At 40.2% G+C, this 240,339-nt stretch overlaps 16 protein-coding genes, 1 long non-coding RNA gene, 1 other non-coding gene and 3 pseudogenes across 24 annotated transcripts; 13 read left to right on the forward strand and 8 right to left on the reverse strand.

Annotated features, from left to right (window-relative positions):
• The first annotated feature begins 69,547 nt into the window (after positions 1-69,547).
• Positions 69,548-72,724, forward strand: LOC115730818 (disease resistance protein RPM1-like). Its single transcript, XM_030661437.2, has one exon. It carries the CDS (start codon positions 69,663-69,665, stop codon positions 72,495-72,497), a length of 2,835 nt encoding a protein of 944 aa, XP_030517297.2. The 5' UTR covers positions 69,548-69,662; the 3' UTR covers positions 72,498-72,724.
• Positions 72,725-77,707: 4,983 nt separating this feature from the next.
• Positions 77,708-80,874, forward strand: LOC115725946 (annotated as a pseudogene).
• Positions 80,875-97,956: 17,082 nt separating this feature from the next.
• On the forward strand, positions 97,957-98,829 carry LOC125314189 (annotated as a pseudogene).
• A 3,933-nt stretch (positions 98,830-102,762) lies between these two features.
• LOC115725945 lies at positions 102,763-104,920 on the forward strand. The gene is made up of 2 exons (XM_048276147.1): positions 102,763-103,671; positions 103,763-104,920. The coding sequence occupies exon 2, from the start codon at positions 103,934-103,936 to the stop codon at positions 104,810-104,812; it is 879 nt and encodes a 292-aa protein (XP_048132104.1). The 5' UTR covers positions 102,763-103,671; positions 103,763-103,933; the 3' UTR covers positions 104,813-104,920.
• Positions 104,921-107,986: 3,066 nt separating this feature from the next.
• LOC115725936 lies at positions 107,987-110,792 on the forward strand (annotated as a pseudogene).
• An 808-nt stretch (positions 110,793-111,600) lies between these two features.
• On the forward strand, positions 111,601-133,485 carry LOC115725937 (26S proteasome non-ATPase regulatory subunit 13 homolog B-like). 3 transcript variants are annotated; one of them, XM_048275864.1, is made up of 8 exons: positions 111,601-111,620; positions 118,743-118,748; positions 128,277-128,468; positions 130,541-130,984; positions 131,667-131,747; positions 132,057-132,253; positions 132,367-132,466; positions 132,927-133,485. In XM_048275864.1, the coding sequence occupies exons 3-8, from the start codon at positions 128,319-128,321 to the stop codon at positions 133,110-133,112; spliced, it is 1,158 nt and encodes a 385-aa protein (XP_048131821.1). In that variant the 5' UTR covers positions 111,601-111,620; positions 118,743-118,748; positions 128,277-128,318; the 3' UTR covers positions 133,113-133,485. The 3 variants fall into 3 exon arrangements, with proteins under 3 accessions (XP_048131821.1, XP_030511468.2, XP_030511467.2); XM_030655608.2 differs by lacking the exon at positions 118,743-118,748 and having other exon boundaries at positions 111,606-111,617; positions 128,283-128,468; XM_030655607.2 differs by lacking the exons at positions 111,601-111,620; positions 118,743-118,748 and having other exon boundaries at positions 128,215-128,468.
• On the reverse strand, positions 112,413-122,320 carry LOC115725943 (protein SENSITIVE TO UV 2). Its single transcript, XM_030655615.2, has 12 exons — positions 121,778-122,320; positions 121,613-121,651; positions 120,977-121,095; positions 119,572-119,663; positions 119,120-119,460; positions 117,037-117,105; positions 115,633-115,715; positions 114,428-114,760; positions 114,189-114,295; positions 113,831-113,991; positions 113,442-113,638; positions 112,413-112,831 (listed from the first exon to the last, which is right to left on the reverse strand). The coding sequence occupies exons 1-12, from the start codon at positions 122,303-122,305 to the stop codon at positions 112,567-112,569; spliced, it is 2,334 nt and encodes a 777-aa protein (XP_030511475.2). The 5' UTR covers positions 122,306-122,320; the 3' UTR covers positions 112,413-112,566.
• Positions 133,486-133,965: 480 nt separating the features above from the next.
• LOC115725935 (extra-large guanine nucleotide-binding protein 3) lies at positions 133,966-140,450 on the reverse strand. Its single transcript, XM_030655605.2, is given in 10 exon segments — positions 133,966-135,070; positions 135,275-135,447; positions 135,851-136,098; positions 136,953-137,130; positions 137,290-137,469; positions 137,565-137,669; positions 137,938-138,075; positions 138,207-138,605; positions 138,608-139,597; positions 140,071-140,450. Coding segments are annotated over 9 exon segments (2,577 nt in total). The 5' UTR covers positions 139,169-139,597; positions 140,071-140,450; the 3' UTR covers positions 133,966-134,475.
• A 3,262-nt stretch (positions 140,451-143,712) lies between these two features.
• On the forward strand, positions 143,713-150,947 carry LOC115725939 (pentatricopeptide repeat-containing protein At1g31920). Its single transcript, XM_030655609.2, has 2 exons — positions 143,713-146,015; positions 150,820-150,947. Exons 1-2 carry the CDS (start codon positions 144,169-144,171, stop codon positions 150,830-150,832), a joined length of 1,860 nt encoding a protein of 619 aa, XP_030511469.2. The 5' UTR covers positions 143,713-144,168; the 3' UTR covers positions 150,833-150,947.
• On the reverse strand, positions 146,560-153,386 carry LOC115725928 (phosphomevalonate kinase, peroxisomal). The gene is made up of 11 exons (XM_030655596.2): positions 153,260-153,386; positions 153,062-153,173; positions 152,538-152,688; positions 151,898-151,995; positions 151,648-151,757; positions 151,509-151,561; positions 150,869-151,231; positions 149,489-149,593; positions 148,856-149,083; positions 147,659-147,781; positions 146,560-147,015 (listed from the first exon to the last, which is right to left on the reverse strand). The coding sequence occupies exons 2-11, from the start codon at positions 153,067-153,069 to the stop codon at positions 146,749-146,751; spliced, it is 1,506 nt and encodes a 501-aa protein (XP_030511456.2). The 5' UTR covers positions 153,070-153,173; positions 153,260-153,386; the 3' UTR covers positions 146,560-146,748.
• Positions 153,387-156,993: 3,607 nt separating this feature from the next.
• On the forward strand, positions 156,994-160,965 carry LOC115725941 (vacuolar protein sorting-associated protein 25). 5 transcript variants are annotated; one of them, XM_048276592.1, is made up of 7 exons: positions 156,994-157,117; positions 158,242-158,351; positions 159,339-159,509; positions 159,946-160,004; positions 160,106-160,197; positions 160,276-160,351; positions 160,653-160,965. In XM_048276592.1, exons 2-7 carry the CDS (start codon positions 158,293-158,295, stop codon positions 160,772-160,774), a joined length of 579 nt encoding a protein of 192 aa, XP_048132549.1. In that variant the 5' UTR covers positions 156,994-157,117; positions 158,242-158,292; the 3' UTR covers positions 160,775-160,965. The 5 variants fall into 5 exon arrangements, with proteins under 5 accessions (XP_048132549.1, XP_048132551.1, XP_030511471.1 ...); XM_048276594.1 differs by having other exon boundaries at positions 160,109-160,197; XM_030655611.2 differs by having other exon boundaries at positions 159,339-159,478; positions 159,951-160,004.
• A 2,556-nt stretch (positions 160,966-163,521) lies between these two features.
• LOC115725934 (zinc finger CCCH domain-containing protein 48-like) lies at positions 163,522-166,991 on the forward strand. The gene is given in 9 exon segments (XM_030655604.2): positions 163,522-163,671; positions 164,353-164,491; positions 164,493-164,795; positions 164,983-165,168; positions 165,254-165,355; positions 165,512-165,658; positions 165,786-165,965; positions 166,342-166,439; positions 166,546-166,991. Coding segments are annotated over 8 exon segments (1,326 nt in total). The 5' UTR covers positions 163,522-163,671; position 164,353; the 3' UTR covers positions 166,718-166,991.
• Positions 166,992-175,766: 8,775 nt separating this feature from the next.
• On the forward strand, positions 175,767-180,023 carry LOC115725925 (ATPase GET3A). The gene is made up of 7 exons (XM_030655589.2): positions 175,767-176,207; positions 176,700-176,824; positions 177,646-177,796; positions 178,678-178,788; positions 178,902-179,040; positions 179,125-179,240; positions 179,626-180,023. Exons 1-7 carry the CDS (start codon positions 175,947-175,949, stop codon positions 179,800-179,802), a joined length of 1,080 nt encoding a protein of 359 aa, XP_030511449.1. The 5' UTR covers positions 175,767-175,946; the 3' UTR covers positions 179,803-180,023.
• Positions 180,024-181,543: 1,520 nt separating this feature from the next.
• Positions 181,544-181,993, forward strand: LOC125314205. The gene is made up of 2 exons (XR_007197762.1): positions 181,544-181,651; positions 181,708-181,993. It is a non-coding gene; the product is annotated as an uncharacterized LOC125314205 (long non-coding RNA).
• On the reverse strand, positions 181,739-183,556 carry LOC115725926 (ubiquitin-related modifier 1 homolog 2). Its single transcript, XM_030655591.2, has 4 exons — positions 183,377-183,556; positions 182,499-182,574; positions 182,279-182,361; positions 181,739-181,987 (listed from the first exon to the last, which is right to left on the reverse strand). The coding sequence occupies exons 1-4, from the start codon at positions 183,397-183,399 to the stop codon at positions 181,870-181,872; spliced, it is 300 nt and encodes a 99-aa protein (XP_030511451.1). The 5' UTR covers positions 183,400-183,556; the 3' UTR covers positions 181,739-181,869.
• Positions 183,557-186,051: 2,495 nt separating this feature from the next.
• On the reverse strand, positions 186,052-193,411 carry LOC115725942 (phospholipase D gamma 1-like). The gene is made up of 10 exons (XM_030655614.2): positions 191,132-193,411; positions 190,150-190,266; positions 189,637-189,831; positions 188,623-188,871; positions 188,477-188,548; positions 188,227-188,374; positions 187,943-188,091; positions 187,386-187,562; positions 186,954-187,151; positions 186,052-186,638 (listed from the first exon to the last, which is right to left on the reverse strand). The coding sequence occupies exons 1-10, from the start codon at positions 192,824-192,826 to the stop codon at positions 186,345-186,347; spliced, it is 3,294 nt and encodes a 1,097-aa protein (XP_030511474.2). The 5' UTR covers positions 192,827-193,411; the 3' UTR covers positions 186,052-186,344.
• A 2,401-nt stretch (positions 193,412-195,812) lies between these two features.
• On the reverse strand, positions 195,813-198,691 carry LOC115732272 (subtilisin-like protease SBT1.1). The gene is made up of 2 exons (XM_030662919.2): positions 198,479-198,691; positions 195,813-198,338 (listed from the first exon to the last, which is right to left on the reverse strand). Exons 1-2 carry the CDS (start codon positions 198,532-198,534, stop codon positions 196,049-196,051), a joined length of 2,346 nt encoding a protein of 781 aa, XP_030518779.2. The 5' UTR covers positions 198,535-198,691; the 3' UTR covers positions 195,813-196,048.
• A 10,482-nt stretch (positions 198,692-209,173) lies between these two features.
• LOC115725924 (CRS2-associated factor 1, mitochondrial) lies at positions 209,174-214,979 on the forward strand. The gene is made up of 5 exons (XM_030655588.2): positions 209,174-209,805; positions 213,008-213,135; positions 213,456-213,681; positions 213,759-213,886; positions 214,435-214,979. The coding sequence occupies exons 1-5, from the start codon at positions 209,244-209,246 to the stop codon at positions 214,654-214,656; spliced, it is 1,266 nt and encodes a 421-aa protein (XP_030511448.2). The 5' UTR covers positions 209,174-209,243; the 3' UTR covers positions 214,657-214,979.
• Positions 214,980-216,549: 1,570 nt separating this feature from the next.
• Positions 216,550-224,019, forward strand: LOC115725930 (lysophospholipid acyltransferase LPEAT2). Its single transcript, XM_030655598.2, has 15 exons — positions 216,550-216,589; positions 216,629-217,245; positions 217,577-217,757; positions 217,868-217,927; positions 218,668-218,831; positions 218,942-219,005; positions 219,827-219,895; positions 220,092-220,187; positions 220,530-220,574; positions 221,893-221,963; positions 222,506-222,572; positions 223,004-223,054; positions 223,222-223,332; positions 223,433-223,480; positions 223,589-224,019. Exons 2-15 carry the CDS (start codon positions 216,722-216,724, stop codon positions 223,757-223,759), a joined length of 1,722 nt encoding a protein of 573 aa, XP_030511458.2. The 5' UTR covers positions 216,550-216,589; positions 216,629-216,721; the 3' UTR covers positions 223,760-224,019.
• A 1,892-nt stretch (positions 224,020-225,911) lies between these two features.
• Positions 225,912-231,452, reverse strand: LOC115725933 (agamous-like MADS-box protein MADS3). The gene is made up of 8 exons (XM_030655603.2): positions 231,041-231,452; positions 228,394-228,469; positions 228,036-228,097; positions 227,817-227,916; positions 227,352-227,393; positions 226,988-227,029; positions 226,733-226,875; positions 225,912-226,115 (listed from the first exon to the last, which is right to left on the reverse strand). The coding sequence occupies exons 1-8, from the start codon at positions 231,229-231,231 to the stop codon at positions 226,040-226,042; spliced, it is 732 nt and encodes a 243-aa protein (XP_030511463.2). The 5' UTR covers positions 231,232-231,452; the 3' UTR covers positions 225,912-226,039.
• A 7,744-nt stretch (positions 231,453-239,196) lies between these two features.
• TRNAM-CAU lies at positions 239,197-239,281 on the reverse strand. Its single transcript is given in 2 exon segments — positions 239,197-239,232; positions 239,244-239,281. It is a non-coding gene; the product is annotated as a tRNA-Met (tRNA).
• Between the last annotated feature and the right edge of the window lie 1,058 nt (positions 239,282-240,339).

The raw sequence follows: 240,339 nt of genomic DNA on the forward strand, positions 1-240,339 counted from the left end.
TTAATAAAATAGATGGAGAACTATTTTATTTCTGCGCACCAAAGAAAAATGGGTTCGGGGACTTGGTTACATTAATTGGAAAAATTAATGCCCTTTCGGTACCAATTTCATGAAAATCCCTTTTTGATTGATCGATGTGAATTCGATGATTAATTGAAAAAATGTGACATGAAGACCATATATTAAGCGCCCCGAGGATGATTCTTTTTGGTATTTTCGGTAATAAAAGAAAATATTCAAAAGCAATAAAAAACCTGAACAAAAATAAACCAAAATGCCCATAATATACCTTTAATTTTGATTTTTCTGAAAATCCTCTCATTCCCAAAGATTTGGGCTAGAGCGAGATTTTATCCGCTACATCCTCGAGGATTCGAACCAGTATGCGGATATGTGTATAGAAAAACAACATCCCTTTCGCCAAAAGGCAGAACATGAATTTCTATACTAAATCACCGTCGCATTCCATAAGATCATGGACAAGTCGTGTGATTTATTTTTTTTTGACGGATCAAGGCACATGGGAGCATATATTATGAGCATGTTTGTTTATTTAAGTGCAAACTTTATAACAATCAAAAGCAAATAAACATGACAGAAATAAAAATAAAATGAATCGATTGAGCTTGAAATTTCGAAAATTAGAGGGGTGGCCGAAATTATGAGATTGGGGATCCACCTTTCCTCATCCAAACATTCAATCCATTTTTAATTTGAGAAATTATCTTTGAAATTTGAAAATTTAATTTTAGATAATCCTCATAAAAAATAGATAGACATTCAATCCAACCAAACCTTATTCAGAAAATTCCCCAGAGATAAGATAAAATAACAACATATAACATCCAAACCGTTTCACATGTGTTAAAGATAACGACTAGCTCAAAAAAATGTATCCATGAGTAAAAAATTATCTAATTTAGCCAAATCGGATAAAATTTCAATTTGATCGAATCTTTATTCACACCAGGAGATAACATCGAACAATCACAAATTCCTATCAACAACACGAGGTTATGATCGAGCACCCAATGGATAAGTTCCAGTCAACCAACGTAGCGAAAAAGATGAATCCTCCACTCACATTAAACCATTCAATCAAACGGATTGCCTATGTGCCAAAAATTCCATGCTCATGCCATAAAGTTCTGATTTTTTATTCAATGCAACCTGACGACCATTGAGGAATAACCTTTATTTAAGAAAAGACAAGTTCCAATTGAATTAAAATCACTTTCCCAGAGCATTCAAGCATCCAACTGATTCAAAGGTGAGTATCCCGACGTAAACTCATCCACGACATATGATAGGCTCGGCCAAAGAGATGTACATGTACCCAAGACTACAACTTTTAGTTCATGAAATCCTTTTCACAATCTAGTTTAAGTCATAAAAAGGTGATGAACAATTTTAATGTGAGAAAAAAAAAGGTCCTCCAATTAAGGTCGAACAATTCTCAAATCGTTCAAACAATTTTACAGCTAAACTCTCATGATCAGAACAAGTTTTCGGCTTTGAATAAAAGTTGATGAAAAAAAAATTCCTTTCAATTGCAAATCAACATGTGATGGCAAACACACATGTAAATTATCGATTTAACGTGCATTGAATTGCAATAAAAAAAAACTGAAGAAAAAGTACTTTTTTATGCAAAAACTCCAGCACACTCGCAGCGTTGATTCTTGCCCGAAACAGCCGCTATTCAAGCTTGAATTGACTTCTAAACTTCAAGAGATTCTTGCACAAAGTGACACACAGGTTAGTCACCAATTGTTAATCAAAACCTAAGCCAAACAAGCCTCGTACAATGCTGGATCAGTAGCGCCAAAGAACTGGACAGCAGTGCCAAAGAACTGGACAGCAGCTCAGTTTGATATGCAATGGCTTCTGCGGTGATCGATGATGAGCGGGACCGATCGATGGGGAGTTGGGCTTGCTCACGAGGTTGTTGGATGGTGGAGAACAACGTCGGATGGTGAGGTTACGTCGTGTGCGGAGGAGGACCGGTGAAGTTTGAGGCTACGACTTGACGGAGTAGGCGCACGATGGTTTGGCTTTAAGAGAATTGTATCAACCTCGAAGGAGACACTCAGACTCTCAACTGCTCTCTAATCTTTGCCAAAAATTCTCCCCTCTTTTTTTTGCCTCGTGTGACGAGCCCCTTTTATAGACTTTAGCGCACCAATCCTAGTCGAGATAGGAAATAATTGTGACCATAGGATTAGTTTTCCTAATGCAAGTAGGAATGCTTTTTGACCGTTAGATTTTGAGTTTCCGCATCTACTAAAACTCTACCTAAAGCAAGAGTCCTAAATTAATCAAATTTTTTTGAAATTTGAAGAGCTTAACCTATCTAAATTTCCCTTACCAAAAAAAAAAAACCTATCTAAATTTCATCAGATTCTCGCGTAAGGCATGTGATGATGGAAGTGGCCGAGCATATCCTCATTCGTGGGCTTGAGATGGGATCTTAAGCTTGATTGGCCTTCAATCAGTTAAATTATCATCCAAAGGCCTTATAAAATAAACCAAATTGAACTTAAATCGGGGTCTAAACCTACATGGAAATTTCGACAGCCATGTATCTACGTCCCATTCAAATTTTCCATCATAGGTTTGTTTTTACTTCATGCTCAAATAAGACTCCTTCTAAATAATGGATATTAAATTGAAAACCTCAATAATCAAATCAAGCTTAAATGAATTGAATCGAGCCCAAGAACAAGTCCAACTGATTTAAGCAAATTCGGCACCCCCTCTAACTCTAGGCGAAACTTTCAAACCGAGTCTTTGATCCCATCGCCTATCAAAATTAAGCTCAATTGACTCATCACTATCTTAGATGTAAATGACACGTATGACTAACAAAAAATATGCAATGCATGAGAAATTATATTTGTGAGAATCGTAACTAATTCTCATTTTATGCTTAAATGAACGATCTTCCTAAAAATCAAAATTTAGGTGTCAACACTTGGCAGCCCCATTGCCGAGCAAGGCCCATATCGAGCCTTTTTTTTTAATTTCATATTTTTTTAATTATTGATACTTATAATATTATAATTTTTTTCTTGTGAAGCTTATCTTTATAACATATGTTATGTTTATTACTTTAGAGTATTAGCAAGTTGAAGGTATTTGTGTTTATTACTTTAGAGTATTAGCAAGTTGGGGGTATTTGTGTAAATGTATTGTTAGGCTTAACCCTAAGCTAAGCCTATAAGTACTCTTTGTTATCTCCGAAATAAAAGTTTAGTTGCTCTTTTATCGATAACATGGTATCGTAGCCCCAATTAAAAAAAACCTAAACCCTAGATTTACAAAATAATTGACCTACGACCACCGCTTCTACAATTCTCGCCGGAATTCTTCGGCGTTGACCAAATCCAGCAAGCCCCAGAATCGGCCATCTCAAATTTGACGTCGGGAGGAGTCACCCAAGCCAGGCAACCTTAGGGCTGAGTCACCCGGGCCAAGCAACCCCGGAATAGGCGTCGCCCGACTCGCCCAAGTCCGGTGACCCCAGAAACAAGTTTGGCCTAACCTCATCCAGGTCGGGCGACCCCAGAATCCGTCTCGCCTGACCTTGTCCGGGCCCGGCGAGCCCGGGAGCAGCATTGCAAGGGCCAGCGATACTTCGAGGACCTCGGATCCAACGTTAACTTGGCTAACGAACCTAGTTGAAGCATCTTCATAGGTCCAATTTGATTTTGAATGTGCTGATTTTGCAGATTATGTTGCTGTAAATGGGTATTTTCTGTGAGTTTATGCAGTTGGTGTTTAAAGGATTGTGATCCACTACAAAAAAACACAGATTTAGCCATGAACAATTTGCGACGAAAAAAATTCGTTGCTAATTTCCGACGAAAATAGCGACAAAAATCAGATTCGTTACTATTTGCAATGAAATTAGTGACGAAACAATCTGTAGCTCATTAGAGATGAATATAGCGACAGAAAAAATTTTCGTCACTAATTTGGGACGAAAATAGCCACGAAATAGTTTTCGTGGCTAATTTGCAATGAAAATAGCCACGAAAAGCATTTTGTCGCTAATTTGCGATGAAAATGGCCACAAAAAAAATTTCGTCGCATATTAACGACGAAAACGGCCATGCAAATATTTTCGTTGCTATATCCTTTGTGACGAAAATAGGATTCGTCGCTAATTAGCGACAAATGTCTTTTTTCATCGCAAATTCTTTTCTTAAAAGTTACCGATGAATGTTAATTTCGTCGCAAAATTAGAACTACGTAGCAACGAATCATGGTTTTCGTCGCTAATACGATAGAAATATAAATAAAAAAGAAAATATTCAATAAACTTTTATTTTTGTAGCAAAATTAGAACTATGAATAAAAATAACAAAGAAAATGTTAAATTTAGTGACGAATCACTATTTTCGTTGCTAATACTCCTATTGAGCATTTAGCGACAAAAAGCAAATTTCGTCGCAAATTTGTTGCTAAGCATTTAGCAACGAAAACCTATTTTGTCGCAAAATTTGCAATACGTAGCGACAAATCATGATTTTCGTCGCTAATATGATAGAAATATAAAAAAAGAAAATATTTAATTTAGCGACCAACTGTTATTTTCGTCGGAAAATTAGCACTATGAACAAAAATTAAAAAAGAAAATATTAAAATTAGCGACGAATCACTATTTTCGTTGCTAATATAGCGACGAAATCTATTATTCGTCACTAATACGATAGAAATAAAAATAACAAAGGAAATGTTCAATTTAGTGACGAATCACTATTTTCGTCGCTAATTTAGCGACGAAATGTATTGTTTGTCGCTAATGCGATTTAAATAAAAATAAAAATAGAAATAAAAAAATAATTAGCGACGAACAATGTTTTTCGTTGCAAACCTCCTATTGAGCATTTAGTGACAAAAATCAAATTTTGTTGCAAATTTGTTGCTAAGCATTTGGCAACGAACCATATTTTTTGTCGCAAATTGTCTTCTTAAAGTTGGCGACGAGCAGACATTTTCGTCGCTATAGCGACGAAAAATATGTCGTCGCAAAATTGAGCTACGAAAAATCTATCGTCGCAAAATTGAGCTCCAGAGTAACTTATTACCTCATCCTATGTTACTTTTCACTCTTTGACCGTCTTCGTCGCTTCTGCTTCTCCTTCATTTCCCCCTTGCTTCTTGTTCTGGCTTTCTTTTCTTGGTCCAGCCGAGCGACCCACATCCACCGACCACCGCAACCTCCACCACCACCCTCCATCTACTCCCATTGCAGGCTACGCCTCACCGCCAGCCGGCCTCGCGTGAGCCGCAACCAGCTGAGTCTCTTGCTGTAACCATCCAAGAGCGTAGCTGCCCGGTCGCCGTAAACCCGGGACCTTCGCCCCACGATCCTCTTCCACCTGGTGTCCATCGCCACCAAGCACAGCTACCAGCCACCTCCGGCCACCCGAGCTGGCCGAAACCCACAGATCCGAGGCCGAGCCCGCCGCGACAACGATCCGAGCTCTCTGCTCGTGAACCCGATGCCCACACGAACCACCAAACCATCGTGTTCATCTCTTCCCTGCTCCTACCTCCTGTGTCTAGAGCTTGGTTGGATTGTTTTTAGCCATTTATTAATTTTTGTGAAGGGAGCATTCGCAAGTAGTCTCTCACTTGATGAAACAGGTCCCCATATATGTGGTAGAAATTGCCCCAAAAGACCTTCGTGGAGGATTTACAGGAGTACATCAGGTAATGCAAAATCGCTTATAGATACTAGCGATACCTTTGCACTCTTGTTTTTCCTGCACCTAACTCAATCGTGAACATTTAAATTTTCCACAGTTAATGATCTATTGTGGTGTGTCTATGACTTACCTTATCGGTGCATTCGTTGCTTGGCGAGCATTGGCTCTCATAGGTGAGTTTGTTACCTGGTGATGCTCTATTAATCTCATCATAATAGTGTTACAATTTTCTATGTATTTCATTTCAGGCATTGTTCCATGTCTTGTACAGGTCATCGGATTGGCTTATGTTCCGGAATCTCCTTGATGGCTAGTGAGTTGTGAAAGTTCTTTTCTCCGATGACCTTCCTTCTAGATGACCCACAATTTTTGTTTTTTTCACATTTGTCAACAATTAAGGAGAAGAATTTAACAACCACGTTTGAAGTGTCCCAAAAATATTATATTTAACAAAATGATGATGTCTTTCAGGCAAAGAGAGGCTGGAGTAAAGATTGTGAAGCCGTCATACTTCGCTTGAGAGGGAAGAATGCCGATATCTCTTAGGAAGCAGTTGAGATTTGGGTCGCTCTTTTAAATTCTTGGAAATAGCTCTCTGGGATGGAATCATTATACATGTTGTCTTGGAGGTAATAGATCCTGATGGGGGTTGAAATATTTTACAGGAATACACAGAAACCCTTCGACAGCTTTCAGAAGCCAGGATATCAGACTTTTTTCAGAGGAAATATGCCTACTCACTTATTATCGGTATTCTACATTAGTTTAAGTCTTGCAACTTGACTTTATTTTGGAGGGACGAGTGTGAAAATTGATAGCTTTGATGTGTAGGTTGGAGTTGGGTTGATGGTACTGCAGCAATTTGGAGGGGTGAATGGAATTGCTTTTTATGCTAGTTTTATATTCACATCAGCTGATACATCTGGATTTGTTTTGTAAAGCTATGTTTGATTTGGAATGCAAAAAGCAAGAAATGGATTTGTTTATTCTTTGATTTTTGACTTTTGGAAGGCTTCTCAGGTAGTCTCGGGACTATAGCGATGGTTATCATTCAGGTTCCCCTCTCTTGCTTCTCTTAATCCTGTTTTGGCCTTTGATTCATTCACAAATTCTTTAAAGGTTATTCTCATTGAGGGAGTTGAAACATTTGTTGTACAGTTAACAATTTCTTATTGCATCACCCACTATATAAGATTGATTGCATTTAATTGCTATACATGCAGGAGATCTTGAAGGATGCCATTGAAATAGAACTGCAAACTACTCATGAAACTGATTCATTCACAAATTCTTTAAAGGCAATATTCTCATTGAGGGAGTTGAAATATTTGTTGTATAAACAATTTCTTATTGCATCACCCCCTGTATTAGATTGACTGCATTCAATTGCTATGCATGTAGGAGATCTTGAAAGATGCCACTGAAATAGAATTGCAAACTACTCACGTGACATCTCAATTAGCTGCTCATTCTGAGTTCACATCCTATTCTCCTTGCAGGTGGAAAGGGTCCTAGTTCCTAACATACTTTATGTCTGTCTTTGCTACAGTTGATAAATTATGTCTCATGCACTGCTAGCTGCTTGCTTATATCGCCTGCCATGCGTAGCTCTTTTGACTTCTTGCCGAACACAATCGGAAAAAGTATAAGATAAGATTGAAGTTAAGTTAAAATAATAAAAAGATGTTATCCAAGAGGACATTGGTTCCTCATTTCAGCATTTTTTCGTATATATTCATTTTCTCCTTTCAAATAGCTGCTAATAGCCTGCACCGGAGACTGTAGAGAAATTGCATGTGGTTCTTGCATTAAAACTTTGAAGATACTAATCTGTAGAGTTTTCTTATGTTTTCAACAGAGATGTTGATTACAGTGGATAGGGTCATCAATGAAATTGGAGTGTGATTTATCATTGTGATTATCACGACTGTTGATATCCTTAACGAGGCATCCAAAACCTTGGCTGCTGTGGTTGCTCTTGAACATTTTAGTTAACCGTATAGTGTGTAGATATTTTTTCCACTTTTTCAACAATTCCTTGTTGCAGTATAATGTTGTAAAACACCTGAGATATTCAAGGGCAGTCAGGGGTAAATTGTTCCTTAAGTATACTCCGGCTCCCTTGGTTACTGGTTGGAGTTATGTAGGGTGATTTCAGCACACCCCAAGGACTGCCTGCTAAAAGTTCCAAGTTCTAGCTTTGGTTAATGCTTTACTTGGCTTTTCTCGTTGGCCTTGTGCATTTGGTTCATTATGCTCGTAGACTTAGGCATTGCATACATCGTCTGGAAAACAATACGATGATGACGTCTCATTCTTAATTTAGATGAATATATTTCATTTTCATATTATTATAATATTTTGATGTTATTAATTGCTTAATCAATGTTAAATATAAATTCTACAATTTAATTTTGCTTTTAATTAGATTGAAAAATAAAAGAAATGATTTTATCGTATGATCACAAATTATAAAAGTTCGTTGCAAAAATAAAATTTCGTCGTTAAATTCGTCCCTAAACAATATTCGTCGCAGAGTTCGTCGATAAAGAATTAATAAAAATTCATCGCTAAACAACAATGTTTGTGGCTAGTTCGTTGTTAAAGACATATTAATCAGTACATCGAAAAAAAAATGTCATCGCTAATTTCGTCGCCAAATTATTCCAAATAATTTGCGATGATTTTTTCCACAAAAATTCTTTTGTCGCTATTTTCGTGGCAACCAGATTTAGCGACGAAAAATTCTGAGGCAAATGTCGTTGCTAAACCAAAATTCGTCGCTTGGCATCAAAATTGTTTGTTGCCAATTGGCGACGATTTTTTCCATGACAACTTTCACGGCACATTTGCGACGAACTAATTTCCGTCGCTAATTTTTGCCACGAATTTTTTCCGTCGCTAATTTGCGATGAAATTAAGTTTTCCATCACAAATTTGCGACGAACTTTGTGACAAATAAAAAATTCATCGCCAATTCGTCATCGCAATTTAGCAACGAACAATTAAAGTTCGTCACTAATTTTGCGACGAATTTTGCGACGAACTCCATTTCGTGGCAAATTTGCGACGAACTAAATTTGTCGCAAATCGGTGACGATAGGATTTCGTCACAAATTGGCGATGAACGAAATTCATCGCAAATTTCGTCGCAAATTAGCGACGAAATTTCATATTTTTGTCGCTAATTTTTGTGACGCCGTATTAGCCACGAATTTTTTTTCGTGGCAAAATTCGTCGCAAAATCCATTAGCGACGAATTTTGCTAAAATTTTCATGGCAAATTTCGTGGCTAAAACCTTATTTTTTGTAGTGGTCTGTGAGTTTGTGAGTTGATGATGATAGATGTGTGGCTGTTGGGATATTGTTAAATCTACAGAAGTGAATGGCTGTCTTGAAGAAAGTAAATTTTGGTGTTGTTTGGCTGAATGTACTGTTTTGCAAAGTAGCGGCTTGATAGTTGAATGTGGGGCTGGTTTTGTTTGAATTTGGAGTTCTAAATTCTGTGTGGCTGAATTGGTGCTGGCTGTGGGGTTGGTTTTTTTGTTGGAATTGGTAGGTGGTGTGTGTGATATTTGATTACACGTGGGTCAAGTTCCTAGAAGTGAATTTTTATATTGATTAGTGATTTGTGGGGATGTCTACCGACTCATCAAGTTCTCCATCTATGACTTTGGGATTGGTTCCCCCTAGTGCTTCTTCGAGTTCAGTATCTTTTGGTCCCTACAATAGTATAACCGGTTTGCATAATACCTTAGTCAAGTTAGATGGTACCAATTATCCTTCTTGGTCAATGGCTCTTTCGACCTTTATTTATGCTAATCGTCGGTCTAGATGGCTTGAAGAAGAACCACATGAAGATTTAGCCAATCTAGAAGAATGGAAGTTTGTTGATGCTACTTTGCATACATTGTTGTAGGAAAGTATGGCTGAATCAATTTGCCATCTTTTCATGGATTGTGCGACAGCCCGTTAGGTATGAATGAAGTGTGCTTTACAATATTCTGGACAGAATAACATGAGTCGAGTTTGTGATATGTGGGAGGCTTTATTTGAAACCAAAATTGGTGATGCTGGGTTAGCAGAATATTATGCTCGTTTTGCGTCTTTGTATTAGCGCCTCAAGTCTTATTTTCCACCGGCTACCACGGTTACTCGGATACAACAACGTGAAGCGGATATGATGACCGTACTCTTTCTCCGAGGTCTTGGTCCATATCACAATGCACTTCGACAACAGATTACCTCTTAAAGTACTCTCCCTTCCATTGACGAAGTGTATTCTCGAGCTGCTCGTTATACTTCCAGCCTAAGACTTCAGCAATGTTAGATAGTAGTACTATGGTGGCTCGTGGAGGTCAAGGGACTCGTGGTCGTGGACAATGGAGTTCTGGCGGTTTCAACCGTGGTCGTGGTTGTGGTTTTCAAAGCCGAGGTGGTGTTCGTGGTGGTAGTAATAATGCTTCTAGAGGAGCTCGAGGTAGTGGTCAAGGGAACCGCTTTTATACGCATTGTCAACTATCCGGGCATACTATTGATTATTGTTATTGCCTCCATCCTAAGATGTGGGGTCTACATGCCTCCATTGATACCGAGCCTTGGACTTCTTCACTTGGATCCTCTTTCGGACATGCTACAGTAAACTTAACTCATGCAGAATATGATGAGTTGGTTAGAGCACAACAAAATACCAATGGTATTGTTCCTATCGCTACTTTGGCACAGCATAATGATCCTACTTGTCTACTTTCTAGTACTCCTCCTTGGATTACTGATTCAGGTGCCACTCATCATATGACTAGTGATTCTCGTCTTCTCAAATCCACCTCATATGTTCCTTCTACATCGCTTACCTTAGCATATGGTTCTCAATCCAAAGTAGCTGGTACAGGTTGTGTATCATTGAGTTCCTCTGTCTCCTTACCATTTGTTTACCATATTCACACTTCCCTCACAATCTATTATCGGTTAATTCTATTACTCGTGATCTTGACTGTGATATTATCTTTTCTTCGTCTTTGTGTGTTCTTCGAGATTGGAAGACTGGACGCTAAATAGGTGTTAGGCGTGAGGCTGGTGGATTGTACATCCTGGATCCCGAGATTATTGTTGCTGCTACAACGAGTTCGAATAAAGCTAGGGATGATTCATATAGGTTACATTGTCGTATTGGTCACCCATCACCGGACGTACTCCAACGATTTCCGTTTGTTGAGAAAAATCCCTAAACAGTTTTGAAGTTGACAAAACAATCCAAGTTTTCTTGTGTTTTGAGATAATGCCGTGATTTACTTGTTTTACTGATTATCCTTTCCGGTGTGGGGATGCGCGGGATTAAATCTGGCAAAAGGATTTGGCTCGGATGTTGTTTCTAAGAGTCTCGGCCGCTTGTTCGAGCTCGGACGATGAGCGGGGATAGCTCGGACGTTGGAATGATGCTCAAACTCTGAGAGAAATACTTCATGAGCAAGAATCAGAACTTCAAGAGGAATACAAATTGAACTTAATTGATGTATATCAATGGACGCCATCGAGCTGGATCATTCTTGAAGATTCTCGGTGACAAAGATCAATCAAGGATGCGGAACCAAGAAGACATACAAAGACTTTCCAAATTGAAGAAACCATCTATAGAAATGCGGGATCATAATTGTATGGGTGATTTGATCCAAGCGGGGAAGACTTTTCTTTGGCAATCCCCATCGGCTAAGAGATCTTCTTTTGGTAATCATCTCGTCCAAAAAGGAAGATTTGGAGAGATCTCTTTTGGATGCCTTGCAATGGCCGGATTGGAGGCGGAAGAGTACAAAAGACATCTCGAAGACGAAGGGAAGACAGATCGGCGTAAAGAGGAAAAAGTGTTCATAATTTCTAGAGAGAGTGAAGTCCATTTCAATACACTTCTTGATCCATCCATTGTAATTGTGAGGAGGTGTACACACAAGTGTTGAGCACTAGGTGTGAAGTCTTGTGTGTCAAGGAGATCACCGATCCGTAACCTCTAAGCGGCTTACTAGTGGAATCCGGCCAATTGGGTGTCAGCCGAAGAAGTGGACATAGGCTTAACCAAAGCTAAACCATTATAAATCCTCTGTGCGGTTTTCCTTATCTCTTACTTTGATCACTCTAGATATATTGTGATAGGTAAACCGCACCCGAACAACGCATATTGATCACATTACATATCTTGCATCAATCGTTGCGATACACTTTGTTTCCATCATCCGAAATCTCTGTTTTACGTTGTGTGATCTAAATTCCATAATAAATTCTTAAAATCACACTCTATCACCTATTCACCCCGCTCTAGATGAAATCACTAGCCACCAACAATTGGTATCAGAGCCTTGTGCTCATATTTTGTGAAGTGCTTTTACTTCTGAGCTAACGATCTTTATGGCTAGCAATTTCTCTCCTTCTTGGATCGAAGGCGAAAGCAACAACGAGCCACCACACTTTGAAGGAAAAGATTATAGTGATTGGCAGAACAAATTTAAAGCATTCCTCAAATGCCGGGATCCTCAAATTTGGGATGACGTACAAAAAGGAGTAAATCCAATGACGGAGACTACAAGTGCGGGGGACAACACAACGTCGACGGCTGCTCTATCTGCAATCGAGATAACCAAGAGAGATTCTCTTGATGTAAAGGCTATTTATTCATTTTACAGTGCATTATCTCCTACCGAGTATAGACGTATTGCATATTGCTCCTCATCGAAAGAAATATGGGATAAGCTTCACGTCACCTATGAAGGAACAGACAGAGTAAATGAGACAAAAGTCAATTTTATACTCGAACAATATGAAGCATTCAAAATGAAGCCCGAAGAGACAGTGAAAGAAATGTTTGACTGGTTCATCGAAATAGTGAATGGTTTCACTTATCACGGGCAACCAGTTTCTGGACCGATGAGAATTAATAAGCTACTCCGAGCTCTTACAAAAGAATGGGACAATGTTAAAACTTCCATTCGAGAGACTCAAAGAATATCCCCCTTGTCAATGGACGAGCTCATTGGAACTCTTCAATCTTATGAAGAAGAAAGGATCAATGATGAAACCACAACTAGAGGTAAGAAGTCAATTGCCTTAAAATTTAATGTTGATTCCGACGTTCCGGATTCTCAAGACGAAGATGATGAAGAACAAGTGCTCATGGTTAAAAGATTCGGAAGAATGGCTAAACAAGGTAGGAACTTCAAAGACGGAATGGATCTCGGATGATATAATCAGAGAAGATTATCCGAGACCAAAAATGAAAGCCAAGAAGTCATCTATTACGAATGTAAGAAAAGAGGCCACATCAAACCCAATTGCCCACTATTAAAGAAGAAAGGCAAGGATGAGAAATCCAAGAAAGCATTGAAAGCAGAAACTTAGAGCAACACCGAATGTGAAAGTGATGAAGAATACGCAAATCTCTGTCTAATGGCAGACTCGGATGATGATCTTGAGGTAATTCATTCAAACATGTCACCCGAGCGTATATAGATGAACGATGTTTAGAATACAAGGCTACTCTCAAAAGACTCTCTGAACCGAAAAAGGAAGTAGCTGTTTTTAAACAAAATGATATTTCACAAAAAGATAAAATCAGTTTTCTCGAGAAAGAATTCTATCAACTAAATGAGAAATCCGACTTTATAGCTTGCAAAAATGCACAACTGAAATCAAGGGTGGAAGCTCTCGAAAAGGAGAACGACTTCTTGAAAAAGGAAAGAAATCCTCTTGAAGAGGAAAACGTTTCTACGAAAAAGGAAAAAGATCTTTTCGAAAAAAAGAACTCCATCTTGAGAAAGGAAGTTTTGGAGATACACAAAAAATTCTCATCCGGTTCAAAAACTTTGCAACATATACTTTCAATACAAGTTCCCTACTACAACAAGTCGGGATTTGGTTTTCAAAAGGAAAGTGATGAGAAAAATTGTTTTCCAACAGTAAAAGAAAGACTTAAGCAGCATCCTTCTAAACGCGCCTATCGCGACCCTCCTCCCGTCCGTCCGGGTCGTTTAGGTCCCCGGCGGGGGCGAGTAGGGCTAACGAGCCGATCCCCCCTTTTATATATATATTTTTTATTTTAGGGATCGCGGGTCTCTCCCAAGACCCATTACTCGAATCGCGATGTCGGGTAAAAATTTTTCAAATATCGAAATTGACCTTGTGTGGTCGTGTGGCATGTGCGATGTGTACATGCAATTTTGGAGTCGCCACCGATCGATTTATTGGAAGGTACGATCGGAAAACCTTACCGAGCGGTCGGGAGAAACCGTTCGGTTCCGCGAAAACCGGAGATTTTGGGTCCGGGGACTTGGTTACGCCAAATTTCATATTTGACGCCCTTTCGGTTACCGATGTTGATCGTTTTTCTAACCTAGGATTTCATGCAGATGTAATATCGGGTGAGGTAGGCCCTAACAATTCTAAGTTTTCATGCGGATGGGAATTTTCTATCCTAATCAATCACAATCAAGAAATTTAATGCGCAATCAAAATCATTACAAGCAATCAAATCAATCAATCATACAGACATGTATAAAATGGCCCTATCGACCCACACAAAAGTCAAAAATTGGGTGTCGGGGTGATTTGGTAAAAATTTGGGGCGGAAGGCCCGGAAGGGTAGGATGGTCATTTTTGGGAGTTAGGGACCCGAAAATCACAAAATTAGGGTCGGGCCAGTTGAATGTGGCCATTTCCCATTTTTTTGTGATTTTATGGAATTTTTCTAATTTTTTATATTTTTTGGAATTTTCATTTATTTTTCAAAAATATTGGGAATTTTCCGGATCGAAATTAATCGACCCTCGAAGTCTCAAAAAATTTCGATCCAGACTTTATGAGTCCCGAATCGACCTAGAAATTTTTAGAAATTTTTTGTAAAAATCCGGGAATTTTTGTGAATTTTCTAAGTATTTTTTGCAATTTTTTGGATTTTTTGGAAATTTCTTTTATTTATTTTTTATTTTTTATTAATGAACCGGACCGGGTCAACCCGGTCAACGGCCGGTCAACCCGGTCCGACCGCCCACAAACCCACTCTACACCTAAAACGGCACCGTATTTGCTTTTTCTATTTATTTTCTATTTTCTATTATTAATTTTCTAATATTCGAATATACTAAAAGAAAACGGACGGCCGAGATCGGATCTGCAATTAATCTCGACCGTCAACTCTCTCCTATATAAAACGACGACGCTTCGGCCTATTCAAACGGACGGTCACGATTTACCCTAGACACCATCGGGGTCGTTCGTTCCTTCTATACCCTAAACGACGTCGCACGCCTTAGTAATTTTAACGGCTGCGATTAATCCTATGTGTAATCCTGGCCATCCGTTTAATTCCTACTCTAAACGACGCCGCAAGACCTATATAGAACGACGCCGTTTTCATTTTTTATTTCCTGCCTAATATATCTAATATCCAAAAAAAAATAAAAAGACTAATCCGACGGCCCTAAATCAAACTAGACAAATTATCGTGGCCGTCGGATCTGGGCCGACTCGGCTCGTCCGCGCCAACGGCCGAGCCGAGTCGGCACGAGCTGGACCAACCACGGGATGCCACGTAGGACTTTGACCCGCTGACCGAGCCACGTCACCATCGTCTTCTTCCTCGCGACAACCACAAAATGAACGGCTAAGAAACTCCGGCGACGATCTAACGGCAAAACCTCAACCAAAACTCATGAAACCAACTCCTATCGACTCGTCTCAACCTCTACTTTAACATATCTAAGAATCACAGCATTTCACTCGCTAGATCTCGAATAATAGGCTTTGCACGTAACAACATTGCGGAACATCAATCGCACATCACAGAGCATAACGGTCCAATTCCTTCACACAGAAGCTCAAAAAAGAGTGCAAGAAGCTTACCTCGAGCTCGGATCGAGCTCGCAAGGATTAAAATAGCTTGGCCGAAGTCCGACCAAGCCGAGGTATGTCGAAGGTTTGACTCGAGGTAATCGATCAAGATCAATGCAGAAGAAGGATGCGATTGTCGTCAGTAAGGTTTAAGGATGAAAAGGCACACAATAATTGAAAGGATTATGCTCATGAGCTTGAGATGCCATCATTGCACAGTCAAGAAATTGAGAAGCCGACTTACCGTTTTTTGAAGTTTCTGGCCAAGTGAGCTGGCTCGATCGACTCTAGGAAGTGCGGGTGAGCTTCCTGCGGCGGTCCGGTGGCTTGATTTGGCCTGAATCGGCGGCGGCGAAGTCTCACGGCTTCGGTCGAAGCTCCGGCGAATGTCGCGCTGAGCCTCTCTCTCTATCTCTCACTCTTTCTCTCTCTATTCTGTTGGTGGACGAGCGATAGAATGAGCCTCCCTTTGTTCTAGAATCCTCCTCGGGCTTTTATAGTGAGTTTTCAAAAAATGGCGCGTCGGACGTGAGTTGGCCGAGAGGTCCTCACGTGCACCCACGTGATTTCGGGCCCGCCGGACGGTGACGGAATCACTAGGATTCCGTCCAAGTCCATTAAACGTCCGTTGAGTCCAAGCGAGTGTCAATTGCACGCGTTTTTGCCAAGATTGACTTTTTCGTGCAGCCGTGACTTTGACCGGCGATTGCGGCCACCTCCGGCGACCATTGGCCGTGACGTCGACGGCAATCGACGCACATTGATCCGATACACAAAAGCCCTAAGTCAATTGGATCAATTAGGATCGAATTGGCGTTCAATTTGATCACCAAAATTCGTTTTCAATTCTGCAAAAATGGGATGGTCGCGCGAGGAAGAAGAAGCACAGTTCCGGACCGGTTCGACCGGTCCGACGGGCGGTCAGACCGGTCCGAACCGGTTCAGACAGTGAATCTTGCACAATTTTCAAAATTAATCAAAATTGATTGGGAATTTTTGCAATTAAACCTCAAAATTGGGTTCGGGGGCCTGAATATTATCTAGAAAAGTGGTTTTGCCCAAAATTTTATATCAATTTACACAAAAGCCCCAAATTTTTCTAAATTCCCAATTTGGGGAAAAGTTCAATTGGATGTCAATTCGATCAAATTGGACCATGAGACCTATGCCAATCGTTTTAGAATGCATGAAAACACAGGTTGACAGTTCAATTTTACTATGAAAGTCCCTCAATTAAAAGTAATTTCAAAAATTGGCAAATTGAGGGACTAAATTGCAAATAATTTGGGAATTTTGTGCAATCCGTGCAATTAAGGGAGCATTTGATCAAATTGAAGTTCAAAGGGACTGCAATTGAATGTCTAGACCTAAAATATGCAAAAATTGCAAATAAAAAGACTCAATTGGTATTTTTTGTGCAAATTCAACTCTAGGTATTGTGAAGAAACACCTAAAATTGAACTCAATTTTCAATTTTTCTTGAGGTCAATATGAGAAGGGAATTAAAATAAAAATATTGGATATTTTTGTGTATTTTTGTGACCTCGAAAGGTATTTTTTATGCATTTTCTAATATTTTCCTATTTTCCGAAAATATTAAAAAAAATGTGAAAAATATGAAAAATTATTTTTTGTTCCAAATTGGTTCCTTAGGCTTGGCCAAGGCTCCCAATGTTGATTTTTTAATTTTTATTTTTTTGTGAATTTTTAATGAATTTTGGAAAATAAAACTAAAGAAAACTGACTAAAAATTCGGGTGTCAACAACGCCTATGCGAGTCACTTTAGGAACCAATTTGTAAGATTTGAAGGACAACAACCCTCGAGATGCTCAAATTGTGGTGATCCGAAACATTCCAGGAGCTACTACTCAAAGATCAATCGACCAACTCGTAACATTTTTAGATACACTTATACGACTAACCTCAAAGGACCCAAACAAATTTGGGTACCAAAGAAAAAATGAGAATCTTTGATCATTGCAGGTACCGGACAAAAGAAGAGACAAATGGTACCTTGATAAAAGTTGCTCTAGACATATGACTGGTGACTCATCCATGTTCATTAATTTTGAAAAACTTGATGGAGGAAACGTTTCCTTTGGAGGCAACAACAAAGGAACGATTATCAACAAAGGAACTATGAAGATTAGCAATCTACTCATCAAAGATGTTTCATTAGTCAAGGGTTTGAACTTCAATCTTGTTAGTATTAGCCAACTATACAATATTGGATACAAAGTTTCTTTTGCAGAAAATAAGTGCTCAGGTACAAGCCAAGACAACAAGTCATCATTTACCGGACAAAGACATGGCAACATGTACCTTCCGGACATATCGTCCGAGAATGAAAAATGTCTTCTATCCGTCAAAGATGATCTAGAACTATGGCACAAGAAGCTAGGACATATAAGCTTCGACCAAATCAACAAACTTTCCAAAAATAAGCTTGTGAGAGGACTTCCAAATTCCAGATTCTAAAAGACAAAACTTTGCAAACCCCGCACACTTGGAAAGCAAGTAAGAAATTCCTATAAATCCATAAATGAAGTCATCACTACCTATGCTCAGTAACTATTACACATAGTTATCTTCGGACCTACTCAAACACAGAGTATTGGAGGTAAAAAGTATTGTCGTGTTATTGTGGATAACTATACTAGATTCACATGGGTATTCTTCCTTACTCACAAGAGTGATGCATTTTCATTCTTTAAAACCTTTTCTAAGAAAGTTTAAAATGAAAAAGGTTATTCAATCACAAGCATCAAAACCGATCACGGAGGTAAATTTGAAAATCACTACTTTGCAGAATTCTATGATCAAAATGGTTTTCAACACAATTTTTCCTCTCCATATATTCCTCAACAAAATGGAGTTGTTGAAAGGAAAAATAGATCCTAGCAAAAAATGGCACGAACCTTTTTAATTGAAAGCAAAGCTCCACCCCATTTCCGGGCTGAAGTCGTTTCAACTACCTGTTATATTATCAATCGTGTTTTCCTCGGACCATTGATTAAGAAAATTCCCCATGAACTCTACAAGGGAAAGAAGCTAAATATTTCATACTTTCATGTGTTTGGATGTAAATGTTATATTTTTAAGAATGTAAGTGATCGGACCGGTAAGTTTGATAAAAGACCAGATGAAGGTGTATTCTTGGGATACTCCGCAACCACTAAACTTACCGAGTCTTCAACAAGAACTCTCACACAGTCGAAGAACCAATGAATGTGAAATTTGAAGATGAGCAAACTACTCGGACGATAGATGCTGAAGAAATAATAAGATTTAAGAATCATAAATCATCATTCGAGAAGGAAAAACCATCATCCGAAGACGCAGAACCAGATAAAACCTCTCAGAACATAGAGAACACCCCGCAAAGCACATCATCCAAAGATTCAAATGATGAAGATTTCACTAAGACTAAGCGTGACAAATCAAATAGGAGTTGGAAATACAGATCCAGTCATCCCGCAAATCAGGTCATTGAAAATATAGATGAAGGAGTCAGAACCGGATCCAAACTCAAGGATATGATAAATGCATTTGCTCTAGTTTCTGAAGTCGAACTCAAAAGAATCGAAGAAGCTCTTGAAGATGAAAGCTGAATCGAAGCTATGCAACAAGAGTTACAACAATTTAGATCGAATGAAGTTTGGGAACTTGTATCCGAAACAAAGAATCATCCTGTTATTGGAACCAAATGGGTCTTCCGGAATAAGCTGGATGACAAAGGAAAAGTAATTAGGAACAAAGCAAAGCTCGTTGCAAAAGACTACTCACGGGAAGAAGGGATTGATTACGATGAGACCTATGCACCAGTAGCAAGACTGGAATCTATCAAATTGCTACTCACTTACGCTTGCCACCATAACTTCAAGTTATACCAAATGGATGTTAAAAGTGCATTTCTTAATGGATATATCAAGGAGGAAGTTTATGTCAAACAACATCCAGGCTTTGAAGATCCAAAGAACTCGGATCATATGTACAAGTTGAAGAAAGCTCTCTACGGATCGAAGCAAGCACTCCAAGTGTGACGGCTCGAATTTTCTGTCGGATTATTTATTAAGTAAATTAATATTTATTGGGAGTCGAAAAGTTAAAAGGGCGAATTTTAGGGAATTAATGTAATTGGACACGATGGATTATTAGTTGAAAGGTATATCTTAAGCGCGACAATTTTAAGGGACCATTGGTAAATATTTAGCATTGCTATACAAAATCGATCCGGATGTGGTTCCGGCTCGCGCTTTGAGCGTGAGGCCTATTGGAATTAACCTCCCCTGCCACGATTACTCCTCTTAAGCCTACGTGTCCTACATTTTTTTTCCCAACGTCCACTAACTTTTCCTCTCTCCTCCCTTCCCTTTTATTTTTCTTTTTCCCCACTTTCTTCCTTTCTCTCCTTCCCCACACGAACAGAAGCCCCCTCCACCTCGTGCATTCCGTTATTTTTACTTCCTCTCTTGGTTCCCCTTCTTCTCGCTCAAGCCGAGCTCACCCCCACTTGAGCTACTTGCGGCGATGCCACGGACCAAGACCGATGAGCCACCTTCCAGCTTAGTTTCCCCTTCGTTGCCATCATCTTGTCACAACCCATCGCCCGCCTTATGCACGCCCACAATGCTCTCGACCCAAAGCACCCGAAGAGGAGAGATTGAATCTCAAGTGGTTGACATCGGCTCGTAGTGGATTGCGTAGGGAATTAAGGTAAGTCCTTTCTCTAACCCGCTTACTAGTTAGTGTAATGAGGGTTGGAGCCGGTGAGATGGTGAGCAATAGTTGGCCGGAATTCACCCGTGTTGCATGTTGTCGATTTTGATCTTGTGAGTGTCTACGGGACGGTAGAGGACCGGGTCTGTCTTGGATTATCGCCGTAGGGAGTCGGGGTGTAGGTTTGGCATTTGGTATCGGGAGGAAAATGAGAAAAGCTGAGATTTTGTATTAGTTCGAAGGTGGTGGTCCTAGTGGATGGAGTTCTCACGATTTCAGGTGTGCGTGTTTGTGGCACAGATTTCGGCAAGATGGCGATGGGGGAGGAGGAGGAAGTGGTGCTGCGTATCGGTGCCCGAATGGAAACCCACGGGTTGTAGTTGTTGTCATATAGCTCTTTTGTGTTTTTGTCCTCGCATTCTGAATTGGTTGAGAAGAGGCATTGGTAGAGAAGGGGCATTGAGTGAAAGAAAAAGCACTCTCGAATTAGGCGCTCAATTGGAACTCTAGTAGATAAAATCCCGAGTCGGGCGATGAGCTTTAGCATTGATTGTTCATTGTGTCGCACATGGTTGACTATATTTTAAATTGTGACTTGCCTTGCCGGGAAATGTTAATGGTGTAAATATGGCTAAATCGAATAGTCTAAAGGTCAAATGTACATGTGCAACGAGTTGTGAGTCCAGTAAGAAAATTGAACACGGTAGAAATTGGTGTGGCATGACAACGTTTAAAGCACGCATTAAACATGTTTCTGAGCATGGTTTCGCATATCTCAAATCTGAACCAACATGGTCCGTGGCAATGAGCTTCGTGCTCGAATAAATTTACCCCATGGAGTGTATGGGAAGACCCTACTGTGCGATCGGGCGGCCCGTGTGTGTGACCGGGCCGGTCTCGGAGGCGGTACAAGACGACATTGCATTTCTTGACTTAAATGGTCAGGTCACTACGATGACAAGCAATCCATTCATATGCATACGATCATACTCATATTATGTGACGTAGCACGTCCTCTTATGTATTGTATGTAGTGAAATTCTCGAGGCATGCTAAGGCTTTGACCATTTAGAACTCTGATGTTACCGTTTTACTGTGGTTCGTTCCTCTCATTAAACCGATTAGTCAGCGATTTAGAGAATTGATTTACTGAGTTTATCTCACCCCATTATTGTTGACATTTTTAGGTAAGTGATGGCGACTCGGGTTGGTTGGTGTCGGAAGCGGAAGGATTGGGGTACGGTCGTTACATAAGTGGTATCAAAGCGGGAGGATTGGGGTATGGTCGTTACACCAAGCCTGGTATGAAAGGTTCAGCAATTTTCTTACTAAAAAGGGCTTCGAAAAAGGTAAAGTTGATACAACTATTTTTATCAAAAGGGAAGGTAAAGACATTCTGCTTATCCAAATATATGTTAATGATATTATATTTGGTTCGTCTAACCAATGTCTTTGTAAGAACTTCTCTCATACCATGCGGAATGAGTTCGAGATGAGTATGATGGGAGAACTCAAATTCTTCCTAAGACTACAAGTGAATCGGACTAATCGGGGCACATTTATACATCAAGAAAAATATTCCTTGGAACTAGTGAAGAAATTAGGTCAACATAACTGCAAGAAAACAGAATCGCCGATGTCTACCTCATCCAAATTGGATAAGGATGAACAAGGTAAACAGGTTAATCAGAAGCTGTACAGGAGCATGATTGGTTCTTTGTTATACCTTACTGCTTCTCGACACGATATTATATTCGGTGTGTGCATGTGTGCTAGATTTCAATCTGATCCTAAAGAATCTCATATGTCTACCGTCAAAAGGATCATCAACTACATAGGAACTAATCCAAACTTAAGATTATGGTATCCCAAAACATCGGATCTTGTATTACATGGCTATTCGGATGCTGATCTTGCAGGTTGTAAGTTGGATAGAAAAAGTACTTCGAGAACATGTCAACTTCTGGGATCTATGCTGGTGTCTTGGTTCTCCAAGAAACAGAACATCCTAACTCTATCAACTACGTAAGGCGAGTATGTAACACTAGGGAGCTATTGCACTCAAATCCTATGGATGAAGCAACAACCGAAGGACTTTGGTGTTGAAGCTCACAACGTGGAAATCAAATGTGACAATACAAGTGCCATCAACCTCACAAAGAATCTAGTTCTGCACTCACGAGGTAAGCATATTGAATTCAAGCATCATTTTATTCGTGATCATGTGCATAAGCGTGATGTTAACATTATATTTGTTGATTCTAAACATCAATTAGTTGATCTATTCACTAAGGCACTTGATAAAAATACATTTGAGTACATTAGACAAGAATTGGATATTACCATGAATCCCATTTGAGCCGAGATCTAGCCGGGAGAAATTGCCTCGGAACTTGAAAATAGCATCCGAAGATCTTCAAGGACTTCAGAGCTTGAAAGCATCACATGAAGGAACTCAAGGATCTCGGAACTTAGCGGACCATATGAAGACAACATCTTTTGAGCAAATACGATGAAAGATTTGATCGTTCGAAATCTTGGCGCGTAAGTCATTTTTATTTTTGGCAACAAATAAGGTACGCATCAACACAATCTTCTTAAATATTCGACAAATATTATGTGATTGTGATGATTGGTGTGATTGAATATCCGATTGCCTTGATTGAGATTAATTTGTTTGAGTTGAAATATTCTCAAAATATTCTCAAAAGAATTTTTTATTTTATCAAAATAAGAACCGCCTCCTACACCCTAAACCTTTTCTACTCGCTCACTCTCACAAATCGCACTCTCGGTCTTACGAAATCCAAAACCCTAAATCTCCCAAAACTCCACGATCGGAATCGCCCAACACTTCTCTTTCTTCATGGCGCCCAAGAATTCTTCAACACGTAAATCATAAACCGCTGGCTCTCGCCATTCCGTTCGTCTAGGATCTAGAGGACAAAGAGCATCTCGCGACGGTCCAACCCATTATGACCTCTCCACCTTGCCAAGCGAAGCCGAAAAGCGAGCACAGAGATTGATCACTCACATGGCAGAGGTTTCGCCAACGGGAGTGACAGAAGAGAAATGCAAGAAGATTCAGCAACGAATCTCTTCCACGGTAATCCGAACCCCTAAGGAAAACACTAGTTTGCCTATTGACAAAAGGATAAGGCTAGCTAGGAGTCTGTCGATTGTCATTAAAGGAATGTGGAATGATGGTAGGTCCGAAAGTAACATTTTGGATTTTGTGAAAATGAATGGGTTCTTCAATGAGGAAGAGCTGTACAAATTTTCCAAGATGCTCACTCGTAAAGAAATAGGGCTAGCTACCAAGGTAGGAACCGAACTTCAGAAAATTAGTCCCTCTAGAAAGGGAAAAGGAAAGGTTGCAGAATCTGTAGAGATTGAGCGGGGAAGTGCTCAAAAGAATGATGTGAAGGAGGAAGAAATTTTCGTGGATCGAACATCGAGGAATGATGATGATGAGCTCATTTACTCCTTTTTCAAGCCTGTACCAATGAAGTTTTTAGCTGATGAAGAAGAGGGACATAGGTAGTTCGGATCGAAAGAATATCAATAATGCTACAAGGCACTACTTGCTAGAGGCATTATGCCTAACAGACCTGTTGATTCGGACTTTTTTGAAAGGAATGGTCTGCAGATCCTCTATCCCCTCACTAAATTGCAACTCCACAACTTATGCTCCTTAACCACTCCAACCTATACTGAACTAACTGCCTATTTCTACTCGAACTTCATAATGATCGATAGAAATGCAATTCAATTTTCCTACAAAGAGTAGAACATCATTCTGATTGCTGAAGACCCGGCGGACATTCTTTAGACCGAGCTGTTCGGTTTCACCAAAATTCCTGTCTCGGATGAAGATGTCTACAAGGAGCCGTCTGGTAACCCCGATCTCTCAAGAGCCAACAAGCCACACGTTGAGCATCACCACTTCCCTCCGAGGACCATCATACCGCATAAGGTAGCTATCAACTGCCTAAGGCCAAAAGGATCCTCAAAGACGGATGTCTCAAGGTATAAGGCAAAGTTTATCTGGGCCATTCTCGAATGGAAAACCATTTCCTCGCCTCACCTAATCTTTCTACACATGAGGAGAGCAATGAAGAAGAACAAGGGTCAACTGCCCTATAGATCTCTAATAAGCGGAATCTTTGAGTACCTGCGGATAGTGGTACCTCTAGAACTCAAATCCATAGAGCTTCATCGGGGAAGTGTGGGCGAGATAATGCTCACAAAAATGGGTTACTGATTAAAAGATAGAAGCGAGAGGGATAGAAAGAAGAAGATGATCACCACGGATCTTCCTCGGAAGGAGATTGCTGTTGAAACTCCACGGAACAAATCTGCAGAAACATTCTCGGAATCCACTCGAAAGAGGAGGATCAAGATGATTGCTCACAAATCAACCAGACCTAGCATCAAAAGAAGAAAACTTACTAAGGTGCTGCTTGCGAGAATTGAAAAGGAGCACATCTCGGACAGCTCAGCAACAAATGACACATAATTGGAAGAGCTGATCCAAACGATCGTCGGATCAACATATGAGGATGAGACTACCATTCAACTGGAGCAGCAGGAAAAAGAGAAAGAGGACACGGAAGAAGGAAGAGATACAACGAGAGAAGAAATGTCATCTGTCCCCGAACAGGGAACAGAGACTAAGGGGCCAATTCCACAAGATGGAACGTCTGAGAGGGAGCAACCTGAAACGATCCGAAATAGCAAATCTCCTAGGCAAATCTGTTTCATCATCTGAGCATCGTGCAAGGACTCTAGGGGAGTCAACAAATGTGGGTGTTGAAGGCTAGTAATTTCACCTAGATGGGGATGAATAGGTGATAGAGTGTGATTTTAAGAATTTACCGTAGAATTTAGATCACACAGCGCAAAACGGAGATCTCGGATGATAAAGACAGAGTATATCGCAACGTGTAAGTGATTCAATTGATGTAGGATATGTAATATGATCAATGCGCGTTGTTCGTGTGTAGTTTAGCTATCACAATATATCTAGAGTGATCAAAGTAAAAGACAAGGAAAACTGCACAGAGGGTTTATAATAGTTCGGCTTTGGTTAAGCCTACGTCCACTTCTTCGACCAACAGCCAATCGGCTGGATTCCACTAGTAAGCTGCTCGGAGGTTACATATCGGTGATCTCCTTGATACGCAGGACTTCACACCTAGCGCTCAACACTTGTGTATACACCTCCTCACAATTACAATGGATGGATCAAAAAGTGTGTTTGAAATGGAGTACACTCTATCTAAGAATTATGAACACTTTTCCCTCTTAACGCCAATCTCATTTCCCTTCGTCTTCGAGATGTCTTTTATACTCTTTCGCCTCCAATCTAGCCTTGCAAGGCATCCGGAAGAGATCTCTCCAAATCTACCCTTTTGGACGAGATGATTACCAAAAGAAGATCTCTTAGCCATTGGGGATCGCCAAAGGAAGGAAAGTCTTCCCCGCTTGGATCAAATCACCCATACAATTATGATCCCGGGTTTCCATAGATGGTTTCTTCCATTTGAAAAGTCTTTGTTTGTCTCCTTGGTTCCGCATCCTTGATTGATCTCTGCCACCGAGAATCTTCAAGAATGATCCAACTCGATGGCGTCCGTTGATATGCATCAATTAAGCTCAATTTGTATTCCTCTTGATGTTCTGATTCACGCTCATGAAGTACTTCTATCATAGCTTCAGTGTCATTCCAACATCCGAGCTATCCCCGTTCATCATCTGAGCTCGAACCAGCGTCCGAGACTCTCAAAAACAACATCTGAGCCAAATCCATTTGCCAGATTCAATCCCGTGCATCCCCGCACCAAAGAATAATCTGCAAAACAAGTAAATCATGGCATTATCTCAAAACACAAGAATACTTGGATTGTTTTGTCAACTTCAAAACCGTCTAAGAATTTTTCTCAACAATCTCCCCCTTTTTGATGATGACATAATGATCCACAATAGTAATGAGTAATTGAGTTAAGAAGGTGAGCAACTTTAGCAAAGTTACTCTGGTGAGGATCTTGCTAAGGAATAATTTTAGCGATTCGTTCCTTGTACTTTTAGCAAGAATAAGTTCTGAAAAAGAATATGTATTTATAAATGATGATCCGTAGTCTCATCAATTGATGAATTTGTATTCTAAGTGCATATACTTATTGAGATGTGTGATCGTTTCATACACGAAGTGAGTACGAAGGTTGCAACTCCTTAGAGCATCATGTTCCGTCGGATGCTCGGAGCTTATCCTGTTTAGCCAAAGCTTTCAAATTTGTGAAATATGTAATTTTTGAAAGAAAGAAACTTGTTCACTTGCTCAGCTTAGGAGAAGGTATTCCTTTTCGGATGATGTTACCACAGATCATGTTTTTATATTCCGCAGAACATGCTTAACCCGAAATCTTGTACTTGAGGGATTCTTGCACGCATATCACAGATTGATTTCACATATTTTTCCTAGTCATATATCGCACATATCATGACATCACATATCATATCACGACATCACAAGTTATAACACTTACAACACAATTACATCACACATATCTCACAATATACCATTCTCCCCCTTTTTGTCATCAGCAAAAGGGAGTGAGCTGCATATCAAATATAAATTGTAGAGATAAAACGTTGTTCCCCCTGAATTCGATGCCTATTCGGGTCATCTATGCAGTATACTCAAATCAAACATGTCAACATTCAGATATGGATTTTAGTAGAGAATAATGAATCATTCAATCAAATGAATCAGAAGAGAAAAGGACAGTGTTTAGAGTGAGATTCAGAATACGGATCCAAACATGAAATGCAAAAAAAAAAAAAATTAAGGTTTTGGTGTTTAGTCCGGATGAGAAGATGATGGGGCTTGATCTGAAGTAGAGGCTTGGTCCATAGGTAGTTGAACTAGGATAAACTTGGATAGCCGATTTAGCTTAAGGTCCAGATCCCGCTTCAGAGTAAGGATCCCGTTGTCCAAGAAGCCCGGCTAAGATTTTGAATGATCATGGACAGTTTTCTGAATTTTTGCAACCTCAGCATCTACCTTTGTACTCGGGCTTTCAACTTATGAGCGCAGAGAGGTCCAAAGGTCCGACCATTTGTGGTCCATCTCTTGTTGCTTCTATGCTATTTCCCCGAGAAAGTCTAAGTCATTGGCACTATCTGTTTCGTCCGTCCGAGTGCCCACATTTATTGACTCCCCCTGAGTCCTTACATGGTGCTCAGATGATGAAACAGATTTTCCTGGGAGATTTGTTATCTTAGCAACATCAGTAACTATTCTAGTTTGCTCCCTTTGGGACATTTCTTCTCGTGGAAGTAGCCCCTCAGTCTTTGTTCTCTATTCGGGGACAGATGCCATTTCTTCTCTATTTGTATCTCTTCCTTCTTCTATGTCCTTTCTCTCTTTTTCCTCTTGCTCCAGTTGAATGGCATTTCATCCTCATATGTTGATTTGACGATCGTTTTGATTAGCTCTTCTAATTCTGTATCATTTGTTGCTAAGCTATCCGAGATGTGCTCCTTTTCAATTCTATTAAGCAAGACGTTAGCAAGTTTTCTTCTTTTGATGCTAGGTTTAGTCGATTTGTGAGCAACCATCTTGATCCTCCTCTTTCGAGTGGATTCTGAGGATGGTTTTGAAGATTTGTTCGGTGAAGTTTCAACAGCAGGCTCCTTCTAAAGAAGATCTATGGGGATCACCTTCTTCTTCCTATCCCTCCAACTTCCATTTTCAAATCCGTAACCCATCCTTCCGAGCATTGTTTCACCTATACTTCCCTAATGAAGCTCTATGGATCCGAGTTGCGGGGGTACCACTATCCGCAGGTACTCAAAGATTCTGCTTACTAGAGATCCATATGGCAGCTGACCCTTATTCTTCTTCATTGTTCTCCTCATGTGCAGAAAAATTAGGTGAGGCAGAGAGAAGGGTTTTCCATTCGGGATAGCCTAGATGAGCTTTGCCTCATACTTTGAGACATCTATTTTTGAGGATCCCTTTGGTCTTAGACAGTTGATAATTTACCTTATGCGGTATAATGGTCCTCGGAGGGAAGTGGTGATGCTTAACGTGTGGCTTGTTGGCTCTTGAAAGATCGGGGTTGCCAGACGGCTCCTTGTAGACATCTTCATCTGAGACGGGAATTTTGGTGAAAGTGAACAGCTCGGTCTGAAGAATGTCTCGCCGGTCTTTAGCAATCAGAATGATGTTCTGCTCATTGTAGGAAAACTGAATTGCATTTCTATTGATCATTGTAAAGTTCGAGTAAAAATAGGTAGTTTATTCGGTATAGGTTGGAGTGGATAAGGAGCAGAAGTTGTGGAGTTGCAAGTTGGTGAGGGAATAAAGGATCTACGGATCATTCCTCTAAAAAAAGTCTAAATCAACAAATCTGTTAGGCATAATGCCTCCAACAAGTAGTGCATTGTAGTACTGTTGATGTTCCTTCGATCCGAACAGCTTGTCCGCCTCTTCTTCATCAGCCAAAAACTTCATTGGTACAGATTTGAAGAAGGAATAAATCGGTTCATTATCATCATCCCTCGGATGTTCTGTCATAGAGATTTCTTCCTCCTTCACATCCTCCACTTGAGCACTTCCCTACTCAATCTTTGCAAGTTCTCTAACCTTTCCTTTTCCCTTTCCGGAGGGACTACTCTTTTGAAATTCGGTTCCTACCCCGGTAGCTAGCCCTATTTCTTTTTGAGTGAGCATCTCAGAAAATTTGCACATCTCTTCCTCATTGAAGAACCCATTCATTTTCACAAATTCAAGAGTGTTATTTTCAGACCTACCATCAATCTGCATCCCTTTAATGACATTCAATAGACCCCTAGCTAGCTTTATCCTTTTGTCAACAGGCAAACTAGCGTTTTCCTCAAGGGTTCATATACCCGTGGAAGAGATTATTTGCTAAATCTTCTTGCGTTTCTCTTCTGTTACTCCTGTTAACAAAGTCTCTGCCATGTGAGCTATCAATCTCTGTGCCTGCTTTTCGACTTCGCTCGGCAAGGTGGTGAGGTCGTAATGGGTTGGAGTGTCACCAGCTGCTCTCTATCCTCTGGATCCTAGACGATCGGAGCGGCGAGAGCCGGCAGCTGAAGATTTCTGTGCCGAAGGATTCTTAGGTGCCATGAGCAATGAGAGTTGTCGGGCAATTTCGATCGTGGAGCTTTGAGAGATTTAGGGTTTTTGGATTTCGTAAGAGCGAGAATGCGATTTGTGAGAGAGAGCGAGTAGAAGGGTTTTAGGGTGTAGGAGGCGGTTCTTATTTTGATAAAAATAGGAAATTCTTATTTGTTGCCAAAAATAAAAATGACTTACGCACCAAGATTTCGAACGATCAAATCTTTTTTCATATCTACTCGGAAGATGTTGTCTTGAGATGATCCTTGAGATCCTTTAGATGATGCTTTCAAGCTCTGAAGTCGTTAAAAGTCTTGGGATGATATTTTCAAGTTCTGAGGCAATTTATCCTGTCTAGATCTCAGCTCAAATGGGAATCATGGTATTACCTAATTCTTGTCTAATGTACTCAAATGTATTTTTGTCAAGTGCCTTAGTGAATATATCAGCTAATTGATGTTTAGAATCAACAAATTGAATGTTAACATCACAGTTATACACATGATCACGAATAAAATTATGCTTGATTTCAATATGCTTAGCTCGTGAGTGCAAAACAGGATTCTTCGTGAGGTTGATAGCACTTGTGTTATCACATTTGATTTATATGTTTTGAGCTTCAACACCAAAGTCTTTCGGTTGTTGCTTCATCCATAGGATTTGAGCGCAACAGCTCCCTAGTGCTACATACTCATCTTCCGTAGTTGATAGAGCTATGGTGTTCTGTTTCTTGGAGAACCAATACACCAACATTGATCCCGGAAGTTGACATGTGCCCGAAGTACTTTTTCTATCCAACTTACAACCTACAAGATCAGCATCCGAATAGCCATGTAATACAAGATCTGATGTTTTGGGATACCATAATCCTAGGTTTGGATTAGTTCCTATGTACTTGATGATTCTTTTGATAGCGGACATATGAGATTCTTTAGGATCGGATTGAAATCTCGCACACATGCATACACTAAATATAATATCAGGTCGAGAAGCAGTAAGGTATAACAAAGAACCAATCATGCTTCTGTATAGCTTCTAATCAACTTGTTTGCCTTGTTCATCCTTATCCAATTTGGATGAAGTAGACATTGGAGATTCTGTTTTCTTGCAGTTATTTTGACCAAACTTCTTCACTAGTTCCAAGGCATATTTTTCTTGATGTATGAATGTGCCATGTTTAGTTTGATTCACTTGTAGTCCTAGGAAGAATTTGAGTTCTCCCATCATACTCATCTCGAACTCATTCTGCATGGTCTGAGAGAAGTTCTTACAAAGATGTTGCTTAGACGAGCCAAATATAATATCATCAACATATATTTGGATAAGCAAAATGTCTTTACCTTCCCTTCTGATAAATAGAGTTGCATCAATTTTACCTTTTTCGAAGCCTTTTTCGGTAAAAAAATTACTTAACCTTTCATATTAGGCTCGGGGTGCTTGCTTCAGTCCGTAGAGAGCTTTCTTCAATTTGTACACATGATCTAAGCTCTTTGGACCTTCAAAACCTGGAGGTTGTTTGACATAAACTTCCTCCTTGATATATCCATTGAGAAATGCGCTTTTAACATCCATCCGGTACAACTTGAAGTCATGGTGGCAAGCGTAAGCGAGTAGCAATCCGATAGATTCCGGTCTTGCTACTGGTGCATAGGTTTCATCGTAATCAATCCCTTCTTCCCGTGAGTAGCCTTTTGCAACGAGCCTTGCTTTGTTCCCGATTACTTTTCCTTTGTCATCCAGGTTATTCCGAAAGACTCATTTTGTTCCAATAACAGGATGATTCTTTGATTCGGGCACAAGTTCCCAAACTTCATTCGGTCTAAATTATTGTAACTCTTGTTGCACAGCTTCGATCCAACTTTCATGTTCAAGAGCTTCTTCGATTCTTTTGGATTCGACTTCAGAAACTATAGCAAAGGCATTTATCGTACCTTTGAGTTTGGATCCGATTCTGACTCTTCATCTATATTTCCAATAACTTGATTTGCGGGATGACTGGATTTGTATTTCCAGCTCCTATTTGATTTGTCGCATTCGGTCTCGGTGAAATCTTCATCATATGAATCTTCAGATGATGTGGTTTGCGAAGTGTTCTCCATGTTCTGAGAGGTTTCATCTAGTTCTGCATCTTCGGACAATAGTTTTTCCTTCTCGGATGATGATTTCTGATTCTCGGATCTTATTATTTTTTCAGCATCTATCGTCCGAGTAGTCCGTTCATCTTCAAATTTCACATTCATTGATTCCCCAACTGTCTAAGAGTTCTTGTTGAAGACTCGGTAAGCTTTACTAGTTATGGAGTATCCTAAGAATACACATTCATCTGATCTTTCATCAAACTTACCGGTCTGATCACTTGCATTCTTAAGAATATAACATTTACATCCAAACACATGAACGTATGAAATATTTGGATTTACATCCAAACACATGAAAGTATGAAATATTTAGCTTCCTTCCCTTGTAGAGTTCATAGGGAGTTTTCTCAATCAATGGTCCGAGAAAAACACGATTGATAATATAATAGGTAGTTGAAACGACTTCAGCCTAGAAATGGGGTAGAGTTTTGCTTTCAATTAAAAAAGTTCGTGCCATTTCTTGCAAGGGTCTATTTTTCCTTTCAACAACTCCATTTTGTTGAGGAGTATATGGAGAAGAAAAATTGTGTTGAAAACCATTTTGATCACAGAATTCTGCAAAGTGGTGATTTTCAAATTCACCTCCGTGATCGGTTTTGATGCTTGTGATTGAATAACCTTTTTCATTTTGAACTTTCTTAGAAAATGTTTTAAAGAATGAGAATGCATCACTCTTGTGAGTAAGAAAGAATACCCATGTGAATCTAGTATAGTCATCCATAAAAACAAGACAATACTTTTTACCTCTAATACTACGTGTTCGAGTAAATCCGAAGATATCCATGTGCAACAGCTGTAGAGCATAGGTAGTGATGACTTCATTTATGGGTTTGTAGGAATTTCTTACTTGCTTTTCAAGTGTGCATGCTTCACAAAGTTTTGTCTTTTCGAATCTGGCATTTGGAAGTCCTCTCACAAGCTTCTTTTTGGAAAGTTTGTTGATTTACTTGAAGCTTATGTGTCTTAACGTCTTGTGCCATAGTTCTGGATCGTCTTAGACGGATAGAAGACATTTTTCATTCTTAGACGATGTGTCCGGAAGGTACATGTTGCCATATCTTCATCCGGTAAATGATAACTTGTTGTCTTGGCTTGTACACGAACACTTATCTTCCGCAAAAGAAACTTTGTATCCAATATCGCATAATTGGCTAATACTAACAAGATTGAAGTTCAAACCCTTGACTAATAAAACATCTTTGATGAGTAGATTGCCAATCTTCACGGTTCCTTTGCTGATAATCGTTCTTTTGTTGTTGTCTCCAAAGGAAACGTTTCCTCCATCAAGTTTTTCAAAATCAATTAACATGGATGAGTCACCAGTCATATGTCTAGAGCATCCGCTATCAAGGTACCATTTGTTGCTTCTCTTGTTTGGTACCTGCAATGATCAAAGATTCTCACTTTTTCTTTGGTACCCAAATTTGTTTGGGTCCTTTGAGGTTAGCCATATAAGTGTATCTAAGAATATTACGAATTGGTTGATTGATCTTTAAGCATAGTTCCTGGAATGTTTCGGATCACCACAATTTGAACATCCCGAGAGATGTTGTCCTTCAAATCTTACAAATTGTTTCCTAAAGTGACTCACGTAGGCACGTTTAGAAGGTCGCTGCTTAAGTCTTTCTTTTACCATCGGAAAATAATTTTTCTCATCACTTTCCTTTTTAAAACCAAGTCCTAACTTGTTGTAATAGGGAACTTATATAGAAAGTATATGTTGTAAAGTTTTTGAACCGGATGAGAATTTTTTGTGTGTTTCCAAAACTTCCTTTTTCAAAATAGAGTTCTCTTTTTCGAAAAAATCTTTTTCCTTTTTTCGGAGAAACGTTTTCCATTCCAAAAGGATTTCTTTCCTTTTTCAAGAAATCGTTTTCCTTTTCGAGAGTTTCCATCCTTGATTTCAGTTGTGCATTTTCGCAAGATATAGAGTTGGATTTCTCATTTAGGCGACAAAATTCTTTTTCGAGAAAAGTGATTTTATCTTTTTGTGAAATATCCTTTTGTTAAAAAACAGCTACTTCCTTTTTCAATTCGGAAAGTCTCTTGAGAGTAGCCTTGTATTCTAAACATAGTTCATCTATATACGTAGATATATCGGGTGAGATGTTTGAATAATTTACCTCAAGGTCATCATCTGAGTCCGCCATTAGACAAACATTTGCGTATTCTTCATCACTTTCACATTCGGTGTCGCTCCAAGTCTCTACTTTCAATACTTTCTTGGATTTCTCATCCTTGCCTTTCTTCTTTAATAGTGGGTAATTGGGTTTGATATGGCCTCTTTTCTTACATTCATAATAGATGACTTCTTGACCTTCATTTTTGGTCTCGGATGATATTCTACGATTGTATCGTCTGAGATCCATTCTGTTTTTTGAAGCTCCTACCTTGTTTAGCCATTCTTCTTAATCTTTTGACCATAAGAGCCAGTTCTTCATCATCCTCATCTTCAGAATCTCAAACGTCGGAATCAACATTAGATTTTAAGGCAATTGACTTATTACCTCTAGTTGTGGTTTCATTATTGATTCTTTCTTCTTCATAAGATTGAAGAGTTCCAATGAGCTCGTCCATTGACAAGGGAGATATTCTTTGAGTCTCTCGAATGGAAGTTTTAACGTTATCCCATTCTTTTGTAAGAGCTCGGAGTGGCTTGTTGATTCTCATTGGTCCAGAAGCTGGTTGCCCGTGATATGTGAGACCATTCACTATTTCAGTGAACCTGTCAAACATTTCTTTCACTATCTCTTCAGGCTTCATTTTGAATGCTTCATATTGTCCGAGTAGAAAGTTGACTTTTGTCTCCTTTACTCTGTCGGTTCCTTCATAGGTGACGTGAAGCTTATCCCATATTTTTTTTGATGAGGAGCAATCTGCAATACGTCTATATTCAGTAAGAGATAATGCACTGTAAAATGAATAAATAGCCTTTGCATCAAGAGCATCTCTCTTGGTTATCTCGGTTGCAGATAGAGCAGCCGTCGGCATTGTGTTGACCCCGCACTTGTAGTTTTCGTCGTTGGTGTTACTCCTCTTTGTACGATATCTCAGATTTGGGGATCCCGGCATATGAGGAATGCTTTAAATTTGTTACGCCAATCGCTAAAATCTTTTCCTTCAAAGTATGGTGGCATGTTGTTGCTTCCACCTTCGATCCAAGAAGGAGAGAAATTGCTAGGCATAAAGATCGTTAGCTCAAAAGTAAAAACACTTCACAAAATATGAGCACCAGGCTTTGATACCAATTGTTGAAGGCTAGTGATTTCACCTAGAGAGGGGTGAATAGGTGATAGAGTGTGATTTTAAGAATTTATCGCGGAATTTAGATCACACGGCGTAAAACAGAGATCTCGGATGATAGAGTCAGAGTGTATCGCAACGTGCAAGTGATTCAATTGATGTAGGATATGTAATGTGATCAATACGCGTTGTTCGTGTACGGTTTAGCTATCACAATATATCTAGAGTGATTAGAGTAAGAGATAAGGAAAACTACACGGAGGGTTTATAATGGTTCGGCTTTGGTTAAGCCTATGTCCACTTCTTCGGCTGACAGCCATTCGGCTAGATTCCACTAGTAAGCTGCTCGGAGGTTACAGATTAGTGATCTCCTTGATACGCGGGACTTCACACCTAGCGGTCAACACTCGTGTGTACACCTCCTCACAATTACAATGGATAGATCAAGAAGTGTGTTTGAAATGGAGTACAATCTATCTAAAAATTATGAACACTTTTCCCTCTTAACGCCGATCTCATTTCCCTTCGTCTTCGAGATGTCTTTTGTACTCTTCCGCCTCCAATTTAGCCGTTGCAAGGCATCCAGAAGAGATCTCTCTAAATCTACCTTTTTGGACGAGATGATTACCAAAAGAAGATCTCTTAGCCGTTGAGGATCGCCAAAGGAAAGTCTTCCCCGCTTGGATCAAATCGCCCATACAATTATGATCTCGGGTTTCCATACATGGTTTCTTCCATTTTGAAAGTCTTTGTTTGTCTCCTTGGTTCCGTATCCTTGATTGATCTCTGTCACTAAGAATCTTCAAGAATGATCCAGCTCGATGGCGTCCGTTGATATGCATCAATTAAGCTCAATTTGTATTCCTTTTGAAGTTCTGATTAGTGCTCGTAAAGTACTTCTCTCGGAGCTTGAGCGTCATTCCAACTTTTGAGCTATCACCGCTCATCATCTGAGCTCGAACCAGCGTTTGAGACTCTCAGAAACAACATCTGAGCCAAATTCTTTTGCCAGATTCAATCCCATGCATCTCTGCACCAAAGGATAATCTGCAAAACAAGTAAATCACAGCATTATCTCAAAACACAAGAGTACTTAGATTGTTTTGTCAACCTCAAAACCGTCTAGGGATTTTTCTCAACAGTGGGCACTCGGATGGATGAAACAGACAGTACCAATAACTCGGACCTTCTCAAGTAGATAGCATAGAGGCAATAAGAGATGGACCAGAAATGGTCGGACCTTTGGACCTCTCTGCGCTCGAGAGTTGAAAACCCGAGTACAAAGGTAGATGGTGAGGTTGCAACAATTCAAAAAACTGTCCATGATTATTCGGAATCTCAAATGGGCTTCTTGGACAATAGGATCCTCACTCTGAAGCGGGATCTGGACCTTAAGCAAAATCAGCTATCCAAGTTTGTCCTAGTTCAACTACCTACGGACCAAGCCTCCACTTCGGATCAAGCCCCATCATCTTCTCATCCGGACCAAACACCAAAACCTTAAACTTTTTTTACAACATTTCATCTTTAGATCTGTATTCTGAATCTCACTCTGAACACTGTTCTTTTCTATTCTGATTGATTTGATTGAATGATTCATTATTCTCTGCAAAATTCCATATCTGAATGTTAGCTTGATTGATTTGAGTATACTGCATAGATGACCCGAATAGGCATCAAATTCAGGGGGAGCAATGTTTTATCTCTGCAATTTATATCTGATTATGCGGGTGATTCCCTTTTGCTGATGACAAAAATGGGGAGAATGGTGTATTGTGTAAATGGTATATTGTGTGATATGTGCAATATATGACGTGTTATAAGTGTTATAAGTGTTATAACTTGTGATGTCGTGATGTGATATGTGCGATATATGACTACGATAAATATGTGAATGAATCGTGTGAGATCAATGCGTGATATGCGTACGTACTATGGCAAGAATCCCTCAAATACGGGATCTCGGGTTACGCATGATCCGTGGAAACTTCATCCGAGAAGGAGTACCTTCTCCTAAGCTAAGCAGATGAACAAGTTCCCTTCTCTCAAAATCACATATTTTCACTTGACAGGCTAAAACTTGAAAGCATTGGCTAAACAGGACAAGCTCGAGCATCCGACAAAAACGTGATGCTTTGAGGAGTTATAACTTTCATACTCGCATCGTATATGAAACTATCACACATCTCAATAAGTATATGCACTTAGAATACAAGCTCATCAATTAAGATAGCACAAGTTCTGAGACTGCTCTTCATCTTATATTAATGCAATTTTTTTCAGAACTTATTCTTGCTAAAAGTACAAGGAACGAACCGCTAAAATTATTACTTAGCAAAATCTTCACTAGAGTAACTTTGCTAAAGTTACTCACCTTTTTAACTCAATTACTCATTACTATTGTGGATCGTTTTGTCATCATCAAAAGGGGGAGATTGTTGAGAAAAATTCCTAGACAGTTTTGAAGTTGATAAAACAATTCAAGTTCTCTTGTGTTTTGAGATAATGCCGTGATTTACTTATTTTGCAGATTATCCTTTCTAGTGCGGGGATGCACGGGATTGAATCCGGCAAAATGATTTGGCTTAGATGTTATTTCTAAGAGTCTCATACGCTGGTTCGAGCTCGGACGATGAGCGGGGATAGCTCAGACATTGGAATGATGCTCAAGCTCTGAGAGAAGTACTTCACGAGCACTAATCGGAACTTCAAGAGGAATACAAATTGAACTTAATTGATGCATATCAACGGACGCCATCGAGCTGGATCATTCTTGAAGATTCTCATTGTGAGAGATCAATCAAGGATGCGGAACCAAGAAGATATATAAAGACTTTCCAAATGGAAGAAACCATCTATGGAAACCCGAGATCATAATTCTATGGGCGATTTGATCCAAGCGGGGAAGACTTTCCTTTGGCGATTCCCAACGGCTAAGAGATCTTCTTTTGGTAATCATCTCATCTAGAAGGGAAGATTTGGAGAGATCTCTTCTGGATGCCTTGCAACGGCTAGATTGGAGGCGGAAGAGTACAAAAGACATCTCGAAGACAAAGAGAAGAAAGATATGCGTAAAGAGGGAAAAGTGCTCATAATTTCTAGAGAGAGTGAACTTCATTTCAAAACACTTCTTGATCCATCCATTGTAATTGTGAGGAGGTGTACACACGAGTGTTGAATGCTAGATGTGAAGTCCTACGTGTCAAGAAGATCAACGATCTGTAACATCCGAGCAACTTATTAGTGGAATTTAGCCGATTAGGTGTCAGCCGAAGAAGTGGATGTAGGCTTAACTAAAATCGAACCACTATAAACCCTCTATGCAGTTTTCCTTATCTCTTACTTTGATCACTCTAGATATATTGTGATAGCTAAACTGCACGTAAAAACAGCGCATTGATCACATTACATATCCCGCATCAATTGAATTACTTGTTCATTGCGATACACTCTGTCTCCACCATCCGAGATCTCTATTTTAAGCCGTGTGATCTAAATTCCGCAACAAATTCTTAAAATCACACTCTATCACCTATTCACCCCCCTCTAGGTGAAATCACTAGCCACCAACACCTTTTATGTCTAGTTCGAGTCTTCAATTTAATTGTGAAACTTGTCGGTTGGGCAAACACCATCGTGCATCTTTTTCCTCTCGAGTTTTGAGTCGTGCTTCCTAACCATTTGAGTTAGTTCACTCCGATGTGTGGGGTCCTAGTCGAGAGTCTTCATTTGGTCTTCGTTATTTTGTCACTTTCATCGATGATTGTTCTCGTACCACTTGGTTATATCTAATAAAAGATCATACTAAAGTTTTTTATTCTTTTCTCCAGTTTTATAATGAAGTACGTACTCGGTATAATCACTACGTTAAGTGTTTGCGTACGGATAATGCTCGTGAGTATTTTTCTTCTTCTACTTTTACTCCATTTCTCAAGTCTCATGATATTTACATCAGAGCTCGTGTGCTCACACTCCACAACAAAATGGAGTTCTTGAACCTAACAACCGTCATTTGTTGGACGTTGCATGTTGCCTACTTCTTCATACTCATATGCCTAAGTCTTTACGGAGCTATGCTCTTCTTACAACATGTCATCTCATTAATCGTCTTCCATCCTCCGTGCTGAAAGGAGCTATTCCTTATACTCTTCTTTATCGTGATCGTCCATTATGGTATATTCGTCCTCGTATATTTGGATGTGTCTGTTTTGTTCATTCTTTGTCTCCTGGGTTGGACAAGTTATCACCTCGTGCTGAAAAATGTATATTCATGGGATACTCCTATACTCAAAAGGGGTATGTCTATTATAGTCCTACTCACCGTCGGGAGTATATTTCTGGTGATGTGACTTTCTTTGAGGATCGAGCATATTTTGGTTCTATTCATCCTCGGGAGCCATTAACCATGGATCTTCCGCCGCCCTTAGCACCTATCTCTCAACCGGAGCAACCACCTGTTAATTCTAATGATACTCCACCGGATCCAAGATCACCAGCATTGACTCCTCTTTAGGTTCATACACGTGGTTCTCGCCTAGTTTGGGGCCATACATCTCCACCAACAAGCATTCCACTACCATCACCTCCAGTCCAGGCTTCCGATCCTCTTCCACCACTTCCCGACAGTTCTCCTATTGCTCACCGCACTCGGTCTCGGTATACTTTGTCTAATTTCGTGTCTTATCGTAACTTAAGCCCTCACATGCCTGTCTTTGTATCATCCCTTGCATCCGTATGCGTGCCAAGTTGTGTATAGGAGGCTTTGGCCCATCCAGGTTGGGCTCATGCTATGGAGGAGGAAATGGCTACATTGCATAATAACAAGACTTGGGAGCTGGTTCCATTGCCGGCGAATAAACAATTGGTACATTGTCACCGGGTCTTTGTTGTCAAACACAATCCAGATGATTCAGTTGAGCGCTTAAAACGCGTCTTGTGGCAAAGGGCTATACTCAAACTTATGGTATTGATTATGATGAGACTTTTTCTCCTATAGCCAAAATTCCTTCTGTTCGTATTGTTATTTCCTTGGCTGCTCGGTCTCACTGGACTCTTCATCAACTTGATGTCAAAAATGCATTCCTCCATGGTGATCTTCACGAGGAGGTGTTTGTGGAGCAACCACCTGGGTTTGTTGCTCAGGGGGAGAAGGTGTGCCGATTGCGAAAAGCTCTTTATGGACTTAAGCAATCTCCTCGTGCTTGGTTTGGCCACTTTAGTGATGCGGTTATCACCTTTGGCATGCATCAATGCAGTGTGGATCACTCGGTATTTAGTATGTCATCTTCAAAAGGTTGTGTTATTCTTGTTGTCTATGTTGATGATATTATTGTGACGGGAAGTGATGTTGAAGGTATACAACGACTCAAGCAGCTCCTACAAAAGGAGTTTAACACTAAAGACCTAGGTCGACTTCGATATTTTCTTGGTGTTGAAGTCGCCTATGCTAATGACAGTATTGCTCTTTCACAACGAAAGTACACTCTTGACATTCTTAACGAGGTTGGTTTACATGATGCTAAGCCTGGAGACACACCTATGGATCCCGGAGTGAGGCTTGATAATGAGCATGGAAAACTTCTTCATGATCTAGAGAAGTATCGTTGCTTAGTAGGCAAGTTAAATTATCTTACTATTACACGTCCGGATATTTCATTTGCAGTTAGTGTGGTAAGTCAATTTATGAGCACTCCTCGTACTACTCATTGGCAAGCCGCTCTACAAATTGTTTGCTATTTGAAGGGAGCTCCAGGTCAAGGACTTGTGTTCCATAATCGGGGTCATCTTCATATCGCTGGTTATTCTAACCCCGAATCTTTGGAGGTGATAGGATATTCTGATGCAGATTGGGCTGGTTGCCCCATGGATCGCCGGTCTACTTCAGGATACTGTGTCTTTCTTGGTAGTAATGTTGTGTCTTGGAAAAGTAAGAAACTGTCTGTTATTTCTCGATCTAGTGCAGAGGCCGAGTATCGTGCTATGGCTAATGTTACGAGTGAACTTCAATGGGTTCATATGTTACTAGCCGAGATTGGACGGCCTATGATTGGATCATCTATTCTCTGTTGTGATAATCAGTCTACTATTCATATTGCTAGCAATCCGGTGTTTCACGAGCGAACGAAGCATAAAGAAGTGGATTGTCATTTTGGTCGGCAAAAAGTGAATTGTTGAGACATACGTTTGATGTACACACGTTCTGAAGAGCAACTAGCGGACATTTTCACAAAGCCTCTTCGACGTGAGCAAGTTTCATAAATTTGTCATAAGTTAGGACTTTTTGATATGTATGCTCCAACTTGAGGGGGAGTGTTATGTTTATTACTTCAAAGTATTATCAAGTTGGGGGTATTTGTGTAAATGTATTGTTAGGCTTAACCCTAAGCTAAACCTATAAGTACTCTTTGTTATCTCCGAAATAAAAGTTTAGTTGCTCTTTTATCAATAACAACATAATTAGCAATAATTAATGTAAAAATTTATTAAGATCTATAATTAATAAATAATGTTGTAATTATATAATTAACTTAAAATATTCATAAAATAAAATTAGTAAGATATATGAAAAAAAAATGAGATTTTCATGATATATTCATGTGACATCCCGTAATCCGGCTCGTTTTGAAGCCTTGAATAAATGAAAAGTCTCATCGATGTATTTCGGTCGAATCTCACTCGGAATTGATCCCTCTCGAGCATACTAACCAAATGGGAATGGCTAACTAGGAAAAATCAAGTACGTGGACCTAAGAACTTGATCCTGGAGTGACTCTTTGGCCATGAAAATTGTCGAGGGAATATTTTGGACCAATATAGGCCGATCCTAGAATAATTAAGGAACGAGTTGGGTAATACCCTACGCTTGGATCACGGGTGATTCCGTTCGACCTCGTATGGGTTCCGAACGTCCCCGAATTATTTTCTAACGATCGTGTCCATCGGGACTAGTGATTGACCCTCGCAATTGAATGGCAACCAAGGTCGCCAAGGCTCGAGTAATTCTTAAACGTGATTTTAATCACGGGTCGATACGCGTAACTCCTAAAAGCCCCCCATTAGTTTGAGATACACCGAAAATTCTATTGATCGAGATTGATCGCGCATCGAGCTTCAGAATTTGATGTCGGACCTTCGGGGGTTTCAATAAATAAAATTTTGGACGTTTCCTCATCCCGTGTGAAATTCCTTCGCGGTTCGCCCCAAAGAGGTTCAGGAAAAGTATATTTGGACTAGATATGGGAAAGGACCCATTTGCCCTCAAAAAATACCCCATTTTTCACTTGGAACTAAGGGTATTTTGGTCATTTTCCCTTTTGGCCGAGATTGACTAGTCAATGAGGGGAGAAAATTATTTTTTTCTCTTGATTTTGTGGGCATAATTAATTATTATTAACCTATATTAATTATTATATTGGCCCTCTTCTTCCTCATTATCCAAGAACTCTCTCTCTCTCTAGCTCACTTTCTCTCTACCTCACTCTCCCTCTCTCCCTCTCCCTCACTTGGCCGAACACCCTCTCTCTCACCCTCCATTGCCGAAAATTCTTCAAGCCTTCTTTGGTGTCGCTTTGGAGCGCTTGGAGTCGCTAGATCGTCGCCGAGTCGCCGGCCGTGCAAGGATCGCCGGAATCGCCGATTGGTTCGGGCTTTTTCTCAACCATTCAACGGACGTTTTTGCGAGTTTTTGAGGTAGGATTGTTTCTAAACCTAAATTAGGTGGTTAGGTTGCTAAAAGACCATGAAATTGTGAATTTTTGATGAAGAAAATTGTTGGATTTGGGCTTGAGGAGGGGTTGGACGAAAATTGCAGATTTGAGGAGAAAGAAGGCTTGTTCTTGCATGAATAGTAAGTCAAGAAGATAATAATGGTCAAAGTTTAACTATGGTTACTTTATGCCCTAACTAGAGTTACTTTATGCTATAGTTTAATCATGGTTAGGTTAGTATTTAACTCTAGTTAATTTTTGAACCATGGTTAGTTAATATATTAACTAGGGTTACTTTTATGTGACATAAAGTCGTTATGCCACGGTGCTAATTAAATGTGACATTATTATAGTATAGTACTATGGTCGTGAATTAATTATATGTTAGAAAAATTTTATTGTTCGGCCGTGATAAATTTCCACGTTAGTATAATTTTAGTGGCGCGTGATTTATAAATTGCTACGTTAGCGTAATATGGTCGCATGACGTGGATTGGATACTATGGTAATATTAATTGATCGGGTAGTCTGAATTAATATTTGGATTAGTGTGAATTAATCGGGTGATCCCGAATTATTAATTCTCTAACGTGAGTGAATTACGTGGTCCCGATCTATTCCGAGAAAATGAGAAGGGTCGTATTCAATCAAGTCGTCCGAGGCCAAGGTGAGCCGTATTCGTCCGATTGTCTGAGACCGAGGAAATGTGAGGGTCATATTCAATCAAGTCGTTCGAGGCCAAAGTGAGCCGTATTCGTCTGATTGTCTGAGACCGAGGAAATGTGAGGGTCGTATTCAATCAAGTCGTCGAGGCCAAAGTGAGCCGTATTCGTCTGATTGTCTGAGACCGAGGAAATGTGAGGGTCGTATTCAATCAAGTCGTCCGAGGCCAAAGTGAGCCGTATTCGTCTGATTGTCCGAGACCAAGAAAGCAAGAAAGTCGTGTTCAATTAAGTCGTCCGAGACCAAAGTGAGTCGTGTTCGACTAATTGTCCGAAACTTGATCCGGTCGTGTTCCTATGTGTCCGAGACCGAGATCTATGGGTCGTATTCCTATGTGTCTGAGACCCCGATATATATATAGAGCCATGTTCCATAAAGGTCCGAGGCTCAATTTCATGAACTTATGATGGCGGTAGAGTAACGTGGAATATTTTTGGAGTAACGTGGAATATTCTGGAGTGACGTGGAATATTTTTGGAGTAACGTGGAATATTCTGGAGTGACGTGGAATATTTTCGGAGTAACGTGGAATATTCTGGAGTAGTGTGGAATATTTTCGGAGTAACGTAGAAATTTTCGGAGTAATGTGGATATTTATATTATGGCCGGATGTGCTAAAAACGGACCCCGGAGTACGTAGAATATTTTATTGTCGGACTAAGGCGTGGAACGACGAGACGGGAGTAACGTAGAATATTTGAGAAGGTGTGAGAATTTTCGGAGAAAGAATGGAATTTTCTGGAATTTAATTGGAGAATTTTTAGGTAAGAAAGAAAGAGTTGTTGGAAATTGATGCTCGCCTAGATTGTGTCCGGAGGCACTAGCGACCTGATCTAGGGTTAGAGATTTTCCTACTGAGATTTTATCTCACCCCGTCGTGGGTTTGTGGAGCCTTTGGATGCTGAGTAGCCGCTTGAGATAGCGAGGATGAGGCTTAGGATAGTCGGCCCCTCGGTTTTGTGGAGTGTTGTATTTTGGTTGTGTAGCGGGCTTCGACCACATGTCTTTTGTTATAGGTGGTCGCAGGCTTGTACGATGGCCCATGAAGCCCTAGGTTTGACAGTTTGTAACAACTATGTATATATGTACATATGTGTGTTTTTACCATCCCAAGTTATCGTAGTATTATTGGTTTTCTGTACGGAGATTTTGTTGCTTCTGCATGTGTTGTATAATATTGTTGGCCCGAGGATCCTGGAGAACCGTACGCAAGCGAGGCCAGGTGGGATGTCGACGGATCGTAGGGTTCGGGTCGTGACATCCCCGTCCTGGAGTGGTATCGAGCAAGTCAGCTCGATCCAAGTTTGGAAGAGTTATGGAGTGATAAGAAGCGATGACTTTGGCATGGTTAGGCAGAGAGACCTTAGGTGTTTACGCGAGCTAATCGCGTTATGCATGGCATTTGAAAATGCGCCCGTGATTTGCCCGATTGATTGTTTTCGTGCTGAATTTTGGTGTTGTTTGTTGAATCGTTTACCATAAACGATTATTAGCTTTGAGCTAATTGCTGTGTTAAGCAGTGTGAGACTGCTAGACTCAAGTGGGTGGTTTAGGTCTCTAATTCCTTGGCGGAATTATTTTGGTTTAGGTGTTGTGAAGAGAGTTGATGGAAATGGAAAATCAAGGTAGAGGTTCCAGAGGAAGTTCTAGAGGAGCATCTAGAGGAGGTTCTAGGGGAGCCTCTAGTTCGAGAACTACAGTTAGAGAAGATCCGAGAGTGGATGGAGTCCTTAGGGCTCTTGAGGAAATAGGAAATCTCATGGGTAGGCAAACTCGAGAACGAGCCGCCGCTATTGCCCAAGCCGCCGAGGCCGTCGTTGCTGTTCTTCGTCTGCTGCCGCCTTGCCCATGGGGGCAATGTTAATCGTGGGAATCATAATGGAAATAGACAGATGCATCGGTTGGTGGAGCAGTTTTTGAAATTGAAACCGGCGAAGTTTACCGGGAAAGGTGACCCGTAAGCTGCACCTCGTTGGATAGAAGATCCGGAGAAAGCATTTGAGGTGTTGGGTTGCACCGAAGAGGAGAAAGTGACGCTGGCAGTATATCGGTTGCGGGACACGGCTAGTGATTGGTGGAAGGCCACCAGGGGAAGAGTTTTCCCGGAGGGTACAAGATCGAATTGGACTATCTTCACCGAAGTCTTCAATGGGAAATAGTTCTCGGAGATCGCTCAAGAGCAGAAGATGTTAGAATTTCAGCAGCTCCGCCGTAACCATATGACGGTAGATCAGTATGAGGCTGAATTCTCGAGACTCACAAAGTATGCTCCTAGAATGGTAGAGAATCCTTTGGATAGAGCGAGGAGGTTTCGGGACGGATTGAGGCCGGAGCTTCGCGGTCAACTAATCCCGCTGAATCCGAGGGATTATGATGAGCTATATGAGCGGGGTCGGATGGTGGAGCGAGACATGAAAGAGAGAGCCGCCGCATCCGGATCGTGGTTCATGCCGATCGGGGACAACCGCCGGGTTGGCAAGAGGCCAATGATGGGAAATAGGCGTTTTGTCCCTCCGGTCGGAAGAAATAATGGGAAACCGGTATATCGGCCCAATCAGAACCGCCAATTTTGTGGCGGGAGGCACGGGAATGGACCTTGCCCGAGTAGGACGGGGGCGTGCTTCAAATGTGGAAAATTTGATCATCATGTAAGGAGTTGCCCGGAGCTAGCCCCGCAACAGTGATTTCAGCCCCAAGGACCCCGGGCGAGGCCTCGGATTAGAGCCGCTCCACGTAATAACCAGAACAAACCGCCGGCGCAAGGGAGAGTGTATGCGGTGGCGCGCAATGAGGCAGAGAATGCGCCCGGCGTGATCACATGTACGGTCTCCTTATGTGATCATGCTGCATATGCTTTATTTGATTCCGGAGCATCCTATTCGTTTGTATCTGCTCAATTTGTGGAGTTAGTCGGGATTGAGTTAAAACTGCTAGAAGTAATGTTGCACATAACTACACCCTTAAAGGATAAAGTATTGGTTACCTTAGGGTGTGATGGATGTAAGATAGTCATTGGCGGTAGAGAAGAATTAATAGACCTAGTAGTTTTGACTATGCATGATTATGATGTGATAATTGGGATGGCTTGGCCGGGAAAGCAAAGAGCTATTTTTTATTGTGGTAGCAGGATGATCCAATTCAACCCGATTGGTCATCCTAGATTTGAGTTTGTGGGAAATCGAGGAGGAATCTCGATTCCCCCGATCTCATCACCGGAAGTGACTAAGTTGTTAAATGAAAGATGCCAATGATATTTGGTCGCGGTAGTGGATTCGTCGATTGAAGGACCGAGGCTAGAGTATATAGCCGTGGTACGCGATTATCCCGATGTCTTTCCTCAAGAATTCACGGGATTGCCACCCGAAAGAGAAGTAGAATTTGTGATCGAGTTAGCACTAGGGACAGAACCAATTTCCAAGGCGCCCTACGGAATGTCCCTCTCATAGTTGAAGGATTTGAAGGTTCGGATGCAAGAATTGCTGGATAAAGGATTTATCCGCCCCGGCGCATCACCTTGGGGAGCGCCGGTGTTGTTTGTAAGGAAAAAGGACGGGTCATTGCGATTATGCATTGACTACCGGCGATTGAATCAAGTGACCGTGAAGAACAAGTATCCATTGCCAAGAATAGATGACTTGTTCGATCAACCGCAAGGGGCTGCGGTGTTTTCTAAGATCGATTTGAGGACGGGCTACCACCGGTTGAGAATTAAGAAGGAGGACATACCGAAGACCGCTTTCCGTACCAGATATGGGCATTATGAGTTCACGGTCATGCCTTTTGGATTGACCAATGCCCCGGCTGCCTTTATGGATATGATGCATCGGGTGTTCGGAGAATTCTTGGATCGGTTTGTCATCGTGTTTATCGATGATATTCTGGTGTACTCGAGGAGTTTGGAAGAACATGAACATCATCTGAGCATCATTCTGCGGACCTTAAGAGAACACGCTCTTTATGCCAAATTTAGCAAGTATGAATTTTGGCTCGATCGGGTAGCATTTCTTGGACACATCGTCTCGGGTAATGGCATCTCGGTAGACCCGGCGAAAATTGAAACCGTGGTGAATTTGCCAAGACCGACGTCGATCACGGAGGTTCGAAGTTTTTTGGGTTCGGCGGGATATTATAGAAGGTTCGTAGAAAAGTTCTCTTCGATAGCTATACCATTGACGCAACTAACGAAGAAGGAAACTCACTTTGAATGGACAGATAAGTGTGAGAGGAGTTTCCAAGAACTGAAACATAGGTTGACGACGGCACCAGGTTTGACGATACCATCGGGTCCTGGAGGATTTGAAATTTATAGCGATGCTTCGCTAAAGGGACTTGGATGTGTATTAATGCAACATGGCGGGGTGGTCGCGTATGCGTCGCAACGCTTGAGGCCTCATGAACGGAACTATCCAACGCATGATCCGGAACTTGCGGCAATTGTTTTTGCGTTGAAGATTTGGAGGCTTTATTTGTGGGGAGAAAAGTTTCAAATTTATACGGATCATCAGAGTTTAAAGTATTTGTTCTCCCGTAAAGAGCTGAATATGAGGCAGCGCCGTTGGATGGAGTTATTGAAAGACTATGATTGTGATATTTTATATCACCCCGGAAAAGCGAATAAAGTAGCGGATGCTCTGAGTCGAAAGTCGAGCATGGCACATTTGATGGTGAAAGAATGGACTTTACTTGAAAAGTTGAGAGATTCGAAGTTTAAGTTGGAAGTTTGCAATCTCTCAAGTCTACCGGCAACTCTGGAGATTGAGCCGGAGATTCGGGCGAGAATTAAAGCGTTGCAGTCAATAGACCTTGACATTCAGAAAATTTTGGAGATGGATGCCACCAAGAGGAAACCCGAGTTTCAAGTGGCCGAGGACGGAATCTTGAAATTCCGTGGACGTCTGTGTGTCCCTAACGATGAGGAGCTCAAGGAAAAGATTTTGTCATAAGCACATCGGAGTAGTTATAGTGTGCATCCAGGCAGTACTAAAATGTATCGGAATCTGCGCCAACATTGCTGGTGGAATGGAATGAAAGTCGACGTGACCAAGCATGTGGCTAAGTGTTTGACGTGCCAACAAGTGAAGGCACAACATTGTAAGCCGGGAGGACTACTTCGACCGCTAGAGATTCCCGAATGGAAATGGGAACACGTTACCATGGACTTCGTTATGGGATTACCGAGGAGCCAGAGAGGGCACGATTCGATTTGGGTAATAGTCGACAGATTGACTAAGTCGACACATTTTCGGGCAGTGCGAAAGGATTTCGCAATGGAAAAGTATGCTGAGTTGTATATGCGCCAAATAGTTCGCCTGCATGGAGTGCCGGTAACCATTACGTCGGATAGAGACCCCAAGTTTACTGCAACTTTCCGGAAAAGTCTTCAGAATGCCATGGGAACTCAAGTACAGTTTAGCACCGCCTATCACCCTCGGACAGACGGACAGTCAGAAAGAACAATTCAGACTCTTGAAGATATGTTGAGAGCATGTGTGATAGATTTTAAAGGGGGCTGGGAGGAACAGCTACATTTAGTAGAATTTGCCTACAACAATAGCTTCCAGCAGAGTATTGGAATGGCACCGTTTGAAGCGTTGTACGGCAGAGCTTGCGTAACTCCGGTTTGTTGGGATGAAGTTGGTGAGAGAAGCATAACGGGACCAGAACCGGTTCAGCAATCCGTTGAGGCAGTGAAAGTGATCAGACATAGGCTAAAGACTGCCCGCAGTCGTCAAAAGAGTTATGCGGATAGACGACGTAGACCGTTGGAATTCCAGGTGGGAGATCATGTCTTCTTTAAGGTGTCGCCGATGAGAGGCTTATCTCGGTTTGGGAAGAAAGGGAAATTAAGTCCGAGGTACGTAGGCCCATTTGAAATCCTGGAACGGATTGGGACGTTGGCTTATCGACTTGCCTTGCCGCCGAACTTGTCCCAAGTCCATAATGTTTTTCACGCGTCTATGTTGAGGAAGTACGAACCGGACCCAACACACGTCCCGGATCATGAAGTCGTGGAAGTTGATGAAAGAGTATCGTATGTGGAGAGACTAGTGCGAATAGAAGACAGAAAGGAACAAGTTCTGAGGAACAAGACAATTCCACTGGTGAAGATTGTATGGGAACATCATGGAACGGAAGGGGCAGCCTGGGAAAATGAAGAAACGATGAGGCAATCGCACCCCCATTTGTTTGAATAGATAAGTTTTGTTGTAAATTTCGAGGACGAAATTTTTGTAAGGGGGGAAGAATTGTGACATCCTGTAATCCGGCTCGTTTTGAAGCCTTGAATAAATGAAAAGTCTCATCGATGTATTTCAGTCGAATCTCACTCGGAATTGATCCCTCTCGAGCATACTAACCAAATGGGAATGGCTAACTAGGAAAAATCAAGTACGTGGACCTAAGAGCTTGATCCTGGACCGACTCTTTGGCCATGAAAATTGTCGAGGGAATATTTTGGACCAATATAGGCCGATCCTAGAATAATTAAGGAACGAGTTGGGTAATACCCTACGCTTGGATCACGGGTGATTCCGTTCGACCTCGTATGGGTTCCGAACGTCCCCGAATTATTTTCTAACGATCATGTCCATCGGGACTAGTGATTGACCCTCGCAATTGAATGACAACCAAGGTCGCCAAGGCTCGAGTAATTCTTAAACGTGATTTTAATCACGGGTCGATACGCGTAACTCCTAAAAGCCGCCCGTTAGTTTGAGATACGCTGAAAATTCTATTGATCGAGATTGATCGCGCATCGAGCTTCAAAATTTGACGTCGGACCTTCGGGGGTTTCAATAAATAAAATTTTGGACGTTTCCTCATCCCGTGTGAAATTCCTTCGCGGTTCGCCCCAAAGAGGTTCAAGAAAAGTATATTTGGACTGAATATGGGAAATGACCCATTTGCCCTCGAAAAATACCCCATTTTTCACTTGGAACTAAGGGTATTTTGGTCATTTTCCCTTTTGGCCGAGATTGACTAGTCAATGAGGGGAGAAAATTATTTTTTTCTCTTGATTTTGTGGGCATAATTAATTATTATTAACCTATATTAATTATTATATTGGCCCTCTTCTTCTTCATTATCCAAGAACTCTCTCTCTCTCTAGCTCACTTTCTCTCTACCTCACTCTCCCTCTCCCTCTCCCTCACTTGGCCGAACACCCTCTCTCTCACCCTCCATTGCCGAAAATTCTTCAAGCCTTCTTTGGTGTCGCTTTGGAGCGCTTGGAGTCGCTAGATCGTCGCCGAGTCGCCGGCCGTGCAAGGATCGCCGGAATCGCCGCTTGGTTCGGGCTTTTTCTCAACCGTTCAACGGACGTTTTTGCGAGTTTTTGAGGTAGGATTGTTTCTAAACCTAAATTAGGTGGTTAGGTTGCTAAAAGACCATGAAATTGTGAATTTTTGATGAAGAAAATTGTTGGATTTGGGCTTGAGGAGGGGTTGGACGAAAATTGCAGATTTGAGGAGAAAGAAGACTTGTTCTTGCATGAATAGTAAGTCAAGAAGATAATAGTGGTCAAAGTTTAACTATGGTTACTTTATGCCCTAACTAGAGTTACTTTATGCTATAGTTTAATCATGGTTAGGTTAGTATTTAACTCTAGTTAATTTTTGAACCATTGTTAGTTAATATATTAACTAGGGTTACTTTTATGTGACATAAAGTCGTTATGCCACGGTGCTAATTAAATGTGACATTATTATAGTATAGTACTATGGTCGTGAATTAATTATATGTTAGAAAAATTTTATTGTTCGGCCGTGATAAATTTCCACGTTAGTATAATTTTAGTGGCGCGTGATTTATAAATTGCTACGTTAGCGTAATATGGTCGCATGACGTGGATTGGATACTATGGTAATATTAATTGATCGGGTAGTCTGAATTAATATTTGGATTAGTGTGAATTAATCGGGTGATCCCGAATTATTAATTCTCTAACGTGAGTGAATCACGTGGTCCCGATCTATTCCGAGAAAATGAGAAGGGTCGTATTCAATCAAGTCGTCTGAGGCCAAGGTGAGCCGTATTCGTCCGATTGTCCGAGACCGAGGAAATGTGAGGGTCATATTCAATCAAGTCGCCTGAGGCCAAAGTGAGCCGTATTCGTCTGATTGTCCGAGACCGAGGAAATGTGAGGGTCGTATTCAATCAAGTTGTCTGAGGCCAAAGTGAGCCGTATTCGTCTGATTGTCTGAGACCGAGAAAGCAAGAAAGTCGTGTTCAATTAAGTCGTCCAAGACCAAAGTGAGTCGTGTTCGACTAATTGTCCGAGACTTGATCCGGTCGTGTTCCTATGTGTCCGAGACCGAGATCCGTGGGTCGTATTCCTATGTGTCTGAGACCCCGATATATATATAGAGCCGTGTTCCATAAAGGTCCGAGGCTCAATTTCATGAACTTATGATGGCGGTGGAGTAACGTTGAATATTTTTGGAGTAACATGGAATATTCTGGAGTGATGTGGAATATTATGGAGTGACGTGGAATATTTTTGGAGTAACGTGGAATATTCTGGAATGACGTGGAATATTTTCGGAGTAACGTGGAATATTCTGGAGTAGCGTGGAATATTTTCGGAGTAACGTAGAAATTTTCGGAGCAATGTGGATATTTATATTATGGCCGGATTTGTTAAAAACGGGCCCCGGAGTACGTAGAATATTTTATTGTCGGACTAAGGCATGAAACGCCGAGACGGGAGTAACGTAGAATATTTGAGAAGGTGTGAGACTTTTCGGAGAAAGAATGGAATTTTCTGGAATTTAATTGGAGAATTTTTAGGTAAGAAAGAAAGAGTTGTTGGAAATTGTTGCTCGCCTAGATTGTGTCTAGAGGCACTAGCGACCTGATCTAGGGTTAGAGATTTTCCTACTAAGATTTTATCTCACCCCGTCGTGGGTTTGTTGTTTTCAGACCCTCCGCCGCAATGATCCGACCTAGAGATCGAGATGCCAGGAGAAGTTGTGGAGCCTTTGGATGCTGAGTAGCCGCTTGAGATAGCGAGGATGAGGCTTAGGATAGTCGGCCCCTCGGTTTTGTGGAGTGTTGTATTTTGGTTGTGTAGCGGGCTTCGACCACGTGTCTTTTGTTATAGGTGGTCGCGAGCTTGTCCGATGGCCCCCGAAGCCCTAGGTTTGACAGTTTGTAACAACTATATATATATGTACATATGTGTGTTTTTACCATCCCAAGTTATCATAATGTTATTGGTTTTCTGTACGGAGATTTTGTTGCTTCCGCATGTGTTGTATAATATTGTTGGCCCGAGGATCCCGGAGAACCGTATGCAAGCAAGGCCAGGTGGGATGTCGACGGATCGTAGGGTTCGGGTCGTGACAATTCATCTATTGGAGAGGCAGAAATCCAACCGGAAGGCGAAACGGTGATGTGTCAAAAACCGACAGATCGGGTTGACGACATCAGATTGGGCTCAAATTCGATCAGTTGAAGCGAAATGGCATCCTAGTCAATATTCACCCCCGTTGGCGGTGATGAACGATGGATTTTTGCAATACGGGATCGTCTAGATGGATTTTTCTATTTTTTTAGTATTTTCAGGATTTATTAAAGAGAAATGTTTGTAATTTTGGAGTGTGATATTTAAAATCCTACTAGGGCTAGGTTTAGAGTTAACACCCTATAAAATGTGTTATTATAACATTTTTGAGGACGATGATTATTATTGAATTTTGAGATTTTTCTCTTTAATAAATCCCGAAAATACTAAAAAAAAAAAAGAAAACCCATCTAGACGATCCCGAATCGCAAAAATCCATCATTCGTCACCGCCAACAGTGGTGGATATTGATTAGGACACCGTTTTGCTTCAACCAACCGAATTTGAGCCCAATCCGATGTCGTCAACTCGATCCGCCGGTTCTTGACACATCACCGTTTTGCCTTCCGATTGGATTTCTGCCTCTCCAATAGATAAATATATCATGAAAATCTCATTTTATTCATATATCTTACCAATTTTATTTTATGAATATTTTAAATTAATTACATAATTACAACGTTATTTATTAATTATAGATCTTAATAAGTTTTTACATTAATTATTGCTAATTATGTTATAAAGATAAGCTTCACAAAAAAAATTATAATATTATAAGTATCAACAATTCAAAAAAAATTCAAAAAAAAAAAAGGCCCGGCATGGACCTTGCTTGGCAGCGTGGCTGCCGAGCAAGAGCCGCTCGACAGCCCAATTACCGAACGAGGGGTTGGGCCCATCCCAACCGCCGAGGGAGACCCAAATTTGTAAATATTTATTTTTAAAAAATATTTTTGTAAATATTTTTTAAAAAAAAATTAATTTGGAAAAAAACCCATTTTCGCTCCTTCTTGGTTCCTTGAACTCTTCATGAACCGGGCCCATAGAGCTCTCCGGCTTAACGGCTCCTCCACGTAATCCTCATAGCATTTACATCAACAATTTACTATGCTAAACTACGCTAAAAAATAAAAATTACATGAAAAATAAAAGAAGGACGCAACCTCCAACTAATAATTACGACCCAAAAAAAATACCAATAATTACCGTACATTCATTCATACATCAATCACATTGATTAGGGGTTTTTCCATGATCACCACCCTTTCACATGAGCAATAAATTCATAATTTAAAGCTTTGGAAGGAAAAAAAAAATTCTGCATTTAATCATATTAATGGTCAAGCAATGCTAGCCACGTCAAGAAATTAACGTCGGCGAAACAAATTTCACATGCGTAATTCTAAACGGCAATAGCATTCTCGACACGGATTCGTAGCTGCGAATCATTTTGCAGAATTCATACGTAATATAAAATAATCGTAGAATTTCGATTCAAAATTGATTTAGTCTCAATTTTTGTTGCATTGATTAAATCGATCATATATAATAGCCAAGTTCTAGGCCACGTCAGAGCGAACAATTCACTAACATCAAATTGGCCATTACAACACAAAAATTACTTCGAACATAAATCAATTAAACGCACGAAAACGCCTAAGAACCCGGCTCTGATACCACTATTGGGATACATGTAATATGCATAGGCAAATAAAACATATAAAATACGCAGCGGAAATAAATAAAAATCCATACATGTATCTCCAAAGGTGTGGTTTGTGCGTTTCAATCGAAAAACATATATTGATTAAGAGGGTTAAAGGATTACCTCTCGTAGCGTGCTTGAAAACAAGTTGGTTCGGATGTTCTTTGTTCAAGCCCCACAAATGTCGGACCTCTAGTTCGGACACACCACCAATCACAACGTCGAATGGAAGAACGAACTCGCAAGAGTCACCACTTGAATTGTGCTAGTAATATTGTGGAATCAATTCTCCGCGCTCTCAAAAATTTTGTCACCGTAAGAGCAAAAGTCTAGAGAGAATTTTCTGGTTTTTCTCTCGCACTTTTACGCGGCTCTCAAATGCTCATTCGTCTCTCACAAATGCACGCCCGAGTGAAAACTGTTTTCACTTGTTTCCCCTTTTCTTTTTTGCAGACAAATCTTTTTTATTATTATTTAATATGTGCACCACGATCAGTATCGTGAGAAGCACCCACAATCTGATCATGGGTGCATTACACAACGGCCAGCAATCGATGTTGTTGTCCGTTGTGCATGGGCACACGATAAGCAACATTTGCTCATCGTGTGCCACACACGTGGTCAACATTTGTTGACCATGTGTGTGCAACAAATATATATATATAATTTTTTTTGGTTTTATAAATAATAATAACCATTATTATTATTATAAAAAGAAAAAGTGCATACCAATATTATATGTGCATGTCGGACGTATAGCATATGTCCACATTGAGCGTACGTGTGCATCATATGCAAGTGCGCTTACGACCAAAAAATAAAAAATTAAATTAAATCATATTTAATCTAATTTCAGTCCAACTAATTGAATAGTCATGATCGCAAACATATTTGCAATATCTCTTTCCCATTCAACGTCATCCTAAATTTGTTATGGTGTGTGACATTTCTAGGTTCATCACTAAGTTAGTAGTAAGACATGCACTAACACATTAAAACATCCAAGAGAATTGATTGTGCCGATCAATCTCCAGGCCTTACAAGCCATGAGTGACATCTAGCAATATGTCATGGCTATCCAGACAATATGAATGCTTTAAGAACATAATGAACATGTCGGCTTTGGCTACAATGTAATTCAATCCCTCTGTCTCACTACATCCCTATTGAACAAAGACCATGGAATATTTGTCAAGTCACCAATTCGATCATATGCACAAATCTAATCGACGTGCATTTATACGAGACATGAACATTTCATTCTCGATTACAACCCCAGTTGAGGATTTCAATACATTGCCATAATTGGATTGCATAGGACATCATACCTTGCATTTAACAAGGAGATAGATTCCATTTTGCGCACACGTGTGACTTCATCTATGTATGAACTATGACCATCAAGTACGGAGGTGAATCAACGAACCGCCAATATGCGCACTTGTGAACCATAGCCATCCAATGTACAAGTCAACACCATGCCTCAGGTCTAAGAATTATTTACACAAGACCAAAGTATGAACGATTAGACATTGACCATGCTAAAAGCTTTCATGTTGCTAATCGTTCAATGCGTGTCACGTTCAATGAACTTGTCTAGTACAAGCACCTGTGTTCTAATTAGGGCATCGCAATACCCAATGACTTGTGACTCGTCATTCCCTTAGGTATCCAATACTTAATTGTAAAGTTAAGAACATACCGGTTTCAATAGGATCATTGATATCCATTTAATGATCCATCGATCGGAAACAATTTAAAGATTTAATCTAACTACGAGCCCGTCACACATATTCTCAACGTCTCAAGAATTGGTCTAGCCACAATCGATCTTATGAAATTTATTCATATAAGTAAATAATTGAACAAATGAATAAATACGTCTTTGCCATTAATTAAATAAGAAATTCAAAATACAACCAAAATCCCTAACATGTAACTTTTGCATAGTCGCTTTAGGGCATATCTCTAACACCAACAAGTTGTGTGATGCTGCAAAAGAAAGACAAAAGATATGCCTATCAGATGTGAGGACCACAATACAAATACAACAAAACAATAATTTTGGGTGGATTACATTTTGGCAATTATAGTATAGCAAAATAATTAATCTATTTTATTGTAAATTAAGATAAGATGGACGGTTTGACAAACTATGAAAGAGCCAAACGAAGCTTCTGTAGGTTCGTGCATGGTAACATATAACTACAACCATATAAAGAATTGTGGTGTTGCTCATTAATTATTTCTTTTAAGTTGACATAGATTTGGTGCCTCTTCAAAGAGTCATTTTTTATATCTTTGTCCATCCGACAGGGAAATTATCTTCTACTGTAGTTAGGTACATATAATAATTATTAATCTTATGGAAGTTATTATTAGCTTCTCTATGGAGTTGTTAAAGTACATGGCACATCCCTTCATAAGATTTTGAAATAATAGATTAACCTATTTGAAAACAATGTTTATCAACACTTTCCTTTAAGATAAATCACAAAAATTTAAAAGAACATTTCTTTTCGGAGAAGAAATAGAAAAGTGCCTGTAGAAACGTATGATCTAGGAAAGGAAAAAAGATTAATACCATGAAAAGCCCCAAATTTATACACATATGACCAATTTACCCGTTGTTAGGTGCTGCTAAATTTTATTGTGAAATTACTAAGTTAGATACCACGTGGCGCTTAACTAGGTACACCACTTTGGATTCTACTCTCCGTTTGTCACTAGTGTACTAGTTTAGGGTTTTTAGTTGTACTAGTTCAATTTTACGAAAACTAACAGAGCGTAAATTTGTCATAGACGTACCAATTTAGGATTTTTAGGGGTCAAAAAATTAGTTTGAAGTACATTTATCACAAGCGTACCGGTTTAGGATTTTTAGTGGTACTAACCCAGTTTAAAGGAAACTACAAATTTGTCATAGACGTACCAATTTGAAATTTTTAGTGGTGAAAATGTTAGTTTATAGTAAATTTATCACAAGTGAGCCGGTTTGAAGTTTCTTATGGTAAAAAAATTAGTTTAGGTAAATTTGTCGGTGGTATACCGGTTTGAAAGTTTTTGTTGTAATAGCTCAAAAAAAAAGTTTTTTAAAGACTACTAGTATGCAAATATAAAAAAACGAAAAGTAAAAATGCAATTTTTATTGGTTTTTCTCAGAATAAAACATATATATATGTATATATATATATATGTATATAACATTGCAGATCATTATACAACTTATACTAGGGTAGATGGAAAATCCAGAGATCAGTCCATTCCCTGGTTGGATTTAGACCATGAGAGAACACTAAAGCATTACAATATAAAGTGAGTGGCAAGAAAGAATAACAGAATGAATTTGCCACATTAGAAAAAAGGTGAATGCAGTAATCGGGCAATATAGTTATAGTAATTTATTCTTACAATCAAATTCACCAATAGATTACTTAACTAGGGAACTTCTGCAGAAAATGTATCGTAATCGTAGTCACACATGCCGAAAGGAAAATTATCCAAAAATTCTTAAGTCTGTTGTATGATGGTCAACTCAATTATAAATTTTTTAATTTTATCAATTAAGTCCTAAATCTTTTATCGATTTGTCAATATAGTCTTTCCGACCAATTTTAGTAGAAATCGCTAATATAGATATCGGTCATCCTATAGGACACAATTCCTACGTTGGTGATTTCCGACCAAAATTAACCGAAATAACTATATTAGTAAATCGTTAAAAGGGATGATTAAATTGGCAAAATTGAAAAGTTTGAGACTAAATTAGCTGCCATACAATAGGTTTAGGAATTTTTGGACAATTATCCTCTTTCCAAAGGCGACTAAGAATTGATTTAGAAGAATTTATACGCATCCGAGTCTGAGTCAGAATATCGTACTGATGGGAAAATACTCATTGAAACTTGAGGAATAAAATTCAAGCGGATTGAGAGAACACGTTGGGGAGCTAAGCCTATAGAATACTTGGATATGACCCGTTCTTTATTTGAATATGCAATCCGTAACGGTGACCCAATTAATCTTTTAGGTATAACAAGAGAATATTGTTTTATAGAGTAGTATTTGAAGCTGATTCCTTTCAATCTTGCATAATCTTATAGAACCATCAGAGGTTGGCTTCTCAAAACTTCAAATCAGGAAAGTCATTTTCAATTTTATGGAAAAATGGGAAGAAAGCCCTTCAATAACTAGGATGCTCATAGAGCCATCTAAACATGTTAATTGTAACACCCTAAATTTTGGGCAATGAAAATAGTGAAATCTAGTCTATGGAACGACTAGAAAATTTTAATTTGATGCTCAAAGTTTGGATGTTAAGAAATTAGAAATCGGAAATCGGAAATTTCCGGGACCGTTACTCGAATTGGAATAAATTCCGATTAAATGAGTAATTGCGTCTTAGAATTAGAAAATTTCATATTAATCCTCGTTCGGGCTAATTTGACTCAAGTTCGGATTAAATAACCCACCGTCAGGTTTCCGGACGGGCGAATTACCTAGGGTGCGAAATTACGAAAATACCCCCGGCCAAAGTGTGAAATTACAAAAATGCCCCTAGGGTTTTATGAACTAAGGGACAAGGTAATTAACTCAGTGGGCCCCACTTGACCAGCTCAGCCTCAGTAAATTTTTCCAGAACACTCCCCCTCTCTTTTGCTGCACACGTATAACCCCCCCCCCCTTTTTATTTAACCGACTTACTCCAACCCTTCTTCCTCCCTTCATTTCTTCTTTCTCAGCAATAACCCTCACAGAAAACGACCACCCCACCATACTACAACATCCCCAGAACCTCCACGACCTGATCGGACCGCCGCCGCACCGCCAGGGACGCCGAAAAGCCCGCTGCAAAAGGGCTTCACGGACTGCTCTGTTTTCGTCGGGTCTGTACTGTAGCTGCTTCTTCGCTTCTGTTTTGTCCAAATCCAGCTACTGCCACCACCTCCGACCACCCTTAGACACCTCTAGACGTCACTCAGCCACCCCAGCTTGCCCAGCCACCGCCGAACAGCCCGGCAAAGCCCCAGAACCGCCGGACTCCTCTGCTGCCCTGTTTTGACTTCTGTTACAACCGGTTCTGTGCTCAACCCCTATCCGCCCTCACGCCGCCCTTCTCCGCCCACCTCCGGACACCATAAACTCCCTGACACACCCTCGAACCATCCCCACCAGCCCCGCGACCTCCCGCCGCCGCTAGAGCCCCCGGAACAGCCCCGACCTCCTCCCCTGTTTCAGTTTCCCCTGCTCTGTTTTGCTGCTGCAGCTGCTGTTTGCTGCTGCCGGCGCCACCTCCGGCCACCGTGAGCCACCACCGGCCGCCAACATCTTTCCCCCCAACCACCTTGTACCTCCACCACCAATCCCGAAGCCACCCACAGCCCCCAAGCCGTTCCTTGCACTGTTTCTGCAATTGGTTGCCCTGTTTTTGGGCTGGGCCGGGTCTGTTGAGCCCAAATCTGTGGGCCCGCGAGCTGGGCTGAGGTCCAATTAATTTGGGCACAAGTTGGGCCTTATATTAGGCCCATAGATGCATTAAATCGGGAGTTGGGTCCGTAGTTCGAGGTTTTTGGTTTGCGACCCGTTCGAGCTCAAAGTTCGCACCTAGGATTTTTCGGAGGATCGTCATCGGCTTAACCTTGCGCAATTAACGGTGAGTCGACCTCTAATCCTTGGCTAAGTCGTTAATTACGTTTGGATTAGTTTAATTAGATTATTAGGGTGTTTTGGTAGATTAATTAGGGCCGATTTAGGCTAGAGACTCGGTTTAGGTTAAATGGCCCCAATCAATTGGATTAATTTGGTTGAGGCTAGTTTGGATGGAATAATTGGTTGATGGATTGGCCTTGCTTGATCACGAGTGAACAATAGATCAAGGATGAGCGTATGATTGATTGACGATTTGGATTTAATTACATACGATTGGATTGAATGTTTGTCATTGAATTATTAATCTACGCTCCATTATAATTTATGTGGATTAATTGATGAAATGCCTTGACGGATGGCTAATTAAATTAATTGATTGGTTGGAGTTCGATCACTTGATTTATGGATGCGAGGTCGCATGGACAACATATGCATTGGCGTGATTACTCAAGAGTTTTGTTGTGTGAGCATATCGTGTGAGCATTTGACTAAATGCAGATTATAAACCGGCTATTTGCCGAGTATGCTTGAGTGGTCACACGATGGATTATTCCCCGCAAGTTCGCATCGTGCCGGCCGTACGGAACCATACGACTTGTCAGATGCACGTCCATTCGTGCCGTGCCAGTCGTATGGATCACACGGATTGACGGATGCCGGTCGCAGCTTGTGACGGACGGAAGCCCCTACAGGGATTCCCGATAGTGCCGTGTCGTGCCAATCGTACGAGTCACACGGGCTATCGGGTGCCGTCGCCGGAAGTAAGGGACGAAGCCGGGTCCCGCCAATAGACACCGCCGGTCGTAGTGTAAAGTCACACCAATCGTGTGCAATTGGGCCAGATGGCCATTAATAATCGGACCACGTGTGGTGTCTACGTGTGTGATTGACGTGACAATCATGGTTTGTTATGTGTGGTATATTATGTCAAATATTGCATAATGCGTAATTTCCAGCAAGTGAGCTGCATGTGATTGGAATAAACATATATTATATGTGATTGACTGTTAGGACTCTTTGGACGAATCAACGCCTTAGCCGGGCTTAGGCGTTGACTCACTGAGATTTTATCTCACCCCGTGTTAACCATTTCGAGTCCCCAGTGATGCAGCGACCCTTCACCATGACTTCAAGGGTTCGTAAGCTTTTGGATAGATAACGATGTGGATTTTGGGAGTAGATGAGAATTTAACCCTACCCGACCCTTATACCTTTTTGTTGGTCTTAGAGAGCCGCCCCGAAGAATGGGGTTATATATGTGACTATAGCTCTATAGGGTTAATGATCATCTGCTTTTAGTACCGTATTGACAGTTGTTCTAATATATGACTGATGTTGTTGACTTTATTTCTATCCCTACCGTTTTCTTGATTTGGGAGAATTCGCGTTTCCGCATGTGCGCTATAGTATGGACGGTCAATAACGTACCTGGGGCATTATCTTTTATGACCGGAGACGTTTTGGTAGGGATGCCGCATATTCGAGAGTCGGTTCGTGACATTAATGCACAAGTTCAGGGCCACAATTACATATTAAAGAAGACCTTACCATTCAAAGAAATCTTGGCGCCTTTTTGGGTCAAAAGCTTTGAGCTTGAATGCTCAAGACAACACAAGGAGCTTGGATCCGAGGACATTCACGATTACAAAATCATATCCTAACCTACTTTGGTGACCTATATTGCACCCAAGGTAACTGGCAATTTGAGCCAATCCTTACCCACTGCCCTGTTGTAGTTACTGCAGGTATGAATGCTGCTTTAACTCAAGCCGCGACTTTAGATGAGGTTCGGCTGGCAGTATTTCAATTAGGACGATCTAAGGCACCGGGACACGATGGGCTAAGCGGTTTGTTTTACCATCATCATTGGGATACCATACAGCAAGATATTCTCGACATGGTCAATCGATTTTTCCTCACTGGTATGCTTCCTCGTTCCCTCAATCACACACATATTGCTCTTATACCGAAAGTGCCTCATCCGGAGAGTTTAGACCAAGATCGTCCGATCAGCTTATGCAACTTTTCATACAAGATTTGCTCGAAGGTCCTAGCCAATCGACTCAAACCTCTACTACCAACTCTTATACGCCCGGAACAGAGTGCCTTTGTTGCGGGAAGACAAATTCGGGACAGCATCCTAATCGTCCAGGAAATTCTCCACCAACTTCGAGTTAGACAGAGAAAGCAGCGATTTCAAGCTATTTTGAAACTTGACATGCAGAAGGCCTATGATCGGATTGAATGGGATTTCTTGGAAGCCTGTTTATTTCGAATGGGATTTGCGGCCAAATGGGTATCTTGGATCATGGCTTGTGTTCAATCTGTTTCCTTTAGCATCCTCTTAAATGGCGCCCCCTTACGGAATTCTATCCCTCGAGGGGCTTGAGGCAAGGTGATCCGTTATCGCCCTATCTATTCATTCTAGTATCAAATGTTTTATCATATATGCTAGCTGCAGCAATCCAAGAAGGGCGTTTTACGGGCATTAAACCGAATCGTCATTGTCCAACTCTATCACATCTTCCGTTTGCGGATGATTCTATTTTCTTTCTTGACGCCAAGATATCAGAATGCCAGAACTTAAATCAGATTCTAAACCAGTATTGCTATGCCTCGAGACAGGCCATAAATCTAAATAAGTCTGGGATGTATTTTAGCCGTGGATGCCCTGAACGGCCGAGGAGTGCTCCGGCTATTGAGATGCGGGTTTCGGAGCTAGCTCACACGGGGAAGTACTTAGGTCTTCCTTCCGACCGGGGTCAGACAAAAAAGGAATTATTTTCCTGGATTGTGGCACGAGTCCACAATAAATTAGCGGGTTGGAAAGAAAAACTATTTTCGTTTGCGGGGAAAGAAGTCTTAATTAAGGCAGTAGTCCGGGCTATACCTCGGTATGCCATGACAGTTTTTAAGGTGCCTCTCTCTGTTTGTCGTGCTATTGAAAAGAGGATTGCAGCATTTTGGTGGGCCAATAAAGATGCGTGTTCGGTTTGCATTGGCGCAGTTGGGAGCTTCTTAAAACTAGTAAGCATGATGGCGGACTTGGTTTTCGCGATCTTATTTCTTTTAACCACGCGATGCTTGGTAAAACCGCATGGAGGCTTCACTCTGATTCGGTTAGCCTTTGGGCTGCCTTAATGAAAGGCCTCTACTTCCCACATAGTTCATTTTGGGAAGCCACAAAGGGAGCGAGGCCATCTTGGGGATGGCAAAGTCTGTTAATTGGCCGCAACTCTATCACCCCTTTTGTACGCGGGCAAGTCGGGAATGAAAATCGAATCCGTGTTAGCTATGATAATTGGTTACCAACTGGACCTATAGGTGGTGAACCAGAATCTTCGTAACCTCGGCTACTTGCTGGTTTTATTACCTCATCATTTCAATGGGATGAACATCTCCTTCGCAAATTCTTTCCATTGCAAAAGGTTGAAGAGATAGTGACAATACCACTTACCGACCTTAACTCCCAAGATAGGTTGCTATGGGCTCCTTCTACTTCAGGTCAGCATTCTGTTAAAACTGCTTATCGAACGCTCCGGACGTCCGTCCCTACTAAGCCTACAGTGCACCCATCTACTTCTTACCAACCCCACCATTGGCTATGGAGACAAATATGGAAACTACCTGTACCTCCTAAGATTCGACACTTCCTATGGCGTGTGTGTCACAATGCAATATCGACAGCAGCAAATTTATTTCGAAGAGATATCATACCCGATCCCAGCCGCAACCTATGTCACCAAGCACCCGAAACCGTAGAACACTTGCTATTGTTGTGTCCTTGGACAACACGAGTTTGGTCACATCCGCTAATCAATATGCCGATTAATCCTCAGAGTATAACGAGAATTGAAGAGTGGCTAATATCCTTGCTGCAGAAACCACCATCAAACCAGGCTTCAGTATCCGTTATCGCCCATCTTCTGTGGCAGATTTGGAAAGCTAGAAATGCAGCCATCTTTTGCCACCAATCTCTGGATCCGTAACATGCGGTTTACATTGCACTCGCTAATGATACTAGCTATTCCGGATGGCAACCACACAGACAACTACAAGCAGAAAATCTACCTGAGCAATGGCGGCCTCCTTCGACCGGGACACATAAATTGAATGTCGATGCCTCCTTCCTCTTAGGTGCGACGTCGGGAGTGGTCGCCGGTATTCTCCGCGACGAACAAGGAACCCGCATTGATGGCTTTGTCAAGGATGTCCCCGCTATCGATTCGGAGCAAGTTGAAGCTTTGGCCTGCAAGGAAGGGGCACTATTCTGGGCAAATCGTCAACAATCTTGCACCGAACACCAGCCTACCTCGCTACCTCTTGTTATTGAATCTGATTGTGCCAATGTAGTAGGCGACCTTACCTTCATGGATTCTCTTCCGATGGATCGGCGAAATCCTCAATCGGAGCAGCGGCCGTCTCTAACTTCGTGGAAGACGACTCCAATCCTTCCGGAATGTCTTCGTGTCCTAAACCAAGTTGGACTCCCAGTTGTGTTTCATCACCGCTCTAGAGATGCAAACCGAATAGCCCATTGGATTTGTCAAGCCCACGGACGGCACCACTTGCCTAGTGACTGGGCCTCCTCTCCCCCTTTTGTACTTAGGGTCTTGCTTTCTTCGGAGGCTTTTTTGCCTTGTAGATCTTACCCGTCATGATCAGTAATAAAAGCATCAGTTCCTGACCCAAAAAAAAAAAAATCAACTAATTTACTTATAATTGTATCCAATTAGATCCTATTGGTACTTGGAAAAATTCAGAACACAAATTGAGGGTCACAAATGTAAAGATTTTGATCATGTGAATGCATCTGAGAAACTTTTTTGCTTTCAAAATAGTGAACATAAACATTCGTGGTTATCTAACCTACTCAATTTGGAACTAATGAAACCAGCAGAAGTCAAAAATCAGGTAGGGAATTTGTTACATTTTCAAATCTATGCTGCTTATCGTGAATTAGCACCGTCCCATCAATCACTTCCTTTAAAGTTGGTCTATCTAACGTTAAAATGAATAATGTAGTTTTTTTCGGTCAATTAGCGAACAGACTCCATATCAAGTCGGAAAATTCTGGACTTAAGATTTTTTTGTGCCGACATATCCAAATGAGTTGAATTGAGCCGTTACATATGGTATTAGAGCAGAACTCCTTGAGTACATGTGGAGGTCCAAGTGGATCCCGACAAGGTTGAGAAATGATTGCTCCCGCCTCCCTGACGATGGATTAGCTCGAGAAATTATTGCTCCCGACACCCCTCGTCAATTTTCTGGCACATGGCCTTCGAATAGGTTGTGGCACACGAGTTAACTAACTTAACTACCAAATATCAGCAAAACTCGAACTAATACATGTCACTTTCTTTCCTAGCGGTCGGTCATGAACAAAGATTCTGCGTATAGATTGGTTGACGTCCTGTTCGCAGGTATGTTTATAACGAAATCCCCTGAATCTCCTGGAGTAACGAGCGAGCTCTATCTCCTCTAGAGCGTCTATGAAACTTCGACGAAATTAGCTTCTGTTTCTTAAACAGTAGTTATCCACAACTTTTGGTGCTCGTTACAAGGCCAAAGTCCCCAAATGGGGCCATCGAAGATCAAGTTAAGGGTCAAAGGTCGGCACTTATCCATTCAATGGCGACAGACTGATGTTTGGCTTCTTTGAACGAGCAAGAACGTATTCACCATGTTTGAAAGTCTCACAAGTGCTCGCTTTAGGTGTAACATTTGGCCCTTTTTGACCAGGTCAACCAAGGTGGTGGACCCACCATTTAAAAAAAAAAAGAGAGAAGAAGAAAAGGTAAAAGAGGGCAGTCAGCCGCCCCTTTTAAGCTGCACGAGCAGAATAGAAAAAGGAAAGGAAGAAAAGAAGAGAAAGGGAAAGGAGAGAGGAGAAAGGGAAAAAAAAAGAAAAGAAGTCACGTGCGCACGCCACCCGCCACGAACGTCTCGCCGAATTCATTCCACTACATGTTGCAGCTCTAGGTAAGGGCTCGCAACTCTCTTCCCTCCTATTGAAGTGATTTTTCGGATTTAGGGCAAAATTCGGATTTTTGGGGAAACTGAGCTGCTGTGTATGATCTCATGGGCGATTGGCTGCGTTTTTGCTTGAAAAAGAAACTTTAGGATGTTATGGACCCATAGGATTCGACAGATCTTAATTTGACACTACGGTTTGCCCGGAACAAGATTTTCAAATTCTGATGCGCTACAGAACAGCGCGAACAGTAAACTTCGAGGCCTGATTTCGTTAGTTTCCAGTTATCGGCTGAGGTTGGCTATGTTGAGACTTTTGTAGTACGTTGAATAAGCTTCGCGTGGACAGTAAGATGGCTTGAAACGGAGTTCGATGGAGGAAGTTATGGCCTTAACGGTTTTGGTGCGCGAGCTGACTGTAGCAGACAGCATTGATTTTCTGTTAGGGATATGTTTCCGTTGACGCGTAGTCGTTGTTTTGTCGATAATAAGTGTAGTTTAGCTAAGTCATATGATAGGGATTCGAATGAGTCGGTTCGAGTGACCAACGTAGTTGGATTTTGGCTTTATTAGGTGAGTAGTACTTTTCTTCTTTGAGTTTGTAAACTCATGTTTTGAGACTGAAAAAGAAAAAAAAAAGAATACTATATATGTTATGAAATAAGAAAAGAGCATATTTCTTGCATAACTGGATCGAACCTTTACTACATTTTGTCGTTGACTGACAAAGCTTTGAAAGGTATTGTTTGTAGTAGTTTTGGAAAGAAAATGGTTCGAAATGCCTTGAATAAATGTTTTGCGAAGGGAATATTTGAAAGCTATATATACATATGGTTTATGAAATGCATTTTGTCGATAAATGCTATTGTGGAGTTTGTCTGAGTTATTATGAGATGATTCTGATTTTGATTGGATTATTGGATATTGTGCTTTATGTGCCATGCTCATATCGCTATGTTAAAAACCCTTTGTGTGGGAGAGGTATGCATACTACCAGGACGTCCTTCCGGGCCGCACCACCGGCTGATATAGGTGGTAGACCTAGCCAAGAGGGGTAAACTTGGCCGCCTTTGTCACAGCGCTAAACATGACCATAGTCCGATATAGAGCATTCTAGTAGTCGATGGAGTGGATCATTATCTTTTGCTTTGATTGAGATTAATCGGTGGATAGACCATTGATACTTGGTTTGGGATTACTCAATGGATTGACCATTGATTGTTGATCTATGATTGTAAGTTATTAGTGTTGTTAACCTTATATGTAAAAGGATTTGCTGGAAGTATTTTTTTTTTTTTTATAAAGGTGCATAGTGATTGTTCGATCCGCTTAGAAGAAATGTATTACTCATTGAGCCATGTTAGCTTACTCCTTTCATCTTACTTGTTTTTCAGGTTCTTCAGTGTTGCACAAGTAGGAGAGCGCTTCGTTAGCGGTGGGGATTTTTGATAGGGGATTTTTTGTATAAGTTGTATGTATAGCTAATGAGCTTCTAAAATCTTTGTTGGTTACGCGTATCTTTTTGTTGGTTCATAGAAGGCTCTATTACTATAACCGAATGACATTTTTATATATATCTGAACGTATGTGTGTAAATATATATCAGGTTAAACAGGTTACATTTTGAGGCTGCATCCTTTGAGTGAAAGGATGGCCGTGTCATTACCCTATTCTCGTAGGAATTGGGGTGTGACATTAGGACCAAATGCTCACTCGCTTTTGGTCGGTGAAACACACAAACTTTCAGGAAGTCTTTGATTCAGCACCGGAACCTCCATTTTCCCCGATGCCGAGGTAAAACGGGATTCGTTATAGCAAAGTCGAACGATATATTGCTGTAATCTCGAACTTTAGCAGAGGATTAGACAACCCGGTTCGATCAGTCCTATGTCCTAACCGGTGTTACATCCCTGACTAAATTTGGTTTATGAGGCCAAATTTGAAAACACGTGAAATATAGCTCAAACGAAAACGCATAGTTTCTGTAGGACATGAATAATTTGACACTGTTTAACCATAGTTTAACAAATTGCAGAAGTTGATACAACAACCTATGCATCTTTGGTCCCTCCCATTCCCTCTTGTGTATGTAGAATCTGTGGATGTGATAATTTCGATTCGATGATGGTCGGATCTTAATTCATTCCTCTGCAATCCTTCCATTGTCTTGATCAGGCATAAGAATAGCAGCACAATATCATCGATAGAAAGCTGATCGTATGGTCCATAATTCGATTGAAAAGCGACATACTTTAACCAAAATAAGAGACAGTGACCTAACAATATGGATATGACAAGTGGGCTGTCAAATCGATTGCATGTTTTTCAAGACTTTTCAGGATGGAGTTCCTGTCTTGACTTGGAATAGTGGCGTGACAAAGCCAGCTTCTCCTCTTCATGGAATCCTAATCAACTCCACATAATAGACAGCGACGACCGCTCCAATCTTATCGAAAAGGCGCCATAATTCCGCGTTTTATGAAGATTTAGTCAATGTTATTCAATTGTTTAATGCTATCTGTCCTTAGCGACTTTAATGTGACTCTTCACTTTGTTTGGTTAATGGCTTCATCCGCAATGAGAGTCCATTTTTCAATTCGATAGGTGTAGCTTTTCCTCGCAAAGTTGGTCCCTTCTCCTTCACCTGTGGAAGAACAAGACGTACAAATCGCTACAACTTTGCGGATACAATTTATATAATCAACTTATTCGTATGCAATCTTGACCTTTGCGTATTCGGTAGGGTAATGCCATGGAAGAATCAGAGCAGTATACAGCGAAGTTTGCGAATAATCTGTGCTCATTTGCTTGTTGATCGCCTCACCGCAGTTGATTACATTCTTCCACTTCCTAGCTATGAAATGTCGTTTGAATTTCCTTCAGGTAAACCTGGTCAAAAAATAAATTCGGCTTCTGTGATGCTCAATGATAAATCCGCGAATTTCACTTGATTGTTCAGGCACAGATGGATTTTCCTGTCCTCAGGTGTTGAAGTCTTGGTTCTGATGAACTCTTGACCATCATGACAATCTGCATAGGTTGAGATTTTCCTCCATCGATCTTGGTCAAAATCAACTCTAATACCTTGCAATGCAAGTTTTTCAAGAGAAGTTTATGTCAACATAATGGTGATCAAGCAGGAATTGGTAGCTGAAATATATTGCGATAAACTACACGGAGAAAACGACATGATTATGAACTCACGACAAGCACATCCAAATTAGCTGTTCCTGGTTTCAGGTAAGAATCTACTCGGATAAAATAAACCACGAAAGTTTCTCCGAAAGTTCCCGCGATTGTTCCATTTATGTTTAGTATGCTCAACCGCATTACACAAGTTATTTCTGCTGACAATTAAGAAATTTTAGTTAGCTTATTCACGTAAGATGAAACTGCAAAAAAAAAAATAAAAAATACTGAACATACTTGCAAACTTTTCCACAGGCAACAAGAAAATTGAATAGCTTGCTGTTAAAGGCGAACATGTTCAACAGGAATATGCCAAAAAGCAAAAGGGATATAACTAAAATAAACCAAAACTTGTGCAATGTGCTAAGAAGACATGGATCCCACACAAGGCAGCTATAAATATAACATTGACTCACGTTCAACAGTTTTACAGTTCAGAGACTGAAAAGCCTCAGCTTTTGCAACCACAGTCTAAAGCCTCTTGGCAATACATAAACCAATAACTCTCACCACCACTCACCGGACTAGAGGTATGGCAGAGAGCCAAGTGAATCACCTACTCATAAAGCTTGCACAATTCGTCGAGAACGAGGTCTGGCACCTGACAGGCGGTCAAGAAGAAGCCCTCTCGGTGAGAGGAGAGTTGGAGCGTGTCCGGGCCTTCCTCAGGGTCGCCGATTCCCTTGAGGAAAGCGACGACGAAGTCAAAGTGTGGGTGAAGCAGTTGAGAAATACAGCCTACGAAATGGAGGACGCGCTTGATGAGTTCTCGCTGATCCTGAGACACGACCACGGAGTCGGGTTCACTGGCCTTATCAGCAGGATGTCCTGCTGCATCAGGAACCTGAAGGCCCGATATCGTGTCACATCTGAGATAAAGCGCATCCACTACAGAGTAAAGGTCATATGTGAAGGGCACAAGAGGCTGCACCACAAATTCAGCAGGGCTCAACAAGAGCTCGGCGCCTATAACTCCTGGCAGGACCACCGGGGCAATTCCCTTCTCCTAGATAGAACTGACCTAGTGGGCATTGAACAGCCGAAGAACGAGCTGGTCGTGCGGTTACTCGACCATGCTCTCAGGCGGGAGGTCATCTCCGTCGTGGGAATGGGAGGGTTGGGCAAAACCACTCTGGTGAAGCAAGTCTATGATGACCCTGCCGTGAAGAAACATTTCACGGTGTATGCTTGGATCACTCTCTCTCGGGCCGCGAAGTCCGAAGAGCTCCTCAAAGACATGCTTAATCAGATCATGAGGGTGATCAGGAAACCGGTCCCTCCAGGAGCCAACACTATGAATAGCCATTGGCTGAAGATGATCATCAAGGACCTGCTTCAGAGGAGGAGGTACCTGATCGTCCTTGATGACGCCTGGCACATAAACGAATGGGATGCGGTCAAGCACGCCTTCCCCAACAACAGTCACGGAAGCCGAGTCATCATCACAACCCGGAATGCCGATCTGGCATCCACCTCCTGCAAGGAGTTCAACGGGCTGGTAAAAAATATGGAGCCACTCGATCCGGAGCAGTCATGGAAGCTTTTCTGTCGGAAGACGTTTCAGGGGAATTCGTGCCCTTCCCACCTGGAGGAGATATGTAAGTTCATTTTGAGGAAGTGTGAAGGATTACCGCTCGCCATCGTGGCCATCAGTGGTGTTCTGGCCGCGAAAGACAAGCGGAGGATTGACGAGTGGGATGTGGTACGGCGCAGCCTTCGCGCTGAGATCGATGGCAATGATAGGCTCAAGAACTTGAAGAGGGTGCTTTCCCTCAGTTTCGGTGATTTGCCGTACTATCTCAAGTCCTGTTTCTTGCACTTGAGTGTATTTCCGGAGGGTTATCTGATCGAACGCAGAAGACTCATCCGGCTTTGGGTAGCGGAAGGGTTTGTCGAGAGAAAAGAAGGCAAGACGCTTGAAGAAGTTGCAGAGGACTACTTCAGAGAACTCCTGAACAGAAGCCTGATCCAAGTGGCTGAAACGACAACTGACGGAAGGTTCACATTTTGCCGCATCCATGATTTCCAGAGGGAAATAATAACTTCAAAATCGCAAGATCAAAGCTTCGCAACGATTGCCAAAGAGCCAACCGACATGTGGCCAGATAAAGTTCGCCGCCTTTCATTGCACAACAGCCTGCAAGCTGCACAGCAAAACAGGTCACTTTCTCATCTGCGCTCTCTATACATGTTCGGGGTAGACAGGGCTTCCATTGACATTGTCCTAGGTAGTGACATCAAACTGCTCAATGTCTTAGACTTGCAAGCCACACCTTTGCCAAGGTTCCCAGTCCAAGTTGTTGACTGGTACTACCTAACATATTTAAGCTTCAGGCACACTGACGTTAAAACAATTCCTGCTTCGATAGGGAAGCTTCAGAACTTAGAGACTCTAGATCTTAAGCACACTAATGTAACGCGACTGCCTGTCGAAATATTGAAGCTGCAAAAGCTCAAGCATCTCTTGGTGTATCGGTACGAGAACATATCCTATTTGTGCTACAAGTATGGCTTCAAGGCACTCACGGAGATTGGGGCTCTGCAATCCCTTCAAAAGTTGTGCCACATAGAGGCGGATGATGAGAGGAGCCACATTATAATGAGAGAGCTCGGGAAACTGACGCAGTTGAGCAGGTTGAGCATCCTGAAGTTGAGGAAAGAGGACGGAAGGGCTTTGTGCTCATCGATCACGAAATTAACCAACCTCCGTGCAATATCTGTGGCTTCAATTGAGGACAACGAAATATTGGATCTGCAACATCTTACCTCTCCGCCTCAACTACTGCAGAGGATCTACTTGAAAGGGCGTCTCAAGATGCTACCAAACTGGTTAGCCACTCTCCATAGTCTTGTCAAGTTGCATTTACGATGGAGTCGGCTGAAGGATGACCCCCTCGTATCACTCCAAAGTCTGCCCAATCTCGTGCATCTTGAGCTGCTCCAGGTCTATGAAGGAAAGACCTTATGCTTCAAAGCCAAAGGTTTTAGGAAGTTGAGAATTCTGGGTCTCGACAATTTCGATGAACTGAGATCAGTGGAAGTGGAGGAAGGAGCAATGCCCTGCCTGGAAAAGTTGATCATTCAGCGCTGCAAGCTACTGGAGAAGCTGCCATCAGGCATCGAGTATCTGACCAAGCTCAAAGTACTTGAGTTCTTCGACATGCCTGATGAGTTGGTCAAGAAGTTTGTGCAAGACGAGCACGACATGGATTATCAGAAGGTCGCACACATTCCAGAAGTTTACTATGGATATTGGAGAGATGGAGGCTGGGACGTCCAATCGATAGAGAGATCGTCCGAGGGCGACGCCTCTCCTCACCAAGGCACTAGCATGAGGAGCAGTCAGTTCCCTCCATGCTGGAAGTAATGGATTGATTCTTTTTCCGTGATCTGAGTATTATATGTGCACAAAATGTTTGCAATGTACATATGAGGGCGAGTATGACTGTATGTGTAGCAAATGTCGACGATAACAGGCATATGTAAAAACAATGTAAATACTAAGGCAAGGTAATTTTCTATGCCTGTAAATGACATGAATAAAGCACCTATTTCTCTGTATTCTCCTCGTGAAATGCGCTTCTCCTTGGGTGTTGTGGATGCTCATCAATGTACGATAACATGAGGCTTGCAACTAGGCCAATGAAAGATGAGCAACCTATGATATAAAACTGAATTGAAGTACATTTTTCCAACACAACAGATTGCTCAGAGGGGAAAGAACAGATAACGCATTCGAAAGCCTTGTGCAGCAGGAAGATCTGAAACTGCTGTTAATGAGAAAGGCTCAAAATACTTATATTCATCGCCACATTGATATACAGATTAAAACCCTGGCACAAATTCTTGTGCTTGTTTGTCGCATATCAGTGTCAAAACACAATCTCACTAATGGAGGATACATCGGAAGTAATAGCGTTCTAACACCAGCCTAAACTGAATATTTTCCACTGCTTTCCTTCCATCATCCCCATATGTATTTAGTTGGTAAACAATCCTCCCAGTATTTTGACAATTGAGGCTGTAAACGAGCAACCCTGTGTCAGTCTCCTTGCAACAGATGCCTGTCAATGACTTCATCTTGCTATATCATACCATTAATTGATCATCTGCTGTGTACCCCAGGAAGTTGAATTCTCGGAGTTAACCGGATAGGAGGAATGGCCGAAGCTCATGGCACATCATTGACAGGCATAGGTTGCCTTAGTCATACTGCAATGCAATTTCCAACTCCTCTTCACATTACACCCGGCGTTATGCAGGAAGAACAGTATCTGCTTCCCTGATTAGGGTCATGTATCTGGGCATGCAAAGCCCTCCAAACTACTTGGAAGTTAGCCAAGTCTCAAGTTTTTTTAACATCCTTCCCTCAACACTGGCTCATCTGAGGATTATAACCTCGGTTTCGGACATCCGAAGGAGACGGTGCTGTAAAGGCACTGCTTCACCCAAGTGGCGTCAAAGGTCTCTATGGGCCTCAGACTCCTTGTCCTAGAACATAGACAGAGGACAGGCACCAATTCTGCAATATCCTGAGGCAAACCCACCCACCGACCTGTGTGTTGCTGCACAAGAAAGACAAAAAGATATGCACATCAGATGTGAGGACCACAATACAATAAGACAATGAAATTGGGTGAATTTCATTTTGGCAATTATAATACAGCAAAATCTAATTTTATTGTAAATTAAGATGGTTTGAATAGAGCCACGCAATAGCAGGAGACGATAAGATGGACGGTTTGACAAACTATGCAAGAGCCAAACGAAGCTTCTATGGGTCGTGCTTGATAACATGTATAACTACTACCATATAAAGAATTGTGGTGTTGCCCGAACAATTTTTTATTTTAGGCTGACGTGCACTAGTGCCTCTTCAAAGAGTCATTTTCATTTTATATTTCGTTTGTCCTACAGTGAAACTATATTCTCATATAGTTACATATATGTCATGATTATTAATTTTGTAAAAGTTACTGTTTGCCTCTCTACGGAGTTGGCACATCCCTTAACAAAAAAACTGAAATATTAGTTTGGGACAAATTTATCAGAAGAACCAGTTTGTAGTTTTCCGTGGTAAAAAAATCAGTCTAGGGAAATTTGTCACAGGTGTACCGGCTTGGGTTTTTTGTTGTATTAGCCCAAGAATAAAAGGTTTTTAAAGATTATTGGTATGGAAATATAAAGAACGAAAAGTAAAAATGAAATTTATTTATTGCTTTTTCTCTGAGTAAAACATATACATAATATATGTGCGCACGCACGCGTATGTATATAACATAGCAGATCATTATACAACTTATACTAGGGTAGATGAAAAATCCTGAGATCAATCCGTTCTCTGATTGGATTAAGCCCATGAGAGAACACTAAAGCATGGCTATATAAAGTGAGTGGCAATATAGTTATAGTAATTTATTCTTACAATCAAATTCATCAACAGATTACTTAACTAGGGAACTTCTACAGAAAATGTATCGGAATCGTAGGCATACATTCCAAAAGGAAAATTATCCAAAAATTCTTAAGTCTATTGTATGATGGTCAACTCAATTCTAAATTTTCTAATTTTGTCAATTAAGTATTAAATATTTTGACGATTTGTCAATATAGTCTTTCTGACCAATTTTAGCAAAAATCACCAATATGGACGTCGGTCATCCTACAAGACACAATCCCCATATCGGTGATTTCCGATCAAAATTAATCGGAACAACTATATTGACAAAATTGAAACATTCGGGACTGAATTAGCTGTCTTACAATAGTTTTAGGAATTTTCGAACAATTATCCCCTTTCCAAAGGCGACTAAGAATTGATTTAGAAGAATTTATGCGCGTCCGAGTCGGAGTTAGAATATCGTACTTGATGTGAAAATACTCATAGAAACTTGAGGAATAGAATTCATGCGGATTGAGAGAACACGTTGGGGAGCTAAGCCTATAGAATGCTTGGATATGAACCGTTCTTTATTTGAATATGCAATCCAGAGCATTGACCCAATTAATCTTTTAGGCATAACAAGACAATATTGTTTTATAGAGTAGTGTTTGAAGCTGATTCCTTTTCAATCTTGCATAATCTTATAGAACCATCAGAGGTTGGCTTCTCAAAACTTCAAATCAGGAAAGTCATTTTCAATTTTATGGAAAAATGGGAAGAAAGCCCATCAATAACTAGGATGCTCATAGAGCCATCTAAACATTTTAATGCACAAGTTCAGGGCCACAATTGCATATTAAAGAAGACCTTACCAATTACCATTCAAAAGAGAGCTCGGCGCCTTTTTGGGTCAAAAGCTTTGATCTTGTGACTTTTGTTGCTTTCGAATCATCTAATTTACTTATAATTGTATCCGATTAGATGCTATTGGTACTTGGAAAAATTCAGAACACAAATTGAGGGTTACAAATGTAAAGATTTTGATCATGTGAATGCATCTGAGAAACTTTTTTGCTTTCAAAACAGTGAACATAAACATTCGTGGTTGTCCAGCCTACTCAATTTGGAACTAATGAAACCAGCAGAAGTCAGAAATCACATAGGGAATTTGTTACATTTTCAAATCTATGCCGATTTCATTGGAACTACAAAGCTTCTTGCTCTACCACCTCCACCTCCACCTCCTCAGACAGTCTACTTAAATGATGCTCTCAAATTCAGAATTAAAGAAGCAAATATTGAGAGATCTCCGGCGCGTTTGTAATCGTGTTTTATATACTTTACGAATAAATTATGATCTAATGGAGAAAGATCAGGATGGTTTTTGGTATCAGAGCCGTGTTAGATTATATCCATAGCGGACCAATTTTTTAGTAATTATTGTGAATAGATGTTTTATTTGATCAAAATTGGGAAGTCACTAAAGATTAAAGATAATCGACTTTGAGTGACGGGCACGTCCCGAGCAACCTTGCAACTAGGAGGAAACTACCTTGCATTTGGCTCTTGGAATGGTCAAGCCTTGAGACAGACTTTTCCACTTCTTGGAATCTTCGAAGAATCCACCCTTTCAAAATCTCGCAGGGGTGGAGCGTCCTTTGCCTTTTCGTCACAGGCATGTCCACCAAATGTTTGATAAAATGCCAAGTAGGAGACAAAATTAAAAGCGGGTACAAGACGGAAGACATGTTCAATACAGGCAAAGGTATGAGTGACTCAGAGCATGCGCCTTGGAATTGTTTTCTTGTTTCGGGTGTGGTGCGTTCAATCAGTAGATTGGTGCTGGTAAAAAAGTAGCTTTTCCGTCCTCATGGGATCCAAATCAGCTCCACCTAAGAGACCGTGACGCATTCGTGAATACTCCAATGTTTCTTGAAGATTTATTGTTGTGACCCTGTTTTTAAAGTTTCATGTCGCTGGTGATTGACGATGCAGTGCGACAATTTGCTTATATTTTAGTAGCTCGGTGGTCATTAATGTCTTTTTCCAATTTTTGATATGTTGTTGTCCCACTCAGACTTGGTCGAGTTCTGTCGACTGTACAAGGGCAAGAGCTTTCTTGGAGACCAAGACCCAAGTATTTACTAGGAAGTTTCCTCTTATTAGCTTATTCAATGACGATCCAATCTCATAAAGCACTGAAAAATTAAATAGAGAAACTATTGAATTTCAAGTATGCGACCTCGATTATTTATTCATGACCATTCTAGACGAATTTCACCCCAATTTCCCATCAAGAAACAGATTGTTGAACCTTTCGATAATGTCATCTAGTAAAGACGTTTGATTTCCTGTCAATGAACCAAAATATGTAATCAGTTCTTGTAATTTCCAGCAAAATGCTAATGACAAGTTGAAACTGTTGAATGGAAGAAACTGTGCAGAGATTTGTAATGTAATAGTTGTATCCCGAATCGTGGAGGCATATGGTGGTTGAGGAACTAGCTCGCTGCCGAGATGGGACGCATTTGTGGAGATGGGGTAACTTGTACAAGCTTGGAGGTTGTTCAGTTCAGAGAATGTGCTGATCGGGGTGTCCTCCAGGTTCAGGGGGAGGATTATTTAGCTTGAGGTCCTGACAAGGTGATTGTTGTGACTATTCACCATCAATTTTTAACATATGACCTGATCTTAAATTGTTTCAGCGGCTCAAACCTAACCTCATGCCAAACTCATGTGTAGAAATGCAAGCTTGAGAAAGCCTACACTGCATCAGTATGCCGACCTGAAACAGCGATAACTTCCAAAATAGATTCAACAAAGTTAACTAGAAAATTTTATTACAAGCTCAAAAGCTATCCAATTTACTCTTCATTCATGGAAATGCTTAAATGATATACTCCAGTAACATTGGTATGACATTTTCTTCAAGACTTGCAGTGGGCTGCCTAGTCGGTGATTTTCTGGTTAGAACCAGGTCAATTGTTTCCAAAACCAAAAAAATGGGAGTGCAAACCAAGTTATCTGATAAAGTGCTGTTACTTCATTAGAAAGATTGAAACATTAATAAATTCTCACATTAAGAGGTATTTCAACAAAAAAAACAAACAAATTAAATAGCCCATGGTAAGAATAAATAACAATTGCAGTGATTCAGAGAAGTACTAAATAACATAATTTGCTCAAGACCACTTCCAAATTGGACTCCTCAACTTTTGGAACCGCTATGTAAAGATACCAGCGGAGTTATAATCCTCAACTTCTGCACACGCACAATTAGAGCATGGCAGAAGCTGCCGTAAACTTCTTTATTGACAAGCTCACAAATTCTCTGGAGAATGAAGTGCAACTCTTCAGAGGTGCTGAGGAAGAAGTTATCGCAGTGAGAGGACAGTTTGAATGCGTAAGGGCATGCCTGAGGGTTGCAGATTCCCTGGAAGAGAGCGATGAGGAAGTCAAAGTATGGGTAAAGCAGCTAAGAGAGATTGCGTATGACGCTGAAGATGCTCTCGACAAGTTCAAACTTCTCTCGGCACATGATCATGGGGTTGGTTTTTCTGGTCTTCTCTGTAAGATATCTTGCTGTGTAAAGAACATGAAAGCTCGACATCGAACCATTTTAGAGATACAGAACATCAACTCCAGAATCAAAAGCGTATGTGATGGACACCAGAGGCTACGCTACAAGTTTAGTAAAGCTAAACACGGCTCAGGCTCCAATTACTCTGACAACATGTGGCATGAACACCGAGGTAATGCCTTTTTTCTAGACAAAACTGAGCTTGTGGGCATTGAAGAGCCGAAGAAGCAGCTGGTTGGGTGGTTGGTTGAGGGCGCTTCTAGGCGGCAAGTTATCTCAGTCGTTGGGATGGGAGGATTGGGCAAAACCACGCTGGTAAATCAAGTTTATGAAGATCCAGAGGTGAAGAAACATTTCACGATATGTACTAGGATCACTGTCTCTGGCTCTCCCAATATAGGAGAGCTCCTCCACGACATGCTTCGGCAAATTATGAGAGTGATCAGAAAACCGATTCCTTCTGGTGCGCACACCACGAATGTCCACTGGCTCAAGATGATAATCAAGGACTTGCTACAGAAAATGAGGTATCTGGTTGTTCTAGATGACACATGGAGGATAGATGAATGGGATGCTATCAAACACGCACTTCCTAATAACGCTTTGGGCAGCCGAATAATCATCACTACCAGGAATGGTGATCTAGCATACACCTCCTGCCGAGAATTCAAGGGGAAGGTCTACAAGATGGAGCCTCTGCCACTAGAACAGTCATGGAAGCTTTTCTGCACGAAGACATTTCAGGGGAATTCTTGCCCTTCCCATCTAGAGGAGCCCTGTGAGTTCATTTTAAGAAAGTGTGGAGGACTGCCGCTTGCTATAGTGGCTATCAGTGGTGTTTTGGCTACAAAAGACAAGCACAGAATAGATGAATGGGAATTGGTTTGTCGCAGTCTTCGTAGTGAGATTGACTGCAACGACAAACTCAAAAACTTGAAGAGAGTTCTTTCGCTTAGCTTTAATGATCTGCCATACTACTTGAAAGCCTGCTTCTTGCACTTATGTTTATTTCCTGAGGATCACGCCATCAAGCGTAAGAGACTGATCCGGTTATGGGTTGCAGAAGGATTTGTTGAAAAGAAAGAAGGAAAGACTCTTGAAGAAGTTGCTAAGGACTACCTCGTGGAGCTTTTGAACAGAAGCCTGATAGAGGTGGCTGCTAAACGAAGTGATGGAAGGGTCAAGACTTGCCGCATCCATGATTTTCTGCGGGACATTATCACTTCAAGGTCAACCAATCAGGGCTTCGCAGAAATAGCCAAAGAAGATAATCATGAATGGCCAGACAAAGTCCGTCGCCTGTCAATACAGAACACCCTGAAAAATCTGCCACGGAACTGGTCCTTATCTCAACTTCGCTCTTTATATATGTTTGGGGTAGAGAAATCATTAATGAATTCTGTTTTAGCTAGTGATATGGAATTGCTCAAGGTTTTGGATATGCAAACGGCTCCTTTAACAAGGTTCCCTGCTCAAGTTGCTGATTGGTGTCATCTGAAATATCTAAGTTTTAGGTTCACTAAGGTGAGTACAATTCCAAGTTCTGTTGGGAAGCTTCAAAACTTAGAGACTCTAGACCTTAAACACACAAATGTCACCGAATTGCCTGTTGAGATCTTGAAACTCCAGCGGCTTCGTCATCTCCTCGTTTATCGCTACAAGAACGTGTCCTATTCATCCTTCAAATTCGGCTTTAAGGCCCTCAGGGGAATAGGGGCTTTGCAATCGCTTCAAAAGCTCTGTTATTTAGAGGCAGATGACGAGAGTAGCAGCAGTGTGGTAAGAGAGCTTGGAATGTTGACACAACTGGATAGGTTGGCCATTCTGAAATTAAGAAAAGAAGATGGAAGGGATTTGTGCTCGTCAATCTCCAAACTAACCCGGCTTCAAGCAATATCTGTGGCTTCTGTTGATGATGATGAGGTTATTGATCTGCAACACCTCTCTAGTCCACCTCCATTCCTTCAGAGAATCTACTTGAGAGGACGCTTAGGGGCTTTACCACACTGGCTACAGTCTCTCAGTAGCCTGATGAAATTGCAACTCAGGTTCAGTCGCCTTAAGGAGGACCCTCTCGTGTCTCTCCAAAATCTCCCCAATCTTGTGCATCTCGAGTTGCAACAGGTTTACGAAGGAAGCTCGTTGTGCTTTAAAGCAAAAACGTTTAAGAAGCTAAGGACTCTAGGTCTTGATCAGTTCGACGAACTCACATGCGTAGAAGTGGAGAAGGGAGCAATGCCTTTTCTTGAGAAGCTTATCATTCAGCGTTGCAAGTTACTAAAGAAGCTTCCATCAGGTATTGAACACCTGACAAGGCTGAAAGTGATGGAGATTTTCGATATGCCAGATGACCTCATCAAGAAGCTTGTGCAAGGTGGACAAGATGATGAAGGTGGACAAGATGATGACTATCAGAAAGTTGCGCATATTCCAGAAATATATTATGGCTACTGGAGAGATGAGGGTTGGGACGTCCAGTTAATCGAGAGATCAGTGCAGAGAGATGGTGCCACCACCCAAGGCACAACCATGAGGAGCAATGAGTTCCAACCATGTTGGAAGTGAATGTACTACATAAGCGAATAAAGGCGAGTCTGCCAAATGTTTGTGAAGTGTTGTAAGGTAGCTGTGACTGCAAGTCTGTCTGCAAATGATATTCAGGACCTGTCAAAAATATGTTTGCTGTGTTTGGAGTTAGCTGTTTGGTGATGTTAATTAAGGGAGTTAGGGTCGTGGTTGTGTTTCTCGATGTTCTATAAATAAAGCTCGTATGTAATGTTTTAGTAAAGCCATTGAATAAAGATTTAGTCTTTTCTGTGATTGATCTTGCTCTCTTGAACCTAAAACATGTACAGGAGCTAAATACTTCGTTCTCATTTTACGTTGTCCTGTTTTTTTCATCAGTATCATGAAAATTTCAGCAGAGTAGATCATTTCAATTACAATAAGAGGGATTCAACCCTGTCATGATCTCTTAAGTAAAACATTCAAGATTCGATGTGTTATGAGTTCTTATTCAAAAGCATTTTCACTGTCGGAAGATTCAATGCTCGTGCTATTTAATTCCTTACTCCCAGGTTTGAGATGTTTCTGATGCTAGCCTTCAGCTCTTGTAGCTATGCCTTTGCTGTAGTAGGCAGATGTGATGATCAATGAAGTTTCTAGCAAATGTCCAGTCCCATGTTTTTCTTGATTGCATAAAAAAAAAATCAGGCGTTCTTTTATGATAAACCTTGTTAGCTTAATTACCGCCACGTTCCCTGGATAAGTTCATTTGAACTTCAGGGCTGTAGCTGCCATCATCTGCCTTCTCTTCAAACTAGACAATCCTAGAAAGCAACCTTCGAATTTGACTCTACATTCCATTCTTGTCCATGTAGTGTCTCAATTAATGTTGCCACCTGGAAAGTGCCAGGTGTCAAATTATTCTTACTTGAAAGTCAACCCATTCAATGGTCATTTCTACCCCTGAGACACTTGGTAAACATATTTAATGAGCAAATAGTCGATTTTGGAAGATTGATTATGCATAGGAAGATGTTGAGCAACGGCCCTTCCACTCGGCACCGTTGGATCAATAAGGCCGACTTTCCTTGCTGCTCACCGGGTGTGTTTTGCAGTCAAGTTCCCTTCTGCCTTTGCGAACAATTAGTGCATTGAAAATTATCATTTTTTTTTTATTTCTTAGCAAATGTTTTGTGAGCTTTTTAAACAATATCCTAAACATAAAGGTGTGTATGATAACAGCAAGTGCTGAAAATTGCATCTAAGGCATATACCATAATTCAGTTAAGTGCTGAAAACTACAACACTTAATGAGATTAAACTTGTTTAACAACTTTAATTAGCCTTGACTTAAAATTCTTAATTAAGTCAAAAGTTCACTTCATATGATAAGTAAGGAAGAGGTTACTTTTAATTGATTCAACTTAAAACTGTTGATGACAAGAGAATCTTGCCAAATATTCTAAAACCAGCCGGTAATGATCATTGTCATATGTTTTATAAGAAAATAGGGATATTCAACCATTGATTTTCAATTGCCATCAAACAAGTTTTTATTGTCATTTGCTAAACTTAGTATTATCTGCACTTCACATTCAGTTCTTGAATGACTGTTTTTGACAGCCTTATTTGGCATTGACTTAAAAGATTCAAATAAGCCCAGAATTGACTATATATTTCTTAATTCATTCAACAACAAAAATAATTGGTGGCAAGTAGAAGCTAGCCAAATATGTTGTGTAACCTTCCAATAATAAACGTTGTCCATTTTGAGAAGACAAAGCAAGAAGCAGGGAAGCCTAGTTCATAGTGGAGAAGGCTGGTCGAGAGTGGTACCAAACGAGGAATATATTCGAAATTCACAGCTGGGGTGCTATTTGAAAGAAAAACAAAATTCGAGGCCCCGACTTGAAATAACCAAAAGCATAGGCTCAAACTGTAATACGAGCAAAGTTTTTTTTCGAGCAAAGTTTTTTTTCGAGCAAACTCGTCACCTATAATGTATCACAGCAGATGGAAGTGAGTTTGAAATCTCTAAAGTCTAAAACTAATTAGCCAACAAGATTGACAGGGCCGCTGATGGCTGTGTCTTAAGCAGACAATTTCAAACTCATGTCCAGACACCATGTTCCCTTACAATCCGTATTGCTATGATTCTATCCAGTATCCACTACATGATTCATGGAGTGATCACACGAGATTTCCACCTTCTCTGCAGAAACAAAGAAATAACAATCGGCAATCTCCTAATGGCACTAAGTGCCTTATGGATAGGAAGGACCAGGGAAAATGAAGTTGATTTTGAGAGCTGGTGCTGCTGTGTAGTGATGCCTCCACAGTGATTTACATTGAGGGTTTTAGATCCTATCAAGTAAATCCCTTCATATCTTTACCTATAATACAGCTCAATAGAGGAGCTTTTACCGCCTCTCATTATCCAATCGACCCCGCATGACACACTGGGGACAACTACTTAAACTTATCCAGAAGGATGCCATGAATTTAGTATTATCACCGTATCTGTTGATGCCCATCTATTCAATTGTTTCACAAGCAGATCCCACGAAAAGCTGTAAAAGAAGAGCCCTTGTCCTATTTTGGACAGCCGGCATCCATGCCAGCAATTTCCGGCCTAATGAATTCAATTGCAAAAAAAAAAAAAGTCAAAAGGTTTAGGATTCAATTCGCAAAATCAAATGATTTAGGATTGGATTGACAAAACTGCGATAAGCTTAGAACTTTTTGGATAATTTTTCCCTTTTCTTTGGCAGATGTAAAGATCAGGTACTTATCTAATGATATACCTAACATCTTGCCAATCTTATTAATGTTGTTACACGTCATTTAATCTATTTAATTGATTTCCATAGAGCACGCGATAGCAGGAGAAGATAAGATGGACGGTTTGATAAACTATGAAGGAGCCGAACGAAGCTTCTATGGGTTCATGCATGACTAGGACCATGTCCAGAATTATGGTGTTGCCCATTAAATTTTTTCTTTTAAGTTGACGTGCATTCGTATAGTCATTTTTTAATATTTTGTTGGTCTAGACAGGGGACATTATCATCTAATATAGCGAGATAAATTACTACTATTATTCAATATAAATTATTTTAGAAGATCATTATACAACTTAAGTACAAATTTAAAACTTGAGAGATGAATCCATTTTCTTGTTGTTGGATTAAAACTATGAGAGAACCCTAAAGCATCACCATATGAGGTGTGTGAAATTCTATGAGACCATAACCAACGGTTTTAAAAGCTTAAGCTATTAGATGAAGGCGTGATTTAATATTAATTATTCTAATACTCTTCCTCACGCCAAGTCTGGTCTTTTTGAAAAGGTTTGAATTCAGAACCTCCTGCTTTGATACCATGTGAGATTTTGTGAAACCACAACTAACTATTCTAAAAGCTTAAGTTATTAGAAGAAGACATGGTTTAATATTTAATTACTCGGACAAGGTGAGCGGCAAGGAAGAAGAATGGAATAGACCCGCCACTTCAATAGAAGTTGATCAGTAATAGAACTCAACAATTATAGTAATATGTTCCTATACTCATTGGGTCAACAACTTTTTCAATTTTGATGACTTAGTCCATTGTAGTCCTCTCGGGCAAAATATAAACATCGTTAACATAGAGTTCTGGTCATCGCCGATCATCCTATGTCGCACACCTTCCCGTTAGCGACTTCAAGTAAAAATTAGCCGAATAAACTAAATTGAAATTCCATGCAGAAGTTTTAGACTAAATTGACAAAATTGAAAAGTTTGAAACTAAATTAGCATCCATACATTAAATTTAGGATTGATCATACAATTTCATCAATATTTGCTAGTGGGCAAGCAATTTTATCGACATTCGATTTTGACACGGTATATATCAAAGGAGAATCAAATTCATTACCAGATTTCTTAACCACACAATTGTCACAGGGAGAATATGTATTAGGATAATAGAACTACTCTCCCAAGGAGACCAAAATTGATTTTGGTGAATCCTCACAATCGAGATTTGTCATTGGAAGCTAGAGTTGAAATGCATCTGAGTCTGAGTCTGAGTCAAGACAACCCTCAATGAAAATTACTCTTTAAAAATTTATGTATAGTGTCGAAGTGGATTGAGATAGCATGTACAAAATTTATGTTTTGAACCTTTCTTTCTTTGAATCGAGTGAAAAAGAGAAGGCATGACCTAGAATTCTCAAATATCATATTACTCTAGAAGACTTTCCAGCTAGGGTTATCTATATCCAAAAAGATAGTCCCTCTTTATTCCTAGAAAATGTTGTAATAGCTGTTAAGTGTGTGTCTTCTTCTAATAATCCTGCGATCCATAATGTAATGATATGGCCGGACGAGAACATGGAGTGACCGATGAGGCGAGAGGATCCAGATAAAAAGCGGCTCCTGACAGGATCTAGGATGACAAAGGGGTAAGGAATGAAATAAATTGCACAACAAGCACGAAAGAGATTATATATTTCGAATCGGAATTAACTCATAAGAGACTTTAATATTAAGCATGTTGAGATTAGATTGTTACTAGGATAGGCGGCATCTTGCATAGTTGACACATCTTGGGTGGCTTCAGCACCAGATTAGATTATTCTCATAAAAGATGAAGCGTTTAAAAATTCCATGAATGAATCTTTGTTTTAACGAGAATTGGGAAGTCCTACGAATCAATAGGAAAATGCTCCTTAATGGCTCAATTGAAAAGAATGAAGAATGTAGTTAAGACGGGTTGAAAACTTTAGGGAAGTTCTGTTCAAGAGAACGTAGTTTAGGATTTTTCATGGGTTTTGTCTGAAAGTGATTACGCACGTAGCTTGAAAACAATTTAATTTCTGCTTTGAGTAATGTCTGTCCCAGGCAGCCATGGAAGGAGTAGGAAATTAGCTTGAATTTGTTGATTATGATCATCCAATTTCCTCGGTGCTTGCAATGGTCAAGAGTCTAGACGTTGACATCACCCATCAAGCTAATTTTCAAAGATCGCCGAGAATCTATTCGAATAGAGACGGACTTTTTCACTTCTTAATGTCTTGGAAGATTTCACCGTTTGAAATTCTCGCAGGGGTTTGAACGAGGAGTGTTCCTGCATTTCCTCACACGTATGTCCACCAAGCGTTTGATAAAATGCCAAGCAGGAGACAAAAAAGATGACACAAAATAGAAGACACTGCAAATACACGCAAAGGTATGAGTGCCTCCACAGTGATTCAAGTTGAGGATTTCGGATCCTAAGAAGTAAGTTATCCCCTTTAGATCAGAGGTTCTTGTTGAAAAGTCGGAGAACTGACTTTGACCAGTTCGGTTCTCGGTTTTTACAAAGAGATAGATATGTAGGGAGATGGGTCTTGAACCTGAAAAGGTTACTCATTAATGCTTTAATCACTATGCCACATATTATTCATATGAAATGATTCCTGCAATAATAGTTATATTACCTAAAATTGGGTCTGGTTTCCGAGTTGATCATGGAATCAAGCGGTTCGATTCCAGGCCAGTTCCTAGGGGAATTAATTTGATTCTCTATTCCAAAATCCAAGAACCTGTTCCGAGAGGGGTATGGTCCTGGTTCTTGGTCTAATACCTACTTATTCTGAAACCTATCACCCCAAGGATAGAGCTCGATGGAGGAGCTTTTACCGCCCTCTAATTCCAAATCGCCCCTAGATGACACACTGGTGACCACTTAAAACTTATTCAGAAGGGTGCAATCAGTTTAATATTGTAATGGTATCTGTTGCTTGTCTAGTCATAGTAGGCGAACTAGTCCTGGCTTTCTCAGCAATACTGGACATTGCTAGTTTCTCAGCAATAAGTCACTTGATCTTCTTACGCCTTCATGACAACAATAACACCAACAAGAAGTTACAGAGAAATTGCCAGGTGAATGCCAATAACTTCTTTTTCCCTGAGTTTCTGAGGAGGTTTCAGTTCGTTAAGTCTAGTCCGTTTTGAAGCTCTGTATAAAGCCCTGACCGATCCTTCTACTCAACAAAGCAAGCTTCAGAAAGCTTTGGCACTATGGTATTCTGGAATAGAATAGTTTCCCTGCAAATGTTCGGTAACCGTCACTGGAAACGATATTCTGAAATCAATAGCCCACCGATAGCCATTCAGGAAAACGTCGCTCTCATTAACATTAGCATGAAAATATATGCAGCACTTGCAGCGAACTTGCGTAGTAACAGGAATCTTGATTCAGGAAAAAGTCCCTCTCACTAACATTAGTATGAAAATATATTCAGCACCTGCAGCAAACTTCCTTAGTAAAAGGAATCTTACAAAAAGCAATAATGGTTATTTTCAACTAAGTCAAGACAAAGGGTCTTAAGGTTTTTTAATTTGTTAAGCGGGTATGCATCTTGACCAAACAGCCATAAACCGATGGATGACTAGACATCAGAAGCTTGACAATTTCCACATCAAAACCCCAGCCTGCTGAAGCACCATGTGTAAGAGCTGCTTTTTTAAAGAGTCGCGACGCAGAGAACAGAAAGGAAGAAAAGGGGGAAAAAGAAAGAAAGAAGAAGAAGAAATGGGAAGAAGAGAAGAGGGGTTCTCTCCACGGACACTTCACCAAGCCGATTAGCAATGGTAAGTGCTGGCACCCCTCATTCATTCTATCGAAGTAGTTTCGGAATTAGGGCTTAAATTAGAAATTTATTGAAATTCGCGCTGCAAAGTCCGATTTTTGAGTTGTTGAGCTTTGAGTTTTCATGAAAATGGTAGATTATGGCATTGTAGAGCTGTAGGTTTTGATGAGAGTCGTTTTGAAGTAACGGTTTAGTCGGAGCGAGAATTTAAGGGTTTTTGTGCGTGTTTCGCATAGCGAACGGCTTGAATAATCGCTTTGGGTGTTCTATTTGTTGAAGCGTAGGAGTAGTTTCGTTAGTGTTTAAGTTTAGTTTAGTCGATTCATCGTTGAGCTAACGTTTTACTTGATTTTGACATTGTTTCACACTTGTTTGTTAGGATCGCAAGTTCGACGATTCGAGTAACGTTTGTTGTTTGGTTGTAGTTCGCCCCAAGTGAGTGGTACTACCTCTTTTTTGAGTTCGTAAACTCATTATCGAAAGTGACATAGATTATGTGTAGTATGAGCTACAAAATTGCATTGTTGTAGCGTAAAAAGTAGGATCGAGCATTTTACTGCTCATTGGTTATTTACGAATATTTTAGAATATGTGTTATACAAGGTCTTGAGAAGAAATATATGTATGTGTTGTCTTGCAAACTGATTTATGAAAGGATTTCTGGATAATACTAGAAATTTTTTTAGAAAGGTATTTCTAGCGGATGAAATGTGTTGTGAAATGGTTATCTGTCTCGGTCTATAAAATGTGTAATGGTTATGAGATTTGTTGATTAGCTAACCTGCGGTAAATAGCCTAGAGAGAAGAAGCATTACAAGAGAAAATGAGAGGAGAAGAAGAGAGAAAGAAATAGTACTAAAAGCCAAAAAGCGGCTCTCAATTTCTGTGTTTACTTTACCCTACACCTACCGCAATATATTTATATAAATTGTATATGACCATAATGCCCTCATGTATGTAGAAAGAAATAAAACCTAGAAATTAAAATCAACACATTCAAGTAACGTAAAACTTCTCCTCAAGCTGGAGCATATAGGTGACCCACGCCCAGCTTGGAACAACCAACAACAAAAGCTGGACGGGACAATGTTTTATTGAACATATCAGCAAACTTATCTCTAGAGGCAACTTAAGGAGCAGCAACCAACCTCTTTTCATAACATCACGAACAAAGTGACAATCAACTTTTATATGCTTAGTTCACTCATGAAAAACAGGATTCTCAACAATATAAATTGCCACATGATTATCACGCATTACATCAATAGGTTGATTAATAGAAAATCCAATCTCATGGAAAAGGGATCTCAACCACAATAATTCAGCCACAGTATGTTCCATGGCACAATATTCAGCCTCCACGCTAGACCTGGCAATGGTAGTTTGTTTCTTGTTTCTCCAAGAAATCAAATTACCACCAAGAAAAGACTAATACCCAATCGTAGATCGCCCGCCGATCACACGCTAACCCACCCCAATCGGTATCGGAATATCCAACTAAAGTGGAAGACTCCTTCGGTTTATAAATCAGTTCCTTACCATGAAAGCCTTTTAAGGTACCGAAGAATGCGACAAGCAGCATGCCAATGAGCCTTCTTGGGTGACTCCATAAACTAACTCACCACACCAATAGCAAAGAAAATGTCGAGACTTGTCACGGTGAGATAAATTAGTTCCCAACTAAATGCCAATATTGATGCTTATCTTCAATATCATATCCATCATCAACTCCAAACTTCTAATTTGGAACCAAAGAAGTATCTACTAGCTTGGATGCTAGTGTACCGGTCTCGGATAAAAGATCAAGAACACAATTTCACTTGAGATAAATTAATACCTTTCCTACTTCGTAAAACTTCAACACCCAAAAAATACTTAAGAATTCTCAAGTCGTTAATCTAAAACTGCTGCCGAAGAAAAGATTTGACCTCAGAAATGCTGGTCAAATCACTACTAGAGACAATCATATTGTCCACATGTACAACAAAAATGACAACCCCGACTCCTTCTTGCGAACAAAAACAGAATAATCAACATAACAATAGTGGAAATCACACATGGAAATCACTAAACTGAATTTCTCAAATCATGCTCTTGGAGACTGTTTCATCCTATAAAAGGCTTTATGCAATCGGCATACCTTATTACGGTTATCCCTCGAGCACCATATCTAAAAGGTTGCTCCATGTATACTTCTTAGACAAATCACCATAAAGAAAAGCATTTTTTTCACATCTAGTTGATATAATGGCCAATCAAAATTCACTGCAACAAATATAATAATGCAAACAAAATTGAGATGTGCACAAGGGAAAACTTCTCAAAATAATCCACCTCATAAGTTTAATTAAAACCTTTAGCAACAAGCTGGGTTCATGACGCTCGACTAAGCCATCCAAGTTGTACCCGATAGTATACAGCCATTGACACTTCACCACATCTTTCCCAAGAGGAAGATCAACCAAAGACCATGTCTAGCAGGACACTAGGGCTTTCATTTCCACATCCATAGCTCTCTTCCACTCAAGGTGAGACAAGACCTCAGTGGTAGAGGTAGGAATTTGTGTGAGTATGTAATCATAGAGCAAATTCATGTAACGGGGAAGGTGTTAGGTGGTGTTAGGCTTCTCTCAATCCAAAAGCTAGCTCATAAGATGAGCATTTTCCTCATACTTATTGTAAACGTATTTTGTATATTCACTAATGAGGAGTTTTTACATTAAATAAGACCCAAGGAACCTAAAGACCAATTACCCTTTATGCCTCTAACACTCCCCCTCAAGCTGGAGCAAATATATTGATCATGCCCAGCTTGTTACAAATTTATTCTATCCTCCCACTACCCAAAGATTTAGTAAAAATGTCTGCAAGTTGTTCACTAGTTCTAATATGGCTGGGAAGAATCATCCCACTTTGTAGCTTCTCTCGAATGAAATGACAATCAACCTCAATATGTTTTGTTCTCTCATGAAAAATGGGGTTGGAGGCTATATGCACTGCAGCCTTATTATCACACCATAGAGGCATAGGGACCGAAGTTTTAAAGCCTAACTCGGTCAATAGTTGCTGAATCCACACCAATTCACATGTCACTTGTGCCATAGCTCTATATTCTGATTCAGCATTGGAGCGGGCCACAACATTACGCTTCTTACTTTTCCATGACACCATATTTCCTCCAACCAAAGTACAATAGCCAGTAGTTGACCTCCTATCATCCGGAGACCTTGCCCAATCAGCATCGGAAAACCTTTCAATTCTGCTATGACCATGGTTCTTGTAAACAATTCCTTTTCTTGGAGTCTTCTTCAAGTACCTCAAAATTCGAATCACAGCATTCCAGTGAAATGTATGAGGGGAAGATAGAAATTGACTTATCACACCGACTAGAAAAGTAATGTTTGGACGAGTAGCCGAGAGATAGTTCGGTTTGCCTACCAATCTTCTATATCTCTCAAGATCATCAAAAAGTTCTCCTCCCTTAGCAACCAGTTTAACTCCTTGTTCCATGGGTGAGTCAAGAGGTTTTGATCCCGGTATACCTGTCTCAGTAAGTAAATCCGCAACATATTTTTGCTGTGACAAAACAATACCTTTCTGTGATTGTGCTACTTCAATTCCTAAGAAATACTTCAATTTTCCTAAGCCCTTCGTCTGAAACCGCTTCTGAAGATAAATCTTTAATTCAGCTATGCCAACCAAGTCATCTCCTGTGATGATAATGTCATCCACGTATACAATCAAGAATAATTTTCCTTTCCCCGATTGTCTATAAAAGAAAGAGTGATCATTATTACATCGAGACAGTCCAAAAGAAAGTACAGCTTGGGAAAATCTTCCAAACCACGCCCGTGGAGATTGTTTCAAACCATACAAAGATTTTTTTAATTTGCAAACCAGCCCCAGCCCTCCCGGACTCCCCCGAGCAACACACCCCGGAGGTTGCTCCATATAAACTTCTTCATTAAGGGTACCATGCAAAAACGCATTCTTGACATCAAGTTGAAACAAGGGCCACTTATAGGTGGCAGCAAGAGAGATCAAGACACGACTAGAGGTAAACTTGGCCACAGGAGAAAAAGTATCCAGATAGTCGACCCCATATACACGAGCATACCCTTTCGCAACTAGTATTGCTTTTAAGCGAGCAAGAGAACCTTCGGGATTGACTTTCAAAGTATATACCCATCTACAACCAATAGCAGTTTTGCCCGAAGGAAGAGGCACCAAGTCCCAAGTTTCATTAACTTGGAGAGCATTTAATTCTTCTTCCATAGCTATCCTCCAGCCCGAACTTTGTAATGCCTCTATGACAGACTTAGGGACAGGATGTTGTTCAACAGTACACAAGAAGGACCGAAAGGAAGGAGACACGGAAGAGTATGAAATAAAATTTGCAATAGCATGTTGAGTACAAGTACGTGTACCTTTACGATGAGCAATTGGAAGATCGAGATCGGACGCATGAGAAGGACTAACTAAAGACGGACCTGGGACCGAAGATGATGTAGTAGTGACGGGAGGAAGGGAGGGTGTAGTAACCCGAGGACGCCGGAGTGTAAATCGTAGAGGAGGTGGTTCTTGTGTAGATTTCGGTGAAACATTTGGAGCAATTAATCGAATGGTGGTCACACGTAATTCCTCATCCAACTCAGACACACTTATTGGAATATCATGATAAGGAGTTGATTCAAAGAAAAAAAACATCAGCAGTTATGAAGTATTTTTTCAGTAATGGAGAATAGCAATGATATCCCTTTTGAGTACTAGAGTAACCTAGAAACACACACTTGATAGCCCTAGGATCAAGTTTTGATACCCCAGGTCGATGGTCGCGAACAAAACAAACACGACCAAAAACACGAGGTGGTAAATCAAATAGTGATTGATTAGGAAACAGAGTAGAAAAGGGAATACCACCTCGCAAAACAGAAGAAGGCATGCGATTAATGAGATAGCATGCGGTCAAGATAGTATCGGACCAAAAGATTTTAGAGACCTTCATCTCAAACAACATAGATCTAGTGACTTCCAATAAATGTCTATTGTTCCGTTCAGCAACACCATTCCGTTGTGGTGTATCGGAACGGGAAGATTCATAAATCATACTATATTGTCTCGTAAAATCAGAAAAAGGTGCAGAAAAATATTCCTTTGCGTTATCAGAATGCAAAACTTTAACCCGCACACCAAACCGAGTATGAATTTCATATATAAATGTAGAAAATATAGAAAACAACTCTGAACGACTTTTCATTAGATATAACCAAGTAACTCCGGAATAGTCATCGACAAAAGTAACAAAATATCTAAAACACAAATTGGAAGTCACATTACACGGACCCCAAACATCCGAATGAATTAACAGAAAAGGAGACATTGTTCATTTAGTGACTCGAGGCGGATAACTAGCACGATGTAGTTTCCCGAGTTGACATGACTCTCACTCTAAAGTAGAAAGAGACTTAAAACTGGAATCTAATTTTTGGAGACTCTGAAGAGAAGGATGACCAAGTCGACAGTGGATTTGATGTAGAGAGGTAACGGTAGAGTATGCAAAAGATGTTGCGTCTTCAAGTACATATTGTCCCCCTTCCTCACGTCCTCTACCAATCGTCCTTTTCGTAGCCGGATCCTGGAATACACGGGAATCGGGATAGAATGTTACTGAACACTGAAATTCTTTGGTTAAGTTACTAACGGACATGAGATTAGAAGGAAATTGTGGAAGATAAAGCACCGAGGACAATGGTAGTGAAGGATTGGGATGAACTGTGCCAACTCCCTTAACATGTATAGATGAACCATCGGCTAATTTAATCGATTTAATCGTGGGTAACAATGGGGTAAGAGAGGAAAATATACCCGAAAGACCCGACATATGATCAGAAGCCCATGAATCAATGATCCAAGGATGAGAAGCAGCTGAAAGACATGCAATGGCATTACCTATATGTATTGAAGTAGCAGTGGAAGAAGTAGGTTGTGAAATATGAGATTGATTGTACCGAGCAAACTCTTCTTCGGACATAACAACTACCTTGCCTTGAGAAGACTATGAGAAAGAGTCAATACTAGATGCTGTATTCGTAAACTGTTGTTGCTGCCCGGTACTAGTCTCCCATGTAGCTTATAGCAAAATTTCTGAATATGGCCAGGTTTGCCACAGAAATGACAAGTCCGTGTTGTCCTCGAGCTATCGGTAGACATGTGAGATTGTTCATAAAGATGCTGCTGGCCTTGGCTTCTCCCTGTTCATGTGCCTCGCCCCCCTCCTCGACCACCGCGTCCATTGTATCCTCCACGCTTTCCCCCATTACTCCTACTCCCACTAACAGTTCGAGATTGGGAAATAAGAGCTGAACTTTCTGCTATAGGTGTAGGGCCCCGAGAAGACTCACGAGATACCCAAAGAACCCGAGCAAATGTATTTGTGAGTGATGCAACTGCTTCTCCTCCAAGAATCGAGATCCGACAGGTTTCATATTCAAGACCGAGTCCTCCTAGGAATCCCATTATAGCCAATTGTTCTCTTTGAAGTTGCGTTTGATGAACATTGGCTGAAATAGGGAGAACGGCATTCAATTCTTCATAGATCCTCTTAAAATCAACAAAGTACTATGTAATAGAACGCCCCTTCCTCTCGGATCGGTAAAATTCCTGCGATAGCTCATAAATCTGTGACGGGTTATTTTGGCCCGAATATAATACATTCAAGTACTCCTACATTTCTCTAATTGTATCAATATGGGTTACCGGATCAACTATATTACTCTCCATAGAGTTTAACATCCGACCAAGGATACGCGCATCGGTAACATCCCAAGTTTCATCATATCCGGGCTCGGACTCAATTAAGTGTCTATGCCGGTTCCGCTTTGTCAAAGTAAGCTTCACAATTTTCTTCCATTGATGAAAATTAGCAGCACCCTCAAGCTTCTTATCAATCATTCGATTAGACGAAGATGAGATCACCTCGATCATCACAGTATTATTCTTCCCGGACCCACTGTCAACTTTGCTCGCATCATCATTAGCCATTTTCCAATATTATTCTTCAACCCAACCTTAACAATTTAATAACCCAATGCAATGAAAAGTATCACGTCACCTACTCAGCTATGCATCACTCCATAAAATGCCCCGAAGCATCATAGTCAAAGAAACAACATTCTTGACATCAACAAATCAGTCCAACAATTGATCAACGGTTCGCATACAGCCAAGTTTCCATTAGAGCTACCTGCTGAATCAGAACCATGAAGAATAACACTAGACAATACTGCGCCAACGCTAGACAACACTAGGTGAGGCCAGAACAGCCCTCATTGGTCCAGGGGAACATCGGAACAGCCATTGTCGGCCTAGGCGACATTGGTAGAAGTCAAATCGGGACTGGCCGACATCAGATTTGAGCTCATTGGCCTAGATGACGCTGGTCGACATTCCTACGGGGCTGGGCGACATTAGATCGGGCCTCGCCGGAGCCAAAACAAGCCTCGCCGGCGTCGAACAAGGCTTCGACAACCTAGGCGACGCCGGTCAACGCCCCTATGGGACTGGGCGACGTCAGATCTGAAGCGTCGACACCTCTACAGGTCTAGACAAGGTCGGATCTGAGATTTCGATGAGATTATGGTGGTTCTCGGAGTAGTGGACGACGGCGGTGATTGGTGGTCGACGGTGGTGAGTGATTGTATACCTAATCTAGGGTTTAGGCTCTGATACCATGTAAACGTATTTCGTATATTCACTAATGAGGAGTTTTTACATTAAATAAGACCCAAGGAACCTAAAGACCAATTTACCCTTTATACCTCTAACACCTATAAACCGACCAACAACTCTTTTCATAACTAAAGTCAGATAATCCCAACAATCTCCTCCTCACACATCCATACTCAAAGTGAGACAAGACCTTAGTGGTAGAGGTAGGAATTGTGTGAGTATGTAATGATAGAACAAATTTATGTAATGGGGAAGGTGTTTGGTGGTTTTAGATTTCTCTCAACCAAAAAGCTAGCTCAAAGGATGAGGCTTTTCCTCATACTTATAAAACGACCAACAACTCATTTCACAACCGATGTCGGATAACTCCAACAATCTCTCCCTCACATTTCCATAGCTCTCTTCCACTTAAGGTGAAACAAGATCTCAATGGTAGAGGTAGGAATTGTGTGAATGTATAATGATAGAGCAAATTCATGTAATGAGGAAGATGTTGGGTGGTCTTAGGCTTCTCTCAACTCAAAAACTAGCTCAAAGGATGAGGTTTTTCCTCATTACTGATAAACCGACCAACAGTCTCTTCCACAACCGATGTGAGATAATCACAACAATCTCTCCCTCACATATCGGGCTAGAGCAGAGCTGCAACAATCTGTATCTCTTCCGTGTGATTGTTGGATCCAGACTTATTGGTAACCTAGGCTCTGATACCGGTGTTTGGTAGTCTTGGGCCTCTCTCATCCCAAAAGCTAGCTCAAAGGATGAGGCTTTTCCTTACACTTATAAACCGACCACCAACCCGTCTACAACCGATGTGGGATAACCCTAACAAAAGGAAGATGTGAAAGAGACACGTAAAGCTCGATAGGGTAAGCAAAAGAGGATTTTTGTGTACAAGAAAGAGAACATTTCGAAGGGCAACTAGAAGATCATCTGGACCAAGAGACAAGCAAAGAGGCATGAAAGAGCTAGAGACTGGTGATGTCGTAGACTACTTTTGCCGTTGATACACCTGTAGGAGAGGAGATACGGGAGAATGACTAACGGAGTCTAAGGGGATAAATTGTAGGATAGGAGGATCAGCTGCGGTGTCAATTGAAAGCTCTTTACCCTTAGTAGAATAGTATGGTGTGCCTTCAAAGAAAGTAACATCAGCCTTGGCATATTAGGTACAAGTCACGGGATCGTAACACCTATATCCCTTTTGAGTACGTGAATGCTTGAGAAAAACACATTTGGTGGCACAAAGGGATAGTTTATCGGCACCAAGATGTAAGTTATGGACAGAGCAAACACACCCAAAGATGCGAGGGGTAAGAGGGAATAGCAGCTTATCGGGGACTACAACACCGACCGGTTCTTGAATATTGAAGACAGTGGAAGGCATACGATATATTAGGTAACATGCAACAAGGACAGTGTCACTCCAAAATGATCTTGGAACCCGCATACAAAACAAGGGTGAACGAGAAACTTCTAGAAGATGACAGTCTTTCTCTCGGCCACACCATTTTCTTGAGGGGGTATAAATATAATTTGTTTGATGTATAATGCCAAGATTAGAATAAGACGAAGAAATTGATCTCTGTGAATATTTTAGAGCATTGTCGGTTTGCAAAATTTTAAGGATGTATTAAAGCGATTAGTGATTTCACGATGAAATAATTGAAAAATGAAATTTACAACGGTCATGAAGCATATAGAGCTAAGTTAGATGAGAATAATCACCCACAAAAGTAACAAAGTACTTAAAACCATTTCTTCTAGCATTGTGCATAGGTCCCCAAATGTACGAATGAATATCTTTAAGTAAACTAGTTGCACAAGCTAGGAAAAGAGCTATGATGAGGTTTCCCAAGTTCACAAGCCTCACACTCGAGTAGAAACTGATTTATACTCGAGAATTATTTGTTGTAAGTTAAATAAAGATAAATGTCCTAAACGGGAATGCCATAACAGGGGGTAGTAGATCTACCAGCTAGACCATTGGCATTAGTAGAGACACCATCCAGATAGTAGAGTCCATCACATTCATGTTCTCCACCAATCGTCTTCTTTGTCTGAAGGTCGTTAAAAATGCAAGAACAGGGTAAATGTAACAGAACAACCAAGAGCTTTAGTTGACTCACTAACACACAACAAATTCAAAGGAAGTTGAGGAACATATGATACAACAGACAACCATAACGAAGGTATGAGTGAAACAGTCCCTAATCCAACCACCTAAGTAGAGGAACCATTATCTAAAATAACTTGAGATCAAAGACTAGAGTTATGGTGGGAAGAGAACAGTTCTTCCTTACTTGTCATATGACTAGAAGCTCCATAGTGAATGACCCAAGTGCTAGGAGATAAAGTAGAGAAAAAAGAGCTATGCTACTTGTTCGTGCAAGAGTGGTTGCAGCTGAGGAATTGGAAGCATCTAGTTGTTGGACATGCTTGAGAAGTTGTGTAACCAAAACATCCCAAGCCGTAGACTTAGAAGAACTACCCTCAATTGGGATAGATGGATTCGTGTCACTAGAAGACACATTTCCATCACTCTCTTCGAACATAGTAACATTTGGAGTAACCAATCGCTAAGCCCACTCGGGCTCGCCATGCTTGGCCCAAAAAGGGGAGAAATACACTACAAGTGTCATAAGTTGTGTATGACACTCACTTTAATGCCAAAAGTTTAAAAACGATCACTTAAGTGCCAACTCTGATTTGCTTGCCGAAAATCTTATGTGGCCTTTTTTTATTAATATTTGTGCCAACGCAGCTCGATGGAAGTCCCCATGGATTTAAACTAAAAAAATTAAAAATAATAATAATGAAATAGAAAATAAGTTAAAAACTATTATTTAAAAAAAAAAAAAGTGGGCTTTATAGCAAGGTGTTGGTGGGGATGGCCGACAAGGGTCTCCGAGCTCCGACCAGTGGCTGACAACCCCCGCCAATCGTAGGTTGGGTGAAGGAAGCCACGGCAAGGCTGGACCTCGCGGATCTGGGCGAGAGAGACGAAAGTGACCATCAACGTCAACAATTGCTAAATTTGCTCACCATCATCTCTGCTCTCCAATGGCAAAGAAGAGCAACAAGATCCAGAAACTCAAACTCTCCAAAGACCCCATCAAGAAGCCCCCCAAGAAGCTCAAGGTCAAAACCAAGAAGCAACACCCTCGCCCCAAGCGTGAGTCCGACTCCGAGCTCGACTTCGACAAGCTCCCAACCCTCTCGAGCCCCACACCAAGGACCAGCTCATCAACCTCATCGGCAACTCCGCCCTCGCCAACTTTTCCCTCTACAACCAATCCGCAAGGTCTCCAACCATGACGTCGCCCATGGGAATATCTTCATCTACGACCTCGCTCGGGAGGCTACGCCGCAATCCTTGGCCACCGTGCCTAAAAGTCGTTCGGCGAGATCGAGGACTGCAATGTGGTGACCGACTAGGCAACCGGAAAGTTCAAGGGTTACGGTTCGTCCTGTTAGGACGCGGAAAGTGGCCACGAAGGCGTTGAAGGATCCGAAGAAAAAGACGGACAATCGGGTGGTGTCTTGTCGGTTGGCCTTGATCGGCCATGGCAGCATCGGCGTGTCGAGGGATTTAAACTCGGCCATGAAGAGGGTTGATGTGAATCGTGTGAGCGCTGAAGTGAAAGGGAAAAATCAGGTGCGGGGCAGCCTCAAGCTCGGGCTACGCATGCCTTGTTGCTCGGAATTTGTTTGTGCTGAATCGGTATCCCGGCTTGCACCAAATCTGCGAGGTCCGGCCTTGCTATGGTTGGCCTCATCCAGCCTATGGTCGGCGACCCCCACCGGTGATCCCCACCCTCGCTGGCCATTGTCGGCGATGTGGGGCTGCAACAAAGCCCTCGCCGCTTGAACAACCTTTTTTTTAGTTAGTAGATTGTTTTTCTATTTAGTTTATTATTATTTTTTTAGATTTTTTAGATTAGAAATCTACGTGGAAGTCCACGTGGCCAAAATTTCTTTAAAAAATTGTCATGTCATATATTTTTCTAATTATAAAGGCCATGTAATGATTTTGGTCGGAATTTTTTCTGATTTGGCACTTAAGTGATCGTTTTTCGCTTAAGTGATCATTTTGAAACTTTTGGAGCTAAAGTAAGTGTCGTATACAACTTATGGCACTTGTAGTATATTTCTCCCGCCCAAAAAGTGTCAACATTATGGCCAAAAAACGTCTCGGTCAGAACTCTGTCCCCTACGTCCACCAACACGGCCACGGCCTCCCCTTGAATCACGGCCTGCGTAAGAAAATCCACCACAACCACCACTACTAGTCACAAGTGATGAATTGTCTTTAGATGATGAAGAAGATGGAGGGACCATGCGCTGAATCGGACAAAATACTTCATTCGTAGAATGAACTTCCTCTCCGACAAGAAGGCGGCTCTTCACATGCTACAAGTCGGTATTCAAACTAGATAAAAACTTACTCACTTGATATTCAACTCGTTATGTCTTTAGTTTCTGAAGATTAGTAGTGATGGACAAATAAAGATTGAGTTCTTCCCACATGCCTTTCAAAGCACCATAATACTCTCCAAGAGAGTTGTCCCCATTTTTAACATTAAAGATCTTCTCACATAATTCATAGACTCTAGACATGTTTTTGTCTTGTGAGTAGCTCGCCATAATATCATCCCACACTTCCTTGGCGGTTGTGTGGAATATGACAATAGCAGCAATGGACGGTTCCATGATGCCATAACCACATCAAAAGTGTATCATTCTGTCTCATCCAATCACCATACTCTTTAGCATTTTCACATGGGGTTTGTTGTAAGATAATTGAGTTTCCCTTTCGCATTAATATAGACTTTGACAGCTTGATCCCAAAACAAGTAATTGGCCCCATGTAATTTAATGGTGGTAATATAAACATTGACATTATCTATAGAAGACTTAGCGTTACTTATGATGATAATCTCAATATAAAATATATGTCTACCATACAAAAAAAAATTAAGACGTCGGTGCAACAAATAGAACAGCCCTTCGCTCGATATAATCGATGCCAACAATCAAGTATTTTCAATGAAAATACTACAATACCGATCAACCATACCCAACAAAATATTCTAATCCTTGAATCCACTGATTAGTAAGTATTGGAATCCATAGCCGCAAATAGATCCATAATCGTAAAGAGAACATGATGGATTTGATTTCTCCTGATCTTATATGTATTGAGACTAGGAGAGAGAATAGATAGAAATTGCACGTTTGGGTGGCTGCGCACCGGAGAAGGAAAAGGAGTATTAGGGCACTTTCAAACCAGTAATAGGATCAAGGAATCATTTATTTAGTTCTGCTCTAATACCATGTCACAAAGATGATTAGAGAACCTGCGATTAATAGCCAAGAGACAAGAAGGAAAAGAGAAGAAAAGGAGAGGAGAAGCAGAGAGGAAGAAACAGACATAAAAACCAAAAAGCGGCTCTCGGTTTCTGTGTTCACTTTACCCTACACCTGTCGCAATATTTATATAAAATGTACATGACCATAATGCCCTTATGTATGTAGAAAGAAATAAAACCTAAAAGATAAAATCAACATGCTCACGTAACGTAACAAGATTGATTCTAGTGCTCAATATGATTGTAAATTCGGTTAAGGATTTATGGGTATGCATACCGGTTTTAGGATATATCCTTCTAGACCAAGCCACCAACATTATAGATGGAGACCTTGCCAAGGGGGAATCTTGGTCACCTTGTCACCAGGCTTTGTTTCGTGACCATGGTAGTATGTTGAGCAATAGATTAGTCTATGGACCATTGACGTGGCTTTTCATAGAGATTTATCATTGGACTTGACCATTGATATTTGAGTTGTAATAGTGACTAATGAGTATTTCTGACTTGGTTAAAGCTTTGTTAAAATGAAATAACTCATTTGATTTTATATGTAAGTTATATGTTGGTTTTGAAGTATGAGTTTTCGGTATTGCTTTGTATGTAAGCATAGTGTGTATGTAAGCATAGTGGTTGCTCGATCCGCTTAGAAGAGATGTATTACTCATTGGGTTGTGGTTTCGCATCCCTCTCATCTTATATGTTTCTCGGGTTCCTCGGTTAGTGGCAAGTAGGCGAGAAAGCTATAGTGGAGACTTTTGGGAGTTGGATTTTGGTTATGGTTTACGGGAGTTGTACATGGTCGTTGATAGTTTGTTTGGTTGGTTGAGTTCTAGTTGTACATTTTCTTTTGGGAAAAAACCACCAAAAACCCTAAACTATGTCTGCTGTGACACATTTACCCCGAACTTTTTTTTGTATCACCAAAAATCCTAAACTTATATCGTGTGACAGATTTACCCTCGGTTATGTTTTTGTCAAGAATCGCCGTTAAATATTCTACGTGGCAGGTGACGTGGATGAAGAAAAGTATAGGGTTCTGATGTGGCGTCCACTTGGATTAATGAAAAAGAAACGACCTGGTTTTCTTGGGTATGAACAAAACGACGTCATGTTCTTCCTATCCGTCGTTCTTCGTCTCTCTCGTTTTGGGGGTTAGGGTTCTTCGCGATGCTCCGTCGCTCTCCATCTCTCTGATTGCTCCACTGAAACAACGACGAAAGCTCGATTTCTCCGGAGGAAGGAGTTCGATTACTGGTTGAACTCTCGCGATTCCCCTTTGCATCTCACTTCCGCTCGATTCGTGGCTGAACTCTCTCTTCCACGATCCGGGGTCTACGTTCTTCTTTGATTTTTCTAATCTTCCATTGCCCCACATGAAGTAGCTGGATTCGGTTGTTAAAGGTTATCATATTTTTGGCCCTCTTTTCGATTTTGTTTTGCGTTTTCTTCATCGATTTGGGTGTTCCTTGATTTCCTTGTTAAGCTACTATAATGGTTTTGAATTCCCCCCTCGCTCTTTCCTGATTCATTTGTTGAATGTTCGGATGGTCGAACTTTTGAGTTGCTCCGCATAATCTTTGATATGCTTTTGGCTATTAGTGCATAAGATACGTGTGATTTCTCTCTCCATATAGAGGCGATTGCTACCTTCAAAAGCTAATAGGTCTTTCTTTACGGGTATAGTTTTTCACATTTACAAGTTGTTCGAGATTTCGCAGCAATTGCTCCAAGCATCTAAAACTCCATCCGTTGGTTGGCTCGTTCTTGAAGCTGTATTTGCTCCATACGAGACTCACTCATTTCTAGCTCGGTAATTCTAAGCAAATAGAGTTTCTGAAGTGGTTGTGCTGTTTTTTTTTTTTTTACCTCTATTTGTTGACCTTTGATAATGCAGTCGCATTGGGTCTTAAGCATGTTTGCTTAGGGAAAACTAACTTCTCGAGTTCATATTACTTTAGAACATGATATATTGTTAACGTAAGTTACCTTGTCTTTGCGGGGAAAATTGAGGAGTCTCTTGGCTTTAAGTCTCCCACATGCAAAAAGATGGTACAATGTATAGATGGAATGACAAATATAGTTGATATTGAAATAGTAGATGACTTTGAGGTGGAAATTCACAATGGAGCCGGGGGTGCTAGCCGGGGTGAAGTTGAGGTTGGGTTTGAATCAAGCAATAAAGTTGGGACTGAACTTCCGGTTAGGTCTGCGGCGGGGCTTGATTATGGGAGTGCTAGTCAGAGTGGAGTTAGTGAGTGTGATGATGGACTTTGCTTTGAGAGTGATGATAGTGAGAGTGATGATCATGAGATTGATTTATTAACTTGGATGTGTGATCAACACATTCTATCTAGAGATGAGGAAGGGATGCATGAGGTAGAGATGGTAAGGGATGCGACATTTATTGTTGATGCGGGACAAGAAGACATGAATGAGACTGAAAATGATGAGGACAACGAAGCCCATGAAGATCTTAGTCCTCCTAACTCTAGAGATGAGGAGATATGTCACCAAACAAGGGCTTTGACTATTAGATATGACCCTGGCTGTGATCATAGAGAATTGCAATTTCAGTTAGGCATGAGATTTGAGTCTCATACTCAATTTAAGAGGGCAGATCGGAAATATGCAATCATGAACGGCTACAACATTTGTTGGAAGAAAAGTGAATTTAAAAAGATGTATGCGAAGTGTGTGAGCGGATGTGAATGGTCTCTTTATGGCGGTTGGTTGAACAAAGAGAAAACATTTGTCATCAAGACAATTGGTGAAGACCATACTTGCCCTAGAAGTATGAGAAATAAAAGTGCATCTTATGTATGGCTTGCAGAAGAGTTCTTGCCTAAGATAAGAACTAATTTGAAATATCTTGCAGCACAATTGCAAGCGGATGCAATGGAGATGTGGGGACTCACGCTCAACAAAAGAACCTGTTATAGAGCAATTGCCAGAGCTCTTAAGATTATTAGGGGTCCATTTGCCGAGCAATATAAGTTATTGGCATCTTATAAAGCTCAATTAAAGCAATCTAGTAAGAACAGCACATTTCATGTTTTACTTAGACACCCACAAAACATGTTCAAGAGATTTTATGTAGGCTTCGAAGGGCTGAAAATGGGCTGTCTAGAAGGTTGTAGGAAAGTAATTGGACTAGATGGTTGTTTTATTAAGACCGTAGTAAGGCAGATACTACTTTGTCTTGTTGGAAGAGATGGAAACAATCAAATGTTTCCGGTTGCATGGGCTGTTGTTGAAGCAGAGACACAAGACGGTTGGACTTGGTTCCTCAAGTTTCTATTTTGAGATCTTCAAGTAGGTAGAGGTGATTGTTGGACCTTCATTAGTGATCAACAAAAGGTAGAATGAGTCTCCAACTTAATCGGTTCCTTCATAACTATTGTTGAATTATGTCTTAGCTTTATTAATGCATTTCAATTATGCCTTATAGGGCCTTATTAGTGCGGTTTCTTCATTGGCTCCTTGTGCTGAACATAGGAATTGTTCAAGGCACATTTATGCAAATTGGAAAAAACTATACAAGGGAGAAACATTTCGAAATTACTTACGGAAAGCTGCATATGCTACATACGAGGCTGAATTCAACATAGCAATTAAAGGAATGAAGGAGGAGTCTGTTGATGCCTATGAAGACTTCATGAGACAAGGGCCAGAGCACTTTGCCGGGGCATTCATAAAGGCTGGGCGAAAATGTGATGCCATCGAGAACAATTTGAGTGAGACTTTCAATGCGTATATTTGCAAGCAAAGAGAGATGCCAATTGTTGATATGTTAGAAGCGATAAGAACGACTTTGATGGTAAGAATGTATGAGAAAAGCCAGTTGATGGTGGATTCCCGAGATGAATTGTGTCCAAGAATTAGGGGAAAGGTAGAGGAAGCAAAGATGAAGTCCGGGTGTTGTGTTGCCAAACCATGTATTGGGGGAAAGTTTGAAGTTGAAGTTGATGATGATCGATTTGAGGTGGATTTGAGAGGGATGACATGTACTTGTAGGCAATGGGATATCTCGGGAATACCCTGTAGCCATGCTATCTCGTGCATCAATTATATGAAGCATGAGATTAATCAATATGTTGATGATTGTTTCAAAAAAGAAGCTTACGAAAGATGCTACCGATTTCCATTGCCGACGTTGAGTGGGAAGAAAATGTGGCCATTGTCCCTTGAAGAGCCAATATTGCCTCCGCCATTCGGAAAGCTTCCGGGGAGACCCAAGAAACAACGCAATAAGCAAGGTGAGAATATTGAGAAAAGGACAAGAAAGGGGAAGGCCATGGTTCATCCAAATACTGATCCAAATAAATTGACAAAAGTCGGGGTAATCATCTCATGCTCAAACTGTCATGACTCGGGACACAATAAGAGAACATGCCTCAAGCCTCTAGCACCAACACAGATTAAACCTCCGGTAAGAAATAATGGAGACAAAGAAAACTTACATATGGCCCAAGCTTCTAGTATCAACATGGCCTTGTGACGATAATTACTGTAACTTATACTTACTTTTCTATGCGGGGTAAAAAGGGAAGACCAAGAAAACATCCGAGACCAGCCATGGTGAAAGGGACATCTACCGGACAAGGAGATGCTATAACACGAGAATGCGCAAGTCGGACCCACCATGTCTCAAATCGGGCTTGTAGAACATGTGGAACTCAAGAATCTGCATGTCATGCCCCATGTTGAAGCATATGTGAATTCCATCCAAATGTTCATAGCTAAAGAGTAGTTGCTTATTCTTTTTTGGTTTTAATTCAAGTCTAGCACTAATGTAGAATCTCGTTGCTTGTGTTGTAACTAGAAACAAAGAGTACAAGCAAGAGTTCCTTTTTTTATGTAATCCAAGTCCCTTTTTGGTTGAACTGGAAGAGTTCCTTTTTTGATGTAATCCAAGTCCCTTTTTGGTTGAGTTGGAAGAGTTCCTTTTTGGTTGTAATCAAAGTTCAATACTAACTATGACTCATTATCCAATTGTGGGTATGCTGATGTGATTAGATTATTTGTGTTGTGCCTCGTTACATGAATGAAATCGATGTTTTGATGGTGGCCGCAAATTATTAGTCTTGCGCACTAGTTCATTACCCGTTGCTTGTTCTTTTTAGTAATCCAAGTTGAATTGTAACTCTTACTTTGGGTAATGCATGAAGAGAAAACTAGCTGGATATTTTTGTGGGAAGAAGAGACTTTGTAGCGTTGTAATAATCTAAGTTGGTGGAATCTCTTTTTACGTGCCAACTTGGTTGCTCATGTCCGATCGGATTTTTCTACAACGGCAATATTACTATATGGACAGCTTATGGAACACATTAAACACATAAGAAGGACAGCATTGCTACAAGGTATTTAAAATAGATATGCAATATATGGAACAAGACATCTATTATTGGAAACATTGTAAACAGTTAGAGCTTGGATTTGCTAATACAGTTGAACACGGTTTCACTTTTTTCGCATCATATCGGTCTTCCCCAGCATCTACCCTCCACTGAGATACGTAAAAGCAAAAAAAAAAAAAAAAAGAAAAGAAGAAGATAGAAAAACAACACCACCATCTCCAATCCAACTCTGTTGTGTCCTTTTATCCTTCTTCAATAGCAGCATTGCACACATCAGCCCTATAGATACAACTAAGCCTCTCAAAAAGATTTTTTCCTTTGCTTTCGGTTGAGATGCTCCCACTTGAATCTTGTTGCTCTGTCGTTTACTCCATTATAGCTGCATATGGGTTACGTTTGGCTTGCACGTAAGACATGCTGCAACAACCATTCTGAAGTTGCTTGATTTTCTTGAGATATACCTATTGACTTCTGTTTCTCTTCATTCTGGCAGACACCGTCTTTAGGAGCAGCTTCTTTCCACCTTTAACATGTGATTATCCTAAAAGAATGAATAGGACCTCAAAAGCAAAGAAAATAATTGTTGAGCTATATACTAATTAAGTGAGAAGAACATTAACATGGCTAAACAAAAGGTTAAACTAATATAACGTGTTATCTCTTTGAAGTAAGCTCGAACAGGTTGCAACGGTGATTAACAAGAAGTGCACTATCCAGAGCAACAACAATGTCAAATTAGGAAGAAACTTAAATTTCAGAGTTCGAAAAAATTTCAACATAGTAAGTTGGTACTATCTTGACTTTAGTACGAGTTCTACTACCCCAATACACCTCATAAATCAGAACTTACTCTTGTTGTTCCAAATTAGGAAGAACTTTTTAGCGTTGCATCTATGTCGAGTCCTGCTATTGAACTTGTCGTGATGCATCATTTTGATTGCGAAAAGCTGTGGGAAATTTAAACAGAGTAAGTTGGTACTATTAGTCGATGTATAGTGTTAGTAAAATAAATTTTAATAGATCTAGTCAATAAACAAAACAGCCATTTCAAACGACAATGTACTAAACTGTTTTAAGATGTTTTAACTTTAGCAATCACTTTGATGGGGTCAACGATGCACAATGACTTTTTCCTTTGTTTAAAAGGGATGTATAGAATAGATAAATATCAATTCACCCAAGTCAATAAGTTATACATATATTGTGCAAGAAACAACCAAATTTTCATTTCATAAATTGCACAATGAATAGGGATCACATTCAAATTTTCATTCCAAACCTTTTGTATGCTTACCTACACTATACTAACCTAAACCATGAGATATAAGGAACTAAAAAAGTCCCATTCTTTTATGCCCACGTCTTGACATATTACACCTTATGGCAGAGGATAACAACAGCATGTTCAAGCGAGAGCCAAAAGCATACGAAAGATGATGCATAACAGTTGAAAAGTTTCACTCTTAGAATAGTCAACAAATGAATCGGGAAAGAGTAAGAGGATGGAATTCAGAACTATTATAGCAGCCTAATAAAGAAATCAAGGAACACCCATGTGGATGAAAAAAACGCACAAACAAATAAAAAACGAGAGGGCCAAGAACATGATAACTTGGACAATTGAATCCAGTTACTTCATGTGGAGCAATAAAAGTTTCGAAAAATTAAGGAAGAACATAGAAACCCGGATCGTGGCGGAGAGAGTTTGGCCGGGAATCAAGTGGAAAGTGAGATGCAAAGGGGAATCGAGAGAGTTCAGCCCGATGTCGAACTCCTTCCTCCGTAGAAATCAAGCTTTCGTCGTCGTTTCGGTGGAGCAATCGGAGAGATGGAGAGCGACGGAGCATCGCGAAGAACCCTAACCCCCAAAACGAGAGAGACGAAGAACGACGGATAGGAAGAACATGACGTCGTTTTGTTCATACCCAAGAAAACCAGGTCGTTTCTTTTTCATTAATCCAGGTGGATGCCACATCGGAACCCTATACTTTTCTTCATCCACGTTAGCCGCCACGTAGGATACTTAACGGTGATTCTTGACAAAAACATAACCAAGGGTAAATCTGTCACACGATATAAGTTTAGGGTTTTTGGTGATACAAAAAAAAGTTCGGGGTAAATGTGTCACAACGGACATAATTTGGGGTTTTTGGTGGTTTTTTCCCTTTTCTTTTTGATGAACAATAGAAACTCTGATGTCATAACCAACCTGCTGGATTGTCATCCCCCACTTTTGTTAGTTTTGGGGAGTGACGCCATGTTAGAGGACACCAGCTAGTGCATTCTCCAGAACTTCGATATATGCAAAATTGAGCATGGCAGAAATTGCAGTAAACTACCTACTTGACAAGCTCAAGGACTTTTTAGAGAATGGGGTTCTATTGAGAGGTGCCGAGGAAGAAGTTACTTCAGTCAAGAGACAATTGGAGTACATAAGGGCATTCCTGAGGGTTGCAGATTCCCTGGAAGAGAGTGATGAGGAAGTCAAAGTTTGGGTGAAGCAGCCGAGAGAAATCGCATATGACACTGAAGACGCTCTTGATGAGTTCAAACTTCTCCTAGCGCATGATCATGAAATTGGTTTTCCTGGTCTTCTCTCCAAGATGTCCTGCTGTATCAAGAACATGAAAGGTCGATACCGAATTGCTTCGGAGATGAAATCCATCAACTCCAGAATCAGGAACATCTATGATGGACACTGGAGAATCCGAGACACATTAAACAAAGTCGAACATCGCTATGGCTCTAGTAAGCCTGATGACACATGGCAAGACCAGCGAGGGAATGCCCATCTTTTAGACAAAGCTGAGCTCGTGGGCATCAACGAACCGACAAAAAAGCTAGTTGGCTGGCTGATTGAGGGCACTTCCACGCGAGAAGTAATCTCAATCGTAGGGATGGGAGGACTGGGGAAAACTACATTAGTGAAGCAAGTTTATGAAGATCCAGAAGTGAAGAAACATTTCATGATACGTGCTTGGATAACTCTTTCTCAATCTTCAAGCATAGAAGAGATCCTCCATGGCGTGATTCGACAAATTATGAGGCATACCCAATAACCAGTTCCTCCTCTAGATGACAACATGGACAGATTAGGCCAGAAGATGATTATCAAGGACTTGCTACAAAATGCGAGGTACCTGATCGTTGTAGATGATGCATGGCGCATAAATGATTGGGATGCGATCAAACATGCATTGCCTAACAACACCTGCGGCAGCCGAATAATCATCACATCCAGAAATTCTGATTTGGCATATACCTCATGTGGAGAATTCAGAGGGATGGTTTACAAGATGAAGCCACTGCCAGCTGAACAGTCATGGAAGCTTTTCTGTGCAAAGACATTTCAGGGGAACTCATGCCCTCCTTATCTAGAGGAGACCTGTAGGCTTATTCTAAAAAAGTGCGAGGGATTGCCACTTGCTATTGTGGCCATCAGTGGTGTTTTGGTTTCAAAAGACACGAGAAAAAAGCATGAATGGGATCTGGTTCATCGAAGTCTTCGTACAGAAATCGATTGCAACGACAAATTCAAAGCCTTGAAGAGAGTCCTTTCACTTAGTTTTGATGACCTGCCATACTATTTGAAGTCCTGTTTCTTGCACTTCAGTGTATTTCCCAAGGGTTACCTCATTAAGTGTGACAGATTAATCCGATTATGGATTGCAGAAGGATTTGTAGACAAGAAAGAAGGCATGACGGAAGAAGAAGTAGCCCAGGACTACTTAAATGAGCTCCTGAACAGAAGCCTGGTAGAGATGGCTGTTAAAACAAGCGATGGAAGGATTGAGTATTGCCGTATCCATGATTTTCTGCTGGATATTATTACTTCAAAGTCGAGAAACCAAGGCTTGCAGAAATAGCCACAGAAAAACATCATAAATGGACGGACAAAGTTCGTCGCCTATCTATACAGAACAGCCTGCAAGCTGTGCAACAGAAAAGGTCATTGTCTCAACTACGTTCTTTATACATGTTTGGGGTAGAGAGATCTTGCATGGACGCTGTTCTAGGTAGTGAAATGAGACTGCTCACTGTTCTGGACTCGCAGACTCCTTCTTTGACAAGGTTCCCTGCTCAAGTTGCTGAGTGGTGCTACCTAAGATATCTAAGTTTCAGGTACAGCAAGGTGAGAACTGTTCCAAATTCCATAGGGAAGCTTCAAAACCTAGAGACCCTAGACCTTAAACACACATACGTCACAGAATTGCCAGTTGTGATCTTGAAGCTCCAACGACTTCGCCATCTACTCATGCGTCGTTGTGGAAACACACCCTACCCATGGTTTAGGTACGGCTTCAAGTGCTTAGAAGGAATAGGGGCTCTACAATCCCTGCAACAGCTTGCCTGCATGGAAGCCAGTGACGAGAGAAACAGCAGCTTAATGAGAGAGCTTGGCAAGTTGAAACAATTGAATAAGTTAGGCATCTTGAAGTTGAGAAAAGAAGACGGAAGGGAATTGTGCTCGTCCATTGAAAAATTAACCAAGCTTCAATCATTATCTGTAACTTCAGCCAATGAAAATGAGATTATTGATCTACAACCCCTCTCTTCTCCTCCTCCATTTCTCCGGAGAATCTACTTGACAGGACATCTGGAGGCATTACCACATTGGATGTCATCTCTTGATACCCTAACGAAATTGGACCTGAAATATAGTCAGCTAAAGGAAAATCCACTGTCATCTCTTGGGAATTTGCCTAATCTTGTGCGTCTCAAGTTGCTTCAGGTTTATGGAGGAACCAAGTTGCATTTCAAAGCCAACAACTTCATGAAGCTACGGATTCTGTTCCTTGGTCCGTTTGACAGACTCGAGTGCGTGGAAGTGGAGAAGGGATCGATGCCTTGTCTTGAGGAGTTGACTATGGAGGGTTGTAAGCTAATGGAGAAGCTTCCATCCAATATTGAGCACCTGGAAAAGCTGACAGTGCTGAAGTTTATTGACATGCCTGATGAGTTAGTGAAGAAACTCAGGCAAGATGGACAAGATGATGATTACCTGAAAGTGGCCCATGTTCCAGAAGTGTATTATGGTTACCGGAGAGGTGGGGGATGGGACGTCGTGCTCACCAAGGCATTTGTGTGAGGAGCGTTGAATCTCCTCCATGGTTGGAATGAGTGGCCGAGCCTAGAATGCAGTACCATATTTCTCACGACGTATAAGTGATTGAATGACTGTAATTCTAGGAAATTTGTTACGTTGTGATAAAAGTTTAAAAGCCTAGTGTAAGTTTACTATGGGTCTGTAAATGCCATTTAGCAGCTGGTTTGCATTATTCTGCTACGACCCTTTTCCTCGGAGAAGAGAAGGGTGGAGTGGGATGGTGTCTGTTCACTTTGAACTTCTTCGAGCCTATGCAGATTTAAGATGAAACTCTGTTCTTATGAGGAACCAATTACATGTTTGTAACCACCTTGTATGATTACTCGAGTATTCCTTTTGCGAGCTTGGCCCTTGTGGAACATGTCACGATGTTGCAGTCCTTACTTATGAATCACTCAAGAAGCCCTCTCGGGACTTCGATGTGTCGCAATTGGAGTCGCTTTCGTCCACTGAACAGTCTCGACATTGCTCCTCGTGAATGGCGCCCTCAGTTGGCAAAGAAAAAGAAAGATTCACGCCTTGGAGTCTTTTGCTCTTCTGCAACTCAGTGAAGACAATTTCCCGTGTTTTCCTCGTTTAGCCCATCTTCGCAGGTGTCGGTCTCAAACAAATGCCAACCCTCCTGGAGTTCTCCACTGAATCTCACTTAGGTTAGAGACTCCAAAATGGTTTTTCTTGCCTCATCATGACAAGTCTCTTACAGTTGTATTAGTCGTAAACCATCCCTATGCCCAGAATGTTAGCGTACGAGAGACTTTCGATGAAGGTCCGAGGTCTTGCTTCCCTCGAACTCCATGCTTTTTCCTTAGTGTTACAATATCCTCTCTCTCTCTCTCTCTCTCCAACCCAAAGCCAAACCCCCGACGAACAGCTATTTTAAGTGAAACTCGGACAACTTCAACCATGAACCGAATGTTCCAGGATTTTGCCCTCAAAGGGAACTGGAGGTAGGAAATCACTACTGACAATAAGCACCAACTAGGAGGAGAATCCATATTGGATCAGCAAGGAGCGAAACGAAAGAGACCGCAATCAACTTCCTGGGCTATACCAATCTCCATTAACATGAAGAGTGGAATCTTGATGCAGAGGAAAAGCTCTTCCATCAAAAAAATTGCGTCCATCTCTATATATTTTGCAAAGTCTCCAACAAAGTTCCTGGATCCCGAACCCCAAAAAAAAAAAAAAAAACATCAATTTCCTGGATCTGTGTGAAAGAAAAACACAAAAGCTTCTCGCTAATGCCCCCGTCCGTTTTGATGAGTAGTTTTATTTTGAAAATGCTGTCGACGAGATCATATCATCTAGCCATTATAAGAGACCAGAACACGTGCAGTTTGAAAAAATTTGATGAAGTCGGTTATGAAAATGTCAGCATGAACAACCAGAGTCACATACAAAATCATTCTTATTGATTGCAAAACTTCCCGAAATTGCCAAAAAAATGTTCTTTACATTGTCAGGCATAATTACATTTCCGACAGCTTTTGTAGTAGCCAAATTACATAAACCGATCAGCCACACCCTTCGAAGGATAAGAACAAAAGCTGGAATCTTGAACCGACGTAAACCCCAGGTTCCAGATTCACAAGTTTCAGGGATAATCCTCTCAGCGCCAAAATAATCCACCTTGATTATGCACCAGTTAAGTGTGCCAAAACTCCCCATTTAACATCCATCATCTGCAAAGGGTAAGCAGGGGCCCCTGCTTGCTTAGTTTTTCAGCTGGCTTCAATAAATGCTGATGCCATCAAAATTTTAAAATAACACTCGGTTATACGAGGGCTTTTATGATACATGATCGCCTAAATAAGCATAAACTCTTCGTTTAAATGCTCTTCCCAATTCAACAACCTCAGATTCCCTCGTCTGCCTATGCATGCTGTCTAGCTGAATAATCCTAATATTTCTTTGGGCCATACGGTTTGCAACATTAATGGTCAAGCTGGCCATATCTCTGCTGTTTGTCAATATTTGTAAGCTAGCAGCAGAATACGCAGGGTTGGACACAAGTCGGTTGAGTAATATCAAAGCTTCCCGCATCAGTAAGCTCCTGAGAAATAGTACAGGTTAGTGCACGAGAAAGGAAGGCAGAAACTAAGTCAACGGCAAAGACCCGATAGGGATGTTCAGGACTGATAATCAACTGGTACTTCAAGAATAACATCCTGAAAGTAAATGCAAGCACAAGCACCTAAGATAATGGCACTGCCATATGACTAAGGTGTTAAATATAGCTATCTAACAAAAGAATCATTAAATAGAGAAGAATCAAAAGGAAGAGTGCCGCATCCAGCATACTGTTTGTGTAAACTGTAGAACCTGGCAATATCTTTAGTTAGTTTTGTCATGGTACAGACTACAGTTAGTGAAGCCACTTACAGAAATCAATCATTGTTGTATTGGCATGCAGCAGCACTCGTCACATTTCCCCAAAAATTTGTTCAATAAAATATTTCCTACTGGCTTTTAGAGAATTCAGGAGAGAGGCCCCTAAGATCAAACTAAAGAGGCCAGGAAATTGAAGTAGCAATGTCTCCACCAACAGACATCATCTCCATATATTCTACAGAGAATTGCTACAATAAACCAATAAATCAAGCTACTTGCAATAGAAGAAGTAGAGCCAAAAAGGTATCAAGATGCTGGTCATAATCAACTACCTCTCTTTCAGGATTTCTGCAGGCTCAGTAGGGCCTCCTGCTTCCACATCCATCTCTGATAGCAATGCTTGCAAAATCAACATAAGGAAGTTCGCCCCATTGGATAGCTTGTGATTCATAAGGATCTCAAAGCCAGTCGTTCCAGATGAGGCTAAAAATGCCAAAAGCATTGTTGCTCTTCTTTGAAGCTTCAAGCCCTGCAAGTGGACAGTACGTGGAATTCCAGTGAAGAGATAATTTTGTTCATACTATCATTAGTAGGAATGCCAACTTCAAATACATATTGACGTCAACAAGAAATAAGCTTTTGGCTGATGATCATGTAGGTGTGATGTCAATGTCTATCAAGCAACTACAGAACACAAGAACACCAAAAGAACAATCCTTACTTGTATGCAACTTTCCCTAGAAGATACACAATCTGCCAAGCCCTCAAGAATAACATCAGATCCTCGAAAAATTGTCATGTTTTTGTCATCGTTGCCATCCACAGAGGAAGCACATTCCCTCTTTTTAAAACCGCAGAAGAACGTCTCCAAGATTTTTGGGCCTACAGATATTAACAGAAACTCAAATTACAAGGATGGGTTATGAGTTTATGCCAGCAAGAAGCTCATTAAGCCTCACTTTCGACATCCAGGGCTGAGGCAACATTGCTAATTTTCCTCAATCTGACCTCTTATGTCTCAGCAAAGTATGCTCATACAATGAAATTTAAAAGGAAAAGAACACGTAAACTGAACATACTATTGAATAGAAGGAACAGCAGATGTAATGCTTGCTCTTGAACACATAATCCAGATTCCTTCTTTAGGAGTGTCGAAATGCTTTCAAGAACCAGTGGACATCCAAACCTGATCATTAGAAGTCAATTAAACCAAGTTTAAAAAAGAGTCAAATTAGCAGTCATCTTTTTCCTTGGTGGTATATAAGTTGCTAATCCTAAATTGTCCTAATTTTAACTAGCAGGTGCAATCAGAACTTACTTTTCCCTGTCCTCATAAGCACTGCCCCTTAGCAGAATCAAATTCATGATGGAGACAGCCTCTACCCTTATACATTCTTCAGTGTTCTTCTGGACAAGTTGACGCATAAGTTCAAAGACAGAAACCCAGTCTTGAAAGGAGAACAACAGCACACTATGGCTCTTCATCAACTGTATTTCTGGATCAGAAGAGCTTAAGCCCTGTGAACCATAGACAGTGTAAGATCTCTCGTCCCAATTCACGGAAAGAGGGTGTCCACTGATTCCACTTCCAAATTCTCGTATGCAAGAAAAACTCTTCTTGGATGTTAGCCCCTCTACTATGATATTTTCCCTGAGTAGAGTGCACTGGAAAAATCAAATTAAAGCTCATAAGCATCTAGATATTACTTATTTGGACAGAGTTAACATAACAGCAAAGTACACAGCATCTTTGCCACCAATCATAACACTAAGAAGGCATTTTGTATGAAGGATTCACCACATAGCAGTTACACATGGTGTAACGAACCAATTCAACGTGAGACGCACACCCACATGCACCAATAGATGAGATCCATATCACACCGGCAATAGTAATCGGATGGTACACCACATCATCACTACTACGTGGTGTATCTGCCCCATAAAATACTTTCTCTATGTCATCACTCATATGCTACATGAAAAGGTATTCTCACCACAAATATTTATTATCAATAAATAAAAAAAATTATATGCTAGTGGTGGAAATAACATATAAGTTCGATAGGCCAAAAAGTCCATGGGTCAATTATAAAATGAATAAGGAAATATTAAAAAGTACAAGCAAATATATGATCCTACCCTGCATCAAATTACTAAAATGAGAACATCTCAAAACATGCATGGAATCAGAAAACAGTGTCACAGAAACACTATTGATACACACAAGGACAGTATGTCCAAGGAAATGACCTCTGTCAATGTTATCCCAGAAAATGCATTTACTTCGTGTACATGAAAATAATAACACACATATCAAACTTCAAGTTTATCAGTGCTCATCCTCCTCTCAAATCTGCTTTTATTGGCAGTCATTGCTCAAGTTCTTCAAGCATATAAATGGACGCAGATAAAATAATTCATGACAGAAAAGAACAAGCAAACATCTGATGTCAAAAATTGAAGATGCTACTATTCAGAGAACTGAAATAAAATGATCCATGAGAAGAATCAATTATGTACCTTTCCCCACATTTCCTTTCCTCGCTACATAGATGCTTCAGAATCAGGTGCAGTATACTGAGGGACCTATGTACAATATTGACCTGTACCCCAGTAAAGAAAGGTCACCCAACATAATATAGATTAAAAATGTGCATCCAGGGATAAATTCAACTTCAGCCGAAAAGAAAATAGGAAAAAACGAGGCAGCTGAAAAATGCACAGCAAAGCAGGTATTAACCCCTATTAAGCAAACCAAGTTCACCCACCCCTGAGCTGAATAGGGACAACATACAAGACAAAACGACTAATCAAGATCACTGAACCTGTGACTGAGAGGGCATAAAGAGACATATGGGACTTCCTAGTCAAAAGCACGTTAAGTTGGGACATGAAAATGTCTATGCATCAAAAACAAAGGAAAGTGCTAACACCGACCTGAAGGATGTGAATGACTTTTTACCTTCAAAGATTCTTAAGGATATCATGAAAGGAAACATCCTGAGTTTGTATCACAACAGAGAAGATCACCTAGAATATTCAGACTCATAGGGCTTTAAATAAATAAATAAATAAAAATAGGGAAGAAAGAGGCGTTTTGACGACTCTACCACTTAGTCAATTGTGATCCACTTAATCCCTATTTCATGGCCACATATTTTCCGGCTAAGTAATGGGAAACCTTCTGTACATGCCAGATCATGAATTAGTAACCGCATCCATTCTCCAAAAAAATTCCAATTGTTTCGAACTGTAGATTTTTGGAATGGAATATTTATGGAATCGCCATGAATAGCATCAAACCTTATTCCATAGTATTTACAGGAGATTCCTCTTTCTTATTCTTAAGCAAGCCCCCAAGAGGGGTTAGTTGATCCATGATTTATGTTTCATCATTCATTTCTTTATTTTTATTTTTATTTTTGGTAAAGTTCTTTATTGTTTGTTTCGAGTTTACTTTATTTGACAATTCATTTTATGAACCACTACTCTAATTTTGTTCCTTTTTTAAGTGATAAACAAAGTTTCATTAAGATGGTACCAAGGATTGTACTGCCCCTAGGCAAAATGAATAACACGGGAACCCATTTACAAAATTATGTATCCATTAACATAGGGCGTTCTCATAGATATACACCTTGAGTTTATAAATAGGACAATGGGTTGCAGGCATTCAGATAGACCAACTATGCAAAAGAAAAGCAAGGGACAAAAAAGAACAGAAGGAATCAGAAGTACAGCATATAGCACCTTCTTTAACTTTTGTTCTCCACCACATGACTATCTTGGAATTACCATTCCTTCTGTTAAATAATAGTTGCCGTCGGCATTTGCTAATAGATTGGAATAAGAGTGAAGTCTTACTACAGTATTAGATCATGAACAAATTTAAACTTTGCCACTAAAGCAGTCTTCGTAACTTACGTTGTCTAAACGGCAAAGATCAAACAGGGGTTGGATCAAGGCTTCTAACTGGGACACTCCATTGCTAACCTGCATCACAATTAGAAACAACATCAACATTCAAGGCAAATTATTAGCGCTAATAACATGCTAGTATAGAGAAAGCCGCAAGATAAGAATGCCACTGATTGGATATAAGTCCTTCAAAATAGTCACGACTAATTCTGCATTATTAGGATGTTTTATGATGAAAGGACCTCAAAGAACAGACATGAATCAATTGCAGAAACAGATAGGCAAACCCTCCCTCAATGTTCCAGAGTTGCATAGACAATATGTATTCACAAAGACTTACAATAAACAGATTCCTAGAATCAAGCATCAGAATTGTCACATGCTTAGAAAAAGTCAAAATTTCCTACCCACCCTTGCGACGAACTTCATGCAAAACTAGCAACCAAAAACGACCAAAGTGAACTACAAGTTCCTGAATGTCCTAAAGGGATTGAGGAATTTTGCAGGACCACTGCCAACTAATCTAAGAAATGAACTATTAGATCAAGGCATGACTTAATATTCAAATGTTGTAAAACTGCCCTTCAAGATAGACCTAAGTTTAGCATAAGACAGAGACATGAAAATCCATTTCATTGGTTAGGCAAATAAATGGCCCCCAAAGATTTGATCACGGTACTTCCTGCCTCCCGCTCTAATAACATAACGAATTTGTGAGCCATTACTAATCTAAAAACTTAAGATGAAAGAGTAAATTAATGTTTAAATGCTCAAATAAAGAAAATAACACCAGCAGTCTTGAAAGTTCACCTCATTCTTCATTTAGTTCCTAAATCATAAATATGACTTTTAACTCCTGAAACAGTGTCATTTAACAATCCAGAATGTGCTCATTTTGTCATTAATTGACCCAATAGCCTCATTTAGTTGAGTTTGTTCCAAAATCTACCATCAGACGCAAGCATCTAGTCAATAATATAGTTGAAGATCAATCTACCTAATTCAGTGTAAGTATCACTTCTGAATGCATAACATGCAAGAATCGTGAACAACATTTATCCATAACAAGACTGAGAGACTAGCTAATGTCAGAATATGTAATTAAGACTAAAGAGCGAGTTTGAAACTTTAAGTACCAAATAAAAAGTGAACTTCAATAGCAAAATTTTAGATGCTCTTGGTATTGTTTCCCCTAAAATAGTAATATGAAGCGGCAAGGTAAATTCTGTAGCAAATTAACATCACGAGCTAAAAAGTGCAAAGTGAAGGAGCAAATAACTGACAAAGTCCAACAGCAAACCAATCCTTCTCAATTTCTCAATCTCAAACAAATCCAAGAGTTTGCCCTTGTCCTTCCAAGACAAGCCAAATTGGTGAAAAGAAATGAACTATTCCATTATTGGGAGCCTTTTGCTTATCAAATGAATCATTTGGGCAGGACAAGCCAGGCACGTCATAAAAGAACTTGCAATTGAGCTTGTATAGGCAAGTGGTTCCCTCTATAGGCAGAGCTGAAATGTTTGTGTGCTTATTTTGGCTTTGAAATATTTTTAACAAGTTGCAGAGGCTTAGGGGAAATGTTATAAGCCCAATATAGGCGATGAGCAAGCAATGGACTAGATACTCCTTACTAAGCTTCTCTTCTCAACATATTGTCATTTCCCTAAACAAAAGCATTTGGCATTTGAGAAGAAAGGGTTACATACAACGAATCTCTCCTCAAGAAAATTTAAATTTCTTTCTTTCTAAACTCATCAATGTTTCCTCCAACCCTCCTCAAATGTCAGCACCCCAAATTTATCTTTGCCAGAGGTTTTTTCTTTTATTCAAAGGAACCAACAGAGGAAACAACAGATAATGCAGAAACTTGACTGAGGACACGACACAACCTTGACGCCTTTGTTTTTCTTTAGGATGGGTTAGAGCTATATCATCTTCACATTTACTTATGTTATATGAAGAAATATACTGCAACAGGGAAAAAAATTGTTATCTCCAACAGCCAATTAATCCTTGTGGCCTTGCATGTTAGTACGCTTACAACTTAAAAAAAAAAAAAATTGCAGCATGTACAGGTATATTCTGCTACCTTTGTGAAAACAGAATGAAATTTAGACATTTTAGCAGCTTCTGAAGCAGTGAGAGGATGCGGATGGCACAACCAAGAAAAATCAGTAGAGCTCCCATCTGCCAAAGAGTCCATTTTGATTTTGGAGGATACATCTATGCCCATGCATCTGAAAAGGGAATGACAAGCAACATACAACTTTGGAAGAAGACTTCTTCCAGCATTTTGGTCAAGTGATGGACTCCACACAGATAGCAACTTCCTAGAGAGGCCCCGACGAGCGTATAGATCATTATTGAACTGAACGCCAGTAGTTTCACCAGCTTCATCTGTTTGAACTCCAACAGTTCTAGAGGTTGATTCTGCCAGAGAAAGGCACAAGCCAATTTGTCAGGACCCCGTGTCCACAGAACGAAAACCTTGCAGAAGAAATTTTAGGACCATTTTAAGAAACATCGTAAATCAAGGCCTACCTATCTTAGTCTGAGACCAAGCCTGATTATTCAACGGTTTTGCATTTTCAACTTCCACCACGACATTGGCTGAAGTAGGCACTCCCTTATCCCTGCCATAGGAAAAATCTTAAAATTAATATTTCTCAATCTGCAAATCAAACATGTAAAGGCTCCAACAAAACAGTTACTTTTTCAAGTTAACCATTGTCTTGAATGAGTAAAATTGTAAAATGCATGTGTATCTAGACCAGCATTATGTAATAAGTGCTCCAAGGCATTCTTCATCAATTGTTTGCTTCTCATTCTCTGCCAAGCATGACAACCACCCGGAAACACCTAGTGAAGAGTCGCTTTATTTCTTCTAAATAAGACTCTCTGCGAAGCGTCTGGTTGCAAATGCTTACAATGTCTTTAAAATGAAATTTTTTAGAAGCTCTGCTAGTTGTAGAAAGTACAAGACTGCATATTGTTCTGGCCAAAAGGAAAAGACTACATGTGCCATTTCTGAAAATTGTAGATTGTTTTTTTTTTTTTTTTTTTTTTGTGATGACCCGGGGGAAACCCCCGCACGGCCGGCAGCCGAGGGGTAAACCTTGGGGGCAACACGTGCTAGCCATCACACACGTACCACCGGTTAAGTCACCCCGCAACGCCCTTGGAATTCGAACACTCGACCTTTTGCGAGAGGAAGAGTGCGCGAACCAGCAGCGCCACCCGGGTGGGTGGTTGAAAATTGTAGATTGTTTGCAATTCACAGGTGGAGAAATATATCGAATGGCAGTATTTGAAGCAACTAATGGAGGTTTACTTTTGTAGAGATAGTGTTTAGTGAAATCATCAGAGAACGAAACAAAGAGACATAAAGAGAGCATTCAAAAAGTTATTTCAGAAGTCAAAAGACAGAGACAGATAGCTAAATTCTGAAAATAACCATTAGCAGATGCAAGATCATTTTAAGCTGCAGTATATATTCAGAAATGCTGCATGCATCATAAAAATACACATCTAAGTCTGATACTCCAAGGTAGTTTGACCTGTGCTACCTGTGACCAGCAATAAAGAATGGCCTTATGTTGACTCTGCTTACCTACTCAAAAATATGAAGAAGCCTAGCGTATGTAGGTCTGAAGGACTAGACTCGTCTGCTAGGAACTGTCTCAGCACTCACAGTACATTGCTCATCACATCAAAGCATGTAAAAGAAGTACCAGAAAACTAAGAGAAATAGGTCTGAACAACCACAAACTCATGCTGTCCTTTTAGGTCATGCATGCTAGTATTACAAAAAGCCATATCACAAATGCTTTTCCTCTTGCTGCTAGAAGCGAATAACTTATATCAAATGTTCATTGCCTTTGCCTCCTTCATAAGCATCAGACTTGCAATCAATGACTGAGCAACCAGGAAAAAGAGCTTCACTTACAAGCTAATTCTCTTTGAACTGTGATCATCAGCAAGTCTCCCTCCATCACGAAAAGATACAAATTTAAGTTGCTCCTCTGTTTTTCCTCTTTCCTTCCTAAATTTAGCCTGTTCCGGCTCCTGAGAGTTCATTAAAAACATTTCTATGTTCAACTATAAAAGAAATTCGTCATGGTATAGTAGGACCACAGAAAAAAGCAACAAACAGTAAAGGAAAAACAAGCATAGAAGAACAACACATGGATGTTCAGCTATCTTCATGAGTGTATAAGTAGTTTGGGAAGAATTTAAGGACGCTCAAGCATATTCCAAACGAAGCGGGAAAGGCAACCCTTTACCAATTGAATACTATGTTAGCAGAGTTATGTGTTAATCCACGCGCCAATATGGTATTGCAGAAACATACAAACATCCAGTTGGCTAACATTATCTTCAGCCTAAACTTTTAAGAATGAAAACAACAAAAGCAATCCATCCGCACGACTAAAATATATTTCTCCGGCAAAACATCTTCGAAGACTCTAGCATCCATGCATGCTAATTCGTAATCCAATTAATCAAAGTAAAAGACATAAAAGCAAAAAGAATGTCACGTCTTGGCCTCAGACATAGAGAAAATGAAAGATGAGAAACATACTCGGTACGGGATCTCCTTCGGAATATAGCCGAGCTCTCTCTGCGTAATATCGAAGGACAACCGGAACATCAATCACCAAAAGGCGCAAAACGAAAAAACAACAAAAGAGAAGCTATTCATACCAACCGAAAGTAATGCAGACCATATTCATCTCAAAAGCCCTACCTTTAGACTCTCAATGTCGAGCTCCTTAAAACTTCCGGAGCGCGAAACCGGCAACGATGAGGAAGGCAATGCGGACGCCGTCCTGCCGGCTCCATTCGGCGGCCTCTGAGAGAGCTCCTTGGGAGGCGAGTAGCTGACGGAAGCGGCGTACGGGAGAGAGGAGGAGGCCGCCGCCGCGGCGAACCGACGCGGCTGCGGCGGGGGTTGAGGAGGAGGAGGCAAATAGGAGGTCGGAGGTTGCAGAGAAGAGGGAGTTTGAGGATGGATTTGGGAAGGAGTGGTGGAGAGAGCACGCTCTTCGACTTGGATGACCTGGTCGAGGAAATCGGCGTCCCATTCTTCGAACCCTTCGCCTTCTTCGTCCATCATCGTCTTCAGGCGACTGGGCGACGACGATCGGGAGAGCTCGGGATGATGAGTGTTGGAGCTTTGTTTCGCAGTGTCGCCATCGGCGATCGAAGAGTTCACTCGCTCCCTATCGGAGAGACTGGAGAGAAACTGTACTGTAGGCGTCAGACTCCCCGTCATGAAATGCTTAATTACGGTTTGGCCCCAATATTTCAGTTAATTTCGTTTTTTCCCGATCATGGTATCTCTTTTCTGTTTTACTCCCGTGGATAGACCGGATGGATACCGATCCGGCCATCCCGTGACTTCCGGTTGGAACCGGGTGCGGTTCAGTTCCCAGCGAATCAAGAACAAGAACCAGTCAAATTTTCTCTTTTTTCAGGAAAAATTAGATTTTTATTAAGATATAAATATTACATCATTTCACTAGACAAACATATATGTTGGTCATATTGAAAATTATGGTTCAATCATCTATGCAGGCAAAAATTTTTTTTTTTTTCAAAAGATCGACTCTTAACTCTCGTAACCGACAACAAGACCAATACAATTTGTTTCGAGAATGAGAACTATAGTGAGAGAAACTTTATGGTTCAATCATATATGCAGGCAAAAGTTCTTTTTTTTTTTTTCCAAAAGATCGACTCTTAACTCTTAGGACCGAGAACAAGACCAATACAGTTTGTTTTGAGAATGAGAATGGTAGTAAGAAAACTTAAATTCATCTCCGTGTTTGGCTTTTTAATATTTAAGAGATCTAAAATGAGAAGAAGCTTAGTCGTTAATATTGTCGGATTCTTGACTCAAAGCCTACAATCGATTTTAATTGAATGTCTAAATTATTAATTACTATTAGGTGAATCTACATATTACTCAATCATAAAGCGAATTTATAGATACCCATGACACGGAGGTGGTTTTCTTTTGATGCCAAGTTGAGTATCATATGTTTCGCCAAGTCGAGCCTTTAACACGGAGGCGGTTTCCTTTTGATGCCAACTACATAGGCCGCATCGCTCAGTACCTATTTTTTCAAGCTTGCCGTATAACCCGCATTGCTCGGTTATTGTTACGCAAGCTAACCGCATCAATTGTTTGTTGTTCCCCTCCGATTGTCGACTTTTCGCATTTCAAGAAACCAATGCCACCATCAAACTTACTGTCCTCGGACTAGCTAGATATCAAAGTTTCACCACGAACCACCGATGGATGTCGTCTCACGCATAGCCACGTGTCACCTCACCGCGGATCCACTAAGCCTGTCGTTGAGCACCGATTTCGTGGACAAACAAGTTTTCGCAGGTTACACTATTTAAACTCAAGCTTAAGTCTAAGGAAAATAATAGCGATATTAAGATATTTACTTGATTCTGCACATCTGTCCGGATATGCATACATCTCTTTTAATAGAGCATATCATTGATTATGTTTGGTACTATATTTATCTTCTTAACTTAGATATGGTCATGTAATAAAGCCTGTAAATAAACTTCTTTATATTCTTTAACTATATGATTTAATAAGGTCTGCTATCAGACCCCATTAGTGACCATGATAGTCAGTCTAGTTGGGGACAGAAGGGCCCGATAATCTGTGCGACCATATGGTTTGAAAAATTATTATATTTGTACGTCAAGTTGATTGAATAGAGATGACTTTGGGCCTGAAAAATTCACTGGTCAGGCTCTCGTCAATGATTAAAAAATATTAATCTTCCCACATGAAATTGACTCATCCTCTAGGGACGAAATAAAAAAAAAATTGAAGGAATAAGTGCAGTGAAAGTCCTAAAACTTGTCATGTAAGTGTAAATGAGTCCTAAAACTCTCAAAAAGTATAATCAAGTCCTAAAACTTGTCGCGAAAGTACACTTGAATCATAAAATTTTTAAAAAATACAACCAATAGAAAAACTTGATTGGACTAATATGATAAGTTTTAGAAGTAGATTGTACTTTTTGAAAGTTTTAGAACTCAAATGCACCTTCGTGATAAGTTTTAGGACTTAATTACACTTTTTGAAATGTTTAGGACTCAATTATATTTTTGTAACAAGTTTTAGGACTTCCAATGCACTTTTCAAAAAAAGTAAATAAAAAAGTAGCACTTTGTATTTCTTCATAAAAAAACAAATATATATTAGTTGAAGTTATTAAAGTATAAGGTTTACATATCAATCCTACAATGTATTTCTTCATAAAAAATACAAGATTGGTACAAGATCTATACTGAGCTTAGAATTAAAGGCTGTCATGACTAGCACAAAATTTTGGATTTTGAAATGTATATTTGCTGCAAATTGCGACGAGTATCGAACGACCGAGGGGGCGACAGCCTCGCCAGCCTCCTCTTGGCCCGTCGTCGACGCACCGAACATCAAAACGTCCTTTACAAAAACACACAAATTTGAAAGATACATTTTTGAACTCGAACTTCAGCGAACTTGGAACAAGCATGAAGGCAGAGGCGTTCGCAGGAACATCAAGAAGCTAAAAGAGATCTACAGCGGCGCCCGCAACTTGTGCTCCTCGGCTGCCGGCTCGACCAGGTGCTGCTTCCGAGGGCCGCGATGCCTTCCGTGGTGCGCCCCCGGCCTCCTCTGCCATGCCCGATGCGGGTGCGGGTGCGGGTGCGGGTGCTGGTGCAGCCTACCGGCATGGTGCTTCCGCAGCGCGTGATGATGAATCCTCCCGGTGGTCGGGTGAGGCGAAGCGGCGGCGGCAACGAAGATGAAGAGCACGAGAACGAGGCATGTCAGCAGGGTCTTGTACTGCCCCATCCTCTCTGCTTGTGTTGTTAAAAGGTTTGGAGATTTCTGAGGAACAGTTTGAGCTTTTCTCTTGTGGTCGGAACACACCGAATCCGAATTCCTTTTGTATGATGATCTCTGAAGCAACTTTTGAATTGGTGGGATGGTGTCAAATGTGGGTGCGGTTGGTCTTTTGTAGGTGGAGTTGGTTGCCAATCTTGACTTATTATACGGCTACATTAGCGGAACCAAAACTATATTTTTATTAATATTGATTTTTCTTTTTCCCTTTCCTTTTTTTTTTTTTTTTGTTTTTAAGCGGGACTATATTGTTGGAAGTGATGTAGTGGGGACATGCCATTTGGACCGGGTCGTGGGGAAGTACGTTCGGACTAGTCTTCTTGGTCGGCTTCGAGGGGATTGAAGAAGAGGTCCGACATGGTCAAATGTATGCAAGTCAAACCCCAACGCGGTCCAATGCTTCGACTGAAATGTCCACGTTCGCCAAATAGTATGGACATTTAATTTGGGTTGTTCGATTTGTTGTATGTTGTACCAAATAATTGTGCTGTACGCTTGTTGTCTCGTGAGCTCATCTGAGCAAGAATATGTGCATTGCACGAGTTATACGGACAACCCCTATAGCTAGTTTATCGAAAAAAATTTCTAGACAAGAACATAAAAGGAACCCGGCAGCTTAAGTTTACAAGTTCTGGGAAACCATAATTATACTAAGAACACGCAAACTAGTACACAAGTGATGTGTGGTACTTTGACACCCTTCACATGCTAGCCAAATTAGGAAGGGCGTGTCAAATTTGATGAGTGGAAGGCCGCACACGCGAAATATTGGGGCAGAATATAGCCCTGATGCCATATAAAATCCAGAGAAGCAATGTGAGATATTTTAACGTAAGCAAACTTAAATGCTTGGGAGCAAGTCGTGCTTATTTTCTAATTGTTGGTTGATCGCAATGATATGTTGAATTGTTGAAACATATGTTCCACTATATGACATAAAATGTAGTTGAATCTCAATTGGTCCATCTGTTTGTATTAACTTAATTAAGAGTGTTTTTTTTTTTTGTCGAATAAGAGTATGTTTATTTCACTGAAAATTTCATGATAATATAAAATATTTTTCATGAAAATCATTTTTAAAGAAAATGGTTTATTTTCACATGTTTGGTGGTTTATGGAACATCATTTGAACCTGGCTAGAAGAGAAAGCCGTTTATTCCTACTTTCAGCTTGTTCTTTTTAATTCATGGGAAAATTTTATGTAGATCAATTAGTTTTCTCTCATCCAAACACTTGAATATCGAAAAACAATTTCTCAGAAATAGTTCTTCTTTAAACAAATCGACTATAAAAGTACTTACTTATTCATCTAAAAGAGTAAATTAGTTTCAATTTTAGAAAAGTCGCATGATCTCAAAAGTTTAAAAGTTGTCTTATTCCTTAAAATGATTTGGATATGATTGATCACATATTTAATCAAATGATTTTTTGACAATCAAATGAAATGTAGTGACTTTTTTTTTTTATGTAGAGTGTGTTTGTTTGAACAAAAACTATTTTACGTGAAATTGTTTTCTGAATTTTCATGTTTGGATGATGAAAAGTTAACCGATTTATGGAAGTTTTTCTCAAATTGAAAACAATAAGTTTAGAGCGGGGTTAACCGAAAAATTCTATGATAAAGGTAGACAATTTTCTTACAAATCATTTTTTAGGAAAATGGTTAGTTTTTATTTAAGAAAAGTGATTTCCTTTCTTGCCCAAAAAGAAAAATCATTTTTTCGAGCTTGTTGTTATTAGTCTATGGAAAACGTGTCTTGTAGATCGATAACTTTTCCGTTCACGCAAATACCAAAAAATCAAAAATTAATTTTTCAAAAGAATTGCGTTTTTCAAATAAACGGATCTTTAGTCACTTTGTTTCCTCTAATCCTTCCTCTTTGTCACCCCATTGCCTTTCCTCGGTCATTCAATCTATTCTTCTATTGTCTTCATGTGAAGATTTGAGGCTACTAATAAAGTCAAATCTCTTACATGAAAAGTAAAAGTCAGAAAATGATAGCCGAGTGGTCAGACTTAACAAAAGTCAAATCTTGCCTTTTGCCATTTCTGTAGATCCGAATTCTCAAGTTTCAAATTCGAATGAGGAAGCGTCCCATTCAAAGTAATCATGCACTTCCTGCCTATACTGAATGAGGGAAGATTTATCTGGAAATATATATATAAGTGCACGGGAATTAGCTAAGCCGATAGTATGAATATCGGATATTATGAAGAATGAAAAAAAAAATAAAAGTAAAAAGAAAAGGGCAAAGAATCGAAACACGGCAGCCCACGGGCTCGCATCTAATGGATTGGGCCTATGAAACATTTTGAGTCAATTTGGATAAGACTATTTAGTAATCAATCTTGATTCCACTCATCAAGACCAAAGTTCACTACCCTGCCCAAGAAAGTTATGCATAAACATCTTATAATGGAGAGCTTGGAACGAAAACTATACTCCACCATTATTCATCAAGTTCGAGCAGGAGGAATTCATAAATCTTCATTTATGGAACATTTTAGTAGGCGCATGTGGGAACGAGGAAGAAAGTGTTGATTACATTGATCACGGTAGCTTCGACTGCCCGCCGAACCCACCTAAATTGACTAAGCTCAAAGCCCGATTCGAGCATGGCTTGACGAGCAATTGCCTTTTTGGGCTTGAGCTCCATCACATGGAAGCTTCGGGCTATCTGAACCAATCATCTTACAAAAGAAAATTTCATAAGCAAACATGGGCGGGGACTATTAAGTCGGACATCCGACTTGTTTAGCGAGTGAGTGTTATACACACATTCCATTAACACGTGAAGAGACTTGCTCGATAGATTTTTCCAAACTCGAAAGCAAAGCTGATTCCAATAAATTCGACCGAGAGGATCCGATCGGAGAACTTTGGATTCGAATAGAATTTGTGGCCCCAAATGCATCCGGCCATTTTCCTCCTAAAAAATCCATTCTTTTGACATTTCTTTAAATTCATCCAACACTTTTTTCATATGTTATTTCTACTTTGGAACGAAAGATAACAAATTCGGCTCATATTTATATTGTAAACATAGGAGACGAATGAAATTTTGGTCGGTAAAAACATTGAATGATTGAAAGTTAAAACTAGATAAAAGCTGTCAATGGCCCGGCCCAGCACGGAACGGAAAGGCAAAACAGGCCTTAGGGAACCGGACCGGTCGTTTCGGGTCGGTCGTGGGTCCGTTCCCCTATTCGGAGTCGGAGCAAAACTCGAAACCCGGGACAATTCTTTTCTTTCTCCTCAAGAAAAGACGACCGCAAAGAGGCACGCACTTCTCTAACTCCTTGCTTGTGTAGGAGGCCTAACTCTCTCTCTCTCTCTCTCTCCGAGTTGGGTGTTGGAGCAGCCATGGCGGCCTTGCAGTACCTGGACACGCTGCGCAGCGCGCATCCGGAGATGGCGGAATGGTACACCTCGCTGGCGGATCTCTACCAGAAGAAGCTCTGGCACCAGCTCACTCTCAAGCTCGAGCAGTTTGTCGCTCTCGCTGTTTCTCAGGTCAAACTCTCTCGTCCTCTCTCTGGGCTATGAGTTTTTAATTTCGTGATTATGTGGACCGTCTTTCATTTCCCCGTAGGATCGGAATTGAGGCCTTTGGGAGGCCTGGTGTTCTGTTTATTTGTTTTGACGTCTCGCGGTTGGGAAAGCGTAGTCTGGTAGGTGATGGCATTGTCGATTAGGGTTGGGGGAGCCTTTTTTTTTTAATCCCTTAGCAAGATGGAAAAATTCGTGCTTTAATTGTTGTCCTGTTGTTTGGTGCTGAAGAGATATGGAATATGAGAAGGTGGGATGTCTTCGGGTTGCGGGAATTTTCCTTGAATGTTGTTGACTGAGGTGGCTATGACTCTATTGCAGTTTATCCCTTTTGAGGATTTGAAAGGCATTCCTTTGCTTTGAATTTGAAACGGGTAGGGGGAGAGAGGAAGAGAGGGAAGGAGAAAGAGACATAGTAAGTCTCTTTCCTTCTGTTCAAGTTTGCTTCAGTCTGTGTTTGTTGGCATGGCAGTTCTTCAACAATGTAGCTAGCAACCAAAGCAAGTTTTTTGGTATGTCAATGTTGATGTCAAGGTGATGACTAAAGGGGATTGTCTAGCCAGTTCTGAGGTTCTATGAGGAGATTATATAGTGACTTTTGGGAAAGTATTTAACTAGAGTGCAGGACCAAATAAGTAACCTGCTAAAGTTCCCTGAAATCAAGGAATTTTAGGGGGAATTAATTGCGAGGGTATCACAAAATGAGATATATGCATGTTGTTTTAAGCAAGGCTTTGTAGATTACTTAGTGGCTGGGGAGCGAATGTTTCTCTTGCCCACTTTAAATTGTTTAGTCAATCCAACTTCTAGTCCTGGTGGTGGATCATAATCGCCATTATGGTTTGTGCTTGCTATGCATTTCTCCTATAAGTCATTGCATAGTCTGAGTTCTTTTCTAGATAATTTGATAAGCATCGCTAGTCGACCAAGACCCTACTCCCCCTCCTTTGATTTCTAGAATAGATCCTTTTAGAGGGGCCAAATATGATACAAGTAGAATGCGCCCTTTTCACTAAAATGTTTAACAGAAGATTAGCAACAATATCGCAACCTACTTTTCTGTTAATCACTGGTTAAACACAGTAGAAAATGAATTGTTTTGGAAAAGGATGGTTGCATTTATTAATAGTACAAGTGGGGATTATTTCCTTTTTTGTCTTGATGGTAGTAGATGAATAAGTGTGATCCGTTTACACTTACTCCGACTGTGAATATATGAGGTCTGAACTTTCTGACCTGAAGAAATTTTCACAAGATTGTGAAGTACTCGACCCATTTGTCTAAGGTTCACCTTAAGCAAATAGCACTTTTCTGAAAAATGATTGATAGTGACATTCAATTCTATAAAAATCTTGAAAGGTTGAAGTCTATGTGATCTTCAGTGTTTTGTGAGTGGGCAACCTTTGCAGGGTACCCGCTTTCTGATTTTGCAAACATGAATGTGAGAATATATAGTTACAAATTTAAATGTCTAGTAGCGAAATCAAATTTTGAGTATTTTTAGGATCCAAGGGCAACTTCTAAGTGTGAAATGAATAATGTAATTGGTGTCTAAGTCTAAAAGAAATTAAGCTATTGATGGTTTTGGTACCAGGAATGGGGCGTCCCCTGCACTTCTCTGCTCCCTTCCTTCCCCCATACTCTCTCTTGCTCCTTCATGTATTCGCATGGTAGAATAAGGTAATCTTTGTAATATCTCATTCAATGGTTAGCGGTGTAGCGAGTTTTCTAAAATGTGGACTAGGATTTGTTTTGTCCGTTTCCAGGTAGGGGGCCCGGGGCACTATGGCTGACTTTAGCACGCTAAAGTACTATCGTCGTCAGCATCATTGATATGTTTTGATCATTAGCCGTAACTTTTTCTTGGTCTATCCTTGTCTGGTAGTGGTATGCAATACATGCCATTTCAGCGAGTTCTTTAACTTCTTGCCATTAGTTAGTTTCATGATGTTTTTCTTCATAGCAATTGGTTACATTTGGCATTGATGCTTGTCTAGCATCCAATAACCCTTGTTTTTGCCTTTGCTGACTTTCAGGCTGGTGATTTGTTGATACAGTTGTATCATAATTTCATCACTGACTTTGAGACCAAAATTAATCTTCTCAAGCTTGCGCATTTCGCTGTAATAGTTTCTAGGCAGTATTCGGAGAAACAAGCTTCCATTAGTTATCTCGACGGGATTATAGAGAAGCTTCAATCCACCCGTGAGCAGCGTGTGGAAGAGCCTATCCTCTACATTAAGATGCAGATAGCTATGTTCAAGCTTGATGAGGAGCAAAAGGAGTGTAAAAAACTTTTGGAAGAAGGAAAGAGCGCTCTTGATAGCATGACTGACATAGATCCATCTGTATATGCCAGCTACCATTGGGTTTCATCACAATATCACAAGGTTCGAAAGGAATATGCAGAATTCTATAAAAGTGCTCTCCTCTATCTGGCATATACTGCAGTGGAATCTCTTTCGGATGCATTTAAACAGGTACTTGGTTTACAATTGCATCATAATGTGTAAACCAACTTTCTAGAGAGGAAGCCATTCCCAATCGTACTTCAAGCTTAGATTTAAATTGCTTTATATGGGTTGTCAATTCCCAACGATGGTTTAGTTTTTTCATGAAACTGTCATTCTTTTACTCTTGGTTCTTGCACATTGGATATTTCCGTGGTTGGAGAAATAGTAAATGGTGGAATGGGATGGTTACTCTACTCATTAGTGATTAATTCATACAGTGCTGTATATTGCCTTGCCACCCACCAACCTCACTTCCTGTCCAAATAATTCAATTTGTGTGTTTGTGTATAGATGTTACTCTCCTTTTAGACTTTCAGTGGGGCTTTGCTGCATGCTGCTTACTATCATAAACTATGTTGAATGGACTTCCAGTCAAATGAATCCCCATTTGTCTTTCCTCTTAACTTCACTTAAAAGTGTACTGCTTGGTGGAAGTAAATATTTGTAAAAGACTTTTGTAACAGTTAAAGGCCAGGAATGTTTTATGTTGAGGTGGTCATCAAGAAGTTGGAGATGACCTCAGTGAAGGAAAAGGATTGCAGATTCTTCTTTTGTTTCTGCATGTTGAATCACTGATGCTTTTATTTCATTTAGTATTCTGTAATGGCGGTTTATGAGAATTAGTTTCTGACACGTCCTTCTTTATTAGGATTTGGCATTTGATTTATCTCTATCTGCACTACTGGGAGATGACATATACAATTTCGGTGAGCTGCTATTGCATCCTATTGTAAGTACTTCTCCGAAAAGATCATAAATCTCTTTAAGGTTTTTTTCTATAGTAGGTTCCACATCAAAATCTCAGTGGTAGGTCTCCTTTAACTTAACCAAGTGCATAAGGCTCTCCCTAGTTTTGCATGAGGCACATTCGTAACACGTACAGTGCTTAGCTGTTTATATTATGTTGATGACAATTTCTACAAAGCAACTTCAAGCATAACTTGCTTTTTGGTTACATGGTCCTTTCCAATTTGCCATTATTTGTCTCATTTTTTTGTTTACCATTATGTTAATATCTTGATTTTAACAAATTTGACAGATAAAGAGTCTCTTGGGAACAAAGGTTGAGTGGATGTACTATATTCTCGAGGCATTTAATGCTGGTGATTTGCAATGCTATCAAGAACTATGTCATGTACACAATGCTGCTCTTAATGAACAACCTGGTTTGGTCAAAAATCAGAAAAAACTATTGGAGAAAATCAACATTCTCTGCCTAATGGAAATCATATTCAGGTGTCGCTTCCTATTCTTTTTCCTACCTCTATTTCTGGCATACTTATTATTTTCCATTTGCATTATTAGCATGTATTCCTCCCCATATAAAGTATTCATTTTTGTCCTTGCAGCCGCCCATCAGAAGATAGGACAATTCCATTGAGCGTTATTGCTGAACGCACAAAGCTTTGTGTAGCTGATGTTGAGCACCTTCTCATGAAGAGCCTTTCTGTAAGTCTTCCCAATTCTTTTGTATCTCTTTTGGTGGTTGTCATTCTGTAATATCTTAATTTGGCGGGCTGTTCTATGGCATCGTCACATCTGATGAGAAGATTGGACGTCATCTTTGTTCTTGCTGTGTATTTGATCCTTCTAGTTTTGAGTTCATTTGGCTAGAGTTTGACTTGGCCTTATGGTTCAGCTTTATATATGAAGCTTGAAGACAGAACAACTCCATCCCAATAGATTAGTGGTTGAGATTATTCAAATAATGAATAATTGATAGTCATATAGATAGGTAGAAGTTTTATTCCTAATTAAGAGAGTATACCTTGGTCTGATCCCAAAGATACATGGGCAGTGGAATCTTTTGTTCTTTCTTTTTTCTCTCATACCTATTCATTTTTTAGAAGGACTGTTTGTTCTACGCCTGCTCATTCAGTTATATTTACCTATGGTTATCTCAACACAGGTTCATCTTATTGAGGGTGTAATTGATCAACTAGAGGGAACAGTGCATGTTTCTTGGGTCCAACCAAGAGTTCTAGGCATTCCGCAAGTTAAATCCCTGCGAGATCGGTTGGATGGTTGGCTGGATAAAGTACACACTGCTTTGTTATCCGTTGAAGCGGAAACACTTGATCTTGTCACTGTGTAGTCTTATGTTGCTTTCCTCTCTGCCAATTGTAACATCCCCGACTAAATGTTCCGACAACAAAGCCAAAGGAGGTGAAAGAAAAGAGACAAGTGTGAGGTCGTTGGGCACTTGGTCCATATTAGTGCTTCCTTCTGTGTCCGTATTTTACTTCAATCATTCTTCAGTGGAAGTGGCTGTCTCTTGTGCTTTGGGTGAATGTATTCGGCAATCGATCGGGGACTTAATTGTTAGGTTAAGACGATCATTTACTTGCTAAAGACAGACAGCAGAATATGCAAGGAGAATCTCATTCGATATTCCTGATATGATCTGTGTCATATGGATGAATTGCTTATTATTTTTCAATTGGACATGAAATTCTTTGTGCCAATGGAATTATTATCGTGCCCGCTCCCATTGCTTGTGCTTCTTAGGGCATATGATGCCACTATATATATATATACTCAATGTCCTTGAGTTCTTCATGATTGAAGATTTGGGTTTCTGCAAACTCGATGTATGGAGGGCTAATGTCATATGAGAGCATCATTATCACCCGGCAATCAGCCATTGACAAATGGGAGCTGTCTTAAGTGTAATTAGTGTCTCAAACTTGATGAATTTCCTTTATGCTTCAGTTGTCTAGCTTATCCTATTTAGCATCTTTGTGAACCTATCCATACCTTTCCAATAAGGCAACACGTGCTCGACATTTCAGTCAAAACCCTTTTACCTTGTGGAGATTCAAGTAGGGTATGGACACCTTGCTAGATATTTGATCGCAAGGAGAAGCAAATTACTTGCATTTAGAATTAAAGCACAGTGAAGAACTCCTTGCTGCCTACATAAGTTTGGGGGCAATTTGAAGTGATGCCCAAGCAAATAACTTTGCATTTACATTGTGCTCCACAAATCAAATAACCTCCTCAATATCCACACACTAAAGAGATTCTAGCTAACAGGCTACTGTGTACAATAGAACAACAGAAGAGGAAGATCCAAGACTTACAGAATCCAGGACAGGAAAAGGAAAGAAGGGGGGAATGCCCTTAGCTGAAAATACACTTCCTTCAATCTCTGGTTGACATATACATTCCCGTTGGGTATTTTCGAAGAAACAAAGGGACAACAAAGATACAAATAATAAAAAAAGGAATAGAAATACAAACAACACCCCATTCTGACAACTCCAGCCCGAAGACAGTTTTGGCGATCTCCATTCTCTATTGTTCAACAACAAACCATGAACCCGAAGTGGAGCCTCGAGACTGACAAACTTGCTATTCTTGTCTCAATCAGAACCGGTGTTGTCTACAATTCATGCGATTACTGCCTGTGTCATGTCTCTGTTACACTCGTACTGCATCTCAGATGAGTCCTTGTATTACTCTTGCCTGATGTATGGTGAAGAGCTCATGTCTGTACTGTAAAATGAATCCTCCTGTCCGCCATAATAGTTGCCGTCTCTCTCCTCATCCCACTTGAGAACCTCTCTTATATACTTGAATGACTCATCAACAGTTACTCGATCCCTAGCTCTAGCCTGCCACACGAAAAGCTTTCGACCAGTGAGGGAAGCATAGAGGTCTTTGAACTTCATCGCGACGTAGTAATAAGCTTGTTGGGCCAATGACTGGTTATTGCTGTGGGGCTGCACGGGGCTGAAATCGTTAAACCACTCGCAGGAACTTAACGATACACGGTTGACCTTATCCTCAAAAAGGTCATATTTGTTCAATATCAACACAAAGGGTGCTTCCTTAAAGCAAGGCTGTCTCACCACCGTCTCAAAGAGTTCCTTGCTTTGCATCATCTTGTTCTGAAGTATTGCACCACTGCCACTACTGTCTGTAGCAATCGACATCTTATCATAGTCACTGAGGGCGACACAGAAGATCAACACTCGCACGTCTTCGAACATCTCAACCCATTTGCATCCCTCGTTCATCCCCTTTGCATTTACCCTTATCAACTGGTATCTGTATCGAAAAAGTGAAAAATTCTGAGATATTTGGCCTCCCAAAGAAGAATGATCTAGTGTTAGTATAAATTCAGAAAGCAATGAATATTCACTTGTGGCAAGTGGACATGTATTCTACCCTGCAGAATAAATGTTCAGACTCAATTGTGCTTTTAAATTATAACCGTTGTAAACATGGGCATTTGCAATAAAATATAGTTACTTGGTCAAAGGTTGGGGTGGAGGATCGAGATTATCCGTGTATGTTTCTGACATTGGGCTACGATCATCAAATGAGAACTCCATGAAGGCTAAACCGTTTCCTTGGCTGACACCTTCTGCATATACTATATCTCGCTCCGAAGGTTCATATTCATTGCTTGATATCTCAACAGCCTACAAGGAAACAAATCATCATGACTGAATTTGCAGAAACAGAAGGCAGGAAAATCCACATAGAATGAACAGCAGGCAGCCTCTCAACCTATCAACATGAAGAATTGCTCAGTGCAACTTGGCATGTTGACACAGAACAAAAACATAAGCTGTAAACATTCCGCCAATTTGAATTGCATCTCCACAAAATATTCGATACACATCAGACAACATACATAACTGAGTGTAGGACAGATTAACATAACTTAAGCTGGTATATGCTCATAAAAAGTAGAAGGAAATTCAACTACCTGTTAACAGAAATTTAATAGACAAATTATCCAAGACTATTTGTTGAAATTTTGTCTAATCTGTCTAAGGAGTGCTAAACTGGGAAAGCAATGTCGAGAGGGCATCCGCATACCCGGCTCAAGAAGAACTCTGCAACATCTGGAAGGAAATGAAGCTCGTTCCTTCTGTGATATGTTTCCTGTATCGCGGGATCCCTCCACAACTCTTCAACCAATGGAGCATACTCACGTGTTGCTGCAGGGAAGAAAGCATCAAGATCTCCGGTAGCTATGATGTCCAGAAGCCAGTCGGAGAAATGCTTCAACCTTGGGTTAATGGAATAAACACAGGGACTATCTACAAGCGGCACAATGCTTCCGCCTGCATGAAGAGGAGATATATCAACACGGTCAATGCAATAAAGCAAGGCAATTTGCCACATCTATGATCAAAACGATGTGATCGTCTTCCAATACAATTTCTCATGACAAGAAGAGGTATCTAGATTAGACCGAAGTGAAATATAACATGCCAGCAAAAGATACAGGAGTGAACTGCAGGAAGTATCTTTTAGAAAGTATAAGCATGATAATAATTACAACTTTTTTAGTGCTAATTAGAGTTCCCTTCCCGCAGAATGGATGCAAGTACAAGAAATTCAGTTGAGTATGTAGATAGGAACAAGATTTTTACACTAAACATTTCAAATCTAAATTAAAATCGTGCAAGATAATGGTGTGTTAACAAATAATGGTTAAGGGTTGGACAATTAATTTACTTCTTTCTTGCAACGTGCTCAGTCTTAACTACTTCCAAAAGTATCCCTAGTGCGATTAAAAAGCATATATACCCTATCAATGGGGAAATTGAAAAACTGGCTTTGCACAAACTGGAATACCTCAAAATGAAATTTCACTTTATCAAGCATATCCGCCACTCTTATAAGAACATATGAGAATGTTCATTCCTCAAAATGAAAGTTCACTTTATCAAGCATATCCACCACTCTTATAAGAACATATGAGAATGTTCATTCCTGTTACGCAATACCAAAGAGCACTGACAATCACATCCAACTTTATTTAACAAATATCAGTCAAGAAACCGCTTCATTTAAAACTCCCAAACAGCAAATGCCACATTTTGCTTCTCGATGGACTGAATTAGCTGATTATTCTCTCACTAGTACAGAACGCACATACAGGGAAGATAAAGTGAGCAACTGGGTATTTTACCTGCTTCACTGGCTTGATTGCGCAAATTTAGGTTTCTCATCCTAGACAGGGCTTCTTCTTCAAAACGCTCTCTGCCATCGAGCAAAATGCTAAGGTATCTGTACATGTTGCTCTGGATCATCAACTTAATTTCTTGCAGTTCATCCGAATTAAACTTGTTTCCATAAAGAAATTTTGCCTGTGCACAATGAATGAAATCAGTACAAAGAAGAGATCAAATCAGGGGCATATCATAGTGACGCATCCCATTGTGGAGTTTCATTGCAACAAACTGCCCATGAGAAAATGCACCATTGCAGCATTTTGAAACCATTCTCGTTAAAGGGTACAGCTTTACCTGCTTAAAGATTGTGCTTGTTCCAGATCCCTGAAGTCCAAGTAAAAGAATCTTCTGTAACTTCTTCTGCTCCAGATAATTTGGAATAGTAGTATAGTTGCTAGCTTCATCACGCGATCCATGAGGTTGGCCATGGGGCACGGGTAAAGAGAACAAGGTGCACACAAATCTTGTTGATGCCTAAGTAGGATAGAGCAAATCGACATCGGTTCAGAAAGTACTCTCTAAAGCAATCCACAACAAGAGCCTTCCAAAGATAACATTACATCACATACCTTTTCCCAAATGTTTCCCCTGATATTGTTCTGACCTTCCTCCTCATAACGACCATCATCATAGACCCAAAAATGTGTGTCCCGTGGGCATTGGACATTTGCCAACTAAAACATCAAGCGGTTAATTACAAAACAACATGGATTTAAGTTATGAACATCACGAGGAGCACTCCAGCACAGATTGAAAAGGCCTACAAGAATTGCATTACCATAAAAACACAAGGATCTGATCTTAGATTTTCCACGAGCATGAGAAGCATGAGTTTCAGAAAACTTAAGGGTGCAAAATTTGCACAACTGAGGATTTAATTTTCAAAACAGAGACAGGAAAGAAGATATAAATAAACTTTTGCAATGGGGGCGAAAAGTTCACCTTAAGTATCCTCAATTCAAGTTTTGTTATTTCTCGCCCATTTATAAAAACTTCAGTATTTCCCTTGCTTGCATCAGGCATAAGCTTTCCTGTAAAATTCAGATTTGAACTGATGATACTATCTGGCTTTTCTCCTTCCTGTAAAATCAACAGATGCAGCTAATAAAGAGATTGGCAATGCATTCATCTAAGCTGACCAATAACTCGGACATTAGGAAAAGAAGGGCAATCGCAAGCAAAACAAGACAGTGCGGCAATGCTGATCCTACCTTCCCCCACATACCAGATTCCTTGTCATACCAATATATTCCTGGTTTCAACTTTCGTGGAGGCAAAGGGCACCCGATTAATTCGGCCATTTCCTCCGGCTTCAAAGGGTGTCCATTCACAATCAGCTGCTCCGGCCGGAGCTGATTTGCAGCGCATTCTTTTTCGGCTTTCATAATCTGCTTTACTTCCAAAGGACTGAGCAACCGGGATAGGACTCTAGAATGTTTACCCAATTTGAACCGCCTGGACTCATCAATCAGTTCACCGATGCAAGTCACGCATTTACGCCCCTCTGGCATCGAACCCATCGCCCTAAGCACACAATTGCTGCAGTATTTAGCACCACAAACATGGCACGACTCCTTAGTCTCCCACTTGCCTTTTCCACATCTGTAGCATACCTTCTCTTCTTCTTCTTCTTTCTCTCCTTTGAAACTGCAACATACTCCGAAAAGTTAGGCTCCTCCCCATCGACCTCTTTATGCTCCGATCTGTCATCGGTATTAAAAGTTACCACCGGTGCTCTCCTAACTGATTGATTAGGAAGTTCATCCAGTGGGCCGTCACCGTCATGAGGAGAACCACAAGGTGAAGCAGAGGAAGAATCGGGATGCTGCAATACAGAAACTACCGATTCTGAACTGGGCGATACCCTCGGACTTTGGACAGGAGAGCTCATGACGTTGGCAATGCGAGAAACAGGAAGCGAGATCGGTTCGACAACCGGAGGCCCTGCATTGGCATCGCTTTTATGTGACTGCGAAAAGGGTTCTGCTGTAGGTATCAGCCGAGGGTTCAGATGAACTGGCTCGATCCTAGGAACCTCATAAGGCACCGGCGGACCCACGTACTCCATGGCAATGGAGTAATCGAGATTGGTAGCGCCGTCGGGCAGGGAGGCTCCTGGTGGGAGCATATTCCTCACCAATTCCTTCCAGTTTTCTCCTTCCTTCTCATCCATCACTCCACAAAATTAACCAAATTACCACATCCCAACTATGATCTCCAAAGCAGAGAACCCAACAAAAGCATTTTTACAGATCAACGAGATATCCCCCCACGAGAAAAAGGACCAAATGTCTCGCAAAGTCTTAAAACATGCAGGAGAATGTAGATGCCGCAAACTATTCTTCCTTATGCTCAGTTTGATGCTTTCTAATGAGGGTTGCAACTAAAATCTTGAGACAGTCATGAGGCAGCCGCAATCAGACTAGTCATAATAATAGCTCACCCGCTTTCAAAGCCTTCGAATTTGAACAAATCAAATCATGAACCGTGACCCAGGAGTTTGCGTCAAACCCCAAAATTTTCAACCTTTCTCAGTCCAACTTGAGTTTTCTTCGCTAAGCACGCGCACATAAAACAAAGCCAGACCGCATCCTGACTCAACCTGAAAATTATATTTCCCGACATGATAACGAAAAAAGTCAAAATTCAATACCAGAGAGAGAGAGAGAGAGAGAGAGAGAGAGAGTTTTCAAGAACGAATTTTTATCCAACACATAGAAACCCAGAGATGCAAAGTGATTAGAATGACAAGTTTGACATGTTCGAGTGAAGATTATATTTTTCAACTTCTTGAACAGCCCAGGCGTTGAAAAGAACTGGGGTCAAAAAGAGGGAAGAAAAAACAAGAGCAGAATCGCAAACAGCAGAAGCGAAATGGGACCAAGACCCATTCGAAAAAGGCGGAGCAAGAGAATTTCGATAGCTGTTCAAAATAAAAGATTCTTCGCTTACTGTTAAGCTTTTTCTCTCAAAAGAATAATCAAGAAAGACAAGGGAACGTGAAAAATGCCCTTTCGAGCAAAAGGGGGACGCTTTCGACTTGAGAGAAAGAGAGAGAAGAGAGAGAGAGAGTACCCGGGTGGAAAGGGACAAAGTGCGAGAGCGAATCGGAGCTCAAAAGATCATACCCCCCACAAATCCTAGTAAAAGAAAGAGAAGCAGGTTTTTGCTTTCTGCAACTGTGCGAGCAGCTTCCTCAGAGAGTTGGAGAGAGAGAGAGAGCTTCTTGAAGTGAGGTCGATAAAGCAGGGCAGGAGATGGTGGTGGTGCAAGAAAAGCAGAGCACACGCACACGTCCACCATCGGACCTATCAAAGAGTTAGTGGGTTCGGTCCAGAACCCCATCAATCAACGGGAACAGAGCTTCTTCACAGAGAGGGAGAGAGAGAGAGAGAGAGGTGGGGTCCACGGTTTCGAGTCTATCAAGGAAACTGTTGAATTGGAACAGTGATGATGAGGGACAGTGAGAGAAACAAGCTCGCGACCAAGATTTGTTTTTTCTTAGGTAATGTGTAGTTGGAAAATATGAAGAAAAAGGACGGAATTTTTCTGTTCTTGGGAAATAGGCTAGTGGGGAATCGTGCGACATCAATCAACAAAGAACGTATAACATCGTAATGAATGGATCGCATATCCATTCCATCCTAACTATGTTTCGATTCATCATCTATCATGAGTAGCTCTTTGAGATTGAAATTCTTATTCTTACGATGATTTTAACTTTAAATTCATGAAGTGAAACTGTTTTTTACTTGGTGTAGCGAACTCGTGACAGAAATCCACCTCTCTTAAAAAAATTAATATTCGATTACAAAAGAGATTAAATTGAACCGACAAAATTTAGTGTTTTAGCGATCGACCTAAAATCCATATAAATATTCATGATTTTATGATTGACTTGAGCTCAATCGGGCTAAACTTCTCAAAACTTGATCTTGAGGTTGATTTAAAGTTCTCTCTGCATTTCCTTCTCATAAAAATTTTAAAGAACTTACCTGTTTTCCAGGTTCGCTTTCATTCCCCTCTCTTTCCTCCTTTTATCAATGAAAGCATGAAATATATTCCCTATATATGTATTTATTTATAGATAGAAACACATAATTTCGTACTTAAAACGCAGTATTTGATTACGAAAATCAGCTTTTCAAGTCGGGTACTTCTCCAAAGTTCGAGTTCTGACTCAATCAAATACTCAAAAAGCTACACAGTCTGCTCACCTCGACCTCGAAAAAGAGTTAGCATCGAATTTGAGTAATGGGCGCGGTTAAGAAGATGCATAGCAAGTACAAAGATAGAAAGAAAAGATCCTTTTACATGAAGTTCTAGTGGTATAAAGATATGGACTTTGATTTTAAGCATGGTTGTTAGGACAAGCTAAGGGGAAAGTCAAATTTCACGCCAAAGACAGAGACTTGAAAAAAGCTATTAAATCGAAATTTGGGGTGGTAAAATTACAAATTTGGAGAAACGGGGAAAGAATGGGACTATACTAAAAAACAAATTGCTTTACTAAGTAGATGCATTTTAGTATGTGCGCATATATTTGGAAAAATTTCAAATATGTGGGTATATTATTTAAAAAGGTCATTTATTTTTAACTTTTTTTTCTTTGTTTTCTTTTCCTTTTTCTTTTTTTTCAAGTGAGACTGGGCGACCCTCGTAAGAAGCCCACGAGGGCGGCCCTCGCCTTAGGCCTGAGAGAGGAGAGAGAATAAAGAAAAGGAAAACAAAAAATTCAAAAAAATTCAAAAAAAATGAAGGACAAAAATTCCATTCGGCCATGCTATTCTTTGAAACAATGATGGCACTCTGATCCTTATTTGAAAAAAATGAAGGCACTTCATGATTGAAATTTTTCTCGAATACATGAACAGATTCACCAAATGAAGTGTTGGCAAGTCCACAATTATCCTAAACACCCCCCACCACAGTGCAATAAATTCACAGCAGATCAGCATGTGCTTGCAGTACAGAAAGGGAGAGATGTAGAGGGAGATGACAAATCAATCCTTCTGATGAAAATCACAAGCCGAACGTCCACTTCTTCGTGCCGGCATCAACCAAAAGACCGCTAAAGATCATTTTTACAACCCCATCAAGGGGCCGCCAATGGCTCTCCACTGCGCCGGTGAAGGACCGTGATAAATGCTGTCTTGGGCTCCACAGCTCCCGCCGGTCCTCTCCAGATCCTGAAGCTCGAGAGGCTGACCCTGAGAGCGAGTGGCGGAGCAGTTGAATTATTGCTTTCGTCTTCTCTGACGGGCCCGTGGCAAGTCTCTTAATGAGAGGCCTCGCGTTGTGTCCCTTTTACTTGTCATTATTACTATTTTTTCCTTTGACTATTGGTGGGTCTCGTTGACCAGATTCAACTTATTCCAATTGGGTACCGATGTTGTTGTTGTTGCTATTGTTTTTTTTGGTGCTGGGGTGTGCTGCTTCAAACACAGCCCTAAACCTAAACCCCAATACCTATCTGGGTTAATACCACGAAAAATTCTAAACCGATTTATCTGTGACAGATCTACTGATTTAACGAAAATTAACGGAGAGTACATTTATCCTATGTGTACCAATTTGAAATTTTTTATAATAAAAAAATGGTTAAAATAAATTTATCGTAAATATATTTATTTATGATTTTTCATGATATTAGCATGTCTTTATAGCACAATAGACCCCGGTGTCGCTTTCCGGGACACTTTAGCAGGCTTAGCTAGAAAAGCTGCTCGAGAAAAGACATGGGGCCGGGCCAAGGACAGGAGAACTTGGGAGGGAGGGACGGGGCATGATTGCTCATGACAGATTTGGAATCTATGTGGATCAAGGCTTAGGGACAGTGGAGAATGACAGTGATGCCCTCGTGGTTTTCTTGGTATTTCAGAACTTGGCATGTGCAAAAAAGGAATATTGTCTGCCTTGCATCTGCATGTAGTGATCCCACTCACAGGGTGATTTATTATGATTTGACCTTAAGACTAATGCCTCCATTATTGCCTTAGTCAAAAACATCTGAATCCCGTGTATTGTTAAAAAAACCATATTGGGCCCAACGGTTATGTCGGGTCGGGTCGGGTCGGTTTCGTGTGCAAGCTTGACCAGTTAACAAAAGAAATGCAGCTTAGAAACCTTAAAAAACGTCCACAAATGGAAGCCCGGATCCATATGGGCCTGTGTCGAGCTCATGAAGAAAGAGAGCACTTGTTCAAGCCCATCCGTTCAAAACTTTTTTTTCTCATAGCAGCCCCATTAGGCCCATCTGTCACATAAGCCCATTCTTACCGAACGGTGGAGATCTAGCCAGCGGCAAATCAAGTTTAGTCAGAAGTAACAACTGTTGTTACTCATTTTATCCACTGTGAAGTCTCTTTCAGCAGCTGCTTGATGTCACTGGTACCATGATGTCGGACTCGTAGTCTCGGTGCTGCACATGAGCTCCATCGATCCCCGCCATTCGATAGCATCAGCTCAAGCGGGATCCCTCGTGATCCGATAGTCGATATAGCCTCGGCTCACATGCAGCGAGAGCTTATAAGTTTTGCCCGGATAAAGTTTTGGGTGTTATGCCAGGGTCTCTCATCTTGCAGGCATAGCTGCAGGGCTTCCAGAAGTGAAAAAGGTCAAGAGCTTCTATCACTTTTGTGGTACAAGTCAATCAGTGTGCTTAAGGGATGAGTCTATCTGAGATCGATTCCAGCCAAAGACCTAGATCAAATTGGAGCTCAGGGACATGCTCATGTTGTAGGATGGGACTCTGGATCCGTCAGCTGACGTGGCAAGATCCTACAGGTCCAAATGTCGGGAGGAGGAATCTGATGCAGCCATCCCCTCCAAAACGTTATCCTATCCGCATATTATCTTCTCGTCGTATAGTCTCTGAATCAATCTCATGGCTCCTGATGAAATAAGGAAAAGGAGGAACTTTCTCTCTTCATTAGACAATGTCAGCTCACTTCACCTTTAACTTTGAAGTCTGAATCCACTCTCAAGTTCATTCTTTTGTTCACTCTTTCAATGCCCATTAGCCATTTTTACACCGTGACTCGGGAGTTTGGCCCGGGAAAGCCATGGCCTATCTTCTTCCTCGTCATGGTCTTTTCTCAGCTTCTTCATTGACGTCTTGATGTGTCTCGTTGAAACTCTTTTTGAGCTTTATGATGATGTGGATGAATCAGGATGATTAGGACACAAGTCCAACCCACCCATGTCTTGATTCCACCAGGAGATCATCTCCAGCCCACCCATGTCTCGATCCCTCCGAGAAATCATCAACAGATACCCGAATTCAATCTCCAGTTGAAGGAGCAAGAATGCTTGTCATTGTTGAAGAGATGTAAGAACATGGAAGAATTTAAGCAGGCACATGCACAGATCCTGAAGTGCGGATTGTTCTGGAACTCTTTCTGTGCAAGCAATCTTGTGGCCACTTGCGCTCTTTCGGTTTGGGGAAGCATGGGGTACGCTTGCTCGATCTTTCACCGAATATGCGAACCGGGTACTTTCGAATTCAACACAATGATAAGAGGGCATGTTCAGGATATGAACTATGAGGAAGCTTTAGTTGTTTATGCTGATATGCTCGAGAGAGGGATTGAGCCTGATAATTTCACATTCCCTGCTCTGCTGAAAGCATGTGCCCTGTTAAGGGCACTTGAAGAGGGAATGCAGATTCATGGACAGATTCTAAAACTTCGGCTTCATGACGACCTTTACGTGCAAAACAGTTTGATCAACTTATATGGGAAGTGCAAGAAGATAGAATCATCCTTTGCGGTTTTCAAAAATATGGATCAGAAGAGTGTTTCTACTTGGAGTGCTATCATAGCAGCAAAAGCTAGCTTGGGGTTATGGTACGAGTGCTTAATGCTCTATGGTGACATGAACAGTCTAGGTTTTTGGAGGCCTGAAGAGAGCATTTTGGTGAATGTGGTTTGTGCTTGTGCTCACTTGGGTGCACTGCATTTAGGAAAATGCGCACACGGTTCGTTGCTGCGGAACATAAGCTCGCTCAATGTAATCGTTCACACTTCCTTAATAAACATGTATGCCAAATGTGGGGCCGTACAAGAAGCAGTGGGTCTCTTCAAGAAGACGGCAGATAAAAATCAGTTAAGCTATAGCGCAACGATCTCAGGTCTAGCAATGCACGGCCGGGGCCGAGAGGCGCTGGAACTTCTCTCAGAAATGCTCAGGGAAGGCCTGAAGCCAGATGATGTGACCTATGTAGGAGTTTTGAGCGCTTGTAGTCATTGCGGCCTTGTAGATGAGGGTCTTCAAGTTTTCGAACAGATGAAATCTGATGAGGTCGAACCGACCATTCAGCACTACGGGTGCATGGTGGACCTGCTTGGCCGAGCAGGGTTGCTCGTTGAAGCCTACAACCTCATAAGTAACATGCCCATGAAGCCAAATGACATTGTGTGGCGGAGCCTTCTGAGCACTTGCAAAGTTCATCAAAACTTGGAAATAGGAGAAATTGCGGCCAACGAACTACTCCAATCGAACTCGAAGAATCCTGGCGACTATCTGTTACTGTCATACATGTATGCAAGAACCAGGAGGTGGGAGGATGTTTCTAGGGTCAGAACAGAGTTGGCTGAGAAGGGGATTTATCAGGCACCGGGATTTAGCTCAGTCGAGGTGCAGAGGAAGATATACAGATTCTTTTCACAAGACGCGAAGTGCCCACATTACGATGGCATTTGCGATATGATTCACCAAATGGAGTGGCAGCTGAAATTCGAAGGGTATGTCCCAGACACTTCGCAAGTTTTGCTAAACGTCCAGGAAGAAGAGAAGAGGCAGAGACTGAGAGGTCACAGCCAGAAGCTAGCAATAGCTTTTGCCTTGTTAAATTCGTCTGGAGGTTCTCCAATCAGAATCACCAGAAACCTCAGGATGTGTAGTGACTGTCACACTTACACAAAGTACATCTCATCGATATATGAAAGGGAAATTACTGTAAGGGATCGAAACCGGTTCCACCATTTTAGAGACGGAACATGCTCTTGTAATGACTTCTGGTGAGTTAGAATTGATGAGGAAATTCAGATCTGCAGGTGCATATAGGAACAGCATCTATTGAGGAATCATCTCGCATATAGTTTCTTGATCTCAGTGGGAAATTACAACATTCTAACATGGTTGAAATAGAAAAATACAGGGACAAAGTCAAGTGAAGGTGGGGACAAGACGGGGGGAGTTCGAATTACATTTAGATTGCCTCCTTTTCAGCTGTCTTGATTCTTGAAACTCACGTAAAGAACATTATGCAAACTATCTTCTTCCTTGTCCTGCAGTTTCATCTTAGAGGAACAAAATTTCTTCCAACAACCAAATACTACAGCCTGGAAATCTAAATAGCCTCTAACACTGTAGGCTTATGCAAAGTCTCTGGCTTATGAGAAACGTTTGCTCATCACTGGAACTACAATTTTCCGAATATATATCAAAAGGGATGCATAACGGTGTATACATACTACGTTTAGCTTGTCCTAGAGGAACTATATCTCAAAACAACGGATAGCAGTACAGATGAGAAAAATAGTAGTGATGGGACCGTGAAAATAATGGAACAATAGACTTTATTTCATTTCTTCTGCCAGTCAAATATGTCTTAAAACATTTGAGGATTATTCCTCCACATTAAAGTACAATTCTTGCTTCCCACTCACTATATTGAAACACAATAGCCATTAAATTATCGAATGACAATTGCAATTCCAGCATACAAGAAAGGGAAAAAGAAACGAGGGACTACTCAATGCGAAAAGAAGAAATGTTTGACATAATTCCTGCGGTTCTTGGGTCACCTGTTTCTAATGATACACCCCTAGGATCTTCTCTGACTAATAAAGCCAAGACATTGAGCGAACTCCAAGCTTTGACAAGGTTTTGGTTAGAATCTCCTAAAGTAACGGCAAAGATTGCATCAAACCCGCCAGCTCCAGGAACCCCAGCCAGCAGAACTCCTTCTATGCCCATAGTAGCATCTAGAAGCCGAGTCTGTGATTCAGGTTCTATCTGTAAACCCAAAAAGGAAGCCATTTTTAACGTGATGGAGAAACACAAGTGGAGTATCAAATCAGGATTTATTTATTTGTCGTTGGAGAAGAATGTCAAAAATTCAATGATGAAATCTCTAAGAAAACATAACCACAAATATACAACAGGGGGCCGGCAATATTTAGTATATGGTAAACGACTGTTTCATTCATTTCTCCTCCTAGGAAGAATCAAATATCAACGAATTACCAAATAAATAACAGAAGGCAAATGCACTTACATCTAATGGGCAACATCTTTGTTAGATACATGCAGTATAATATTGGCAACATCAAGAGGGCTAAACAGTAGTAATCAATATAGTAAGAGTTGGAAACTATAATAATAGGCATGCAACCCATACTCTTCAATTTGGAGCTATTCTGGCATGCATGAGACGGAAAAAGTTCGACTTTCTCCTAAAAGGTTTTATCCTTTGGTATTAGACAGTACAGCGCACAACCAGCACACAGGAATGGTAAATACTGCAGTGTGTCATCCAAAAGTCCCAAAAGCAAGCACATATCTCTAATCTTAATAACAACAACAGAATTTATTAACACATGCATATATGATTGATCTTGCCTATGTTACATGATTTCCAGTGACAGAGAGAACTTACAGGAACACCAGCAGCCTGACCCATCGACCGCATAAGATTCCTGATCCCAAGCATAGCCTCTCTTGCACCCAACAGAACTTTGACAACAACTTCTTCTCTTGGATCAGTTCCAAGCTCTATCCACTGTTTGTAAAGTTTGTCAGATCATATCAACAATGATGATAATAGCTAGACCTCGGGAGTACTAACCATGAGGAGATAACCTTATAGAAGAAAGATATCTATTTAACAGAGAAAAGTTTAATGAGCATAAGATATTATTCTGTACAACAGAACGAGGTCTCAAATTTCCTGCACAAATATCACTCAACTCACTGTAGAAAATTTTGGCTTCCCTTTATATTAGATGGCCTAAAGTTCATAACGTAAATCACTTACAAGTGTGATAATCACTAGCAAGTTCACACTTGTAACCGAAAATTGTGTTTAATTTCGAAAAGCATTGGAAAAAAAAAAAAAAATAGACATTTGAACACTAGGGAAATTGATGTTACCGAAGTGTTTCTACCCACATGCCCCGTATAAAGTGAGTTTGCCCTCACATGTTAACAAGATGACACCCACTCTATCATAAGCAAGTACCTTAACCCTATTCTGCCTCAAAAGACTCACAAAAGCACTTAGAAGAACAGGGCTTCCCAGGAAGAGAACAAATAAAACCATACAGACCCTATACACAAGACATTTCCAGGATAAAGATGAGTACCATTATTCAAGTTCTCCTATTTGGGCCAAGCTATACAGTAAACTCCAATAGCTCTACTGACCAACTCATTCCACCAGTCTATTCTGTAGCTAATTCCTCCATAAATACTTCAAAGCTTTTGAGAAAAGCGTCCTTCACCATGATTGGTTGGTTTTCTAGGACAAGAAAGTAGGCTATTGCAGCACAACCAGGGAACAAGAAAGTCAAGTTATTGCAGGGCGGAATAAAAACTTCTATCCTCATCAATAAAAATGAAGCGTAAACAAAATTTACTCTCTTCCTAAAAAAGGCCTCCCTTAATAAAATATACCAAATACAACGGAAATCGAGTACACTGTTGATGCAGGAAGAAGGATTAGTGAATGGATATTCCAAATGAAAGAAAAAAGGAGACAATTTTTCACCAAATTGTTTCAAAAACATCACATAGGTAGATCAATATTGTCATGAATTTACGCTTCAAGAGAGAGAAATCCAGCTCCGAAAAGTACCTTGTCTGACTTAAGCGAGATGCATCTGTCTATAGTCCTTTTATACACGTCCCAATTTTCCTCTGCTAATTTGCTCAACAAGTTAAATTGTCTTTCCAGAGTTGAATTTAATTCTGACAACTTTGTCCACGTCTCTTGGGCATTCTGGGGGTCAGATTTTTGCCACTTCTTCACAGCTCCTACCATGGATGGGGTGGAGGATCCTCCTGTTCCTGGTTCTCCGAGCAACTAATAGACAGAAAACAGTGAAGGGTAAATCTATGCAAATTGGTTTCTTGCTCTCCTGTGTGTAGTTTATTCAAGCCTACAAGTCTCAACACAACCCATTCCATTAAAAATCAAAGAATTCGAACAGAAAAGGTCATATCACGAATGCCTGGCAAACTGAAGCTGAAAGCACAAGTTAACAGTGATATCAATTTTTGCAATTTGCACGTAAATTTGCAGTAGAAAATTGCCGAGAACACATATCCAGATATCTTAATGAGAAGAAATCAGGACAACAAAATTTTGGTAAATGTTATATGACATTTGGCAGCAGATTTACTTCTCACCAACCCAATCTTGTATTGATGTGAAAGCACTGGAGTATCATTAGCATCAAAGGGAAAAGGAGAGAATAAAGATGCTTACAAGTGACATTAATGGCGGCAAGGAGAACTTGGTCCTCTCATGGTCCCACTTTCCGTTCAAGATGTCAACAATGACATCATCTAGAGGCATTCCTTTGACTGCAACCTGGCACTCAAGAAAAAAAGTGGTCCAAAATGAAAACATGTAGTATGTGACATTCTTCATGGACATTCTTAGAAGCCTTTACCAGATTTAACACGTGATAGAAAATTACAATAATCTATAGCTCATCTGGAGTTCCGAATTACTTATCCAAGCAATGCAAAAACTATTTGCCAAAACCCCCAAAAAAGAAGAAGAATAAATGCAGAGACTAATGACAAACTAACCTTTTTACCTCCATTTGAAAAATGTATGTTTCAGTTATAACATTTGAAAATTGTAAAAAAAGCAATTTGACCATAACATACAACCGAACCTTGGACATACAATCAAGAAACCCTTGTTCTCAAAGATACGTTAATGTAAGCAAGGATTCCACGGGTTTGCCCAGAACCGGCAACACTTCCCCAGTTGACCCACATAAAAACCCAGTCCAACTTTTCAAAAGCCAAATTCAAGATATCATTTAATCAGAAACTCTGAAAATGCTGATTCACTTTGAAATCTTGCAGCCAACATAAAGGGTTTTAACACAACTTGTTCAACAATCTTTAACTGAAGAGTGATTCTAGAATAAGTTCAGTTAGCTAAGACATTACAATCTTAAGCCCCTCTAACATAGGCAATCATATCACCTAAACTCAGCCTATATATGCAGGTGTTATGATCTGCATCCAATTATATCAGCCTGAAAATCGAATCATGTCTCTAGGAACCTATTACCATGCATATTTCTGGCCATCAAGTGGAACAGAATGTAAAGAGTCCATTCATGTTGCATAAATCATAATAGAAGCAAGGAGAAACAAGCTGACTTCATCATTTTTAAGTGCAGTAACTTTATGAGACATTCACTTCTTCAACAACCTATATGAGCTTTGTCATGTCAAAGACTTTTGTAAAAATTATGCGCAGGTCATGGGGTCAGTTATTCACTAGGAAGCCAACTTTCTTCTTGATGCATAATCACAAAAATTTGACTTAATGCAACTTTTATGTGAGACTCATGTGAGACTCAAAGTTTAGTAAATCAATCTCTCATATGCTAAACCACTGGGAAGCCCGTGCTAACTTTTCTAAAGCTGCAGAAAATGACTACCAATAAATAAATTCTCTAGCTTTATCCTCAAAACATCAATACAGTCAGACTTTGAAAACAAAAATGTGATTCAATCCTCTGTAGGCCTCAACCGACAATCAAATGAACTAATTTCTTCTCTGTTATTGAGGTTATTAGCATGAGGGAGGCAAGGCCAATATGAGGAGAGGGAGGGATACCTGAGCAGAAGAAAGCACATCTGGTGAAAACCGGACATACCGCTGGCTCCCATATACTGCAGAGCTGACATCAAAACCACTGCCAACTTTCCCTTGAGCTATGCAGTGAGCACTTTGGGCAATCATATGCACAACATCAAGCCCCGAGGAATCCATCAACAAGAGAGAAAGGTTAACAACTCCAAAGTAATGAAGTAGAGCAGCAACCACAGCCGAAGTCATGGCTGCAGAAGAACCAAGTCCAGTTTTTGCAACTTCTGGTTTACATTCTCCAGTCGGGTTCTCTGCGTTGAAGGTAATTGATGCAAAAGGAGGAAGAGCAGCTAATGACTCTGGTGCCAAGGGTAATCCTCGAGCTTCAATCTAATGAAAGAATAAATTTCAATCACGTTCTTGATTCATAAAAGAGAACTGAACCCAAAAATAGTACTTCAGAACAAAATTACTTCAACATATCTAAATATACATTTCCCAAATTCACATTTTTAGATGCAAATGCTGTTGGATCTCATTGACTTCCATCAAATGCTAAAAGAAAATTCATCCGGAACTTAACATGAACAAACAATCCGACAGCATGCAAAAGCATTGCATCAACAGAAACAAAAATGAAGTTAGAGCAACCATAGAGGTATTCTACCTGATTCCGGTATGAGTAGAAGTCATTGCAGCCTAAAATTGTAATATCAAGCCCTGCAATTCTAAAAATAGATATCATTAAAATATCAAATTTATTATATCTCCAAAAAGCATACGGGCATACTAGCATCAAACAATACCTTGCAAGAGTAGTTTGTGAAGTTCATCTTTATTATTCTTGTCAAATTTTGCATGTGCAGCTGCCACAGCATACTGCACAGCGTGTTCCACGAATGGGTTCCCGGAGTCGCTGAGATTTCAAGCAGATGGGTTATACTCTGTTTAATAATATCCCCATACATGGTCTGCTCATCATACAAATAATTTATAAAAAAGAAAAGAAAACCTCTTGTTTTTCCCCAAATAATATGAAAGGTGATAAAAACCTACCTCGAAGACACTGTCTGGAGAGTCAGATTCTTCAACGACAACTTGTAATTGCTTTGTCTAGACAACTGAGGAGATGTTAACTTGACATCTGTATACACCTGGAAGAAGATGCATTTGTTCAACTTTATGCAAGAAAAGTTTTACAGGGAATGAATCTAATGGACTCTGCTTGATTCTACAAAATCCCTGAAACATTCTAGATCAAATCTAAAAACCTTTTGCATTACAATAATTGCTGGAGGGTCTCATAGCAAATTGTAGTGAGAAAGACACTCTCCAAAACATCAGCTGGTTGGGGCATCTTGCTAATATGGCCTAGGTACATCTTACTCCAGCATTTCAGAATCAATAAAGCAGTTCCATTCCAAACTTGAGTCTCCAGTAGATGATTCCCACAACTCGTGTATCAGAAATGGATAAACCTTACCAATAAGGGATTGCCAACAAAAAACTCAAGCACCTCAGAAGATTAAGGAAATATTTGTTGATGTGAGCAGAATAACTTGCAAAAAGGTTTACAAGAGAAACGCTCAGATGACTAATTTTTTTTATTCAAATAAATTATTCTCCAAAAAAATATTGAAGCAACTGAAACAGGAGCAATCAAAATTTAGCAGATGAGAGTTGTGAAATCACGCACCCATGCCCAGCTGTCAGGTTTGATTTCTTCATGAAGAGGTTTCACAATTGCATAGAATCGAGCATTTGTGCTAAGAACAATCCCTGCATTTGGCCTCTCCAAAACAAGATACCCGCCGGTCATCAAGACCTTCCCGGGAGCTGATGCAACACTGATTATCAAATATCAAAATGTCAGAATCAAGCATCAATTTATCCTAAAAAATGAAGCTTCTAATGTGATTTAGAACGATCGCCCTCCACGTAGTTGATTCCAAACATTATATCATCTATTGAGCAGCAAAACGAGAAAACATCATACGGAGCAGACAAAAGAAAGCATCCGACTTTTCATTTAATGGTGAAGAAGAAACAATTTCGAACAAACACCCACTGTCCAAGAGTTGATCTTTCTTCAAGTTCTTTGCTTTTCATCAGCAAATCAAAGCGGAATCAGCAAAAGCGATCAAGGTCCGCCGATGGGTATAATTCAGCAGTCCAATAATAGCGAAAATCAAATCAAAATGGGGATTCGAGAGCCCTTACACTGCCATTGTCTTCCTCCTCTGTCTCCCCGCCTCTCCTTCCCTCGCCCTGTCACTCTGCGAAGTTTCTCTAAGCGGAGAATCCCAAGTGAATGTCGTTCCACTGCAGCTAACTGCAATTAAGACACAAAAATTTTCCACTTTACAGTAGTGCACAGGACGCACAACAGAGAGAGCGAGAGAGAGAGAGAGCGCGCACCTGCGAGATGAGATCCGTTTACACTCGATTGAGTCAGCGAAGGCGACCGTTGAAGTATTTAGTTCTTTGACGAGAACTTCGGTGTTCAATGCCAATTGCTCAAACACACTCACCCACCTACCACGTCTGTTCTTGTTCTGCATGTGAATTAATGCGCCTCCTTTTGGCTTTTACCTTAGGGGAAATTTCGTTTAAGGTCGAAGCACTCTCAATTTCTTAAATAAGAGTTCGAAATGAATTTTCTTTCGTAATAAAGACCTAAAGTATCTTTTCTATTTTTAAAAAGGGTCTTATTAAAGGCATTTTAGTCATTTCCTTTTTGCTTTTTTCCTTTTGGTTTTGCTATACCTCTTCATCGATGACCGATCTCGATGGCCGACCACCAATAAAGATAGCAACGGTTTCGTTGGGATAAGCCAAGGGCATTTGGTGAGGCCGGCAAGGGCCGGCCTCTACTCGCCCAAGCGAGGCCCTCACCGGCTTTGAGGGCGGCCTCGCCCGGGCGAGCAAAGATGAAGTCGAGCTCTGATTCGGCTTCTCTCAAGTACGTTCGGCCTCGAGGGTTGGGCGAGGCGGCTTGCAAGGGCCGCCCTTGGCTCATCCGAACGAGGCCGCTACCGTCGCTAGTGGCCGGCCATTGAGATCAATTACCGATGAGGAGTTAGGGCAAAAATAAAAAGAAAAAAAGAAAAAAAGAAAAGGAAGAAGAGAAAGAAGAAAAGAAAAAAAGTAAAAAAATATAATGATTCAAATGCCCTTAATTAAGCCCTTCTTTAAAACAAAAAGGGCACTTGATGCTTTTTTTTAAAATAAGATCCACTTCAAACTGTCATTTAAAAAAATGATGCAACTTCAAGCTCTTATTATGAATTTTCCCTTCACCTTATTCAAAACTAAACAATCTCCTAGCTCTTTAACTTCCATGTCGAAAATAAATAAGAGGATATCTTCTTCTTCTTCTTCTTTTCTTTTTTTTGTCGTGACCATTTTATCCATTGTTTCTTTAATGTAATGGAAATGCTAAGTATAAACATTGTCTTTTTCTATTTCAGATGATGTTTTAATAGAAATTTATAGTGGCAATTTCAACCGTTAAAAAAAAAAAAAAAAAGGACAACCAGCTCGCATCATCAAAATTACGACAGTTGGGAACTTTCTCAAATATAAATTGTCGGATTACAATTCGGCCACAATTGTACTAAAAACTAAAAAGAGACCGTTTCCACGTGTCGAGCCGTGGAATATTAAAACACGACATTTTGCGTCGTTTCCCTTATTACCATATAAAATGGCAAAACTTCTGGTCAGATATCACTTATAAAAACGCTGGAGCATTCCAGCCAAAGTTGACTGGGGGGTCTCCCAGCTGTTGTATTTTGACTTAGATCTCCATCTCCCGTTCACCTTCTTTGAATGACTGTCTTCTTTTCTTTCTCATTAGGAGTGTCAAAAGAGCCCGTACCAGCTCGATCCGAAAATTCACCCTAATTTTTGGATCTTTCGGACCAGCTTAGTATTGTTAGGATCGGACCAGGTTGGGCCCGGCTGGCCCGGTTTTGGCTTTTTTTTTTTTACCCACGTTTTCTTTTTAATTTATCTTATTTTCATTTTTATTTTTTATTCGATGGACATATCAAGTAATTTTGATTTTTAAAAAAAAAAGCAAACCGACCCGACCCGACCTGAATATGATTTCGAGCCGAGTCGGGCTTGGTATTATTCAGTTTTGGGCCAGTTTGGGCCGGGCCTAGACCTGGCCCATTGACACCCTTATTTCTCATTCTTTCATACTCGGAGGAATCGCATGTTAATTTGCCAATTTGGCTAGGCAAGATCTCAACGTCACCATCGTGTTTCTCGCGGATCAAGTAAGAACTCTCGCAGATTCCATCCAATTCGATGACACAAATGGTGGACATATCAATATAATCTTTAATGCACTTAGATTCCTGCATTTTTGCAGAGACTCACTCGAGATTACGTGCGACGTCCTGCCTCCGTACGACGAAGAGTCGAGCAACAGCAGATAAAGACTTGAATCAAGTTTCTGTCGAAATGATGTGAAGGTTGATGTCTGAGTTACCTTCTCGTTGGACGTAAGAACGAACAGTGGTGCCCGTCATGGGCCGTCGACCCAATTCTACCATGTTTCCTAATTGGAATCGGAGCTGGATACTAGCATTTGCGGAAACTCCAGAGGAGATTAAGCAGAGATGGACTCTTGACCCTTTACCTTCTTTGTTCTTACGATTCAATTCTCCTGTTATTCCTATAGTTGCAGCATAGCCACCTAAAAGCATGCTCAAAAGATTAAGGAAAGATTTAATCGACATTTGGACATTAATTTCTCGATGTCCCAAGCTCATTAGTAGCACCAAATGATAAATCCACATAGTTCATATTCATAACAAAAAGAACCAGATAAAATCTATAAAATTATATTTCGACTGTGATTTGACAAAAGCCCCTTTTTTCTTAAAAACTGAAGAGAAGGCATTCCCATTACATATTCAGTGGATGACATGAAAATCATGTACAATAACATACTTGAATCACCGATCGTGAAAATACAACCCGTAATGGACATATCTCGTTTTGTATAGATTAAGCATTGCCGATGCAGTCCTAGATAGATCTCGCATTCGAGAAAGGGGCAGGAATTTGTCGTCATTCTTCATTGTCCTCTCTTTATGTTTGAAAAAACATCACTCTTTTGATGAACATTAGATCAAACGACTGAAGAGATGTGATTCTTTTTTTCACGTTCAAAAGTAATACTTGCCTTTGGCAATTAAGATTAGCTTACAATCAAATCCTAAAATTTTAAGATAGTGCGGTCAAGTCCTCAAGCGTGTCATATTTATGTAATGAAGTCACTATATGAGTTTCGTTTAGTCCGATTTAGCTAATAGATCACATCGACATTATTTCCTTTTTATTACTTTCTCCCTCTTATGCAGTTGTTATTGTTCACTCAAACATCAAGGGATTATGAAATTGATGTCGTTTTTATCGAGATTCTTAATTTCTTTCCTCGGATCTCAATGAAATTAAATTAAAAGTTCAAAAAGCGAAAGACTTAAAAAAAAAAAAAGAAAGAAGAAGACAACAAACTAAAAAAGAGAGAGAAAAGCTAGAAAAAAAAGACAGATAAATCGTCTGGGGCTTGCAGCCCTCACCGGCCATAGACAAAGTCTTGATCCTTGCCACGAGCAGGTGAGGCCTCGTAAGGTCTTGCTTAGGTTTATGTGAGCACGCTTGCCAACCCTCTTGCATAGTGGTAGCACCTCACCACCACCACGCAACGGTTGGGCAACCCTCGCATCGAGTTCGCTAGGGTGGGCCGACCCTTGTGCCGTGGTGACGGGGTGTGGATTCACAATTGAATGGCAACAAGGTGCCAAAATTCCACTTTGAGTCAAAACCGACTAAAATTGGAATGCCAAATCTTCTGAGGCCAATTCGGTTCGGACTTCGGACCGACTTAATTTTCTTGACTACTGTATACTATGTTCGGATGCTTGGTCGTGTAACAAAAACTAGAGAAGCTACAAATGGACCCCCTCGGTTTTTTATTTATTTATTTTTTGGGTCGAAAACCCCCTTGGTTTCAAAATATCATCTTTGCAATTTCGTCCTTTTGGGCCCCTTGATTGCGCAGTTGTGGGCCTATCGAGCCTGTCCAATGGTCCGTAGTCCTTTATAATCAGAGAGCCTGTACGGCCCAAAAACCTAAACCCAGTCCCAGAGTCAACGAATTTTCTTTGACTCTCCATCTTCTTCTTCTTCTGCTCCGGTGATCGAGCAAACAGATTGACGAACTTTCATCGAAAAAAACTGAAGCGCGAGTCGAAGCAGGTGCGCTCTATCCTTCGCTCCGGACTCTCTCGCTGGCTCTCAATTCAGTTCGATCGTGTGTTTTGCGTGGGGAGTAGTCGGTGATTTGGGACATTTCGAATTTGCTTTCTATTTTTATTTTCCCTTTTTTGGATTTTTGGTTGATATCGATCCGAGGTTTCCGCCTTTTTATTCGCTCCGTCCTAGGTTGTTGATTCAGGCGAGACGGATTCCATGGTTGCTTTTGATTTGGTTGGTTCTTGGTTCCCGCGAGAAGTCGATTTAGGAAGACCAAAACCACGAAGCTGCGAGCTTGCTGTCTACAGGCGTCGCGAGGTTGCAAGATCGTGTGAGCTCGCAATCTTCTGTGCGGTTTGCACGGACCATCAGTGACAGTGATAGTATTCAACTTTACATCCATCCGCTGATCGAAATAAAGGGGAAGAAGAGGAGGATTCCAGTAATGGATTAGGATTATCTTGGAGGAATCAGGCAACTTGTATGCCGCCGGTTTTTTTTTTGTGCTCCCTTTGCATTCTGCAAATCGATGAGCTTTAACCGTAGGTGATGAGTCTGATTTGTTTCAGTGGCATCCCTGTGTCTTTCATAACTTCTTGGAGCTTTAATATGAGGAAAGGGATGGGAGAGAGTCCAGCTACTCATGACTCAACTCGTATTTACTATGTTGTCCTTAGCTGTATACAAGTTCGTTTCAAGTTCGAGCTACTTGACTGCTGAGCCTTTTGAGCTACTTGGCCTCGTAATAGTAGATATAGCTCTCTAGTTGTGACCCATAACAAGAAGATTTTTCGTGAAAGAGAGAGAGGATCATTCATATGCTATCTAGAGAACTTAGCCTGAAAATGTCGTTGATTTATGTGTTCCTCTATTGTTGGATCACTTCCTGACTTTTGATCTGTAACGGTATTATGGCTGAGTTTAGTTTCATCATTTTGTTGATTTTTATGATCTTGTCATTCTACACCAATCACTTCCATACAGACTTGTGATTTGATTTGATTTTCCAGTTTGTACTGGCCAAGTACATAGTTATATCTTGAAATTATTTGTGGAATATGATGTCCTAATAATGGTTATGCTTTAAAAAATAGCTGGAGCTAATCTTTTTTTTTTTTTTTTTCCAGCTTTGAATGACAGATTTGCTACGAATATTGTCTCTCTGAATTGTACAAGAGATGCAGACGCTGGGCAATTTCAAGTTACCCCCTTTCTTCAATTACCCTCCTTATTTCACGTAATTACTTGAACTCCTTTCTCCTCCTCTGATGGCACAGTTTATGCTGCATCATTTATTCTAATAATCGTTAGGACGCACTTCTTGTCATTAAATTAGCATAAATAACCTGATATGCAAGAGGCATAGTTTTCTGAAACTATATGCAAAGGAATGTGCCTAAATCTATTGTAGTCATTTTTAAGCCCTTCTTTTTATCCATAGATCATCTACAAAAGAGCACAATGTTTCGGCTTAGTTTTTCAGTACCAAAGTGCTGCCTGCATTGCAACCGCAACCCCTGGAAAGGGTTGCTTTTGGTCTGTGGCACTGTTTTAGGTCCCTGCTTCTATCACTACTCTATTTCTTTGTTTTCAAATGAGTCGTAGGAAAGATAGGGCTTTTCTGTATTGGCCTGCTGCCTGGCTCTGTTCTGATTAACATTGAGACGACATTTTTTAGCTCATGTCACGATCTGTAAAATATCTTACACTTGCCAATCGAGCCACAAATAATATTTTGGGATCAAGGTCGTATATGCTATGATGTGACTAGTGGTTGTATGCTGAAACTAGTTTTGGTTGAACCGTCATCTTTAATTGAAAGGGCAAATGTTTACTCTATTAGTCTGGTTTTCTGTTTGGCATGTGAATGCGTAAGCCATGTGAAACAGAAATATCTCAAATTGCCATCTCTGCCGGTGCACGTTATCTGTATCTGCTGCTTTCTTATCTGCTAGATGTCATCTAAAAAAGGTTGTTGATGGAAATGACAAGCTGGCTGCAAAAGATATCTCAGTCAACCATCTATTTTTTTCTTTTCAAAAAAGAAATAAGCATCAAGGGTGCATATTAAGGATTACTTTAGATTTTTCATTCAGCCCGAGTCAAGACAAGTGACATTGATTGTTTTGGTAGTCTTCATAGTTCCATTGCACAAATTTTCATCTCCTTTTGTTTGAATAATTGGTTTTTATTATGGCTCACAATTTGGCTGTACCTTCTTCAGCTTGCAGCCAGTAAGGGACACGCGAGAGAAGCAAGTGCAACTCTGGAAGGAACTTATCCTTGATTACTGTAAAACGCAAAAGATATCTGTGATTGGATTGGAAGAAGAGTTTCCACTGTTTTCAAATCCTGCGATTGAGAGTAAGGACCTTTTCATCAATTTATGCATTAGGTACTTCTTTTGGTTATTTCTGTGACCATCCTAGGTCTTATGTACCTCTGAAAAAGTAGTATTAAGTGCAATTCTGTGTCCTGGTGTTTAAGTTTGAGAGTTTCATCTTTTCTCTCTTACAGAACAGGGTATCTATTGACGCTAATCGGGAATGATCACAGTTGTCTTTTGTTCATCTGCCCATGTTTCTGAACAATACTAGGTCTTATGTCTCACCTGAACAATTCAATAGTTAATCACAGTTTAATTTGCGCGCATGTTATGATGAATCTACCATTTCTTTCCACTGGATCAATTTCCTTGTGCCATGTAGTCTTTTTTAGCTATGGCATTGGTTTGCAACCTTCCCCAGTTCCTCGCACATTATTGTTGTTCTAAGGTCACTTACTTTGTCTACCTAACAACATATGTGTTTTTACTATTATCACTCTGATAGTGCAGGATCTCTTACTCATGAAGCAAGGGAAGCATTTCTTGCTGCCTTAGTTTCTGAGGGTGCGAGTACTTCATAAATTCTTTCTTCTCTGTCTTCGATTACGTTTCCTTTAACGCTATATGCTTATTAAGCAAAGTCAAATATTGCCTTCCTCATCTAGCAGGACGTGCAGAATGGTTGGACAAAGGACACAGGAAGTGTCTCATTCTCTGGCACCGCATTCAAGACTGGGCTGATATTTTATTAAACTTCGTGAGTTAATTAGAGCTTTAATACAATTTGAAGCTTGTTGGGTTGGGAGAGGTACGCTCACCAACCTTGTTTGATCAGGTGAAAGATAATGGGCTGGAGGACTCTGTGATGACGGTTGAGGAAATACGTTCTGGGCCTGAATCTCGTGGGACAGGTAAAGTAGCTTTTGCATTCTAAGAGAAAATTCCAAGAATTGCACATTAGGTAAACACGTGTTGCCACTGAATTCAACTTGGGTTGAAGAAAAGCATTTTTCTCGAAGTCCTGCAGACAGATTATGCTATTCACAAACTCTGTGGAAAATTGCCTCTCTTTCTTCAAGTTTTCTCCTCTAATCCTCTTGTCTTGGTAGGAAGCAGTATCGTTTAATCTTAGGTGAATCATGGTTTGGTAGCTCATTAGGATGGTCACAGCTCTTTCATGCAAGTTAAGCGGAGTTCCTTTTTCTCTGCTAGATCTTCAAGGAGTGGATCGCATCATCCTCATGCGAGCTTTGAAACTACTAGAACACAAGGGGAAGCTTGCGATTTTCAAAGGGACTTCTGCGGATGACGAAGGCATTAAATTCTCTCGTTAATGAAAATGAACGCGCGCTTTCATTTGAACTTCTAGCATCTAAAATGGCACATGTACTGTTCCTGGGGTGCTTTTATTTAATCTTTCTTCGGGTTTTTGAGTAAGAAAGACACTACAGAATATCGCTCCTACTTGTAGTCTTGTTGACTAGCTCTAGAATGTGCAAGGCAATAGGAGAGCAGTGCCAGGAAACTATGGAAGTGGTACGTTGATCCTCTCTTCCACGGATCAGAAAAAATGGTATCTTGAACCACATGCCATGGTTACTTGCCCCCCTAAACTTAAAAAGAAAACCTTCTTGTTGACAATGCCGTAAAGTACCAATGACCCGTAAACTGCGACCTAGATGCATGTAATGGTTTTGCGAAATAGGTCGTGGAATGACGCGTTGTGACCTTAGTCTGCCAGTATGGTTCACCGGCTTTGAAGACCGGTCATCACAAAAGCGGGCTTTCTCGGGTCGGATCCCATTATTATCGTCACTGTTACTCTTAGATGGGCGTGTTTTAATGAGCAGTATCATGGAAAAACATCTAACAGGTAATTCTTACACCACATTTGAGTACCTTTGAAAAGAAAACTAAGGTTGACTATGTCATAATTCAATAATTTGTTTCGTAACTTTCAATGTCTCGTCCAAAAGTTGTCTCGACTCCGAAATTTCACTCCCCGAATTCCAAAGGAGTGCTGCGAAGAATGGGATGGGATTGAGAAGTCAGGCAAAAGATTTCTGTGGGCCCCACTCGTTCATCTGTTTTTTTATTTTGGGTCCAAAACCACTCGTTCAGCCTTGTTCTTGATCACATGACAATGAAAAACCTTCGGAAGGTCAATTATTCGAAAAGTGAAAAAGCGAGAAATTTCGTTTCGTCAAAAGATCAATCATTCGAAAAAGAAAGTTTCCTGGCTTTGATCCTTTGTGTTGTCCAAAAAATTGAGTTGACAGAAAATACTTCGATTACCAACAAAAATTCTTGGACATAGATTTTACCGTCAATGAATTTAATTAACTTGATTTCCTGAGCAACAAGAACAATCAAAACTAGGAAAGCAATTTCCAAATTGTAGGTTTTTTGGTTTCTTCCGACACTGTTTATGTTACAAAAAATGAACATTGCTCGATAATATTTTTTAGAGAAATAAGGGTTTTCCTAGGATTTGAAAAAGGTTTCATTTTGTTATATGAAGACGTCAATCAGTTACTTATTTCCATAAGCAATCTGAACGTTAAAAAAAAGAGAAAAAAATCTTTTCCAAAATTATATCTTTCTCGAAATGCGATGGGTGAAAATGAGTAAACCATAATTGCAAATATAAAGAAGTGAAATTCACTTTCTCTTTACCCCTACATGGTTATTACAGTTTTCACTACTCCCTCTAAATAACCGCCCAAAGTAAATTCTTCTTCCTCTATTAGCCTATCAAATTTACTTTCCCATTCACTCTCTAAAACAATCGATACTATTTGATTTTTCTCGATGTTTAATAGTTAAGTTCTGAAGTTTCCATTTGTCACGTGTTTTAATAGAGTGCCGGGCTGTATTAATACGATATTTACGAGAAACTATATGAGTAAATGTAATCTCCGCCCTTTACAAGTGACCATAACGAAAATAATTCCCCTTGCCTTCTCTTTTTCCGCCTCGTTTTTTTTACATCTATATTTCCTTCCCTGCGATATTTACGAACCAGTAAAAATTAATTTCCACCCTTTTTAAATAATGATGATAAAATTAATTTCCCTCACCTAAAAATTAATTTCCCTCGCCTCCTCTCTCTCCACCTCGTTTTTCTACGTTTATATTGCCTTCGCCACGACATTTACGAAAAATCTACGAGTAAAGGTAGCTTACATCATGTTTAAATAACGATTATAAAAATAACACCACTCGCCTTCTCTTTTTTCCACCTCTTTTTTTTACGTTTATATCGTCTCCGCCCATTAGAACTTTTTCGAAAACGTATTGTAAGTCTTTAACACCTTCGAATTGAAATATAATAAACATCATCAGTTTTTTACTTAATCGACAAAATCTTCTAAGAACTTTATCCTCTATACCATATTGAGTTAATCCCTCGAAAAACCTCGAATTAGTGCACCGTGATAAATTTACCTCAAATTATTTTTCTTATCGCAAAAAATTTCAAATTGATACACTCGTGACAAATTTACCCAAAACTATTTTTCTACCATAAAAAATACCAAATCGGTATACCTATGATAAATTTATCCAATACTATTTTTTTTGACCATCAAAGATTTTAAACTAATACACATGCGACAAATTTACCTTCCGTTAGTTTTCGTTAAATTGTATTAATATCACGAAAAATCCTAATTGATACATATGTGATTAATAAAGGGTAAAAACTGAAAATGTGTACATCCGATAATTACCACGTATTATCCCACTCGACAATTTGACGATAAAATATACGAAGACTAAAGGAGGGTACATTTATCACGATTATATTAGTTCGGGATAAATTTATCGAAAGTATATCAATTTGAGATTTTTAATGATTAAAAAATAATTTAAAATAAATTTATCACACGTGTATTAATTTGAATTTTACGTAGTATTATCCTGCTATATTGAACGATCTTCTTTTACTTTTTACCCCATCTTTTCCAGTATAAAATCAAGGAAATCTGTATAAAATTGGTTAACAAGTTATCTCAGTGACTTCCACCCCGCGTGACGTGAACGCGCTCTGGCTTTCCTTATATAATAAGGCCAGGTAACTTCGATCCAACAGAGGTTGTCTCCCGCGCTGTCCCTCGCTGTGTCGTGACTCGCAAAGCCTTCCGATCATCGGTTTGGTTCTTCTCGATCGCCGATCTCCGTGCTTCGATTCGAGGGCCATCGTCGGTTCGTCGCTTTGCCGTTTCGTCAGGTTTGATTGCTACTTCTTTCGACGCTCTCTCCGTGCAGTTTCTAGCGAAGTAGCGAGGAAGTTTTTGGTTAGGGATTTCCTTCTTTCCACGATGACGATCTCCGCGCCGTCGGATGGTTTTCTAGAAGCTGGGCGTCCGCCGGTGGCGACGAGGGCCGTCGGGCGTGCGTTTGGTGGTCATCCGTGGGGATTGTTAGGTTTCTTGTTAACGAAGGAATCGGGTTTTCTTCCGCCTGAAAGGATCGGGGATTTGTTACCTTGATTTGAGGGGCTGTTTCGGGGATGGCGAGCTTGGAAATTAGGTTTTTGATGACTGGAATTTCTCGTGGGGGCGATGCGACATCGTTGTACGAATTTCGTCATACATTTAGTGTCTAGTTCATGTTCTAGGTTTTCAGTTATCCTGCTTCCGGGTGAATTTGATTTGGTTGGAACTGAAAGAGATGGAATCATGGGGAGGGCTTTGATCTTGGTTGTGCACTCTCTGGATGGGTCGATTGTTCTTTATTCTATCCACATTGTTGGTGATAGAGGAGCTGAAATGTTTGGGGTTGCTGACTACAGTGGGCCTTGGTTTTCCTTCAATGGATCTTCTTGCAAGAACGAGTTCTGATGGTTTGATTTAACTTGGGACTGGGTTATTCAGTTCAGTGATTGATTGTCTGTATTTCTGTATAATAGCATGGATATTAAGACAGCGAGGAGTACTGTGGGTCGGCCACAGAAATCAGCTGCTCATCATAATCAACTTCGAACAGCACCAGCAGGACACAACGTTTGTAGCTTCTGGTTAAAAGGGAGGTGCAACCGGAATCCCTGCAAAGTATTTGCACGATGCATCTCTTGCTCCCAATGTTTACCATCGAGCTGCAAAGCAGTCAAGTGATACGGGTGAGGATTGCCCTGGGAAGGGCCCTGAATCTAGTCCGGTGAATTCAGCGAGTTCAACTTCTAGAGAAAGGGGTGATTCGACCACAGATAAAAACCCTCAAAAGCCCCGAGAAAAAGTATGCCATTACTGGATATCAGGCAACTGTGTGAAAGGCGATGCATGTCCTTCCTTGCATTCATGGTTTCAGGGTGTTGATTTTGCCATGTTGGCTAAGCTTAAGGGGCATAAAAAGGTACTACCTACGGATTAATTTTTTCCTCGTGTTCTCTCTTATATCCAAGACTATAGCTGGAGATAACTTACTTGTGTTGCTTGTTTTATTGAACTCCAATTGTTTCCATCCTGTATTAATTGAGATGTTGAAATATCATTGCTTAAGTAGGTCTGGAGTCAACTGATGTTCTTTTTCTTAATGACAGTGTGTTTCTGGAATAGCACTTCCTCCTGGATCTACTAAGCTTTACTCTGGAAGCAAAGATGGAACAGCACGAATTTGGGACTGTCACACTGGTCAATGCGTTCAAGTGGTCAACCTTGGTGGCGAAGTTGGGTGTTTTGGTTATGAAGGTCCTTGGGTGTTTGTTGGCATGCCTAATACTGTCAAGGTGAGTGGTTGGCTGGGTTATTATTTTCTCTGGCTATTCTTGAATTTGTGAGCTGATCCATTGTTTTCTCTTGTATCTATTGTAGGCATGGAATACCCATAATGGTGCTAGCTATGATATAAGTGGGGCAGTTGGACAGGTTTATGCCATGGAAGTTGGTAAAAATATGCTTTTTGCTGGAGTCCAGGTAATTTATTATTGGAAAGAATTTAATGTCAGATTAGGTCACTTGCCCATCTAAGTCAACATTCATATGATCACTGACTGCCTCATTCTGTTGATAGTTGTGCTGAATTATATTGGTCTTTCTTTGATTGTACTGAACAAATTTTTTCTTTTCTAGGATGGTGCTATCTTGGTGTGGAAAGGATGTAGTGAGGCGGATCCTTTTCAGATGGCTGCGCCTCTCACGGGTCACAATCGGGCTGTGGTATCGTTAATCGTTGGGCGCGGCCGGTTGTATTCGGGCTCCATTGACCGGACAATAAGGGTAAGCTTGGTTTATCATAGATGTCTCTCTCCCCTGATTAGTTGTTTGTCCTGGGAAGGCATGACTTGGCGTTTGTAGTTTATGTTTTCTTTTGCATCTACATCATCCTGTTTTTTCTCCTCCTCAGGTGTGGGACTTGCACACTATGGAGTGTGTTCAGGAACTTGTTGGACACACTGATGTGGTGATGTCACTTCTTTGCTGGGACCAGTACTTGATATCGGGTTCATTGGATCAGACGGTTAAGGTCTGGATTGCCACTGAAGGAGGCAGCTTGGAAGTTGCCTATACACATCATGTGGACCATGTACGTTTGCTCTCTATTTTTTTCCTTTTTTGCACTCATGGGGATTATGGTATAATTATAGGAAAAAGTGTAGTCTATAAGGGTGAAATTGTGTCCTCTTTTATTGACTTCATATGCGCGAAGTGCGTGGACCTGTTTACTATCTTAGATTGCAAAGAAGCGTCTTATTGCTTTTCGGTTTTGTTTCCTCAACTAAAAATAACTGTATGAATAACATTGGAATGAAACTTTGTAATATGGCCATACTGTCAAGTACCTTCCATGTGCTTTGCTCTATGTGGAGACGGCATGCCTTATCAGTTTCTTACCATGATCCTAGACTCAAGTGATGTAATTTCATATCTTGATGTTGCGAATGTTATTTTGTCCGGCACAGGGTATTCTTGCAATGTCAGGGATGACTGACGCAGGTGGTAAGCCAGTCCTTCTCTGTGCATGCATCGACAACACTGTACACTTGTACGAGCTCCCATCGTAAGTCCAAAACAATTCCTATTTCTCTAATTGGTTTGACATCCTTGTCTCTCGGTGAAGACTGTTCTCTTCTTCTGCTTGGCTGACTTCGTGCATTGTACTCCAGGTTCACTGAAAGGGGCAAGATATTCTCGAGACGAGAAGTTAGGACTCTTCAGACAGCTCCTGGGGGCCTATTCTTCACAGGAGACGATGCGGGGATGCTGACCGTATGGAACTGGTTGGATTTTCCAAAGAGCCAAAAAGAGCAGCTTCCTCATTCGATGGAATCATGCTAAGTGGGAAGAAAGGATCAAGGTATCGACATTGGAGTTCAAATTTCGCAAGGAAGACAATGTCATCTATGCCCTGATGCTACTGGGATGGCTGTAACTGAATACCATCTGCACCGCAATCGCAGTTTTTTGGCTCTGTCGTTTTTGTATAGACATTAATCTTTTGACGGCATGGTCGGATTTGTATATGATTCTTTTATCAGTAATTGATATGCTATTTGCTATTCAACTTTGGGCAAATCCATTTACTTGGTAGACCACAGAAGCTGTGAAAAGGGAGCCTTTCTTCTTTTAGAGATTTTACAGTGGTCGTCATTTTCTCTGTACGACTGTTAAGTCTTATTACTGAAAAAACGAAATAAAATAGAGGCGCTATAAGTAAATAATGAATAAACGGAACTTCAAAATTGTTGCATGTTCCTCTCACTCTGATGAAAACAAGTTCACATAGTATAGGCTGACTACTGTTGTATGGATAAAAAATTGTTCAATGAGGAACTCATAAATGGACTTCTTAAGCTTTATGACAACTCCTCCAGAAAATCCTAAACTTTCTACAATTTTATCAATTTAGTCCTAAATTTTTTAATTTTACCAATTCAGTATTAAATCTTGGTCTGAAGGGCTCAATTGGCCAAAAATAAAAAGGTTTTAAGACTGAATTTGTAAAAGTGCAATAGGTTAAGGATTTTCTTACAATTTTCCTCAACTCTAGGGATACTTTAGAACTTGAAATTCGAATTGATACACTACGTACTACAGTTCAAACAAATAGATCTTAAAAACTAAAACCGATACACCCGATATGATTAAAGCTTATGAAACTAATAATAAGACTACTTCGTCTTTGAAGAGGGAACAAGCTCTGCAAAGCGATTTCGAAGGAACGCAGGAACATGAAAATTTGGAGAACTTGAATAAGGAAAATAACTCTGACAAAAAAAAAAAAAAAGAAGGAAAATAACAAGTTAAGAGCATTCTCTTGGGTCGGACCGGAGAGACATGAGATGGATCGCGAGGGACTAGGATTGATCTGGCTCAAGCTGTGCAGCTAATCATTAATTTGTCGTTCGACCGAATCCCATGAACTCTATGCATATACATGTTCAAGGATATTTATCCATTAGTTAATCCGGTTTAAATGACAACAATGTTAAAAAATTATCTTTTTTTTATGGTTAGGGATCCAACTTAAGATCTCATGCCCTCCCTCCATCTCAACACCAAAATCAATTCTGCCACAAATATCAACACTCTCGATGACTGATTCGATTGGAATTGATTCATCATGCATTCGTCAGCATGCATGATGTTTAGCTAAAGTAGCAAACAAAAGGGGCAAATAAGCATGCGTTGCAAATTCAAGTTGAGATATTAACGGTCCTTCTAAGACAAAATGGAATTTTCAAACGTTAATTTAGATTTATGAAGATCAGTTTCATTTCAATAGTCGTGATATGTCTGCGAGTAGGGGATCTCCATCCATAAGTATCCATTTGCAAGAATTAGAGCATATCCAACCCAAAAAAAAAAAAAAGACTCCAATAAACAATGGAGATTTATGGACCATGCATTAATTTATTGGCTAAAGTACAATTCATCAATTTAATATACTCGGTTGTGCCTGCCAAGTTGACTTATAAGTTTGAGCTCGATCGGTCCTAATCCCTCGAGATCCACCTCGTGGCTCGCTCTCCGCTCCGATGGACTTCATGCGGAAGCCGAAGTTCAATTTTGGGTCATTGGCTACAATCTATCCCGACATTTGCGGATCGGACATGGTGAATGAAAGATTGTGAGGAAAAAGATCGACACTAGGGAAGAGATTGAGAATGCACTATTCGAAGACGGATAATTCGCGTAGTTTTCTAATGAAGACAGCGTATTTATACCGAAAAGACTGGTTATGTTATATATCGACACAATTTCATATGTGGAATTATGTAACGAATTCATTATTAGACAATGCATAAGGATAAATATCATCAACCGAGGCAAGTCGAGTAGGCAATCTTGGCAATATAATCGGATCAATTAGATTGCCTAATCGACATGCCTGTAAGCTGCAACCATAATTACCAGAATCTCAAAATCATGTCCTGATTAATACCGGATTCTCCACTAAGATTGCCAAATCGACTGGCTTGCAACCATAATATTTAGGAATCGAAATCATGTCCTAATGAAAGCCGGATTCCCGATAAGATTACCAAATCGACCTGCCTCTTTGTGAATATGTGTCCTTATGACCTGTCTGAAAATAAAATATAATGTGTACGTATATAAACGTATATGTTTTTCTAAATTACCGCCAAATGCGCAATTATAATCGTTTAAAGATATTAGAAAATCGTGAAGCTCTCACTTAGAATTCAAAGTGCAAAATAACTTTTCAGAAGGAAATCTTCTTGGTAATTTGCTTGCTAATCTTGAATTCGATAAGCCCTTGGACACTAATTTCTTTTCATTGCCTCCAAACAATTATTTCATGTTTTATTAGGTGTGATAAAATAGGGATGGTAGATTGGTGCATCTCGCATTTGGTAACATTTAACCATGTTAATATAGTGATGTCAAAATTCAAATCAGAAAAGTTTCAAAACTCGAAAGGATTATTATAAAGTACTATAATTGAAAGATTTAATCTCAATTTTTAATTTCTGTTGTTGCTACAATAGCTAAGAGAATACCATTGTATTGATATTTGTTATCACAAAATCGATAATTGCATAAAAAAAAACAATCCATTATCTTGAAATAAGAAAAATTTTGTTTCTCATAATCACAAATCCGATTCTTTCTACATGCAATTTTAGATCAATAGAAGGAAACTTTGGCACGAAAAGGCGGCATATTTCATCTATTTGAAAAAGCGTTCATATTAATTGATCGAAATTCCCTTAAAGCTATCTTCAAGATCACTCGGATTAAAAAGTTTGTCTCAAAATTACAAAGTACAGTTTGCAACTTCTTATCGTTTATGTAACTTCTCATGTTGTAATCTAAGAGGACAAAAGTTGGTAAATAATGCTACCTTCGATTAGTAGTTTCATGAACAAAGCCGGTAAATGAAAGGGGTTACTGACCAAGAAAAACTAAAACAATAGAAGGTTGGTACACTAGAAAAACAATTAAACTTTGGTAAGTACTTCGAACGGTAATTAGATTATCCAAATAAGTTGGTAATTTAATGAGACAAAAGTTTAAAAAATCACTCTAATTTCACTTGGTAATTCCATATAAAATTTACTAACTTCAAAGGTTAAGTGAGTTCTGCAAGTAAATGGCATAAATCCGCATCTACATGCGGCTGCAATGCATGAACTCGAACCGAATCGTTGACATCTCTACTCTATATATCGAATTTACTTGGAGAAAGACCCATAATTGGTGCTTAGCATCTCTATACTCTTTACCATTTCAATAAATTAATCACCATTTCTAATTTATAGACTAGGAAATTAACAACAGCTAACAAGCTTGATCCACTCATAGTCCCCTGAATCTGGAAAAAGAAAAAAAAAAGGATTTGTTCACATAATTTTGCCATGTCTTTGTGTGTCTCCTGTCGGTAAGATGTCATATTTGTATTATCAAGGTCACTCGGTTGATCTTTTTGATTGTCATGTCTGAATCCGGCACCTCGAAACCAAACATGGATGTAGTTTCATGTTATAGTAAAGTTGAATTTGCTCTATTCGTCTTGGCATTTTCTAAACACAAAAGTGTCTTTTTTATTGCAACGTCTCGTCAACTAAGCCTTTCTTGCCGCCCATTCGAGAGATCGTCCAACTTTCAGTCAAAAAGTCCAGGTAAGCAGCTAATGAAGTACATGTTCTTTTTTAAAAAAAAAAAAAAAAAAAGAAGTACATGTTCATAAGGTAAATTTTTTTAGATTATATTTTGATGATTTAGGACCAAAATGCCCCAAATGCACAGAAATTGCACGTAAAACACACGTGCGATTTTTCACATATTTTTTTTAACGTTTGGAAACCATTTAAAAGAGTTCGTTGAAATGAAAATGAAAATGACGAGAATTTTATCTATGATCCACTTAATTTGAAATAAATTGATAAAAAAGGATAAGTGATAAGTCTATAAGCTGTAATTTATTAATAAGAATTAGATAGTGGATAACAAGTTATGGCCTCAAGTTATGGTCCCCAAACATACGTGGGGAGGCCGTGGAGGAGATTTTCAAGGGTAGCGTTCATGCAAAGCTTCATGGACAGCCTTATAAACCCTGCCGGATGGAATAAATGAGATAATACTCCACTAGACTTATTATACTAAGCAGAGTTTGAAAATAGAGGGCACAGATCGAAAACCAATAATTTGGTACAAGTGGCTCGAGTACCACGTGATTAATGCAAAGGATGCGGTGAACTTCACCGTTTCAACCGACGCCTGGTGCTTGGTTACCTTAGATAGGCGTGCCTTACACGAGGGATTGACATAGTTGAGAACTAGTTTTAAACTCTTATGGAATAGACATGTTATGGTTTGATTATTTTTCTCTATAATGGCAATAGTTATGGACTGTGATTTAAAAGCAGGCATGTATTCAGATAGTGATTGCTGTGTATATATACATAATATATTTCTCCTGTATTACTTTTGAGCTATCATTCGCTAAATCTTCCATTTTCTCTATTATGTGAGCTCAATCACATTTTTCAAAAATAACTATTCTTCTGGTCATGGTGTGGCTGCTTTCAAGGACATGCTGAAATGCTCTTATGTGTCCCTAGCATGTGCTTTGCTATTGCTAATTGCATCAATCACGTTTCTACCATGGAAAGTATCCCGAAAGAAACGAGTAATAAGTGAGGGTACTTCTTGCTTCTGTGCACTTGGCTGCTGCACTAGTTCTTATGCTTATGATGGAATTGTGTGTCTACATGCATCAGGCATAAGCTACTGGCAACGCCAACATGAAAATGCCCCTCGCCAACATACAGAAAATTGCACGTGAAACACACATGCTTAGTATTTAATTGGTATCTTTATTGCATAATTTATCTCACGAATTCATTGATACTATCATAGCTGTGATGGCACTGAATTTTGTGGTGATGTACATCACCTTGTCTAACACAGTCGGTCCACTGAAGGCCATGGCCGTCCAAGTTGGAGGCGACATGTCGTGTTCTACCGCTACAGCTTGGAGGCCTACCAAGACACCTTCCTGACGCAGCAAGTTTACAAGCAGTTCTATCACGAGTGCGACGTCTAAGGAACAATTGATTTCATCTTTGGCGACTCAACTGTTGTCTTTCAGACCTGCAACATCTAGCCCGCCTCCCATCTAAACGCCAAGGCAACATGATCATTCCCCAAGGGTATTCATACGAGGGATTGTCCATAGGCATTGTCCTTTGACAACCGCTCCATCAAAGCGGCTGACCACGTGGCCTCAAGCAACAGCTTCGTCCAAACATATCTGAGGCCTTGGAGGAGGTTTTCAAGGGTAGTGTTCATGTAGAGCTTCATGGACAGTCTTATAAACCCTGTCGGGTGGGACAAATGGGATGATACTCCACTGGACTTACTATACTACGCAGAGTTTGAAAATAGAGGGCCTGGATCGAACACCAAGACAAGTGGCTTGGGTGCCACGTGATTGATGCCAAGGATGCGGTGAGCTTCACCGTTTCAATCTTTTTGCTTGGGGACGCTACGTTAGATAGACGTGCCTTACTCGAGGGATTGACATAGTTGAGAACTACTTTTAAACTCTTATAGAATAGGCATGTTATGTTTTGGTTATTTTTCTCTATAATTGCTACAGTTATGGACTGGAATATGAAAATGGGCATTTATTCAGATGGTGATTGGTGTGTATATGTACACGGTATATTTCTCTTGGATTACTTTTGAGCTATTACTCGTTAAATGTTCCATTTTTTCTACTATGTGAGCTCAATCACATTTTTCAATGACGACTAGTTTTCTGGTCGGCTGCTTTCAAGCACATGCTGAAATACTCTTATGCCGCTGATGGAATTGTGTGCAGAGACATGCATCTAGCATAAGCTACTGGCAACGCCAACACGAAAATGCCTTTGGCCAATGCACAAAAAAATTGCACGTAAAATGCACATGCAATAGGATTTAATTAGTATTTTCACAGTATAATTTATCTCACGAATTCATTTACCCTATCACATCCGTGATGGCACTGAATTTTGTGGTGATGGAGATCATGGCATAACATGGCTGGCCTACTATAGGGCTAGGCCGTGGCCATCCAACCTAGAGGCAACGTGTTATGTTCTACAGCTGCAGCTTCGAGGCCTACCAAGACACCCTGTTGATCAAACTAACCAGCAGTTCTATAGCGAGTGCGACGTTTAAGGCACAGTCGACTTCATCTTTGGCAACTAAATCGTTGTCTTTTAGAACTACGTCTTCCTCGCCTCCCATCTAATGGTTAGGGCAACACGATCATTGCCCGAGAGGGTTCGTTCGAGGGATTGTCTCGCACCCTCAGGGCGGGACGGCCTAGCCTCAAGAGACAATTCCGTCCATACATATATGGGGAGGCCGTGAAGGAGGTTTTCAAGTTCATGCAGAGCTTCGTGGGCAGCCTTACAAGCCATATTGGGCGGAACAAATGGGATGATACTACTATGCTACACAAAATTCGAAAATAGGGGGTTCGGATCGAACACCGGAAAATCGGGTACAAGTAACTCGGGCACCACGTGATTGGCACCAAGAATGCGGTGAACTTCACTGTTTCAACCTTGTTGCTTGGGGATGTCTGGTTGCCCCACACAGGCGTGCCTTAAATGAGGGATTGATATAGTTGAGAATCTGAAATATAAAAGTGGGTATATATTTTTCCTAGATTGCTTTTGAACTATTATTCGCTAAATCATCCGTTTTCTCTACTAGGTGAGCTCAATCAAATTTTTCCAAAGATTGATTAATTTTCTGGTCATCATATGGGCTGCTTTCAGAGACATGCTGAGATACTATTTATGTGTCCCCAGCAGGTGCTTTGCTATTGCTAATTACAGCAGTCGCGTTTGTACCATGGAAAGTATCCCGAAAGAATAAATTATGCATGTCAATGCAATCTATTGTATTTCACTTTTTTACAATCTTGAATTGACAGGAGATAAAAGTCAAAAGGGGTAAATGTCTTGGAAGGATGATAGTTGTTATTCTTACAGAATTTTCTTTCATTTTTTTTCAAAGTCAAAATCAACGAGAGAAAAAAAGTTGAAAGAGACAAATATTGGAGAATATAATTGAGGTATATTCTCTTTATCCGTTTTGTACTGTGAAAATAAGCTCAATAATCACAGAAGTTTGAAGATAACAAATGAATGAATCAATATACATTGGTCCAACTATGCTCTATTCATTGCAAGTACTCTCTCAGCTCCGAATTCAATTGTATATACTAAATAAGATATACTTCTCTTTCTAGTTTAATTTTAAAATTAGCTGGATTCAAAGGAAAATTACAACAACAAAAAGTCCTAAACTTATTTGCAATTGTTTATATTCAGTCCACTATGCCGGCAGGCGTTAACGTGACATAAGTGCTTATGTGGATAAATTTTATATTTTTTCTTTATTTTTTTAATCAATCAAAAGGGATAAATGTTTTGGGATGATATATTATATGCGGGAAAAGTCATCCATTTACACGAAGGCACAAGAATAGGAAGAGTTCATGAATTCGGCATTTCATCTCATATTTTTACGCTTCCATAAACGTCTCTAAATAATAATAATAATAATAATAAGATGATGATGATGATGATGATGAAAGAACAATAATGGGTTTATTAAATTCAAGAGATTGCTAAAGTGGTAAAACTATTCAACTCAACTTCATACATATAATTATATAAGAGTTGAGAGAACGTTTGCTCCCACATTCGCCCCTTCACGCTTAATTTTGCCTCCATGATTGGTACGTGGTAAAGCACAGGGTTAGCTCGACAGGTAACGTTTATTTATTGATTTGCTATCACCAAACCTTTATCTTTCATTGAGTCAATTTTAAGAAGAAAACGGATAAAGAGAAGGTATTTCAAATATACTCTCCAATAACAATCTCCGTTGATCTTTTCCTTTCATCGATTTTTCAAAATAGAAAAAAAATTGCGACATTTATTTTTCGATTTCTATTAGTATCAAACACCTGGAACCTTTCGAAAATAGAGAAATATTGACATTTGAAATTGTATATGATTTGTTATGGTTGAAATAATTTTTGTATTGTCAAACCATGAGCATAAAGTAATAAGTGCAAATATTAAGTAGGCCTTTGTGTGGTTATGCGTGGCAAGTCAACTAAAAAAAACCCTTTCCGAGTATAATTGCCAAAATTTAAACATCGTTTCAACACTAAACACCTATTGAAATTCGAGATATATTTCCAAGTTATAAAAGATTTTAATTTTCCAGCAATTATAGATAAAATTCAAATAGAAATCAAATAATTGAAAGTGTTAATACCACGAAAAATCATAAATCGGTACACCTGTAACAAATTTATCACAAACTAAACTGGAACATTTGTAACAAATTTACTCCAAATCGATACATTTGTAATAACTTTATCTTCCGTTAGTTTTTGTTAAATCTAACCGTTAAAGTGCGAAGTTAAAGGCACTTGGCAATAGACAGGTGCATCGGTTTGAGGTTTTTACTCTATATTTGTCACAAGCGTATCAGTTTGAAAATGTTCATGGTATTAACCCAATTTAATGGAGGATAAATTTATCACAGATGTATCAATTTAGGATTTTTCGTAGTAAAAAAATTAATGTATGGTAAATTTGTCATAGGTGTACTAGTTTAGAGCTTTTGGTGGTTAAAAAATAGTTTGGAGTAAATTTATCATAACTGTGTCAGTTTGGAGTTTTTCATGATCAAAAAATAATTTGAAATAAATTTATGATAAATATACTAATTTGAGAATTTTCATAATATTAACCCTAATTAAAAATCAGAAGCGTTAAAAGATGATCACAGGACACGACATAAAGTCCGGAACCAAGACGCGTGCGCATGGCGCACCTATTAGCCGATCGGCGCACTTTAGTAGATCCTCCTTTATCATAAACCGTACTCGAAGTCTCAAACCATCCGAATCACCTGAGGCTTCGTCACTTCGGTCGGACTCGTGTGCTCTGTTTCTCGGACGTAGGCCTCCCTCTCTCTCTCTCCGATTCGCGCAACAGCGGTTCAGAATTCGCCTCCAATGGCGGCGGCGGCGGATTTGCCGGAGGGATCGTTGCAGAACGTCCTGGAGCAGGAGACCCTGAAGTGGGTGTTCGTCGGGGGCAAAGGCGGCGTCGGGAAGACCACGTGCAGCTCGATCCTCTCGATCTTGCTCGCCAGCGTTCGACCCTCCGTCCTGATCATCTCCACCGATCCGGCCCACAACCTCAGCGACGCCTTCCAGCAGAGATTCACCAAGTCGCCGACTCTGGTTAATGGATTCACGAATCTGTATGCCATGGTAGGAGTCCGTTCCCTCTGCTTTTTCCGAGCGTGTGGAGCTTGTGTGATTTCGACGGCATGCGGCAACGCTAGATTGAGAAGATAACGGTTCAATCTTTCGGTGGTATGCTTGGGTTGGCATTGAATTGAAGATTAGCGATTGGTCTGTTCATAGGCAGATAGGTTATCGATTTTGGCTTCATGATGTTAGGTCAGTGGATAAATTCTGCTTGGATTGAAGTTCGTCAACAAGAATTGTAGTTAAGGCTGGGTTTGGAGGAGCCATTCCCTCTATCTTGTCAGTAGTGCGTTTTGCCTGCCAAAAGTTTGACTTTTTTGCCAATTAAAGCATCTATTGCTTGCTCATATTTCGTTCTATTGCCAATTGAAAGCTCTTTAGCTTGCTTATATTTCAATTTTCCTTTTTTGGTGGATGAATTAAGTTATATGATCCTGCATTACTCTTGGTTCATCTCTGTGACACATCATTATTGCGTATGTTATTCTGTAGGAGGTGGATCCAAACGTTGAGCAAGAAGACTTAGGTAATTCTGAAGGGATGGATAGCTTAGTTTCTGAGCTGGCAAATGCAATTCCTGGGATTGATGAGGCAATGAGCTTTGCGGAGATGCTGAAGTAAGGAGAAAGCATGCTTTTCTGATATTTTGAACAAGTGCTAATATAGATTGCAATGTTTTCAAGCTATGTCAAAGGAATAAAGTACAGTATTTTCGCACATAAAAAAAAAAAATTTGAAACATGCCCTGTTTACCTTTTACATTTTCCAAAGCTCCTTTGATGGAGTTTAACAAGTGCCTTGGATGCCCTTGTCGACTTTCTCCTGTTATCACATGTCACTATTTTGGGTTGTGGTTCATCTCACTCTATGTGTGCATGCACATGTGTGTTTGTGGGTTTTTAAGGGGTGTCTAACCTTCTAATGGTCATTTTAAGATTTTCCATCAGTGTCTTTTGTGTTGACATATTTGCCTCGATATTGATTTGAGGTTTCCAGAGCGAAGTTTACCCTAGATTGTGTGACCGTCTTTTTAAGTAGACGCAAAGCTCTACCGATCAAGTGATGCTGGCCTCTAGTTGGAACTGGCTAGAAAGGTTGTAGATTTTATTGTGTTGATGAAGTACCCTGTGCCATCAATGTGAATTATAATAAAGAAATGAAGTTTCTCCTGCTTTGGCGGGAGGTAGGGCTTTTGTATTTTTTAGTTTTTATTTTTTTGGTTAGGGGTGGTTATCATTGGCTAGGACAGTCAAGTGTTAGGTGGATGAATGCTGGACTAGATGAGGAACTCTTTTCCATGTTTAATTATCTGTGAATTCTAAGATCTTTGACTATGGAAGAATCATGCTTTCTATTCTATTTAAGCTTCTTATTCCTTTCAAATGTTTTACCTTTCAAGTACTGTCAGTGAGTTTTCGTGGAAAACATATTTGTGCAGATTGGTGCAAACAATGGATTACTCTGTTATAGTATTTGACACAGCTCCAACTGGTCATACACTTCGGTTGTTGCAATTTCCTTCAACGTTGGAAAAGGGACTTGCAAAAATGATGACTTTGAAAAGTAGATTTGGTGGTCTTATGAATCAGGTATGATTCCTGAGCTTATCAAATGAACTGGGTAATATTGAATTGGTCTTCTATGTCAATTATAATTTCATTTACCATCTCTTCAGGTGCCCTTGTGTTATTTTACTTTTGCTGTATCTCAGTGCTCAAGAGTTGGAGGCTATAGGATCTACAGCCTTTTTTGTGTACGCGTGCCCTTGAATGTCTCTATGTGTGTCTTTTGATGTCTAGTCTAGCTTAGAACAGTGTTGCACGTGTCTCAGTCCATGCTTTTGAGGGCATTGGTTGATTACGTCTCTTATGTACTGTTAAGTATCGTGGCTCAGGCATCCAGTTGATTGCATTTGATTTCTCCCGATAGCTCTGCCTCCCATCCATATTTAGAAGCTAGTATTATCGGTTGTCTGGCACTGCATAACGTCTCGATTGACGTGTATGTAACATTGGCTACAGCTGTTAATTTAAAACCTGGATTGGCATGGCAGAAAGTTAATGGGGAGAGATCCTGGGTAAGCATTTTAAAATATCATGAAAAGGATAAAGATTACCTGCAACTCCATAAGATGGGGATAGTCATTGCAATTGGTTGTATTTTTATTCTCTTTTTCCTTCCAATTTTGCTTCAGACTTAAAACATGCAGTTCTTCTTGCACTGTAATATCTTCTTCAGACATTTCAGCATGGTGAAACTCAGGACCAAGTTGCCCCTTTTCAGTGTCCTTGTGATATTGGGATTTAATTACTCGAAATTCTTTTATGGTGCTTAATGTTGCTCAAATGACTAATATAGCCATCAAAGATGTTTTGTCATGTTAGGTTATTATTGTTATGTCGTGTGAACTTGTAAACTGTTTATGAGCAAGAGCTCCTTGATAATTATGTTACAATGATACATGTTGCAGATGACGCGTATGTTCGGTCTTGATGATGATTTTGGTGAGGATGCGATTCTGGGAAAGCTCGAGGGCATGAAAGATGTGATTGAACAAGTAAACAAGCAATTTAAAGACCCCGTAAGTAGGTTTTTCCACAGTATGTATCTACTATAGGTTTATGAGGATGGAGGACTTTTTTTTTTTCCTTGTACATCACCATACCTTTGTGTTATGTTTTTCTTCTTGCCCAGGACCTGACTACCTTTGTCTGCGTTTGCATTCCTGAGTTCCTCTCCCTATATGAAACAGAAAGACTGGTGCAAGAGCTCACCAAGTTCGAGATCGACACTCATAATATAATCATTAACCAAGTACTTTATGATGAAGAAGGTCTGCATGCTAGTAGTATCCATTTCATGTGATTTTTCTATAATGCACGCAGGAGTTACTGTTGGCTAATGATTGTGCCTTTAGGTGCTGAGTCAAAGTTGCTCAAAGCTAGAATGAGGATGCAACAGAAGTACATTGATCAGTTCTACATGTTGTATGATGATTTTCACATGACCAAGCTCCCTTTGCTACCAGAAGAGGTAATTGGATTGCGAAACAATATGAAACTTCACCGTTTTCTGGGAGCAATATGCAGAATGGTTTCTTTCCTTCGGTGAAACTTGTATAATCCTATCCTTCTCTAGCATCATAAAGCTTTCGTCTGATCTCATGAACTCTGAATCTTTATACACATAATTCTTCTTTTAGGTAACCTCTGGACTTGATTTTAGCCCCGCCTTCACTCTTTTTGCTTTAGTACGAGACTTGGCCCATTGACATGCCAACTTTGTTTTGAACCCAAAACAACTTTATGAATATATGAAATTCTAAAGCATGTATTCTCTTTGGGAACAGGAAAAAGGGAATTTCATGACTGTCTCATTTTGGGGCATACTTTTGATTATTGATAGGTGGGTTTTGCAGGTTACTGGAGTTGATGCTCTCAAGTCTTTTTCACAACATTTTCTATCACCTTATCAGCCTTCTACCTCTAGAGGTAGTGTGGAAGGCCTGGAACGAAGAATTGCCACGCTAAGGCAACAGTTAATTGATGCTGAAGCAGAGCTAGAGAGACTGAAGAAAGGAAAACAAAAGGTCTAAGTTGTTATCTTCAATAATTTGCTCTTCCTCCCTGTTCCTTTTTTCATTCTCCTTTTTATACAATTTACTTGGGCCTCTGGTCAATTTTTGTTTAGCCACTGGATTGTCATCCCATTGTATCCCATTATTTATCTACTTGTAGAATTGATTTTTATTGGATCTTGGTATAAGCATTCTTATGTAATGCAAAGCTATGTCTGCCTCCCTTTTTCCAATTTCAATAGACTTTTGGTAGCTATTAAGGCTTGTCTGGATCAATTTTTACTCTGTGTTTTTAACTTAACCAAAATATTGCGGCTCACGCACCTCGACCTTTTCATGATTCGAGACATCCAAAATTTTCACAATATATTAATGTCGGCATGTACAATAACATATATCTTTTCATAATGTTTTGAATTGTAGATTGTGTTTTCAATTTTGGCATGAAAGCAAAAGATTACTTAAACATTTTCAGAGCGGTCACATGCCACATATTCACCTGACCGGAACGACAGGTTTTATGCGCCCTTGCCTTTCTTGGAACGTAAAAATCTTCGCTGCCTTCATTTGCTTCATCAATACCAAATGACCTGTCGTTCTGGTCAAAATGATGGGTGTTTTTATAATGATCCCAGTGATTCGGGTGAAGAAGCAGCGGAACTGGGATGATGTTCGCCGACGCAAGTCGCTTCAGCAACAGTGGAGGGGGTGGTCTGATGACCGCAGGAACAGTCTCTTCCCCTCTTTCGCTTGGCATGAATTGGGAATGCCATTTTCCAATGTGTCAACTTTGGCTTGGGTGATCTGCCAGCGGAGAGTTGCCCTAGGAATGCCCTCGGCTCAGCATTTCAATGCCTTTCCGCGCAAAGATCTACCTATAATACTCATCATCGTTGACGCAGGATGTTTCCTTACTCATGGAAGATTGAAACGCACAAGAGTCCCGGCACGGTCATCGATAGGCAGGGAATGCAATCTCATCCGAACCATAACGATATATCATCAGGTGTCCAAATCAAAGCACCTAGCTTAACATGATTCCGCTCGTTAATAGTGTTTCTAAAACAACGTGCAAAGTGCATATCCTTCAACGGTTTGAACTACAGTATCTTCTTCATCGACATGGACATCTTGCCCATTTCCCAGTTGACGCTTCATAACGAAGGTGCCCGGGGCAATAATCTTACGCTTGCTCCATCATGCATTTCTTCGGCAGTTCTTCAAAAGTGTTCACACTAATTTGATGCCCTTCATTGCACATCTTCCTGGAACATTACACGCTCTACAAGAACTGAATGAAACATCTGGGCTGAGGGAGTTGCGATCATCCTCAGACAAGGAAAGTGACCCCGTGAGGCCAGAGACCCCCGAGCCTGCGTTATGGGCTTTAGCATGTTAAACATTGTAATCCCACGAGTTACAACTTCCGGTCGTCCCCGTTAGTGGCCAAAATCTGACCACTCACGACTCAGGACCGTTATTCAGTAGTTCAATCATTGCATTCCTTGGAAAAGACTTGGACAAGCTTCAACAAACGATAGAATTAGCTATTCTATTCCCTGCAATATTGCCGATAGAATACGTACGTCCTCGTTAAATAGGTATGATAGATTTTCAACCAGGTTATATATACCTCTAGTGGAACATATGTTCCTACGTAACAAATATCATATTCTCACCATATTCCGTTCTTCAGAACCATACATGCCATAATGTTCAGACAAAATCTAGATAGCCCAAAGAATATCTTCTATCCTGACTGAGCTAAATAAGAAAAGCAACTGCTCCTTAGCTATGATATAAAGAGTCATTTCAGTCCACCGAAGTGAAAGTCTCCGGAGACAGAGCAGGAAAAACAGGGTCATAGGTTGCGAGGGGGGTTCTTGACATGGGCCAAGTAAATACAAGCAATGATTTGAAAAGAAAAAGGAAAAAGTCAAACGAGAGGAATAGCTAAAATAACAACACAGTCACTAGCACATCGATAAAGAAATGTTCTCCAACTGCTCTAATATATGGTACAATTAACTGCATTGTGTAGTCATTCGCGTCCATTTTCATTTAACAATCATCCGATCACATTCACTAACCACCATGTAGAGTTGAAATAAAAACTACCACATCCTTCTCTTCCAGTGTGGTATCCAGTTGGCCGCTGAGCTCCCAGTCACAATCGTTCACAAGGACTAGGACACCAGGTCTCCTGCACGAATACATAAAATACATCATGAGACACTATGAATAAATGTAACAGCAATGAATAGCAGGTGTCCTCTGCAACTAGAATTGACATTTTGTGGTTTGTCTATCAATTCAATTGTTTGTTTTCCTCGAAATCCACAATCCTACTCTCTGATATAGTTAATGCAGACTGCTGAAAACTGTTAAGTGAACAAAATTTCTTAAAAGCTAAAGTTGATTAATTGGGAATGACTAGGAGTCTAGGAATGACCCTCCTCCAAGCCATATTCAAGTGTGGCTCTCAGAAACTTACACTGTATCTCCTTTGATGAACATTTCAGGCCTCTCCTTGATCAAGTTGTTCTGAACCCACACGAGCAGATCCCTCATAGCTAACTGAGGAAAAAGTACATAGATTTCAGTTTATCCTCAATTCTCACAATCATAAAACAGTGCATAAAAACCAGAATAAAACCCTGCTTGCATAGTCAGCCAAATGAAAGTTATTCCATCATGTATTGACATTGGGTCACCTGTTGTGCTCCTTTTGGTGTTTCAATATTGATGTTGTGAATCTTCACAGAATTACACAGAAGCTCAAGTCCCCCGCTGTATTCAGGCAATACAAAAAACTTATTCAGTGTGATGATGGGAATCTGTGGCAAAACCACCTGGCAAAAGCATTCCCAGGCAAGGAGGATAACAGACCGAGATCAAACACAACAAGGAACCATGTCAATCAAAACGCAACCCAAGATTTTTAACAATTTCAAAAGCTCATCAACCAAAGGACCAATGACCCTCCCTCTAGCAAATTAAGGTTAGGAAGGCTTGCAAGATCTCAATGGTAATGACTGGGGTAGGAGAAGCGTATTCCGCTCAGGAAACTTGAGAGAGGAACTACAACAGAACATGTTAAAAATTCAACCTTTTCTCTTGACCAGTACATACGCCAGATGCATCCTTAATTCCAACTTAAAATAGCTTTAAGGGGTCGGCATGATTTTTCGATAGGAACCCCCTTGAGGAAAAGCTCGGAAATCCCATTTCCAAATCTCAAACTCAACTAAAAGAAGAAAAACTATCAATAACCATAGCAAACGCAGATTCAACCTTCTTCGGCAAAGCAAAAGACTTGCGCCACATTAAGATGCAATACATGAAATGGTGAGTCAAAATGCCAAATCCCCACGATCCCATCAAACTTTCGCAAGGAAACAAGGGACGACTCTACAAAGGGCATCGATTCTTGCGGCTCAATCTCATTCAAAAACCGATACAGATTGCAGATTCCGCTACGAAACAAAGCGGCATAATTTTTGCACCAGCCCGAAACAGAGTCGATGGGAGATCACGTTCAAAAGAAGCGAAATTCACGAACAAAAGCGAGAGCAGGTAGAAGAGGACTAACCCGAACTCCACGGTGAGTTGCATCTTCGATTGATCCCGATCGAGTCGCGCGAGGAACGAAGAGGGATGCGCAAAACCCTTTTCGAAAGATGCCCGAGTCAGAAGAACACTAATACCAAAGAACGTCTCTGTTAACGAATGAGACCGTCGAAGACGAACGTAATCGATGGCAAATTCAGTCTTCTGTTTCCGACATAACCATAAGAAACAATTGTCCAGTAAAGAATATCTACGACTTTATCGATAATAAATTATATTTAAATATTTTTTACAACATTTTTTCGTTCGTCTATTATTTTCAAATGCTAAAACAGAGAATTTTTTGGAAGATATTTATTTAAATTATTTATTTTTCACTAAATAAACGTAATTTAATTTATTTAAAATTTTAAGGTTGGAATCTATTGTACATATGACCAGAAAATGTTGAACATTGATCCAAACGTGATCGCAAAACACAAATTTCTGTCAGCAACATGTCGAAATTATTTTTTACACTTGAAAAAGATGTCTCTTAAATGTTTTAATTGCTTCTGTGACTTCTGTCAGCTTAATTTTTCCATTTAATTAGCACACTCGTTTTTATGCATCACCAAGGCTATTTGTTATACAACGGTCGATAAGCGATTAGCCCTCGTGGCTATTTGATGAACCTGAACATCAAGTGATTTCAACAATCATACAAGTAAGTTACTCTAGAGGATGATGTTAGAACAACATAAAATTGATTATTGAAAATTTGAGCATCTTGGTTGCTGGGATCTAGATTTGATTGTCAGTATTTTTCGGCAAATGCCTTGATTTTATGGTGAGTGTATGAAGAAGAATGAAAACGAATAGATGAAGTATGATTCTTGGTAGGCGCATGAAGAAGAGTGAAGACTACAAAGCTACATGCATTTAATGAAGAACAGTAACTACTGAAGCATGAAGACGAAAAATTAGGGGTGAGCAAATCGGATCACCCGGATCGGGACCACTCGAACCGGACCGAGACCGGTGGTCCGGCTCCTGGTTCTAGAGGGAGCGGTCCGTTTTTTGGTTCTAGGATCCTAGGACTGGACCGCTCTGGATCGGACCGATTGATTTTTTTTTTTTTATCAAATTGAAAAGCTATTGGCACACTTTTTTTTTCTCATATGTAGAAATCTTTTTAGTTACACTTTGTTTTATTTTTTTAAAGTAACCAAGCTCATGTGCTCTATGTTAGGAATGATGCGCATATTTTTTTTTTTTGTATGTGTCCGGTCTAATGGAACTGCCCAAAACCGGACCAAACCGGTGGTTCGGTTCCCGATTTCGGAAAATTAAGAACCGAGACCACCGGTCCAGTTCTTGGTTCTTAAGGGGAATCGGATCGGATTGGGCACTGATCACTCCTATGAAAAATGCTAAATGCTGACAAAGCTCATTGAAGATTTCTCCACGGAAGGCTACGCATGTCCTCAAATGCATCTATTGTGTTTGTCCTTTCTTTGACCTTGGTCGTGTGCTTTATTCACTTTATCGACTTTTGTTACATCATTTAATGTTGTCGGTTATGTGCCTCCAACCAATATAAATGTTGTGAAGTTCGGCTTTGTATATATGACCGAGCAAAGCATTTGCATTTCACTAAAGAGTTCTTCATCCAGTCTTTATTCGTGCCCTCATTCCAAATGTTTAAAATTATCATTGTTCTTTTTGTTTTCAACAGATGATCCCAGGAGAGTCATCAGACAAGGCGAAAAAGGAGCAGAAAAGGTTTTGAAAGAACACAGAGCATTCGGAGCTTTCTCCCCCCTTTCTCATGGCTGATCATATCACAAAGCCCTCAAAGCATTAGGGGATATGCTAGGTCGCTTAGGGCGGCATGGCAACGACTCTGATTCTCTGATTCCATCTCCCGTAACAAAACAAGATGAGAAACTTATTTGATAACATACATGATTCTGATTCTAAAATTTTATGGTTCTATTTCCGAAAGCACTTTTGGAACGGAAATAAGAATAAAAAAAAATTTGATTCTTTGTTCCAGAATTACTTTTGAAAAACAAGACGAATAAAGTGAGAAGGCTCTAACTTTGTTCTACCTACCACCGATCGTTGGACAAAAAGGAAAATAAAAAATAAAATAAAACTACTTTCTAAAAAAATTAATAATAAAAACAATAATTTTTTTTATAACAATAGAATAATTTAATAAAAATATATATTTTAAAAAAACAACAAATAATTTAAAAAAAATTTAAAAATTTTTTAAATAAAATCTCTAGAATTATTTTGCATTCTTAACAAATTATAAGAAATAAATATGCCATGATTTGGTCAAACACAGAAGTGTTCAAATAATACGGGTAGGATCGGGTATGGATTTAGTTAAATATAAAAGTGTTTAAGTTCAAATTCGTGGCAAAAATTTACTTTTTCGGATCGAAATCGTTCCATGTAGGCCCTTAGAAACGATAATAGAAGTGCAGAATGTTCATCTCATCAGCATGTGAGAATGAGTACATGACTACCTTCCGCCGGACAAAATCACAATGGATCCATACTACAATTCAGCGTCAAGCGCCGTGTTTTGTTATGAACACAGTCCGCGGTTGTACCTCAGAAATTTCCCTTCCGGCTACGCCAGTTCCGCTATGAAGCTGCAAATGCAGAATGGATGTACCTGGGACTCGCGGAAATGCGGTCTGAACTGCATAATTTATCCTGGCGTGTGCATTCCTTACTTTCATTATTACAACAAAGTATTTGGTCAACAATCAGCATGAACTTTGTATAGCCGAACATAGTACATGTCAGATCCGTCAACTCCGTTGCACGAAAGAAACCACTGCAAAAATAATTTCCCCATCCAAGGATGATAATAAAAAAGGAAGCAGAAGCTGTACATGAAGAAACAAATTTGACCACGAGGATGCAATCGGTATTCTCGTCACAATCTTCATTCGGAAATCCAAGCGACATTGGATTAGTATGGCACATCAGATGGTTAAGTTTTCTTGGATAGCAAGAAATGAGCCCACGATGTGTCCTCCGACATCCGGGAAATTTTCGCATCCTGGAAGAGGCCTCACCTTGCCCTTCCGGTCGACTTCGACGGGATATTTTAGGAGATGCCCTCGCATCTCCGACACTTCCTCGGCTGCAAATTGTTGCCAGAATATCTCGCCGAGTTGTCTGACCCTCCTAACACATTCTAGACTTTCTGGCTGTGTAAAGCAATCCTCGATCCCTCCAATGTGCTCAGCCCACAGCGACATCCTATATCCATGGATCTATAAAGCAAAGACAGGGACAAGTCAGAAATCTGTCCTATAAATACCATCTTCATATAGTTTCCGTTACTTATCTGTCCTATCTTTGCATATAAATGAACAACTTGTAAGGCACATAGCAAGATAACTTCCACAACATTATTTCACTTGAATCGATTTAATGGTATCGCTTAATTTACAACTATCTTTGAGGGAAAATAGCTTCTACTCATCACATTTTAGAGCAAACGTTTTATTCATCACCAGTCAACATGAAAAACTATGATGTTGTAACACTTTTTAAAAAAGAAATGCCCAAACGATATTAAAAGCCACCTGTCCACGTGGATTAGATGATTTTCTCGCCCATGTATGCTGAGGCTGGTAGGCCCCCATAGCAATCTCAGTGTCTCTTGTTCCCTCCATAGACCGCTGGTTGATATTAGCTGACCCCAATATCACAAACTCGTCATCCACTATCATGCCTTTTGAGTGGACATAAATCATGAATCTCCGACTTTTCTGGCTTTGTGCCTGAAATTTCCCATAAGTTTAGAGTGCTTTATAAATCCATTCATAAAAGTAGACAACCCATAATTCATCTAAATTTCATAAGTAAAACAGATTTGGATAAGTGAGACTGCGAAAACATCAATCAATCAGTAAATAACTCAGGGCATCTGTAAAGAAAATATTCATCAATCACAGAGACGAGTGGCCACACAATGAAGCTGAAATGAAGTTTAGTTTCTTAGGAACTGGAAGTACTTGAGGGGTATGTGGGGCACTGGGACTTCCAGTCTGTGAAGTATCACTCCAATCCGGTGCCTCACGATTCCCGAGACAGAAGAAGTTCAAAAAATCATGCGGAGCATATGCATCTTCAAGCCCAACCTCCACCAAGGCCTTGTATATAGTCTCATACATCATTTGCATAGTTTTATGCTGCACAAGCAGGAAAACACAAGGTACATTGATCACAAGAGAACACAGAGAGTAAAGATGCTTTAGCCTTATGCTGTACCTTGCATATCATCAGATATGATCGTAATAAAACGCGACTTGATGCATTACAAAGATCAAAAGCAAATAGTGAAACCATAACCTAAAGAATTTGATTGAATCAGCACAATAGGCGATGCACATTACAAGATTATTCATTAATGTTCCAGTTCCAATCAATTATATTGGCTCTGCAATCCTTTCCTTTTTTTTTTGTTTGTTAGATAACCCAGAGAAATGTTTCTTTGTTTTTGGCTTATAGCCGAGTGGTGACAAAAGCTGTTGAGAAGAGAATCTTGACTACTCATACAATGTTGACATACCTGCCAAAACAGAATCCTTTGTGTGGCAGCCCCTGTTGGAACACCCTCTGGCCACATAGGGACTACTATATATGCAGCAAATCTTTCATGTGCTCTAATTTTATTGGCTATTTTGAGCGCAATTTCCATTGGAATGAGATTGTTAGCACCTACAAAATATGTAGTAGAGTGATTCTGAATTCATAATGGCTAGAAGAAAATAAGAGGTTTCACTTAGAACCAAACAACCAAGTCCATCCTAGCAAAGAAAAATTACAATCAAGTTCAGGATAGAATCTTCATACCTATATCCTTATGCTGATTCCAGTTGTAGGAAGATCCAATGAAATATTGATTCTCGATATAGATGAAATGTTGGGCAGAACGTATGGCTTTTACATATGCCGTATGTATACTCATGTCAATCAGCACATTCTTTCCACAAACGAGATTCTGCTTCACCAAAGTAAATAATGAACTCTCACGAAAGAGACTGATTTTAATAGCCGTATCCAGAAGAAACATAGGTCTGCTAAATTATTTATTTCTCCTCACCATTGTGGTGGCATCTTTTGGATCCTTTGGGAAGGAGCCCTTAACGGAGGTGGAATCAATTGAACGAAAGATCTGCATTGAGTAGTATAACTCCAGTCAATAAAATTTTCACTGATAGTTTTTTGGATATGTAAATATTTCAGTACCTGCACATGCCATGACTCAGGATTATCCTCCCTAACAAAAGAAACATCAGATATTCCAACAATATCCGGAATTCTGTCTATCCTGAGCAAAGCATCATCATATGACATCTTCAGCTTTTGAATACCACGGGGTTTAGCAGCTCTATACCAGCGTTCCTCAAAGTTGGTTAAGACATCATATGCAGCTGGACCATCAATTTTGCTATGCAAGTCATGCCACGGTTCTCTTGGGGCTCCAGCAGTATTGCCCTACTCAGGTTTAAATCATCAAACAATAACCAAAAAATTGTTAAAGATTTGATTTCGGCCCACGTAAACAGTATCATAACAATGCTTCATGAATGGGTATCGCCATTGCAATTTCAGTAGCCTGAGTAGTTGTCTTGTCATGCATCTACCTCACAGCCAAACCCTTTGTAGTGGACTAATAGCTGTATACACATTGCTAATACAGACCATCATATGTGGCAGGAACACTACCACTGTTTCTATTACAGTATCTCTAACTGAAAGCTCTAATGTTTTTAATTGAAACAGTGACCGGAGGGTATCTGCATTCTGGATGGTTATGACATATTCCTTCAACCTCCATGGCCATTAATAACTAGAGCAGGTCAGATAGCTGGATAGATCAAATTGATCTTATTGAGATAATTGCTTCTATAAGGAACTTTCAAGGAGCTCTTAATAAGGAATTAGAAATTATCGACAGCATAGTGGAGAATGAACAGGAGACCCGAACATGCAAGATCTTAAGATGATCTAGTTAACACAAACAACACCTGTTCACACATGAGATGACATCACTTACAGAACAAAGCATACGGGTTCAGATTATACTTAAATTGTGTTGTCGTTTCTCTAAAATAGACACAAAAAGTTTCAAATGACGAAGGAAACCAATAACTAACTCAATCTCTTCTTTCATGCGGGGTCCATGATTATTCTGTTTTGTATTATATCGTTGCCTATTTCATCTCTGAAGTCCATGAAGAGAAAAAGTTAGAAAATTACAGAGAAAGTAGGGTTATGGTAGTCGTCTTTATGCACTGTTTGCAATGTTTTAAACAGAGGGTGTTGAGGAGTGTCATATCGCCCATCACATAGATCAAGCCCTCCCACGAAAGCTATAATTTTCCTTTTGTTGTATCCAGCGTCTGCATCCACAATGACAGTTTTCTGATGGTGTGTATAGATTGTTCCCACTTCCTGATAAGCACAGAACTCAATGTGAAGATGCAATTCAAATCTCACATACGCATTCAAGCACAAAAGTGATCACAAAATACAAAAGTCAAATGTTCTCTTTATACAAATATCCAATAGTCTTATATTTCCAAAAGATGAAATCAGTGACATCCAAAAAGGCAGACTTAAGCTTGTACTTTCTAAATTAAATCATCCATTCAAAGCCAATCATGCTACCTAGAACAAAATTAAGGACTGGATAATGTACATATCATATGGTTAAGATACCATGGGGAAAGTAACACAGAAATTAATAATGGAACTATAATTGCAACTAACCCTCTGCTTGACCCAACTATGCCGTTTTCCCGCAACTCTTGGACAAAGCAGCACCTGCACGGATGAATGCTTGAAAAACCGGCGAGTCTCCTCATCATGGGTCGCCATAATCCCATCCTGCACCAATTGAAGAAAGACATTACTTTGAGAAAGCAAATGTCACAATTTATGCATAAAAGATGAAATGAATAGTAGTAAGAGTGTACAACTATTTAGGAAATTGTCGAGTGAACCTAAATTATTGTGAGAACCAATTCTAGGTTAAAGGGACAAAAATCACCAATGTTGGCCAGTAAATAGAAACATGGAGTAGTCAGCAAAGCTATTACTAATAACAAAAACCAAAAATATTCTATGTGCCTTCCGAGAAACTTGGAGATGGTGAAGACCTTCTATGTGCCTTCGCTAAATTTGTTCCTTCCCTACTATAGAAAACTTGGACGTGGGATTTCGGGAGTATCAGCTAAAATCATGAGTTGTTTTAAAGTTTTGTCCTAATCTTTCGTAGGATTTTAGGCAAAAGAGGTTTGCGAATGAACGCCACTAATTCACAATCTTCTCCTCTGCAACTAACAAATAACCATTCAAACAATCCTAGGTTAACTGAAGGTTTGTTGAAGCTTTATAAAAAAACAACGGCATCTTCCTCTCAGGGGAAGCAAGCCAACTTTGCATCAACATTCCAACACGGGCAAATCAGAAACTCGCAGTGATGTTTGCAACAAAAGTTGCTTCCTCCCATATCTGGTGCTATAAAACAAACTTATTCTTTATCATTGCAGAGTTGGTAATCAAGAGTCAAATCATGCAATATAAAATTATTAGGTAATTGGTCAAGACTGCTCCCTCCTAAATTGCAAAATTTAGCAAATTTCCATTCTTGTTTTCAGAGTTAGGACAAATAGCATACTGCAGACATTCCTATAAACTTCCTACTAAGGAAACGTCATAAGTTCTTGGCATTAAGAGGTAAGGTACTCACTGTTTTATAGCCCAAAATGTTCCTGGAAGTAGGGTCATCCCACACAAGTAGTAGCACTCTTACTCCTTCTTGAGACTTGGTCCTCAAAAGTTCCCCCAAGGTGCTATCTGAGCCAGAAGCAGCATTGTGCACCAATCTAACTTTGTGCCACACGGACCAGCCTGTGATGTAAATCAATTTTCGGGCCTGGCGTATTGCATCAAAAATGTCTTGCCAGCACTTTCCATGGGCATAATACATCCCGCCATCGAGCTTCACGTTGGGAAGCGACCCATCTGGAACATGGGCATCCTGATAAAGAGTCACAGTTCCACCTTTTCTTAGGGGAAAATATGTGCCGGGAACCCCTTGATAATCAGGACCAGCCCCCACACCATGATGATACGTGCTGAGTCTTTCTATTGGAGTGTACTGAATTGATAAACTCAATAGTGCTCCAGGCTTGCAAGGTTTGCCGTTACTGTTCAGGATTGGATAAGTACCCTCAATCTTTGCTCCTGAATATATCTGTTCCACTGGAATCGCAACAATTCCTATAAGTTGTGATCCTACCACATCGCTATCCTTAACAACAAAGTGGACTTCTGCAGCATAGTGAGCGACAGGCACATAAAAATGTTGCTTCCAAACAGGATTTTCAGAGTTGCTCATCACGTAAGTCCTACCGATGACGGCATTGGACACGGATATTGTAACGTAGGGATCGCTGGTGACCTTGCTATTCATACGCCCTTCAATCTTATTTTGCACATTTCCTGGCAATTTATTAAATACTTCGCCCAAAGTCTTGTGGAACATGTCCATATTTGGAAGATTTCTTGCTTCATGTACCCAAATATCCAAATTGCCGTGTAAGAGGAGAACCTTCAAAGATCCTTTGGGATGTTGCAGGGGCACGATTTGCAGACTCTGACTATGCTGTGATCCATTAAATGAGCTCGAGTGGACATAGCCAGGATGAGTGGACATATCATATCGACCTGAACTTTCCTCCCAGCCACTTGAGAACGAGTCATTCGGGTAACCATAGAAATTTCCATGATTATTAAAACTCGAATTTGGAGAAGCCTCCAACTGTGGAACCACAGGAGCTGGAGGAGATGCAGGGGTGGTTGAGTGACCTTCTGATATCCGCATAGCACTCACGAGATCATCCAGCGGAGGATATATGGAAGGGTAATTGGGGGATGCATCATGTGCAGTCTCATGACTCGGGGACGCATCAGTTCCGAAAGAGCTCGAACTATCCAGCCGCTGCTGGCTGGAGAAACTCTGGGCCCGAGAAGGGAGATGGGATTGGCCTTCCGGTGACGACTGCTGTTGGTAATGGTAATGGGCTGAACCATAGTGGAAGCTGCTGTGATGCTGAAGAGACAGTTGCTGAGAAGGAGAAGGAGGAAGAGCCGGGTAGTGATAAGGATATGAGCCAGCATAACCCGGCGATCCGTGGTGGTGGTAATCTAAGGGTCCGGAGTGGGAGGATGTGGACGCGGGCGGCACCGAAGGCTGGTGGTAGTCCAAGGGTCCGGAATAAGAGGTGGGAGGCGGAGGTGGCGGGTAATGAGGAGGGTACCCGTAGTTCGGAGCATGATAAGGATATGGTTGAGGCGGCGGATAGGCGTGATTCGGAGATGGTGGAGGATATACATAGGGATTGTGGTACGGATACTGTGGTGGTGACCCATACTTATCCATTTATAAACAACAACAACAGAAACGCTACGCTGCACTTGCAAAATTCAGGAGACCCACAATCGGCAAGATGTTCAGGAACCAGAGCCGCTTCTCAATTAGATAAATAGGAACCGCAACAACGCGAAATGAATCCTGAAATCGAGCTCTTCCTGATTCCAGAAACCTCAGACAAAAGGCGGAACGAGCTCAACCCGACGACGACGGATCCAACGCACGCGTTTCTCGTTTCTCCCTCGGGAGTTGATGCATGCAGAAATCAAACGAGCGAGAGGTACGAGAAGGATCACCTTTTTCCTGCAAAACTGCGATCAATACTGTCCGACTGAAGCCTTTCAGATAAGGACCCGCTTCGTGCGACCAGAGAGACGCAGCAGCAGCAACAGGAAGAGGGAGGAGAGATGCCTGGCGACGATTAGGAATCGGAGGGGAGGGGAAGATCCACCATGGAAGCTTCGGAGAAGAAGGTTTTAGAGAGAGAAGGGGAGAGAGAGAGAGAGAAGGAGTTGCAGGGGAGTTGGGTAACGTGGATGGGTGGGTTAAAACCTGTCACCGCACCGGCATTTTCAGACTCGGCTGGCGAGCTGTTTCTTCTTCTGCTCCCTTCTTCGATCGCCTCGTCAAAGGAATCGGGACGTGAAATTACCACCGGCTGCCCCTGGGTCCCTGCCACGTGGACGCCGAGCTGGAAAAAAGAAAGAGGGAAAAGAGGAAAGTACAAGATCAGACAATGGGGAGGGGAATATCGAAACGGATTCTGATGTCTGGCTATTGGTCCGAAAGCGGGCGGTTTCTTTTTGGATACGGGGGCCAAGAAGGAAATGTCTCGTAAGGCAATAAATATATAATAAGCTCCAATTAGGAATATTTAATTGAAACATTAGACAACTTCGTTGAGCTACAAATAAATATTTGATCATCATGTTTGAAACGATGGGACTTTTATTTATTGTGCAAGGTTAAGAATCAAGCGGAAGGGTTAAATTGTGGAATTTATTTATATTTCGATGTATTGATAAGGCAATTTATAGAATTTACCGCATGACGTTTAAGGTAATAATATAAATATAATACTAGCTATAATAAATCAAGAATATGCACAATTAAAAAAGATATATGCATAATCTTAAAAGATATAACGAATGAAGTAAATATCCTACTGTCATTAGTAGTATATATGGATTTTTTTGTTCTATATTTGAATTTCGAAATAGAAGCTTAATGTTGGTTGTTGAAACGTTAATGGCCTCCGCGAGATTAAAACTTCCCATCAGTCACAAACAAAGTGATTGATTAATATACTGAAATTTTTGTTGTGAAAAAGCACGCAAAAGTTAACAAAGCTTGCAATTCAAGTCAAACGAGAGAATAAAAATTCACTGGAGGTGAGGAATGATAAAGACACCAGAAATTTGAATGGTTAAGTGCACGCTCGGTGCCTACTCCACTAGAAGAGCCAACGTCGGCCAAAAATTCCACTTTGAATTGAGAGAATACAAAGTTTACCATCACCTCTCAAGTTGAATTATCTCACAATCTCTCACAAAAAAAAAAAAAAATCACTCAAAGCATTAACGGGAAGAAAATCCTATCACTCCTCTTATTTACTGTTATGTCTTTCTTCAAGAGTAAAATTGCATCTTTACAATTATATGCAAAATTAGAAACTCCTTTTAGAAAACCTATTCAAACTACTCTAATTAGGAAATTTACTTAAATCGGATTTGCTTTGTCGGTTCAAACTCGAGAAATTTTCTGAAACGCTTTTCGTGAGCTAAAAAGGAGACTAAAAGTGAAAAAATTGATAAATTGCTGCATAAGAAATAAAATAATCTTACACAAATCTTAATCAAATTGCAACCAAATTGTCTGCTTTCATCAATTACGCAATTAACTGGGGAAATTTATGAGGTGCCCATGGACACCCCAACGTGGAGGCTCAGATTTAGAATTAGTCAGACGAGCGACGAGGGGCAAATGGGTAATTTAAGATAACATCGGCCCCAGATGATGATGATTTCGTACACCCACAATATCTACCTAAGAAACCAGCTAAATGACTAGAATATACCGAAACTCAAAGGCTGCCCGACACGTGGACAGCTTCCATTGGATATGAGGAGGTCCCGGTAAGACTGAAAGGTCCGACATTTTGGGGGTAAAAGGTCAAACTCTTTCTAGAATGCGAAATCCGAAGTACTTGTCCGAATTTTGACCAAGCAAAAAAAAAAGTAATTGTCTGAATTCTTTTATAAGAATTTATTATTCAGTACATTATGGGCAATTTTAGTATGCGGAAATTGCACCATTATTCAAATCGGGCACTCGGCACCACTCGCCACCGTAACAATGAGGTAGTCAAATCTCATACCTTAACCCTATCACAGCACTAAATATTCAAAAATCTATTTGTCAACCTCAAAATTTTGCATTCTGTCATTCCGTTATAAGTAATTTCGAACTCATGAACTGATAGATGCAAGTATCGGTCTCGTGCCACTTTGCGGTCGTGTCCAAGGACGGCGGCAAATTCATCTGACTTTATTACTAGCAAAACGAAGACTACGCTCATGTCATTTTTGACCCTCATTTTTTTTTTCATAGTAATTTGAGGGTTATGTTTCTCCACCCAACTCCCAAGTGGAAAGCCAACCTCTCATGTCATAAGTTGGACTTTCCACCCTCTCCGTTCAATTTCCACATCATTAATTGTTCATGCCCTTGCCAGTTCAAACACGTTTCCTTGCGGGTCACGGCCTCATCATCACTTGTTATTACCGATAATAAATTTTTTTTTTTATAAATTTATTGATTTCGAACGGCATAATGAATTATTTTTATTAATAAAATTTTCAAATTATTTATTTTTCGCGAAACGAACGGAACTTAAAATTCATAGCATGTGGCTTTTTCTGAAAACACCTCCGGTCCTTTTCATTTGCACCCTCCTTTTCAACCGTGGTAGGTGTAAAAATCGACGTGCATCGGCAAATAAAATACAATTACACGAAAATCATTTCATCATAATACTTCTTTCGCCAACAGCTCTTTGGCTTTTATCAACTGTTTCGAAAATCTACCAGCAAGGAAAACTATCCGTTTTCTTAGAACGGAATGGAAGAGAAAATTTGCAATGTCTCTAAGCGAAAGAGAAGAAGTTCATTTTCAAATCCGAAGAATTCCCCGGTCTTTCCCCGTAAATCTGTTTGAAATTCATTCGCTGTTTTAGTTCCAGGACACAGCGACGGGACTCCTGACGATGTACTTCCCAGAGACCCAAGCAATTGACCCGAAGGACGAATCGGACGGAGCAGAGCTTCTTCCTAGCGCGACGAAAGTCACCTTGTAACTCCGCTTCTCTCCTAGTTTCCCGAAAACCAGATTCCTTGGCTTGACGATCACGGACACTCCGTCCGGTTCGTCCACCTGCACCCTGTACCTGCTCGTCGGTATGCCGACATTCGTCGCCGTCCTCTGGTGCGTGACGCTCACGTTCCTGGTGCCGTGCTTGAACAGCACCGCGAAGGATGGGTAGTTCAGGTCACCAGGATGCGCTGCTGCGTCTCTAGGACAGGTGTAGTTGGTCTTCGCGAAGAGTGCTATTTGCGAGGAGTTGTAGTTGAGACTGCACAGATGATTCAGGTAATCGACGGTCGTTATGTCGTAGATCAGTCCAGGATTTGAGGCCCGCTCCGGATCGACGTGGCCCGACCCGAATGCAAATGGTGTCGCCACTTTGTAGCCGGAGCCGACATCGGAAATGGGTTCCCTCCTGTTGTCTACAGTATAGGACGTGGTCATGAGGGCTGATTTTATGGCAGCCGGCGACCAGTCCTTGTGCACCGATTTCAGGAGCGCAGCTAGGCCACTGACATGAGGGCACGACATTGAAGTGCCCGAGATTATGTTGAATAGCACTCTCCGGTTGTCGCTCCTCAGGAGCGAAGGGGCAGTAACCGGGGTCCATGCAGCCAGTATATTAATGCCCGGGGCAGTGACATCGGGCTTGATGACTTCAGGACCTATCAGGCTTGGGCCCCTCGAAGAGAATGCAGCCATGACCGGTGCTCGATACCCGTACACCGTGCCGCGGAAAGAGATTGAAGCGGTCGGGTTGTCTGATAAGTTGAGGTACTGCTTGATGGCTTTGGCTGCTGAGGCTCCTACAGAGGTGGCCGGCAAAATGTGGGCGTCAGCCAGAGTCTCTTCGCCTTCATTTTTGGCATTGAGCATGATCATCGCGGCTCCGCCCACTAGCTTTACTTGCTGTCCCTTGTCGGTCCGGCCATTCAGCCCCCGGTTGCAGATGACGATTTTGCCCTTGACGAGCTTCGGGTCCAGCGTGCCTGCCATGCAATACTCAGCTCCTTTGCCACCGGCAGTCTCTCGGTACACGAGTGGGAGCCGCGCAGTGGGCTTGCCTGTGTATAAAGATGATCCTTCGAAAGTCTGGCCATTCCCGAGCTTGACTTTAGTCGGGAAGCTCCTGTCAAGGTAGCTTGCAGCGACCGTCATGATCCACGGGGCGCCATTGCTTACAGTCGAGGGGCTTGGCCCTGAATTTCCTGCAGAGCATGACACAAAAACGCCTCTTTGGACCGCACTGAATGAGGCTATAGCGATGTTATCCACATAAAATGGCCTTGCAAGGCCTCCTAAAGAAAGCGACAGCACGTCGACGCCGTCCAACGTGGCGCTGTCCATCGCAGCTAGTATGTCCGAGTTGGCACAGCCCAGCCTCCAACAAACTTTGTAGACGGCAATCCTAGCCGTGTACTTCATGCCGGTGGCTGATCCCTTGGCCAAGCCAAACAAGCTTGCCTTTTTTACCATATTGCCGGCAGCCGTGGAGGCCGTGTGAGACCCGTGACCCTGCTTGTCACGTGGAGATCGGTAATCTGTCGCCTCATTGATTTTCCCGACGACAGATTCATAGCCCTTGAAGAAGGCCCTCGCGCCAATGAGCTTTCTGTTGCAGTTTGAAGATGAAAAGTTTGTGCCGCCTTCACAAGCACCTTTCCACCGAGTTGGCACTTCAGGCATGCCCGTATCTTGGAAACTGACATGCTCCGGCCAGATTCCTGTATCAAGAACACCGACTATCACATCGGAGTTGAGCTTCACGTCTTCCCATAATCCTCTACCATTTCGCAGGCCGAGAAATTGAGGCGAGTGCGTAGTGTGGAGAGTGAGCAATTCATCGTCTGTGGCAGAGAGGAACCCGTCGACTTTGGTCAACGAGCGAAGCTGCTCGGATGAAAGCTTAGCGGCGAACCCAGAGATGGCAGTTTCATAGACATAAATAAGCCGAGACGAAGAAGAAGAAGAAGATTCGGTGATGGACTCCAGGATTGATTCATACCATTGCCTAGAGTCCCCTTGATCAATGTTCCCCGGTTGGGCCATTCTGGTGTTATCCATGTGAACAATGTAAGTCTTTGAGTCCACTGAAGCATTTGTGGTAGTGATCAAGAAGGCTAGGAATAGGAGGAGTGTCCAGGAGTTCATTGTGGCCCTGTACGGAGTGCAGATTAAAGCAATTCAATCAAAGCGGACATATCAATTGATCAAAGCTAATTGCTCCGAATATGCAAAAATGTGCAGAGGGAACAAAAGATCAGCTCATTATTTCAAATTCAAACGTTAGAAGGACACATAAGGATGAGGATGTCCGTAATTGACCGACTTGCTCGCTCTTGGATGCCGATCATGGCAACCCGCTTGCAGACTTAGCTAGTATATATATTCCTTTCCTAGCCTTGAGTGTAGTGAAGGTTTAGATCGGTGAATTGTGAGCATCAGTTTTTTGACGTGCTATGCTATGTTGCTGTGTAATTTGAGCCTTATTTGGAATTGCAGAGGGTGAGATTCTATTCATCTTAGACAGGAAAGTGCCTGTTTTTTCTACAAAAGGTTAGCCAAAACACCATCATGAAGTGATGAGCCAGTTGGTTTAGGTATCTAAACAAGTCAGAGACATGATGAAGCCATGAATAAAGCATATCATAACCAATAATGTAGAAACAAACTAATCCAAATCACATTCTAATCAAGACCTGAGAGAGAGAGAGAGAGAGGGAACAAAGAGGGAAGGATCAATGTCTATCTTGCCTCAAAGATTGATGGGTATTGAATATATGTGGGAGTGAAGTGAGATAGCAATACAACTTATATAGACCCAAAAAGGAAACGGGGAAAGAGATTGCATGTGATGCGGAGGTGATCGGTTCCCAGTCTGATCCGGTCCCATCCGGGAACAGGGAATCGGATCGGTTCCTAGACGTCCAATGAAACCAATGGCTTTTTAGTAGAGGTAAGTAACACGGATTTTAATTTTAGTATATTAATTGAATTAGGTTTACATTTAAGAAATAAATAAAAAAAATCGATCCGCTCCGGGCGGTTTGGTTCCATCTTGGAACCCCGAACAAAACCGGACTGATGGGTCCGGGTGGTTCCCGATTCGATCGGTCCGTCCGGCTTACTCTTGATGTGGTGTGCATAAGAGGTGGTCATGCTCTTACTCCCATCAAATTGCAACATTATCAAACGAACGGGATCTTGCCCACTTTTTACTTCATAGATCTGCGCATGCCCTTTTGTAGGATAAAAAGGAACTGGAAAAGGGAAAGGGCCATAGTGATACTTCCCAAACACTCATCAACGCCATGGATGGAGATGGAGATGGAGGTCGTTTGGAGTGATCGTGAGTAGACGCGTGAGGTACTCACTGTTGTCGGCTAAGTTCGTATGTAATAAATTGCAATTGAGCGACGAACAACTAACCTGAAGCCAATGCGGATGAGTATGCGGAAAGTTGATCGAGCCCAACGTATTGTCGTTGTGTCCTTAAGACAAATTTGTCCCCTCAATTCGGATAAATTTCGTACCGGGGCGTTGGACAATTGTCTCCCGGGATAGAGCGGATCGCGTTCCTGCGGGCGGTACTTCTTCAAGGACTCCAACGACGTAACTTTGCGGAATTATCGCACCGAATGTATGAGGGGAAAACGGGTATGCAAGATTTGGAGGAAAACCGAAATGTATGCTCGGGGAAAAAGAAAGAAAAACCGTGTCCCGAAATGGCCTATTCGAGGACTATTTATTTTGGAAGAGCGAAAAGTCACGAAGAGTCACGAAGAGTCACGAAGCTTGAATTCGGGCGGTAGTTTTTTCATAACCGACCAACTCCTTACGAACAATTGTATTCGTTCGTTATTCTTGAATCCGAACAATTCGTTCACGGATGAATGTCGAATTTCCGAACAATTGCAGTGTTGTTCGCGGACGAATGTCAGAAATTTCTAGACAATTCGTTTGGCTATGTGTGGTTCGGCAAAAAATAAAAGATTGATGGGCAAAAAATAAAAAATGGAATATAAGAAGCCCGGACCGACCGAGCCGAGCCGAGCCGGCCGGACGGACGGCGGCGGCGGCGCGCGTGTGTGGACCGAAATCCATTTGCGTGGGTCCTCCCTCCTCCACAAAGTGGGGTGCCCTTGGGGCCCAAACCCATTGTGAGGTTACTTAATAAACCCATCTCATCTACCTCTCATCCTATGTGGGACTCCACATTTCCTTCTCATTACTCTAGAGGGATAAATTTCCCAACAATCCCCACATGAATGAGATATTCGGGCATCACGACTCTTCGTATATGCATGAAATGCAATGTGCGATTATTCCTTGAGAGATAGTTACATCGGGATAAGTAGTCGAAACTTTGAACTTTCCTAGTGAAACCTATCGGACTTACTCGGTCAATCGGTAGACTTGATGTCTTTGGTGTCGACCTTTGGTGTAAGCCTAGACAATAAAAATCACATAACTTTCTCTCGAACAAAGTTAGTTCTCCTTTGTTGTGTTCGTTTTGGCCATGAACACCTTTGGTCTCATGAGTGTTTTAGAGAATTCGGCCTTTTCAATTCTCACGAGCGCCCTCACTTCACACTCGCATAGGTGATTTCGAACATATAGTATATCACATACTCAATTCGGAATCATTAAAGCTTTTCGCTTAACCTTTATATATTAGTCTTGTCTTCATTTAGGAATGAGTAATAAATTACGATACGGTCTTCTAACTTGGTTGTCCTTTGAACCTAGATCTTGGGATTCGTCAACAAGGTAGGGTATCCGCTATGAGGACTTAGTTATAGGCCTTAAACCCATTTCTTTCGATGTTTTTACAACTATCTCTCTAGTTAGGCCTTTTGTTAATGGATTGCAACATTATCTTTTGACTTCCATAGTCGATGGTGATAATTCCACTAGAAGAAGTTGTCTTACGGTGTATGTCTTGACGTATGTGTCGAGACTTGCCGTTATACATGACATTCCTTGCCCTTCTATTGGCTTGACTATCGCAATGTATGCATACGGAGCCTTGGTTTGGGCCATTAGGAATATCTTCCAAGAGTGAGGCCATCTGCTTCTTGGCTTTATCCAAAGCTATAAATTCTGATTCCATAGTGGATCTAGCAATACAAGTTTGTTTGGATGATTTCCGTGACCTTTGCCCACCGAGTGTGAATACATATCCACTTGTCGATTTTGTGTCTTTGGTGCGGTTATATTTGCATCCGGTATCCTCAAGTACTTGGATACTTGTATAATGCAAAGCATAATCTTGAGTATGCTTAGTAGCCATGACGTTCTAGCTTTCAATGATTTTCATTTGGACTAATTGTAATCGGCTTAGCTTGCTTACCGCACAGCTATGTCGGTCTAGTGCGGTTCATGACATACATTAAAGCGCCTAGTATACTTGCATACTATTTTGAGCCTTACTATCACCGGTATTCTTTGAAAGATGTAAATTAACATCTATCGGTGTACTTTGGTGATATGCCTAAATTCTTGCTTTTTCAAGAATTTTCTCAATGTAATGAGATTGTGATAGAGATAGTCCTTGGATGTTTTCGGTTTTAATTCCTAAAATGACATCTGCGATCCCATATCTTTCATATCAAATTTACTTGTGAGCAAACATTTGATCTTCTTGACAATCTCACTATCTTGCCCATTATAAGCATGTCGTCTACATATAGACATAAGATGGCAAAGCTATTATGAGTGTTCTTAACGTATACACATTTATCACACTCATTAATTTTGAAACCATTCGACAACATAACCTGGTCGAATTTAGCATGCCATTGTTTTGGTGCTTGTTTCAAGCCGTATAGTGACTTGATAAGCCGACATACTTTATTCTCTTGTCCGGAACAATGAACCCTTCGGGTTGCTTTGTAAATATATTTCTTCTTCGGATCCCCATTTAGAAAAGCTGTTTTGACATCCATTTGATGAATTTCAAGTCATACAAGGTGCTATAGAATTAACATCCGTATAGATGTAATTTGTGGCGGGGTGAATAAGTGTCAAAATAATCCGGACCTTCGTTGTGGTAACCTTTACGACAAGTTGGCCTTATACTTATCAATAGTACCATTGCTTTATTTTCTCTTAAATATCCACTTACATTGTAATGGCTTATTGCGGGAGGAAGGTCACCAATTCCCAAGTATGGTTTGACAAGATGGATTGAACTTACTATTGATAGCTTCTTTCGGAGCGAGGCTTCGGAGATGTCTGACTTCCTTATATGTCGAGGTTCATTCTCTAACAAATATGTCGAAACTCGGGTCAAAAGGCGTGAAGTCCTTTGCCTTTTACTACGTCTAGGTTCATCCTCCATTGGATCACTTCTAGATGTAGTATCTCGAGACCTCTTATTATTTTCAATTGGCTCATATACTATGTTATACGGAAATATATTTTCAAAGAACGAAGCGTCCCTTGATTCAATGATTGTATTAACATGTATATGCGGGATCTCGACTTATGAACAAGAAAACGATATGCATTGCTATTGGCATATCGATAAAAACACGGTCAGCGAGTCTTTGGTCTATCTTAACCTTTTTAGGCTTAGGAACGCAGCCTTAGCCGAACACCCCACACTTTGAGATAATTCAAGTTAGGCATTCTACCTTTCCACTTCTCATAGGGAGTTTGTTGTGTCCTTTTGTGGGGTACTCTATTTAAAATAAAATTTGCTGTAAAAGCTTCCCCCACAAATTCTGCGGTAAGCGAACTATTCAACAATGCATTCATTGTTTCTTTTAAGATCGATTTTTCTTTCCGCCACCATTCGTTGCGGTGTATAAGGGGCGGTGAATTGGTGAATGATGCCAACTCGAGCATATTTCCTTAAAGGAAATTCATATTCACCTCCTCTATCACTTCTTATCATTTTAATTTTCTTATTTGGTGAGTTTCAACGTTATAAGTTCTAAAAGCATTAAGCTGCATCATCTTTGCTACTAAGCAAATAAGCATAGCAATACCTTGAACAATCATCTATAAATGTGATAAGTACTTATTACCACCCCTTGACGGTATTGATTTCATATCCATATATGTGTGTATTAAATCTAAAGGTTTGATTCTATTGTCTGGAATGAAAGGAGGTTTAGAAAATTTAGATTCAACACACACTTGGCACTTTTCACTTGGACGGTCAACTTGGCATAGTCCCATACTCATTAATTTCTTTATTGATTTATAATTAACATGTCCTAGTAGCATGCCGGATATTAGGAGACTCAGCACATAAGTAGAAGCAACTTTATTCATATCATCCTTGGATACACGGTCATTACATTCGGCTTGACAAACCATCACTCGGATAACCCTTTCCTAATACATCTCATTTTTAGAGTACAAACTTATCGGATACAAAAACCAACTTGAAGCCATTCTTACTAAGGGAGATCCGGAACTAAATTCTTGCGAACATCGCGCATGGACATTATTTAGTGTATCTTTCCGATGTCTCTTGAGCAATCTTTGCACCTTCAACCTTAGGGTTGCGAATTACCCATATAGGTTTTCATCACCAGGTATGGATATGGGTTGTCGTATCAATCCACCACTCTTTGGGGTTTCCACCATGTTGCATTGGATATCATGGCGGTAAGATTGATATCATCGCCGTTGGAATTGTTCCATCCATTCTGGTTTTTGTCTTTTCTTGGCTCGGTCTTTGGCTCGATGTGGACTTTCCACGGTTGAAGCACTTCGAACTTCTTGGGCCTTGGGTGAATCCTCTCCGGACTTGCTAGGCATTTTTCTTCTTGTTGGGTTTTGTCCTTCTTCAACAACATTGGCCCTTGAATTCTCGTTCTTGCAAACTTTCTTCTCGAGAGTCTATTGTCTTCCTCAATCCTCAATCGAACAATCAAGTCTTCAGTGACAATTCCTTTTCTTGTGTTTGAGATAATTTTGAAATCTCTCCGAGACGGTGGGTTTTCAATGAAGCGGCCACTTGAAATGATTCACTTAAAATCATACCTTGGCATGAATGTCATGCATAATCACTGAAGTTCTGAACTTGACTTAGAGGGTTTTATAATCTACCATCTTGAAGTAATTTCGCGATGAATTTCTTCAATCCGCGTCTTGTCTTGTCTTCTTGTAAGACTTTCCGTAATTCCTTGGCCGTTTTCGGCTATAAACATTGTAGAGGGATTGTCGAGACCATTAAGGATGTAATTACGACCGGAAGTCGGAATGCTTCGCATCTCGCAAACCTTTCCTTGTTCCTCTCCTTCTCCAACTTAGGGCATCCTGTTGAGGAACCTTGCGATTCAAGTCGTGAGATGGAACAGCATCTTTTGCCGTCTCTTGAAATCGGTTCCATTGAACTTTTGGTTTTCTCCTGGTCGAACCGGCGGAATATGTGCGGGCGTTATCGATGTTGATGCCATTTCTATCACAAAATCTATAAAACAGAATGTATATACTATGAAATAACTATATGACGAAGTCACGAATTTCGACTATGGAATATACAGATTTCCGACTCAAGAACAACGCATAAGAATCGTGAGCCGGATCATTATACGACGGCCGAGGGTGAAACGGAATATTATTTCAGAAAAGGTAGAAAAACAAGTTTGTCTTAAGATTGTTGTCGGCTAAGTTCGTATGTAATAAATTGCAATTGAACGACGAACAACTAACCGAAGCCATGGATGAGTATGCGAAAGTTGTAGCCCAACGTATTGTGTTGTGTCTTAAGACAATTTGTCCCTATTGGATAAATTTCGTGGGGCGTTGGACAATTGTCTCCCGGGATGGAACGGATGCGTTTCTGGGCGGTACTTCTTCAAGGACTCCACGAACGTAACTGGATTTCGCGAATGTTGGGAATATGCAAGTTTGGAGGAAAACCGAAATGTATGCTCGGGAAAAAGAAGAAAACCGTGTCGAAATGGCCTATTCGAGGACTATTTATTTTGGAAGAACGAAAAGTCACGAAGAGTCCGAGAGTCCGAAGCTTGATTCGGGCGGTAGTTTTTCTAACCGACCAACTCCTTACGAACAATTGTATTCGTTGTTATTCTTGAATGAACAATTCGTTCCGGACGAATGTCGAATTTCCGAACAATTGCATGTTGTTGGGACGATGTCGAAATTTCTAGACAGTTTTTGGTATGTGTCGTTGGAAAAATAAAGATTGATGGGCAAAAATAAAAATGGAATATAAGCCGGCGGGCCGGCCGGCGGCGGCGGCGGCGCGGACCGAATCCATTTGCGTAGGTCCTCCCTCCTCCACAAAGTGGGGTGCCGGGCCCTTGTGAGGTTCATACCTCTTCTTCTTTGTGGGACTCTTCTCTTTCTCTGGGATAAATTTCCCAACACTCACGAATCATAGCAAGAGCATTTGAAAGACATCGCTTTTCTTTGGCTAACGTGTCCATCATTGTTTCTTTACTCTCTCCTTTTTTGCCATTTTTTTTTTTGTTGGAGTAGTTTGCTTCGATGAATTGTAGTGAATAATGTGTGAAGTGGGTTTGATTGATAAGTCATGTCTATGTTTTGCTCAATTTTGTCATTATGATGCGGGATGGAGCATAGTAGAGAAGATGGGAGTGGAGATTCACCAATTCACTCCGACAATAGTATACACTCTCTTCACTTTGAACGGCCTCATTTCCCAAATGGACGATCTTGATTATTTTTCTTGTTGTCTGGGGATACTACATGATTGATGCCTTCGTGAATTGTTCGGTTATGGTCGGTTTTAAGCTCGTGATATCCGAGTAAGGCTATGTTTAGAAAAATCCTCATGTGGCCAAATGTGGCATAGGACACCAGAAAATATGTGTCATGATTGAATTCCAGTAATGCTATGGACGGAGAATTAACTTGGTAAATTCTAGCTATTGGGGCTAACAAAAGGTAAAGATTGTTTAAACTTGGAGAGCCCTCAAATCACAAGTATGATGGATAATGATTGCGCCAATGCGTGGGCGTGGGATGGGCCGGGTGGGGCATTTTTGTAGGGAAATTGCAAGAAAGGGCTGAGAAAAAGGGCCATTTTAGCAATTGAGTACTTGTTCTAACTAGGGAAATTTATCTTTCTTGGCCATCTGAAGAAGGTGAGGCCGCGCAATGCTGTGCTTTAAGACTTACGCCACGCCTTAGAGCTGGGTGGAACAAGCTTTTAGGAAGCTATCGCGAGCTGCTTCGACCTTCCGGATCTCCAATTTACGAATGGCTTTGTGGCGCGAATCTATCGCTATCGGTCCGGCTTGTCCGAAAATTCGTTGAGTTAGGCAAGTCCTAGTGAGACTCCGTCCGGTTCGATCGATCGAATGCAGGCAGCGGCCATGAAATAAAGAGCATATTTTTATACGACCATGAATGAGAATGGATATGCACCGAACCAAAAAAAAAGGACGCCGGCCTGCATGGCAACGATTCCGATTTGAAAAAGTGATTTCGATTAGAATTGTTTTTTCTGATTTTATTCCCTGGATGAGTTTTAGAGAATCAGAACTTGTTTAGTAACTGCACAAGAACGGAAACGCGTTTGATAACTGCACAAAATTTTGTTCCCAAAAATAATTTCTTTTCCCAAATTTTGTCATTTAAGTCAAATAATTACGTAATTACTTTGTGAAATTTCATCCTAAATTTTTAATTAATTGAAGATTAATTCATATTGGTTCTCTTATATCACATATTGCATATATTATTTTTTCGTGCTATTCTGTTTAATTGTTGTGTCATGCAAATTTTTAAGTCAATTTTAAACTTATAAGGTAAGCCAATGCTGAGTGTTCACACTGGTCGTCTTTGTTTTTTTCCAATTTTTCTAAAACTAGACTAAGTCTAAAGTACTTAAACTTAGGCAAATCACAATCGGTGAAATCAATAAAACCCTAATGAAGCCCTAAGGGCTTAGAGAAATGTGGTTCAGATTTCATTTCAAAGGTGTTTATGATTTTCCTAAAAAAGAATAAAATTTATGAAATCTTCGGAATCTAGGCCCAAAATTTATGAAAATGAGGTCAAACTAGCCTAATCTAAGCTTCTTCTATTTTTACGGATTTTCTGAAATTTTTCTTATTTTTTAAAATTTTTTAGAATTTATTTTTATTTTTATTATATTATATATTTTTCTTTGAAAATGATATCTCGTTATGTTTTATGTCAAGTGAAAAGTGATGAGAGAACTGGAAAGGAAAAACGAGAAATGTGAAACTTCTTTATATTTTGTGATCCTCAGAGTGATATTTTTTCCGGAATTAACTTTTTTTTTTCTTGTTTTTCTCCAAAATCATTATCGGGATCAGAATCGGAATCATTTACGTTACCAAACACGATCCTCATCCTTTTTTTGTTCTAGAAAATAAAATTAAAGAACTAAAATCGTTATCATACAAGCCCTTCGAGACAAGAATGGCTGGTGGGCTTGTCGTGAACATGGAGCACGTGGATTCATTAAGTCCATTCCAAGCAACTGAGTGTTCTTGCCCGGATCTGCAGAAGACGCTGTCGTGTCACATCATCATGCTAAGTGAAGTGAAAGCAAAGAATGGCACCCCACGCACAATACAAAATGCGAACTCTCCCTTCCGAAACAACGCTAATGTTCTCCTTTAAATATAATTTAGTTAAATATTGCAAGTATAACTATTACTTGAGAATAAAATAAAATAAAAATCATTTACTGATTAAAAGTCGGGGTATTGTGGATAAAGTCGATTTATTAATCCAATACGTGTTAAAATAGACGACACCAATTTAATCTATTTACCTATCTATAGTATGTAGAAAACAATTTTGGTGTCCACCCTATAAATTACCTTAATACCATCAAATCTAAAATTAAGTCCAATCCATTGAAGTAATAAGCGATGTAATGGCGGCGTTCATGATTATAGAGGAACCTTCGGGAAGAGTGGGGTGAGGACGCATGAGGAAGGAGCAATATTTCGCAATTAGCACATGGCACATAGCGCACACAGTGTAGCTTGTATAGTAGCATAAAATAAGATAGAACTATAAAAAAAAAAAAAGATTATGGAGGAAACGATTTGTTCTAGCATTTCGTTCAAAGTAATAAAAAATAGAAAGTATATGGTCAATCGCATTTATTTTTAGAATCTCCTTTTTTGATTTCCTTAATTGATGCTGCAATTATAAACAAAACACATCCTTGTGCGCATACTTCACGCAGTCCGAATAAGGATATTTTCGTCATTTATATATATTTTTTCTTTTTTGCTTTTCTTTTCATCTTTTTATCTTTTATCTTTTCTTTTTTCATTTTTTCCCTTCCCTCTTGTCAATGGTCGACCACCAGCGAGGCCGGGTGAGGTTGCATTCGTCCGCCACATGTGAGGGCCGGCCTCCCCAAATTTGGCAAGGGCCAAGAGAGGCCCTCGTTGGCCTCGAGGATGGCCTCGCACGGGTGAGGCGACCCTTGCCCACCCTTTGCTAGTGATCGGCTATTGCTTGAGACCAGCCACCGGTGAGAAGGAAGGGAAAAAAAGGGGGAAGAAAATTAGTAGAAAGGAAAAAATACAAAAAAAAAAAAAAAATGATGAAAATGCCCTTGATTAGATCATTTTTTAAAAAATAAAAAAAGGCAGAAAGGAAAAAGGAAAAAAAAGGTCATTGGTCAAGCTATTCTTTTATGTTAATTAGACCATTCTTTAAAATAATAAAAATGCTTCAGATTCTTATTTGAGAAAGTAAAGACATTTCATGTTGTTATTTAGAATTTTCTCTTATAGTTACAATATTCCCCTCCAAACTCTTTAACTTAAACAATGATTTGGATTTATTTTTCAAGGTATCTCTTTTTTTTTTTTTTTCTATTGTTAAATTTTGGGCTAATTCACATTGGGTCCAACAAATCTGACTTTTCTGCCACTTTCCCCTTCCCCCAATCTTTTGCAAAGAAGGACTCAACTCTTCATTTTTTTCTCAAATTGGCCAACTTCATTTTCAATTTCTCAGTGTCGACCGTAAAATTCAACCCCGTTTGCCTCCATTTCGTCTTCTGCTTCTCTTCTTCTCCTTCTTCTTCAACCATTAAACCCCTAAAACCCTAGAGATGATCCTCACCAAGCTCTCCCGCCAAAAACCACTTCCTCTCTCTCTCCTCTCGACGCGCCACCTCCTCTCCACCTCCGCCCCCGCCCCGGCCTCCTCCTCAAGGCTCCGCTCTCTCTACGCCTTCGAACCCCCGCTGTCTCTCCATCCCCAAAGCTCTAGCTCCGGCGCCAAACCTCCGTCGAAGAAGAAAACCAAACCGCCGTACCGACCGCCCTCGTCGCTCGATCGGACCAAGATCAAAGCCGTGAAGTCGGACCTGCCGTTCGATTTCAGGTTCAGCTACACGGAGAGCAGCCCCAACGTGAGGCCGATAGGGCTGAGGGAGCCAAAGTACTCGCCGTTCGGGCCGGGCCGGGTCAACCGGGAGTGGACGGGGGTTTGCGCCCCGGCGGTGGACCGGAAGGTGAGGTCGGTGGAGGAGGGAGTGGAGGAACCGAAGTTGGAGGAGAAGAGGAAGGCGATGAGGGAGAGTATCCAGGGGGAGCCGCTCACTGGGGCTGAGCGGAAGATTTTGGTTGAGAGGTGTCAGAGGCACAGGACCAAAAGGCAGATTAATTTAGGTATGTTGTTCGTTTTTCCTATCTGTGTATGTGGTTGTGTTGTTTGTTGAATTGTTTGTGATATACGAGGATTGTGTTGGTATGGTTTGCTTTTAGATTTGGTTCTTTTGTTACTTGACTGCATACATGTGAGTATTTCTAGTAATAATCTTGAGCGCGTGTCGGCAAGTTTACAGTTAATATACTCTCTTTCTCCCACTTTTGAATTTCTGTTTATTGGATAATAGAGTTTAGACTCATATAGGACATGAATTTAATATTCAATGTTGTATTCAGACTCAATGCAGAGCATACGCGGAGCAAATCCTAGATGTTAGATAAATTCAATCTTTTTCCTCAGTCGGACCCTAATTTTGTTGGATAGTTAGCTAATTTCTTAATGAGGAAGTAGGAAATTCAAATTTGCTGCTCTAATTTTTTTCCTGGAAGAGTGGGAACTACCCATCTGGCTTCCTTTTCCGGGACTAAATTAAAGGGCCAAAGTTCGAGCTTGATACTGAAATTTGAAACAGAGTTGATTGATGGAAAAACCATTTTTGGAGGAGGCAGACACATGCGGACAAGAGGGATAATTCATGAAATATTTCCAGTGTACATCTTCACTGCTGCAGACCTGAAAGATTTAATGATCAAAAGGACATTAAAAAAGGCAGGGGCTATATAGCTGATGAATATAAATGTACTATTATTGAAATTAGGAACTGTCAAAGATCTTTGAGCCATGGAATTCTGTGGGGTCTCAAGGGTTGGAAGGCGAAACATTTTTTCGTTGTATGTGAAAATGACTAAATACTAATCATTAAGGATATATATAGGTCTAGCGACTAAGATCACCGAAAGATTTTATGGGACCACAGCCAACCGCTTTAAAAGCTTAAGCTGTTAAAAGAAGGCGTGGTTTTATATTTATTTATTTCAACACTCCCCCTCAAGCTTAGTCCGGTCTTTTGCCTAGTACTAAGCGTGGGCATATTCATTGGGAGAGGCAAATAGGGGTCTGGAAAGGTTTGAACTCGGGACCTCCCGCTCCGATATTATGAAAGATTTTATGGGACTACAGCCAATTGTTCTAAAAGCTTAAGCTGTTAGAAGAATGCGTGGTTTAATATTTATTTGTTTCAACAATCACGTATGTTGGCTTTAGGTGATGCACCTATAGCCTTAGTTCAAGGTGAAGAGGGTTAAGTTTCTAAGCCAATACAAGATTGATAAAATAAGTTTTGTGTCACCTTGTTGATACATAAGATGTGGCAGCTTCTGCTGTTAGAGAGGTAGTGTGGAAGACAAATATTTGTAGAGCTGAACCAATAAAGGTGATTCCATCGAATATCACCATCCAAAGTTCTAGTCTTTCATTCAGAGAAATTGGAATATTTGAATTCTATATCTGATGGAGAGTTGTTGTCTGATAAAAACAATAACTGGCTCTTTCAGTATCAACCATCATTTACAAGTTTAATTTAATGAGCTTGTTATTCTCCAACAGTGGGAGACTTAGATTGAACACAGATTTGTGCCAATCATAGCTTTATGAGCTGTTTCATGTTATCTTATTGGGGTACCTCTTGTAAATATTCTTCACTTCAAGAAATTTGGTTCCAGACAATATTTTTCCTTCTGTCATATTAATTGTTTATGACTAATTTTTGTGTTTAACTAGGATATATGCAGTATGCACTGCTTCTATTTTGAGAAATAAAGATAAAAGCAAAAAGAACATGACGATGGTGGTAGTTTGATGAGTGTGACATATGCCATTGCTTCCTTTATTCATATGGAGCGAATGGAGGTAGAATCACACCTATTCTCTAGATGCATTTCCCGATATCCCTCAATGTCCTGGCTATTGATGTTTGATTTGTTGACTATTACCTATCAAATCTTGCTTGATAATCTGGTTTGACTTTTTCGTCCGGATAATCCCGTGCCAAGACGTATCTAAAGTAGAAGTCATTAATGAAACCGAAATACTTTACAAACCAATGAAGTAGTCCAATCTTGAATAAATTTAAAGATTCCACTATTGTAGTATTCTTCACCATTCATGAACATCACAGCAAATAGAAAGAGTCGATCCAAGCTCTTACAATTGGAATAAGTCCTGGGGCGGATTATGAAATCTGGGCGGGGAGATACGACTCTAAATCCACTATGTAAAAGTATGGTGTACACAATGCTGGACGCAATACAAGGCAATTCTAAACACAATACTAGTGCAATAGGAATACGATCAAATGTAAACAATACATTTAAATGGACGATTTGACATGATTGCAAAATTGACACGGATATATGCGTTCTTCATATGGGCCCTTTCCTCCAGGTTAAATAGGGTGTAAACCTCTCGTGCTTGGGAGGAAAAGAGACCTTGTAGTATTCTCTCATTAAAGGATTTTGTTGGAAGCGTGCAGAAAAAGCCTAATACCTTTATCAAATAATCAGCGATCAATGTCAGCATATATCGAGTACCTACTCTTGAAGGAACCGGAGACGGGCCTATACATCCGAATGAATATGTTCAACCTTTTTGTTTGGTCGACTGAATAGTTGTACTGAATTAATCCGGCATTGCTTCCCAAATATGCAGTGCTCACACAAGTCCAGCTTCCCTATCTTCTTACCCTTCAACAACCCCTCTCACTTAGCATCGCTATCCTCACTCGTGTGTCCCAAACACATACGCCATAACTGAGTCAAGTCAGAGTATCACCTATCTAATGAAACTCCAGCAACTCTTGTCACGATTTCTCCCAGAAAATGATGGGGAGAATTTACTTCCTTTCCCTTCATCACCGGCATGGCACCTCAAGAGATCTTTAGTACTCCACTACGATGTACTTACAACCGATGTCATCGAGTGTCCCCAAAGAGGCATGTACCAAATGAAGGTGGGTCCAACTCCTTGATGAACTTAGATTTTTTAGGCTCCCTCTTGGTTTTTTCCCGATGTAGGTTTTGGGCTTCTACTGCACGTTCCCAACATATTCTATTGTCAAATACTTGGAATAAAACATGATTTTCAAGCATGTTTCCTTGTTTTATATCTTGTAAGTTTGGCCTTAGTCACGATTCAAGTCAAGCCAGTCAGAATAAATGCTCTTTATTTTTCTTTTTGGATATTACAACTACCTATTTGAACTGAAAAACTTTTGCATGCATACCGCTTCTTTCGTAATATTTTCGTTCTTGTATCCTTATGTAGGGAGAGATGGCTTAACTCACAACATGTTGAATGATATCCATAATCACTGGAGGCGTGCTGAGGCAGTCAGGGTTAAATGTATGGGTCTCCCGACAGTTGATATGAAAAATGTTTGCTTCCAGCTGGAGGTATTTTGTGTTTCACTCTATTTTTTTTTTTTTTTGGTTGAATTGGATCTTTCTTTCTTGACAGTGATTTGTTGTGCACTGGTTTCTTTCTGTTTCCTGTAGATCATCTGGGTGATTTCTTGTTCTTGGTGCTTGAACTTCTTTACCATGTTTATGGTGAAATTTGGCATAAACCATTCACTATGTAAGAAGTGGCGCGTAGATGTTCATTATTTTATATATAATTGCTATTGTACCCTTGTTAAGTATAGGATCTTCTAATGTGAGTCTCTTGTTTTCTTGGCCAAAATTCTAATGCAAGTTGAATGTGCATTTTTCAGGATAAAACCTTTGGAAAGATTATTCATAGACATGGTGGTCAGCTTGTTTTGTACAGAGGTAGAAACTATAGTTCCAAGAGAAGGCCTGCAATACCATTAATGTTGTGGAAACCCCATGAACCTATATATCCCAGGTTGATCAAAACCACGATCGAGGGCCTGAGCATCGAAGAAACCAAGGAAATGAGGAAAAAAGGACTAGCTGTGCCTGCTCTAACAAAACTCGGTGCATCTTTATTCTCATATTTTCTTGGTTTGTTGGACCATTGTAAATGCTGTTTCTGAGTCATTTTGCAAATGCAGCCAAAAACGGGTACTATGGCAGTCTGGTACCAATGGTCAGGGATGCATTTCTCACCAATGAGCTCATTCGGATAGACTGCCGGGGACTTGAGAAAAGTGATTATAAGAAAATAGGCTGCAAACTTAGGGTAAATTTTGTTGTCCATCTCCCTTATCAGTTCCAGTTCCAGTTCCTTACATTTTTCTCGCGTTTTATTTAAGTCTCTATGTGTTATAAGTTTAATATATATTATCTTTATAGAAATATGTCACATCTTATGCTAAATGATTCTGCTAGTGGCTATTCTACTGCATTTAGCAAGAAATAGGATATGAATGAAACAAATAGTATATGAATGATGCCCTTCTAATGTGTAGCTTCTGATTATCGCAGTATAGCACTTGTGTTTCTTTTTCTTTTTTTTTCCTTGGCTTATAGTGCTTATCCTTCATCAGATGGAAAGTGTATCGAATACTTGCTTGACGGTATATTCAGCTATGCAAATAGCAGGGTATCATTTAATGGTGTATGTTCCTATTTGATAAGAGGAAGTCTCCTCAGTACTAGTTTTGAGGAGCTTTCTCCACCTTGTCTTCTTTATTGCTGCTATCATCTGGACAAACGGATGATAGCAATGTCATGCGTGTGGACAGTATAATACGTTGGCAATAATGTTCCACCTTTTTGTTCATGTAGGACCTAGTTCCTTGCATCCTTGTAACATTTGAGAAGGAACAGATTGTCGTATGGAGAGGGCAGGACTATAAGCCTCTGGAGGATGTACAGTTCCCTATGGATTGGGATGAAAGTCCAAACGGCACATTACTTGTTGGTGTTGAGGATGTTCGTAGCTCGGATAGCAGCAGTAACAAGCAGTGGTTGAGCTCGAGTGACGATGAGGAGTCGTCGGTTTCCTGAGTTTTACTCAGCAGAGCCAGCTGTGCATTTGCTGAATTAGATTAAGTTTGTACTGGGAATGGTAAGTTCAGAAGGCAAAGTTGCTTGCAAGGACTCAAAGAGACGCTTTCCAGGAAACTTCCGGGAGAGGTCTCAAGCGATTACTGATTTGCTCAATCTCGGTTCTAGAGGAAAACGACAGGACCGGAAATGATGGATCGAACTATTGGAACTAGGCTTCTCCCAATTCAAAATCATGGGCATGGTTGGGGGTATGGGCTTCTAATCCCAGCGAGCACTCTATGATTTTGAACAACCAAGGGATTAGTTCTGGGCTCTGGTCCAAAAGAAAAGATGCCCAGACATCTCAACCGTCAGTTTCGGCAGACAGCGTCAGGAAACTCGTTAGACTGCGTTGATTCTAGAGCTTGTCGAAAGAGCCCTTAAAACTGTTTATTATAATGTTCATCTGTTGCCGAGTCGCCCTCACGTAAAGAGAAGAGAACTGAATTCCGGGACGACGTCGCCCTAGTTCTCATCGAGCAGCCACAAAGGGGTGTGAAAAGTGCGAAATGCGCGCGATCTGTAGGAAGGTGAAGACCGTCCGTCTTTCAACCCAAAATAAAAGAAGGGACCGTCCATCCGATTCCGTCTCCAAGGGGACGGGGTAGTGAATCCTTTGACGTAACTCTCTCTCCAAATTCGTTCGTTCATTTCGTCGAAAACGAATGAAAAGAACAGTACACAGATGACCCCTTCCTTTTTCTCGCGTTGATGGCCCCTTCCTTCGCCAGAGCAAAACGTGTTTATGTCTGAAGGAACTTGGTGGACCCTTCATGTCGTGTCGGCCGCCTTCCGGGACGCTAGAAAGGGAAATTGACGGACAAGTATCAAAGAAAGAAGGGATTAGAGGGTGAGGCCAGCATCGTGTACGGTAATGATAATGCCACAACTTTCGATCACAGGGCTTTGGAAAGTAAAGCCACGCTTTTGCGGTGTTGGATAACTTGGATCCCCACCAAAACGTCATGGTTGACCCTCGTTTTAGTGACGTGTTTTCAATCGCGATGTGAACGGTGGGGCTTCGTTTTGCTCTCTCTGCTGCAAGATAAAACGCGTGTCGTCTTATGCCGACTGGGGACGTGTCGGGGTTCGCGCTTGCGCTGGAGTGGAAGATAACCAGGAATGCCTTTTTTTTCTTTATTTTCGAGTGATTTTTTTTTCTCGTTTTAGGAAAAACCCAGTCTGCATAAGAAGTTTCGTCTGCATAAAACCTTTGCTTCCATACACAAGCTATTCCGACTCGAAAAGTAACCTTGGGCAACCCATGGAGACGGGCTCGCAAAAAAATGAATAATTTAAAAAATATTTTTTAAAAAAATTACTATTTATATCGCTTGGAATTATTATTGATAATGGTTCATGTTTGAATATTTGCACGGATGATAAAAGAAAATTCCCTGTTTAATTTCTGTAAGCGATAAAAATTATTATTTAAAAAAAACATTTTTCAAATGATCTATTTTCCATTGGACAAATGGATTTAGAAGAAAATTGTTTTTGTTTGGACAATGAAAAATTAATTTATATGGTTTTCATAAATTGGAAACGAGTTTAAATTGAGAGAAAATAATTTCACCTTCCACAAGATCTAAGACGCAACTAACATTGCTCTGCCAATTTTTTTTTTACTCAGAAAAGGCATTTCCCACTTCCCAGGCAAGGATGCCAAAGATTGGGATCAACCCACGGTCCGGTGGCCAGGCCAACTAAACTTTTCTCGGCCTTGGAAAAAATTTTCTCGGGAAAAAGTCCAAGTGCACATGACAGTAAAAGAAACAGAGGCAGATCCAATACGCTCTGCACATCCCAGAAAACATCAAATCTCTCTCTCTCTCTCTCTCTCTCTCTGTACCCAGCATCCTTCACTTTGCCACATTTTCTCTCCCTTTCTACGAGTGATTCTTCCCCGACACCCACACACACACACACACTCTCTCCCTACCTGTCGTTCTTCGCTTTGCCACATTCTTCTCTGTCTTCTGTTTCTCGGTGTAAATCTTCCCGGTCTTTCTGAACTCTTCGAATGGCGAACCAAGATCTCGCCTCCCCTCTCCTCCCTCCTCGTCGACAACCGTCCGATCCTCCACACTCCGTCCTCACCATCCGCGATAATGGCGCGTCGACACACGACCAGAATGGGCGCTCCCCTTCCAAGCAAGACCCTCGGAAACACAAACCCAAAACCCAAAACCAACACCACAACAACAGTGATAATCACGTCCACAACAACACCCACTTGGAGAGGCCCAACCCCTTCGCGTTCTTGGGCTCCAGGAGCTTCTCCGTGCCAGCGGCGAGCACTGTCGACCCGTTCCTGAACCACACCGCGAAGGTCGATGGGGTCTACGAGGTGGTGAAGATTGTGTTGTGCTTGCCAATCGCCTTGGTGAGGCTTGTGGTTTTCGGGGTTTGCTTGTCGGTGGGGTTCGTTGGGACCAAACTGGCTCTTCTAGGTTGGAAGGATAAGGAGAATCCGATGCCCAGATGGAGGTGTCGGCTCATGTGGGTGACCCGGATTTGTGCCCGTTGTATTTTATTCTCCTTTGGGTGAGTTCGAATTTGCTTTTTGTTTTTGTTTTAATTTCTCTAGCTCTCTGGAATTTCGTTTTAGGTGTTACTTCAAGAACAAGAGTTCTTTTATGGTAGGGGTGAAAAATGTTTGAATCTTTAAGCTGATTGGTTTTTCCGGCTAGAATGTGGTAGATTGTACATTTAATCCCTTGTGGCCTAAGTGGCAGACTCGTCAAAATCTGCTGGACTCGGAAAATTTCGAACTCCGAATTGTGGGTGGTAACAGTTTGTGATCATTTGGAGTTTGGACAACTCCAGTTGTTTGAATATCTTTGATGGGTGATTGATTGCGTCTCACCCTTTGCAGCTACCAGTGGATAAGAAGAAAAGGAAAACCTGCTCCAAGGGAGACTGCTCCTATAGTCGTGTCAAACCACGTGTCATATATTGACCCGATCTTTTATTTTTATGAGTTGTTCCCTACCATGGTTGCTGCCGAGTCCCATGATTCCATACCCTTTGTCGGAACTATAATCAGAGCTATGCAGGTAATCTTGGAGCATTACATTGTGATTTTGATCTTTTCACATAATGTGTGGAAGTTGTAGTTGGTCTACCATAATTGTTTTCTTACTTAACAGTTCTTTTATGCTCTCAGGTGATATATGTCAATAGGTTCGTTCCTTCATCGAGGAAGAATGCGGTAAATGAAATAAAGGTAAAAAGATTCTGTCCTCCAAGAAACTTGGTTTGAGGTGACAATCTTTTGGACAATCCACTGATTTTTTGTAAAGAAGGATTATCAACTCAGTGCTGAGATAGTCTACTGCTTTTATTTCTCTTTTGTTCCAGTTGTTGTGCATTTTTTTAAACTCTATGTTGTAAATCATTCAATGTCATGAAACAACTATTGTTTTGCATGCTCCCTCCATAAGGAGGACACATTGTGTTTAGTGCTCATTGTCAATCTGCATACTCATATTGGAAAATTCTTTTTCTTTTGATATCTCCGGGATGATCAAATTCATTTTGAAAAATTGGACGTGTAAAAAAGAGTTATGGCCGTTTATGTCATAATCTGATATTCTCTGTGGTTCATTCGTTTTCTGGATACTCATGGAAGTTGGGTACTTATGTTTCCTCACATTTCATTGTTTTGCCGATTCTATAGGCCTCTCAGTAGTTGGCCTGCCTGAATAGATGTGTTACAGAAAGAGTATGGTTGATCCTTTGGATCTATTTGTTTGCTTTGGATATTGCGAATTAGAACATGACTATGTTTAGTCATTGCATCATAGTTCTTAGTGCAAATTTTCAAGGATTTCATGTGTAGAATATCACAGTAACTATAAGTCTTTGGTCTTTTAGTTGCTTTACGAACTAAATTTGCATTCCTTTAGTCAATATTCAAGCTATTTGATACAGAAATGTGGTTTAGGGATCTAATTCTAAATACAGAGAAAGGCTTCCTGTGATAGATATCCTCGGGTTCTGCTCTTTCCTGAGGGAACAACTACTAATGGAAGGGTCATTATTTCGTTTCAACTTGGTGCATTTATCCCTTCTTACCCGATTCAACCAGTAATTGTCCGTTATCCTCATGTACACTTTGATCAATCCTGGTAAGGCTCCTTTTCCTTTTGTAACTGTGTCCCTGGTGCTGTTTGCGATATTTATCATTCAAATTAACTCTGGTTGGCTTTTGATTTTATTTCTTCTTGATTGTGCACAGGGGAAATGTCTCCTTGGCAAAGCTCATGTTCAGGATGTTCACCCAGTTTCACAATTTCATGGAGGTGATCTCTCTCTCTCTCTCTCTCTCTCTCTCTCTCTCTCTCTCTCTCTCTCTCGTGTATTCATGATAAGTTCCGTTTGTGGTCACTGAAATTGAGTGGAATTTGCAATTAGTTCACTGAAATTTGATGTCGATCACTCGATGTACTAACTTTTGATTTCTTTTGGCAATTATGCACTTTGGTCAGAACCAGTCTTTTTTCAAGCAACTTCTGACCTGCTGGATACATGGTTTTTGAAGATGTCATGTCATTGCTAAATTTGCGGTTCACAATAAAATTGGCCGGATTCTGGCCAAAATGCATCGAGTGAAAGAATTGAAAGTTTAGTGTATTTGGCGATTTAAATCAAAGTCAGTGCGTAGTAGTTGTAAATATCACTTAAAGTTTAGTGATGACCTGTGTAATTTACCTGTTCTTTTGTGGTCAGGGGAGGAAAAAGGGTAGGGGTTTGAACTTTGTTTCAACATTTTTGGCACTTTATCTTTGTTGCCATGTTTGAGGAAAGAAATGACTGCTTAGATGATGCCAAGGCAACATGGCGGTGGTTCATTCAGTTCTTAGGTGTGGGATTCATGTTTTCATAGATATATCAGCTTCTCAAACTTCTCAAACACCAAGAGGTGTTTCTGATTTATTTCAATATTTTCTGCTACCTTCTTCAGTAAGTATTGTTACCACGTGGGTAATTTCATTACGGAAAATTAAGTCTTATCGACACTGGTAATGGTGTAGGTTTATTTTCTGTTTATACTTGCCAGCTGAAGTAGTAGACCTTGTAACTTATTTTTCAGTTTTCATTGATGTCTCTTGGATTTTATCAGGTGGAATACCTTCCCGTCCTTTATCCGCTTGAGGACCCAAAAGAAACTGCTGTCCATTTTGCAAAGAGAGTGAGTATATACGTATTATAATTTTCCTTGTACTTGTCTTGACGAATAAGAGATCTCAGGAAGTAGCTCCCAGATAGTGATATACAGCAATGGAACAATTCGGGAATTTGAGAATGTTAGACTAGGGTAGCATTTTTTTTTTTTATTGCGTCTTTTCTCTGTCTTAATAATTTAAATTTGTCTCTGATATTTGTAGGCTGGCCATGCTATTGCGACAGCGCTAAACGTCACCCAAACATCCCATTCTTATGGGGACGTGATGCTTCTTATGAAAGCTTCCGAGTCAAAGCAGGTTAGTCTATAGTCTGATTTATTGGCAATATAAACTTTACAACGAGAGTAGAAGCTCCAAAAACTTACATAATCTAGGTGGTCTCTCTTGGTGCATAAATTTGATTACATTTGTCTTCTGAATCTTGTGAAAGGAGGAAACTAACAGATTGTTTGTGCGGTGTGTTCACTTTAAACATATACAATAGAAATCAAGATAGACTCCCGGAAGAATTATGGAATATTATCTTTGATTTGTTAATTTCAATGGCATCTTAGTTGTGCGTGTAAGAGATGAGATTAGAGTGTTCAAAGCCAGTCATCCCCACGTTTGTTTTTCAAATGTTCGTTTCACATGATGCAGGAGAAGCCTTCAAGTTATATTGTTGAAATGGCACAGGTGGAATCTGTAAGTTCTTAAATGTGATGATATTCTCTCTCTCTCTTCTATTTCTTATAAATAAGTCATCCTATGCTTGCAAGTTGAGAAGCCACTAAGTTGTTTTGATTCTGCTTGTATGGATAGTCATTACATCTGCATCTTCAGTAAACAGGAGCTACAGCATTAGCATCTGCATTTTTCCTCGATGAAATGATTCTTGTATAATGCTAAAGCGGGGAAAATTTTGGATTGTTGTTTTATTGTTATCAACTTCGATTTTGGAAGGTGATCCTTTGACCAGTTTTTATAATTTTGTATCATATGAGCTTCTATTGTGTATAGTAACCATTAAAAGGTGCTGTTAGAGAGGCAGAGACAAAAGCATAGGTCTTCTTTAGGCCAAATAGCAAAAGAAAAAAAAGTTATGATTTATCATTTTTTCAGTTTTATCCCCATCTCTCTGCTTTTATCAATATAAGTCCTCAGCTTTGGAAAGCATATCAATTCTATTACTAGGTTAGACTCCCTCCGTGAATTGTCTTGTAATTACCATTTTTTCCTATTTAGTCTTAAATATCCATAAAATTCAACTAAGACCATATTTTTTAAAAGCCGAACTTTTCATTTTTTCTTCATACAAAAAATTTAAGTACTTTTAATTATTGAAAATTTATACATTGGAAAAGGGTTGATATGAAGCCAGATAAATATTGTCCCTTGAATTTTGCATTGGTTGAATTATTCTCTCTTAAATATTTCCCTTGAATCATGGGATAAATAAATCTCCTTTCTTCAGATTTAAATTAATATCCTTCTTTTAGCATAGGTAGGCAATAAGTGATAGAGAATGTTTTTCCTAGAACAGTCTTGCTGCCACATTGAAAATCAAAAAGAGGGGATCCTACATATAAACAAAAAAGAAAAAGAAGACAAAATCGAAAATTGGAAAGGAATCTAACAAAACATTTTCTCTTACGAATGGTGTTAAAAGACTAGGATAGATTTGAAACAAATTTGAAATTATGGGTATTTTTTCTGATAGGATTAACAGGTCAGAATATAATCGAAAACCGAAAAAATGGTTGGGTTTATTTTGTCATTTGGTCTTTTCTTTATTATTCTGAAGGCATGACAGGTATTAATGTTAGATGTTAATCCAGATTAAGACCCACAAGAAAGATCATGCATTTTGTTTGAAGCTAGACTGTAATTTTTCGTTGGTACTCTGTAGACAGGACAGCTATTGTATGAGACGTTATCCATATGAATTTATTCTCATTTTTTTTAACATTATTGGTCTTGATGGATTATTTAACTTACATAAAATTTTTTCCTCTTGTTTCAGTTCTTCCATTTGAGCAGCATGGAAGCCGTTGACTTGCTGGAAAAGTTTCTGTCGATGTATCCAGACTCAAGGTACTCTTGCCCATTTGCTGAAAATATTTAATGCCCTAGCACCTTGCCTCTTTCAAGGTTTTAGCAAAGGCTATATTCTATATATTCAAGCTGTAGGTTCTCTGTCTGGTAGAAATGTTCACTTTTCTTTTAGTTTGCTTATTAGTAGGAATGATGCACGATAGGTTATTGTCCATGTGAGGCTGCTTTTGCAACATCATGTGAGAAACTCCTCCCTCCTTGGTGTGATATTTGCCTTTCGGCATGAGAATGTTTATCGTTCTGGTGTCAAGGTCAATTCCTGTGGATTCCTTATCTTGCAAATAAGCTCTTTTTTGGTTTTGGGCTCTTTAATTTTTCTTGGTGCCGCCTTTGTAGAGTGCACTATTGCTTTATTTCTCTTTAAACATAAGACCACAACTATTTAGTGACTACAATTCTGGTCAATAATGTGACAAAATGAAACAGAAAACATGGCTAAGATGTTGAGATGAGTGTATTCTCTTTGCTTGTCATATTATTGTAAGGTTTTTGCGACCTGAACGTTTAGTGTTCTCTTTCAGTGGGCGTGTGTCAATGGATGGCTTTTTGAGGGGTCTGAGACTGAGAGCTTCTACTCTTTCTGAAGAGGTTAGTGATCCCTAAGTTAAGCCTTTCTTCATAGCCAGACTGATGCTCCAGAGTTAAGCGCTTGGCGCTTGCCTCTCTGCTCATTGCTCATTTCATCTTTTTATGCACATGGAATTTTCAGATTTTTAAAGTTTTGCTTGCTTGTCCCATCCCCCTTGCAAAAATGTTAGATTTAAAACCTGTTAAAATACATGGCATGACATTCATGGCTTATCGAGTTTCCAGAAATTTGTTTTGTTTAGTAATATGAATGTATTCTATAATTGTGCTTGAGCAAAGTTTTCTAGTGCTGGTTTCGGTCACTTTCCCTACTTTTAGACCGTGAAATTGGGAAAACATTAGCAAAGTGAAACTAGACTCAGATTTATCTTGTAAGTTGATTATTGTTCTTCCATTGTCTTCATTTTAAGTAAGAATATTTTGGATGACAGATATTTAGGTTCCTTGACGTGGATAATTACAGAACAATCACATTCAAGCAGGTAATCTTCCCTTTGAGTTTTGATAGCAATCACACCTTCCTCTAAAACTGAGGGAAGTGATCAGCAGATGCTAGGTTAAACTATGTTTATAAATTTGTCTAGGGACTTGGCTTTTGGTGCTGTTCTTGTTGAAATTTGAACGAAATGATTTGTTACTGTGTTTGCAGTTTTTATTCGGGTCAGCTCACGTTATGAAGCAACCGTTATTTAGAGAAGCCTGCCAACTGGCAGTTCGGGAATGTGATGTAGGAGGCAGAGGTTACATCTCAGAGGAACAAGTGGGCCTTTCTTTTCCAACCCTTATACAATTTCAGTAGTCTTCTTTTTCAAATAAAACCTTCTCCTTTAATCTTTGGTTTCTTGTTGCTTCTGAAACAGTTGGAAGATAGCCTTAGAGCAACCATGATGAATATGAGCAAGGAAGAAGTAACAGACCCGCACTCTGATGTTTGTTTTGGGTTATTTAGAAATGCTAATCAGCAAATAAATATGTCGAAACAGATTTGTTGATAAGTTTGCGTCGTGTTCTTGCAGATTCATGAACTGTTCGAATTGTTTGATGAGGATGGTGATGGAAGGGTGAGCAAGGACGACTTCGTGTCCTGCTTAAGAAGAAACCCGCTCCTAATTGCACTGTTCTCTCATTGTTTACAGCACGATGATTCATTAGAAGACAGCGACCGGACACCAGATGAGATTGTTTGATTATTGGTTTTCTTGCTTCATGTTAGGTAAAAGGCTGCATTTGTCTGCTGCTCCAGTGTATTTTGATCTGGGAGAGAGGGAGAGAGAGTGGGGTGCTTTCATCTTTTTTTCACGGTGCCCCCTAGCAGGGAAGGGACTGCATGAATAGACTATCAGATCAGCGTGCCAGTTCTTGTCTTGAGATTACCTTCAACAGAGTTATTTCTTCTCGGAACCCTCAATTGGAAATCACCAAAATAGAGTATAGCGACTCTTGATGGAAGCCGCATCGCGGCATGTTTGCTAATGCATGCTGGAGTCATTGCCTATGCACAGCCCGAGGACCACGTAATCTATATTGGGAAAGTGGGGTTGCTGGAAAAAACTTGTGTCTCTTTGGTAAACAGAAAGGGCAAAAGAGAATCGAAAGAACCAAGTGAGAAGCTTGGGCTAGTAACACTTCGAATTCTGGCTTTTAGGGGTTGATTTTGACCTGAGTCTTTTGATGCCAAAGGGCGAGTTCGATTACCCTTATTCCGCTGCAAGAGATATTAATACCATGTACAATGCGAAAGGCGCTAGCTTTGCGTTTCTTGAGCTTGACCCTTCTCGTGTCGGTGCAGCATTTATACATACTGTTAGACTAGGTGAAGCATCGTGTTGATTTAATTGATGGAAACATGAAATGGACGATGTGGCTGCGGCGGTGGGGCTCTGGGGGTGAGCTCCCCGATCATCCGGGGGAAAAGTAGAGCTTTCTATTCTTTATTTTTTTGGAAAAAAGCTTCGAAATTGTCTGATAAATGAAAGTAAAGAAAGTGGTATCAGTTGTAGAGTCATGCTCTTAAAGGCCGCCCAATAACAGCTTTGAAATTATACTCCTGTCTCTGTATCGTAAACAAAATGGTCAAAATGTTGATGGATTTCTTATCAAAAGCACCATCATCCCTTATAAAGACGGTTACTACCATGAAAATATCAAACTGGTAAATGGATGAGACGTTTTTCCTGAACTAATTTTTGAGTCACAAAAATCCTAAACTGGTACTACCTGTGAAATATTTATTCTAAATTAATTTTTGGGTCCGCAAAAACACTAGCTGGCATACTCATGATGTATATACTCTCTGTTAGCTTCCGTTAATATTGTGAAATTACCTAAGCTGGATGACAAATTGCAATAACTCAATTGACATGGGAAACAAAGAGAAAAACGAAAAAAGAAAAAAAAGATTTGACATGGCAAATCAACTTGTAAATCCATATGAGTTTGGGATAAATTTGTTATTAGTGTATCAATTTAAAGTAAATTTGTCAAGATATACCTATATACAAAGATAATCAAGAATGCAATCGGTGTACCGACCCTAATTTAGTTACGCTTGTTATTTGGACACGCCCTTATTTTGGTTAGTAGTGGGCTTGAAAATTAGAACTGAAGCATAGAGAAGCAAACTTCTTGGCTTGTCCAATTGCTTAAATGACTGAACAGCCTCTTTGACTCTGCTCTTGTTCAGATGTCCGTTTCTTCTGCTTTTGGTTTTAAAGAAACTAAGAGGAGAGACATTGTAATCTACTGCTTACTGGAATAAGGTTATCCAAATTTTCCCTGCCAAAATTTTCTGGATTGAGTTGCATTTGTATGTGCGGCGCCAGTAGATTTGAGATTAATTTCTGAGTGAGAATAATGGACACGGGGAAAATTTGAAAATCTTTACATAGTTCGGAACCGAGAAATCCGTTTTCATTCCCCAGGGAAGTTTGAATTTCCCACCAAGAAAGGCATAGCCTGCTTCTGCACAAGTCCAATTCCATATCTTCACTACAACAAGATCTGAGTCATTCCACTGTGAGTTCGAATGAAACAGTAAGTAACGTCTAAAAGAGAAGCACACAGCATCACTGCTGCTCATGGTTATCTAACACACCGAAATTTTGATGCCGTCATAGTTGTTGTGTATGTTGAAAGTGCATTACGATTGCTACATATGTTGAAAGTATGGCTAATGGACTGTGTATATGACGAGGATACATGATGCCGAGATTTTTTTGAAGCACATACTATTTGTTCCTGTAATCGAAACTCCTGTCTATTCTGGAATGCATCACAACATAGAGCTATATATATATATTTACATGGCATGCGCCCCACTTGCGCGATGAACACAGTGAGTTTGATGGTCTGGCCAACTCAATTGGAAACAACACAATGCTTAAAAAGTATGTCTAGGACAAGAAATCTAATAGACAGTCATATATTCATAGAAGATGCTGACTTTTTTTTTCTGTTCCATATGTTGTTTAGAGGACCCATCCTTGAATGAAGTTGGTTTCACCAGCAATGCTCCTTGTACCTTCTGCTTGAACATACTGGTACCTGTTCATGCACCGCTCGAAAAGATAAATGAACAAAAGATATAAAGAAGACTAAGAAAGAAGACAGAAGATAAGGAAGACGATGATCATGATGATGATGATGATGAAAAGGAGGCAGAGGAGGAAAACAGGAAATGTTTATAACCCTTGAAATAATTAACACAGCAGCATATGGGTATTCATTTTAACCTCAACTTCATTTATTTTAGAATAATTAGATGATTTTATACAAGTCAGTGCAATCTGTTCAAACCAAAGAAGAAAAGTTCTGAATGATGTCAATTTTATTATAGACATGCTCGGGTCCACTCTCGCCTCATGGCGTGCTTGATATCTTCCTATGTTGTTTTGCGCACCACATCGGAATGGCACTGTTGTCTCGTAATTATCTTCAGTTGTTACTCCTAATATGTATTCCCGCCTGAATCCTATAGCGTTGTTCTTTTGAAATGTTATTTCGTACGAGTTTCATCTGCGCAACTGAAGATACTGCATGCAGTTCTATTGTCCACCACTAAGCCAGATCCTATCAACACATTGTCAACACAATGCACTTTTCGTGGAACTCATATGATCAGTAAAGAGTCACAAAAAGGGAAACACGCAAAGAGAGAGTACCCGATTTGCAAGACCGGCTCGGGTTCGCACTCCAAGGAGTTGGGTTGAGAATGGTGGACATGGAAGCTGCTAGTTCCTGCTGCATCAGGATTGGAGGTCCAAAGCCCTTGAATGGCCTTGAGATTTAGGCCTTCTGCCTCCAGCTGAGAAAACATGAATCATCAAGCATCAAGTGATGGTGTTGAAAATTTCTTAAGGATATCGATCTTGTCATGAGTGTGAAGTATAATGTATTGAAATAACAATTTTTTATACCTGGAACTTGAGTTTCTTGTTAAGATCTCCGAGCTCCCGCTCCTGCCATTATGTCGCCAAAGGCCAAAGATATCGCATTTAGATACTATGGGGATTAGCTTAGAAATGGAGGATATGGATCCTCTCAATTGTACAATAAACAGACTCACTCATGAAATCATCACACATAGTTGAACAGTAACTTAATTTTCAGTTGAGATGATAGATATCAGGAACTGTTTTTCAACTCTTCAAGCCTTTTTCAGGCAATTTACAGAAGAATATAATGAGCTGATCTACTTTCTAAATTGAGATGATGCCGATCCAATGAGAAGTGAGTAAGTTGTAGAGATCGATTTCAGAACTTACTAAATACACTACCTACCTTTCTGCGGAGGTCATCCATTTGTTCCAACATAAGTTGTGTCTACAATATGGGAAACAAAAATAGAGATAAAGAGAGTGTAAATTCAGGATCTTACTAAGTTTATGTTTGGAAAAAGGCAGACATGGAAAAATAGCTTCTCTTGAGGATCGATGACAGTAACAAGATTTTTAGTTTTAATTGACAACTACTCTTAGAGTACACCATTTTTCCTATGTCAGAAATGAAATAACGATAAAGATTAATAGGAGAGAACCAAATTTTGAACTGTATATAAAAGCTTCGAATGTGTCGATGATGGACCTCCTTTTTTTTTTTTTTTTTGGTCGGAATGGATCTCCCTTTCACCTTGTTCAATATTTAGTTGCATGGATCTATTAGCCATTACACCTTAATCAATATGCATGATTAGTTGTATCAAAGTCCTTCAAAAGATGATTAATTTGGGAAATCAGATCAATTTACCTTCCTTCGCCTAGCTTGTGCAAGAGCTTGTTCAAGCTGCTTCTCAAGATTTTGCAACTCTTTGACATTCAGCGGTCCGAGGTCTTCTCCAAGCAAATGCCTTAATTCAGTGCTCCATGTTAGCACAGATTATGGCCTTGGCATATAACAACTTAATAGATCGATTAATACTTGAACCTATGAGGTGATATTTTGGCAAGAATAAGAAAAGAGCAAAACCTCTGAGTTTGTTGAAGAGATTCATATTTTGCCTTCAATTTCGATACCTCTTGAAACCAGTTCTGCTATCATAGAAAAAGCACCAAGTGAAGTGAAGACAGACATCTCTTCCGCTTCATTATAACGAAAATTTGATATTTAAATGTAACGAATCTCTTTGGGAAACTAATGCTTCACATTTATTATAGCATGAAAATAAGGAAACATCGTACAGCTGTTTTAACATGTCACATATGAAGTCTCGGCATGCTGTTTAACAACAATAAGATCATTTAAATCAATACGAAGTTCCAGGCTTCAACCAAAAGAAAGGGCTTATTGAGCAGCAAATCCAATATCTGGTATAATGAATACAAACTTGTGTTTCACGTTCAACACTGTTGTCTTGAGTAGTGAAGCTGTTACGTTGGTATCGCTCGAGCGTCTTATATATGCTGCAGAGAAGACATGTAGAAAAGATTAGTCATCTTGAATCTCAACTTTCAAATACTTTCTGCACAACAAAAACAAAATTTACGAAACACGGGTTCAGGAAACGGTGCAAAAAATTGGGCAAGTGGCCAAGAAAATCTGCCCCCCGTAGGTGATTCTAGTATGAGAAATTTCACAGCTTGGGGTTGTGAATATTTCCTACTATTAAAGTCAGTTGAACAAGTAACTATTTAAGCAAATGGTTTTCACTTTCTACTCATCCACAATCAGCAAAATGTGTCTCTATGTAAAGTTAATAACCAATCCTTATTAGAGATTCAGTTAACAATACTCGTGAACCTGTAAAAGAACCTATAACCATTGCTGTTAGCATCCTGATGAATATAGGTTAATCCCATTTGGCCTCTTACGTTTTACCAGTATGAACTCGCAAATCTTGCATATAAATGGAAAACATGCCATTAGATTACTACTGGAAGTAGGGGCTCTAGTATGGCAAATATCTGTTCTAACTCTAGAGTTAAACAGAACAAAGTCCTACAATCACACCAATCTTCTTGATAAATCACTTGAAATGTGTGAATTTTTCTACAATGACCATCAACGGACTTGCCCTCGTGCTAAATCAGATACTAAATTGTGAACTGGGGATGGCAAGGAACAGCTATAACACCATGAAACTAGAGAAGTGCCCTTTTGATCAAGGTATGCATTACACAAATAATGTTCGTTGGTCAATATGACAGTAATGATTCAAATAACAAGAACCACAAAAAAAAAAAAAAAAAAGAGAGAGAGAGAGAGAGAGCTGACAAGTACTTATCTAAACTATGTTAAGATGAAATAATGAAAAGTAGCCCCTCCTTGTCCTTGTACTGCAACTGGAACAGACTCTCTCCACAAATTGCAAGTCTTAGGTTGTAACTAATGGCATATGATTAATCAATGGAAACACTTGCTGCATTGCACTGTCTCTTTATGCATGTCTGATCCGACCCTTGTTTGTTGTAGGATTAAAGAGAGTTATTCACCATTATAACTGCAAGTTCTTTAATTGAGAAGGCAAAGAAACATCTGGGGCTACATTTTTGTGGGAATGCTTCCATTTGTTACCTAAATATGCTGCATTTTTGTGACAAAGGAAGTAGAAAAGATAATACAGAAAATTTACCCGAGAGAGAGAGAGAGAGAGAGAGAGAGAGAGAGAGAGAGAGAGGGCGAAGCAATGCCACCTACAGATAAAAATTCTGTCTTCCTCTTTGTTCATTTTTTTCTCAGAAGAAAATCTTAGTATATTAGTCTGATGCAAGGACATGGTCTTTCTTGTGGGCATGGAGAAAAGCTTAATGAAAAGAGAAGACAGATTGTACATAAAGAAGCGATTGAACACAAAAGCTTCACGCATTCTTTTGGCACTATGCAACTAGCTTTCTCTAGAGAGAGAGAGAGAGAGAGAGCACTGAAGAACCCTAGATCGTCCAACTTGCACAGAGGTCCAAGAGAGGGCACAAGCTCCACCGAAAGAAGTCATTACTTGACCTCAAAACCGAAGGATGTCAAGACCCAACTTTGACACCTTCCCACGAGGAGAGAGAGAGAGAGAGAGAGAGAGAGAGTCCATGGAAAACACGAATGTGATGGATCTGCACCACCCTCACACCTGAAGGGTGCTTAAAGTTATCTTGAAGAAGAAAGTGCATACCCAGATGATCAAACGACTAAAAGACATGAAGACAAAAACCCCCGCACACTCTTCTGGCACTGTGCAGCTAGCTTTCTCTAAGAGAGAGAGAGAGAGAGAGCATTGAAGAACCCTAGATCCTCCAACTTGCACAGAGGTCCAAGAGAGGGCACAAGGTTTTCGCTTCAGGTGGATAGCAAAATGGGGAATATTGGGTTTCAGGTGATCATTTCAGAGGAGACTCGTACAGCACCCACTACCACTGTTGTGATTCATTTCCATGAAAAACAAGAAGAAAGAGAAGCAAAAGTACAAAGAGAGGACAGGAAACGTGTCGATCTTGCATTGGCAACATGTCATAATAGAACTGAGAACTGGCGGTTCCTTTGAGAGATCCAACACAACCCACATGAAGAAGGATGACATGAAAACGGGAAAAGCCCCCCAAAGCGAACACACCCTGACAAACTACCAGATGGACTGGGGAACTGAGGAAAAACCAGAAACGAGAGAGGAAAGAAAAACTCTTTCTCAGAGGAGAGAGAGAGAGAGAAAGCTCTTCACTGCAGCTCAAGTGATGAAAATGGCATTAGAAAGGACGAGATGAAAATGAGAACTGAGGAAACGACCACCCACTTGTTGCTAAAAAGCTAACATTTTTACTTGGAGGAGGACGAGGAACCGGAGTTTGGTTTCTTGGAATTAAGCTTTTTCACAATAATTTTCCCGGGAAAGAAAAAGGAAAACTTGGTAAACAATACTCTCGATGAAACCCACAAAAGAGAAAAGAATCCCAGAAAAAAGAAACCAATGAGAAAACTTGATAAACTAAATCAGAGAGAGAGAGAGAGAGAGAGAGAGAGAGAGAGAGAGAGAGAGAGAGAGATTGTACCCAGAAGGTCCAGAGCTGCCAAACTCATAGAGCTTGCCACGGCTGGAGAAGATGATGAGTGCGACCTCAACATCACACAGCACAGAGAGCTCATAGGCCTTCTTCAAGAGCCCGTTCCTCCTCTTGGAGAAGGTCACTTGCCTGTTGATCTTGTTCTCTATCCTCTTCAGCTCCACTCTCCCTCTCCCCATCACTCTCTCTCTCTCTCTCTCTCTCTCTCTCTCTCTAGACACAGTGTTTGGATAGAGGAAACAGTTTAGTCTTGGAGATTGCTGTGGATGAAGAAGATAAATGTACTATGGAGCTAGCCTCTCCTGTGGTTGTTTGGCTTTTCCTTGGTGGGGCTTTAGGGATTGCTGTACTAAAATGGAGGGTGGGAGACAATGTGTGTATTCATCTTATATCTGGTGACAGTAGGTATTCTTTGTCTAGCTTTCTAAGCAAGCATAGCAACAGATGAGCATGAGTAGATATAGAAAAGCAGAGAAGCAGAAGGAAAGGAAAAACAGAAAAGAAAGAAGGGCTGAACTTCCCCAGTGCAAAAAGGCAGGGACCATGCAATTCTCTTTAGTAAACCCTTCCTTTGTAGCCTCCATTCTTTCTTCATGTGCTACCACATGCCATTGAAGATCACTTGGCACATATAGCAAAAGGGTCGCAATAATTGCGTTCATGAATACGCCGCTATCGAGAAGTTGCATGATTCATTTAATCGGTAGATTATTTTACTTTTATCAATCGGTAGATTGTTGACTGATGAAATAAGAGTATGACTATCATGACGATAAATGAATAGAGATTGCTAGCCTGACAGTCCACTATCAACGGTCAAATGCTAGCCACAAGTTTGTGGCTGGCAAATAAAATAAAAAAAAGAGAGAAATTGTGAAGAAAGTTTATGGCAAGCATAACACGGTTAGTACCGTGTGATCATCAACTCAACTTTTTCCTAAATGAATTTCTCCCGAATAATGGTTTATAGCCCGATAATCCTTAATTGCCGGGATAATATGCAAGATATGAAAGCCCTATGAAAACTTCCGTATATAAGATGTTAGACAGAAGTGATTATAGTACCGCTATCAATTGATCTAAGAGTTGAAATTATTACGAAATGCATAAAATATAAATATGTGCACATTGGCACTGTTGTGTCGCCACCTTTCACGCATAGTTGTCGCCTAGCTAAACATTGAAATGCGAAATTTGTCTAGTTAAGAAGGTAAATGACGGAAGTGGAAACATCTCAACACAACAAACAGCGATTTGTGACTATTTAAATAGAATAGTCAGTCTTGGTGATCATTTTGGATGGGGAAAATAGGGAAAATTGTCCCAAAAGTCCGTCCTTGTTGGCCATAGAATGCAATAATAATAATAATAATAATAATAATAATAATAAATAAATAAATAAATAAATAAATAGATAGATAGAATTGAAAGTCATTAAGATATCATTAGAAATTATCCATGTCAACGTTGGTCGTGCCACGTATGACAGCCAGCATTCACGTAAGAGATTTCCTATCAAAATTAATCGGATGGACTCAATTAGAAAAATGTGAAAAAGGTTAAAGACTCAATTGGTAAAATTAAAATAGGTTTAGGACTTTTTGGGCAATTTTTTTGAGAAAATATAGGTGTTTCGAGACAACCAGATTTCATACATTCCTAATTGAGAGTGCATTTCTAATAACATAATGCCTTTGAACTAATGGAGGACAACCCTTTTTTTTTTTTTTTTTGGTTTATTTTGATATCTTGAGTGTCGCATTGATTGGGAGAGTCTTGCTGAGTGATTCATAAGTCAACATTTACTCTCAAATGGTCATCACTTTGTGTGGTTATTCGGAGTATTCCTTTTAAGACCTTGGCCAACATGGATAGGGCGTTCGTTATTCTCTGAACTCAAAAAAAAAAAAAAAAAAAACTCCTACTATTTGGTCAATTGAATATTATATGCTAGCATATAACTCGATATGCATCCCCTCGCTAGCACGAGAAGTCACATTTGTAAATTTGTTATGCAATCACAAACGACGGTATGCATGATAAAAGTTGGATTGGTGGCGTTTCAATCAAAGAATTTCCGGTTATTGCCCCTTTTTTATTTATTTTTTTTTTTTTTTTTTTTTGGGCTTTACAATGGCATGTTAGTATAAAAAAAGCTAAAATAAAGAGCATAAAATAGGAAAAAGCAAATTATACTTGGATTAATAGCACGGTCGAATGGGATAATTTTTTGCCATTTTGTTTTAAACTTTTGGTCAACATACATTATCGTGTTTGTCGAAAGTTAAAGACACCCTCGAATCCAAACTTCTGCAATAAAAATCTAGGAAGCACGGACACTTTTTGGGAGCCCTTTGTCTTGTATCAAATGTGAGTCGGACGGCAACACTCGTAGCTCCTGAATTTTAGAAATGTTGTGCCATGTCCCGTGTCGGTGTCAATGCTATTTAGATAAAAATCGCAAATCCACCCAAAAAACACCTAAGAATTATATAAATCCCATGGTTAGATGTCATTTTCATCCTTATTTTTTTTTTTCGAATTATTATGGGGATGAATAGATTGGAGGTGGTTGAGAGGTATTATTCAAAAAGCTGCAAATTTTTTTCCCCTTACCAGCCCAATAATCATTACGAATATCCGATTTGATTTGTTGCTGTTTTTGGCTAAACTGCTTTTGTATTGGCAGGTCCCTATGCAAGTCGCTATTGCTACTTAAAATGGAAATAAACATACATATAAATAAATATATATCCATTAAATTTGAGCAATTTGAGTCAATTAAACTTCTGAAAAGGGCAACGACCATGTATTGGGCGTGTCTCATAACTTTATCTAGCCATTGAAGTTTTCTATCTTTACATCCCAACATTTATTACGGAAGAAGTAATATTGGTCCCTGGCCGGGGTTCTGCGACCCCTGCCGGCCATTTCCGGCAATGGTAGGGCAGCGGCGGCCATGGCTATGGAAGTCCTCGTCGCCCATGGAAACTCTCCCTTTTAAAAAAATTTTAGCTTATTTTCAAATTTAATTCAATTTTTTAGCTTATTTTTTATTTTCATAATCCACGTGAAAGTCCACATGGAATAATTTTTTTAAAAAAAATTCCACATAAGATTAAATATTTAATTCTAAATGTCACGTAGTCCATTTGGTCGGAATTCCTCCAATTTGGCACTTAAGTAATCGTTTTTTCTTCGTGATTTTGGTACTTAAATAATAGTTTCGAAACTTTTGACATTTCTGGTATACTTCTTTCGTGAGAAAAGAATATAATATTAAATCCACCCGTATTTGTTTGGCCACACTTTGACTTAAAGGCTTAAACATTTAATCGAAGGACATTGACTCAATTTAATTTTTGAAAAACAATTAGCCTTTAGTAGACTCCTTGCAAATTTTCGACCAAAAAAAAAAAGACTCCTTGCAAATTGATTATTGCGAAATAGTTCTTGAAAATAAGTCAAAGAATAAAATAACAGAAAGGACAATGGAGGAATTTGCAGCTACATATGAAAGCTCGGGCAAGCGACTCAACGGCAGCATCGGTGTTGACGTCACGGCGACCCCAAGCATCGGCGGCCCAGGCGAGTCTTGTGACCTCGGGTGGGGCAACGCCCCGGGGCTGCACGGCTGGGCAATGTCGTCACAGCAAGATCTGGCTCGCCTGTGGCTCTCACGCCGGTGCCGGTGTTCCACAGTGCAAGCGAGATTTAGCTAGCCTGTGGGCCTCGCATCAATGCCGGCCTCAAGAAACCAAGCAGCGGGTCACTGAGGTCGCACGACCTAGGCAATGAAACACCGGGGTTGTCGAACCACCAGTGTGGCTCAGCTCGCCAAAGCCCCTACGTCCGATGTCCTCATTTCCCGTGTCTTGGCATGCGCGGCTTATTGGTCAGGGGCCGCGCAACCCCAGGCGGTGCGCTACCGCCTTGTGAGTCATCGCTTGGCCGTGCGATACCGGCTATACCTTGTTTTGAGTTACGATCACTTTCAAAGCAAAATTTCGAACTGATTTTTTTTTTTTTTGGAAATTCTGTTAGGAAATACCAAAATTTTAGCTTTAAAGGTATTTTGGAAGTCCGAAACTACTTGTAAGGATTTGGATCGCCTAATATTTGAGTTTCCGTGATATGCTTACTATTACTCAAATCAGGCCATCCAAATGAAAATGAATGGCATGATTTGAGAGAGGGTTGCGATTCAAAATTTTTCAAAACCCAAAAAAATTTCCACCCAAATTTTTTCCCTCCCCCTCAACAAATGATGTGGTCCATTCTTGGCCGTCTATTTTTATTTGAACGGCCTGATTTGAATAATGATAAATATGTCACGAAAACTTTAATATTAGGCGATTCGGATCTCGCTCGTAAACGCGATCCCAACCGCACCCTCAGTCGTTCAAATGTTAACTTAGGAAAAAATGTGACACTCTCTCATAAAAACCATTGTATCCTTTTACAGAACTGATGGCGTGCAGTGATGTGGACCGGCTCGTTTGATTCGATCCTTGTCATCATGATTGACGGTTTTTCCAAAAATAATAATAATAATAATAAAGAATTATGAGATGAGTTAATGGCTTTTTTACCCTTATTTATTGAATGGTCAACTTACCTTTTTTTTTTGGGCAAGAAGAGAGGAGTTTGATCTCGAATCTCTTTCTATATCTCCTCTCTTTCTTTTCACAAATTCAAATTGAAGGTCAAATGACTTTTGCGGTGTCTACCGTTGGGGAAATCCGGATAGCCTCTCGCTCGGTGGATGACGGACGCGCTCGAGATGATTTCTTGATCGGCGAATACAATACCTATGGGATAGCAAAATCATGTTCCCCCGCTATACCTCGGTCACGCACTTCGAAAAGGAACGTCGGCTCGAGCGATTCCATCTCCATCTCTGAGGTAAGGGGCCGACAAGATCTAAAACACTAGGAACGAAACTTTCGAATTCACTTCTGACGGAAAACGGAATCCTTGTTTTGTGGTGGTCAAAAAATCCTGGCTAGTCTATCCAAACCATGTGAACCTACATTTCATCTGTAATTTCCTCCTCTCTTTTTTTCATTTTTTAGGTTAGGGCAAATTTTGAGGTCTTGCATCCTCCGTCCAAAAGAACACACACGAGACGAGAGAGATCGGCCGCCGCCGACAGCTTTGATGTGGTCGTCAGTATTTCGTGGAGGCGATCATTGGTCCCGGTTCGAAATAATACCAAAGCAAGCTCAGATCTTGGAGGGGTTTTGAAGCATTTCGATTGGGATTGGGACTTTGATGCGAGATCAATCGATCCAATGTGGCAAATTATCAATTCACGGGTTCAATTTTCAGCGTTGGCGCCACCCATCTTGGCTCAGCTCGATGACTTTTTTTTTTTTTTCCAAAGGGTTAGTTCTATACCTGATTCATAACTCGAAAATTTTTAATAATGTTTTTTATCGTAAGAGAGGTTCGGGCAAAAAATTTTTAGGTTCGAAACCTTACCACCTGGCCAGCCCCCTTGCTTCTCTACGGTTCGACCCGATCAATCCGTTTAGAATCACTCCCCGATCGAGTCTAAGGCAGCATACCCACGAAGACAAACACGACCTAACACAAAAGTTTCCTGCGAAACACGCACTATCAAGCTTTGCTAAAAACTTCACGAGCAAGGTTACAAATAGCTATGGAGAATGACACGAATAGTCCATAAACTTTAGCGTAGCATGTATTATGATTCCCTAAAATTTTAATTTATTCAATTTGATCTTTAAATTGTAGCTCAATGTGTAATGTAATATCTAAATTTTTAATTTGTTCAATGTGATTATGTTACGTTTGCTACATATTTAATTTAATCCCTAAACTATAAGAAAATGTCTAGTGTTAGTACTGAACTTGAATTAATGAAAAGACAATATTGAATATTTTCGTATAGTTGAGAAACTAAGCTAAACATGTTCCAAAAGTTTAATGACCACATTCAACAAATCGAAATTTCAGGAGTCACGTTGTATATTGAACTACAATCACATTGAATAAATTAAAAATTCAAGAATCATATTATGCATTAGACTAAATTTCGAGTCATTTGTGTTGTTGTTATCCCTGAATAGCAACGACTTGGTTTAAAAAGCAAGAAGAGAGAAGAGGGGCTGATGATTTCTCCCCGGATTTCTCCCCCGAAGGCCCAACGTGGGTTCCATACCATCACCAACACTCCTTGAATTTGCTCTGCTTTTGGCACAAGTTGCGCCCTTGACGAAGACCCAATTCACCACCCCACCAATCAGCCAATCCACATCAAGAGCAGCGGGTGGTTGAGGAGGGCTGGCCATTTTGGGAATGCTTTTGATGATGGCCATGAAGGGTGGTGGCATTTTCAATGTGCAGATTCCTGTTTCTGGCCATGCCGTCCTTCTCCATCAACCCGTCAAGCACGGACGAGCACGCTGGCTGTCGTTGGGGGGGTTTGAAGTGAAATGGCGGAGTCAAACGGGGACTGCCTCGGATCAATCCTCGCCAAGACACCCATGTCGTGTCTGATGTTTTGCCCCTCTCTGTGCACTCAGGGTGAGAAGTGAGAATAACAGTGGTTTCTGAGTAGTTGGCGATGTCCGCATGCTGAATAGGGGGCGATGACAAGTCCCTTCCCTTATTGATTTGCATTGTCTCTCTCCTTCTTACGTAGCAAATTGAATGCTGGTGAAAATTCAGTTTGAGTGGATCCCTAGTTCGATGTCCTTCACTTATATCAGTTGCAGTCTTGCAAGTATTTACGTGTTCGATTCCCTGTAATGACTGAAAGTGAGAAGGAAAGACGGGCGGGGCACCCCGGGAGGGCGGGGCGGGGGGGAGGGGTGTGGACTTGTTTGGGGCTTGACGGGTCTTTGCTACGTTGTAATTGTTCATATTGTCGATCGAGCGCTGCATTTCATCAGCATCATCGTCTATACTTAGACCAGGAATTATTCGCAACAGTCTATAGAATACGAAATAATGTTCTAGTTTCTTAGCTTATACATACCAACTTGATCTGAAAATGAAAATTTGGCTTTCTTTGTCCTCAGTTCAAGGATTTTTCTCTTATTCATGCTTTGACCTAGGTGATGGGATGATGATATTGAGGATGTTCAATTCTTGCTTGTGCTGTTTTGTGTTATATTAGGCGTCATGGTATGGTTGTTTCTTTGTATCGCATTTACCTGAACGCGCATCTCTTGAATGTTTCTATCCCGAGGCAAGTTCTATCCGTAATTAATGTCGCCTTCTGAATTTTTATCCGGTTAGATCGATTATCTTATTTTTCAATGATTAATGTATTCTTACGGAACTCGACATAAATGCATCCTTCCGGTCACTTGAAGAGAGTTGGTTGTCGATTGCTAGTATGCTTTTTCTGCATTGTGCATGTTCGGGCACAAACTCTAAATCAAATAAGGAAATCACCTTGCGTTTGAATTACGGTTTATCGGGGCATACTGCATTACGATTATCACGGGCGGACTGATGCGCATGTAAATGGGTCCGGGACGGGGCCTTCTTTTGTTATAGCTAACAGTCTCTTCTTGTCAAGTAGAGCTAGTGGAAAGCACATGAATTTGCTCGCCATCTTCGAATAACGCGAGCAAGAAATGAGATTCGATGATGGAGACGTTCCTAGAAGACCCTTGCAAGATCTGGAACATATGAACGGAGATTTGGGATGACGTCGAGAGGAAGGAAGAAGTAAAACTTAACGAGGTTGCGAAAATGTAGGTGGACTTGAATGAAAGACGCGACCTGATGATGAAGTATCCTTCACAAAATGCATCTCTTTAGCTAGCAACGGTGGCTACTCTTGCCTCCTACATGAGCTGTTGATGAGAAGAACACGAATACACAAAAGAGAGAGAAATAAATTCCAAATTGCCCTTTGCATAGGCTTTACACAGAAAACATACAAGCTTAGCTTTACAATTTTTTAACTCTATCACTCTTTAATTCTCTCACTCAATATATGCTTCGAAGGCTTTAACTTAAGAAAAGCAATTCATGATATATTTATGGAGTAATTTCTCCGCCACTTTGCCGACTTCAATATGAAAAAAAAAAAAAGTTTTCTTTAAAAGTGAAAGAAACCAACTTGAAAATAAATGAACATTTAGGCTCAGAAAAAGGTGGGCTGGGGTGAGAGAGGCTCGAACTCTCGACCTCAGGATAACTCAGAAGCTATGAGACCTACGCGCTAGCCAACTGCGCCACCACCCCGATCTGCTCTCTGAATAATAAAAGATACTTAGCTTAATAATTCACGTAGTCGTTCAATCAAATTTCCTAAGCCGACAGGCAAAACCCCTCGCCTTCGACCCAAAGTAGCTGTTGCGGTATTAATTAGTCCCCCCAAATGAAGTGGAAGAGTAATTGTAATTGCAACAATGCTCGGTACATTTCCATTGGAGCGCTCTCTTAGTATTCACTAATTTCTCAACAATGTAATTCTTATGTGATATGATGTCCACATAAAATGCTTTCTTCTTACATATGCCAACTTTCTTTCAACAATTATGAAGTAGATTACATTCTCGTTAATTTGGTTCAATCCCGACATATACAAACAAGCAGATTACATTCTCGTTAACATTTTTGAGGAGTCGTTTTGCCGGTAAATAAGTTTTTTTTTTCTATTCTATCTTTAACTCTCATCTCTTTGATTTTTGTTGTACGTCTTTGCAGGCGCTGGAGTTAAACCCCATACCTATGATACTAGTATCCCACCCCTCAATCCCTATACTAGTAGGGCCGCATGCTTATTGGCTCTTGTGAGATTATTAATAGTACCTTTTTTTTTTTAGAATGTTAATAAAGTTCAAAATCCGTTGTAATTGTTTATATTGTCAATGAGTGCCGCAAAAATTGGATTAGTATCTTTGGTAACATAATTCTGTATGTGTATTAATTTAGCTTAGGCAAGTAGAATTAGCCCTTTAGATTTCAATTTTTTGTGAAAATGGTGGGAAGGTTAACCCTTTTGTCAAACCGCAGAATTTAACCTTTGATCGAAAATAAATTAGGATTTTATCAGTTTCTGATTTTATGTAGACATTAAATTTAAGGATGGTTTGAAATTTAATTATCCAAATCCGATTGAAGAAAGGAAGCCGCTAGCATAATAGCATTTGTCATCTTGGATGATGACGATGCATTGTGGGCCATAATTTCTATTTTGAAGGAATGGAAAACCATTCAAAAAGGTCAATCGATTCGAAGTGCCGATGCTTTAATAGAAGTCTTGCTAAACTGTGACTGTCTTAATTATTTTAAAGATA

The sequence above is a fragment of the Rhodamnia argentea genome, chromosome 3, assembly GCF_020921035.1.
Source record: "Rhodamnia argentea isolate NSW1041297 chromosome 3, ASM2092103v1, whole genome shotgun sequence".
NCBI lineage: Eukaryota > Viridiplantae > Streptophyta > Magnoliopsida > Myrtales > Myrtaceae > Rhodamnia > Rhodamnia argentea.

Excerpts from the sequence above, each read along its gene's own strand:
- LOC115730818 (XM_030661437.2), top strand. The coding sequence starts at position 69,663 with ATGGCAGAGAGCCAAGTGAATCACCTACTCATAAAGCTTGCACAATTC.
- LOC115725945 (XM_048276147.1), top strand. The coding sequence starts at position 103,934 with ATGAAGGAGGAGTCTGTTGATGCCTATGAAGACTTCATGAGACAAGGG.
- LOC115725943 (XM_030655615.2), bottom strand. The coding sequence starts at position 122,305 with ATGACGGGGAGTCTGACGCCTACAGTACAGTTTCTCTCCAGTCTCTCC. Across the intron at positions 114,296-114,427 it reads GCTTATGAGGACAGGGAAAA|GTTTGGATGTCCACTGGTTC; the intron begins GTAAGTTCTGAT and ends TCTAATGATCAG. Across the intron at positions 113,992-114,188 it reads GCTGTTCCTTCTATTCAATA|GCCCAAAAATCTTGGAGACG; the intron begins GTATGTTCAGTT and ends TAATATCTGTAG.
- LOC115725937 (XM_048275864.1), top strand. The coding sequence starts at position 128,319 with ATGGCGGCCTTGCAGTACCTGGACACGCTGCGCAGCGCGCATCCGGAG. Across the intron at positions 131,748-132,056 it reads AGCTGCTATTGCATCCTATT|ATAAAGAGTCTCTTGGGAAC; the intron begins GTAAGTACTTCT and ends CAAATTTGACAG. Across the intron at positions 132,254-132,366 it reads CTAATGGAAATCATATTCAG|CCGCCCATCAGAAGATAGGA; the intron begins GTGTCGCTTCCT and ends TTGTCCTTGCAG.
- LOC115725939 (XM_030655609.2), top strand. The coding sequence starts at position 144,169 with ATGATTAGGACACAAGTCCAACCCACCCATGTCTTGATTCCACCAGGA.
- LOC115725928 (XM_030655596.2), bottom strand. Across the intron at positions 151,232-151,508 it reads TCTACTCATACCGGAATCAG|ATTGAAGCTCGAGGATTACC; the intron begins GTAGAATACCTC and ends TTCTTTCATTAG. Across the intron at positions 149,594-150,868 it reads ATGTGCTTTCTTCTGCTCAG|GTTGCAGTCAAAGGAATGCC; the intron begins GTATCCCTCCCT and ends CTTGAGTGCCAG.
- LOC115725941 (XM_048276592.1), top strand. The coding sequence starts at position 158,293 with ATGCAGACGCTGGGCAATTTCAAGTTACCCCCTTTCTTCAATTACCCT. Across the intron at positions 160,005-160,105 it reads TGCTGCCTTAGTTTCTGAGG|CAGGACGTGCAGAATGGTTG; the intron begins GTGCGAGTACTT and ends TTCCTCATCTAG. Across the intron at positions 160,198-160,275 it reads CTGATATTTTATTAAACTTC|GTGAAAGATAATGGGCTGGA; the intron begins GTGAGTTAATTA and ends TTGTTTGATCAG.
- LOC115725925 (XM_030655589.2), top strand. The coding sequence starts at position 175,947 with ATGGCGGCGGCGGCGGATTTGCCGGAGGGATCGTTGCAGAACGTCCTG. Across the intron at positions 176,208-176,699 it reads TCACGAATCTGTATGCCATG|GAGGTGGATCCAAACGTTGA; the intron begins GTAGGAGTCCGT and ends GTTATTCTGTAG. Across the intron at positions 179,241-179,625 it reads TCCCTTTGCTACCAGAAGAG|GTTACTGGAGTTGATGCTCT; the intron begins GTAATTGGATTG and ends TGGGTTTTGCAG.
- LOC115725926 (XM_030655591.2), bottom strand. The coding sequence starts at position 183,399 with ATGCAACTCACCGTGGAGTTCGG. Across the intron at positions 182,575-183,376 it reads CAACTCACCGTGGAGTTCGG|CGGGGGACTTGAGCTTCTGT; the intron begins GTTAGTCCTCTT and ends GCCTGAATACAG. Across the intron at positions 182,362-182,498 it reads CACCAAAAGGAGCACAACAG|TTAGCTATGAGGGATCTGCT; the intron begins GTGACCCAATGT and ends CTTTTTCCTCAG.
- LOC115725942 (XM_030655614.2), bottom strand. The coding sequence starts at position 192,826 with ATGGATAAGTATGGGTCACCACCACAGTATCCGTACCACAATCCCTAT. Across the intron at positions 188,092-188,226 it reads GAATCAGCATAAGGATATAG|GTGCTAACAATCTCATTCCA; the intron begins GTATGAAGATTC and ends CATATTTTGTAG. Across the intron at positions 187,563-187,942 it reads AAAGGATTCTGTTTTGGCAG|CATAAAACTATGCAAATGAT; the intron begins GTATGTCAACAT and ends CTGCTTGTGCAG.
- LOC115732272 (XM_030662919.2), bottom strand. The coding sequence starts at position 198,534 with ATGATCGGCATCCAAGAGCGAGCAAGTCGGTCAATTACGGACATCCTC. Across the intron at positions 198,339-198,478 it reads ACGGACATCCTCATCCTTAT|GGCCACAATGAACTCCTGGA; the intron begins GTGTCCTTCTAA and ends CACTCCGTACAG.
- LOC115725924 (XM_030655588.2), top strand. The coding sequence starts at position 209,244 with ATGATCCTCACCAAGCTCTCCCGCCAAAAACCACTTCCTCTCTCTCTC. Across the intron at positions 209,806-213,007 it reads CAAAAGGCAGATTAATTTAG|GGAGAGATGGCTTAACTCAC; the intron begins GTATGTTGTTCG and ends ATCCTTATGTAG. Across the intron at positions 213,887-214,434 it reads AAATAGGCTGCAAACTTAGG|GACCTAGTTCCTTGCATCCT; the intron begins GTAAATTTTGTT and ends TTGTTCATGTAG.
- LOC115725930 (XM_030655598.2), top strand. The coding sequence starts at position 216,722 with ATGGCGAACCAAGATCTCGCCTCCCCTCTCCTCCCTCCTCGTCGACAA. Across the intron at positions 217,246-217,576 it reads TGTATTTTATTCTCCTTTGG|CTACCAGTGGATAAGAAGAA; the intron begins GTGAGTTCGAAT and ends CACCCTTTGCAG. Across the intron at positions 223,333-223,432 it reads GTTACATCTCAGAGGAACAA|TTGGAAGATAGCCTTAGAGC; the intron begins GTGGGCCTTTCT and ends CTTCTGAAACAG.
- LOC115725933 (XM_030655603.2), bottom strand. The coding sequence starts at position 231,231 with ATGGGGAGAGGGAGAGTGGAGCTGAAGAGGATAGAGAACAAGATCAAC. Across the intron at positions 227,917-228,035 it reads TCTCTTCAACAAACTCAGAG|GCATTTGCTTGGAGAAGACC; the intron begins GTTTTGCTCTTT and ends CACTGAATTAAG. Across the intron at positions 227,394-227,816 it reads CACAAGCTAGGCGAAGGAAG|ACACAACTTATGTTGGAACA; the intron begins GTAAATTGATCT and ends CCCATATTGTAG.